This window comes from Triturus cristatus, chromosome 3_2 (genome assembly GCF_964204655.1).
Source record: "Triturus cristatus chromosome 3_2, aTriCri1.1, whole genome shotgun sequence".
Classification (NCBI taxonomy): domain Eukaryota; kingdom Metazoa; phylum Chordata; class Amphibia; order Caudata; family Salamandridae; genus Triturus; species Triturus cristatus.
In genome coordinates this window covers 1,156,035,198-1,156,278,990 of record NC_140584.1, presented here as the reverse complement: position 1 = coordinate 1,156,278,990, position 243,793 = coordinate 1,156,035,198, and the positions used below count along the sequence as shown (strand labels likewise).

Below are 243,793 nucleotides of genomic sequence, written 5' to 3'. Positions count from 1 at the left end.
CAGAGAACCAGGTCAGCAGAGCTGCTATAGAGCCAGAGAACCAGGTCAGCAGAGCTGCTTTAGAGCCATAGAACCAGGTCAGCTGCTCTAGAGGCAGAGAACCAGGTCAGCAGAGCTGCTCTAGAGGCAGAGAACCAGGTCAGCAGAGCTGCTCTAGAGCCAGAGAACCAGGTCAGCAGAGCTGCTTTAGAGCCATAGAACCAGGTCAGCAGAGCTGCTCTAGAACCAGAGAACCAGGCCAGCAGAAATGCTTTAGAGCCAGAGACCCAGGTCAGCAGAGCTGCTCTAGAGGCCGAGAACCAGGTCAGTAGAGCTGCTGTAGAGCCAGAGAAACCAGGTCAGCAGAGCTGCTCTAGAGCCAGAGAAACCAGGTCAGTAGAACTGTTTTAGAGCAAGAGAACCAGGTCAGCAGAGCTGCTTTAGAGCCAGAGAACCAGGTCAGCAGAGCTGTTGTAGAGCCAGAGAACCAGGTCAGCAGTGCTGCTCTAGAGTCTAAGAACTAGGTTCGCAGAGCTGCTCTACAGCCAGAGAACCAGGTCAGCAGAGCTGCTCTAGAGGGAGAGAACCAGGTCAGCAGAGCTGCTCTAGAGCCAGAGAACCAGATCAGCAGAGCTGCTTTGTAACCTAAGAACTAGGTCAGCAGAGCTGCTCTAGAGCCAGAGAACCAGGTCAGCAGACCTGCTGTAGAGCCAGAGAAACCAGGTCAGCAGAGCTGCTCTAGCTGACACTGACAGATTGACACTGATTGACACTGACGGACTGACACTGACTGACTGAAACTGACTGACTGTGACTGACTACTCTCTACTACTCTCTACTTCTCACTCTCTACTACTCACTCTCTACTACTTTCTGTCTACTACTCACTCTCTACTATTCGCTCTCTACTACTCTCCACTATTCACTCTCTACTAGTCTACTACTCTCTACCACTCACTCTCTACTACTCTACTACTCACTCTCTACTACTCTACTACTCTCTACTACTCGCTCTCTACTGCTCACTCTCCACTACTCTCTATTACTCACTCTCCACTACTCTCTCAACTTCTCACTCTCTACTACTCTCTTTACTACACACTCTCTACTACTCACTCTACTACTCTACTACTCCACTACACTCTACTAACTCTCTACTGCGCTCTCTCTCTACTATTCTCTCTCTACTACTCACTCTCTACTACTCACTCTCTACTACTCTCTACTATTCTCTCTGCTACTCACTCTCTACTACTCACTCTCTACTACTGTCTTCTATGCACTCTACTACTCACACTCTGCTACTCTCTAGTACTCACTCTCTACCTCACTCTACCTCTCTCTACTACTCTCTACCTCTCTCTACTACTCTCTACCTTTACACCTCTCTCTACACGCACACATATGCACATATATATATATGCATATATGTGCACTTATATATATGTGTATATATATACATATACATATATAAACATATATATAATCTGCATATCTATATAATTACAAATATAAATGCATGCATACATATACATATATGCATGTTATGTACATGAAAGTTTGAAAAACACTAATAAAAGCAAAGCTAAAAAGCCACCCAATTACAAACAGAATTGCTTTAACTTAAACGAGGGCGAGACCTATTGCATTTTCAATGCTTGTTTACTTTGGTTCCATCAAGAAGGCATTCAGATGTGTCACACATTTGCCATAAATTCCGAATGTTAGCACTCTAGTTGATCATTAGATCACTGTAGTAAAGCTACTGCTTACCAGGGAATTCTGCTGCTGGTATTCAAAGTGCATGTTTCAGTCTGCATGTCAGAATTTTTTAATGAAATAGAAGAGGATTTGAGAAGTCACTCACAATGTGCCCTAAATTCTTTCTGAAGCACTAATCATACTTTCTATGGCAAAATGAACCCCCTCATTTTGTTCCTTTTTAAATTAAATGTTTTAAGAGTTACCACTTTATTCCAATCAAGATGGCCATAAGTAGGACTGTTCGCGCTCTAGTTGTTCTTTAGAACACTCTGGGAAGCTGCAGTAAAACACAAAGGAATCAACTGACAGTCTCTGCCCTTGTTGGATGTACATGTTTTACTGAGAATGTCAGACTTCATTCTCACATGACTGAGAAAGATAATGTGAATTTACAGAAGATATGGTCTCAGTATGGCTTATAGATCACCTTCCAAACCTCTGTGGGAAAAGCATGAGAAAATGTTTTTCTCTCAAACATGATTCATGATATCCCAGCAGAAGGCTTTTTCACATGATAAAATCACCTTAGAACACACCACAATTCCTAAAATGAGTATGGTACCATCAACAAATGATTTATAATGTAACTAAAGTCTTAAAACCTTCTATTAACTGCAATGCTTTTTAATGAGGTGCTATCATGTATATTGGTCCCAAGGTGGCTGCCAACACTTCTTGGATGAAGTGCTGACAGCCAATCAGATCTCACGATGAGATGTGTGGTTAGGCTCCGCCCAGATATATATGTGATTTTGATTTTCTCAGGAACTACTGAACGGATTTACATAATTTAAGCAAAAGGCACGACTCTGAACCAAGGTCTACCTTTCTGCCAAATTTGGTGTAATTCCGTTCAGCAGTTTGGGCTGTAGTTGCGACTAAATGTCCCTATGGAAAATTGCATGGGGAAAACACGTTTTGGGACCCCCCTTTTTTCTCGGCCCCCGCTTGACGAATCACCCCGAGACTTTCAGGATAGGAGCGGAGCGGGCCATGAGTTTTGAAAATTTCGCAAAGATTCGTCAACCGGCACCAAAGTTATTCCAAATAGAATTTTGCGGATTTCCTATGGATAATAGGTCCTAACTATAACTACCTACTGGTGACCGCCAGTAGGATGGATGGATGCATATAGATATATAGATATATATATAAAATCATGCTGTTTGCATGAGACTATGCTGTTTAGTTGTGGATGAAGGGTTCTGCCTCTATGCCAAATGACACACTGTGCTCTTTATCACACAAACGAGAATTAAGCAATTTCCTGAGCAAGAGGCAGGCGGACCAGAAAACACCCTTCTTCTCATCTTGAAAACACATCTACATTTTTATCGGAGCCAATTCTGAGCCCCATGTAAACCATAAGGTTAGGAGGACACATAATGGTTGCTCACTGAAATAACTCTTTCCAGAGAATAATCATTTTTTGCATTTAACATCGGTTATTTTTCTTAGCAATACTGTTTAACATGTAGCCTCTTGTTTCTGCACAGATGTACGCTCCGGGTAGATTAAAGCATCTGAGCAATTAGGAAAACATGATTATTGTGTATACGGTGATGCCAAATGATTGAGGAGATCAGACCTGAAGGTTGGTGGCAGAGCTAATAAACAGGGAGAAGGGGCAGTAGCTTGGCAAAGCAATCCATGCAATGGATGGTTTCACTCTGCTAGATCGGACAAAAATAGACAGCTTATTCGAAGGATATTACTGAGATCTGTATAGAAGCTATACATTTACTAATCCACAGCAAACTGCATCACTGCTGGGTGAAGCATGTTTCCTCTCTGTCACGGTTTTCACGGAGGCTGAACTGCCATGAAAACCGTGGCGGAGAAAAAACTCATAATATGATTGGCGGTATCGTTGCAGTCACGCCAATCATATTGCATCCTCAAGACTGCCACGCTACTGCCAGAGAACGCGGTTCCCTGGCAGGATCGGCGAACCCATAGCGGTCTGGCCGCCCAAGTTGTAATGGGGCAGTTGGACTGCTGGTGCGGCAGTAGCTGGACCGCCACTGCAAGTCTATCGGTCCTCGGACAGCCAGACTCATAATCAGGCCCTAAGTGTACTTATCTGATGTAAGGTAATTCATCATGTATTGCAATGGAACCACTTTTTGGAAGGCGGAAGGGTACAAGTCAATAGCTTGAAGTGCGAGGGAAATATACTCCTCTGGGCAGAGCCATAGCCCACTCAATGCATGTTTTATAGAACTGGCAAACCGGACCAAAAGCCAACTGATAGACAGCACTACTCAGGCCTCTCCCACTCTCATCCAACACAAAGACAGGCCTTCCTAATGCCTCACCTGGAATAGACCTACTTTATACTCAACATCAGAATCACATTTTCTAATATTCAGCAACAGCCCACCCGGATGCCTCAGCCCTAACGTAGGATAGATCATCTACGTTACACACAAAGACGTTGTACTTCACCAAATCTAAAAAAAGTGTGCTTGAACTTTCACCCCTCAATGACCCCCCTCTGCTGAAATGCAGGCTACCCTTCCCTCCCATAAACAGATGGGTTAAAATCCCTGAGTGCATGCTCATCCTTTTAATAATAGTGCAGACTAATAAGGAAACAGAGGCCCCGGCCAGTGAAAGAGATACTTTATTTATTGTGGTCTTTTATTACGCAAAAGGGCTCCTTTTGGCTTCAAAAGATGTTTTCGCTTCTCCTCCTCTCTTGCCAACAGCGGTTGCTGCTTCTGTTCCCAGGTGTGAATTCCTCTGTCAACTTCCTCACTTAACATCACCACACGGCGCTGGAAAAGAAAAAGGAAAGGCGTGGTGAACTGTACATTGGTCAAGTTCAGTGTAGAACGAACAAGTGCCCCCCACTTTACCAGCCCCTGTACAGCATCACAAGACACAGCATCAGTATCAAATAGGCCCCTCCTCATTCCAGGTGCTGTATATCCTATATGTATGGAAGGGGGCTCAGTTCGACATAGAATACATCCCTAGACTCACTTCATCAAATCCGGTACCATCTATATATAAGAAAAAGGGGCCTGAGATGTGCACAGACTATAACGTAAACTCTCCTCACCGAGCCCAATATAACCATTACACAAAAATAGGATCTTGAGAAAATACACCTATAGTTTCAACAGCCCAAGCATCATTTATGTAGAGGAAACAGGAATAGGATTTACACAAAACTTGAAACGTTTCACCTATGTCTGTTCCACCCTCATATATGCTGTATATCTCTTGGGGCTTAAAAAACATGACCAGCGATTACAACAGAATATACCACTGGGACCTTTCCAGGTCGTGTACCACCTTTATATAAACAAGCAAAGCCAATAGGTTTGGGTCTATTTAATGTACTTATGCATGCAGCCATAGCACTTTGTAGCAAGGCTTACAGGAGGGAGCCAGACAGAGGAGGATATAGCTGTGAAGTAGACCCTGATGCAGTTTTATGCAGTTTTATGCAAGCACTGAAGTGGAGGTGGAACGACACATCCACACAGCCAATAGCATTATGTTAGAGATTAATATTCCATTGTGCTCAGCCAAAACGTGATTCACAATGTTTCAAGCCAAAGACTGAAAGGAAGTCGTTGAAGAAAGCCGTTGGAGGAAAGGGGTGCAACCAAAGTCCACTTTTTGTATATAATTATCAATAGGTCGGTTTGATAGCTGTGCTTTCGAAAGTCATGCCTAAAAAGAGGATCTAGAATCTACATACCGCAGAAACATTTCTTAACACCCTATGAATTACTTCTAAAGGAAACATTACATTTGCCAATTGGTGACTGGTGAACACCTAGGCTCTTGCCCATTTTCAGGTGGCGAGATCAGAAATTGCTGTGCAAATCTGTAAACACTGTGCACTGCACATACATGAAGACTATCTCACATACAATGCGCCCTGCCCAGATAGTCTCTTCAAGAATTAGTTGCGGAATAGCCAGGAGCTTGTAGGGCTGAAGTGGGTACTGTTAAATGGACAAAAGAAGAACTTGAAACAGCATAAAGATAACATTCTAATCCTAAAGCCTGGGTACCTCATATACTGAGTGCAATAGATTCCTATAGGCAAAAGAGTAATGACAAAACACATTTCTAAAGGAAGCAGTGAGAGTGTAATGAGTGTGAGAGGGATGTGTGTGTGGAGAGAACCATTAGTGCTTTTGGTTGGTTGATCGTACCTTCCCAGAAAAAAAATGGATTTATGACAGGCAAAATCGAGATGGATGTATTGTTGCAAGTTATGTGCAGCAGTGGGGAGCTTAACTATGGGGTTTCAGTGTAGAGATGATATGGCTGATCATTGGCTCTGGATCTTTATATGCGCCAATAAACGGAGACGAACAACCCTGAAAGTTGACATCTAGTATAGTTAGAAGTTCATGGCTGATTCATGTCCAGGTTTTTGGGAGCCTTAGCAGCCAGGCAAGAAGAAGAGTGACGAAGACCAGAAGATGCATCTTTTCAATAAGACGAAGCTCCAAAAGGATTTAATGCAGAAAGTAAAAGAGAGACTTTTAGTGATGACAAATAGCATAGAACTTCAAGGAGCACAAGTCTTGCAATGCACACAATCTTTTGCTAAGGAGGAATGTAGTTTTGCGAGAAAGCAGAGTAAGTTGCAGGAGGCCATAAGTTGGAAGATGACAAAGGCAAATGAGATTGCACCAAGGAGGAGGCTTTCAATCACAAAGGAAAACGTGGAGAGGAACGCAGATAAGACACTTGATGGTTGTGTCATGTAAGCTGCAATCATGGCCAGCTCATGGTCGTGCAGGGTACGTTGAGCGATCGGCTATAGTAGCAGAAAATGTACCATACACTTTTATTCTGGGTCGTAGTTTGAGTGTTTCTGGTTGTTGACAGGCCCTGTTCTTCAGATTTTGGAAGGCTCAGGCGATCAAAGGCTAGTTCTTAAAATATCAGCCTCTGTAACTAGATGTAATTGAGAGCCCTCGCGGAAGCCCGATTGTTTTTACCTGTTTTGCTGCTCTATAGTTTTAAAAACGTTTTTATTGTTTTGCTGACTGGGGGAGCTGTGTTCAAAGCTCAGGAGTAGTGGGCATCCCTTTTTCTTTTCTTGCACTCGCACGTTTGCAACCGTCTGGTCAGCCCTCTAGTGGCTGGAACCCGATGTACGGCTGACGTCTATGAAGGCACCAGATGAGGCGTCCGTGCAGGGGGCGTGCTGTAGGCGTGCCAAAGGCAAGTCCGTCTGCACCCGTCCGCGCCCGAACGGGCCCAGGGCCCAGAACCCCTGGTACTTCTTTTCCAGACCACTATCACTACACTAGCTCGCAGCTTAAACAGTTAAATAGGGTACTAGGGCCAAAATGTGCCCACTCTATCTCGCTCAATGAGCTTCATGATGGCTGTTTTTCAATTTTCTCCAACCTCGGTTTCTCCACCCCTTCACGGAAATTATATACCTTATTCCTGCTAAACTGCAGATCTCTGCCTAAGCACACAGCAGAGATCGCGATTCTTTGAAAAGACTTAGACCCAGAAGTCCTGTTTGTTACAGAAACCTGGCTCAATTCCTGTTCAGAGCCGGATATTGTTCAAGCACTTCCCCCGGGATATTTAATTCAGAGGGTGGATAGAACGATAGGCAAGGGTGGTGGTATCACTGTCATTTATAAAGATTATCTGATCTGCTGCCTGTTTGGCAGCCCGCTATCAGACTGCGAGAATGTTCATTTTTCAAAAGAATTTACCCCTACCCTATCCTTCGAAGGCATTTTAATCTATCACCCCCTGGGTCGATTGGACAATTTAGTAAATCCGTATTATAAATAGTTGTCAATCTAGCTAGCATTGCTGCTAATTTTACTCTCTTAGGAGACTTTAATTTGCACTTTGATGATCCCTCTGCTTTGATCGCAACAGAATTAGCTCGAGATCTCACGGCCTATCAGCTGTCACAGAAGATTCTGCATGTGACCCATGTCAAAGGGCATCTCCATGACCATATATTCTCTTGGGCGATTTAAAGGGGAAGGAACCCATTCCACTTCTGTGGTCGACCATTTTTTGATCCCCTGCCTCTGATCTCCATTAACCACCACACCTCTAATTCAGCCTATTCGAACTCTAACTCCCCTAGACAGGTGGATTCACGAACTTAAAAAGACCAAGCCCAACCCTGATTCCAATCCAGATTCTGCGACTGGATTGAGAGATCACTTAAATTGGTGCTTCCCAAAAAATTGATCCATAAGAAAGATGGACCCAACAAGTCTGCCTGGTTCTCCCCCAAACTACGTAATTCAAAACAGCAATGCAAAAAGATGGAAAGGGTTTGGAGGAAATATTTCTCCCTCAATAAGAAATTGGAGTATAGGGCGGTAATTGGAACGTATAAGGCTGAAATAAAAAGAGCCCAGGCCTCCTATTATGAGGAAAAGATCTCATTAATCGCCATTTCTCCAAGAGAAACCTTTCACATTGCAAAAAATTTGCTTAAAGTACCCCCCACTCCAGCCACACCGGACATTTCTGGTTACCGCTGCAATGAACATGCTGAGTATTTCTCGACTAAAGTCCAAAATATTCTACAGTGCATTCCCTCAAAGGATAGCGACATGATAATCGGGCATGTGGATTTTGGCCCGTATAAAAGTGAACATTCCTTGGAGGCCTTCTCCCCATTGACCAACGAACCATTTCAAGCCTTCCTGACATCAATCAGAAGCGGGTCACCAATAGACCCAGCTCCACTTAACTACATGAAACTGGTAGCGGAGACTGTTGCCCCTACTATCATTGACCTGATCAATGCCTCACTTTCCACGGGTACGGTTCCTCCTAAGTGGAAAAGGGCAATGGTGAAAGCACTGCTGAAAAAGCCTAACCTGAACTCTGTCGATCTGGGCAACTATTGCCCCATTTCGCTCCTTCCTGGAATTAGTAAGATTGCGGAAAAATATGTTAACCTCTCGCTCTCCTCGTTCCTTGAATCTCATGATCTTCTCCACCCCTCCCAAACGGGCTTTCGCTCACGTCAAGGCACCGAAACTGCCTTGCTAGCGGTGGTTGAAGAATCCAGAAAGATTCTTGACTCAGGAGGCTCATCAGCCATAATTCTCCTTAACTTGAGCGCAGCCTTCGATACGGTGAACCATCGAATTCTGGTCCACCATCTTAGGAGTGTAGGGGGTACCGGCTAAGCCTTATTATGGCTGCAATCTTTTTAGAAGAAAGATTCTTCCAGGTATTCGAAGGCAAAGCCACTTCAAAACCTATCCCTCTAAAGTGTGGTGTCCTTCAGGGATCATTGTTGAGCCCCACTCTTTTTAATGTCTATATGGCTCCGTTGGCGGATATTGTATCCCCCTTCGGGATCCATATAGTAACATACGCTGATGACACCCAACTGGTCGTAGCCTTAAACCACGCTGACCAGACGTCCAATGACCTCCACTCCTGTCTCGAGGAAGTTGCCAAGTGGATGAGTTTGTCACATCTAAAATTAAACGGCGAAAAGACCGAGCTCATGGTTTTTGGCAACCCTCTAAGTTTCAAAGCAATCACAATGTGGCCAGCCTGTATGGGCCCGGTGCCGGCCCCTAAAGCCGAGTTAAAAAGTCTGGGTGTTTGGCTAGATCAGGACCTCAGCCTTAAAGCTCATACCAGGAAGGCTGTTGCTTCCTGCTTTGGCCTGCTCAGAATGCTCCGCAAAGTGCTCCCCTTCCTTCCTTTTCAAGCCAAAAAACCTGCTGATTCAGACACTCATTCTATCTAGAATAGATTTTGGCATCGCCCTATATTTAGGTGCCCCGATCTCAGTAGTTGCGAAACTGCAGATTGTACAAAACTGTGCGGCAAGGCTGCTTAAGGGAATTTCAAATTGTTGCTCTGCAAGGCCTGCGCTGCATTCTCCATTGGCTCCCAGTGCAGGAGAGAATCAACTTTAAGGCCCTTTGTGTCACCCATAAGTCTCTGGGAGGGAGCTGTCCACCGATCAAAAAGGACATGATTTGCCCTTATAGTGCGAATAGACAGCTCTGCTCAGATGATCTCCATCTGGTGGTGGTCCCTAGGATTAAGAAGACCAGAAGTGGTGGCGGCTTTTTTTCGTCTAATGCCACCAGACTCTGGAACTCCCTACCTTTGCATCTGCGTAGGGAATCAAATCATCTTGCGTTCCGCAAACAGTTAAAAACCTGGCTATTTCCCTAAGTACTCGTCTGGTCCAATAACAGTTCCAGCGCTGGGATGCTCCCTGGTAGCCATGCGCCATATAAATGTCATTTCATTCATTCATTCACTATGAGGTTCACTTACGGAGGGTAGCAGGATCATATTCTGGCTATTTTGCTGTTTCTGAAGCACAGAAACACAAAGAAGAACCAGGAACTTGATTTTTGAAAGGAGGACCACAGTACAAATATGTAAGCCAGAGCCGAGAGACAACATTAACTCACTGGCTAAGCCGCTTGCAAATCTATGGAACACTGTAAAGATTAGAACAAGCATTGGCATAGCCAATAGGTCTCGCCTTTGGGACCTTATAAGTATTTAGTTATGCAGCACAATACCTTGGTGCAACATCAACAGTTGCAGGGGTAAACACTTATAAGGTCCCAAAGGCGATACCTATTGGCTATGTCAATGCTGGTTAATAGTGTAAGTTGAATATTTCCATTCACCGAATGAATACCTCAGCAAGCGGCTTTTCTTAAGTGTTAGACACAAGGGCTATAACACTTTTTTTCTCAAGTGCTTTACTAGGCACTAGGCATGAAGGAAGAGGCACAGGCAGGGAGGGAGCCATGCAAAGCTAGAGAGAAAGCATGGCAGGCAGGGGAGGGAGGAGCAGACAGGGAGGTGGGTCATGACAGTCACAGAAAGGATAGGAGGAGAGGTGTGAGAAACGCCCTCAAGTGGGTGTGGGGATGGGAGTCAGAATGAGGGCTGAGGGGGTGAGCCAGCAGAGAAAGGGAAGGGCATGCTCGTGGGAGGCAGAGGGTGAACACTGTCAGGCACAGAAGAGATAGTTTATTTTTTCTAGTGGTCAAATCAGAAGCCTCTTTAGGGCATCAATAAAACAAAACATGATCACAATACTCTTGTACATGATTTATAAATGAAAGTAGGCCCAGTAAACGTATATTTAATGCAGATATAATACACATTGCTAAGATTTTATCTCATCGATTACTGTAATAGAGGGCGCAATAATGTTGTGACTGTGCTCCTTAAGATGAAGTGGCAGTGATGCACATTGCCGATGCTAATTTTTCCCTCATCTATTTTTAGGAGTTGGTCCCTGTTTATGGAGTTCTGGAGCACTGGTTGTTTGGCACAACACAAAATTAATAAATAGATTGTTTAGTTATGGATCTTGATTTGGGGCGAGTTCTTTCATCGCACAGGCTTTTCCATGCACCATCATGTTTGCGTCTAAAGACACTGGGCGGGGCACGCTTATCATTTCGTCTTCACATGGAACTGCTCATATGAACAGGAGCCCCACCACAAATTTGGGTATTGTGACTCCTGTGGAGCACAGGAAACACCCTGAACAAAGATGAACTACATTCACTGAATGCAGGTGGTCTTGATTAAACAATCTATTCACAGGAGACAGGCTGTGACCCACAATGTGTTGGGACAGCTAGGTGTACCCAAAGGGTGGGATCCCAGGTGCTTGTGGAGAACAACAACTTTCCCCAAGTACAAAGCAGTTCTAAAGGAGTAATGTTTCCCGGGAGTAAGACTGTGGAACTGCTGCGTGCAGTGAGTTTGTGTGGGCCTCAAAGGGGAATAACTCCTCTGATGTTATGTTTGGACTGAAAACCATGTGGTCCCCGAAATCCCCAAAGGGCAACCTATTCCAAAGGACATTGGCTGAATTCAAGTAACTTTTTCACATAGGAGATCCTCAAAGAATAATAAAAACACGAATAAACCAGCTGAGATCCAAAACATTTTCATAAAGGTTGACCCTAAATAGTAACCTGTTTCTCTGCTACAAGGCGACAATCACAAATGTACCAGTGAAAGGGAGTCCAGGCAGACGTCGACGAGACTGCAGGAGCGCAGAGCGAGAGAGAGTGCAGGAGCGCAGAGCGAGAGAGAGTGCAGGAGCGCAGAGCGAGAGAGAGAGAGAGAGAGTGAAGGAGCGCAGAGAGAGAAGGAGCGCAGAGAGAGAAGGAGCGCAGAGAGAGAGTGTGAAGGAGCGCAGAGAGAGTGAAGGAGCACAGAGAGAGAGAGAGAGTGAAGGAGCACAGAACGAGACACTGCAAGAACACTGAGCGAGAGACTGCAGGAGCGCAGAGTGAGAGAGAGTACAGCAGCACAGAGAGCGAAAGAGAGACTGCAAGAGCACAGAGCAAGAGACTGCAGGAGCACAGAGCGAGTGTGTGTGCAGGAGCACAGAGCGAGAGACTACAAGGATATTATTGAGATCACATAAAAGGGTGTGTCTGGAGAAGACAAGTGAGGAGAGGGTTGTGAGCATGTGCTCCTCCTTTCCAAATACATATTCCTTTGGAAAGGAGGAACTCATGCTCACAACCCTCTCCTCACTTGTTCCTTTTGAGGCTGAAACGGTCCAGAGCCTTGAGCAAAACTCCTCCAAAACTCTAGGGATTCCTATCCAGACCCAGGATCTCTGGACCGTTCTCTTCTACCGTAACGGAGAAGACAAGTGATTGCAAAACATCGCAGTCAGTGCGTTACCTGCGAAGGGAGGCCAAACATAGGAAACATGATGACAGCAAAGTCTACGAGGAATAGAGGTTTTTTTAAACACAAGGTGCATAACTGCTAAGAGAGCAAAGACAAGGAAAAATCTGGGAACATAAAAACTGCTCTCAAAGATGTCAGGCAGGAAAAACAGATGCTGAGCACTAACTGCTAACACAGAAAGAAAGGGAGAATGAGTAAGGCAACCTTAGAGCTGTCCAGGGAAGCACAATGAGCGTTGTAACTGCATTAAGAACGGCAGACAGTGGCTAGGCAGTGAGTATTAGCGGTGCAATCAAAGAGGACAAACAGTAAAACAAGCCCGGGAGTGGTGTGTGCGAGCCCGGGAGTGGTGCGTGCGCAGTCTGCTCTTTTTGGAAACACTGCACTCATGCTTGTGGCGCGCCCCTGCGCGCTCCCGCAAGCTGGATGCCGCCACAAGCACGAGTGTGTGCTTCTAAAAAGAGCAGAGCGATGGCTAAAGGTCCTCCTATGCAAGGCATGCGCGCTGCGTAGGCGAGACCTAAAGAACAAGTTACTTACCTTCGGTAACTATACATCTGTAAGAAACATTAGTTAGTTAGATTCCTCACCTTAGGATATCCCCAGGCGTCAGGCTGGATCCGGAAAGATTTGTCGTCAGCAATACCCATGCGCGTCGCTAGGCGTCGTCTGCGGCTCCGCGTCCGTCGTCGTGATCGCCGGGATGACGTCGGAGTACTTAGACGCCGCCCTCGCGCGCTGATGTCAGTTCTTGTACATAGCTTTCCGCGCCTGGAACGCAGAGCCATGCAAGAGTTTGACACTGGTGCCAAAAAATTCTAGGGCCTTGAAAGGGATGACCTCAACCCTAGATATCGGTTCGCGGAACGGGGAGGATGGGTAGGTCGGTGAGGAATCTACCTAACTAATCTTTCTTACAGATATATCGTTACCAAAGGTAAGAAACTTGTTCATCTGAAAGAAACACGTTAGTTAGATTCCTCACCTTAGAAAATATACCCCAGCAATACCAACCCCGGTGGTGGGCCTGCGAACCAAGATCACACCAGAAAGTCCTGGAGAACAGAACGGCCAAAGAAGCCGTCTCTCCGGACTTGGCTGTCCAGGCAATAGTGCTTGGCAAACGTGTGCAGCGAAGGCCACGTTGCTGATTGACAAATGTCCTGCAAGTGGACTCCCCGGCCCAGGGCAGTGGTCGCCGGTGTAGCCCGAGTGGAATGGGCCCTCAGCCCTACAGGAGGTTCCTTTTTAGCTAAGGAGTAACAGGCCTTGATGCACAAAACGACCCACCGAGAGATGGTTCGCTTGTGCACCGCCCGCCCCTTCTTAGCGCCCACGTAGCCAACAAAGAGTTGGTCGTCCACCCGGCACTGTTTGGTGCGGTCCAGATAGAAGGACAGCGCTCGTTTTGGGTCCAGACGGTGGAGCCTTTCTTCCTCTTTCGAGGGATGAGGAGGCAGAAAGAAGGTGGGCAGCGTAACAGATGTGAAAGGCAGTCACCACCTTAGGGAGAAAGGTAGGCAAGTCCTGAGAAGAACTTTGTCCGGATGGACAGAAAGGAAAGGAGGTTTAGAAGAGAGAGCCTGGAGCTAACTCACCCTCCTAGCAGAGGTGATGGCAACCAGGAAAGCAGTTTCAAGCGTCAACAGACGAAGGGGACAATTATGAAGTGGCTCAAAGGGAGCGCACATTAGAAACATCAATACCAGATTCAAATCCCACTGAGGCATTACGAAAGGGACAGGAGGAAACATGTGAATAGTGCCCTTAAAGAATCGAGAAACAGGGGATTTGAATAGAGAAGGCTGATCAGGAAGCCGTAAGAAAGCAGAAATAGATGAAAGATATCCTTTAATGGTGCCCAGAGCAGAGCCCTGCTGGGCCATAGAAAGAAGAAAGAGGAGAACCTCAGAAAGAGGGGCGGAAAGGGGATCCACAGCCTTTGCTGTGCACCATGCCACAAATCTGTTCCACCTACAGGCGTATACCAATTTTGTGGAGGGACGTCTGGCTGCCAGAATAACATTACAGACTTCAGGAGGCAAGTCAAATGGCATCGACTGCCGCCGCTCAATCTCCACGCATGGAGGTGGAGGCTGGACAGGTTCGGGTGGAGGACCGTCCCCTGCTGCTGCGACAGTAGGTCCTCGTGAAGAGGCAGTCGTATCGGGGGATCGATCGACAGACTGAGTAGCTCGGGATACCAGTATCTTCGTGCCCAATCCGGAGCCACCAGGATGACTTGGGCCCGGTCGCGCCTGATCTTCTTCAGCACTCTGGGTAGAAGTGGTATAGGCGGAAAGGCGTACAACAGACCGCAACTCCACTCGCAACGAAAAGCGTCTCCAAGCGAGTGCCGCCTTGGAAACTCCAACGCGCAGAACTGCTGACAATGCGCATTCTCTTCGGTGGCGAATAGATCTAACCAAGGCTCTCCCCACTGCCGAAAGAGGCCTTGCGCCACGTCCGAGTTCAGATGCCATTCGTGATCCATCAAGCACCGGCGGCTGAGTTCGTCTGCTCTGGCGTTCAGAGAGCCCGCCAGATGTTGAACCACCAGGGTGATGCCCTGATGTTCCAGCAATGTCCAGAGGCGCAAAGCCTCCTGAAAAAAGGTCCACGACCCCACCCCGCCCTGTTTGTTGCAGTACCACATGGCGGAGGTGTTGTCCGTTAACACCTGCACTACACTTCCCTGGACAGAGGGGAGGAATACCTTCAGTGCAAGTCGGATTGCCCTCAGCTCCAGAAGGTTGATATGGAGCCGGGACTCCGCTGGAGACCAGAGGCCTCTGATCTCCGCCTCTCCCATGTGGCCCCCCCATCCCAGGAGGGACGCATCCGTCACTACTACGTGCTCCGGTTGGGGTACAGAGAGGGATCTGCCACTGACCCAATCGCGGTCCGTGAGCCACCACTGCAACTGTCTTGCAGTGCCCTCCAAGATCAAGACCTGGTCGGACAGGTTGCCCCGATGCTGGGCCCACTGAAACTTCAGGTCCCACTGCAGAGCCCGCATCCGCCATCTGGCGTGATGCACCAACAGGATGCAGGAGGCCATCAGACCCAGAATCCGCAGCACCAACCTGACCGAAACCCGGGATAGAGGCCGAAAGATGGGAATCAGAGCCTGAATATCCCGGACCCGCTGTTCCGGAGGATAGGCCCGGAACTGCGCCGAGTCCAGAATCGCTCCGATGAAGAGGAGCTTCTGGGAGGGACTCAGATGCGACTTCGGCACATTGATGGAGAACCCCAGCAAATGCAATAGGTGGGACCTTATAAGTATTTAGTTATGCAGCACAATATCCTTGGTGCAACATCAACAGTTGCATGGGTAAACACTTATAAGGTCCCAAAGGCGATACCTATTGGCTATGCCAATGCTTGTTAATAGTGTAAGTTGAATATTTCCATTCACCGAATGAATACCTCAGCAAGCGGCTTTTCTTAATTGTTAGACACAAGGGCTATAACACTTTTTTTCTCAAGTGCTTTACTAGGCACTAGGCATGAAGGAAGAGGCACAGGCCGGGAGGGAGCCATGCAAAGCTAGAGTGAGAGAAAGGATGGCAGGCAGGGGAGGGAGGCACAGGCAGGGAGGGAGCCATGCAAAGCTAGAGTGAGAGAAAGCATGGCAGGCAGGGGAGGGAGGCACAGGCAGGGAGGGAGCCATGCAAAGCTAGAGTGAGAGAAAGCATGGCAGGCAGGGGAGGGAGGCACAGGCAGGGAGGGAGCCATGCACAGCTAGAGTGAGAGAAAGCATGGCAGGCAGGGGAGGGAGGAGCAGACAGAGAGGGGGCCATGCAAAGCTAGAGTGAGAGAAAGCATGGCAGGCAGGGGAGGGAGGCACAGGCAGGGAGGGAGCCATGCACAGCTAGAGTGAGAGAAAGCATGGCAGGCAGGGGAGGGAGGAGCAGACAGAGAGGGAGCCATGCACAGCTAGAGTGAGAGAAAGCATGGCAGGCAGGGGAGGGAGGAGCAGACAGAGAGGGAGCCATGCAAAGCTAGAGTGAGAGAAAGCATGGCAGGCAGGGGAGGGAGGAGCAGACAGAGAGGGAGCCATGCAAAGCTAGAGTGAGAGAAAGCATGGCAGGCAGGGGAGGGAGGAGCAGACAGAGAGGGAGCCATGCAAAGCTAGAGTGAGAGAAAGCATGGCAGGCAGGGGAGGGAGGAGCAGACAGAGAGGGAGCCATGCAAAGCTAGAGTGAGAGAAAGCATGGCAGGCAGGGGAGGGAGGAGCAGACAGGGAGGTGGGTCATGACAGTCGCAGAAAGGCCAGGAGGAGAGGTGTGAGATATGCCCTCAAGCGGGCAGAGTGAGGGCTGAGGGGGTGAGCCAGCAGAGGAAAGGGAAGGGCATGCTCGTGGGAGGCAGAGGGTGAACACTGTCAGGCACAGAAGCGATAGTTTATTTTTTCTAGTGGTCAAATCAGAAGCCTCTTTAGGGCTTCAATAAAACAAAACATGATCACAATACTCTTGTACATGATTTATAAATGAAAGTAGGCACAGTAAACGTATATTTAATGCAGATATAATACACATTGCTAAGATTTTATCTCATCGATTACTGTAATAGAGGGCGCAATAAGGTTGTGACTGTCCTCCTTAAGATGGAGTGGCAGTGATGCACATTGCCGATGCTAATTTTTCCCTCATCTATTTTTAGGAGTTGGTCCCTGTTTATGGAGTTCTGGAGCACTGGTTGTATGGCACAACACAAAATTAATAAATACATTGTTTAGTTATGGATCTTGATTTGGGGCGAGTTCTTTCATCGCACAGGCTTTTCCATGCACCATCATGTTTGCGTGTAAAGACACTGGGCGGGGCACGCTTATCATTTCGTCTTCACATGGAACTGCTCATATGAACAGGAGCCCCACCACAAATTTGGGTATTGTGACTCCTGTGGAGCACAGGAAACACCCTGAACAAAGATGAACTACATTCACTGAATGCAGGTGGTCTTGATTAAATAATCTATTCACAGGAAACAGGCTGTGACCCACAATGTGTTGGGACAGCTGGGTGTACCCAAAGGGTGGGATCCCAGGTGCTTGTGGAGAACAACAACTTTCCCCAAGTACAAAGCAGTTCTAAAGGAGTAATGTTTCCCGGGAGTAAGACTGTGGAACTGCTGCGTGCAGTGAGTTTGTGTGGGCCTCAAAGGGGAATAACTCCTCTGATGTTATGTTTGGACTGAAAACCATGTGGTCCCCGAAATCCCCAAAGGGCAACCTATTCCCAAGGACATTGGCTGAATTCAAGTAACTTTTTCACATAGGAGATCCTCAAAGAATAATAAAAACACGAATAAACCGGCTGAGATCCAAAACATTTTCATAAAGGTTGACCCTAAATAGTAACCTGTTTCTCTGCTACAAGGCGACAATCACAAATGTACCAGTGAAAGGGAGTCCAGGCAGACGTCGACGAGACTGCAGGAGCGCAGAGCGAGAGAGAGTGCAGGAGCGCAGAGCGAGAGAGAGTGCAGGAGCGCAGAGCGAGAGAGAGAGAGAGAGAGTGAAGGAGCGCAGAGAGAGAAGGAGCGCAGAGAGAGAGAGAGAAGGAGCGCAGAGAGAGAGTGTGAAGGAGCGCAGAGAGAGTGAAGGAGCACAGAGAGAGAAAGAGAGTGAAGGAGCACAGAACGAGACACTGCAAGAACACTAAGCGAGAGACTGCAGGAGCGCAGAGTGAGAGAGAGTACAGCAGCACAGAGAGTGAAAGAGAGACTGCAAGAGCACAGAGCAAGAGACTGCAGGAGCACAGAGCGAGTGTGTGTGCAGGAGCACAGAGCGAGAGACTACAAGGATATTATTGAGATCACATAAAAGGGTGTGTCTGGAGAAGACAAGTGAGGAGAGGGTTGTGAGCATGTGCTCCTCCTTTCCAAATACATATTCCTTTGGAAAGGAGGAACTCATGCTCACAACCCTCTCCTCACTTGTTCCTTTTGAGGCTGAAACGGTCCAGAGCCTTGAGCAAAACTCCTCCAAAACTCTAGGGATTCCTATCCAGACCCAGGATCTCTGGACCGTTCTCTTCTACCGTAACGGAGAAGACAAGTGATTGCAAAACATCGCAGTCAGTGCGTTACCTGCGAAGGGAGGCCAAACATAGGAAACATGATGACAGCAAAGTCTACTAGGAATAGAGTTTTTTTTAAACACAAGGTGCATAACTGCTAAGAGAGCAAAGACAAGGAAAAATCTGGGAACATAAAAACTGCTCTCAAAGATGTCAGGCAGGAAAAACAGATGCTGAGCACTAACTGCTAACACAGAAACAAAGGGAGAATGAGTAAGGCGACCTTAGAGCTGTCCAGGGAAGCACAATGAGCGTTGTAACTGCATTAAGAACGGCAGACAGTGGCTAGGCAGTGAGTATTAGCGGTGCAATCAAAGAGGTCAAACAGTAAAACAAGCCCGGGAGTGGTGTGTGCGAGTGCGAGCCCGGGAGTGGTGCGTGCGCAGTCTGCTCTTTTTGGAAACACTGCACTCGTGCTTGTGGCGCGCCCCTGCGCGCTCCCGCAAGCTGGATGCCGCCACAAGCACGAGTGTGTGCTTCTAAAAAGAGCAGAGCGATGGCTAAAGGTCCTCCTATGCAAGGCATGCGGGCTGCGTAGGCGAGACCTAAAGAACAAGTTACTTACCTTTGGTAACTATACATCTGTAAGAAACATTAGTTAGTTAGATTCCTCACCTTAGAATATCCCCAGGCGTCAGGCTGGATCCGGAAAGATTTGTCGTCAGCAATACCCATGCACGTCGCTAGGCGTCGTCTGCGGCTCCGCGTCCGTCGTCGTGATCGCCGGGATGACGTCGGAGTACTTAGACGCCGCCCTCGCGCGCTGATGTCAGTTCTTGTACATAGCATTCCGCGCCTGGAACGCAGAGCCATGCAAGAGTTCGACACTGGTGCCAAAAAATTCTAGGGCCTTGAAAGGGATGACCTCAACCCTAGATATCGGTTCGCGGAACGGGGAGGATGGGTGGGTCAGTGAGGAATCTACCTAACTAATGTTTCTTACAGATATATCGTTACCGAAGGTAAGTAACTTGTTCATCTGAAAGAAACACGTTAGTTAGATTCCTCACCTTAGAAAAGATACCCCAGCAATACCAACCCCAGTGGTGGGCCTGCGAACCAAGATCACACCAGAAAGTCCTGGAGAACAGAACGGCCAAAGAAGCCGTCTCTCCGGACTTGGCTGTCCAGGCAATAGTGCTTGGCAAACATGTGCAGCGAAGCCCACGTTGCTGATTGACAAATGTCCTGCAAGTGGACTCCCCATCCCAGGGCAGTGGTCGCCGCTGTAGCCCGAGTGGAATGGGCCCTCAGCCCTACAGGAGGTTCCTTTTTAGCTAAGGAGTAACAGGCCTTGATGCACAAAACGACCCACCGAGAGATGGTTCGCTTGTGCACCGCCCGCCCCTTCTTAGCGCCCACGTAGCCAACAAAGAGTTGGTCGTCCACCCGGAACTGTTTGGTGCGGTCCAGATAGAAGGACAGCGCTAGTTTTGGGTCCAGACGGTGGAGCCTTTCTTCCTCTTTCGAGGGATGCGGAGGCAGAAAGAAGGTGGGCAGCGTAACAGATGTGAAAGGCAGTCACCACCTTAGGGAGAAAGGTAGGCAAGTCCTGAGAAGAACCTTGTCCGGATGGACAGAAAGGAAAGGAGGTTTAGAAGAGAGAGCCTGGAGCTAACTCACCCTCCTAGCAGAGGTGATGGCAACCAGGAAAGCAGTTTCAAGCGTCAACAGACGAAGGGGACAATTATGAAGTGGCTCAAAGGGAGCGCACATTAGAAACGTCAATACCAGATTCAAATCCCACTGAGGCATTACGAAAGGGACAGGAGGAAACATGTGAATAGTGCCCTTAAAGAATCGAGAAACAGGGGATTTGAAAAGAGAAGGCTGATCAGGAAGCCGTAAGAAAGCAGAAATAGCTGAAAGATATCCTTTAATGGTGCCCAGAGCAGAGCCCTGCTGGGCCATAGAAAGAAGAAAGAGGAGAACCTCAGAAAGAGGGGCGGAAAGGGGATCCACAGCCTTTGCTGTGCACCATGCCACAAATCTGTTCCACCTACAGGCGTATACCAATTTTGTGGAGGGACGTCTGGCTGCCAGAATAACATTACAGACTTCAGGAGGCAAGTCAAATGGCATCGACTGCCGCCGCTCAATCTCCACGCATGGAGGTGGAGGCTGGACAGGTACGGGTGGAGGACCGTCCCCTGCTGCTGCGACAGTAGGTCCTCGTGAAGAGGCAGTCGTATCGGGGGATCGATCGACAGACTGAGTAGCTCGGGATACCAGTATCTTCGTGCCCAATCCGGAGCCACCAGGATGATTTGGGCCCGGTCGCGCCTGATCTTCTTCAGCACTCTGGGCAGAAGTGGTATAGGCGGAAAGGCGTACAACAGTCCGCAACTCCACTCGCAACGAAAAGCGTCTCAAAGCGAGTGCCGCCTTGGAAACTCCAACGCGCAGAACTGCTGACATTGCGCGTTCTCTTCGGTGGCGAATAGATCTAACCAAGGCTCTCCCCACTGCCGGAAGAGGCCTTGCGCCACGTCCGAGTTCAGATGCCATTCGTGATCCATCAAGCACCGGCGGCTGAGTTTGTCTGCTCTGGCGTTCAGAGAGCCCGCCAGATGTTGAACCACCAGGGTGATGCCCTGATGTTCCAGCAATGTCCAGAGGCGCAAAGCCTCCTGAAAAAAGGTCCACGACCCCACCCCGCCCTGTTTGTTGCAGTACCACATGGCGGAGGTGTTGTCCGTTAACACCTGCACTACACTTCCCCGGACAGAGGGGAGGAATACCTTCAGTGCAAGTCGGATTGCCCTCAGCTCCAGAAGGTTGATATGGAGCCGGGACTCCGCTGGAGACCAGAGGCCTCTGATCTCCGCCTCTCCCATGTGGCCCCCCCATCCCAGGAGGGACGCATCCGTCACTACTACGTGCTCCGGTTGGGGTACAGAGAGGGATCTGCCACTGACCCAATCGCGGTCCGTGAGCCACCACTGCAACTGTCTTGCAGTGCCCTCCAAGATCAAGACCTGGTCGGACAGGTTGCCCCGATGCTGGGCCCACTGAAACTTCAGGTCCCACTGCAGAGCCCGCATCCGCCATCTGGCGTGATGCACCAACAGGATGCAGGAGGCCATCAGACCCAGAATCCGCAGCACCAACCTGACCGAAACCCGGGATAGAGGCCGAAAGATGGGAATCAGAGCCTGAATATCCCGGACCCGCTGTTCCGGAGGATAGGCACGGAACTGCGCCGAGTCCAGAATCGCTCCGATGAAGAGGAGCTTCTGGGAGGGACTCAGATGCGACTTCGGCACATTGATGGAGAACCCCAGCAAATGCAATAGGTCGGCCGTAGTCTGGAGGTGGGAGACGACTGCCTGGGGCGAGCCCGCCTTCAACAACCAGTCGTCGAGATAGGGGGAAGACTGGAACCCCTAATCTGCGCAGATGAGCTGCGACCACCGCCATCACTTTCGTGAACACCCGAGGGGCACTGGTGAGGCCGAAGGGGATCACGGTAAACTGAAAATGCTCTTGGCCCCCCGTGAACCGCAGGTAACGCCAATGGGCCGGCAGGACGGTGATGTGGAAATAAGCGTCCTGCAAATCCAACGCTACCATCTAGTCTCCAGGGTCTAGGGCAGCCAGAACCTGAGCTAAGGTGAGCATCTTGAACTTCTCCTTCCGGAGGAACACGTTGATGCTTCTGAGGTCCAAGATAGGGCATAGGCCCCCTTTGCCCTTCTTAGGAATCAGAAAGTAGTGGGAATAAACAACCACGACCTACTTCTGGACCAGGAACGCGCTCGATGGCCCCCTTGGCCGAGAGGGCCGTAACTTCCTCCTACAGAAGTTGCAAGTGATCCCCCGAAATCCGGTGGCACTGCGGTGGCATGGCTGGAGGGGTCGCCTCGAAGGGGAGGGAGTAGCCCCTTCGGACGATTTGCAGCACCCACCTGTCCGATGTGATGGTACGCCAGTGGAGCAGGTGATGGCGAACTCTGCCTCCCACTGGTGTGGAATGGGCCTGAAAGCTCGGACTAGGAGGGCTTTGAGGGGGATGCTGCTGGGGTAGATGTGGACGGACCGGCTCGTTGTCCCCCTGCTCCGCCTCAGCGGAATCCGCGACCGCGTTGAAGTTGGTTCTGCGGCCTGTGGCTAGACGGACGTGAGGGGGCACCCCTTCCCTGGCCACGAAAGGGACGAAAAGCGGAAGTTTGCAGGTGCGGGCCGAGAGGCCCAAGGACTTAGCCGTTGCCCTGGAGTCCTTAAAGTGCTCCAGCGCACTATCCGCTTTGTCGCCAAAAAGGCGACTGCCATCGAAGGGCATGTCCATGAGGGTGCCCTGGACATCCCCGGAGAAACTCGTGGACCTCTGCCAGGCGTGGCGACGAATCGCCACCGTGGTCGCCATTGCCCTGCCTAGAGAGTCCGTTGTGTCCAGTCCACATCGGATAGCATGCCGTGCCGCATCCCGCCCCTCGGCAAGAGCCTGGGCGGTCCATGTCCGGGCCTCCTCCGGACACTGGGGCAGCACGCCCTCCACCGTATCCCACAGGGAGTGGGAGTAACGGTCCAAAAGGCACACGGTGTTGATAGACTGCAACCCCAAAATAAGGAAGGAGAACAGTTTCTTCCCAAACTGTTACAACCTTTTGGATTCCCGATCCGGGGGAGCGGACGGGAAGGAGGTCTGGGAGGTAGAAGCCTGGATAACCAGGCTCTCGGGCGTGGGATGCATGGACAGAAAACTGGGGTCGGCTGGTGAAGGGCGGTGGCGCCGGGCCACGTTCCAGTCCACAGGAGGAACTGTGGAGGGCTTGGACCAGGTGCCCTTCAGAACGTCACTCAGTGCTTCATTGAACTGCAGCAGAGGCTCCGAGGAGCTTGCTGATGGTTGAAGCACTTCAGTGAGGAGATTAGTCCTCACGGCCACCGCAGGCAACTCTAGCCCAAGGGCTTCGGCCGCCTTGCGCAGCACCACAGAAAATGTAGCACCTTCCTCCGAAGTCACGGTCGGAGGAGAGATGAAGCCAGTGTCAGGGGAGGTATCAACACCACTGGCATCCCCCAGTTCGTCTGCCCAGTCCTGAGATAACTGGCCCTGCCGGGCCAGACGGTCCTCAGACCCATCCAAGTCATCACCGTCATCCGATTCATGGTATACAGGTGGAAGGATCGGAGCCGGGCGGAAGATGAATCTGTCACCCATCGGCGTCGGATGCGGCGCCGCTCCGACACCGGGCCAGGACTAAATTGGGGAACGGCGTCATCCGTAGGCGGTGCCGAGGGCGGCACCAGAGGAGTCAGTGCCGGCAGAGGGGTCGTGAGGTCGATCGGCGCCGACTGGGATCCAGGCCTGGCCCCCCCAGGGACCTGCGGCGTCGGGACCGGAGTAAACGACTCGCTAGGCCTCCCAGTCGAGCCTGCGGGTCCTGAAGGTGCGCCGGCAGGCGTCGACGGTGGAGCCAGGTTCCTCATGGCCGCGAGGAAGTCCCTGACCTCCGCCGGAGTCGCGTCAGACCCAGGGACCTGAGGGTATGGGGTCGGACGGACGCCACGTGGGTGGTGCCACCCGAACCCTCAGCCGAGTCGCGCGACCGGCGAGGGGAGTCCGAAGAGCGATGTCGCCTCTTCGACTTCTTGCTATGCTTCGAATTACCGGATCGCGAAGACTTCGACCTCGACGAGCGGTGATGGCTGCGGCGCCGCTCAAGGTCCCGGTCGAGGAGGAGGTTGAGGGACCGGAGCCAACTGCCGGAACTCAATCAGCTTGCGGGACCGCTCCCACCTAGCCTTCGACGTCAAGGCCCAGCAGTCGAGGTACGACTCGGCATCGTGGTTGGCCCCAAGGCAATAGAGGCACCGGCGGTGGTGATCTGTGACCGACATCAGTCGGTTACAGGTGTCACAAGCATTGAAGCCAGGCATCCCTATCGGCACCAGAGTCGAGGTCGACGAAGAATGGAATCAAAAGAGTTCAAAAACGTTTAGTCAAAAAATGACTAAAAGGGTATGCTCTTCCCGGATCGGCGCTTACTGGCGCGGAAAAAAGAAGATCTGACGTCAGCGCGCGAGGGCGGCGTCTAAGTACTCCGACGACGTCATCCCGGCGATCACGACGACGGACGCGGAGTCGCAGACGACACCTAGCGACGCGCAAGGGTATTGCAGACGAAAAATCTTTCCGGATCCAGCCTGACACCTGGGGATATTCTAAGGTGAGGAATCTAACTAACGTGTTTCTTTCAGATAAGGGAGACAGCCCACTATAAGAGGAAGCGAGCAAACCTTGGCAGTGTGCCGACCGGTAGGCACAATAACTGCACTTTCAGTTGCTGCCTGTCAAATACAGACTGACTGAAGGAGTGCAGAGGATCTGAGATAACAAGAGTGACAACTATTATTCGCAAGCAGCAGGTAAGAGTGTGGTTGAATCAACTCATTTTCTGCCGATTCTGCAACTCTGTGATATGGGCCTTGAGCAGATAAAAATTTTGAGAAATTGCTATCCATACAGTAACCAGCAGGCACAGTGGGAGTAGTTGGCCTAACGGCTAGGGCGGTCGACCTCGAATCTGGGGAACTGGGTTCGAGTCTCAGCAACGACGCGGAACATCCTGTAATTCTGGGCAAATCACTTAATCTCCCCGTGCCTAACAAAAAAATGCGTCCTCGTGTAACGCAACTGGTGCTATGTAAAGCGCTCTGATACCTGATACCTTCTATTTAACTTCGTGCTATATAAAACTCTGTAACAAAAAAAACAAAAAAAGAATGGACATCACACTGTTGCTTAGGCACATGCAGAATGGTTGTGTTGTTCTTGTACACAAAGAATACCTCTACAAGGAACAGTGAAGACAGAGCCTCAAGGCAGAGGAAAAGACTGAGCTTCAGTTTGGTAAACGGGAGCAAAATAAGAGGGAACCTCAATGTGCTGGTCACAAGAACTCCAAAACGTAGGTTATTAACTAACATCTGAAGACGGGGCCAAAGCAAAGAGATACCATTCGGTAGTTTGGAAGCTTGGGCCTCCTTTCTTTCTCTGTTCTCATGCAACCTGAACAGCAAGTAACCGGTCTTACCGATTGTGCACAATTTATTAAATACATTATGCTTCTTTCTATTCTTCACACTAAACCTCCAAAAAGTTAAAGGTTAAGGGAACCAGAAACTATTCTGGAAAACAGCCAGCAAATGCTCTAAATTAGATTCAAGCTAACCTGGCTGATGAAGGGTGATGCCCTGTAACCAATCCCAGGATGCTTGTTTCCAGTCCAGGGAGGACCTGGCTTGGCAGTTCGGGCTGGACTGTTCCGATAAGTAACAGGGTCAAGGCTGATTTGCATATGGCTGGGTCCAAACTGGGGGGGTTTGGTGAGCAAAAGAATGATGGATTAAACCCAGATCCTTGTGACTGGGGGTGAATGTTTGCATTGTTCTGCATTCCATACATTAATTGTTTCTTTTGCCTAAATTAGTTTCAATCACCAGTGGTGTAGGCATTACGGCACACGCCTTAAGCTATTTTTACCCCCGCTCTCTTTGGTTAAATCCACCGAAATTACATTCATTATCCGCGGTTAATACAGAACCTCACCACTTTCCCCTCCCAACTTCAAATAGATATGCTATCTTCTCTGGCCTGGACGATTTAGATTGACCCTCGAATTCTGAGAATGAGATTGGTAACACTGTCATTGTGAGTCCTCTTCAAACCATCTTAGATCCTGATCCTTTTAACCATAAGATCAATTTTATGAACCCTGGTAAGCTCGAGACAAAGTCAAAAAACGTAATGATTTCCACCCTTTAAACCTTGAGCATAACTCATTAAGTGACAGTTTAACATCCAATTCTCCTCCGACCCACCATGTGATAAGCGACACTTTACGCTCATTAATTCCTTGTCAGTCACAGGAAATTATTGAGACCCCAAAGGGTGCCATGAACGGTAACATTGGTAATAAAAATACTCCATTGGGTGATGGTCTATTGTCTTGGAACATGGCAGGTCTCCTTGACAAATTGACAAACCCCCTATGGGTCCAAATTGTTTCCACCTATAGTATTATTTGCGTGCAGGAAACTTGGAATATCAACGAACTCCACCTTCTGGGATATAAGACCCTACACACCCCAGCTCTTCCTAGTTTACATGGCAGAAATAAGGGCGGCCTTGTGACTTACATATCTGTAGAATCTGGACTACTACACACAAATTTTATTGGGGCCGAAAATTACCAGATAATCTCTTTAATAGGTGGCCGTTTTAAAAATATCATCCTGGTTAATTTCTATAACAACATCTCCAGCTCTCGCTATGAATTGGTCCTCAACGGCTTAAAGGCCGACCTAATAAAAATTGAGTCTCATCTTAAAACCGATATGCTGCTTATCTGGGTGGGGGACTTCAATTGCTCATTGTGCTCACTGAGTAATGGAGGTACCTGTGGCTTGGATTCTATTAGTGGCGATACCTCTCCCCATTTTTTGCACACCAAATTAGGAGACCTTTTAAACGGCCTAATATCCCATTTCAACTTATCTTATATGAATGAGCTGTGTTCTCCACCAAAGTGCTTCAAACCAACTTATAACGGGAGAGGTTGCCACTCTATAATTGATTATACCTTGCTATCCTCCAGGTACCCAGAGATCATATCAAACTGGGAGACACTTGATTGTGTTATTAGTGACCATTATCCAATAGCGGTGACTTTAAAATTAACCTCACCTATTGATGTTGATGCAAGGGTGAATCCGTCCCATACTCCGCCACTTAATTTGGGAACTACCACGGGGCTCTACTTAAAATGGGATAAAGTAGTCCCCCCAGTTTTTCTCAATTCCCTGATCAATAATACATACAAGCACATACAGATATGTCTGTCTACTACAGAAAGTCCTCAGGCAATTAGGCCCTCATTCTCCGTCATTTCGTCGGAGATTAAAAAATTACTCTCAAGAGCTCCAAGGAAAATTTCACAAGGTAGCTCAGGTTGGTTTAACAGGACTTGTTCAAAAGCCCTCAAACATTTAAAAATTACTTTAAAAACTAACCCAAGAAACCAGTCAGAAATACGGCAGGCCAGACAAAAATATCGTGCAGCCCGGTTGACCAGAAAAAATCAGATGAAAGCAGAGGCCTGACTAGCTTTACAGGAAGCTTCTAGTAATAGGGACACTACTGCTTTTTGGAAAGCAGTAAATGCACCTTTTTTGCAGTGTACCCAGTCAACAACAATCGATATGGCTATAACCGCTGAAACCTGGATTAACCATTTTGGCACCTTATACGATTTATCGGACCCCACAGCGCATGCGGGTACCTTGGATATTTATCATAATCCTTACAAAGAGCTGAACGTCTCTAGTCTTTTTCCTTTAGATCTTACCTTCGATTGTGCTGAGGTACTTGTGGCATTGACAGAAAGCCCTTCTGGGAAGACTCCTGGTCCTGACTGTGGACCAATTGATGTTTTTAAATCACAGTTGGACTTGTGGGCTCCCCTGCTCACTAATGTTTTAAACTCCTTGAACACTATAGGCTTTATTGATACATGGCCCGAGGCGGTTGTAGTGCCGATTTTCAAGATAGGTGATAGGAATAACCCTTCTAATTACCGCCCTATTTCACTGCTTGACTCTTTAATGAAAGTCGCAGGGCGAATTATCCTAAATAGGATTCACGACTGGCTGGGCGAGCAAGACATAATTTCCAATTTACAATACGGCTTCAGACAGGGTAGAGGTACCATCGAGCAAGGCCTGAACCTGACCCTTAAAATTGCCAAGTACACCCAGGCAAAAAAAGGGGAACCTCTTTGTGACTTTCGTAGACCTTAGCTCCGCATTTGACTGCGTCGATCATGCGCTTCTTTGGGAATCCCCTGCTGAGATTGGCATAGAGCCCCCCATTCTTGCATTTATTAAAGAGCTTTATAGGGGAGCTTCAGCACGTGTCAGATACTGTAGACGGGGAGAGTGTTCCGACAGGTTTTATATTAGGAGGGGCGTAAGGCAGGGATGCATCTTAGCCCCTCTACTCTTTACCCTTTATATAAACTCTGTCGGCCATTACCTTAACAGAAATTATCACGATTATCCTACCATAAATGGGAAACCCATACCCATACTTCTTTATGCGGACGACGCAGCAATAATGTCACAGACCCGCATGGGGCTTCAAAGGGCAGTAAAAGATTTTACTGAGTTTATGTCACAGAGAGGTTTAAAAATCAATGCCTCTAAAACCTTTACCATGTCTTGTGGCCTAGGAATTGGAAAGAAACAATGTTCAATTTTTATAAATGGTAGCAAGCTGGAAAGCGTTGACAGGTTTCCTTACCTGGGCATCACCTTTGACAAGAAGGGCACCTGGCGGGCTGCCGCCCAAGCTAGAGGAGCTGCATTCACCAAAACTTTAGGCGCATTGACCAACTTCTCGAAAAAACTGGGGGACGCCCGATTAACCCCTTATTACAGATCTATGGGGCCAAGTGCGTCTCGACTGGCACATATGGATCTGGGATTTGGGGAATCGAGCAGGCTGATTACATCCAGCGCTCTGAGAATTTATTTCTGCGATGTCTTTTGGCTACACCACGCGGCACTTCAACATACGTAATGCATAATGAACTTGGCCTGACATATATCACGGACATTATAAAATCTTCTCCTATTATTTTATGGCACAAAGTCTGGACCACTCATGAAACACACTTTAACAGGGAAATTATCACCGATTGTCTCAGCCTGAATGAGGTTGATAATATTAAATGGTTGAATTACGTAAGAAACCTGTCACTTGATATAGGGCACCCAGAATTTTTTACTGACCCCTCTACTTTAAACAAAATACCTAGAGTTACATTAAAACGATTAGTCGTCATCCACCTGGCTAATCGCCGCTGGTCCCTTGAAAAATCTAAGTGTATGGTTGTGGAGTATCAACATTCTACTATTGTTGAAGGGATGCAGCAATATTTATCTTTAATCCCATCCCATTTCATCCGCATGCTTGTGACTCGTTTCCGTACTGATACCTTTTTAAGACTGTTAACATTTCCCAATCAGAATTGCTGGTCCAGAAATCTGGAGAAATGTCCATGTGATGCCCTCTCATCACAATCCAACATTCATTGCCTTTTATTTTGTAAGTTTTATCAATTGCCAAGGGTTACTTACTTGAAACCACTGCTTAAATCATGGGGATTGCGTGCCTGTAGGATAGCTTCTCACAAATTGAAAACACTGGATAACCCATCAGCCATTGCTGTGGTCTCTTTTTACTTGAAATTGATTGTCAGAATAAGGGTATCTATGCAGCCTTAGACGATAAAAGTTTTCATGTATGTTATGTACTTTTTTCCCTAAATGAAATTGATAAGGGCTGCTATAATATTGAAATACTTACACTGTTCTGTATGTACATATATTAGAGGCTACCCTTAGATTAACATAGCAATGTTGGGAATAGACCATCCAACAAAAAAGGTACACTTCTCCAGATAAATGTCTCATTTGATACTTTGCTGGAACAATGTTGACATCTACCAATGTAAGGTGTAAGAGAGTAGGATCTGCATTTATGTTGCCCCACTTTTTTTCTGATGTTAACACTGGTTTCTGGCTATAGTCTGGCTGGGTCCCTGCTAATCAGAGCCACAGCCTCTCTATTCTCTCTAAACAACTTGGAGTGCATATTAGATGCACTAGTGATTGGATATTGTGGTACCTTATGAGCCCCTAGTATATGGTACCTTGGGTACCAAGGGCATAGGTACTTCACAGGCCTACCAGGGGCTGAAGCATGTATTATGCCACCCCTGGGAAGCAGACTCAATCTGACACCACAGGCCTGCTACTGCAGCTTGGGTGAGGTAGTGTTAGCACTCCTCACTGAGATATAGGTTACCTATATCTCACCTTACCCACACATATAAACCTATCAGTCACCCCTAAGGCAGGCCCTATCAATCCTGAGGGCAGGGTGCTTGGTTTCCATGTGAGGGGGTGCCTCTGCCTGAGCAGGGCCCCTCTGCAGCTCGCAGAGTCCATTCTCTGTGGCTGTTTGTGGATGTGGTTAAACCATATACTCTTAAGTGCATTATAACCTTGCGGTAAATGCTAACTCCGGGATGGCTGCATCAAAACATGTCGTGTTTGGTGTCAAACGCTTTGGAATCATACCCCCACACCAGTAACTGGTGTGGGAGTATGATCCCACCCTTCTAGAGGGATAGACATGTACCTACTGTGGAAACACGGTAGAATCCTGAAGAGCCCTGGCATCACAAAATGGATGCCACCAGTACAGACACTGGGCTGCCCTCCTGCTGCTGACCGAATCTCGCAGTGGAGGAGGCCCAACAATAGGTATCCTGTCACAGGGAGGTGTAACCACCTTCCAGACAGAATTTAGTGTATTGGGGCTGGGTGGGTGCACTTCGAGAGTGCTTTGAAGTCCTGCACTGGGGGAGCAGTAGGCTCCTCTATGCATAAGCCAGCTCAAACCGGTTCAGGGGCTACAAGCCCCTGCTCTGGCGCGAAACTGGACAAAGGGAAGTGGGTGCAGCCACCCACTCCCCTGACCCTCCCATAGGAGTGGTCATAGAGCTAGTCCCTCCCTTCCTTCTAGTATAAGTTAGGGAACCCTTGCCATTGCAAACTAGATATCCCTGGACGACGCTCTGAAGAAGAATCCTGGACCTTCGATGTTCCACTACCTTTGGAAGACTTTAGAATCTCCCTTGGAGTCAAGGAGTGACTCCCCTGCTTGGCAGGCACCAAAACTTTGCATCAATGGTTGCAAACTTTCCCGCTCCCAACGGAGTCCGAAGTCCCTGCAGCCCCGGAAGTGGATTTCCTGACTTCTCGATGGCCATTGTGAGTCCCCAGTGAAGCGGAGGCGAGTGGACCCCACGAGTGACGAGGAACATCAATACCCGGGTGCCGTGCAGTATTGTCAAGTGCAACCCCTTCACGACATTCTACGAACTTGTGCTTTGGACCACGTGTGGCCCAAGCCTCCAGCAGGATTTCCTTTGAAAATCAGAGGTCTACCTCGTCCCAAGTGACTGTGGGCTCCTGTGAAGTGAATCCTCACGAGGCGTCTTCGCGATCCCTTGCTGATTGGCTTGTGGGTCCCCTGAAGACTTTTCCACCAAACCAAAGGGCTCTTCTGGTTGCTCTAGGCCTGCCCTGACTTACCCTCGCTGGGTGAGTCCCTCAGACCTTGCTGGTCTGCACCGCTGACTTTCTTCACAATCCACAAGACTTGCTGTTGCCAAGGCTTGATGGCTCCAATCCGGTTGCCGACACCTCAGTAAGCTGCAGACTTCGTGGGACACTCCAAATCCAGCTCCTGGTTGTCGTTGACGCCTCCTGGACCTCGTGGCTGAAGAGTCAAGACACCCGTGATCACCTGAAATCACCCAACAACTGTGGGCATCAAGCTTCCTGGCCCCGGGTCACTGGCAAGTGACTTTGAACACTGTCTCCTCTGCTTTTAGGTCTTCCTTCTTCAGAATCCAGCCTTGGATTCCACCGGACACTTCTCCTATCTTCGCAAGCAGCAAGTCTTCTTTGGCTCCCATTGAAAACAACGCCGCAACACGACACCTATGCACCCGGCTTCCCTGGGTGAGGTAACTCGAGTACTCCGGTGCTCCTGTGTATGTTGGCTCTAGAACTACTTACCCTGTAAGTGACTTGCTTGTAGACTCTCCCGAAGTATCCTAAAACTTTAAAATTCCAACCGTGACTTGCTCCATTGAAGTCTATTGGGATCCGCAGCTGTGTTCTCACACTGCATGCGTCTCCCGTGGGACCTTTACTTACCTGCCTTAGGTGGATTAGTGAGGCCCCAGCGCTTCTGAAGACCTTAGGCCTACTCCCTTCTCAAGTCGTTCTTATACCTCTTTTTTAGTATATGGTCTGGTACGCCCCTAGGGCCCCAGCCATATAAGTGCTTAATTTGTTGTGAAATGTTGATTTGTGCATATGTCCTTGACTTTTAATCTCATAAAGAGATTAGTAGAGTGTGTCTAGAAATAAATACATATATATTTGATATATATACCTGTGTGGTGTCCTTTCATTTAGTGATTCAAGAGATTATAGACTGGTAAAACAAGCTGCTTTATATTCCTCTGGGACTTAGCCTGAAGGTTGCTCTCCACAGCTACCACTAGGATAGCTTTCTTTAAAAGGTCGTCTTAAACCTATCTACCATAAGAGTCGAATTGTACTGGTGCAAGGTGGCCACTTTAACTAGTGACCAGCATATACCAGGCCAACTTCTCACATAAGGTTATAGTAACATTCGCTTACAACAGGCAGACATACATATTGCACACACAAAACTAATTTGAAACTAAGTATTGTTTCAAACATAGACTCTAACCTGAAGATCTCATCTCACTTGGAGATCTTCACCTCTGGTGAGTGAGCTTCAGGAAGACACTGGAGTGAGTTCCCCACTGGCCTAAGTAAAATAAAAAAATGTCATGAAAGAAGTGGTGAGGGGAACTGTAAGAGCACAGAAAAAGGGTTGAACTGGACCCGAAAAGGGTCACTGAGGAGGGAAAATAATTCCGAGCGGAGGAGTAGGTCCTGACGCAGTTTGCAGCAGAGCAGGAGGAGCACTGGCCATGGAGCAAAGGACAAGGGAAGCAGCAGCAACATGGATAAGAAAGAGGAGGGTGAACATGTGTGACTAAGTAAAAGCTAAGCGAAGGCAAAGTTTAGGTTATCTGATCTTTAGGAAAGTCAGTCTTTTTAATAGACTGAGAGGTTGGTGCACAAAACTGCAAATTAAGTCTGCAAGTCTCTATATCACTTTCCAACTGCCCTCTTTTAAAGTTAATATGCAGTCATTTATGCTTTCACTGCAAGTGAAAGTAGTGTACGACCCCCACTGGCCATTCATGATGAGGTCTCTGCAATGAAGTTTACAGTCTATCTTTTGGGTATCATACAGTGTGACAACCAGCTTCTGGTGGCTGGAGACTTTATTTACATATTTATCTAGCAGATTAAAAGACGGTTGTGTTAAATAGAATGCCTGAAAAAACTCTACTTCTTCCCAGTTGCTTAATAGTAGCATGAGTGGCATATGTAGGTTCTCTAAAATGCCGAAATGTAGTTTAGCTAAAGCACTCCAGTTGGTTTGAATATGAGGCAATTTATTTCGCCTACAATCTAGCTTGCTCCGTGTCAAACCCCAATTAAAAATTGTTTAATTGGAAGCAAAATACGAAAATGGTCAACTTAGTTTCCCTTCTATCTTTATAGAAAACGTTAAAGATTCAGTTTCAAAGTACGATTCAGTACATGCGCCCTATCTTATATCAGAGGTACAGTCAATATACTAACTACACTAATGCACAAGAATTAAGACCTGCAACAAAAAAAGGCTGAGATATTTTTGAACAGGACACCCGCTAACTGAAGGCTAAATGGCAAACGACTTTGAAAAATAAGCATTGGCAAAGCCAATAGGTCTCGCCTACGTAAGAGCTATTGTGTTTGGCAATGTATTTTAGCCATGTTGTACACCAGTGTGGCTGCTGTTCAGCATGACAAAAAATTAGTGGTGTGGGGTAGATTGGCGTAGCTTCAAGTGGGGGAGGGTGGACTGGGGTAGATCGTGGTAGGGTAGATTGGAGTGGAGTGGGTCAGATTGTGGTGGAGGGGAATAGATTGTGGTGGAGGGGAATAGATTGGGGTAGAGGGGAGTGAGGTAGATTGGGGAATGGTAAAGTAAACTGGAGTGGGTGGACCGAGGTAGACTGGAGTGGGGGAGAGTGGAACAGATTGGAGTGAGATCAATTGAATATGGGGTAGTTTTAATCAGGGTAGATTGGGGTGGGTAGGTTGGGGTAGACTGGGAAAATTGGGGTAGACTGGGGTGGGATGAGTGGGGTGGGGTAGATTGGAGTGGGATGGATTGGGGTAGACTGGGTTAGACTGCTGTTGAGTGGAGTGGGTTAAATCGGGGTAGAATGAGTAGGGTAGACTGGAGGAATGGGGTAGATTGAGGTGGAGGGGATAGATTGGAGTAGAGGGGAGAAGGGGAGATAGGGGAACAGTGAAGTAGACTGGAATGTGTGGATTGGTGTATATTGGTATATTGTAGTGGGGAAGAGTGGGACAGATTGGAGTGGGGTCAATTGAATTGGGGTAGATTTGGGTGGAGTGGGGTAGAATGGAGTGGGGTAGACTGGGTGGGGTTGATAGGAGTGGGAGGGATTGTGGGTAGACTATGTTAGAATGGAGTGGGGTTGATTGGGTTAAATTGGGGTAGATTGAGTGAGTGAGGTTGATTAAAGTGGAGCGGGGATGATTAGAGTGGAGTGTATTGGGGTAGACGAGTGGAGTGGGGTAGATGGGGTGAGTGAAGGGGAACAGAGTAGAGTGGCGTGGATTCGAGTGATGTGTCGTACTTTGTCTTAGAGTGTAGAGGCGTAGAGTGGAGTAACATGTCAGAGTGGATTGTCATAGAATGGAGTGGCGTGGCATAGAGTGGAAGGGCACGAAGTGAAGTAGAGTGTTGTGAAGTAGTGTGTTGTGTAGTGGCGTGTTGTGTAGTGGCGTGTTGTGTAGTGTGGAGTATGCATGGCTCTCTAATGCACTGGCATTATAGACAACACATTTTCAATTATGATTCCACTGACACTCAATTTACTGTGCATAAACTATGTGTGGAAATGTCAGAATCTAGGGTACTGATGTGTTTGATCATATTCAATTATTTGTTTCTGAAACATTAGCACAGTTAAATGTTGTTGTGTGCTTAAAACAATAACATCATACACCCTCTCCTCTCACATGGATATTCAGCAGGCTTGTCAAATAAATTCTCTCATTTTGAAGTCAGAGACACAAAAGGAAACACCAAGTTCCCTTGGAAGACAGACAGACTTTTGTCTTTGAATGCACAGAAAATGTGACAAGCAAAGAACCAGATTAAAGCCTGGTTACAGAAAGCGAGTACTCGGAAGGATACAGTAAACAATGAATGCTCACAGGAGGGGTGAACTACAGCTGGACATCCTAAAGCAAATAAAGCCAGCAAACAGAAAGCAAGCAACTAGGAGTTTCAAAGCCAATAGTAAGTAATGGGATAAATGCATTCCCAGGGAGGCTTTCAGAACACCCAAAAGAAGTCGTAAGCAAATGTCTGGTAGGCTCGGTCTTATAAAGGATGATGCATTAGGGTTATCCTAGGATTGATCATAGGACCATTTTTGACTCCAAGACGTTGTCTTTTAATATTAAGATCGGTTTTCAATCAAAACAGTAATTTTGAACAATGTGGTACCTTCTACACCCCCAACATGGGACTACTCTTGCAAATTATTGACCATGCTTCTGTGACTAGACTGAAGCTTTCTTTACAACTCAATTGCATTATAAGATATGGTACAAGATACCTCGGCATCGTACTCGACTCAACTCCTCTCTCTCCATGACCCGACCGGTCAACACCGTCGCCTCCAGCTGCTTCAACACCCTTTGCGTCCTCTGAAAGACTTTTGAATGGATCCCCCACAAATCAAGGAAGACAGTCACCCACGCATTCATAACCAGCAGACTGGACTATGGAAACTCCCTCTATGCCGCAATCAACAAGTCGTTGCTCTGCAAACTCGAGACCATACAGAATACCGCAGCCAGACTTGTCCTGCGGAACCTCCACTGGCTCCCTGTTGAGAAGAGTATCTTTCAATATACCCCCCCACCTACAAATTCCTACACAACACCGGACCCAAATATCTCAACATTAGAATATCCTTCCACGTACCCAAGAGGAATCTCCGATCCATCGACCTCTCCCTTGCCGAACCCCCACGCATCTGCAGAGAACAAATGAGTGGAAGAACCTTTGCCTACATCACGATCAAGACCTGGAACAAGCTTTTGATCAACATCAGACGCAACCCCACCCTGCACATCTTCAGAAAGACCCTCAAGACCTGGCTCTTCGACTCCCAACCCCCCAGCGCCTTGAGACCCCCCAAGGGTGAGTAGCACGCTTAAAACCCCCTGATTGATTTATATGGTATCTCGCTTTGTCCCCTTTGGTTACTACACATCATTTAAAGTCCTCTACCTCCTAAATTTAAAACCCATACTTTAGAATGGGTAGAAAGCCCGTTACAAAAATACCCACTGGCCACTAGTACATTGTGATCTCTGCACCTCTCGGCCACTAGCTCATCCGACTCCCTGAAAAAGGCTGTCACTATACCTTTGCTAAAATGTTAAGGCTAAGGCTCTCCCTGGACCCCAGCACCCCAGATAACTATCAGCCAATGGATCACCTGCCTGCAAATGTCTGGATACAGTAGTATGTGGTCGGCTATAGCAACAGCTAGATTCGTATCATCCCACTGTTAGTCACCAAGCAGTAGTCTACATTGCGAATCACAGTGGACGACAACTATATAGTTGACTAAGGTAATCTGACAATGCTCAGCTTTTTGATCATTTTTACAGCTTTCAATAGTGTCAAGTTTAGAAAGGCAGAATGGAAAAAACAGAGAGAGAGATGAGCATTCATGGAGAGTGGTTTTTTTTTTTCTCTTATTCAACTGCACCATACTGCTTAAAATGGGCCGCTACTAAGCCTCACCATGACTGGCGAATTACTGTGTCACTCAGGGATCTCACATAACTGACTTTTATTTGGTGTCTTCTTTCCATCACTGACATTCAAGGACTTATCCATCGGAGTTATCCTGTTGGCTTGCACATTTTGGCAGGCTTGAATGGGTCCTCGGATTCGTTCTTAGCTGTTAATCCCAAGTAGACAAAATTGTGAGAGGTACTTTTTCCTCGTTGTCTCACTTAGTCCTCAATTTACCTCGAAACATGAGAGCTGTGGAAGTCTGCACAGGTGTGAACTCAAGATCTGACAATGCAACGTCCCTGTATGTGGTGGCCAACAGAAAATCTCTTAATATGAAAAATGCCAACATTCTGGAGTTATACTCATAACTGCTCTGCGGAAGTGACAACCGATGTTTCCCAGGCTTGAAAATTGGCAGAGAATATGAGGCATGCTCTGCTACTTTTCTGTCTGATCATAATGGCAGTTTGATCTCTAATCTTGGAGTGCAGTTTGGAATAATCTCCCAAAATCAATCGCATTGGAACCATGTTACAAAAGTATTAAAGTCCTGTAAAAACCATTCTCTTCAGCTGAACGTCCAGTCCACTTTGCCTGTATTGTTAGAGTTGCAACAAGTTTGTGGCAGGCAAAATTTACTTCTAGTTCTGATTTATTTTTAACTTTAAATGGATAAAAGCAGAATCGTAATTTGGTCCGGTGTGCTGGTCAGCACTGTACATCTCTTATGGACAGAATAAACTTGATCCAGGGGCGTAACACAGGCCCACGCAGCCCCTGCGGTGCGGGGGGCCCCCACGCTCCAGGGGCCCCCTCACTCTCAGCGGAGGGAGACGGCTGCGCCTGCAAGCAAGCCTCTTCAGTCTTCGCAAATAAAATGGTGCTCCTGCGCGCACGGCCTCCCCAAGTCCCCATAAATTAAACTGGGCGCAGGGGCGGCTCTAGGCTCATGGTAGCCCAGTGCAGGGAGCGTAGGTAGGGGGCCCCGGAAGAGGGGGTCCAGGCGGGGCAGACTCAGCCGGAGGTCGCCAAATCCCTGCCAGGGGCCACCACGAATATATATTGTATCCGACTCCTCGTGGCGGCCCCTGGGTTTGGCGGCCCTGTGCAGGTGCACAGCTTGCACATGCCTAAGGCCACCCCTGCTGGGCGCGCACGCCACGGTTACGGCCTCTAAGCCTCCGAGCCTTCCCTCTCATTCTGTCTCGCTCCTCAGTTAGTGAAAACCGAGACTTCAAGAAACGGGTATTACCCTCTCTTTCCTCCTTTGGTTTATTTGCTCCCCTGTGAAATGGATCCAAAAAAGAATAACATTTTTGCTGGAAACGTTGTCTTTTTCTGACACAAGTGCAGCCTCCGAGTGGAGAGAAATAAAACATTCCAAATGTGAAAAATAACTAATTAAAGCAAGACAGAGTGGTTGCAAGTTGTCCAGATTGATTTATTTACACCTAAACACATTAGCGCCACTTTACAGTGTTTGCCAGTGAAGGGATACTTTTGTTTTCTCCTCTCTCTTTGAACAACATTGTTTTACCTGTGTGGGAAAGCGCACCTTGCCTGGAGGTACTGAAATACCTGCTTGATGGGTGAATTGGAAAACAAAATGTGTACAGCGACTGTGTGTTTACGAAAGTGGTCTTTTTAAACCATACTGCCTATGTTTTGAAAGGATATAAGCAATGGGCACTGAAACAGGTCCCTTCCGGGCCCTGTAGTCATGGCCTTACCTTTTCATGCAAAAGCACTCACTAATTTCAGAATAATGAGTGTAAAAGGAAAAAGGTAACCATGTTGTTCCTGCTTACATTTCACATGCTTTACTTAATCTTGCATTCCCTATGAGTGTTTGCTTTTTCTAGGATGTTGTTAATTTTTTTTAGGCAGCATATTGCTCTTGTCTAGTGCGTAATTAGAACTGAGTCACATCCAGGTGTTTATAGCGGGTCAGTGCAGTGCAAGTTTCTCTCAGTGCGGCAGTATGGTGTTCAGTGGGGGAGAGGATGTGGCGCTATCGTCAGAGCTGCTGAAGTGGAACTGGTGAACCAGGTTCAGCCTGAATGACCAGGCTCCCAGACCACTCTCCTGAGGGAGCACATTCCTGTGCTACACCTTAGAAAGCACCGCAAGATCTTAAAAGCCCTGGTGTCTTAGCACCAGCAGGTAGACCCTAGCGGTGGCAAGTGTGGATTAACCTTGAAGACCTGTCCACCACTATCCATGAAGTTCACCTCCAGTCTTGGGGACAGACCTATGAAGCAGCACACCATAGAGAGGCAGTGACTCTGTCACTGAGGTCACAGGACCCTTGAGCAGGGTGGCTCTAGGGCCGTGCGACCGCACCGGGCGCTAACTTCAGGTGGGGGCATCGTGTTTGTAAGTATATTATGGCTTTAAAAGCACTTGCTGCCTCCTTCCTGGCCTCCAACATTTTGGGCAACAATAAAAATGTCTTGATAACTCCAGTGATTAATGTTCTCAATAGAGAGAGATGGTGTTTTGTCTAATGGAAGGTTTGACTCATGAAAAGGAAAGGCAGAGGTGTAATGTGCATGCTGCTAAGAACATGTGCCATGCAGATCACAAAGTGCACATAATGTGAATAGGTCAGTGGGTTACTGTTTTTGTCAGAGAGACCCTATTGTTACTTGCAGTTAATAAGTTAAATCCTAACATAGAACAGTGAGTTATTAACTGTCATGTAAGATCTTCATGCAAACTCCAAGGTATAAATTAGAGCGTTATGTTTTTTTACCCAGGCTTCGATTATCCTAATGTTGCAAAAAAGGGTTAATTTGGGTAGAAATCAATTCTGATTATTAAAGAGAACCCCATAAACATGGAATTATGTTTTTAATTCTGAGTTTGTGTTTCTGTAGACCAATCACTATTAAACTATGCTGTCTACTAGTATGGTTGTCATGTGACTCCTACACCTTGTAGTCCTTTGTCTTATGTAACAATTCCTACACAGTGATTTACACACATATGAATGATTGTCTCTATGTAATATGTGTGATGTAAAGTGCTCTGATACCCTACACTGGTATTAGTGGTGCTGTAAATTTTCTGATACTTTATTATTTTGAAATTTTTACACATGCTAACAGTCTCTGCAAAGATGTTTCCTTATTAGTACTAGTGGAACATACAACTGCAGCAATGAGAAAGGTGACCAGTCAACCTTTGCAAAGGGCCCTCCACTTCACAGCAGCACAAGTCACATTTTTTGTAACTTTTGATGTGTTTGAGCTATAAACAATTTATTAGTTAAAATCGTCAGATTGTGCAGCAGATGATGTATAATGTGGCAAATATGGCAAAGCCATAGTTATGTGGAAAACATTTGAAAACTAGGATATTTTGCCATTCATGTTTGAACTCTCTCTCTAGGCATCTTGAAGCTGGAAAACTCCTGCATCCATCCCAAACTGGGTTTCGCCCCTCTCAAGGGACTGAAACAGCCTTACTGGCAGTCGCGGAAGACTCTAGAAGGACTCTTGATGCAGGTGGTTCTCTAACCGTGATATTGTTAGATCTCAGTGCGGCATTTGATACGGTTAATCACCGTATCCTAATTCATCGACTCAAAGATCTGGGTGTGACAGCAACAGCCCTGAATAGGCTATGCTCATTCCTCGAGGGTAGATCCTTCCAGGTCTTCGAGGGCGAGGCCATTTCAAGCCCTAGGCCCCTTTAATGTGGAGTGCCTCAGGGGTCGTCCCTGAGTCCCACTCTCTTTAATGTTTACATGGCTTCTCTCGAGGACATTGTTCTACCCTTTGGGGTGCATGTAATTACATATGCCAACGACACTCAATTAGTGGTGGCATTTAACTACAAAAGCAGTTCCCCTATTTGTCTTGGCCCATGCCTCGTGGAGGTGATGAGGTGGATGTGCCATTCCCATCTAAAACTGAAAGGTGATAAGACCGAGCTTATGTTGCTCAGTAATCCCTCCCCCCTCGAGGTTTCCTCTATCTGGCCAGCATGTATGGGACCTGTGCCTGTCCCCAAATCCAAAATAAAGAGTTTGGGTTTCTGGCTTGATTCTGAGCTTAGCTTTAAAACCCAAGCAAGGAAAGTTGTTGCCTCCTACTTCGGTATTCTAAGACTGCTGCGTAAAGTGTTGCCTTTGCTACCCCCTCAAGCAAGAAAGCTTGTGGTCCAGGCACTTGTCTTATCCAGCCTGGACTATGGCAACGCTTTTTATCTCGGTGCTCCCTGTGCGGTCTTTAAGAAACTTCAAATCATGCAAAATTGTGCCGCAAGGATTCTTGAGGGTACTGCAAGCCGCCAGTCAGCCCAAGCTGCACTTAGGTCTTTACATTGGCTTCCTATTCAGGAAAGAGTCCACTTTAAAGCCCTCTGCACCACCCATAAGATGCTAGGGGGTGTGGGGCCGGCTATCATTTCTTCCTTTGTCCAGCCCTACCAAGCCAACAGGCGGTTACGTTCAAATGACCTCCACGTGGCGTCTGTTCCCAGAATCAAGAGGTCTAGAAGTGGCGGCCGGCTCTTCTCTTACAACGCCGCTAAACTCTGGAACTCCTTGCCGCTTCAGCTACGTAAAGAACCAGACCACACCGTCTTCCGCAAGAGGCTCAAAACCTGGCTTTTCCCTAATTGATTGCCACAGCTTAGTGCGGTTTCTGCCCTAGCGCTGGGATGCCTTCGGGTAACCATGCGCTTTATAAATGCTATTTCATTTCATTTCATTAATTTTATTTCATTTCATTTCAACTGCTCTTGTGGAAAAAGGGAGGAGAAGTGCTGATGATAGAAACTTCATGGCTGGGAGACAAATGGCTTGCGATTCCACTTTTAAGGATATTTGGGACATTCTGTGATTGGAAACGTATCCCACTTTGTGACTGTATTTTAATGTTAATAACACATATTTAACCTTAAATAAACATGTGTATCTATTGGTTAAATTAAATAATGTAATAAGCTGTAACCGGTTAGTGAAATGGGAAACGAATACTACAAATTGGGATATTTTGCTCTTTCTGCCACACCTCTCACTCCGCCCACTGACCCAATCCATTGGTTATTCCCGTCCTCTGATTCTCCTGTCACAGTTCCCCTACTTTTTTCCCCCCACTTCGACCACTGTGTAAAATAGAGATGTGCTGGAGACCAGGTATATTTAAATAAATATAACTTTATATGCAGGAACAGAGACACAGCACAACAAGGTACTGAAAGATGACAGGCAAACTGCCAACCCTGGAACATGGAACATAGATCGTACCATGCAGGTACAATGTTCCATGTTCCAGTAAGCAAAGCTACACAGTACTTAGCATACCAGTATTAACATGAAATAGAATGTAACACATTTCCCCCCTAACAAATAGAACATATTAATCCAAATACCTTACAGGTAATTTTTTTTCCCGAAGATTGCTCTTAACTCTAGATGCCACTGACCGTGTAGAGTGAGGAACATCATTTGAAACTTCAGAAGATTTTTTAAATACATAGGGTTTATCATGCATCAACATTTTGCATTTTGCAACCCTTCTTACATTCCAAACCCTACCATCCTGGGTAATGACTCTGTTTTTACACACTTTCACAATCTTGATAGGATGCTAAAATTTGGAATACCCCTTAGTCAAAAACCCAGGCTTCCTGATTCCTGACCCATTCCCCTACCACAAAGTCAGGAATTTTGACATTCATTTTATAGTCAAACCTTCTTTTCATTTCATCTTGTTTATCTTTAACATGTCTAGCAACAACATTGATATCAGTTGTGTCATTAGTTTTGTTGATCTTTTTAATCCACCATGGACAAATTTCAGATGGAGGTTCTCTTCCTTTCAATAATTTGAAGGGACTTATACCAGTTACCGAATGTGGAGTGATACGGTACATCCACAGCTTCTTCCTAACAACATCTAACCAAGGTTCACTGGACATTTGTGCCGATTGAACACTATCTTTGAGAACTCAATTAAACCGTTCAACTTGACCATTTTCCCTTGGTTCATATAGAGAAGTAGTCACATGTGTAACATTGCACGTATTCAAGAAATCCTCCATTTCATGAGATGTGAGTTGTATCCCATTATCAGTTATGATTATTTCAGGATAACCCTCACGTGCAAAAACTTCCCTAAAGAAAGTGATAATCACTTGGGTTGACGCATTACCACAAATTTGACCTCTGGCCATTTGGAATGGTAGTCAACCATGACTAAAGCAAAACGAGCATTTGACGGCAGATTTCTAAATGGTCCAGAGATGGCAAAGGCTACTTTTTGCCAAGGAAATTTTGGCCACAAAACAGGCTTAAGAGGAGCAGATGAAGTGTGCAGCATCTTATCACTGTTAATGCATTCTGAACATTCTCTGACCGTCCTATCCACCATTTTGTCAAGGCCCGGCCACCAAAAATTAGCTCTGTTCAAACGCTTCATAGAAGACATACCCAAGTGAGTTTGATGAGTAAGTAACAGAATTTTTTTTTGCATGGAAATAGGAGGAATGATCTTACCCCCTTTGAAAAGTAAACCATCACTTTCTTCTATATCCGCAGATATACGAGAAAAAGTAGCAAGGTCAGGAGGCGCACCCTTTTCCTTAGGCCACCCATTTTTCACACAACTCAATATTTTCTGACACAAAGGATCATTGTTCATTTCCAATGTCCAATCACACTCAGATAATTTTACAAAATCATGAGACACAAAATCTTTTATCGTAGCAACTATGTCTATGTCTTGTTCAATAGAAGAGACACAGCCATCACTACAAGGTAATCTAGATAGAAAGTCAGCAGTGACATTGTTTCTGCCCAGAACATATGCCACTTCAAAATCATATTCCTGTAAACGAGATGTAAGACGAGCTATGCGGGCAGTGAAGTTCCAACCACCCCCTGGAGATAAAATACCAACAAGAGGCTTATGGTCAGTTCTAAGTATGAACCTACTTCCCCACACATAGTTGCGAAAATGCTCAATGGCCCAGATGCATGCTAATAATTCCTTTTCAATTACCGCATACCTTCTTTCCGTCTCAGAAAGGGTCTTTGATGCAAACGCTACACACCATTCATCTTTACCAGCACACTGGCTAAGAACTCCTCCCAGTCCATAAAGACTAGCATCTACTGTAATAATGCATTTTTTATTGACACAAAATGACCTTAAGGTGGGAGCATTAATAATCTCCTCTTTAATGTCTAAACGCTGCATCCTGTTTATCTGTCCAGATAAACTCGGAAGACTTCCTCATTAATTCTCTGAGAGGTTCCATTTTAGTGGCAAAATTCTGTATAAACTTGCTATAATATTCACATAATCCTGCAAAAGAGAGAAGTTTTTCCTTATTGTAAGGAGCTGGTGCATTGATTATAGCATCCACCAAAGCTTTCTTAGGTACTACACCTTCACCGGAAAGTGTGTGTCCTAGATATTCTACAGATTTACAGAAAAATGTACATTTACTAGCCTTGAGTGTTAATCCATACTCACCTAAACTAGAGCACACTTCTTTTAGATGATGGTAATGTTCATCATCATTCTTTGAAAAGATCAAGATATCATCTTGAAAACATTTGACAAATGTGGAAAGATCCCTGAAAATGTGATACATAGCTCTTTGGAACACAGAAGCGGCCGAAGCTAGGCCAAAAGGCATCCTTTTAAATTGAAAAAGGCCATGAGGTGTTATAAATGCAGTGCAGTGTTTTGAATCATCTGTGAGTTCAATCTGATGATAAACTGACCGAAGGTCAAGAGTGGAAAATACACATGCACCATCTAACATACAAAGTATTTCATTAATATTGGGAAGAGGATGACATTCCACAACTAAATTGGTATTGAGTGCCCTTAAGTCAATACATAACCTAATACTCTTATCCGGTTTAAGGGCTAAAACAATGGGAGAAACCCATTCTGAAGACTCAACCTCTTCAATAATGTCATCCTTAATCATGGTATCCAACATATCCCTTAAATCATTTCTGATATTGATGGGAACTCCTCTTAACTTTTGTCTTATGGGGATTGAACCCATCTTGACTTTGATCCTGTGGGTGAAACCTTTGAGTTTCCCTAAACCTTCCGAAAAAACCTGAGGAAATAATTGTGAAAAGTTCAAAGTAGATAAAGATAAAGCAAGTACCGAAACTGTTTTTTTGTTTCTGGGATTTAAAAGAATGCCTAGCCTGGCTTGGTCACGCCAACCTAGCACATTGACACCTTTGAAAGTAATATATAACTTAATAGTGGTGGAATTACCTTTAAACCGAAAAGGTACCTCTTTGTAACCTATAAAATCAATTTTAGACCCATCAAAGTTGAAAGCTAAAATGTCCGGCTCACATAGAGAATCAATATCAACTAGTTCACCCAAGCACTGGGAACAAGACTCTTTAGTAATGATCGTCCAAGGAGATCCAGAGTCTGCCTTGAGTTCCAAGTTCTTCCCCAAAATGTCAACAACGCATTTAGGCAAACAAATTTTGTCCGCTTCTGACATATCAAAAGAATTTTGAATAGAAACAACAACTCCAGACTCTACACCTCCAAAGGAGCGATCATTTGGCGAATTCTCACATGCAACATAAGAGACTTTTCCTCTTACAACATTCGAAGGAGATGGAATAAACTTTTTATAATCAGATTTTGGTTTAAATACATGTTTGCACAATTTGGAAAAATGCCCAGAACGTCCACACTTATTACACTCTTTCCCTATAGCAGGACACTGCGGAAACGAAGCTATGTGCTCCGAATTGCCACATCTATAGCAATAAAACTGTCTGGACTTACTCTCACTTTTTTTTCTTTTTTTTTTTTAATATATTTTTTATTGAAGTTCTTGTATCATAATTTCAATGTAACAATAACATAAATTGGCAGCCAAAAAATATAAATACATAAGATTTTTTTTTCCTAGAATGCAAGAGTCCAACATTACTCAAAATAAGAGCTCCAAATTTTATCAAACTTCTTCGTCCCACCAATTCGCTGTGCATATCGCAATTCACTCTTTCTGACATTCCTCATTTTTTGAAGCCAGACATTAAACAAGGGAATTTGAATTGACTTCCAATTCTGGAGCACCAGAGACCTTGCCACTGCCATTGCAATAAACAATAGTTTGACCATCTGTTCTGTCAGACCGGAATCAGAATCATATCCAAACAGTACTAATTTAACGTTATAAGTAATTTGGATCCCACAATACTTCTGTAGATATGCGAAAATCTCATTCCAAAAAGGCACAATTTTAAAACAGTAAACTATAGTATGAGACCAGTTAGCAGGAGAATATTGCTGACATCTAAAACAGGTGGCACTAGTAATAACGTACATTTTCGCAATGGCAGCAGGAGTACGATACAAAAGCCATTTACTAAAAAATAACATTCTTCTCCAATTAGATCCTCGAAGAACACTAAAATTCAGTTTATTTAAGATTTTCCAGGTATTTATAGTAAGTATGTGATCCTCTTGTTCTTGCCATTTTTTAATGGCTTTCTGGCTCAGATCTACTTCATTATGTTGGGCTAAGCAACGTTTCCATGCCCCTGGCTTACTCATCCGGGGAATCAAGAACAAATCGTCCCATAACTGACTTGAGGAATCAATAAGTCTTGGCTCCACTTGTTCCAGCGTCTTAAAGATCGAAGCATAGGAGCCTAATAGCAAGAAATTCCCCGAGATTAATAGCTGCATCTCTCCTGGTAGCAACCATACCCCCTCCCTTAAAAAATCTGCAAGAGTGTAAAATCCAGATCGTTCCCATTGTAATATAGTATCAACTCCAATTTCCATCCCCAAAAAACTTAAAGCATTCCTTAAGGGAGTTCTAATATTAAACTGAGGGAGAGAATATCTTTTCAGAAAAACGTCACGACGCTTAAAAAACCAGAGCATCATCTTGTATCGACTGAGTTTCGGTGATTTAGGAATATGCAGCGGAGATGGGATCTGAGCTTCATGACAAATTTGATCCAAAAAAAAGTTAATAAAGACGTTTGGACTCTGCATTCCAGATTTAAACTGCTCTAAATATTGTGCAAAATATGCACTATAATAATCTCTAATATTAGGTACGGATAAACCGCCCAATTCAGTTTCTGCGTAAAGAGTCCCCATTGCTATCCTGGGATTTTTTTTTGTCCATATAAACCCTGAAAATAACGATTCTACCTTAGAAAAAAAAACACTGGGCAAAAAACAAGGAATAGCGGAAAATAAAAAATTAAATAGCGGGAGAATAGACATTTTTATAAGTGCCACTCGCCCCAAAATGGAGAATGGTAATGAATCCCATTTAATAAACAAAGATTGAACCTTACGTAAAAGAGGATCAAAGTTCAGCATGGCTAAATCGGAAACACTAGTAGAAAACATAACTCCCAAATACCTCTTCGGTCTTGAATTAACACAGCCCAATAAATCAACATGTAAATCTACCTCCCCCCCACCACAGACTAAAATTTCCATTTTTTTTAATTCTATAACCTCCCAAGGCTTCGAATTCTTCAAAGAGCTGCAAATCAGCAGTTTGAGATTGAATATCCGTTTTAATCAACAACATAATATCATCGGCATACAATTTAATCTTAGCCATAGAAGAGATCGGAGGAGGAATATTCCCAGACTGACGAATTGCTGTAGCTAATGGTTCAATAAAAAAAGCAAAAAGAATGGGGGACAAGGGGCAACCCTGCCTGGTACCCCGTTGGACCGCTGCTGTACCCACCATAACAGAATTAATAACTTTATTGGCTTTAGCACCCGTGTACAAATTCTGAATTAAACTAATAATTTGTGAGGGAATTCCAAAGTGCTTTAAAATAAGAAATAAAGTTGTCCATACCACCAAATCAAAGGCTTTTTCCGCATCTAATAATAGAATCAAAGCCGAAATTTTTTTTGTCTGAAAATAATCTAAAGCCTCCGTAAGAAAATGTGTATTGGTGGCTAATTGCCGTCCGGCCACGAAGCCATTTTGATTCAAATGAATAAGATCCTTTGAAATTAAATTAAAACGGATTGATAATAATTTAGTAAGGATCTTATAATCAGTATTCAATAACATAATAGGCCTGTATGAGTTAGGGTCTTTAGGATCTTTACCTTTTTTCGGAAAGCTGACAACTGTACCCACCCCAAAAGAGTCTGGGACTTGCCCACCCACTAACATATAATTAACTAATTGTAATAGTAAATCAGAAAAAGCGCTAAAAAAAAACTTAAAAAATTTAGCTGGGTGGGCCATCCGGACCACAAGCCTTGCCAATTGGTAAATTCTTAAATACTAATTCTAGTTCTGACTTAGAGAATAAGTGCATCATTGCACCACTGTCTGCCTGAGATAAAGAGGGCATATCATATCTAGCTAAGAATTTTGAGAGCCTAAACTGATCTATCTCACAATGTTGGCTGTATATCTGTTTATAATGGGACAGCATTATAGTGCCTATTACATCGGACTGAGATGTTTCTATCTGAGTAGCAGGGCATTTCAAAGTATAGATCCGATTGGCAGCGGCTTGTTCTTTAGCCTGCCATGCGAGAAGTTTACCAGAGAAATTACTTTCCTCGTAAATCCTCTGAGATTGTGTCAGAAATTGCTGCTCACTATGTGTAACGAAAAGCGAAGTAAGTTCACGTTTAGCCTCATTTAATTTATTTTGCACGACATTAGAAAAATTAGATTGTCGAAGCAGAGTAAGCATACGAATTTTTTGATAGAGTGCAATTCTAGCTTGTTTAATCGAACGCCATTCATCTGCGTCTTTACTGATTATGATACCACGAATAAAGGCTTTTAATGAGTCCCAAATAATGTGAAGCGGAGCTGTATCTAAATTACGAGCGATAAATTCAATAATCTCCGATTTTAAAACAGAAACCCAGCTACTATCTTGTAGATATACTTTATTAAATATCCATCTCTTAGGGGGCCTAATTTCTTTTCCGTCTTCAAATTCGATTACCAACATTGCGTGGTCTGAAAAGCCATTATGCAAAAAAGTTTGATGAGCAAATTTTAATAACCTAGAAGCTAAAAAAAATCTATACGAGAAAAGGATCTATGTCTGCCTGACCAACAAGTAAATTCTTTTTTTTGTGGGAATTTTAATCGCCATGGGTCACAAAGATCTAATAAGGCTATGTTCCTCATCATAGACCTTCTTGACTTTGGTTTACATTGTTTCTTCAAAGTACCAGTGGAGTCTAGTTTTGTATCCACAAGAATGTTAAAATCTCCAACTACAACTATATCCCCCTGAACCATCAACAATGACTGGAATAACTCCTCATAAATGGGGGCACGATCCTCAACTGGGGCATAAAAAGAGACAAAAGTAATTGGTCTATTCCTATCTTTTATTACACACGTGACCCAGCACCACCGCCCTTCCCCCCCCGTCTTCAGACTGAATAATCTCTATGTCTAAATTTCGATCTAAAAAAAGCGCGACCCCCTTTGAGATTCTTGTGCGCAAGAAAAGCCGCGATATAAGGACCAAGTTTTAAACATAGAAAAGGAGTTAATTTTATCTGCGGGGATATGAGTTTCTTGTAACATCACAACTGCTGGGCGCTCTGTTTTAATCCATAGCTCGATAGCTCGTATTTTTTTCTTATTATTCAGCCCATTAACATTAAACGAAATCACTCTCAGCCCCCCAATAAATAATTAATATGCTACTTACCAGTATGCATCTGTTCTTGGCATGTAGGGCTGCTGACATTCATATCTGTGCATAGATCGCCGCCTAGTGTTGGGTCCGGATGTTTGCACGTTGTTGTCCTGGAAGAGTCTTCGAAGTATCCTGAGATAGGTGACTCCTCCCCTGGACTACAGTGCGCATGGGCATCCTCTCCATCCTCAGATTGTTTTTCGCCATTGTGGCAGTGATGGAGTAGATACAGAAAGTGATGACCATGCTATACAGTAATTCTGAGAGCTGCAGCTGCTACAGGCGCCGGGGAGGAGGGTGGGCGATATGAATGTCAGCAGCCCTACATGCCAAGAACAGATGCATACTGGTAAGTAGCATATTCAGTTCGAGGCATGTGGGCTGCTGAATTCATATCTGTGCATAGAATATATAGCAGTACCTCCTATTAGCGGCGGCTACCAGTGCCAGCTGCAGCGGTCTGAAAAAGAGTTTTGAGAACAGCCTGTCCTACAGCTGCCTGCTGTTTTGAGTGTACATCTACACAGTAGTGTTTGGTAAATGTATGTATAGTGGACCATGTGGCTGCTCTACATTTTTCCTGTAAAGGAATGTTTCCCAGGAAAGCCATGGACGCCCCTAACTTACGTGTTGAGTGGGCTCGTGGGGGAATCGTTAATGTGCGTTTAGCTTTCTGATAACAAATTTGAATACATTTAACGATCCATCTGGCTATACCTGCTTTGGAAATGGCGTTGCCCTTGTGCTGTGGTGAAAAGGCAACGAAAAGTTGTTTTGTCTTCCTGAAGACCTTAGTTCTGTCTATATAGTACATGAGGGCTCTCTTTACATCTAGTGTATGGAGCATTCTCTCAGCTACATTCTGTGGGTTTTGAAAGAAGACAGGCAGTTCAATAGTTTGAATCATGTGGAACTGCGATATTACTTTAGGCATGAATTTGGGGTTGCTACGTAGTACGACCCTGTTTGCGTGAACCTGTATGAATGGCTCTTGAATGGTTAGTGCCTGGAGTTCACCAACTCTTCTTAACGAAGTGATTGCCACTAGAAAGGCTACTTTCCAGGTGTGGAATTGAATCTCACATGAGTGGAGAGGTTCGAAGGGTGGACCCATCAGTCGGGTGAGGACCAAGTTGAGGTTCCACACCGGTGCTGGTGGGTGTCTTGGGGGAATTACTCGTTTGAGTCCCTCCAAGAAAGCTTTGATGGCGGGCACTCTGAATAAAGAGAGGTGTTGCCTGTTCTGGAGATAGGCTGCTATTGCGGTCAAATGGATACGTATTGAGGTGTATGCCAGATTGCATCGGTATAGGTGTAAGAGGTAACAGATTATATTTTGAATGGATGCGTCTAGCGGGTTAATGTCATTGTTATTACAATAAATGGCAAACCTCTTCCATTTAGCTGCATAGCAAGCTCTGGTAGTGTGTCTCCTGGCCTCTTTAATGATCTCCATACAGTCCGGTGGCAGGTTTAGGTAGCCAAACTCTAGGACTTCAGGAGCCAGATTGCCAGGTTCAGCTGTTGCGGATCTGGGTGCTGAATTTCTCCATGGTTCTGCGTCAAAAGCGCGGGTTTTATCCGCAGCCTTTGGTGCGGCACCACGGAGAGTTCCAGAAAGGTTGTGTGCCATGGCTGGCGTGCCCATGTTGGAGCAACCAGGATGAGTGTCATTGAGTGCTGTCGCAGTTTGCGTGCCACCAGTGGTATCAATGGCGCTGGGGTAAAAGCGTACGCAAATCTGCCGGACCAGTTCATCCATATCGCATTGCCCTGCGACTGTGGATGTGGGAACCAGCCGGCAAAGCTTTGGCATTTTGCGTTTTCGCTTGTCGCGAATAGGTCTATCTCTGGATGACCCCACTGCTGGAAGTATGGTTGGAGTACTGATGGGTGTAACTCCCACTCTTGCATCTGGTGGCTGTGTCTGCTGAGCAGATTCGCCATCTGGTTGTCTTTGCCCGGGAGGTGTTCCGCCATGAGGAATATGTTCCTCTGAATGGCCCACTTCCACATGCTCTGAGCCAGATGAGACAACTGTGGAGAGTGTGTTCCTCCCTGCTTCTGTATGTAGTACATGGCAGTCATGTTGTCCGTCCGGATCAACACGACTTTGTTGCACAGGTGTACTTTGAATGCCTTCATGGCTAGGAAGATTGCCATCAGTTCCAGAAGGTTGATGTGCATCTTCTTTTCTTGTGTCGTCCATAGTCCCTGCACTGTGTAATGGAGTACATGGGCTCCCCATCCCTGGAGAGAGGCGTCCGCTGTCAGTATTATTTGTGGAACAGGCTCGTGGAACGGTCGGCCCTTGCAAAGGTTTTGTGGATTCCACCAATGCAGAGAGTTGTATGCCCGACCGCTCACCAACACTAGGTCTTTTAATTGCCCGTGAGTCTGATTCCATTGACGTGCTAAGCACTCCTGAAGCGGGCGCATATGTAGTCTCGCGTGTGGGACTATGAAAATGCAGGAGGCCATCATGCCTATCAACTGCATGAACACTCTCGCAGGAAGGGAGTGTTGGGGTTTGAACTTGGAAATTACCATTTGCATGCTGTTGATCCTCACTAAATTTGGCTGAGCTGTGGCTGCCAGAGTGTCTATGGTCGCACCGAGGTACTGTTGTACGTGTGCGGGCTGGAGATGTGATTTTGGGTAATTTAGTGAGAATCCCAGACTGTGAAGAAGGTGAATGGTGCGGGACAAGTGGCTGGCACATTGCTGGGCTGACTTTGCCTGAAAAAGCTAGTCGTCCAGGTAAGGGTAGACGTGAACGTGTTGCCTCCGTAGATGTGCAGCCACGGTAGCTAGGCACTTTGTGAAAACTCTGGGTGCTGTTGTGACTCCGAAGGGGAGGACTTTGAATTGATAGTGCTGACCCTGAATGGTGAACCGGAGATATTTTCTGTGTGATGGATGTATGGGTATGTGGAAATACGCATCTTTGAGGTCTAGCGTGGCTAGGAAATCTTCCTGTCTGAGGAGCGGGAGAACCTGCTGCAGGTTGAGCATGTGAAAATGTTCCGAGAGAATGTATTGGTTGAGGGGTCTCAGGTCTAGGATAGGTCTGAGTGACCCGTCCTTTTTTGGTATCAAGAAGTACAGAGAGTACACGCCTGTCCCCTGCTGGTGTATGGGCACGGCCTCTATTGCGCCTTTTTGCCGCATACTTAGCACTTCCTGCTGTAATAGCGCTAAGTGCTCTGAGGACATAGGACGGTGTCTTGGCGGTATGGTGGGTGGAGTGGAGGTTAGCTCGAGACAGTAACCGTGTTGGATAACATCTTTCACCCACCTGTCTGTGGTGATGGAATCCCACGTGGACAGGAACCGCTGGAGTCTCCCCCCGACAGGTGTTATGTGGTCGGGGGGAAGGGAGAGGGCGTCACTGTTTGTTCTTAGGGGAGGACCTGGTATTGCCGTAACCACGTCCTCTGCCCTTGGTGCTGGAACCACGATATCCCCCTCGGGTGTTTTTATCGTAGGAACTCTGTGTGCCCCCTTTATTGTAGGTTTGCTGTGCCCCCTGTCCTCTCCCTGCACCTCTGTTTCCGGGGCGACGAAAGGAGCCACTACGAAATGTCTACGTTTGCAGAGCCCCCATTGACTTCGCAGTGTCTGTGTCTTTTTTAATCTTTTCTAAGGTGGCGTCAACCTCCGGTCCAAATAAGTAGTCGGGGTTGACCGGTTGATTGAGGATGTTGTTTTGGACTTCAGGTTTGAATCCGGAGATTCGTAACCAGGCGTGTCGGCGTAGCATGACGCTGGTGTTTAGTGCCCGAGCAGCAGTGTCTGCAGCATCTAGTGCACACTTGATGGATGCGTTTGTGAGCAGTTGTCCCTCCCTGATGAGGAGCTCCGCTGCCTCTTTGTATTCGTCTGGCAGGTGTTGGAGTAGGGTCTCTAACGTGTCATAGTGTGAGCGGTCGTAGCGAGCTAGGAGGGCCTGTGTATTGGCGATTCGCCATATGTTTGCTGCCTGGGCTGCATTTCGTTTTCCGGAGGTCTCCAGAACCTTGGACTCTTTGTCCGGGGGAGGAGCATCACCAGTTGACTGCGAGTGTGCCCGTTTGCGAGCATTGGCAACCACAATGGAGTCCAGAGGCAATTGGCTCCTAATGTACGTGGGGTCCCCAGGTGCGGGTTTGTATTTTTTCTCGATCCTGGGGTTTATCACTCGTGCCCTTGTGGTCTCTTTGAAAATGTCCTTTGCTGGCTTGAGGACACCTTTTAACATGGGAAGAGTTTTTACAGTCCTCTCGGAGGATGCGAAGGTGTCCACCAAGAAATCATCCTCGATAGTGTCCGAGTGGAGTTGGACTCCATGATTGGCTGCGGCCCGTTCGATGAGGGCATTGAATGCAGCAGTGTCCTCTGTGGGGGACGTTTTTTGCGCCATAAAGTTGTGTGTCCTGTGTATCCAGAGCGGCACCTGGCTCCACTGGGTCATCCCAGACCTGATCAGGGTCTTGCTGGCCCTCAGGGTCCATGTCTTCGGGGTAGGTGGTGTTGTCACCCATGTAGTTCTCCAGCGCATCGGGATCGGAGTGCGTTGGACAGAATGATGGATCTGTGTAAGGAGTGTGGATGCGTTCATAAAGAACTGGTTCCGATTCCGCCGGCATTTTTTGTTTTAGTGGAATCCTATAAGAGTCCAGAGCGTGCCCCGAAGTGATCTTTCGCTTTCGGAACATAAGCCTGCCGGTGTCGGCGTCGATGAAGTGGGACGGTGATGTCCCAGTAGTAGAGTGTTCGGTACCTGGGGACCTTGTCTGGGTAACGCGGGTTCTGATTTCGAACATCTTTGGCGCCGTGGGTGGCGGCAAACCAAAGGTGATATTGGCCGGTGCCGAAGGTGTCTTCTGTGCCCGTTTCGGTTCTGAGCCCGACGAGGTCTGGAGGGCTGCATTTTCCCTGATCCGTTGCAAGGATGCTGCCACCTGTTGCACCTGGAACGCCGACGGTTCTTTGGCGCCGAGAGGTTCCGTAGAGGCAGGTGTGGACGTCTTCGGAGACACCGGGTCATCGAGCCGAGGAGGGGTAGGAGCCGTCGACGGCGTCGATGAATGTACCTTAGTCGCTGTCTTCGAGGTGGATAGCGATGCAGTGGCCATTTTCACCTTGATGGCTGGTGCCGATTGTTTCTGTGCAGGGGGCCTTGGCGCTTTGACGGCACCGATGGATTTTCTTTTCGGGTCGGCGCCGACATCTGCTGCAGCGAGTGCGGCACCGAAGTCCCTTTTGGTGCGGTCGGAGCCGACGGGTTTGGCTGGCGTCGAAGGTGTGGAGGTCCTCGAGCCGACCAGTGTTAGATTCACTTTTGGTTTCTGTTGAACCGGAGTGATGATTGGTTTCGGTTTTGTAGTAGGGAAACCAGTCTTCTTTGGTAACAATGGCTCTCGCTGAATGTCCGTGGCCGGGCCAGAGGGCGGGGCCGAGGAACTGCGGGATTGGTCTTGGGTAAGGCGATCCCTCGACCGGAGCCGTTGTCGGATTCACTGGGATATCCTCTATTTGGACGGGTAGGCCTTGCTCCTCGCCGGAGCTACCTTCTTCGGCCCCTAAGGCCTCGTCGTAGTCTCCTACCTCATCGTCGGCTTCTTCCCTGTGAAAAAGCTCTTCATCGACATCTTCCGCTCGGGAACCGTGTTCGGAAGTAGGGCTGGAGGGCATATTTTCCACGCTTTCGACATCTTCGCCTTCGGTGCTGAAGATGCTGGTTGGGGCCGGTGCCGCTTGTTGCGCTTCAAGTCTCGCGGCTCGTCGATTCCGTAGAGTCTTCTTGGATCGGAATCGGGCACAGGCCATGCATTTGGATTCGTCATGATCCGGTGAGAGGCATTTGTTGCACACCGGGTGGACGTCGATATGGGGGTATTTGGCGTGGCAAACAGGACACCGCTTGAATGGGGTCCTCGATTCCATCGTCGAATTTCGGTCGATTGTCGGATTTAATGGATCCGGAAAGTTGTTTAAATTAGTAAACTAGCCTGTAAACTGTCGATACCGATCGGGAACAGTACCGTCGAAAACTAAAGGCCTTTTGGCCTAAAACTAGATTTTCCTAACTTGAGTCAAGATAAGCACATCCGAACCCAATGGCGGAAAAAAACAATCTGAGGATGGAGAGGATGCCCATGCGCACTGTAGTCCAGGGGAGGAGTCACCTATCTCAGGATACTTCGAAGACTCTTCCAGGACAACAACGTGCAAACATCCGGACCCAACACTAGGCGGCGATCTATGCACAGATATGAATTCAGCAGCCCACATGCCTCGAACATATTTAAATCATTGAAAAACCAAATATTGCCAACACATTTTTCTATAGCATCCAACAAGAACTCCAATTTTCCATTTCCCCCCCCCACCCATCCCAATCCCCCACCCAGGTGCTCTCCCCTTGCACCTAACCCCATGGCCCTGTATTCCACCTTCACCTTCCTCCCACGCTGACCACATGGCATTAACCCCTCTCATAAGTGCGCCTTGATATTGCGCCCCTGTTCCCATCACCCACCCAGTTCCTCACCTGCCTCCCCCTCCAACGCAATAATCCCCAGAATTGCAGCAGCAACAAAGGCAAAAAAGAAAAAAGAAGAAGAGAAGAGAGAGGAGAAAATAACCCTCAATAACCACCCGACCAAATCAAATCAAATTCCAGAACCATCCCAACCTTAGCCCAACTGGTCAAGCATCTCACGTGCCTCATCCACATCCGTAAACACATGAAATTTGCCCTTAATCAAGACTTTTAGTTTAGATTGCTGTGCAATCGATGCTTGAGCGCCCTTATCCTTAAATAACTGAAGAATCTTTACAAAGTCTTTTCTGCGTCTAGCATCCGCAGCTGACATATCAGCAAAAATCCGGCACTTAGTAGTAGGATTAACTTGGAATTGTCTTTGCCTAAAAGCTTGTGCTAAGATTGTTTCTTTGACGCGAACATCGGCAAAATGAACAATGACAGTCCAAGGAAACGGAGAACTAGGAAATGTGCGAGCAGGAACTCGGTGCGCCCGCGTAATTGTCAAGTCTCCCTTGAACTCAGGAATGACCTCTCTAGAAAAAAAAGCAGTAATCCATTGCCGCATGTCCGACCCCTCAATATTCTCTGGTACGCCCACTATTCGAAGGTTTGATCTCCTATTATAATTTTCTATCTCATCCAGTTTGAATTCATACGCCTTCGAATATTTGGAAACTCTAGCCATCTCTTTCTGCATAATGTTCAGATTGTCCTCCACCCCCGAAATTCTAATCTCAGCTTCTTGAAGTCGAGTTGGAAATGAAGCCATTGAATCTTCAATTTTGTGCAAGCGCTTGCTAATCACCTCCAATTCCATCTTTTGAAATTGCTTCATCTCTCTTATTTCTTGCAAAATCAAATTCAACATATCTTTTATAGAAATCTGAAAATCCCCAGTAATCTAAGTATCCACCCCCGCAATTGGGCTCTGAGACGCAATAGGACTGATAGAATCTAGTTTAGATTGCAGAGATACCTTGGAAACCCCTGTAGAGGCGATCATAGAATTACTGGAAGGCAAAATAGAGAGTTCTTTATCACTGTGAGAAGTAGCTCTTGTATTTGAGGGTGGGGAAGCTAATAACTCGTCCAAGTCATTAGACGATATCGTTGATCCCAAATTCTCGGAGCCTTTCAAGGGAGAAATAGTAATTGGAGGAATTGGAAGGTTTGGAAGGGTTGGAAGGGTTAGAAGAGTTGGAGCGCCCGATAATGCCCCACCAATACCAACTGTATTAGCAGAGACATGTATTACTCCCTTCCGCTCAAATAACGGGAATTGTTTAGAGATTTTAGAAACACAGACTGGAGTAGCCTCTTTAGGCGCCGGTAATTCAAGTGAGGCCGTTGAATTCAAGCATTGAGCTATTTCAGATGATTTAACTTCTGAGCCCAGCGGAGCCATGTCCATTCCCTTCACGGGCAACTCCGATACCTCCTGCCCCTCACCAATGATGGATTTTCCAGGGCTCTGTTGATGAGCCTGTATCAGGCTGCTGCTCGGAAGATCGTCCTCGCCTTCCCCAGAACTCTCCGAATTCTCAACAGAAGAGATTACTTTCTCCGCAACTGACCCAGCCCGTTTAGCCCTTCCTGAGTTCTCTTTCAGCTGCTGGCGTCGTAATGTCGCCTTGGCCCTGGCCGTCAGATGCTTGCCCATTATTAGAACCAAATATAGTGTTCAGAGAAAAAAAAAAAAAAAAGGGGCAAACGAAAAATAAGAGGATGTTCTCCTCTCACCTCTAGCTTAAGTATGATGTAATCAAGAGTCTAACCCACACAGCGGCTGCAGTACAAAATTATAAGGTTGCAGCGGCGGGGCAGACAACTCCGCTGATAATGACAGTTCCAATTCTGATTCCGCTATCCCTTGCAAGGATTTCTGGGACACGTAGTCCTGTCGCACTATCCAAAGTGCATTCAACAATGGACTATGGCCTATTTAATTTCAACCCGGTCTGTGTAGCCACTATACAGCAAGGGAAACACCAATTGCTGCAGAGAAGAGAGAAAAAGGGCAATTCACTACTCACTCTGCCCCTTTCTCTAACAGCAGTGTAGCTGGGACTCCACAGAAAAATCCGCCTATTCCAATTAGTCCGGTGACTCTCCCAAACTCTCCCAGTTAGCCAGTCCTCCAGCACACAATCGAGCTGCAGGAGTTCCCAGCAATACAGCAATCCAACCAAGGCCGTTTCAAATCACAGCTCTCATTTTCCCTCAAGTACAGCGGCAGATCACGAAGCAGAAAAAAGCACAGTCTTTCAGTCTTTCAGAGCTCCGGGAGAACACGTCCTTCAGCTACTGCCATCAGCCACATGAAGGAAGAGGGAGGGGCAAGGAATCCAGGCACAGGTGCTAGGTGGAGGCGTGGAACTCCACCATCGGACCAAGCCAGACTTACTCTCACTCTTGTAAGTGGAATATCCCTTTGGATTAACAACACTAACTTCATTGGAAGTGGCAGATTTCGTATCCTTGTCAAGCGCTTTAATCCATCTATCAGATTGTTCTAGAGCTTTGGCTGTACTAATTGCCGTCTCCAAACTAGGATCACCTAAAATCCACAGTTGTTCTTGAACCTTTTTACTTTTAACATGCACTATTATTTGATCCCTGATCATCTCATCAGTCATTAGACCAAAGTTACAATGTAAAGATAAAGCACGTAGAGCAGTGAGGAATTCATCAAAACTCTCATTTTCATCCTGAGCTCTAGTATAGAATTTAAACCTATTAAGTGACACACTAGTAGTAGGTTTAAACCTACCTTCTATACGCAAAATAGCTTCATCATAAACATTGTAATCTCCACCAGATCTAACTGGAGGAAGAGTTCTAAAAACTAATTGTCCTTCAGAACCTAAGGAATGGAGAAACATTTTTTTTTTTTCAGCTGACATGCGTTCTCCGTCGATGGCCTTTAAGAAAGTAAAAAATTCCTCCTTCCATCTTTTCCAAGGTATTGGTGGTTCACCTTTATTTTGTAAAAATTTAGAAGGCGGATCAAATTGCATGTTTGAATGAAATTGGAGAAAGATTTAAACGTACAGACTGGTTTAAGCTATGTAATTGTGTGGGCACCAAAATATCAGGTGGTGAAGCACAATGTGGAGTCTTAAAAAAAAATGATTTCATTCATTAAAATCAATACCTTGCAGTCACGTATATAAGTCTTATAACCAGAGAATACTCGTTAATGAGTTATGTTGTGCACCCAAAAAAAAAATATGTAGATGCAACCTAAAGTATTATAATAAACAAAGTGCAAGGATTATATAGCTGCACCTAATGTTAACTTCGCTGCTTCAATCTCTTCAATAACGGTTCAAAATTGATAGAAACTGTAATAGCAGCCCAAAATGTTCCACAGTCAAATGTCTTGCAGCACAAACTGTTCCACTTTTAAATAACTCGCAAAATTACCTCACGCGAGTATCGTACCATCAACTTCTACCGGAAATACGATATAACTGAAGCATTATGAAGTTAGGAGACAAATGCCGTTGAATCCGTGTAACTCGTAGAAGAAAATTTGCCGACAGCTTAACTTCTTTGTAAACACGGTTTTACAAATATGGCCGCCAGCGTGATGATGTCACACGCATCCAATCCCGGCATTCCTCTTTCACTTGTGCGTGTACATCAGCACAACGACCGGCTGTCATAGGGTATCCAGGCAACACATCGTAAGCCCACGTGCACCCTAGAGACGAATCCAGAGTCGGCTCATCACGAGGTATCCAGGCAACGCAGCGCAGAGACTCGTGCACACGCAGGGCAAAATCCGAAAAATGGACAAACATGTATACCATGCAGGTACAATGTTCCATGTTCCAGTAAGCAAAGCTACACAGTACTTAGCATACCAGTATTAACATGAAATAGAATTTAACACACTGCCTGGCACTAACATGCATTAGAGACAACTGTGGGCTTTTACCACTGGGTCTCTTAGAGAATGACACCTCAGTTCCATTCACGGGGGCTAAACACAGCACGTTTCTGGGTTCTCCGCACAACGTGTTTGCTATTTGATGCCAGACTTCTGCAGCTTGTGTTGAGGAAATTAAACATCCCCTTGTGCTTGTATAAAACATAGCTGCCAAGTGGCATTGGCACCATGTTGTGTCTCTTCGTAGCTTTTATCCAACAACACTTTGCATGCTGGACTGTTTAACCCCTTACTTAGATGGTCACAGCACAACTCCCAGAATGCAAGGCGGTGTTGGCTTAAAATCCAGGCCTGTCTGGCGGTGTCACACGTGATGATAGAGCCATTTGGAGGCAATGGTGAATCTGTAATTTAGCAGGCGTGTCTATACTCTTAGTAGATTGTAAATACCGCCAGTGTTTGTTATGAAGTAAGGCCCAGTCTGGTGGTTCAGGTCAGTCCTTGTGAGGGAAGCTGCTAGACTTGTTTTTACCATGCACTTTGAAAGCAGTCTCACCTTGATGCAAGAAGAAAGTTGGATTGTTTTACAAAACATGCTTGATTTTTGTATATTGCTGGACTGGTGATTGCTTTATTTTGCACTTTGAAAGTATTTGCACTTTTTTTTTTGCTTTACCAATTACAGTTTGTATAGATTGTCATTAGGTACTTGCTGATATGGTTTGTTTTTATTCTACATGCAGTGTTATTTATGGACTGATGGACAAAGGAGAAACAACTGCCCTCATCCTTCTGGACCTATCAGCCACCTTCGATACAGTCTGGCACCGCACCCTAAGAGCACGCCTCCATGACGCCGGAATCCAAGAGAAGGCTCTGGCCTGGACCACATCCTTCCTCTCCGGCAGAACCCAGAGCGTCCGCCTCCCACCCTTCCGCTCCAAGACCACCGAGATCATCCGCGGCGTACCACAAGGATCATCACTCAGCCCGACGTTGTTCAATATCTACATGGCACCACTCGCCCACGTCGCCCGACAGCACAGCCTCAACATCATCTCCTACGCCGATGACACCCAGCTGATCATCTCCCTCACCAAAGACCCTATCACCGCCAAAGCCAACCTCCACAGGGGAATGAAGGCCGTCGCCGAATGGATGAAGGACAGCAGGCTGAAGCTTAACTCAGACAAGACGGAGGTCCTCATCCTCGGCTCCACCCCCTCAGCCTGGGATGACTCCTGGTGGCCTACCTACCCTGGGAACAGCTCCAGCACCCACAGACCACGCATGCAACCTGGGGGTCATCCTCGACTCCACCCTCTCCATGACAAAGCAGGTCAACGCCGTCTCCACATCCTGCTTCAACACTCTTCGAATGCTCCGCAGGATCTTCAAGTGGATCCCCTCCGAAACGATGAAAAACCGTCATCCAAGCCCTCATCACAAGCAGGCTGGACTACGGAAATGCCCTTACGTAGGAACAACAACCAAGCTCCTGAGACGGCTGCAACGCATCCAGAACGCCTCGGCACGAATGATCCTCGACATCCCCCGACGCAGCCACATCACCCCCCACCTGAGAGACCTACACTGTCTCCCTGCCAACAGGAGGATAACCTTCAAACTACTCACCCACGCACACAAAGCCCAACACAACGCCAGACCAGCATACCTCAACAGACGACTCAGCTTCTACACCCCCACCCGCAGCCTCCGCTCAGCCAGCCTCGCCCTCACCACAGTGCCCCGCATCCGTAAAACGACCGCCTGGGGCAGATCCTTCTCCCACCTCGCCGCCAAGACCTGGAACTCCCTCCTCACCAACCTACGACAGACCCAAGATCTACTGGCCTTCAGAAGACTTCTCAAGACCTGGTTCTTCAATCAGTAGCAGCTCCCCCCCCCCCCGCGCCTTGAGACCCTCACGGGTATGTAGTGCGCTTTACAAATTCCTTGATTGATTGATTGATTGATTAATTGATTGATGTATGGTGTTGCTTGCACTTGTCTGTAATACGTGTACCTTAAATCTTGTATTTAGCATTGTTTACACTACAGAAATGATCAATTAAAACAGAAAAACATCTGCATCAATGCTCTGAAGCATCCTAACAGTTTTCTTCCTCAGCCTTGTTTGCCTGCCTGTTTTTCAGTGCTTACCAATAATGACATTATGATTGAAATTGCTTCCTCATTTCACGTTATTATCATGCACAACCCTTGACAGTCGCTAGTGTGTGGCATGCAGATAATTCACCAGTCTATTTCTCTTGACTTTCGCAGGATACTGAGTTATAGCTTGTGTACTTCTCATGTATATTGCTAGTCGAGTTTTTATGGAATTGCAGGTTTGGGTTGGTCTTTCAAAGTTTCAAGTTATTGTCAATTATATTTCAGACCCTTCATAGTTGTTCTTTGTTCTTCAGCAATAGGCAGTGCCTGAGACAATAGGATCGCTCCTTGGCATTGTTCTGATTGCTGCCTCAGTTAAATAAAGTGCTTTTGACAGTATTGTTACAAATGGCATAGCTAGTATGTTAAGAGCATTTCCCATTTTCTCATCAGAACTTAGAGAAAGACAATATGGAGGCATTTCATTTAAATGTTGGAGGTTTCAAATCAAAATATGCTAGATTTCTGGGTGGTAGGGCAAAGTGGTAGATGGTGGGCCGCGCCGCCGTGGAAGGGGGGGCCCCTCCATGTGCTTTGCAGGGGGGCCCCCTCAAGTTTCGTTACGCCACTGACTTGATCAGGACATTTAAACAATTGAATGCACCCCTTTTGAGATGTCCTGTTGAGCTTGAGTCTATACTATCCAAGCCCAGTGCTACAAAAAGACACGCACACACAGAAGCCCATCTACTCCTAGTACATTAGGAGTTTCTTGCCCTCTTGGTCACGTATGATGCAGACTAGTGGGCAGCGTGGCATAAACATTACGTTTTCACAGGGCTGCTACACTTTTAGTGCCACAGTAGTCACACATATTGCCAGTCCCTGCAGAAATGAAAGGAATGAATGTGCATTCAGCCCAACTCCCTATTAATCTGAGCAGAACAGACGAATGGTTCGAAAGTAAAAGGATCATGTACTGCTGCATGGCTCTTTGCATTAGAATGCTTTAATGACCTCACCTTTGCTTGGCAAGAGTAGCCAGACTAGTTGCTTAAAGGCTCTCATAATATTTTAGGGTTGTTTCATTAGATGCATTTAGGGTCAGACAAGTAATTTGCAAGGCATATACACCTTTGCCAAAGTATGATTTACAATTGCCAATATTTGCACCATAGGGGTGCTAATACCAATGCCTGAAGCATATATGGCGAAGCAGGACTGTCTTCCCTTTTAAAAATGTTTATTACTCCATTAGGTATGAAAATGAATCGGTTCATGCAGGACCCCCCACCTCCCCTGTTTTGTAAACTTACTTCTGACTACCTGTTGTTTTTTCTTCACAGCCGGTATGTCTGGCGTTGAACACCAGAGCCCGCTTAGGTTAATTCTGCTTGTTGTGCACAGTTATAGAGGATTTGGGCATGAGCGAAGTCACAGGGGGCATTTCACAGACTGACGGCTAGGTCTCAGATTCCGATTATACTAAAATGGCGCAGTAAAAGAAAGAGCATAACACACAGATCCATGGACACCCTACCGAATACGTTTTGGAATTGCAATGGGACTTCACAGCTACTCTACTTGCTTTGGGAGAGAGCACTGGCACTTATTGGCAGTATTGCTATAATGTTTAAGAGACAGTGGCTACACCTCTCATCTGGGCTGCAACTTCTAATAGTACAACCCCTGTATTGTTGAAAGCTTAAGCCCAAACAGCCAATGATTGAATTGCTATCAGGTCTTAATTCCCCTTTTATTCCATGCAGCAGGCAGTAGGCAGAGATGGTGCCTTCAATCTCCTCCTCTCCTGTGCCTGAAAGTTTACCCAGCATTCCCAAGTCCTATCTGTATTTCAGAAATGTCCTGTAGTTTACAGAAAAATAATATGCACTGGTATAAACATGATAAAATCGATAAGAGTTACAGGATTATACCCTTACAATGCGGAACAAAGACTGTTGTGTTAGTGCCCTGCTAAGAATCCACCTCGACCAGGTAATTTATTCCACTAACAGATGCAGAGTGTAAGAAAGTGCCATCTTTCTTGCATGGTATGCCCCCACTTTTTGCTGAATTGCTGAATGTGCTTTGACTGAGTGTGCCCTGGACTCTTGCCAATCAGGTGGCCAGGGCCTATGTTTCTTCCCTAAAAACCTAAAACCCAAATTGGCAAACCCTGGCCACATGTCAGCCCCTGGTAAATGGTACTCTAGGTACCCAGGGCCTTGTGACCAGGGAAGGCCTCTAAGGGCTCCAGCACTCATTGTGCCACCCTTAGAGGCCCTGTACCCTAACACACACACACACACACTGCCCTTGCAGGCTGAGTGTCTGGGTACAAGACAAAACAAAGAGTCGACATGGCACACGTCCCTGTGTGCCATGCCCACCACCTACACTGACCTGGCATACATCAGCCACCCCTCTAGCTGGGTGCCCTCTGCCAGTGGTGTGGGCACAGGAGCATGAGCCCTGTGCCCCTACAGTACCCAGGTCCATTCCTGGGCACTGTAAGTGTAGTGCTGCCATTTAAGAATACATGGTGCTGAGAGCTCGTCAAACACGAACTCCACAGCACCATAATGGCAACACTGAAGAATGAGAAGGTTGGTATCAAACTTCTCAGCACATTAAACCTGCACTGATGCCAGTGTAGGATTTAATGTACCAAGCACCCCAGAGGGCATCTTAAAGATGCCCCCTGAAACCTAACCTACAATCCACGTCTGGTCTGGGAGGCGGCCACACAGCAGACATGTTGCTGGACCCCTTGGTAGGTGAGCCCCTGCTCTCCTGGGCCTGCAACAATGCACATCCTGGGTGAGGTGCTAGATCTCCTCCCCCAGGGTGGGCAGGGGGAAGCTTCAAAGGCATGCTGCCTCTGACCTTCCCAGGCCACTGGCAGCCCCCACTCTGGCGGAAGCCTGGCCAGAAACCCAAATAAGGACAGGGGATGTGCCAGCCTGCCAACCCCACCCCTCAGGTGGGGGAGGCGAGGTGAAGCACATCTCCGGGCTCTCGCCATCTTGAAGATGGGAAGCCCTGCCAAATCAGGACTAGACTACTCCCCCCCTCCCACAGGAGAGAGGCAGGATAGGGGGTGTACCCACCCCAGGACATGGACCTATTGGTCCCTGCCCTTCACCTACCTGTAACGCCCCTAAATCTAATATTTAGGGGCACCCTGAACCTTCCTTCTCCAGATTCCAAAATACAAAGAAGAGCAAGAAGAAAGAAGACCTGTCCTGCTAAGAGGAGGAAGACACCAACTGCTTTGGCCCCAGCCCTACCGGCCTGCCGACCCTCGAACCTGCTCCAACCCATCATCTCTTGTGGCCAGCAACCTCACAAACCCCAGAGGTCCTGGCAACCTTTTGGCTCTAAGCACCTGGGACTCCCATGAGTAGAGGCTCTATTCAAAATCAGCTTCTAATTCCGGGCATCAGCCCGGAACCGCGAACCCTACACACTCTGCACCCGCCAAGCCTGGCCTGTGCCGGAGTGAACAAAGACCACGAGGACGACCCCACAGCGACTGTGACCCCGAGTCCGGCACCCAAGGACTTCCCTCGACGCTCCTGATCGACGCCTGCAGCCTCAGAACCAGGTACCACCCAACCGCGATCAACAGAGGGTAAGATTTCCCGACACCAAAAGGCACCCCTGCACCCAGCGCCACACGGCCCCCTGTGCCCAACTCCTGTGTACCTACCTAACTGCCTCTTGGACTGACGCCGGACTGCCCTGTGTTTATCTTCGGTGTTCCTTCTACCAGCAACTCGCCGGACCCGCTGCGCAGGTCCCGCAGCGCGTCAGATCATCGCGGGAGTTTTCAGAAGGGGCTGCCTGTCATATGGGGTGAGTGTATTTGGACCAGGGCTGCGAGCAGCGGGGACTCCATTGTCCAGGAGTCCCTGCGAGCCCAATTAGTTACACCTGGGCTGCTCTCCCTGGTCGCCACGCCCCCTCGCCCACGGGAGTAAAAGCGGACTGTCTACCCTCCATCAGCGGGATACTAACTGCCTCTTGGACTGACGCCGGACTGCCCTGTGTTTATCTTCGGTGTTCCTTCTACCAGCAACTCGCCGGACCCGCTGCGCGGGTCCCGCAGCGCGTCAGATCGTCGCGGGAGTTGTCAGAAGGGGCTGCCTGTCATCTGGGGTGAGTGTATTTGGACCAGGGCTGCGAGCAGAGGAGACTCCATTGTCCAGGAGTCCCTGCGAGCCCAATTAGTTACACCTGGGCTGCTCTCCCTGGTCGCCACGCCCCCTCGCCCACGGGAGGAAAAGCGGACTGTCTACCCTCCATCAGCGGGATACTAACTGCCTTTTGGACTGACGCCGGACTGCCCTGTGTTTATCTTTGGTGTTCCTTCTACCAGCAACTCGCCGGACCCGCTGCACGGGTCCCGCAGCGCGTCAGATCGTCGTGGGAGTTGTCAGAAGGGGCTGCCTGTCATCTGGGGTGAGTGTATTTGGACCAGGGCTGCGAGCAGCGGGGACTCCATTGTCCAGGAGTCCCTGCAAGCCCAATTAGTTACACCTGGGCTGCTCTCCCTGGTCGCCACGCCCCCTCGCCCAAGCATCTCCCTATTTCAAGAATACAGTTCCCCGCTGCGCAGGAGCGCCCGGGGCTAAGCCCGGGCAAAGGGCGGGCCGTTTGAGGCCGTTCGAGGTCGGAAGAGACCGGACCGGGCCATCTCCCTAACTTTTATTCTTTTCGGATTGTTTACCTAAAATTATACGTAGTGTTACCTCATTGGAGAAGAGTCTTGCCGGTGGCAGTGGCAGGCTCTATCCGCTCGTGCTGTGTTTATTTCATGTGTCACACTGTTAGCGCTGATCCATAGCGTGGTATTTTAATTTTAGCGAGTAAGGCTAAATTTTAAAAGTTTTTGTGTGCTCACTTAATTTCCTGTCACTCACTTCCTTGCCGACTCCCGCCCCGGTCCGCCGCGTCCATTTCTGGGCATTTGTTTGCGGAGGGTGAGGAGGAGCCAGCACTTCCGGGCTCGGGCGGACAGGTCAGCGTTCTAGTTGCGCTGTAGGCGATGTGCATTTAATCTGCAGCCTCACGCAGTCGCGCTGTGGAGAAGAGTCTTGCCGGTGGCAGTGGCAGGCTCTATCCGCTCGTGCTGTGTTTATTTCATGTGTCACACTGTTAGCGCTGATCCATAGCGTGGTATTTTAATTTTAGCGAGTAAGGCTAAATTTTAAAAGTTTTTGTGTGCTCACTTAATTTCCTGTCACTCACTTCCTTGCCGACTCCCGCCCCGGTCCGCCGCGTCCATTTCTGGGCGTTTGTTTGCGGAGGGTGAGGAGGAGCCAGCACTTCCGGGCTCGGGCGGCCAGGTCAGCGTTCTAGTTGCGCTGTAGGCGATGTGCATTTAATCTGCAGCCTCACGCAGTCGCGCTGTGGAGAAGAGTCTTGCCGGTGGCAGTGGCAGGCTCTATCCGCTCGCGCTGTGTTTATTTCATGTGTCACACTGTTAGCGCTGATCCATAGCGTGGTATTTTAATTTTAGCGAGTAAGGCTAAATTTTAAAAGTTTTTGTGTGCTCACTTAATTTCCTGTCACTCACTTCCTTGCCGACTCCCGCCCCGGTCCGCCGCGTCCATTTCTGGGCGTTTGTTTGCGGAGGGTGAGGAGGAGCCAGCACTTCCGGGCTCGGGCGGACAGGTCAGCGTTCTAGTTGCGCTGTAGGCGATGTGCATTTAATCTGCAGCCTCACGCAGTCGCGCTGTGGAGAAGAGTCTTGCCGGTGGCAGTGGCAGGCTCTATCCGCTCGTGCTGTGTTTATTTCATGTGTCACACTGTTAGCGCTGATCCATAGCGTGGTATTTTAATTTTAGCGAGTAAGGCTAAATTTTAAAAGTTTTTGTGTGCTCACTTAATTTCCTGTCACTCACTTCCTTGCAGACTCCCGCCCCGGTCCGCCGCGTCCATTTCTGGGCGTTTGTTTGCGGAGGGTGAGGAGGAGCCAGCACTTCCGGGCTCGGGCGGCCAGGTCAGCGTTCTAGTTGCGCTGTAGGCGATGTGCATTTAATCTGCAGCCTCACGCAGTCGCGCTGTGGAGAAGAGTCTTGCCGGTGGCAGTGGCAGGCTCTATCCGCTCGTGCTGTGTTTATTTCATGTGTCACACTGTTAGCGCTGATCCATAGCGTGGTATTTTAATTTTAGCGAGTAAGGCTAAATTTTAAAAGTTTTTGTGTGCTCACTTAATTTCCTGTCACTCACTTCCTTGCCGACTCCCGCCCCGGTCCGCCGCGTCCATTTCTGGGCGTTTGTTTGCGGAGGGTGAGGAGGAGCCAGCACTTCCGGGCTCGGGCGGACAGGTCAGCGTTCTAGTTGCGCTGTAGGCGATGTGCATTTAATCTGCAGCCTCACGCAGTCGCGCTGTGGAGAAGAGTCTTGCCGGTGGCAGTGGCAGGCTCTATCCGCTCGTGCTGTGTTTATTTCATGTGTCACACTGTTAGCGCTGATCCATAGCGTGGTATTTTAATTTTAGCGAGTAAGGCTAAATTTTAAAAGTTTTTGTGTGCTCACTTAATTTCCTGTCACTCACTTCCTTGCCGACTCCCGCCCCGGTCCGCCGCGTCCATTTCTGGGCGTTTGTTTGCGGAGGGTGAGGAGGAGCCAGCACTTCCGGGCTCGGGCGGACAGGTCAGCGTTCTAGTTGCGCTGTAGGCGATGTGCATTTAATCTGCAGCCTCACGCAGTCGCGCTGTGGAGAAGAGTCTTGCCGGTGGCAGTGGCAGGCTCTATCCGCTCGTGCTGTGTTTATTTCATGTGTCACACTGTTAGCGCTGATCCATAGCGTGGTATTTTAATTTTAGCGAGTAAGGCTAAATTTTAAAAGTTTTTGTGTGCTCACTTAATTTCCTGTCACTCACTTCCTTGCCGACTCCCGCCCCGGTCCGCCGCGTCCATTTCTGGGCGTTTGTTTGCGGAGGGTGAGGAGGAGCCAGCACTTCCGGGCTCGGGCGGACAGGTCAGCGTTCTAGTTGCCCCTACTGCCTATAAATGTGTGTTGGCCAGCGACCGCGCAGCGGACGCGTGCAGCGGGCGCGCCGGAAGCGCGCCGAAGTCGAGCCAAAGTCAAGCCCGTCTGCGCCCGTCCGCGGCCGGACGGGGCGCGGGGCCATACACCCTGGCCTACCAAATCCCCTCCACATACGGTATGATAAACAAACCTTGTTGAATCTCCGTCCTGCTATAACACTACCATGTCTACACTCTATGAAGGCTCTGTCATTACACAACTGTTCTATGTGCCCTTTTACTCCTGAAACTGGCTCCATAATAGACCCCCCTAAAAAACTGATAAAAGCCGCACTGCTTAACTGTAGATCTCTCAGTAAACACTGCATCCAAGTTTATAATCTACTCGAGGATGAAGCACTTGATATTTTGCTGTTAACTGAAACCTGGCTTGGCGAACACTCTGACCCAGACATCATAGAGGCGTTGCCTCCTGGATATTCTCTCGCTAGGCTTGACAGGCAAGACGGTAGGGGTGGAGGAATAGCTATCGCTGTTAGAGCCCCACTGGAATGCTCCCTATCCCCCCTGACAATTGACCACTGCGAAGCTGCTTCATTCACTATCACACTGGGGCCCCAACACTCCCTATCTGGTATTCTTATATACAGACCCCCAGGCAGACTGTTTGATTTTACAGCTAGCCTAGTAGAGGCGACAGCACATCTCGCCTTGAGGAAATCCAGACTCCTGGTGCTTGGCGACATGAACATTCATTTTGATGATGTCCAAGACAAGGATGCCTCCTGTATAAAAGCTGAATTACTTTCCCTGCAGCTAGCTCTTAAAAACCAGGACCCTACTCATAGACAAGGTCACCTGCTCGACCCCATATTTGGCAACTGGAATGGAGTAGAAGCGCTTCCTCCAATACCCGTTCCCTGGTCTGATCACTTTGTCATTCCCTTACAAATATGGGTGTCCGAGTCTGAAACAAGGAGCGATAGCACGCAGATTTACCAATGTCGAAAGTGGAAAAACTTTAACTTAGACACTTTCATCGACAATCTTGAAGCGGCAGGACCTCTTGGAGGGTCCGACTGTGAGACCGCCTATACATGCCTTAAGAACTGTGTCCTAACTGCCCTAGACAATACCGCTCCCATCCGTAGGTCAGTAATTAACAAGAAGATGAGGAAACCCTCCCCGTGGTTTACTTCAGAACTTCAGGTTGCAAAATCTGCATGCAAAAAACTGGAACGTGAATGGCGCATTAAATTTTGCCCCACAGCCAAAAACCAATATAAAAAAGCGCAAGCGAGCTACTATAAACGTATCCGTTCCGCTAAAGCACTTCATTATAAGACCCGCATTGGAGAGGCTGAGAACTCCTCAAAGGAGCTTTTCAAAATTTTCAAAGAAATTTCGGTGGTAACTAATGAGAGCAATGCCCAGAATGACTCTGTTGAAACGTGCAATAATATTGCTAAATACTTTGCCAGTAAAATCACCAACATCTACGCAAACTTCTCTAAGGATTTGCCCTTGGGCTCTGACTTTACTGAGAATTTGGAGATCACTCATGCTAAGGCATGCCTAAACTGCTTCTCTGTCCCTCCTACCACAACCTTAAATAGTATCTGTAAAAGCATCAAATCAGGCTCCCCTCGGGATCCTGCCCCTCCCAAGATACTAGCAGCTAGCCTTAAAGTCTTAGAACAACACTTTAGATACATTCTCCAACTCTCCTTTTCTACGGCCACCCTCCCTGCGGAGTGGAAGAAAGCCATTGTACTTCCGATAAAGAAAAAACCGAACATAAGTCAGGATATCCTAGAAAACCTGCGGCCCATCTCGTTGCTACCTTATCTGGCGAAGGTGGCCGAAAAAATAGCTAACAGCCAACTCATGGCCCATCTAGAGTCTAATAATGCCTTCCACAGTTCTCAATCAGGGTTTAGGGCAGGATGCTCCACTGAAACCGCCCTTCTGAGAGCGACCGAAACCTTACGGGCAGGCGCTGATGAGGGCCAGACTATGGCACTGATTATGCTTGACCTTAGTGCCGCATTCGACACTGTGGCACATTCCATCTTGCTGCAGTGTCTGAACAAAGCCGGGGTCACCCAGGAAGCACTGGGCTGGCTAAATGCCTTTCTTACCAACCGCTGCTTCCAGGTTCAGAGAGGCATGTACCTCTCTGATAGCATAGCTTTAGAACAGGGGGTACCTCAGGGCTCTGCCCTGAGCCCCACCCTGTTCAATCTTTACATGGCCCCCTTGGCTGAAGTGGTTGAATCGTTCGACATTGAATTAGTCTCATATGCCGACGATACCCAACTCCTCATCTCCCTGTCCCAAGCACCCTCCATTGCTGCCGACAACTTTAAAACCTGCATGCAGGCTCTGGCAGGCTGGATGACCCAGCACTGCCTGAAGCTAAATGGTTCAAAAACGGAGGTTCTGGTAATTGGAGGCAGGGATACGAGCTGGACCAAGGAGTGGTGGCCATCATGTCTGGGGCCGTTACCCACTCCCTGTAAAGCAGCTAAGAACCTGGGGATCTGGGTTGATCCCAGATTCTCCTATGACAACCATGTGCACAAAGTGGTAGGGAAATGCTTCGGGGTGATGAAGACCTTGAACCGTACCCTAGACCTCCTCCCTCTTGAAGCCAGGCGCACTATGACCCAAGCTCTAGTGACCTCGAGGATAGACTATGGAAATGTGCTTCTGCTCGGAACAACACAAAAAAACATCAGGAGACTTCAAGTACTCCAAAACACGGCAGCACGCCTAGTCCTTAGACTCCCAAAAAGATCAGCCTCTAAACCAGCCCTAGCCACTCTGCACTGGCTCCCCATAAAAAAGAGAGTCCTATTTAAAGCACTTCTAATGTGCTACAGGATCATCTCACACAAAGCTCCCCCCTACATGACTGATCTGGCTATCCCCTACGAGCCTAACAGAACTCTCCGCTCTGGGGGAACTGGATTGCTTAAAATTCCCCGCGTCAAGAAAGCCAGAATGGGTGGTTGTTCTTTTCGTGTAATGGCTGCCAAAGAATGGAACTCTCTCCCCATGAGTATCAGACTAGCGGATTCAGAGACCTTGTTCAGAAAACTTCTGAAAACCCATCTGTTTTCCCTTTAATTTCCCTCTCCTGGCCCTGACTTTTCTCCACAGCGCGGGGACACGCCGGGATGGCGTCACCATGCGCTTTACAAGCCCCTTTATTATTATATTATTATTATTACCATTGCATCTGCGTGTTCCCATAGACTCAGTATCATTGACAATCTGCTTACATAAGTCGTTACCTCCCCGTATTGGTTTATAGGAACTATGGTTTTAACTAGAGGAAACAAAATCAAAGTGTTGGGGGGTGGGGGCAAGCTTTTAGGCCATATGGACGACTTTATTATCAAGGCAAATACATTTATAGACCAAAGTATTAGCTCGATAGAAGGTAGGGTGTCTTTGGATTTAGCCCTGGCCAAAAGATCCTCCATAGGTAACTTAAGGGACGCAAGAACCCCGGAAATATCTAACAACTCCGGGCGTAGGAAGCTCTGTGAGGGTAGGCGCAGCCTACCAAACAACGTGGACCTGTCGGCCTCCCAGCTTTCTGATTTTCAGATAAGCTTAGATCTAGAAAGGACACCAGAGATGATACCCCAAATGACTCCGGATGAAATAAGGCAAACAAGAGGGAGGAGGGAGGGCGCTATAAGGAAACGAAAGAACGATTTGAAAAATCCTATTCCCCACGAGATTAGTGACACGCTTAGTAGGAAAGAGAAAGCATCCCCTAGAGCAGAAGAGATAGTAGATTCCGTGATTACTAATCAGTCCACACATGATATTCTAGACCATATTAGCATGGATGACTCTACTTATTCACCATCTAGCAAGGTAATAAGGGATAACAACAATTCACAACTGCTAAATAATATTGCAGATCTTCTAAAATCTTTCCTTGCTCCAGTTGAAGTAAGATTAACACAGATAGAGCAGCAGCTATCGAATCTTGTAAATCTTACAAAATCTAAACAAGCGCAGGGGGACCAAAAAAGGGGGGGAACTAAGCAGCCCCCTCTTAAGCCATCACTCATACAAAAGAAAGTATTTGTACCTACACCTTTAGAAGTAACATCTAAACCACCACCTTCTGAAATACTAAATACTAACAGAGTAGTGTAATCTCCCACTAATGCCACTATAACCCTGCCTCAGGGAAATGCCTTGACAGTAAAAACACCGGCCCCTAAAACATCGGCACCTAAAAAATCGGCGCCTAAAACTCCGGCTTCTAAAAGACCTGCCCCAAAAACTTTGGCGCCAGTATCCAACAGAGGTGACACTAAGGGAACCTTCTGGAGCTAGATTGGCTGTCGATATGCCACCGGAAGCAAGTCCTTTTGTAGTCGTAATGACAGGTGTGCCCGAGTTAGAGGACTATAACACAGAACCTACGTGGTCACTGAAAAACAAGGTCCAATACTGGCTAAATACCAATCGCCCTATTCCAGTAACTTGGACATGTAGGATTCTGATGGTACGTAGGACTCCCTGGGTGGGAAACAGTAGTAAAACAATACCGGGAGACTGCATTCTGATTACATTCGAAGATCCCCGTGTGGTAGACTATATTTGCTCCTGGGAGTTTCCGAATGTAAATGGAGATATAGGAACCAGGCGACTTTCCTTTTTTTATCCTTCAAGGTACCGTAATGGTACTTCCAATGACTATGATAGCCCCTGGGAAGTAGCAGCTCTACGTCATAGTGATTATGGCAACCCAAGGCAAATAGTGGGCCCTCGATATCGTGAGTTTGATAGATCCTGGTACACAGTGGGGCCACGTCATTGGGGAGGAGGACGGGATGATTTGGGTCCCCACACTCAGAGGACGGCCTATAGAGAGCTGCCCCACAGGGACGCCTGGTCCAGTATCCCGACGATGAATAGGTTTAGTGCCCTTGAATTGGTCGACTGACCACTAATGGCGAATGAATCTATTAATCCCAAGACACCCCATTTAACGCCAAAAGCAAAAACAATTTGTCTAGTAAATGAAGCTCCGGTGATTAGCACAGAACTGCAACCCTTACCCATCCTCCTTTGGAATGTTGCGGGTCTTCGTCCCAAAATTGAGGATGGGACTGCCGTGAATTTCTTGGAGTCGGGTAAAATTATATGCCTTCAGGAGACATGGTCCATGACGGAGCTCCATCTCCCGGGCTATAAAACATACTTTACTTCAGCTCTGGGCAGTGGTGTAGGCAGACCTAAGGGGGGGCTGATCACGTATATTGCAAATACAGTAAACCACCTAAAAGTATCTGTAGTTGTTTCTGATCCAAATTTTCAATTATTTTCCCTTGCTTTTAAAAAAAAGAGTCCATTTTTTTGCTTAACCTCTATAATAACTTAGAGGAGGACCAATTCATGACCCTTCTCTCTAACATCAAGGAGAAACTAATCCATAATCTAAAGGCAGGAAAAGGGGTTGTTCATCTTTTATGGGGAGGAGATTTGAATCTGCATCCATGCCCACATGTTGGAAAAAATCGATGTGGGATAGTGGATGAACATGATGCTCCCCTCATGCACTTTGTCCATACCAAGGTGGGGATTGCTATGAATAATGTCTTATCGGACTTGGAACTCTCAATAGCTAATGAGCTAAGTCCAGGCTTAAACTTCCTGCAACCAACATATGTGGGTAGGGGATACAAAACGACAGTTGATTACATCCTCCTGTCGTCTGGATTGTTGCCCCGAGCTAGGTCCTTTGAGGTCTTGACTAACACACTAAGCGATCATTCTGCCTTGAGGATGGAGCTTTATGCAATTAATTCTCAACCCCTAACCGTAGTTATAGCGAAAACTCTTGCCCAGAATAAATTGGAGTTAGGTAGGCAAAATGGATATACATTAAAGTGGTTGAAGATAAATCCAGCAGAAATTACCGAAAAATTGGTAATAGAGGCATATTCAAACATAACTAAATGCCTGGATTTACTAGAATCGGATGAAGAAGTCCTAAATAATTTTATCCAGATATTAGAGAAAATTAAGGGACTTCTTACAGTAAATCCAAAGAGTTTGAATTCAACTACTAAAGGGTGGTTTAATCATAGCTGTACCATGGCCCTAACTAAGTTAAAGGTGGCTCTGAATAAAACAGTCAGAGACTCGGAGCAGATCCAACTCCTTAGACAGCAATATGGAAGGGCACGCAAACAAAGAATAAAAGAACTAAAACAGAAACTATGGGACGATTTACACACTAGTGCTGTCTCAAAAAACAGTGTGGCTTTCTGGCGAACTGTTAAATCCCCCTACCTAATAGATGATAATAGTCCCAAGATAGAAGTGGCTATAGAAGAAGATATCTGGGTGTCCCACTTTTCTAATATCTTTAAAAATACAGTAACAGCAGTAGGGACAGAAATTCCACATCCAACAGTTGAATACCCAATATCCCTGTACTTTGACATTTCAGAGGTTTTAGTAGCCCTGGAATTAAGTAAAAATGGGAAAGCCCCAGGCCCAGATGGGGTCCCAGTGGATCTTTTTAAATACAATCTGGATCTCTGGGCCCCCATTCTTACTAGAGTGTGCACTGCAGCCGCAAAAGTGGGTCTGATAAAATCTTGGACCAAATCTATTATGGTTCCAATTTTTAAAAAGGGGAATCGTCAGGACGTTAAATGCTACCGCCCCATCTCACTGCTGGACTCCCTGGGCAAGGTCGTTGGCAGGGTCGTGCTTGAGAGACTCCGGCAGTGGGCTGAGGAGGGAGACATTATTTCCGATCTCCAATTTGGATTTCGGGAGGGGTTTGGAACGGTGAAGCAGGCCCTCAATCTTAGTTTGATAGTGGGCAAATATATCCAAGCAAAGAAGGACACGGTCAATATGGTCTATGTAGACCTGTCCGCTGCTTGTGATTGCGTCTCACATGCAAAACTCTGGATGGTTTTGACACAAATGGGAGTGGACCCCCCTCTTTTAGATTTTTTGAGAGAGCTCTATTCTAAAGCATCAGCAAGGGTGCACTTTGGCATGAAGGGAGAGTTGACAGCGTCTTTTGGAGTAGAGCGTGGAGTCAGGCAGGGGTGCGTCCTGGCCCCCTTTCTCTTCTCTTTGTACACGAATGGCCTGGAGGAAGAGATGTTGAGGGGGGCCCAGGATCTCCCACGGGTAAAACAGCGCCTGATTCCCGCTCTGCTCTATGCAGATGATGCTGTCATCTTGGCGCGCACTCCGCGAGAATTACAGAAGTCCCTGAATAGGTACGTTGACTTTATGGGTGGGCTGGACCTACATGTGAACGTCAAAAAAACGTTTGTCATGGTAGCAGGCCCTGGGAAAAATCGAGTAAAGAATATCTATCTCAAAGACCAAAAACTTGAGGTAACTGCCCAGTATTCCTACTTGGGTATCATGATTGATGAAAGGCTTAATTGGAGGTCAGCAGTAGAGGCCAGGTGCCATCTTTTTAAAAGAGCCATAATGTCCCTGATGAGCTTCTCCCAGAGACTGGGGAGAAGGGCCCCAGTGGAGCTATTAAAAATCTATAGCGCCAAGTGTCAGGCGATTGCGTTGTATGGGGCGGGAGTCTGGGGACATGTAGACGTTAGTGCCCTTCAGGTGGCAGAAAACACCTTCCTCAGATTCCTTCTAGCAACACCGAGCAGTACATCAATTTACGCTTCCCACTTGGAACTTGGAATCCCTTACTTAGAGGATCTGTTAAGGATCCAACCATTATTGCTCTGGCGGCGCATTTGGACCTCTGATAAAAATGCCCTAACCCAGGCAATCGTGGCGGACTCAATGACTCTTGATCAATCTTTGAAAATAAAATGGCTTCGGTATGTCAGAAACTTCTTCAAGGATCTTGGTCTGGAGAATTATTACCTTGAACCCAAAGATATCATTGACATACCAAAGAGAGCGTTGAAACAACTGGCTCTGAGTCACCTAGAGTCCCTGAGGTTGACCACTGAGTCGACAAAACCCTCGGTCCTCCATGCCAACATGATTCAGTCCACTTATTCTATCCAGCCTTATCTAACACTACAGATTAGTATGTACGATAGAATGTTATTGACAAGATTCAGATTAGACTTCTTTCATAGACTAGTAGCCTTTCCCGAGAGAAACAGGTGGGATTTAACTCTCACCATTTGTCCCTGTGATGAGGAATCAGTACAGTCTAACATACATACAATATTGTTTTGTAAATTCCATCATCCACATCGGAAAATTTGGCTACTACCTCTATTAAGGCGATGGGGACTTAGACAATGTCGCCCCGCAATGCAACGTCTCCAACTGTTAGAATCTGAACTGGTTTGCTATCATGTCCTTAACTTCTTAAAATGCATTATGAAGCATAGGAAAAATCTGTAAAATTTATGCTGGACCCAGTCCCAGACGATGTAATGAAATCATTTAATTTCTTGTTTTTAATATATATGATTTTGTGTCTGTATGAACTCTATTTTTGTAAAATGATTTCTGTTTTAATATGAATTTGTATGATCAAAATGTTCCTTTTATGGTTTTCCAATGTGTAAAGCCGAATAAAGAAGATTATTATTATTACCTACCTATCCTCCAACTACCCAACTTACCTCTCGAAATGGTGGTGGCACCTGAAGAATCTTCGTCCCCGAGCTTGCAGTCTTCTTCTAAACCGGAGCTTTCCCATTGAAATGAATTGAGCGCCCGAAGGCTCAAAAGCACCCTGAAACCAGCCGCCCGAGTGGCCCTGGCAGTGTAACCTTTGCACCCATCTACTTCCCCATTTGCCCTGAGCAAGTGACCAGGAGCCCAGCTCCCACAGCCACATGGCCTGCTAGTCAGCAGCCACCAACCAAGGCCCCCCTGCCTCCCACGGGATAACCTTGGGCCTAACTCACTCTGCACCCGGCTGCCCCTGTGCCGCTGAGGGTGTAACAACTGTACCTACTGGACCCTGGGAGACCCCTGAGTCTGTGCCCAGAACCTTAACTTTGACAGTCGAGTACTTACCTGAAAGCCGATAACTCAATTTTCTCCATAGGGTAACATTGACTGGTTTTTCCTGAACGTGTGGACTTTTCAAAACTTTAAATATTCACCAAAAATCAGCCGAGTAACGAAAACGAAAATACTCACCTGCTTTTAGGTGAGCTCCCAGTGCTGGATCTTGGTGCCCAGCACTAACCCTGAAAGATATTCACAACCGTACTTACCAGTAACCCAATTTTCTTCCATAGGAAACCATTGACTGTTTTTCTGTGAAATTTCTTGTGTCGATTTCTGCAAACTTTAAATATTCTTTAAAAATCGTATAAATTGTGAAAACACAATTACTTACCTGTTTTGGATAAAGGTCCCAGTACTGAGTTCTCGTTACCCAAAAGTAACGAGAACATACTATACCTGCAACTTGAATTTTCTTCCATAGGGAATCATTGACTGCTTTCTATGAAATATTTTCTGTCAACTTTTAAAATGAAAAAATATTGTCTAAAAATCATAACAGTAACTAAGTCAACTTCTACCACTTGTTTCTAAGTACTGACCCAGGACTGAAACTAGGATCCAGTCCTGGAATCCCAAAAGTAATCCTAAACGTAATCTGTTGCAAATAACTTGAAACTTCCATTGAACTCAATGCATGATTGTGTTTAAAATTGTGTTGCCTATTGCAACCACTTGTAACTTTCTACAAAAGCCAATTGCATATTGCAAAAGAATTTATATAGAGCATCTCATTCTGAGAAAGTATATTTTAATACCTATTGTTGGTTCTAAAATAAAACAAGCATATATTTTTTATAATATAAACCATTGGCCTAGAATTCAGTTATGAGTGTGTGAGACCATTTGCTGACTGAGTGTGTGCAACAAATACTTTACACTGTCCTCTGATACTGCCTTACTGCTCGACCAAGCTACCACTTTAGAGAGTAAGGTTATATCTAACTTTATCTAACTTTAACCTCTCCCAAACCTCTGGGGATTGTGGACTCTGTGCACCCTGTACCTATTTGGGAACAGTATATACAGAGCCACTTTCTCACATTTGTGGATCAGCGGTGGGATACAAACTTGCATTTGTTGGACTACTTAGTTACCATCTGATCACATGACAGAACTCTTAAAATTGCCTTTAGAATTTTCCAAAATACTAAAAAGTCTTACTAGGGCCTTGCTTAAGTCCTTTAGAATTTTAGAAAAATAAAAGTCACTATAGTCAGGGTAGAGGATTAGAACTGTCAGGTTAGAATGACTCAAACAAACCCATCTACTAGTGACAATAATAACCTGGACCTGGAGGAGCAGCTCGACCTCACACCTTACTTACACTTGTCTTGCAAGGAATTGAGGTCCCTATGCAAACTTAAAAATATACCAATGGGCCGGCATCCAACCAAACTAGGGCTCCAGGAGCTCTTGGCTGAGTATGCTAAGGACCACCCACCTGAACATGGTGATGGCCAGTCAGATGAGGAAAGGGAAGAAGAGGAGGTGGATAATAACCCCCCCCCCCCACACACACACACACACTATTCCCTACGGATGAGAGGGCCCCCATACCTTTCAATCCAAGAATTACCATCTGGGGACCTAGAGGTCACACAGGTGACTCTGGTACCAGAGAGATCACTGGGGGACCCACCAGTGAAGAGGACAGCCTTGTGAGGCTGGCCAAAAGATTAGAGCTAGAGTCCAGGCTCCTGGCTCTAGAAAAAGAAAGGAGAGAGATGGGTTTAGCACCCATCAATGGTGGCAGCAATAATAAAACCAAGGACAGGGAGGAAACTTCTGATCCTAAAATCCCCAAAGGGATGGTCCCTAAATTTGAGGAAGGTGATGGCATCACCAAATGGTTCACAGCCTTTGAGAGGGCTTGTGAAATAAGAAAAGTAAAAAAACCTCTCTGGGGGCACTCCTGTGGGAACTGTTCTCTGGTAACTGCAGAGACAGGCTTCTGACCCTCTCTGGGCCAGATGCAGGAACCTATGACCTCATGAGGAAGACTCTGATTGAGGGATTTGGATTCACTACTGAGGAGTATAGAATTCGATTCAGGGGGGCTCACAAAACCCAGACCCAGTCCTGGATTGACTTTTTAGACTTCTCAGTAAAGACACTGGATGGTTGGTTAGCTGGACATGGTGTGCAGGATTTTACTGGATTGTACAATTGATTCATGAAGGAACATATATTGAGTAATTGCATGAATGAAAAGTTACATCAGCATTTGGTAGACCTAGGTCTAATTTCTCCCCAAGAATTGGGAAAGAAGGTAGACCACTGGGTCAAGACTAGGGTGACAAGGACAGCCACTGGGGGTGACCAGAAGAAAGTGGTGACAAAGCCTCCCCAGGGGAAAGGTGGCGAGAATCCCCAAGATAAAAAGTCTGAGTCTTCCAAAGGTCCCCAAAAACCTGTTCAGGGGGGGTGGGACCCAAACTACTCCCTATAGGGGGAAGAACTTTGATCCCTTAAATGCCTGGTGTAATAACTGTAAGAGCTCAGGACACCTAACTGTAGATAAGTCTTGCCCCCACAACAAAGCCCCTAAGGCACCCAGTACAGCTACTCCTGGGGCAGCAAGTACACAAATGGGATCAGAGGTGTACCCTGAGCAAATCTGGGAACACACTGAAGCAAGTCTAGTCTCACTGGGGGAAGTGGAGTTTGCCACTGTAGCTGTGTGGCCACCCAACTTAAAGAAATATTTGCAGTACCCCTGGGTGAATGGAACTTGGGTAGAAGCTCTGAGGGATACAGGTGCCAGTGTCACTATGGTGAGAGACACACTGGTTTCCCCTGAGCAATATTGGATTGGGAAGTCTTACCCAGTCACCAATGCTGACAGAGTCACCACTAGTCACCCCATGGCCATGGTGACATTAGGCTGGGGGGGTTACCGGCCTGAAACAGGTAGTGGTCTCTCCAAAGTTGCCAGCGGCCTGTCTGCTTAAAAATGATGATCTGGAAACCTCAGCCTGGGCTGAGGTTGAGCTAAAGGCCCATGCAGCCATGCTGGGCATCCCTGAATTGGTGTGTGTGCAAACCAGAGCACAGAGCAAGAGGAAGGGTGAAAAAGTAGGTCTGGAGCCTGAAATAATGACCCAACCAATCAAGAGAAAAGGTAAGAAGACTGGGGAACCAGCTGCTGTACAGCAAATCATGCAGGACCCCTCCCCACAGGGAGAGGGTTTGGATACCCCTGAGGGAACTGAGCCCATGGAGCTTGACCCATACCAGGTTAAACTCTTGGACCCAGGGAAAGAGCTGTGCCAGGGTCAGCGAGACTGTCCCACTCTTGAAAGCCTGAGACAGCAAGCTGTTTCAGAAGCAAAGGGAGATGTCTGTGGTACCCACAGAGCTTATTGGGAAGAGGGATTAATGTATGCTGAGGCAAGAAACCCCACTCCTGGAGCCACCAGGAGGGTGGTAGTGCCACAGAAGTACAGGGAGTTCCTCCTAACTTTGGTTCATGACATCCCCCTAGCTGGACATCTGTGGCAATCCAAAACTTGGGAAAGGCTAGTGAGTCACTTTTACTGGCCCCAGATGCACCAAAAAGTGAAGGAGTTTGTCAGCTCCTGTGTTAACTGTCAAGCCAGTGGCAAGACAGGTGGCCACCCAAAGGCCCCCCTCATCCCACTACCAGTGGTGGGGGTACCCTTTGAAAGGGTAGGAGTGGACATTGTGGGTCCACTTGAACCTCCCACAGCCTCAGGGAACAAATGTATTCTAGTAGTAGTGGATCATGCTACTACCCTGAAGCAATTCCACCTAGGACTACTACAGCTCCTGCAGTAGCCAAGGCCCTCCTGGGTGTCTTCACCAGGGTAGGGTTTCCAAAGGAGGTGGTTTCAGACAGAGGTTCCAACTTCATGTCTGCTTACCTGACACACATGTGGAAGGAATGTGGAGTGCAGTACAAGTTTACTACACCCTACGATCCACAAACCAATGGCCTTGTTGAGAGATTCAACAAGACATTGAAAGGTATGATCATGGGTCTCCCTGAAAAACTCAAAAGGAGATGGGATGCCCTGTTACCATGCCTGCTTTTCGCTTACCGGGAAGTACCACAGAAGGGAGTAGGTTTTTCACCATTTGAACGTCTGTTTGGTCATCCTATGAGGGGACCACTTTGTCTTGTAAAAGAGGGCTGGGAGAGGCCTCTTCAAGAGGCCAAACAAAACATAGTGGACTATGTGCTTGGCCTAAGGTCCAGAATGGCTGAGTACATGAAAAAAGCATCCAAGAACCTTGAGGCCAGCCAGGAGCTCCAGAAGCACTGGTATGACCAACAAGCATTGGCATAGCCAATAGGTCTCGCCTTTGGGACCTTATAAGTATTTAGCCATGCAAAAGTTGCATAACTAAATACTTATAAGGTCCCAAAAGCGAGACCTATTGGCTATACCAAGCGGCCGTGAAAGTGATCGCGATCAAACATCAAAGCGGCCCTTGCACATGTACTGTAGCTCTAGGCTGGCCTGGTAGCACTTTTTGGAGCCCTCTCAATAAGTCTCATGCGCTGGGTCAGGCGAGACTTAAAAAGCTGCACTGGTTGAATTTCAACCTGGGCAACAGGTGTGGGTTTTGGAGCCAATGGCACCAAGGGCCCTGCAAGATAAATGGAGTGGCCCTTACCCTATCCTAGAAAGAAAGAGTGAGGTCACCTATTTAGTTGACCTGGGCACTAGGACACCCAAACGTGTTATCCATGTGAACCGCCTTAAGCTCTACAATGACAGGGCTGACATCACCATGCTGATGGTGACTGATGAGGAACAGGAAGCAGAGAGTGAACCTCTACCAGACCTCCTCTCCTACAGCCCACAAGATGGGTCAGTAGATGGTGCGGCCTTTTCAGACACCCTCTCTGCCCAAGCGCAGACTGACTGCAAGCAAGTCTTGCAACAGTATGCTAGCCTCTTTTCCCTGACCCCTGGTCTGACAAACTGGTGTACCCATGATGTGGACACTGGTGACAGTGCACCTGTCAAGAACAAAATCTATCGCCAGTCAGACCAAGACAAGGAAAGCATCAAATCTGAGGTCAGCAAGATGCTGGAGTTAGGGGTCATTGAACCCGCTGAGAGCCCCTGGGCTAGCCAAGTGGTTCTGGTCCCCCAACCTCATCAACAAGGCGAAAAGAGAGAGATGAGGTTCTTTGTGGACTATAGAGGGCTCAACTCTGTCACCAAGACAGATGCTCACCCTATTCCAAGAGCAGATGAGCTGATGGATAAATTAGGGGCAGCCCAATTCCTCAGTACCTTTGACTTAACTGCAGGGTACTGGCAGATTGGCATGGCCCCAGGAGCAAAAGAAAAGACAGCATTCTCCACCCCTGATGGGCATTATCAGTTTACTGTGATGCCCTTTGAGTTAAAGAATGCCCCTGCTACCTTCCAGAGGTTGGTGAACCATGTCCTGGCTGGGCTGGAGTCCTTTAGTGCAGCTTATCTTGATGAAATTGCTGTCTTTAGCTCCACCTGGCAGGATCACCTGATCCACCTTGGGAAGGTTTTAGAGGCTCAGCAAAATGCAGGTCTCACTATCAAGGTATCCAAATGCCAGATAGGGCAAGGCACTGTGGTGTACTTGGGCCACCTTGTAGGTGGAGGCCAGGTACAACCCTTACAACCCAAGATCCAGGCCATCCCGGACTGGGTAGCTCCAACAACCCAGACCCAAGTCTGGGCATTCCTTGGCTTGACTGGGTACTACAGGAGGTTTGTGAAGGGATATGGGTCCACCCCCCTCACAGAACTCACCTCCAAGAAGATGCCCAAGAAGGTTAACTGGACAGTTAGTTGCCAAAAGGCTTTTGACACCCTGAAAGAAGCAATGTGCTCAGCACCAATTCTAAAAGCTCCAGATTATGCCAAGCAGTTCATAGTGCAGACTGATGCCTCTGAGCTAGGGATAGGAGCGGTCCTATCCCAGACCAATGATGAAGGCCAAGACCAACCTGTTGCTTTTATAAGCAGGAGGCTGCTCCCCAGAGAGCAGCGTTGGAGTGCCATTGAGAGGGAGGCCTTTGCTGTGGTTTGGTCCCTAAAGAAGTTGGGGCCATACTTGTTTGGTACTCACTTCCTGGTTCTAACTGTCCACAGACCTCTCAGATGGCTAATGCAGATGAAAGGGGAAAATCCAAACTACTAAGGTGGTCCATCTCCCTACAGGGAATGGACTTTGAAGTGGAACAGAGACCAGGGACTGCCTATGCCAATGCAGATAGACTTTCCAGGTTCTTCCACTTAGACAATGAAGACTCCATAGGGCAAGGTTAGTCTCATGACCTTTCGTTTGGGGCGGGGGGTGGGGGTGGGAGGGGTTGTGTGAGAAAGTGCCATCTTTCTTGCATGGTGTGAGAAGTTGGCCTGGCATATGCTGGTCACTAGTTAAAGTGCCCACCTTGCACCAGTCCAATTCGACTCTTATGGTAGATAGGTTTAAGACAACCTTTTAAAGAAAGCTATCCTAGTGGTAGCTGTGGAGAGCAGCCTTCAGGCTAAGTCTCAGAGGAATGTAAAGCAGCTTGTTTTACCTTATAATCTCTTGAATTACCAAATGAAAGGACACCACACAGGTATATATTTAAAATATATATGTATTTATTTCTAGACACACCCTACTAATCTATTTATGCGATTGGAAGTCAGGAACATATGCACAAATCAATGTTTCACAACAAATTAAGCACTTATCTGGCTAGGGCCCTAGGGGCGTACCAGACCATATACTAAAAAAGAGGTTTAGGATTGTCGACTTGCAGGGGGACAAGTCCTAGGGCCTTTAGAATCGCTGGGCCTCACTAATCCACCCAAAGCAGGTAAGTAAAGGACCCACGGGAGACGCGTGCAGTGTGAGAACACAGCCGCGGGTTCCCTATTGATTTCAATGGAGCAAGTCGCGGTTGGATTTTTAACGTTTTATGGTACTTCGAGAGAGTCTACAAGCAAGCCACTTACAAGGTAAGTACTTCGAGGGCCAACACCCACAGGAGCACCGGAGTGCACGAGTTACCTCACCCAGGGAAGCCGGGTGCATAGGTGTCTTTTGGTGTCTGGTCGCGGCGTCGTTTTCAATGGAAGCCGAAGAAGATTTGCTGCTTGTGAAGACTGGAGAAGTGTCCGGTGGAATCCGAGGCTGGATTCAGAAGAAGGAAGACCTGAAAGCAGAAGGAACAGTGTTCACAGTCACTTGCCAGTGACCCGGGGCCAGGAAGATGGATGTCCACGGTAGTCGGGTGATTTCAGGTGATTCACGGGTGTCTTGACTCAGCAGCTACAAGGTCCAGGAGGCGTCGACGACGACCAGGAGCTGGATTCGGAGTGTCCCACAAAGTCTGCAGCTTACTGAGGTGTCGGCAACCGGATTGGAGCCAACAAGCCTTGGCAACAGCAAGTCTTGTGGAATGTGAAGAAAGTCAGCGGTGCAGACCAGCAAGGTCTGAGGGACTCACCCAGTGAGGGTAAGTCAGGGCAGGTCGGGAGCAACCAGGGGAGCCCTTTGGTTCGATGAAGAAGTCTTCAGGGGACCCACAAGTCAACCGGAAAGGGATTGCGAAGACGCCTCGTGAGGATTCACTTCACAGGAGCCCACGGTCAATCGGGACGAGGTAGGCCTCTGATTTTCAAGGGCAATCCTGCTGGAGGCTTGTACCACACGTGGTCCAATGCACACGTTCGTAGAACGTCGTGAAGGGGTTGCACTCGACAATAGTGCACGGTACACGGGTATTGCAGTTCCTCGTCACTCGTGGGGTCCACTCGCCTCAGGTTTGCTGGGGACTCACAATGGCCGTCGAGAAGTCAGGAGATCCACTTCCGGGGCTGCAGGGACTATGTACTCTGGCGGGAGCGGAGAAAGTTTGCGACTGTTCATTCAAAGTTTTGGTGCCTGCCAAGCAGGGGATTCACTCCTTGACTACGAAGGGAGATTCTTCAGTCTTCCAAAGGTAGTGGAACGTCGAAGGTCCAGGATTCTTCTTGTAGAGCGTTGTCCAGGGATATCTAGTTTGCAATGGCAAGGTTTGCCTATCTTATACTAAAGGAAAGGGAGGGACTAGCTCTATGACCACTCCTCTGGGAGGGTTACGGGAGTGGGTGGTTACACCCACTTCCCTTTGTCCAGTTTTGCGCCAGAGCAGGGGCAGGTAGCCCCTGAACCAGTTTGAGCTGGCATATGCACAGAGGAACCTACTGTTCCACCAGTGCAGGACTTCAAAGCACTCTAGGAGTCCACCCACCCAGCCCCAATACACTAAATCCTGTCTGGAAGGTGGTGACACCTCCCTGTGACAGTATGCCTATTGTTGGGCTTCCTCCACTGCGAATTTCAGTCAGCAGCAGGAGGGCAGCCCAGTGTCTGTGCTAGTGGCATCCATTTTGTGATGCCAGGCTCTTTCAGATTTCTACCGTGTTACCACAGTAGGTACATGTCTATCCCTCTAGAAGGGTGGGAGCATACTATGATTCCAAGGCGTTTGACACCAAACACGACATGTTTTGATGCAGCCATCCAAAAGTTAGCATTTAACGCTAGGTTATAATGCACTTAAGAGTATATGGTTTAACCGCATCCACAAACAGCAACAGAGAATAGACTCTGCCAGCTGCAGAGGGGCCCGGCTCATGCAGAGGCACCCCCTCACATTGTGAACCAAGCACCCTGCCCTCAGGATTGATAGGGCCTGCCTTAGGGGTGACTGATAGGTTTATATGTGTGGGTAAGGTGAGATATAGGGAACCTATATCTCAGTGAAGAGTGCTAACACTACCTCATCCAGGCCGTAGTAGCAGGCCTGTGGTGTCAGATTTAGTCTGCTTCCCAGGGGTGGCATAATACATGCTTCATCCCCTGGTAGGCCTGTGAAGTACCTATGCCCTTGGTACCTAAGGTACCATATACTAGGGGCTCATAAGGTACCACATTATCCAATCACTAGTGCATCTAATATGCACTCCAAGTTGTTTAGAGAGAACAGAGAGACTGGGGCTCTGATTAGCAGGGACCCAGACAGACTATAGCCAGAAACCAGTGTTAACATCATAAAAAAAGTGGGGGCATACCATGTGTAGGAGAGTAGGATCTGCAGTTATGTTCTTGGCTCTTGGCTGAGTATGCTAAGGACCACCCATCTGAACATGGTGATGGCCAGTCAGATGAGGAAAGGGAAGAAGAGGAGGTGGATAATAACCCCCCCCCCCACACACACACACACAAACACACACTATTCCCTAGGGAGGAGAGGGCCCCCATACCTTTCAATCCAAGAATTACCATCTGGGGACCTAGAGGTCACACAGGTGACTCTGGTACCAGAGAGATCACTGGGGGACCCACCAGTGAAGAGGACAGCCTTGTGAGGCTGGCCAAAAGATTAGAGCTAGAGTCCAGGCTCCTGGCTCTAGAAAAAGAAAGGAGAGAGATGGGTTTAGCACCCATCAATGGTGGCAGCAATAATAAAAACAAGGACAGGGAGGAAACTTCTGATCCTAAAATCCCCAAAGGGATGGTCCCTAAATTTGAGGAAGGTGATGGCATCACCAAATGGTTCACAGCCTTTGAGAGGGCTTGTGAAATAAGAAAAGTAAAAAACCTCTCTGGGGGCACTCCTGTGGGAACTGTTCTCTGGTAACTGCAGAGACAGGCTTCTGACCCTCTCTGGGCCAGATGCAGGATCCTATTACCTCATGAGGAAGACTCTGATTGAGGGATTTGGATTCACTACTGAGGAGTATAAAATTCGATTCAGGGGGGCTCACAAAACCCAGACCCAGTCCTGGATTGACTTTTTAGACTTTTCAGTAAAGACACTGGATGGTTGGTTAGCTGGACATGGTGTGCAGGATTTTACTGGATTGTACAATTTATTCATGAAGGAACATATATTGAGTAATTGCATGAATGAAAAGTTACATCAGCATTTGGTAGACCTAGGTCTAATTTCTCCCCAAGAATTGGGAAAGAAGGTAGACCACTGGGTCAAGACTAGGGTGACAAGGACAGCCACTGGGGGTGACCAGAAGAAAGTGGTGACAAAGCCTCCCCAGGGGAAAGGTGGTGAGAATCCCCAAGATAAAAAGTCTGAGTTTTCCAAAGGTCCCCAAAAACCTGTTCAGGGGGGTGGGACCCAAACTACTCCCTATAGGGGGAAGAACTTTGATCCCTTAAATGCCTGGTGTAATAACTGTAAGAGCTCAGGACACCTAACTGTAGATAAGTCTTGCCCCCACAACAAAGCCCCTAAGGCACCCAGTACAGCTACTCCTGGGGCAGCAAGTATACAAATGGGATCAGAGGTGTACCCTGAGCAAATCTGGGAACACACTGAAGCAAGTCTAGTCTCACTGGGGGAAGTGGAGTTTGCCACTGTAGCTGTGTGGCCACCCAACTTAAAGAAATATTTGCAGTACCCCTGGGTGAATGGAACTTGGGTAGAAGCTCTGAGGGATACAGGTGCCAGTGTCACTATGGTGAGGGACACACTGGTTTCCCCTGAGCAATATTTGATTGGGAAGTCTTACCCAGTCACCAATGCTGACAGTGTCACCACTAGTCACCCCATGGCCATGGTGACATTAGGCTGGGGGGGTTACCGGCCTGAAACAGGTAGTGGTCTCTCCAAAGTTGCCAGCGGCCTGTCTGCTTAAAAATGATCTGGAAACCTCAGCCTGGGCTGAGGTTGAGCTAAAGGCCCATGCAGCCATGCTGGGCATCCCTGAATTGGTGTGTGTGCAAACCAGAGCACAGAGCAAGAGGAAGGGTGAAAAAGTAGGTCTGGAGCCTGAAATAATGACCCAACCAACCAAGAGAAAAGGTAAGAAGACTGGGGAATCAGCTTCTGTACAGCAAATCATGCAGGACCCCTCCCCACAGGGAGAGGGTTTGGATACCCCTGAGGGAACTGAGCCCATGGAGCTTGACCCATACCAGGTTAAACTCTTGGACCCAGGGGAAGAGCTGTGCCAGGGTCAGCGAGACTGTCCCACTCTTGAAAGCCTGAGACAGCAAGCTGTTTCAGAAGCAAAGGGAGATGTCCGTGGTACCCACAGAGCTTATTGGGAAGAGGGATTAATGTATGCTGAGGCAAGAAACCCCACTCCTGGAGCCACCAGGAGGGTGGTAGTGCCACAGAAGTACAGGGAGTTCCTCCTAACTTTGGTTCATGACATCCCCCTAGCTGGACATCTGTGGCAATCCAAAACTTGGGAAAGGCTAGTGAGTCACTTTTACTGGCCCCAGATGCACCAAAAAGTGAAGGAGTTTGTCAGCTCCTGTGTTAACTATCAAGCCAGTGGCAAGACAGGTGGCCACCCAAAGGCCCCCCTCATCCCACTACCAGTGGTGGGGGTACCCTTTGAAAGGGTAGGAGTGGACATTGTGGGTCCACTTGAACCTCCCACAGCCTCAGGGAACAAATTTATTCTAGTAGTAGTGGATCATGCTACTACCCTGAAGCAATTCCACCTAGGACTACTACAGCTCCTGCAGTAGCCAAGGCCCTCCTGGGTGTCTTCACCTGGGTAGGGTTTCAGACAGAGGTTCCAACTTCATGTCTGCTTACCTGACACACATGTGGAAGGACTGTGGAGTGCAGTACAAGTTTACTACACCCTACGATCCACAAACCAATGGCCTTGTTGAGAGATTCAACAAGACATTGAAAGGTATGATCATGGGTCTCCCTGAAAAACTCAAAAGGAGATGGGATGTCCTGTTACCATGCCTGCTTTTCGCTTACAGGGAAGTACCACAGAAGGGAGTAGGTTTTTCACCATTTGAACGTCTGTTTGGTCATCCTGTGAGGGGACCACTTTGTCTTGTAAAAGAGGGCTGGGAGAGGCCTCTTCAAGAGGCCAAACAAAACATAGTGGACTATGTGCTTGGCCTAAGGTCCAGAATGGCTGAGTACATGAAAAAAGCATCCAAGAACCTTGAGGCCAGCCAGGAGCTCCAGAAGCACTGGTATGACTAACAAGCATTGGCATAGCCAATAGGTCTCGCCTTTGGGACCTTATAAGTATTTAGCCATGCAACAGTTGCATAACTAAATACTTATAAGGTCCCAAAAGCGAGACCTATTGGCTATACCAAGCGGCCGTGAAAGTGATCGCGATCAAACATCAAAGCGGCCCTTGCACATGTACTGTAGCTCTAGGCTGGCCTGGTAGCACTTTTTGTAGCCCTCTCAATAAGTCTCATGCGCTGGGTCGAGCGAGACTTAAAAAGCTGCACTGGTTGAATTTCAACCTGGGCAACAGGTGTGGGTTTTGGAGCCAATGGCACCAAGGACCCTGCAAGATAAATGGAGTGGCCCTTACCCTATCCTAGAAAGAAAGAGTGAGGTCACCTATTTAGTTGACCTGGGCACTAGGACACCCACAAGTGTTATCCATGTGAACCGCCTTAAGCTCTACAATGACATGGCTGACATCACCATGCTGATGGTGACTGATGAGGAACAGGAAGCAGAGAGTGAACCTCTCCCTGACCTCCTCTCCTACAGCCCACAAGATGGGTCAGTAGATGGTGTGGCCTTTTCAGACACCCTCTCTGCCCAAGCGCAGACTGACTGCAAGCAAGTCATGCAACAGTATGCTAGCCGCTTTTCCCTGACCCCTGGTCTGACAAGCTGGTGTACCCATGATGTGGACACTGGTGACAGTGCACCTGTCAAGAACAAAATCTATCGCCAGTCAGACCAAGTCAAGGAAAGCATCAAAGCTGAGGTCAGCAAGATGCTGGAGTTAGGGGTCATTGAACCCTCTGAGAGCCCCTGGGCTAGCCAAGTGGTTCTGGTCCCCCAACCTCATCAACAAGGTGAAAAGAGAGAGATGAGGTTCTTTGTGGACTATAGAGGGCTCAACTCTGTCACCAAGACAGATGCTCACCCTATTCCAAGAGCAGATGAGCTGATGGATAAATATGGGGCAGCCCAATTCCTCAGTACCTTTGACTTAACTGCAGGGTACTGGCAGATTGGCATGGCCCCAGGAGCAAAAGAAAAGACAGCATTCTCCACCCCTGATGGGCATTATCAGTTTACTGTGATGCCCTTTGAGTTAAAGAATGCCCCTGCTACCTTCCAGAGGTTGGTGAACCATGTCCTGGCTGGGCTGGAGTCCTTTAGTGCAGCTTATCTTGATGAAATTGCTGTCTTTAGCTCCACCTGGCAGGATCACCTGATCCACCTTGGGAAGGTTTTAGAGGCTCAGCAAAATGCAGGTCTCACTATCAAGGTATCCAAATGCCAGATAGGGCAAGGCACTGTGGTGTACTTGGGCCACCTTGTAGGTGGAGGCCAGGTACAACCCTTACAACCCAAGATCCAGGCCATCCCGGACTGGGTAGCTCCAACAACCCAGACCCAAGTCTGGGCATTCCTTGGCTTGACTGGGTACTACAGGAGGTTTGTGAAGGGATATGGGTCCACCCCCTCACAGAACTCACCTCCAAGAAGATGCCCAAGAAGGTTAACTGGACAGTTAGTTGCCAAAAGGCTTTTGATGCCCTGAAAGAAGCAATGTGCTCAGCACCAATTCTAAAAGCTCCAGATTATGCCAAGCAGTTCATAGTGCAGACTGATGCCTCTGAGCTCGGGACAGGAGTGGTCCTATCCCAGACCAATGATGAAGGCCAAGACCAACCTGTTGCTTTTATAAGCAGGAGGCTACTCCCCAGAGAGCAGCGTTGGAGTGCCATTGAGAGGGAGGCCTTTGCTGTGGTTTGGTCCCTGAAGAAGTTGGGGCCATACTTGTTTGGTACTGACTTCCTGGTTCAAACTGTCCACAGACCTCTCAGATGGCTAATGCAGATGAAAGGGGAAAATCCAAAACTACTAAGGTGGTCCATCTCCCTACAGGGAATGGACTTTGAAGTGGAACAGAGACCAGGGACTGCCTATGCCAATGCAGATAGACTTTCCAGGTTCTTCCACTTAGACAATGAAGACTCCATAGGGCAAGGTTAGTCTCATCGCCTTTCGTTTGGGGTGGGGGATGGGGGTGGGAGGGGTTGTGTGAGAAAGTGCCATCTTTCTTGCATGGTGTGAGAAGTTGGCCTGGCATATGCTGGTCACTAGTTAAAGTGGCCACCTTGCACCAGTCCAATTCGACTCTTATGGTAGATAGGTTTAAGACAACCTTTTAAAGAAAGCTATCCTAGTGGTAGCTGTGGAGAGCAGCCTTCAGGCTAAGTCTCAGAGGAATGTAAAGCAGCTTGTTTTAACTTATAATCTCTTGAATTACCAAATGAAAGGACACCTCACAGGTATATATTTAAAATATATATGTATTTATTTCTAGACATTCCCTACTAATCTATTTATGAGATTAGAAGTCAGGAACATATGCACAAATCAATGTTTCACAACAAATTAAGCACTTATATGGCTAGGGCCCTAGGGGCGTACCAGACCATATACTAAAAAAGAGGTTTAGGATTGTCGACTTGCAGGGGGACAAGCCCTAGGGCCTTTAGATTCGCTGGGCCTCACTATTCCACCCAAGGCAGGTACGTAAAGGACCCACGGGAGACGCGTGCAGTGTGAGAACACAGCCGCGGGTTCCGTATTGATTTCAATGGAGCAAGTCGCGGTTGGATTTTTAACGTTTTATGGTACTTCGGGAGAGTCTACAAGCAAGCCACTTACAAGGTAAGTACTTCGAGGGCCAACACCCACAGGAGCACCGGAGTGCACGAGTTACCTCACCCAGGGAAGCCGGGTGCATAGGTGTCTTTTGGTGTCTGGTCGCGGCGTCGTTTTCAATGGAAGCCGAAGAAGATTTGCTGCTTGTGAAGACTGGAGAAATGTCCGGTGGAATCCGAGGCTGGATTCAGAAGAAGGAAGACCTGAAAGCAGAAGGAACAGTGTTCACAGTGACTTGCCAGTGACCCGGGGCCAGGAAGATGGATGTCCACTGTAGTAGGGTGATTTCAGGTGATTCACGGGTGTCTTGACTCAGCAGCCACAAGGTCCAGGAGGCGTCGACGACGACCAGGAGCTGGATTCGGAGTGTCCCACAAAGTCTGCAGCTTACTGAGGTGTCGGCAACCGGATTGGAGCCAACAAGCCTTGGCAACAGCAAGTCTTGTGGAATGTGAAGAAAGTTAGCGGTGCAGACCAGCAAGGTCTGAGGGACTCAACCAGCGAGGGTAAGTCAGGGCAGGTCGGGAGCAACCAGGGGAGCCCTTTGGTTTGATGAAGAAGTCTTCAGGGGACCCACAAGTCAACTGGCAAGGGATCGCGAAGACGCCTCGTGAGGATTCACTTCACAGGAGCCCACGGTCAATCGGGACGAGGTAGGCCTCTGATTTTCAAGGGCAATCCTGCTGGAGGCTTGTACCACACGTGGTCCAATGCACAAGTTCGTAGATTGTCGTGAAGGGGTTGCACTTGACAATAGTGCATGGTACACAGGTATTGCAGTTCCTCGTCACTCGTGGGGTCCACTCGCCTCAGGTTTGCTGGGGACTCACAATGGCCCTCGAGAAGTCAGGAGATCCACTTCCGGCGCTGCAGAGACTACGTACTCTGGCGGGAGCGGAGAAAGTTTGCGACCGTTCATTCAAAGTTTTGGTGCCTGCCAAGCAGGGGATTCACTCCTTGACTTCGAAGGGAGATTCTTCAGTCTTCCAAAGGTAGTGGAACGTCGAAGGTCCAGGATTCTTCTTGTAGAGCGTTGTCCAGGGATATCTAGTTTGCAATGGCAAGGTTTGCCTATCTTATACTAAAGGAAAGGGAGGGACTAGCTCTATGACCACTCCTCTGGGAGGGTTACGGGAGTGGGTGGTTACACCCACTTCCCTTTGTCCAGTTTCGCGCCAGAGCAGGGGCACGTAGCCCCTGAACCAGTTTGAGCTGGCATATGCACAGAGGAGCCTACTACTCCACCAGTGCAGGACTTCAAAGCACTCTAGGAGTCCACCCACCTAGCCCCAATACACTAAATCCTGTCTGGAAGGTGGTGACACCTCCCTGTGACAGTATGCCTATTGTTGGGCTTCCTCCACTGCGAATTTCAGTCAGCAGCAGGAGGGCAGCCCAGTGTCTGTGCTAGTGGCATCCATTTTGTGATGCCAGGCTCTTTCAGATTTCTACCGTGTTACCACAGTAGGTACATGTCTATCCCTCTAGAAGGGTGGGAGCATACTATGATTCCAAGGCGTATGACACCAAACACAACATGTTTTGATGCAGCCATCCAAAAGTTAGCATTTAGCGCTAGGTTATAATGCACTTAAGAGTATATGGTTTAACCGCATCCACAAACAGCAACAGAGAATAGACTCTGCCAGCTGCAGAGGGGCCCGGCTCATGCAGAGGCACCCCCTCACATTGTGAACCAAGCACCCTGCCCTCAGGATTGATAGGGCCTGCCTTAGGGGTGACTGATAGGTTTATATGTGTGGGTAAGGTGAGATATAGGGAACCTATATCTCAGTGAGGAGTGCTAACACTACCTCATCCAGGCTGCAGTAGCAGGCCTGTGGTGTCAGATTTAGTCTGCTTCCCAGGGGTGGCATAATACATGCTTCAGCCCCTGGTAGGCCTGTGAAGTACCTATGTCCTTGGTACCTAAGGTACCATATACTAGGGGCTCATAAGGTACCACAGTATCCAATCACTAGTGCATCTAATATGCAGTCCAAGTTGTTTAGAGAGAACAGAGAGACTGGGGCTCTGATTAGCAGGGACCCAGCCAGACTATAGCCAGAAACCAGTGTTAACATCAGAAAAAAAGTGGGGGCAACATAACTGCAGATCCTACTCTCCTACACATGGTATGCCCCCACTTTTTGCTGAATTGATGAATGTACTTTGACTGAGTGTGCCCTGGACTCCTGCCAATCAGGTGCCCAGGGCCTATGCTCCTTCCCTAAAAACCTAAAACCCAAATTGGCAAACCCTGGCCACATGTCAGCCCCTGGTAAATGGTACCCTATACTCAGGGCCTTTTGACCAGGGAAGGCCTCTAATGGCTGCGGCACTCATTGTGCCACCCTTAGAGGCCCTGTACCCTAACACATACACACTGCCCTTGCAGGCTGAGTGTCTGGGTACAAGACAAAACAAAGAGTCGATATGGCACACATCCCTGTGTGCCATGCCCACCACCTACACTGCCCTGGCATACATCAGCCACCCCTCTAGCTGGGTGCCCTATGCCAGTGGTGCGGGCACAGGAGCATGAGCCCTGTGCCCCTACAGTACCCAGGTCCATTCCTGGGCACTGTAAGTGCAGTGCTGCCATTTAAGAGTACATGGTGCTGAGAGCTCGTCAAACACGAACTCCACAGCACCATAATGGCAACACTGAAGACTGAGAAGTTTGGTACCACATTAAACCCGCACTGATTTAATGTACCAAGCACCCCAGAGAGCATCTTAGAGATGCCCCCTGAAACCTAACCTACAATCCACGTCTGGTCTGGGAGGCTGCCACACAGCAGACATGTTGCTGGATCCCTGGGTAGGAGAGCCCCTGCTCTCCTGGGCCTGCAACAATGGACATCCTGGGCGAGGTGCTAGATCTCCTCCCCCAGGATAGGCAGGGGGAAGCTTCAAAGGCATGCCGCCTCTGTGAGCTTCCCAGGCCACTGGCAGCCCCCACTCTGGTGGGAAGCCACGCCGGAAACCCCAAATAAGGACAGGGGATGGGTCAGCCTGCCACCCCACCCCTCAGGTGGGGAAGGCGAGGTGAAGCACATATCCAGGCTCTCGCCATCTTGAAGATGGGAAGCCCTGCCCAATCAGAACTAGGCTACTGCCCCCTCCCACAGGAGAGAGGCAATATAAAGGGTGTACCCACCCCAGGACAGGGAACCATTGATCCCTGCCCTTCACCTACCTGTAACGCCCCTAAATCTAGTATTTAGGGGAACCCTGAATCTTCCTTCCCCAGATTCCAGATTCCGAAATACAAAGAAGAGCAAGAAGAAAGAAGACCTGCCCTGCAGCTGCTAAGAAGAGGAAGACACCAACTGCTTTGGCCCCAGCCCTACAGGCCTGTCGACCCTTGAACCTGCTCCTGCTCCAACCCGGCATCTCTTGTGGCCAGCAACCTCACAAACCCCGGAGGACCTGGCTACCTTTTGGCTCTAAACCAACAAAACATCTTGTCCAACCTGAGAACATTATCTCTTTTTTTTCTATACAATGAAAGAAACAAAAGCACATTTTAGGGAAAAGCTTTTTAACTGGGTGTGCAAAGGACCGAACTGGTCGACGCGTTTCGAACCTCTATTTTTATGAGGTTCTCCTCAGGACCAACAAATTTCTTCCGAAAGTATGTCAGTATGGAACCTTAACCTTCGTTAACCTTCAATTACTCTAACAGCTTACACTGGGGCCTTTTAGGTCAATCCGTAGTCTAATTGGGACAGCCGACTCCTAATTAGGAGACGACTGTCTCCTTAATCGGTTCACTCAGTAAGTCCAAATCTCTTTTCTACCTTTGTAAGTTTACTGGGTGCGTAGTCGTGTCTTTTTTCGTCTCGTGCCGACAGCGAGGTTTCTCCACTGTCACAGCAAGCCACAATTCCATTAGTCTACGCGGAGCGTGTCGACCAGTTCGGTCCTTTGCACACCCAGTTGAAAAGCTTTTCCCTAAAATGTGCTTTTGTTTCTTTCATTGTATAGAAAAAAAAGAGATAATGTCAGAATACATATAAAGTTTGAAAATAATTCATTTTGAAGGGTCAGGTGTCATTAGGACCGTTTTTGTTTACTGTTTGCCGAATGTATGTATGAAGGGATTGGCCAAGAATGTTGGATGAATGAATACAGTTTAAAACCCCTAGGGTATTTATATTGTTTTGTACTGCTTAAAGATATTTGCATGTATATTGTGTCGTATTTTGTAAAATGTAAATGTGCAAGTAATAATTGCTGATCGCACAAAAAAGAAAAATGTTAAATAAATAATAAATGTTTTTCTGAGTAAAAGGCAATTCTTAAAGCCTTCCTTTCTTGTTTCACTTTTCATGAGAGGTGTTCGTTGAAAAGGGTTTGTTGTTTAATAGTTCTCAGGTTGGACAAGATGTTTTGTTAGTTTGGTTAATTTGGCTCAGTCCAGCTGAGTTTCGGAGCCAGAACCCAGTTTTGGTTTATACCTTTTGGCTCTAAGCACCTGGGACTCCCATGAGTAGAGGCTCTACTCAAAATCAGCTTCTAATCCCTGGCATCAGCCGGGAACCGCGAACCCTGCACACTCTGCACCCGCCAAGCCTGGCCTGTGCCGGAGTGAACAAAGACCACGAAGACGACCCCACGGCGACTGTGACCCCGAGTCCGGCACCCAAGGACTCGACGCTCCTGACGACGCCTGCAGCCTCAGAACCAGGTACCCCCCCCCCAACCGAGATCAACATAGGGTAATATTTCCCAACACCAAAAGGCGCCCCTGCACCTGGCGCCCCACGGCCCCCTGTGCCTAACTCCTGGGTGCCTACCTATCCTCCAACTACCCAACTTACCTCTCAAAGTGGTGGTAGAACCGGAAGAATCTTCGTCCCCGAGCTTGCAGTCTTTTTATAAACCGGAGTTTTCCCATTGAAATCAATTAAGCGCCGAAGGCTCAAAAGCACCCTGCACCCAGCCGCCCGAGTGGCCCTGGTAGTGTAACCTTTGCACCCATCTACTTCCCCATTTGCCCTGAGCAAGTGACCAGGAGCCCAGCTCCCACAGCCGCGTGGCCTGCTAGTCAGCAGCCACCAATCAAGGCCCTCCTGCCTCCCGTAGGATAACATTGGGCCTAACTCACTCTGCACCCGGCTGCCTCTGTGCCGCTGAGGGTGTAACAACTGTACCTACCTGACCCTGGGAGACCCCTGAGTCTGTGCCCAGAACCTTAACTTTGCCAGTCGAGTCCTTACCTGAAAGTCGATAACTCAATTTTCTTCATAGGGTAACATTGACTGGTTTTTCCTGAAAGTGTGGACTTTTCAAAACTTAAAATATTCACCAAAAATCAGCCTAGTAACGAAAACGAAAATACTCACATGCTTTTAGGTGAGCTCCCAGTGCTGGATCTTGGTGCCCAGCACTGAAAATATTCACAACCGTACTCACCAGTAACCCAATTTTCTTCCATAGAAAACCATTGACTGTTTTTCTGTGAAATTTCTTGTGTGTCAATTTCTGATAACTTTAAATATTCTTTACAAATCGTATAAATTGTGAAAACGCAATTACTTACCTGTTTTGGATAAAGGTTCCAATACTGACTGTAGGCACCCAGTACTGGATTACAAAAGTAACGAGAACAGACTATACCTGCAACTTGAATTTTCTTCCATAGGGAATCATTGACTGTTTTCTATGAAAAAATTTTAAGTGTCAACTTTTAAAATAGCTAAATATTGTCTAAAAATCATAACAGTAACTAAGTCGACTTCTATCACTTGTTTCTAAGTACTGACCCAGGACTGAATCTAGGATCCAGTCCTGGAATCCCAAAAGTAATCCTAAAAGTAATCTATTGCAAATAACTTGAAACTTCCATTGAACTCAATGCATTATTGTGGTTAAAATTGTGTTGCCTATTGCATCCACTTGTAACTTTCTACAAAAGCCAATTGCATATTGCAAAAGTATTTATATAAAGCACCTCATTCAGAGAAAGTATATTTTAATACCTATTGTTGGTTCTAAAATAAAACAAGCATATATTTTTTATATATAAACCATTGGCCTAGAGTTCAGTTATTGAGTGTGTGAGACCATTTGCTGACTGAGTGTGTGCAACAAATGCTTTACACTGTCCTCTGATACTGCCTTACTGCTCGACCAAGCTACCACTTTAGAGAGTAAGGTTATATCTAACTTTAACCTCTGCCAATCCTCTGGGGACTGTGGACTCTGTACACCCTGTACCTATTTGGGAACAGTATATACAGAGCCACTTTCTCACACAGAGCACCACCCACCAGTAACATTCCCAGTCTGGGCACAACCTAAACGGAAATGACATTTGGTGAAATATTTTTCGTTTATTCTACTCGGGGTTTTATTGGTTGGATACAAAAGAAGCTGCCGTGATCCTCATAAACACTCAGTGCTTTTCATCTGGGTCAAAGGTTTCAGCATTAGAGAGCTAAAACCGCCTGCACCTACATCAAGAAAAAACAACAAAGAAGAGAGTGGTCTGACCGTAATAAGAAGAAGGTTAATCACTTCTCAGGGAGATGCTCTCCCTTAAACTAAGCATGGAACCGTTCACAGTCTCGGATGATTAATGGAAATGAGGTAGATGAGGATGGGGGATCCTCTACTAAATGTAGGAAACAGGAATGAGTCCGCTAGTATGGGGCATGTAGGCAAATCTTTTGCTGACAACTGAGAAGTTCCTTGCTACAGCAAAAGGTAACAAGATAATCACACGTTGGAAAAAAAGGAGTGAGCCAAGACCTAAGAGAAGTTGTGACAGAAACAGCACCCAAGAGATTGCTTTGCAGATAATTTATCACATACTTACAGCAAATTCCTCCCGCTCCAATTTTCTGCACACCTGGCCTTTCCATGGTGAAGCTGGCCTCCCATCTACGCCAAAACACATGAATTGTGAAAACTGTCAACGTGTGCCCATGCACTGGCCTGTAGGGGTTTAGTACTCAAAGACATTTACCAACAAAAGAACAATGAGTATATCACATCAAAAGTGAACAGTAAATAGACAACTTAATTCTGCTACTCTTGGCTTCACCAATGTACAGTTACAGAGAAAATGTGGTAAAGCAGATGACAATATTCCAATCCCTTCGGGCGTTACATTAGATCAGGGTTTCCAACCAGAAGGCCATTAATATGATATACATCTGGTTCTTTCGTTTGTTTTACTTTATAGTAAAGCCCCACACTTAAGTCTGTTATTGATTTGTTGGAAACACTGATAAAGCGCCTACTGTTCACAAAACATAGGTTGGGACAGAGCACCCTTTGGTGATGAGGCTCCTCCTTAACCACGATTGTATGTGAGGATAGTACTTTGATCTCACATAAATCTACTAGACTAACCACCATTTTATTTACAACAGTGCCCTCTAACATCACAGTGCTAGCATTGAGTCAGGATCAGGTCATAATCTAAAGGAAGAAAAATCCGCTCATTTGTAGTACCCTTCAAATGTCCGATGCCAAAGCGGGGTAACACAGAGGGAAGCTAGCATCCAAGGCTACAGACCAAATGTAATAATCCAGGGCACACATTCTATCACATATGATGTGCCTAAATGAAAAACGGAATGTTGGCTTCAATGATCTGCCAGTGGTGGCATACTGCAGCCCATGCAGTCTATTGGGATGTAATTATACATATAACTAATGTTGAGTCAGAAGGGATCACAAGATTTAGAAAGAGAACCAAAATTGCAAATTATTGTGATCGTTGCAGCAATTATGGAAGAAAAGAACATGATACAACCAATTGGCGAAATAATTTATATTCGAAGGCAATTTATCTCCTGGATACATAAACACATACGGTTATACACACCAGCAATAGGTGATCGCTCAATAGATCCTTCTGCAGGAATATATCCAAAGGAAGGTACACACGGGTGTGAAAAGGCCCTCTTAGTCTAGACTTACATGCATATTGATGCACTGTGTAAATGTTTTCAAGAACAACAGGCGGAAGGTCATGCCACTCACCTACGAAGGACCAATCAGGAAGATCTGTGAGGGGTCCATATTGTGTGCCACCAGCAGCTAGGCCATGTCTAAAGAGAAAAGAATCAAGGGTTTTACACAATATCATTCATCATGTTTCTATAAAGGTCTGGGATTAAACAAGCAATTGAGAGGGGTCTGGAAATAAGAGGCAAATGTGCCACAATATTTACAGGCAGGCCACAGAACGTTAATGAAGTTTAGGGGATATAGAAAAAAGTACGAAAAAGAGGACTTGCAATACAGCAGTAGGTTAGAAGGGGCAGGGGTCTAGTTAGGCAAAATAAATGGTTTAGATCTAGAAAAGCATGTGAGGGAGAATCAGGGATACAGAAAGGTATTCAAACAAAAGTCTCCAGATAGCGGCAGACAGTACGACCCTGGAATCTATAAGGGAATGAGACTGAGCGCTTGGGATCAAGTAAGGTAGGACACACATGGCTATGGCTTGAGAAATATCACAGATAACGAGATTGAGATCTGGAGACTACCTATGAAGTGGTTAGGAGGAAAAGAGGCAGAATAAACAGAGCCCAAGTTCTAGACAGGCACAAGAAAGAGAAATAGAGAGGGACAAGGGAGGAGAGAAAGACCTAAGCTCATTAAAGGCAAGAAAGCGGGTTATGGATTTAGAAGAGCAGGAGGTAGAGGGTGAAGAGCTGGAGAGGCACAAGCAAACATGGGTTTTAAAGAGGGAGGAGATAGAAAGTGGGGGATTATAGACATGAAATGCAGGACTGGGATCTTGAAAGGGATAACAGAGAAAGATATTTATAAACCTCAAGAGGCTGGAAAGAAATTTCCTGAAATGTAAAGAAGCCGAGGGCCCAGACACATTCACTTACTTTACTCTCCATTCTTGTCCAGCTTGGTTTGCAGCACTGCAGTGAATAGTTCGCGCTGAGAGTGTTCCACTGGCCCTGATGCCTGAGGACCAGACAGAAGACAGCATCAGTTAGAAGAGGAAATGAAATAATAGGTATGACACTCTCAGAGTGCAACTTGGTGATGAGACGAAAATTTGCGAGAAGGAAAGGACACCCCTCAATTGTGATCCAACTCTTTGCTATGCACCTTTTCTAATCCTGGCATGACACTGTGTAACTGAAAGGACTGTCAGCGATTATGTCAGGAAAGTCCATAACTAGAAGATCTCTCATCATGACACAGCTTCTCTAGTGACAAGCCTATGCAATGAGGACAGAACCGCAAAAAGTGTAAAGGGCTTCAGTATTAAGATCAAGATATCTATGAGGTAGACAGAGCCCTTGTTACTATTTTGAAAACATTTAGTCACAATCATCAACTTTTAAGTCACAACTGAACAGTAAATTAAATCGCCTGTGTGCAGCTTTATTACAGGACAATAGATTAAACGTCCTTCCACCACCACTATTTTGTGGAACACAATATTGGTTTAATCTGGAACACAGACAACTGTCACATAAAGCAGCACAGTGGATGGGAAAGTGCCGATGTTGTCCTAAAACAAAGATGCATCTGAGCTGTTCTTATGGTTGATCAATAATTAGATCACTGTGACTGGAAATCAGAACTTTAAAAAAAATGCAAAGTGGGTTACAAATAACTGAAAAAACTATGGATATTTCTCTTTGTTACTAAGGACAAGGTCAACACAGGCATTAAAGGACAAAACATCCCTGTAACACAGTCTGATCAATACAAGTAATGTTAGTCCAACAGTTCCATTTTTTAAGGGGCCCAGAACTGTGACTTGTTCAAAGGATGAGACGAGTTGCTGAATTCTAGTATATTTGGTATCTTTGTATGACGGATTTTTTTATACTAGAGCTGGGGGGATTGGGTTGGTTTCACAGTAGTTAAGTCTGTTAAGTCTCTTTGTCTGAATGCTACAATATTGGATTGAAATTATCGACCAGACTTGACAATGTATGTGGACTTAAATCGATCTGTAGAAGCAAACACCAGGCAAGAACAGAGAGAGCCATAGCTATGAAAATATACTGATGGGAATGCTTATAGTTACGAAGTAGTGTAAGCTGGAAAAACATCCCCTTGGCAGAATTTTTAATTTACCCTTCCAAATTATGTTTGGTCTAGTGCAAAGCTAGAGAGGTGGCAATTTGAGGATGAACCCCGCTAACTGAACTGCATTATTCCAGTTCTCATTCATGTGGAAAACTGGGTTTGGTGAGGGGAGTAGAAGTTCCATTTTAAGGTCATTAAGTTTTCAGCCTTTCTTGTATTTTGGGTAGACAGGAAGACAAGATTGAATGGTATTCTCTCCATGGACAGCTTTGTCAACTTGTACAGACTTACATTTCTTCGAGATGTGGCCTTCATGAGACTGTCTGAATGTACGTAGGAGGATTTCATGGTCCGCCATGTCAAAGACAGAGCTGTACGCCTGATAGAATTAAGAAGTAGCGCTCGTCTTTGTCGAAAATAGTTTAGTGCGGATGACACAGTTGCCCCTGGAGGTTTTGTGGTGTAATAGTTCGAGTTTAAACCTGATTGAAAGTCACCAAGGAGGTAGTACACTTCGGACAATTGCTTGAACTGAGAAGCAATACTGCTTAAGAGATTCATGAACAGGTCTAGCCCTGAAATAGGAAGAAAATATTTCCAGACGATTTTGATCCACTGGCAGTTTTGGAGCAGATTTCTGACATTTCCAATTTTTAAGGGACCCAGAACTGTGACTTGTTCAAGGGATGAGATAAGTTGATGAACCTTAGTATATCTGGTATATTCGTCTTGCTTGATTTTTTTATGCTAGAGCTGGGGGGATCGGGTTGGTTTCTCATCGTGGCTTCGTGTTGTTAAGTATCTTTGACTGAATCCTGCAATAATGGATTGAAATTGATCAATGATGCATTTGCTTTCTTGGTCATGGAGATGTTTGTATCAGCTGAGCAAAACTCCGATCTGACAGAAGTTATTTTGTTGGCAGGTTTGTCACATTTGTCTGTTCTGATTTTTTGTTTAGTCAGTTGTGTGTATAACTGGTTAAACATTTGGAACAAAAATGTACAGATCTGCGTTTGGTCTCATTTAACTGGTTCCAAAAACAGTTTACTTGGGCAATTAGAATATTCTTCTTAGGACTGTTCTGACTGTTGTAGGCAGAGGTGATGGGGACTTAAGTCTCTAGTGGTGCTGGGGGAAAGGAGGATGATAAGGGGCATAGTGGAGGGTGTAAGACGCGAGTGCAGCATGTCATTGAGGTACAACAGTAGTGGATAGAGGGTAGGTTAATGACCCAAAAGCAATAAGACCGTATTGAATGTCCCGGACTTTACTGGTTCCCTACTAAAGCGGCCTTTGAATAGAAATGTTTTCTGAATTTTTCAAAATATGAAAAGTTGTTCTTGACACCTGCGTGGATTTCAGTTTTTTTTAACTTCAGCCTGGGTGCATGTTTATTTCTAGCCGTTTATTTACTTCTAATAATTTTAAGATGCGTTGAAGGTAATAGGACAGGGCACAGTGAATAGGTTTGAACATTATGCTGGCTGGTGTAAACTTCATTTTGGCCTCAGGGTGGAGGCACTGAAGTTCTTATAGGTAGTACTTAAGTGATATGATCAATTATTCTGGTACCCAACACCAATCTGTTATGGAAAGCAAGATAACAAAAAAAGAGGAGAAAGTGTGGTGGAAATGGGGACTCTTGAGAAGGCAGCATTCCCTATACTAGAACTTTGACCACTAGGCAAAAATAAGGTAGCTCAGGGAAGGTATCTCTGTTTTTTTTTAAAAAGGGAAAGTAGTGTGGTTTTCGCTGGTGTTTCAGTGTGGTCCATTTTAAGGATGAGAGGGAGTGATCAGATATATTAACTTTACTCCATTGCTAAAAGAGGGGTTGAAGCAGTCACACCAATTCACTCAGCTCGTTCTTGTTAAATTATTTATTAATGGTTTCTCCGAATAAGAATGAAATCAGTTTTCTTGGTGAGGAGTCTGAAGAAATTTTCAAACAACCCTTAACAGTCAACAAATGTTTGATAGAGTTTATTTCCCGATAGTTGAGGGTGTCTTTGGCACTCTGGCCAATTTCCCATATAGATTTCTCAGTGGCTCCAAATACAAGTTCAAAAGCGTAGCGTAGGAGCAAATCTTATACCCCTGTGCACACCACAAGTGACTGGGGTTGGGTTGGAAGGGTTTGTGCCCATCCTGACAAGATGTTTGCAGTTGGTGAGGAAAGAGGTTAACTAACTGACAACCGCTCCACCGTAGCATATGTGGGTCTCCAGACACTGGCAAAGCAAACATTGGTCAGTGGAATCCATGGGGAAAATGCATTGAGATGAAAAAGGTGACAGACACTGTCCAATATTCTGAGTTATGGCATCGTGGATTGTAAAGGTTGAAGCTTCTGTGCTGCATCCCTTGCAAAAACAGATTGTAGGTGATAGTTGGTATTATGTGATGTTAGTTGATCTTCTACATCTTTTTAGGTCTTGCCTACGCAGCACGCATGCGTCACATAGGAGGGCCTTTAGCCGTCGCTCTGCTCATTTTCAAGCATGCACTCGTGCTTGTGGCGGCATCCACCTTGCGGGAGGGAGCAAGCAGGGGCGCGTCACAAGCACGAGTGCAGTGCTTGAAAATGAGCAGACTGCACGCACGCACCACTCCCGGGCTCACCTCCTACTCCCCCTCTCTCACGCGCATTCCTTGTTTTGTCATCTAGCAGATAACTCATCTCCCTGATTTCCCGAATTAACTTTATTACTGACAGCACTATTTAATCAATTTCCTTTGGGGAAATTAAAAGTGAAAGCCCTTAATTTTCAAACAGTAAAAATTAAATAGCATCTGATATTTCACTCATACTGTGGAAGTTTTGTTGAAGCAAATGTCCTGTATCACCATTCTGTATGAATCCTAATGGCAAATGTGCTAGCTATTTGAACACCACGTCCACCACCACCACCACGTCCACCAACACCACCACGTCCACCACCACCACCACCACCATGTCCACCACCACCACGTCTGACACGTCTACCACCACCACGTCTTCTACCACCACCACCACCGCCACCACATCCACCACCACCAAGTCCACCACCACCACGTCCACCACCACCACCACGTCCATGTCCAACACCACCACGTCCATGTCCACCACCCCATGTCCATGTCCACCACCACCACGTCCATGTCCACCACGACCACCACTACCACGTCCACCATGTCCACCACCACCACCACGTCCACCACCACCACGTCCACCATGTCCACCACCAAGTACACCACCATGTCCACCACCACCACGTCCACAACCACATCCACCACCACCACATCCACCACCACCACCACATCCACCACCACCACATCCACCACCACCACCACTACCACGTCCTCCACCACCACCACTTCCACCACCACCACATCCACCACTACCCCTACCATGTCCACCACCACCACATCCTCCACCTCCACCACCACGTCCACAACCACCACCACCATGTCCACCATCACATCCACCACATCCACCACCAAGTCCAACATCATCACATCCACCACCACCACGTCCTCCACCACCATGTCCACCACCACCACATCCACAACCACCACCATGTCCACCACCACCATGTCCACCACCACCACGTCCACCACCACCACCACCACGTCCACCACCACCACCACATCCACAACCACGACCATGTCTACCACCACGTCCACCACCACCACGTCCACCACCACCACGTCCTCCACCATCATCACTTCCACCACCACCACATCCACAACCACCATCACGTCCACCACCATGTCTACCATGTCCACCACCACCAAGTCCACCACGTCCACCACCACCACGTCCACAACCATGTCCACCACCATCATGTCCACCACCACCACATCCACCACCACAACCACTTCCACCACCATGTCCACAGCCGCCGCCACCACGTCCACAGCCACCACCGCCACGTCCACACCCACATCCACCATGTCCAAAACCACATCCACCACCACCACATCCACCAACACCACCACGTCCACCACCATTTCCTCCACCACCACCATGTCCTCCACTACCACATCCACCACCACCATGTACACCACCACCACCAGCACGTCCTCCACCACCACCACCATGTCCTCCACCACCACCACATCCACCACCACGTCGTCCACCACCACATCCACCACCACCACGTCCTCCATCACCACATCCACAACCACCACCATGTCCACAACCACCACCACGTCCACAACCACCACCACGTCTACAACCACCACCACGTCCTCCACCACCACGTCCTCCACCACCACCACGTCCTCCACCGCCAATTCCTCCACTACCACCACATCCTCCACCACAATGTCCACCACCACCATAATGTCCACCACCACGTCCACAACCACATCCACCACCACCACGTCCACCACCATGCCCACCAGCACCACTTCCATCACCACCATGTCCTCCACCACCACGTCCACCACCACCAGCACGTCCACCACGCCCACCACCACCACATCCACCATCACCACATCCACCACATCCACCACGTTTCTTCCGATTGGATTGGTTAACTAAAACCACCGTATCATTAAATCAGAAGATGAAAGTGTAAGAGGATCCTTTCGGTCAGGGGAGAAGCAAACAGCCACCGTAGTCCGTGACCGTGCCGTCTTCCTGCATCGCCATCACACTTTCATCTTCTAATTTAATGATACGGTGGTTTTAGTTTACCAATCCAATCGGAACATACCCTACTTTGAGGATTATTGTGTTCTACAATCCAGCTCTTCAATAAGAATTCCACTTTTTAGTTGAGGATTTACGCGGTATTACTTTCCTGGATGATCTTTATATCCAGTGACTTCCATTATACCTCAAAACCAACTTTCCGAGGTGTAAGCCCTGATGAAGTTCCGAAAGATTGTAGCCCAAAGGAACGAAACGCGTTGGCTGTTTTTATGAACAAATTTTGGAATAAAAGAAGGATTTGACAAAGCAAACGGACTATTTGTACTTTGTTCAGTGCACCTACTATTGTGTGTGTGTATATATATATATATATATATAATGTTTTTTGGAGAACCTTTCCTCGGTGCATGTCCGCTTTAAAAAAAAATCTCACATTAATCCTGTACATGTATTTACTTTCCTTTTTGAACAAGTAATTTTTACGTTAGACCGATTCCCTCTGGGCATTACATCTTTTATTTTAATAACATTTCAACAGGACTTCTCAAAACAACCGCAAATTTTCCCAACGAGCCGCGTAAATGGGCAGTCCAAACAAGGATCAAATAAATGTGACTCTCGATCATCACACTACCGCAATTTACGTCTTCAACCACTATCGACTGCACGTTGTAAGTGGGTACTTTTCAGTTTAGAATTAACACATTAAATTAGAAAATACAGTTTTCAGAATGCATTGATCTGCTCGCTATAAAGCGAAAACTGCCTACCGATGTTTCTACCCATTTATTTAGTCATCTTATAAACGTATGAATATGACCTTGGATTTCGAATCGGAGCACCGAACTGATCATTCGAAATGAATTCTTGAAAGAGGTGGAAATCTATGTTACGAAAGATGTAAAGTAATCATACATGCCAACATTTCAGAAGAGCCAAGTGGGAGATTTAAAAAAAAAAAATCGGGAGAATGGGGCCTTGAATCGGGTTACTGTCATGTAGGGGCTTTAGAAGCGTGCTGCTGCAGGATCGGACATTTGAAACGCAAATGCACGTTTTTCGTTCTCGCCTGAGCTCTGGTGAGAGCTTTAGTAAATGGGGAATTTAGAAGTGCAAATGAGTGCTTTTCAGGCCTCCAAATACAGTGCAGGTACGCCAGGCACGTGCACCATTTGGCAGCCTGCCTGATAACTTTTGCGGCCGCTTTAATGTTCTCAGTGAGCCGCGCGGCCACTGAGAACATCAAAGCGGCCGCGAAAGTGATCACCATTTGCCACCCCCTCCCTTATCCCACTTCCTTCTTGTTATATTTACCATTCGTCATCATGAGGCCGTCATCATTCGTCTCACAAAATGTTGAAGTGTTTAGAGGCAATTAGTTTTGTCCTTTCGGGTGTACAAGAAAAAGTATTAACTCGTATTGACCCAATACGAAGCTCTTGCCTCCTCCCCTAAAGCTCCCTAAATGTGCCATGATGACATTTGCATTCCACTGGGAATGGTTAAGGGTTTTATGTGTGCTGGATGTATACTTTCCCATATATTACTTTGAAGTAAAGCCCGCATGAGAGAAACATCCTGTCACACAGTGACATTGAGGGAACGAATCTCATCTTCGGCAGCGCCTTTACAGCGGTGGCGAACCCCTGGACCGAAGGAGACGGAGCCTAAACTGCTGCTTCCTTCGCATCGCCATCCTTGCATACAGGTGTGAGTGCTATACATTTGAGCATCAAAGATTATAAAATGTGGTTTATTCCTCGTATTTATAGCTTACTCTAGTGTTTAGGATGTTCTCCCGCTGACGTTCACTTCACACCTCACTTGACCCGCATACACCTCGTCTTGGCCTAGAAACCGGTCTTGTCATTGCCCTGAAGTCGGCCGTCTGTGACCTCGTCCGTGCCCCGGTAGCAGGGCATGTGTCACGGTAGGGAGCGTGTGCGCGTAACAAGCTCAGTCACTTGCTGTAAGATATCCTCCCTCTGCCAGTACAGGGCAGCGAGCCCCGGGCGGACAACTCCCAGCATGACACAGCGGGCGTCGGGCCCTGCGCACGGTTTCATGCTGTTCAACCAGTCCATCCGTTCCCCCGTCTCCCAGGAGTACTTACTGGCTTTTCAGTTTGCACGAGAGGGTTTGGCGGGCCTTGTTCTCAGATGTATACTCTGTTTCACGCTTTCTGAGGCGGACAGCATGCTGCTTGTTCTGCAAGAGCCGAGCGCGCCTTCTGGTCTCAGGGCTTGGCAGCAAAGCAAACAAGCATTGGCATAGCCAATAGGGCTCGTCTTTGGGATCTTATAAGTGTTTAGCCATGCAATTAGTTGATGTTGTTGCACCAAGGATATTGTGCTGCATAGTAAATACTTATAAGGTCCCAAAAGCGAGACTTATTGGCTATGCCAATGCTTGTTTTCTTACCTTTCAGAAGCATGGAGCGCAATGGCAGGCAGAGAGAGGGTGATGCAAGTGTTGTGCACTGGCCTGCAGGTTGCTGGCACTCCATACACTTCATCCCCCTGTGAGGCAGCCCGGTCTGAGACCGCTTCCACACGCCGCCCCCCAGCACTTCACAGGTCTTCAAAAGACCATTCGCTTGTTAATGAGGCTTTGTTGGTTTATCACACCTTCCAGAGCCCCTGCATCGACACTCAGACTATTGCTGGAAGAATTTTACTCAATACCAAGCCCTGTCAGCTGAAACGGGTTTTTGCTTGCAGGAATCGGGAGGCGGGAGACTAGCCTTGAAATCAGTAGTCTCCCGCCTGAATAGGGAGAGTTGGCATGTCTGAGTAATGGGGGCAAACGCATCAGCGCATGAGCACATGAGCAGTCCTACGTAACGAAGAGAGAATGGTAACCTACAATAAAAGAACCCTTCTGGAATCAGAACTCTCTGATTGTAGTGTAATGCGGGCACTGCATGCAGGAGAGAGGTAAAAATGTTTCTTGGGAGAAACATCAGCTACGAAATGGGAGAAGCACCTCCACCCTCAACTGCCCTCCTCACCGAGTCTTGCAGCTACGGCCGCCGCCATTACGATGTGAAAATCCGCACAGTTCTAGCCTGTCCCAAAGTTGAAATAGAAACAGGACAAAGAAGGGACATTACTACAAATGTATGACCAAGGCAGAATGCCCGCCGGACATCGTACGCCGTACAGGAGGGTGGAGTTAATGTGAATACAGAGATGAATGCGCAGTGAAGAATAAACAAGCATTTGCAATGCAATAGTTCTCGCATTTATAAGAGTTTGAGCTATTGGCATTGTAAAATTACAATGCCTTTTATTTATGTTTTGGTTTTAAAACAAATAAAAGGCATTGTCATTTACAATGTCAGTAGCATAAACTCGCATAAAAGCAGTGTGTGGAGTGCAGCAGTGTGCGGCGTGCAGCAGTGAGCGGCGTGCAGCAGTGAGTGGCGTGCAGCAGTGAGTGGCGTGCAGCAGTGTGCGGCATGCAGCAGTGTGTGGCGTGCAGCAGTGTGCGGCGTGCAGCTGTTTGCGGCGTGCAGCAGTGTTTCGTGTAGCAGTGTGAGGCGTGCAGCAGTGTGAGGCGTGCAGCAGTGTGCGGCGTGCAGCAGTGTGCGGCGTGCAGCAGTGTGTGGCGTACAGCAGTGTCCTGCAGCATACAGCAGTGAGTAATGCAGCAGTGTGCAGCAGTGTGTGGCGTGCAGCAGTGTGCGGCGTGCAGCAGTGTGCGGCGTGCAGCAGTGTGTGGCGTGCAGCGGCGTGCAGCAGTGTGTGGCGTGCAGCGGCGTGCAGCAGTGTGCGGTGTGCAGCAATGTGCGGCGTGCAGCAGTGTGTAATGCAGCAGTGTGTTATTGGATAGTGGAAATGCTTTTGTCAGATGCCAGATGTCTGGCCACAAGCATGGACAGCTCTAATGCCCCCGACATTACCAAATAAGTCTCTAATTGAAAATCTCATCGTCATTTTGGTGCACCTATAATGCCGGATAGGAGGCCGGGGCTTTGTTAGGTCTGTGGAAAAGCCAGACGAAAAATTGAAGCATTAACGTGTGTGCTCTTTTGTGGCAAAAACTACAGCCAGGTACAGAGAATGCATCGCACAGTGCATAAAGGGATACTGATACAATTACTGTATTGTGCTGCTCTTATGGGACAGCGGAGTCCTTCAACAGATAGTGACATGTATGCTGCACAGAAAACAGCAGGACTGGGGGAGGAAAATATGTAGCATCAATGATACAAAACAGATTATAAAGTGGCCCAAGGTTTTAAAAATGTACATGGTACAGTGCACGGATGCTTTAAAGTAAATGTATTATTACGTTTTGAGGACTTTTAGAGAAAAGAGAGTATACTAGATTGGAAATGTATAACCTACATTAAGATTCAAACAGTGCCCTGTTAAAAATAGTCCATAACCCCGAATAAACATAAAAATGCCTGGAGCTGGGACCAGTGGGAGCTTGTTTACACCAAGGGAAGATAATGATACTCCCAAATGTCATATCCTACAGTGCACACCACCAGGATAAAATAATTGTCAGTGCAATCTGCAGACAGATCTCTCAGATGAAACGAGGCGACGGTAGCGCTCCATACAAGACTGGTGTCAACAAAGGCTACATTTGAGAGAACATTCGAGGTATTACATCAGAACTGCCTGGCATACAAATAACTGCATAGGCTCAGTTTGGGTAAAGGCCCACCGAATGCTATAGCTGCAGCAAATATATGCTTGTCACATTTTGGAAACACTTGAACCACTGCACTTTGTAGTAGGAGAGCATTTCGTATTTAAAGCTGTACTGACAAGCAAGCATTTCTTGCGTTGTTAACAAGTCTTGTAGGACTGATACCGAGTAAGAGGAAAACGAAGTATAGTGTTACTTTTATGGTTTTAGCCGTAATAGTGTAAAAGAGGCCGATTGTAAACTATTTGGAAAGCTTTCTAGCCCACCATTCGCATATTGGTATGCAGACATAATTGAAAGACTATTTATTAGGTGAGGCTGCATTATTAAAATATATGGTTGACTCATGAAGACAGTCATCTATATTTGGGCGACTCTTGCGGTATGATCGCGGAAAACATTGTAGTCTGTGTGCCCATGTGTTCCGTATACACTTCCTACCATGTGTATAAACAGTCATGCACTCATGAACTCCGTCCACCAGTATAACGTATCTCTCAGTCATGGATGCTGTGCGTTGTGTACATATCCATACCTATGTTCTATACTCGCCCCGTGCGTGTGGCCCTGTTGACACATGTATGCATCTCCTAAGGTCATGCAGATGTGTACACATGCTAGTATGCTCTAGTCTACACTCTAGCTGAGTGTGTTTTGTAAGGGTACATCTTATGGATATTATAGACTGAAGTAGCATTACTTTATACATTATAGTGCAGTAACGGAGTATCTAGAACTATGGAAGAAAGTCACGAAGAATGTACAGTTTATTCATTTATTTATTTTAGTCACCATCACACAGTGCAAGGGATCCGACAGGTTATAGCGTCAAGAGGCTGAGCGCAGGAAGAGATTATAAAAATTGAGAGTTTGTAAACTTTAAAACAAGCAGGAAGGGGGTGGCAAATGGTGTTCACGGGCGCTTTGTTGTCCTCAGTGGCCGCGCGGCTCACTGAAAACATCAAAGCGCCCGCGAAATGTAAGTGATCGCAATCGCGATCACACTTCAAAGCGCGGCTGTGTGACAGGCGAAAGTGAAAGAAAACGAGTGCTTTCAGGCCTCCAAATGGTGCGCGCGCCCGGCACATGCACTGTATTTGGAGGCCTGAAAGCACTCGTTTGCACTTCCAAAACTCGCTTACTATAAGTCTCGCCAGAGCAGCGCTAAAGCGCTGTCTCAGGCGAGACCTAAAAACAAGCATTTGCAATGCAATCGGTCTCGCATTTACGCGAGGTTAACCTATTGGCATTGTAAATGACAATGCCTGTTATTTATGTTTACAAAAAAAGGCATTTTCATTTACAATGTCAATATCTTAAACTTGGGTAAATGCGAGACCGATTGCATTGCAAATGCTTGTTTTCCAACTAATGGGGTTTGTAATGTCGTTCATGCCACTTAAAATTCCTCATTGCTTACGAATTAAAATACTTGAATCATGGATAAACATAAGATTGCAATTAACAATGTAGTCCCGTGGTGTTAAATGTTTTTCGATTTCGGGATTTATATATGGCGCTGTTTTTTACAGAGATTTGTGAGCTGAAATGTATTTTTGTACATTTTTTGAGCATCTGTCTGTCATGAAGTGGGTGCGCATTTCTTACAGACATTGTATGTTATGGAGCAATCTGGAGCTTAACTAAACATACTAATTTGGAAAAGGTTTTTTTAAAAGCATCATCCAAATCAGTTTCCTGGTCAAATATTAGCATATAGGGCAATTCAGGTAGTTATATGAGAACACATATTTCTTATTGATTAAATATGTCTTGCATTTGGAGTGTCTCGCTTTCCTTTGAGTTCTTACATCAGTAATGCTGTCTCGAAGGCAGACCAATTGGTGAAAACGTGACGCTCAATTTCCATTACATGTACACACTTTATTACCGAAGGAAGGTCAAGCTTGGCTTATCTCTATAGCATACATTCAACTGGAGTGCGGCACTGTAAAATAATTTGATGGATGTATATGTTACTGCATTATTAGCAATGAGCAAAATGAAATTTCACACGTGACCTCAACATATACAGACTGACTTGAATATGAATGTCTTTGAATCAAGTTTTTTATGATGTGTAGGGGTGCGTTTTCTAATGAATATTAATCAGGCCACATTTCTGTGCAAAATGCCATTGTGACCAAGATGGAAGTCACTCTGTCACTCACCTTGTGTTTCACCCTTCTCCCCACTCCCCCCGCCACCCCACGAGCATTCTCTCCCGGCAAGCTCCATGGCACACAGTCAAGCTGTGGTGTATTGGGATATTTTAATTGTTATTCTTGTTCTGGTCACAGTGATTTTCCACAGTTCGGATGTAATTTGCAACATGTTGCCTACTTTACCATTTTTCACTGAGAGCTATTCCTTCACATAACGTGCCATTGTTAATGTAACTTGTCCAGCTCGAACATCTCTCAATGATATTAGCATAGATGGTGTTGAATAATTGTTCATATGGTGGGTCAATGTTTAGGCGTTTAGGTAATATGATGTTTATTTCCTTGTCCTCACACCACCATGATTCTGAAAAAAAGTTCTCATTTTCTATGCAAAGATTGTGTATAAAAAATCCTCAGTTTTGGTGGTGAACCAAAGACATTACTAATCTAGGAGGGAACCTGCCCAATTCTTTCCTGATTTTGCTGCCCATCGAGACTTATAACATTTTCTGATTTTTGCATACTCTTTATAACTTTGCATTTGCGGCCTAGTTATACTAGCTTAAAAACATGTACGTAAGCACTATTTTCTAATTAATAAAAACACTTTATTAGGCGCATTCTAATGTTGTGCATGATAGATATATATATATACATATATATATATATATATATATATATATATATATATATATATTACCTACTGGCGGTCGCCAGTAGGTAGTTATAGTTAGGACCCTGTTTCCATAGGAAATCCGCAACATTCTATTTGGAATAACTTTTGCGCCGGTTGACGAATCCTCGCGAAATTTTTAAAACTAATGGGGCGCTATGCTCCGCTCCTACCCTGAAAGTCTCGGGGGGATTCGTCAAGCGGGGGCTGAGATAAAAGGGGGGTCCCAAAACGCATTTTTCCCATGCATTTTTCCATAGGACCTTTAGACACAGCTACAGCCCGAACGGCTGAACAGAGTAACATGAAATTTGGCAGAGAGGTAGTCCTCAGGTCAAGGAAGTGCCTTTTGTAGGTCTGGTGTAAATCTGTTCAGTAGTTCCTGAGAAAATAGCATTTAAATCAATATATATATCTGAGCCAGCTTACGGTAAGCTTACGGTAAGCTTACCGTACGCGTACGGTGCCGTGCGCGAGCGCGATTCTGATTGGCTGTTAGATCTTAGTAAACATTCGAATCGTTCGAAACCAGGAAGCGGCGTCCGCCATTTTCTCTCTCTTGCACTCTGACGGGGAGAGGATAAACAAAGGCCAAAAACATATAAACGGACTGGTTAGACAGCTTCTAACCACCTAGCTTTGATGTATTTGTCCCCAAAGTACCCCCAAGACAAAAAATTGTTTTTTTATTTTTTTGCGAAAAATCGCCGATTACGCTTACCGTACACGTACGGTAAAAAAAATTAAAAAAAAAATTATCCACATTCTCCCCACCCCGTGCGCAAATGGTGCCCGCAGGGCACCAATTGGGCATGGCTTTTATTATATTAGAAATCGAAACGATTAACTTTCACAACGAAGCGCTGAATATGTCCTCCATGTGCGCACGGTGCACGAAGCGCATCGTGCGTACATGGCCCATCCACGGCACTAACTGTGTAAAGTGGGCGCGCGGTGCGCGAAGCGCACCGCGTGCTCACTGTGCGCGCACGGTGCGTGAAGCGCACCGTGCGCGCACGGAACAAACTGCGTTAAGTGGGCACGCACGCCACGAATGGCGTAAAGTAACTTAGCATTTAAAAAAACGTACAAATTCACTGAAAAAACCATAGGTTTCACACTCGTTATAGTTAGGAATTAGCATTTAAAAAACCTTGCAAATTCAGTGAAAAAACCATAGGTTTCACACATGTTATAGTTAGCTGGACATTTTACTGATAAAAAACCAATGAAATTCCCCCGTTATAGTTAGTGCAGGCAACTATAACTCACGCGACCGCAATCCTCTGCTGATGACATATGTGTCTTTATGAAAAAAAAATATTTGTAATATATGTCTAGCTAAAATTTAATGGAAGAAGACATGGGCAAATAATTGTCTAAATACAGTATTAGCATCAGCAGAGGATTGCGGTCGCGTGAGTTATAGTTGCCTGCACTAACTATAACGGGGGAATTTCATTGGTTTTTTATCAGTAAAATGTCCAGCTAACTATAACATGTGTGAAACCTATGGTTTTTTCACTGATATATATATATATACATACACACACACACACACGTCTGTAATCTGTTAAATTTGTTCTAGTAGTCCATTTCCAGATCGACTTCCTTTTAGTTAGGCCTTATTAAGTCTCTTCTCTGGATGTCTTTTCTATCATATAGAACCTCATCCCATGCCCAGGCTATTCCTAGCTTGCTCACTCCTTTTTAGGTCGAGCTAGGCAGCACATGCGCTGTCTCTTTGAGATGTGCTGTAATGACTCAGTGGGCTTCAAGTGAGGTTATTTTCTTACAATTGGCGGCTTGCATTGTCACTCGTAAATGCAGATTTTCCTAATAAGTTATGAAGGAAAGTCTTAATTTTATTAAAGACTCGGAGGCAAGTATTATGCTTTCTTTTCTTTCTTTATTCAAATAGCAGCAAGATAAGTGAAAAAACTACACTCTCCAGAAGGCTGTAGGAGAAAACTACTGGCCAATGGGGAGAACGATAACACAAAACAATCCAATCAGGTCAGGCCAACCATATAAGGACCTATCTGACCGCAAGCAGTCCTCTTTTCTTGTGCGAGTTAGGAAGAAGTCGAAAACAAAGGAACCAAAAATAACAGTATGCAAACAGTCAAAATCCAGGAAAACAGTTCTTGACCCAGGAACACCATGGACGAAACATCCTGAGGAAGCCATGTTGGAAGACAGATGGACGCCGACGCCAAGAACTCCGTTGAGGCAGGACCATTCTCACGAGGAAGTCGGTGGTAGTTCTGGAGTACCTAAAGGGGGGGAGAAAACAGAACGAATTAGAGCTGTTGTGGAGGGATAATACTTGCATCCGAGTCTTTAATAAAATTAAGACTTTACGTCATAACTTATTAGGAAAATCTACATTTTATGGCAAGACCGGAGGCTCCTATTATGCTGGTTCAAAGCATATCAACAACCAAAGAAGAAGCAGTAATCACAGGTTTACAATAAAAGGTCTTAAACACATTATCATTAGACCAATCTGCTGACTTAAGGATATCCTCCAGACGCGAGCCTGTCCAAAAGGCTTTAGAAGCCATGGCACCCCTGGTAGAGTGAGCACCAAACACAGAAGCATCAATGCCCGCAAGAGACATGATCCAACGGACCCAACGGGCCAAGGTAGCAGCAGAAACGGGGAGATGAGGTTTGCAGAAAGAAATGAGCAATTGCGTATGGGAAGAAGTCCTAAAGTCAGCAGATTTTTGTAAGTAGGATTTTAAACACCGACCTACACACAACTTCGATTGAGCTGGAAAATAAGGATAAAACACTGATTGTAAATTTGTTTTAGTACATCTCTGCACTTGAAACAACACCCCAGTAGGAGAAAACTGTCTTGAGGAAAGATCTAAAGCCCTGACATCAGAGACCCGTTTAATGGATATTAAACACAACAGCATAGTAAGCTTTGCAGACAACATTTTCAGGGAGAGAGCAGTATTGTCAGGCCAATCCAAAAACAATTTGAAAACCAAATTAACGTCCCATAAAGAAGTATACTTAGCCAACGGAGGTTTTGAAAAGCGGACTCCTCTTAGCAAACGGCAAACCAGCGGATGAGATCCAACCGGTTTGTTGTCGATAGGGCAGTGATTAAGAGAAATAGCTGATCTGTACAGGTTGACTGTGCGATACGACTTGCCAGCGCTGGCCTCCGAGGCCAGAAAATTAACCACAAAAGTCACAGAGGCTGAAAAGGGATCGATAGACCGTTCCAAACACCAGCTTGACCAAAGAGACCAAGCGTATTTGTACGCCCTGGAAGTACCGGGAGCCCAGGCCCGACTGATAAAGAATGAAGCCTCTTGAGAAAGGAGTTGGTCAGAAGAGAGAGACCGGACAGCTTCCAGGCCGATAGAGTCAGAGACCGATCCAGAATGAGGTTGTGAGGGGAACCTCGAGGGTCCAGAAGAAGGTCCTTGGAATGAGGGAGAAGGACCGGAAAGTCCACTGCTAGTTCCAAAAGAGAAGGAAACCATATCTGGGATTGCCAAAAGGGCACCACCATGACCAGAGACATCTGTTGACGATGAATCTGGGAAAGGACCCTGTTGATCATGAGAAAGGGAGGAAAAGCGTAATTGAGATGAAGTGACCAATTCTGAAGGAACGCATCGGTCGCTAATGCTAGCGGATCCGAGCGCCAACTGTAAAAACGAGGTAATTGGGAGTTGAGGCGAGATGCAAATAGGTCGATGAAGAAAGGACCCCACTTGAGAGAGAGAGAATGAAACACAGAGGGAAGTAATCTCCAGTCGCTGGAATCTCGGAGATACCGAGAGTGCCAGTCCGCGATGGAATTGAGGTCGCCGGGGAGATACTCGGCTTGGAGAGAGAGATTGTGAAGGAGACAGTAATGCCACAGACTCTTGGGGAGTTCCGCAAGGGGTTTGGATCTTGTGCCACCGAGACGGTTGATGTAACGGACCGCAGAAACATTGTCCATCCTGAGATGAATGGAACAATTTACCTTGTTCTTTGCGAGGCTGCGGATTGCAAAGGAGCCTGCAAGCATCTCTAAACAGTTGATGTGCAATGACGACTCCTCTAGAGACCATGTACCTCCAGTCGAGATTGGTCCACAACGGGCGCCCCAACCCGCCAGACTGGCATCTGATTCTAATACAAGATCTGGGGCCGTGGCGAAGATAGTCCTTCTGTTCCACGCATCTAAATGGTCTATCCACCATTGCAGTTCGGAACGCGAGTCTTGATCCAACAGGATAAGGTCTGAGTAAGCCAGCCCCTGACGCAAATGTCTTATCTTTAAGCGCTGAAGGGCCCGATAATGTAGAGGGCCTGGAAAGATAGCTTGAATGGAGTCGGAGAGAAGCCCCACTATCCTTGCGAGGGAGCGAAGGGAAATTCGGGAGAGAGAAAGAACTTGAGAAATTTCTGAACGAATAGATGCAATTTTTTCGGTAGGAAGGAAGAGAGAGGCGGAGGGAGAATCTACGCGAAACCCCAGAAACTCTACACTCTGAGAGGGAAGCAACATGGACTTCTCTGGATTGATCAGAAAACCCAGATCGAGAAGAAGGGATTGGGCCACTTGAAGGTCCTGTAAAAGACCTGGTTGGCTCGCATTAATAAGAAGAATATCGCCCAGGTAGATGATCAGACGAATTCCCAAGGCTCAAAGTAGCCACCACAGGTTTCATGATTTTGGTGAAACTCCATGGTGCTGAAGAAAGACCGAAGGGGAGCGAACAAAACCGATAAGTGACGCCCAGCCATTGAAACTGGAGGAACTTGGAATGAGAGGGGTGGATAGGAACTGTAAGATAAGCATCCTGAAGGTCCAAGCGGACCATCCAATCGTTGGCTCGCAGAGTGTCTCTTAAATGGATAATGGTCTCCATTTTGAAATGTCGGTAAACAACAAACTGATTGAATACCTTGAGGTTGATTACAGGTTGCATCTTTTTGTTCTTTTTGCGAACAAGAAACAACGTGCTCAGGAAGCCCGAGGGATCGAAAGGGAGCTTCTGGATAGCATTCTTTGCCAACAGGGAAAGAATTTCTTGAGAGATCAAGAGAGAAACGTCGGCGGAAAAAACCAGAGGTAGAGGCAAAGTATCCTGGAAAGGAGGAGCGTAAAACTCTATGAGATAGCCTTGGACAGAACTGAGAACCCAAGGGTCGGAAGTTAAAGTATGCCATTTGCTTAAAAAGAGAGCCAAACGTCCTCCTACGGGAGGGCCAGAAGACAGGCTTACCTTGTTGGGAGTAGTTGGAGTTGTTGTTGCCTCTGTGGCCCCTCTGTCCACGACCCCGGAAGCCACGGCCACGTTGGGGATAGAATTATAGCTTGAATTCTTGATAGCCGGAGTTGGAAGCTCCTCTGGAACCTTGGTAGGAAGAAAACCAGCCGGAAGAGCGGCTCCTGCCTCTGCTGGCCCTGCCAAAAACCCGAGGGGTGAAAACTTTCTTGATGGAAAGTTGTGCCTTGTCCAGTGAGGCGAAAGTTGACACAAACTTGGAAAGATCTTTGACCAACGAGTCACCAAATAGTAAACCGTCCGCCTTGGCTCCGGGGTCCTGAGTCGCCAAATTGGCTAATTTAGGGTCTAATTTGATTAGAAGACCTTTGCGTCTTTCATGGGTGATGGCGGCATTGGCGTTGCCCAATAAACAAAAGGTACGTTGGGCCCAAAGAGAAATATCCTCAGGATTTAAGATTAATTCCTCTGAACGCGCTGTCTCCGCCAGGTCTCGAATGCGGGCAAGGGGGCCCACCATATCCAAAAGTTTGTCCTGACAAGAGGACCATGCTTTGTCAACCCCCTTGCGAGGGTCCTTGCCGAACTTCGAGAAAAAGGTGAGAAGCGGTTGGTCAATAGCAGGGGTAACCGTAATGTGAGAGGCCAAAGAAGGTTTAGGACATTCAGATTTGAATTTTGCTCTGACTGACTTATCCAGAGGTTGTCTGAGCTTGGAAGCGATGTACTCTCCCACATGGGGAATGGGAAACCATTCAGTGGAATTTGGATGCCGAATCAAAGCAGGATCAAACATAGGCACCCCTTCCGAGTCCAGGATAGGCTCTGATTCAAAAGGGGACAATTTTTGCTTCTTGGGCGAAGAATCGCTGACCCCAAGTAGATCAAAAAGATTATCATCATCCGTGTCACGCAAATCATCATCCGTATCATGGATGGTATCAATGACCAGCTTCTTAGGAACCTCCACGTTTTTAATTTTGGCTTTGCTTTTGCCAAATGTCAAAGTAGACCCCTCCTTTGACTGAGGCCTGGGAGGAAGAGAATCCTCAATCTTGCACGAGGTACCCTCGCTAACCACATGTGACACTTTTTTAGATAAGACAGTGGCAGGAACCAGTTTACGTTTTCTGCTTTCCCCCGCAGACTGGGCCAAAGCTTTGGTCATGATACTAAGTAAAGAATTTTCCATGTTTCTAGAAACTCTCAGCATGGAGTTTTCCACAGCAGTTTCCACTGAAGAATTGATAAACTGGCTCAAATCAGACTTAAAATTAGAGCTTTCATCATTATCAAGCTCAGGAGAGCTGGAAATATCCATTTTAACAGACTGCTGAGGAACCGGGAAGCAAAGGGTTAATAAAGGCCGAAAAACTAAAGGGGGCGTGTACAACTGGCCTGCCGGTGAAAAAACGAGCTTTAGAAGAGGCGTGGCGAGGCTGAAACAGTCGAGCGCTGAGGAGACCATGAGGAGGAAGCAATTATGAAGAGGCAGCCGTCAGCGCTAACAAGCGGCAAAGCTGAAGAAGCGAGCTTGTGCAGGAAGCGCTGGTAGTGTAAACAAAGGCGCGCGCGAGAGCAGACGCGCGGAACCCAAGAGCTATGGGGAAATTCGAATGCGCAACTTTTGAGCAGGCACAAAACACGCTAACAGCGCGCAACACTAGCGAGAGTCATGAATTAAAACGGCATACACCAACTAAAAATATAGAATTATGCAAAAGGAGAATAAAATAAGCGACTTATCTGACTGCGAGCAGCAAGAAAAGAGGACTGCTTGCGGTCAGATAGGTCCTTATATGGTTAGCCTGACCTGATTGGATTGTTTTGTGTTATCGTTCTCCCCATTGGCCATTTCTCCTACAGCCTTCTGGGGAGTGTAGTTTTTTCACTTATCTTGCTGCTATTTGAATAAAGCAAGAAAAGAAAGCATAATAGGAGCCTCCGGTCTTGCCATAAAATTCAGCAGTATGGTTTGTTAAAGGCATCCATTGTCATTTTACTGTTGCTCCTCCCAGAGAGCAGCGAGTAATTACATTCTCATTACACAAGTGAGGTTTATAGCTCTGTTTTTAGACCTTCTTTTTTTGTTCTTTCGTTCAACAACGTATTGAAACGATACTTTGTGTTGGCTGACATTGAAACTGTAGTTTTCTGGTTCAACCTTCATTTATTTTTTATTGTAATGTTTTGTTTCCGCCCGTAAAACTATTTTAACGTTCTTCGTCTGTTTTCCTGTAATGTTTTGTTTTCGGTCCGCATTTGCATTAATGTTTTGTTGCTAGTATTTTTTTTCTAATGTTTTGATTCCGTTCATGCCATTTACAGGAGATGTCTACAGAGAGGATGTGGCATAATGGAAACATCTATGTACTTTGGTGCTGGGGAGCAAGGTTCGAGTGTTAACGTAACATCCAGTAAGTGTGGTACGAGACGAGACATGAAACTGTTTGTTGCATTTATTGTAAGGACATGATTTATAGCCTTCAACATTTAAAATGTCACTGTTGCAGTTGCAAAATTGACTTAATGCTATTACTATTAGCTGTGGGCAATATAGCCTTACAGCAGCATCTACAAATCTTTCAGCTATATAGCAGGGTTCGAGTTTTTATGTCACTTAACATCACATAATTGAAGAGTGTTCGAGTGTTTCGCCACAGTTCGCGCAGATAGTGCTGATCTCTAGACACGTGTTTCTGGTTCTTTAACCATCATCAGTAGAGATTACAGTCTTTCAAATGTGGGGTTTGCTGAGTAGGCTGCCAACATCTTTCTCAGGTCAGGTACCTCTCACAGGCATGCGGGTGCTTCATCCATGAGCTCGTCAGCTCAATGACTCACGGGAGTACTATTAAACAGGAACAGGGGTGGGAGCACACCGCTTCACCTCCGAGCAAGGTTCGCCCCTGACATTGTGGTAATTGCACTTTCAGTTACTTGCTTGCTTCAAGAGTGTTCTAGTGTTTCGCCACAGGTGGCGCAGATAGTGCTGATTTCTAGACACGTGTTTCTGGTTCTTTAACCGTCATCAGTAGAGATTACAGTCTTTGAAATTTGGGATTTGCTGAGTGGGCTGCCAACATCTTTCTCAGGTCAGGTACCTCTCACAGACATGCGGGTGCTTCATCCATGAGCTCGTCAGCTCAACGACTCATGGGAGTACTATTAAACAGAAACAGGGGTGGGAGCACACTGCTTCACCTCCCAGCAAGGTTTGCCCCTGGCATTGTGGTAAATGCAGTTTCAGTTGCTTGCTTCAAGAGTGTTCGAGTGTTTCGCCACAGTTGCTGCAGATAGTGCTGAACTCTAGACACGTGGTTCTGGTTCTTTAACTGTCATAGAAAGAGATTACAGTCTTTCAAATGTGGGGTTTGCTGAGTAGGCTGCCAACATCTTTCTCAGGTCAGGTATCTCTCACCGGCATGCGGGTGCTTCATCCACGAGCTTGTCAGCTCAATGACTCATGGGAGTGCTATTAAACAGGAACAGGGGTGGGAGCACACCACTTCACCTCCCAGGAAGGTTCACCCCTGGCATTGTGGTAAATGCAGTTTCGGTAACTTTGCTTGCTTCAAGAGTGTTCGAGTGATTCGCCACAGTTGGCGCAGATAGTGCTGATCTCTAGACACGTGGTTCTGGTTCTTTAACCGTCATCAGTAGAGATTACAGTCTTTGAAATTTGGGATTTGCTGAGTGGGCTGCCAACATCTTTCTCAGGTCAGGTACCTCTCACAGACATGCGGGTGCTTCATCCATGAGCTCGTCAGCTCAATGACTCACGGGAGTACTATTAAACAGGAACAGGGGTGGGAGCAAATCGCTTCACCTCCCAGCAAGGTTCGCCCCAGGCATTGTGGTAAATGAAGTTTCGGTTACTTGCTTGCTTGAAGAGTGTTCGAATATTTCGCCACAGTTGGCGCAGATAGTGCTGATCTCTAGACACGTGGTTCTGGTTCTTTAACCGTCATCAGTAGAGATTACAGTCTTTCAAATGTATAGTTTGCTGAGTAGGCTGCCAACATCTTTCCCAGGTCAGGTACCTCTCACAGGCATGTGGGTGCTTCATTCACGAGCTCGTCAGCTTAATGACTCACAGCAGTAATATTAAACAGGAACAGGTGTGGGAGCACACCGCTTCACCTCCCAGCAAGGTTCGCACCCTGGCATTGTGGTAAATGCAGTTTCAGTTACTTGCTTGCTTCAAGAGTGTTCGAGTGTTTCGCCACTGTTGGCGCAGATAGTGCTGATCTCTAGACACATGTTTCTGGTTCTTTAACCATCATCAGTAGAGATTACAGTCTTTCAAATGTTGTGTTTGCTGAGTAGGCTGCCAACATCTTTCTCAGGTCAGGTACCTCTCACAGGCATGCGGGTGCTTCATCCACGAGCTCGTCAGCTCAATGACTCACAGGAGTACTATTAAACAGGAACAGGGGTGGGAGCACACCGCTTCACCTCCCAGCAAGGTTCGCACCTGACATTGTGGTAGTTGCACTTTCAGTTACTTGCTTGATTCAAGAGTGTACGAGTGTTTTGCCACAGTTGGCGCAGATAGTGCTGATCTCTAGACACGTGTTTCCGGTTCTTTAACCGTCATCAGTAGAGAATACAGTCTTTCAAATGTGTGGTTTGCTGAGTAGGCTGCCAACATCTTTCTCAGGTCTGGTACCTCTCACAGGCATGCAGGTTCTTCATCCATGAGCTCATCAGCTCAATGACTCATGGGAGTACTATTAAACAGGAGCAGGGGTGGGAGCACACCGCTTCACCTCCCAGCAAAGTTCGCCCCTGGCATTGTGGTAAATGCAGTTTCAGTTACTTCCTTGCTTCAAGTGTGTTCGAGTGTTTCGCCACAGTTGGCGCAGATAGTGCTGATCTCTAGACACATGTTTCTGGTTCTTTAACCGTCATCAGTAGAGATTACAGTCTTTGAAATTTGGGGTTTCCTGAGTAGGCTGCCAACATCTTTCCCACGTCAGGTACCTCTCACAGGCATGCAGGTGCTTCATCCACGAGCTCGTCACCTCAATGACTCACTGGAGAACTATTAAACAGGAACAGGGGTGGGAGCACACCGCTTCACCTCCCAGGAAGGATCACCCCTGGCATTGTGGTAAAAGCAGTTTCGGTTACCTGCTTGCTTCAAGAGTGTTCGAGTGTCAAAGTTGGTGCAGATAGTGCTGATCTCTAGACACGTGTTTCTGGTTCTTTAACCGTCATCAGTAGAGATTACAGTCTTTCAAATGTTGTGTTTACTGAGTAGGCTGCCAACATCTTTCTCAGGTCAGGTACCTTTCACAGGCAGGCGGGTGCTTCATCCAGGAGCTCGTCAGCTCAATGACTCACGGGAGTACTATTAAACAGGAACAGGGATGGGAGCACACTGCTTCACCTCCCAGCAAGGTTCGCACCAGACATTGTGGTAGTTGCACTTCGGTTACTTGCTTGCTTCATGAATGTTCGAGTGTTTCGCCACAGTTGACGCAGATAGTGCAGATCTCTAGACATGTGTTTCTGTTTTTTTAACCGTCATCTGTAGAGATTACAGTCTTTGAAATTTGGCGTTTGCTGAGTAGGCTGCCAACATCTTTCTCAGGTCAGGTACCTCTCACAGGCATGTGGGTGCTTCATCCACGAGCTCGTCAGCTCAATGACTCACGGAAGTACTATTAAACAGGAACAGGGGTGGGAGGCAATGAAGGAAATTCAAGTTACTGGTAAGTACGCCTAGAATTACTTTTCAGGATCAGTACTGGGCTTAAACCTGCAGCACTGATTGATTGATAGGCTTTATTTCGATACATAAAATATCTTAAAAGCAATTCAAACAGTTAAGAAAAAACAGCAGAAAAAGGAAAACACTTTTCCAACAAGACAATAAAAACAATGCTTAATAAATACAATTAGTACAGTTAAGATGAGAATTAAATTGATACGGAAAGCCTTTTTGCACGAATCAACCAGGACCACTTTAAAAATTTAGACACAGCACAAACCACCAAAGTGGATGTGTCAGACAATAAAATAAGCAGGGCCACTGTGTGATTGTGAGTTTCCAACTGTCTACAGAGTGGTCTAAGCCAGTACCTCCTGGGAGAGCAATAATCAGGGCATTCAAAAAGAATATGTGCCACAGTCTCGACCCGCGTGGAGCAGAGAGCACAAAAGGGGGAGGGCTAGGGGGACAATTTCCACCGGGATATCAAATTACCTACAGGTAGGATCCCTACTCTGAATTTAAAATATAGGGCCCTATCAAAAGGAAGAGAAATCACATTGAGATATGGTTCGTAAGCTACCACGTATTTAATCCTCAAAAAGGCTACAGTTGACTTGCATTGGCGTGGATCAACAGTAAGTTTAAACGAAACCCAATCCCAATACAATTTCTTTAGAGTGGATTTGGGAGAGGCAGATCGAGTAGCCCAAGCTTCACCTAAGCCCAACTCCCCCAAAAGATGTTTAACGTCCCTCAACCATTTAATCTTACACCAGCCCCCCATAGACATCACCTCGGACAGTCCCTCTGCATAGGAGGCTAGTTCAGGGACCCTCCACAAGCGGGCCCACAAGAGCAAGGGACGTAGTCGAGCTTGGTCCACAATTGATCTACAACCTAAGTCCAGCAAAACTGGAACTGTGGGTGTACTCGAAGGGAGAGCCATCAGATCTTTCAAAAATTTGCTCTCCGATTTTGCAAGCACGTCAAGATTGCCTATGCCCCACAACTCTGCCCCATACAAGGCAGCACTAACCCCTCTAGCTTTATAGATCTCCACAACTGGGGCAATAAATTGTTTTGTGGAAGTACGATGTTCCCTGAGCAAGGCACCACCCACCCTTTTGTGGTTAAGGAGCATCTTATTGATGTGCGGAGTCCAACACATAGAGTCGCTAAGGCGGATTCCCAAGTAATCAAACTCTGATACCCTCTCCAGGTAAGCAGAGTTCAACACGGGAGGGCTCCCCAGTTTCCCAGGGGGATTCATGATCAAATATTTGGTCTTATCAACATTTATCACCAATCCCCTAAGGGAACAAAACTCCTGGAAGCCATTAAGAAGTTTTTGGAGGCCCTGGGGGGTCTTTGCAATAAGGAGGGTATCATCTGCAAAAAGCAGTGTAGGGATCCGAGTGCCCGCCAGGGACGGTGCATCAGCAGGTTCTTGTAGCAAATGCTCAACCACCCCATTCACATAAAGAGAGAATAGGGTGGGAGCTAACACACATCCCTGGCGGACACCCCTACTTACGGGAATTCTATCAGTTTTCTCCCCATTCTTACCCCACCGCACCTGTGCATAATTGTCTGTATGTAGTTTTATCAGGAGTGATAGGATATAAGACGGCACCCTCAAACCCTGCAAGACCCTCCACAGTTCCTCCCTAGGTACCAGGTCAAAGGCAGTCTTGAGGTCAATGAAGGCCAGATAGAGACTGCCCTTGTCCAGCACCACCACCTTCCAATGCAGGAGCGCCAGTCTAAAGACTTGCTCGATAGTCCCGGTTCCAGAGGGAAAACCAGCCTGGAAATCAGATAAAATCTTATTGTCATCCACCCATTGGAGGATTCTCCCCAGAATCACCTTCCCTACCACCTTTTGGGATGAATCAATAAGGCTTATGGGCCTATAGTTGGCGGGGTTGTCCCGACATCCCTTCTTGGATATCGGGACAACCTCCCCCCCTTTCCAAGATTCCGGTAGAGATGCTCCCCCCATAATTGCATTCAATAGGGTGGAAACCAACTTCCCCCATTGCTTAGGATTAGCACGCAACAAGTCACCGGGTATCCCATCAGGCCCAGCAGCTTTTAGGGGGACCAGGGACTTAATTACGAACTCCACTTCACTGTCGGTAAAGGGATACGCCTCAGTGTCCACTGCCTCAGCCATCAGAGTAAAGGAGTCGTTAAGGACCCCCTCGACAGGGGTATAAAGGGACAAAAAGTGGCTAAACCAATTCTGAGCTGGGATATTGCATGTCAGCAAAGTGTCAACAGGCCTATCCCTAGATCTTACCAAACTCCAGAATCCCCTGGCATTCCTTTCCAGGCTTGCAGCCAAGAGGTCCGCCCAGAACTTCTCCTCCCCCTCTCTTTTTGCTGCCTTTAAAGTCTGGGAGTAATCTTTCCTTGCAAGCCTGATAGTGTCGTAAATAAAATATTACGCGTTCGGAATTTCTATATATCAATATGATCATGCATGAAGCAAGAGGCTGAGTCCGTGGTATCAGGTTCAAAAGGGCTTTATTCAAATAACTCGAGTTATAGGGAGAATAGTTCCATCACCTCAAGGGATCAGGACCAGGATTCTCAAAAATATTTCTCAAACTTTATTCACAGAGTACAGTATATATATGTTTGTAATAATATACGTAAGCAGGAGTGCTTCAGGTGGAGCAAGAGAGAATGAGATAAGAGCATGTGGGTGTGTAAGTAGGCGTGAAGGTGGGCGTCCACTTGATGATAATAGGTAAGTGTCATAGGTGGGTGGATGCCTGGAGGGGGTTGCGTGATCAGCTGGAACTTTACTGGAACTTTGCCTTACTTGTGCTCAACTCGAGCATGACGTGTAACTGACGTGTGAAAGGGTTGCTATGCAACCGGGGAGTCTGGAGTCTGGAAGTGAGGCCTTCAGTGTCAGGGCGACCAGCACATCTTGTATTATCTGATATCTTAGGTCTGGAGCAGGGACTGATTCGTGACATAGGTTGCCCATCACCAAGAGCCAATGTGGCATTTATTTCTTCGTTTACTGCTGAAGTCTTACATGGGGGCTATGGGCTTTTCACTGACGTGAGCTTTGTAATCGCACAAAAAGAGACAGGAAGGCTAGGCTTTGTGGAATGTGGTTTCGGTAGGAGTAAGCAGATAACCGTGCTCAATACTGTCTCGGCACCTCGGTCGGGGCCCCTTTGGCTGAGGCCCAAGTGTGCAAGGCCAAGGATATGCAGCTGCAGCTTTCAGAGCGTTCTGAGGCCTGAAACCTCTTTTCGGCTCTGGCTGAGCCACAATAATGGAAATGCGGGAAAACATGATGCAAAACGTGCAGGCCTCAGAGCAGATTTGTCGTTTCTCTCATGGGAGACTGGATTATGGCAGGCCACGTTATAGCATAAGCATCATGATAGACAGGCCATGGAGGGGAAATACATAGGTTACATGTATGTGAACATGAGTGGTGGGGAACACCCGGGGACACATAGGCCTTACAATATTTTAATTTCCTCATTCCCTCCTTGTCCCCTAGTGGACCCTCATGTCATATCTATTCTCATGAGACAGTCAATCTGTTCTTGCAGCATTATTTTACCATTTTCAATGCTCTGTAAATGGGGATGTGGAACACATGCAGTAGCACACAGGCCGCAAATGGTCGGGCCACACTGCAGACATAGGCAAAAACTGAATATCATCAGTAGTATTAGTCCACAGACTGTCAACACTTTCCATCCCCATGCTGATATTATTTCCCAGAGCCAACTGGACCAAGTCCACGTGCCTGGGTCTTGGTGTATGCTTTGGGCAATCTTGTGGAGTCTTGTTATTGCTTTGTATACAGACGGTGCGTTATTAGGTATGAAAACGCAACAGCTGGAACCGATGACCCTACAGGCCCCGCCCCTATCCGCTAGGATGACGTCAAGAACAAGACGATTCTGAAGAACGACCATTCTCATAGCAGACTGTTCTTGGGTCAAGTTCCCCAGGGCTGATGCAGTCTCATTAGCAACTGTTTCTAGAATCCTTGTTAGTCTGCGGATAAGTTTACTATTCTGGACGGGACCTATGAAGAAAAAGAATCCTTTGTTGAAATCTGTATATTGCTCCCAAGCTGTTTCAGTCTGGTCAATGCCGGAGGCATCGAGCCCTCGTCTGTGTCTGATAAGTGCTAGTTGGAGATTTTGATGATAGTTCGATGGGGCCAAGAAAACGGGTGGTAGAAGAAATGATATATAGCACGTCCCACCCCAGTCTAAGGGCAGTTGCACATAGGCTGTCTGGCCACAAATAAAGTAGGTGTGTCGTGATGCTCTGAAGTAAGACTTTCCTTTGTCTTTAAACACTAGTATAGTGTTACACTCGCTGTGCCCCAAATGTACTGAGCCTTCTTTTCTGACACACAAGTTCCCTTTTACCGGCAGGACTGTGATTGAGGATGGACCTAAATTGTGTATGGGCTTGACATTCAACACTATAAAGTCGAGGGTCGCATTTCCTTGCAGATACTCTTCATTTTCTAGATCTGTACCTTTCCTTTGGGGAAAACCTTCTTCATCTGGAAAACATGCTTTATTCATGACTTTATTCAAGTTACCCCATACCCAGTCGCCCCTACACTCCTTGTCTTGACATTCTTTGGCATCACCGTTGATGGATGTCATTAAGGCAAACCATGCTCTGCAAGAACCATTATGGGAGAATGGAAAAGGGAAAAGAGGCAACACTCCCTTCACCTTCTGATACGGGGGAAGTCGGCCACAGACCCAGCAGTCTGTAGCATTGCTAGTCTGATGTGAATGGTGCAGCATCTGAATAAAGGTATTGTTGCGTAAGGCAAGTCGATATGATAGCTCATGGGATGGCAGATCACTAAATGTGTGCTTTATGGTATCATTAGTAGAAGAGTGTAAGAGTGAGGCAATAGGAGGAAAAATAGCATGTAGTATTAAGCTGATACATATCATCGTGATGCACAGAAGAAATAAAAAAATCAAAGTCACTATGCATCTACCACGTAATATTTTACAGTATTTGCTTTTTATCTTGCTCTTTTTCTCATCAGTAGTATCCAAGATCTTATGCAAGCCAGAATACATGTTCAACCGCTTCACCACCTAGTGGACTTAATTGATCAAACGGGTTCTGACTTTTTAGATCTAAGTTTGGCTTTGTACTCCTGCTGGGGAGTCCACTCTAGTAAAGGGGGCTCAAAGTCTGAAAAGTTTATGTCCTTTTTAAACGAATCTTTATTTCCAACGTAGCGTTTACAATGATGAAGATGAACCCATCCTTTCCGTCCTTCGACTTTAACAGCGGTCCTCGTGGTCAATAATACCAACTTGGACGTCTTCCACCTTGGCTCAAGAGGGCTCGTCCTATCAAAGTTCCGTATGACTACGTAATCCCCAGGAACGAGGGAATGTTCCTTGACCTGGGTGTTGTCAGGGAAGGCGGCAGCAACCTGCGAACGACAAGAGAGTAGTGCAGACATCAAGGAAGCCAGGTAATCTGTCAGCATGTTACTATCAACATCAGTGATCTTTTTAGGCATTGGAGTGCCCCACATATTCGGTGGTCTACCAAAGACCACTTCATAGGGAGATAAGCCTGTTCTAGAATGGGCTACCATTCGCATGTAAAAGAGGGCAACCGGCAGGGCTACCATCCAATCTACACCTTTGTCTGCGCAAATATTTGCTAGTTTTATCTTTAAAGTCTGATTATGTCTTTCTACAAGGCCTGCTGCCTCGGGATGTCGTACACAATGGAACTTCCAGGTATATCCTAACAGAAGGGACACCTGTTTCATGAGTTCAGAGGAGAAAGGCTGACCGTTGTCGGAATATACGACACGCGGTAATCCATAACGTGGGAAAAACTCTCGCACCAATTGTCTGGCGGTAGTTACAGCAGTATAATCAGAGACTGGATAGGCCTCTGTCCATCTTGATAGTGAACATACTACTACCAGGACATATTTGTAACCTCTGCATCTGTCCATTTGGATATAATCCATTTGGAGGACTTCAAAAGGATGGTCAGGTGGATGGAATCCACCTTGTTCCATTGGAATGCCTTTACCTGGATTGAATTGGCAACAGATCATACATGTTCTGACCTTTTGTTTCGCTGCTGCACGCAGGTGCTTGTTGAACCATATATTCTGTAAGCTGTCTAGCATTGCTTTCTCTCCTAAGTGTGCAGGGCTATGTGCGGTATTTATGATCACTTGTACCATCGCATCAGGAAGAAACCATGTTTCTTTGCCCTTAGTCATCCAACCCTGATCAGTCAGTACCCCTCCTTGTTCCGACCATTTCTTCAATTCGTCTAGAGTAGCATGTGTCTGTATGTCTTGTACATCCTTGGAAGGATCCCTGACTGTCATGGCTTTGGTCATTAATGGTACCTGTGATTTTGTCATGTCTAGTGGGGTCTGAGCTGTCTGTTTAGCTGTTCGGTCTGCCAGATCATTGCCTTGGGAAATGGTATCTATGGCTTTAGTATGTGCTTTGCATTTCAGGATCGCTATGGCTGTTGGTAAATGTATAGCATCCAGAAGGGCTTGAATAAGGGGGCCATGCTGTATCTTGGCCCCGTGAGAGGTCAAGAAACCTCTTTCCCTCCATAGTACTCCGAAGTCATGAACTACCTCATATGCGTATTGTGAGTCAGTGTAAATGTTTACTCTCAGGTGCTTAGCTCTTATGCACGCTTGTGTCAGAGCGATGAGCTCTGCTGCTTGTGCTGACAGTATGTCTATTCTTTTAATCTCTATGATTTCAGTAGCAGTGGTCACTGCATATGCTGCCACTAATTCTCCCGCCCCTGTCCTCATACATGAACCGTCAACATAGAGTGTTAGGTCAGGGTCTGGGAGTGCAACATCTGTCAAGTCTTGTCTTGGTTTAGTCACGGTATGTATTACTTCAACACAGTCATGTGGGGAAACGTTTTCTGTACTGGAGGGCAAAAGAGTAGCAGGGTTCAGTATGTTGCATCGTCTGATCTCTATGTGTGGTTGAAATAACGTCAGCTCATAACCTGTCAGTCTCGCTACAGTCAGGTGTTGTGTTTGTGTTCGGTTCAAGAGAACTTCTACTGCGTGTGGTACTTGTACTGTCAGGGGGGGGCCCAGCACTATCGAGTCACTTTGTATTATGGCTAAGGCTGTTGCTGCAACAGATTTTAGGCACGCAGGCAAAGCCTGTGCTACTGGGTCCAATGTACTAGAGAAATAAGCACAGGGCTTGTGTTTTCCTGCATGATCTTGTGTTAGGACAGATAGTGCTGTTCCATCTCGCTCTGTCACAAAAAGCATAAAAGATTTGTTGTAATCAGGGATCGCTAAAACTGGTGCTTGACATAAAGCTCTTTTTAATTCTTCAAATGCCACAGTGTGTTCTTGTGTCCAAGGGAGGACTTTAGTAGAAGCTACCTCCTGTGTCGTCAACTGTATTAGGGGCTTGGCTATGTGAGCATACTGGGGAATCCACTGCCTGCAATATGAAGTGAGGCCAATGAATGCACGTACCTCCTTTTGTGTCTTGGGCTGTGAAAGGTCAGAAATCAATTGAATACGTTCTGGTGTCAGTCGCCTACCCTCCTTGGATAGCAAGTGCCCAAGGTACGCCACTTGCTGTTCACAGAATTGTAACTTCGAAGGGGACACTTTGTGCCCCTTGTCAGCCAGGAAATGTAAAACAGTGAGTGATGCATTTTCACAGTCAGTATCCGATCGTGCAGTAATGAGAATGTCATCTACATACTGTATCAGTGCTGTAGTGGTAGGCATATGAATACTGTCTAGTTGTCTTTTGAGTGCCTGACTGTAGATGCTAGGACTTTCCGTGAAGCCCTGTGGTGCTCTTGTGAATCTGAAGCTGCGGCCTTTTAAACTGAAACCAAAAAGATATTGGCTGTCCGGATGTATTGGGATACTGAAAAAGGCGTTCTTCAGATCGATAACTGTAAAGAACGTAGCCTTCGCATCAATGGCAGTCAATAAGGAAGAAATGTCCGGGACCACAGGGTACTGTGGCACCACACATTTGTTTAATTCTCGCAGGTCCACAACTAATCTATAGACAGGTGATGCATTGGGATCAGTTCTTTTAAGAATAGGAAGAACAGGTGATTTGCATATGTTTGAATCTGTCTCTATCACCACCCCTTGTGCGATGAGTTCATCGATAATTTTCAGCAACCCTACTTCAGCTTCAGGTGGAATTTTATATTGTCTAATCCGTGGCAGCACCACTCCTTCCTTGAGGGTGACCTGGTATGGTGTAATGTTCATGAAACCTACGTCAGTCGGGCCTTGTGCCCATAGGTGCTGTGGTACATTTTGAAGCCTGATGTCAATATCTTTCATAACAAAATGTCCCTTGAAATCACGTAAATACAGTCGCACTCCTTCTGGCGAGCAACAGATAATTGCCCCCAGTTCCTTTAACGTTTTTATGCCGAGTAAGTTTTCTGGACATGATTTAGTAAGCAGTAAGTCTGTTGTATGTATTAGTGGACCAACTCCTAAAGAGACTGGTTCTGAAACCTCATTGATAATAGGCTTTCCTGAAAAGCCCAGGGATATACTCTTTGAGCCCGAGAGGGGTGCCCCTGGAACCTCAGAATGACTGATGGTAGTTCTACTTGCCCCAGTGTCAATCAAAAACTTTTTATTCTTTCCTAGTAAACGTGCATGCACATAGGGACCCGCTTGGTCCACAGGAACTGGAATAAGGGGCAAGTCGAATTCCCTCTCTGGGCTTCTTCACGAATATGCTTGGTATTCTGGATAGTTAGTCTGAGCGTGCTCATACATTTGTGTTGTGGCGTGGGCTGGTGCAGGTGCATGGACAGGCGGCGGCGGCGGCTGTGGAAATGTATCTGATGTCTGATGTGTGTTATTTTCTTTGGGAGGATAAGGACGTGGCTTTGTTTTACCTATCGCTATATTGTGTTTCAGGACCGCACATTCATTTACGAAGTGGCCTGGTTTCTTGCAATAATTACAGGTCCCATTATTTTGTTTCGTGCTATTCTTGTTCGTGTTTGTGTTTGCCGGTGTCGATTGGGCCACCAGCATCTTCATCTTTGTGTCTCTCATGCGTCTCTTGTCCTGGTCGTGTTCTTCTCTAATTCTGTTCTGGTGGTATTGTAACATCTGTAACATTTGTGAAGGGCTGTTTGCTTGCCAAGTACTCTCAACCTTCAGTACCCTATACTTCACCTCTGGTAGGGAATTGTCTACTAGTTTGCTCACGAAAAGATGGGGATATGAATCACTACCGGGCTTAAGACCACTATTGATAGTGAAACATTTCTCAAACCTAGAGTAAAAATCGCTAGTGTCCTCGTCTGGTTTCTGTTTACAGGCTGAAATAGCATCCCAGTCTTCTTTCTTGGTAATTAGTAATCTGGGCAAAACTTGTACAAGGAGTTCAGGTAGGTCTTTAGCTCGGGGACCCAGACCAACCCCCGGGCCTCTTCCCTCTTCCTCTCTTTCCAACAGATCCCAGCTGAGCCTTTTCTCTCCCACCTCCCAGTCCTGTCCTTTCAGCTTCTCGTAAATACCAGCAGGCAATAGTACTTTTAATAACTTTAAAATGTCAGCATATGTATATTCTCCTAAGCGAAGAATGTCCTTTAGTTCTCGGTGAAAACCCCCCGGGTCTTTATCATGGGATGGTAACATTTTTTTCATTTCCAGTATCTCCAATTTCGACAAGGGGGTGTAGACATACACCCGTTGCAGTTCATTGTTTGCATCCTTTACAGGATGAACCTCTCGTAGGGGGTTCAGCTTGTCGTATGACTGTCCCTTAACCTGTGGTGGAGCGGGAAGCAGGGATCTAGTCACGTATACTATATACTTGTGTCGCTGATCCAGAATGACATTAATCAGTTCAGTACCCATGTTCATCCACCTGTCCAGTATTATGTCGTCCAGCAACTTATACAATAGACCAGGACCAGAATATTGACTCTCATATAACGTGATCAAATGTTGGACCATGTAAACACCAGCTATGCGCTGTTCGTTTGGTGGGAGGCTCAAGAACGTTTGGGCTACGATATCATTATTATATATATCATATTGGGATATCCACAGGGTGGCTGACCGTGCTAATTCATTTTCGGTCGGGGTGAGGGGCTGATCGTTACCTAGCCATTTATTCACGGCTTTTTCGGTGATCTGGAACAAACTTTCAAGGGAATATCTTTCTTTTATGGCAGTTCCCTGTTTACGGTGATTGAGGCCCTTGGGCCTTTCGAATCGCCGGGCACGGCCCACATAATGTATTCTGTCTTTGTCCCCTGCTTCGTCATCAGATGATAACTCAGCTTTTTCGTTCGGGCCTCCTTCGTGTGACGCTATTATTGCCTTTCGGATTTTGGTCGACATGTTGTCTGTCTGGCCTGATTTATCATGCTGACCGGCATCTATGCGATCACTCCAACCAATATAACAACGGTCTACGTCCCCGTCGCCTTCGTCTTTTTCCCTGATCAGACAATTAATTAGGAAGCGAAGGATATAGTTCTTAATAATTACCTTTCTATTTTGTACAGCTTCTGCTATACACTCAGGACCTTCCCCTGTTCTTATGAATGTGTACATTTTCTTTAGATGTTTATCCATATCTGGTAATTTTTCCAAATCTGCGACTGCTCGTCTAAGCCGTAGTGAAAACACGAGCATTCTGCCCTTTCCTGGATCAGGGTCATATATACATTCGGAGATGTCTACTTTTACTGTCGGCCCCCCTCCTGATGTTGCCCCGGATCCTCCCTCCCCGCCGTCCTCGAGCTCCTGGAGTTGTTCTTGCGTTGGGGGTGCAGGAAAAAAATCCGTCCACGTATGCTGGTGGGGATTCCTCTAGGTAGGTGTTAATGAACGTTTCGGATGCTGTTTGTTTTATTTTTCGGGGTACTTGCGGTGGCACTCTAACTGGTCTTTCTACTGGGGCCACTTTTGCTAGCTCCTCTGAAAGGACGGGATAAATACCAGCAACGACAGTATTTCTTTCTCTTTCAGCCTGCTCTCTTTTTACCCGCTCCTCTTCTTCCCGTAATTTCTCTTCTTTGGCTTTTTCGGACTCCTGTCTACTTCTCTCTGCTTTGTGGAACTCTTTCTCTGTTCTTCTATGTGACTCCTTGCGCCATAACTCAATGGCATCCTTCTGAGCAGGTCTAGATTTTCTCTTCCATATCTCTTCCTCTACCTTCATAATGCATTCCGCATCCCACGTTCCCGTAATGGGCCATTTATACTTTGTCTCTAAATCCTTTGTGTAATCCACCCATAGTTCTGAAAACAACACGGCATCTAAACCATGCTTACAGTACATGAAATGTCCAGGTGTTTCTCTAGACGGAATGTTAACTGGTTCCTCTAGTACACCTTTTCTGGTACATATCTTACGCAGCTTTGTAAATAACGGCATGTTGGAATGTAACCGAAACCAAAAATCACAATGAACAAAAAAACCAAAAATCACAATGAAACAAACTTTACACCAAAACCTGACACATTCAAACCTAACTGAACCTTACTAAGACAATAACATTCATACAGTTATATCGGTGCACCTGAAAACGTGGACTTTAATTCTTGAAAACATTAATTCTTGAATGCATGCTCTTGAACATACCGGTCTCACAAGTGAGACACGTCTTTACCGTGTTCATTAAATGAACCCGTCATTATTGCAACCCCCATGAGAAACTCACCGGGAAGCAGAACTTGAACTTGAACTTGAAGGCCTCGGACACTTGACGCTGCGCAGGGAATGGCGTATCTTAGGTGGATCTCTAGAAACCTCGGACACAGCTCTCTCGCAGGGTGGGCTCTGGGTCGGGACGATCCGCAATCCTCACCGCCTCGTATGGATGCCTGGTCGCAGTCCGTCTCCTTCGTTGGCCTGAGGGAGTTGGCGGGCAAACCCGCGACGTGTACACTCGAAGTCCGTCACGGCTGTGGAAGGGGGCAAAACTGGACCTTCATCTCCGGCGCATGGGGAAGGAGATTTGTCCCTATTCGGGCGCCATTAATGTCGTAAATAAAATATTACGCGTTCGGAATTTCTATATATCAATATGATCATGCATGAAGCAAGAGGCTGAGTCCGTGGTATCAGGTTCAAAAGGGCTTTATTCAAATAACTCGAGTTATAGGGAGAATAGTTCCATCACCACAAGGGATCAGGACCAGGATTCTCAAAAATATTTCTCAAACTTTATTCACAGAGTACAGTATATATATGTTTGTAATAATATACGTAAGCAGGAGTGCTTCAGGCGGAGCAAGAGAGAATGAGATAAGAGCATGTGGGTGTGTAAGTAGGCGTGAAGGTGGGCGTCCACTTGATGATAATAGGTAAGTGTCATAGGTGGGTGGATGCCTGGAGGGGGTTGCATGATCAGCTGGAACTTTACTGGAACTTTGCCTTACTTGTGCTCAACTCGAGCATGACGTGTAACTGACGTGTGAAAGGGTTGCTATGCAACCGGGGAGTCTGGAGTCTGGAAGTGAGGCCTTCAGTGTCAGGGCGACCAGCACATCTTGTATTATCTGATATCTTAGGTCTGGAGCAGGGACTGATTCGTGACATAGGTTGCCCATCACCAAGAGCCAATGTGGCATTTATTTCTTCGTTTACTGCTGAAGTCTTACATGGGGGCTATGGGCTTTTCACTGACGTGAGCTTTGTAATCGCACAAAAAGAGACAGGAAGGCTAGGCTTTCTCCTTTGCAGATGGGTCATGTTTATCCCTCCTTCTCCAGGCAGGAATGTGGTTTCGGTAGGAGTAAGCAGATAACCGTGCTCAATACTGTCTCGGCACCTCGGTCGGGGCCCCTTTGGCTGAGGCCCAAGTGTGCAAGGCCAAGGATACGCAGCTGCAGCTTTCAGAGCGTTCTGAGGCCTGAAACCTCTTTTCGGCTCTGGCTGAGCCACAATAATGGAAATGCGGGAAACATGATGCAAAACGTGTAGGCCTCAGAGCAGATTTGTCGTTTCTCTCATGGGAGACTGGATTATGGCAGGCCACGTTATAGCATAAGCATCATGATAGACAGGCCATGGAGGGGAAATACATAGGTTACATGTATGTGCACATGAGTGGTGGGGAACACACGGGGACACATAGGCCTTACAATATTTTAATTTCCTCAATAGCTACCTGGGATTTAGATTTAACAGCCCCTACCAGCGCTTTTTTCTTGACTCTGCTTTTTTTTGTAAACCAACCCTGCGATTCGGCAGCAACTTCCTGTTAGCACGGGAAGCCATGCTAGGGAGAATAAATAGGTTATTCAATGCCCTAGTTAAATCGCAGAAGGTCAGCGTAATCTCCTCGGGTGATCGGATCAGCGACTCCGACTTGCACAGTGCTGCAACCAGGAGTGCCCCTATATCCGCCACTTTCTCTTCGGACATAATAAGCTTTGCCCACTTCAGCCGTCTACCACAATTAGATGGGAGAACCTCGTGGGAAATAGATGCTGTATGGGACGATAATCCCCCCTTGACAGTTAACCACTGGGAAAAGAGAGTAAGTGAGAGGAGATTATGGTCACTCTCAATGGTAGGTATGATCTCAATATCCTTCAGGATGCTCCATAAACTTGCGTCAAGTAGAATATAATCTATTCTAGACGTATGATGTGGCCTATTATAAGTATGGGCACCCACTAGGTCAGACTTGGACCTCCCATTAACAGCCCTAAGATCAAATTCCATGTTAAGTGAGTTGATCTGTACCGCCACTTGGGTCCACCTCTTAATGGGAGGCAGCGCTAGGGCAGGAATACCCCTCCTGGAGTCCTCCTCACCACTTCCCAATATATCGTACAGGCCCAAGGGCTCAAATGTGCAATTCAGATCTCCTGCCACCAAGATGCCTGATTTATTAGGGCGCTGCATAAGCAGACCTTCTAGTAAGGATATTGTGGCCGATAGTATACCACCCTTCGTGCCTCTGGCGTAGACGTTAAAAATGTCCAGGAGGAGACCACCCCGTGCACCCTTTAAAGTAATATTGAGGAGGTCGGGAGAATTGGTAGGATGCTGAACCACCTGACAATCGAGAGCAACATCAACCCATATGAGGAGACCGCCCGAAGGGCGTCCCTTCCCTGAAACTGGGGGGACAGCAGGAACAAAATAGGTCGAATAACCTACCTTGTGGCAGGGTTCCCTGCACCATGTTTCCTGGAAAATGCAAATGGAGTAGCCCTCCACAAGCCCATTCCAGTCCGGAAGTCCCAGCTTCCTTGAAAGACCCGCGACGTTCCAGCAAAGAATCTTAATATCTGGATCCGCCACAACCGACTCCCTACAGTTAAAGTCCTGTGGTAAATTAGTGGCTTTATCCAACTGAGAGGGAAAAGAAACATTGCTTTTATTCGTCACGTTAGGCACAGGAGCAACACCTGGGCAATGATCCCTACAAACCGCCCCATGGCACGTGTCGGTTCAATATCCCGACGGCCCCCCATAATACCCGGGCCAAAATGCCGGTCGAGGTAAATTAGGGATAGCAGGATTCACAGGATAGATAGGATCGTTGCTCCAACCCCCACCAGAATGTACACCAGTGTGATTTGCTGCGGACCTAGGGTAAAAATAGGTTAAGTCTACTACACCAATGTTTGCCCCCCCAATTGCGTACTCTGGATTGCAAATAGTTTGGGCAACCTTAGTGTCTTTAAAATTTACCACCACACAATCTCCTTCTAGGTGCTTACGACCATAACCTACCCACCCTACCCTTCTCACTCCTAGGATCAACCCATCTAAACCTCTAGGAAGAGGTCTATTAGACTTTAACCAGTGCATGGTTTTATTTTTTAAAGCCTGATAGGATTCATATTGATCTTCCTTCAAGGTGGGTACGTTGGTAAGTATGGCAACATATGGGTGGCACTCGGGGGGCAAATTTACCGGTGGAAAAGTAGGAGACGCTTTTGGGAGAGATTCCTCTGGCTGGGTTTCTCTGGGGGGGTTAGTGCAAATTCTGGACGAGTAAGCTTGGTCAGGACCAATGCCCTTAGCAATCCCATTCGAGGTTTCCTTATATTTAGAAGGTCCCTTCCTGCCCGGCATTTCAGCCCGGATAGGCTTCTGTACCGGGACATTAAGAGGCTTCGGCACACTCGATTGTACTAGGCCCACTTGACTAATACCACCTAAAGTATCCGTAACCTGAGTAGGAGGTACATTAGCCACAGCCGACAAATTTACAGTGTTTGCTGTATTAGAGGCGGTAGATGTATCCTGTGCAGGTACAGTGAGCATCCGGGTGCCACTATCCCCTCCCTGTCCACCCTCCTTGTTTTTAGAATGCAGTTTGATAAGGGAGAAAAAATTATCCAAAGTTGCCTGTTCAAATCTATCCAGCCTCTCTCCCAACTCTTTTACTCTTTCCACAATCGGGGACAATAAAGTTTTCATCAGATCTTCAAGTTGTGAAATTGTCACAGAGACATTAGATGGAACTGAATGGCAGTCTGATGTTGGATCTACGCATGTGTCCTCAGTCATAAGACCTGAATGATCCCCCCCCTTTCCCAACCCAATATTTTTCGTAGCCAACCCCTCACCCGCTTTAGTTCCTATTCCCCTTACACCATGTTTCCTTAGTCTCTTATGAAGTTTAGGGAAGCTGCCTTTACGTGGGCTGGCACTCCTTTTCCTTTTAGTATCAGTTATATTCGTAGAAACCGTTAGAGGTGCCACAGGCGGCTAGGGAATATTAACTTAGGTAGTTGGAATAGTTGTGCGAGTTGATAGAACAGGGAATTCACTGGTGCATGGGTCAGCACTACTGCTGTCGATAGGAGGGGGAATGGATATGGCTGCCAAACTCTCCAACCTATCTATGCTGGCCCTCAATGATACAACCCGTAACGGCTCTGGTGGAGGGGATGTCATTACAAGGGGATCTGAACTACATACAGGCGAAGTAACAAATGCCAGAGAACCCAATGAGGACCGTTTCGACAGAGGAAGTTCTAGGGAGAGACGCCGCTCTGTCATTACAATCTCCTTCTCTATGACAGCAGCCACCCGTGTGATGAACTGGTCCATAGTGCCTGTAATACAACTGGCTCCACCCTCACCTCCTCTCCTGACGCTCTTCCCTGAGCGGGTGGACATTAAAACAGGCTATAACAGTAACCAAATGTTAGTAATAGTAGTAACACCCCTGTTAGAGACGGGGATCTCTGATTGGCGCAAGGAGGCCCTTGTGTCAAGCAGTGACCCTCTCCTCCACGTCAGGGCAAAGGATAACCCCTTTTGGAATGACCCTTGCTCACCCTCTAGGTGCGTGGCGTGAGCAGCCAAGGCGATTCTTCAGGCGTTGTTGGTTAAGCAGTTATAATCACACACACAGTAAATACATCAATCCCCCCAGAAACGGACACCAGGCTTGGATATGTAGAAAAATACGCTGCTTTATGTAAAAATAGGTATATATATCTCAGCAGACTTATCACAAGACCAATACCGTTTTCGCTACGCCACCAGGTTGTAAAGCAGGCAACAGTTCTTTAAGCGGATACTTCTTTAGTCGTTTCTTAATGTCACTTGGGAGATTCCAGTCTTGACTTACTTCAGAGGAGTTAACGGGGAAGTAAGGCGGTGCGGGCCCTGAGCCCGATACTGGAACTCTTGTGACACGGTTGCGGTGAGAGAGTCGGCGCAGATCGGTGCGACTCTCGGCTTGGGGGAGTGTTCTTGGGTCCTCAATCAGCGGGTGGGGGCAACAGGCAGGCGCGGCCAGCGACCCTTAGCACGGCGGTGCCGGGGGTCTCCACAGCGGGGGCGGCGCGGCCTGGGCTGTCAGGGGATCACAGGGCACGGTCGGTGCAGCTGGGTGACCCGGCGTAGATCACAGTCTTCGGACGGATTACGGCGGGAGGGGTGACAGCGCGTTCGGCGCACTCCAGTGGCAGGCGGTGACAGGGGCGCAGGCAACCTAGCCCGGGGACAGAGAGCGGCTCCGGACGGAGCGGGGCTCTCACGGGGTTAAGGCAGGCAAGCTCCTGAGTGTCACGGCCCTAGGAGGGGCGAGGAGGGGCGCAGTCTCTTTTCCAGCGGGAGGCACACACGGCTCGAATTGGAGGACGAGCAAAAGCACATAGAACCCACTAGTCCTGGGGTTCAGTTCAGGGGGCAAGCTCAGATCAAGCCCTTGGAGAATGTTCAAGCACAAAGTAGCAAAGTCTTTTCAGCAAGTCTCTTCCTCTCCTTTCTCAGCAAGGCAAGCAGCAGGCCAGTCCTTCCAGCGTCTTCTTCTCCTTCTAGTCGGGTAGAGGTCCTTTGCGGTAAACAGGATTCTGATTTGCAAGGAGCAAGGCTCCTACTTTTATACCACATTTCTTTTGTTCTTTCAGGCCAGGGGGGCCTTCGCATAGTCGTTCTCAGTCCTGAGCACTTTGTTGGGGGTACTCTGACTTCGGCTTTCAGTGTGAGGGGCAGGCACATCAGCCGCTCCACAGGAGGTGGCGCCGGCATTCAGGAGACAAGTACTTTCAGGAGCACCTTGGGGACAGCGCTTCGCCCTTCCTGGGCCAGGTGCCCGTTGAGCCATTAGTCGCTCCCCAGGGGGCGGAGCCAGCATTGTGGTCGTGGAGCACTGCCCTATTCAGAGTCCAAGGAGCACTCCCACCTCCCACCAAGGTGTCCTCCCGCCATCCACTACCTGTCATCCCTCCAGCCTTGTCACTCACATAGCCCAGACAGTCAGATACACACACAGCAGAGGCGGGCTGAAATGGATAAGCGAGTAAATACTAACTTTCTAAAAGTCGTATTTACGAACCCAGGATAGTAAAATAAACTTGACTACAAGAAGTATTTTATCATTCCGAGTTCAGGCATACTAAACATATCTCTCTACCATGTCCCCTGAGCCTGCTGGGATTATAGGATGTAATAACTCCAGCAGCTCATCTGGCCTAAGGGGAACAGGTAGCCTTGCAATAGTGAGCCGCGAATATGGCGGTGAGTCACTATTAGGACAGGCCTCACAACCGGCTTGTCCTACCTTCAACCTACAATGCACCCTGCCCGCGGGCCTACCATAGGGGTGACTAACATGCGGCTAAGGGAAGGTTCGGGAGGCTGGCAAGTGTGTGCACTTGCCCAGCCAGCGTGACAGTACGGGACTGCACGCGGGGTCTGCGGTGGCAGACCCAGGACACATTTTACATGGCCGCTGTTGTGGGTGGCGCAACCAGCGCTGCAGCCCACTAGCGGCATTGGCATTCACAAGCCCTGGCACTCCGGGTGCACTTTACTGGGGACTGACAGGGAATCCAATAAACCAATCATGTATATCAATTATAAACATCTTTATCATAGGGAGCACTTGCGCTGCGGCACGGGTTAGCCGAGGCGCAGCGCCCTGAGCGGACAACACCAGAAAAACAATCGAGGCACACCATCAAAAAGTGGAAGGGAAACTCACGCCAAGGTGCCAGGTCTAACACGTGTCCCCTCCAGCTGAAATGTGGGGAGAACTACCCTTGCCCAGGGGGTTCCTCGTCACTAAGGCGGAAATACCTGGACAGACCGTCAGCGTTGGCGTGATCTGTGCCAGGACGGTGTTCCACCATAAAGTCCATACCCTGTAGGGAGATGGACCACCTCAACAGTTTCGGGTTCTCACCCCTCATTTGCATCAACCATCTGAGGGGCCTGTGGTCTGTCTGAACCCGGAAGTGAGACCCATACAAGTAGGGTCTTAGCTTCTTCAGCGCCCAGACCACAGCAAATGCTTCTCGCTCAATCGCACTCCACCTACTTTCCCGTGGAAGTAACCTCCTACTGATGAAGACTACGGGTTGGTCCCAGCCCTCCTCAGTCATCTGTGAGAGAACAGCCCCTACACCATGCTCTGAAGCGTCCGTCTGCACTAGGAACTCCTTGGAGAAATCGGGGGCCTAGAGCATGGGCGCCGTGCACATGGCAGTCTTCAGGGTGTCGAAAGCTTTCTGATAGGTGTCAGTCCAGATCACTTTCCTGGGCTGCTTCTTAGAAGTCAGCTCTGTCACGGGGGCAACAATCGTTCCATAGCCCTTGACAAACCTCCTGTAGTACCCAGTGAGCCCCAGGAAGGCCCTCACTGCGGTCTGCGTCTTGGGCGGTTCCCAAGCCAGGATGGTCTCGATTTTGGGTTGCAAGGGTGCCACCTTGCCACTCCCCACTTGGTGTCCTAAGTACACCACGGAACCCTGCCCGATCTGGCACTTGCTCGCCTTGATCGTGAGGCCTGCTCGGCGCAGCGCCATCAACACTTCCCAGAGGTGGCGCAGGTGGTCAGGCCAGGTGGCACTGAACACTGCGATATCATCCAGGTAGGCGGCACTGAACGCGTCCAGTCCAACCAACACCTGGTTGACCAACCTCTGAAAGGTGGCAGGGGCATTCTTCATCCCAAATGGCATGACTCGGAACTGGAAGTGCCCATCTGGCGTAGAGAATGCGGACCTCTCTTTGGCCCCATCGGTCAAGGCGATCTGCCAGTACCCAGACGTTAAATCAAACGTGCTGAGGAACCGGGCAGCCCCTAGCCGATCTATGAGCTCTTCAGCTCTGGGGATGGGGTGCGCGTCAGTTTTAGTCACTGAATTGAGTCCTCTGTAGTCCACACAGAACCGGAGTTCAGGTGTGGCTCCCGGCGCAGCAGCTTTGGGGACCAGGACCACGGGGCTGGACCAAGGACTGCTGGAGGATTCAATCACCCCTAAGGCCAACATCTTGGAGACCTCCTCCTTGATGCAAGCTCTGACCCTGTCAGTTACCCTGTAAGCCTTGTGCTTCACAGGCAAGCTGTCTTAGGTGTCCACCTCATGGACGCACCAATCGGTGACACCAGGAACCAGGGAGAACAGGTCAGGAAACTGCCCCAGCAACTGGCGGCAATCTTCCTGTTGTTCGGGCGTCAGGGAGGGTGAGAGGTTAACTCCATCCACTGACCCATCTTTCTCAGAGGCCACTAAGAGGTCAGGAAGAGGCTCGGTCTCCTCTTCCATTCCGTCATCAGTGGCAAGCAACATGCCCACTTCGGTCCTCTCTAAGTGGGGCTTAAGGCGGTTAACATGTAGGACCCTCAAAGGGTTCCTGGGAGACTGCATGTTCACCAGGTAGGTGATTGGACTTTTGCGCTCCACAACCTCAAAGGGACCTGTCCACTTATCCTGAAGTGCACACGGCTCCACTGGGGCCAAGACCCACACCTTTTGTCCAGGTTGAAGCTCTACCAGAGTGGCATTCTGGTCGTACCACCGCTTCATCTCTTCCTGGCTGGCTTCCAGATTTGCCTCAGCAAGTTGCCTGAAACGCCTAGTCTGGTTTCGGAAGGCCAGCATGTAACTATATACATTCTGGGGAGGTTTCCTGGGAAATTGCTCCCAGCCTTCCTTCACCAAGCTCAGAGGTCCTCTTACTGGGTGACCGTACAGAAGCTCAAAGGGGCTGAACCCTAGAGACTTCTGTGGCACCTCTCAGTAAGCGAAGAGCAGGCATGGCAAGAGGACGTCCCACTTACGCCTCATTGGACCGTCTAGGCCCATAATCATGCCTTTGAGGGTTCGGTTGAATCTCTCAACCAACCCATTTCCTTGGGGGTGGTAAGGAGTGGTGAACTTGTAAGTTACCCCACACTCCTTCCACAGGGATTTCATATATGTGGATATGAAATTGGTCCCCCTGTCGCTCACCACCTCTAGAGGGAATCCCACTCTGGAGAAAATTCCCATCAGTGCTCGTCCCACCACGGGGGCCGTCACTGTCCTCAGAGGGATGGCTTCAGGGTACCGGGTGGCATGGTCCACCAAGACCAGGATGAACCTGTTGCCCAGGGCTGTCTTGGGGTCCAGAGGCCCCACAATATCAATACCCAGTCGCTGGAATGGCGTACCGACCACAGGGAAAGGTTGCAGAGGAGCCTTGTGCTTCCCTCCGCTCTTACCACTTGCCTGGCAAGTCTGACAGGTTCTGCAGTAGGAATCTGAATTCTTGTGCATTTGGGGCCAGTAAAAGTGGGTGACGAGCCTGTCATAGGTCTTGTCCATCCCCAAATGTCCTGCTAAAGGCACATCGTGAGCCAGCCCCAGTAGGAAGGTTCTGAACTTCTGGGGTACCACCAGCACACGGGCTGACCCAGGTTGCAGCAGCCTTAGGCTCGGAATACAGGAGGTCACTCTCCCAGTACACGTAGTGTGTTTTGGCCTGAACACCATTGGCCTGGTCTGCAGCCTGTTGCCGCATACCCACGAGAGAAGGGCATTCTCGCTGCTCCTTGCAGAATTCCTCCCTGGAGGGGCCTCCTTCTTGCTGCCAATGGGTCAGCTCAGGCAGGTCCCCCAGTTCGGCAATCTGTTCCCCGGTAGGCTCCAGAGCATCCCCCTCAGGGTCTGCTTCCTCCTGGGCCGTGGGAACTTTGGGGGCCGGTTTCCCGCGCCTCCTGCGCCTTCTCCCTAAGACCGGTTCCTGGACCTCTTCCTCAGGCTCCAGGACCCTCTCGACACCCCTACTGGCTGTCATTGACCGGGTGGTCACGCACGCCCAGTCGGGTAGACCCACCATCCTCAGATGCGTGGTCTTCTCCACCTTTTCCCAAGGGGAGCTCTCAAGGTCGTTCCCTAGCAGACAGTCTACAGGCATGTCAGTTCTCACAGCGACTTGTAGAGTACCAGAGACCCCCCCCCACTCAAAGGGAACTTGAGCCATTGGACAACGACTCTCTACATTGTCAGCATTGACAACTCTACAGTAGGCATGGGGTACGACCTGCTCTTGAGACACCAGGTGTTGCCTCACCGAGGTCACGCTGGCTCCTGTATCTCTAAGAGCCTCAACCTTCTTTCCATTGATGGTCACTACTTGCCCATATTTCTTAGTGTTAGAGGGTAAGTAGGTTTCAGGGACCATCTCACTGTCTCCTAGCGAGACTAGGGTCATATGCGCAGGACCCCCACCCTCCTGGACTGCTACCTCCTCCCCAAAATTAACACTCGCTACTTGCCGGGGGGGAGCACCAGTGGGTGCTGTCTTACCAAACAGGCGACACTTAGGATCAGAGGCAATGTGACCCGGTTCACCACATCTAAAACAGTTGAAGGGCCCCTTTGGAACAGGCCTACCTGTCGGGGCCCCGTTCTGCTGCGGGGGCGGGGGAGGCTGAGAACCCTTCTGCTGGTTCCCTGGGGGATTACTTTGGGGGCCTTTTTGGAACCCTTTCTGTTTACCCCTGTCCCCCCCACTCTTCTGCTGGGGACCCTGCCCACTTTTGGCGGAGTCTCCCACTGGACCCTTGTGGACCCTGGTGCTGAGCCAGCAGTCCGCTTCCTCAGCAAGCTTCCTCGGGTTGGACAGCTTGCTATCAATCAGGTGCTGGCGTAGCTCAGGAAAACATTGACTGAACAAGTGCTCCCATGCAATTAAATCAAGCAGCCCTTGATAATCATTCACCTTGCTACCCTTCACCCAACCATCCAGTGCTCTGCAGAAAAAGGTTACATACTCCACATACGTACTCTCAGGGATTTTCTTAGTCTCCCTGAACCTCTGTCTATATAGCTCAGGAGTTAACCCATACCTGGTCATTAATGCTTCTTTCATATGGGGATAGGAGGCCTGGAGATCTAGGGGCAAATCTAAAAGTGTGTCACGCCCTTCAGCAAGGAACCTTCCCCACAACCCCGCTCCCCAGTCTTTCTCAGGGACCCGGTGTGAAGACATGGCTACCTCGTAGGCCCTAAACCACTGCCCTATGTCATCCTTCCTAAAATACTCCTTTACTACATCTTTGGAGATGTACACCTTGGACTCTACCTGCACCGGTGGAGTGCTGCCACCAGAAGGAGCTGTTTCCAAACTTTTCGCCTTCAGCTCCAACTCCTTCACTTTCAGATCATGATCCATTTGGCGTTGTTGTGCCTCCAAGGCCAACTTCTGCTTCTCCATTTCCATTTGTCCTGCCAACCTTGCCATCTCCATTGCATGCGCCCTGTCTGCTGCCCTGTCCGCCAGCTCTTCCGGGGACAGGCCTCTGGTGGGCTCCACAACGTGGTCGGGTGGAACGATGTCCCCCGCATTCTGTGGTTCTCTTGACTCTTTCCAGGCTCTCAACGCCTTGAGGTACTGGTCCTTCTTTTTGAATCCAGCATGGGGAACTCTGAGTTTTACACTGTAGCCTTTCAATTGCTCCATCGTGTAGTCCTCCAGTCTCTCCCAATCCACCTCATCTATTCCAGAAATCACAGAGAGTGCTCTTCCAGCAGAGAGTGAGCCAGGCATGGCTGTAGTAATGGCAGATGTCTCAACAAAGTTAAACAAATGAAAACCTGTGGCTGCGTTACTTGGTCTGCTCTCACTATCTGGTGATTAATAATTCACTGTATGCAAATCACAAATGCAAATCCGAATCCCAGCCGCTGCCAACAATGTTAGAGACGGGGATCTCTGATTGGCGCAAGGAGGCCCTTGTGTCAAGCAGTGACCCTCTCCTCCACATCAGGGCAAAGGATAACCCCTTTTGGAATGACCCTTGCTCACCCTCTAGGTGCGTGGCGTGAGCAGCCAAGGCGATTCTTCAGGCGTTGTTGGTTAAGCAGTTATAATCACACACACAGTAAATACATCAATCCCCCCAGAAACGGACACCAGGCTTGGATATGTAGAAAAATACGCTTCTTTATGTAAAAATAGGTATATATATCTCAGCAGACTTATCACAAGACCAATAACGTTTTCGCTACGCCACCAGGTTGTAAAGCAGGCAACAGTTCTTTAAGCGGATACTTCTTTAGTCGTTTCTTAATGTCACTTGGGAGATTCCAGTCTTGACTTACTTCAGAGGAGTTAACGGGGAAGTAAGGCGGTGCAGGCCCCGAGCCCGATACTGGAACTCTTGTGACACGGTTGCGGTGAGAGAGTCGGCGCAGATCGGTGCGACTCTCGGCTTGGGGGAGTGTTCTTGGGTCCTCAATCAGCGGGTGGGGGCAACAGGCAGGCGCGGCCAGCGACCCTTAGCACGGCGGTGCCGGGGGTCTCCACAGCGGGGGCGGCGTGGCCTGGGCTGTCCGGGGATAGCGAAGCGGGGTCACAGGGCACGGTCGGTGCAGCTGGGTGACCCGGCGTAGATCACAGTCTTCGGACGGATTCCGGCGGGAAGGGTGACAGCGCGTTCGGCGCACTCCAGTGGCAGGCGGTGACAGGGGCGCAGGCAACCTAGCCCGGGGACAGAGAGCGGCTCCGGACGGAGCGGGGCTCTCACGGGGTTAAGGCAGGCAAGCTCCTGAGTGTCACGGCCCTAGGAGGGGCGAGGAGGGGCGCAGTCTCTTTTCCAGCGGGAGGCACACACGGCTCGAATTGGAGGACGAGCAAAAGCACATAGAACCCACTAGTCCTGGGGTTCAGTTCAGGGGGCAAGCTCAGATCAAGCCCTTGGAGAATGTTCAAGCACAAAGTAGCAAAGTCTTTTCAGCAAGTCTCTTCCTCTCCTTTCTCAGCAAGGCAAGCAGCAGGCCAGTCCTTCCAGCGTCTTCTTCTCCTTCTAGTCGGGTAGAGGTCCTTTGCGGTAAACAGGATTCTGATTTGCAAGGAGCAGGGCTCCTACTTTTATACCACATTTCTTTTGTTCTTTCAGGCCAGGGGGGCCTTCGCATAGTCGTTCTCAGTCCTGAGCACTTTGTTGGGGGTACTCTGACTTCGGCTTTCAGTGTGAGGGGCAGGCACATCAGCCGCTCCACAGGAGGTGGCGCCGGCATTCAGGAGACAAGTACTTTCAGGAGCACCTTGGGGACAGCGCTTCGCCCTTCCTGGGCCAGGTGCCCGTTGAGCCATTAGTCGCTCCCCAGGGGGCGGAGCCAGCATTGTGGTCATGGAGCACTGCCCTATTCAGAGTCCAAGGAGCACTCCCACCTCCCACCAAGGTGTCCTCCTGCCATCCACTACCTGTCATCCCTCCAGCCCTGTCACTCACATAGCCCAGACAGTCAGATACACACACAGCAGAGGCGGGCTGGAATGGTTAAGCGAGTAAATACTAACTTTCTAAAAGTCGTATTTACGAACCCAGGATAGTAAAATAAACTTGACTACAAGAAGTATTTTATCATTCCGAGTTCAGGCATACTAAACATATCTCTCTACCATGTCCCCTGAGCCTGCTGGGATTATAGGATGTAATAACTTCAGCAGCTCATCTGGCCTAAGGGGAACAGGTAGCCTTGCAATAGTGAGCCACGAATATGGCGGTGAGTCACTATTAGGACAGGCCTCACAACCGGCTTGTCCTACCTTCAACCTACAATGCAACCTGCCCGCGGGCCTACCATAGGGGTGACTAACATGCGGCTAAGGGAAGGTTCAGGAGGCTGGCAAGTGTGTGCACTTGCCCAGCCAGCGTGACAGTACGGGACTGCACGCGGGGTCTGCGGTGGCAGACCCAGGACACATTTTACATGGCCGCTGTTGTGGGTGGCGCAACCAGCGCTGCAGCCCACTAGCGGCATTGGCATTCACAAGCCCTGGCACTCCGGGTGCACTTTACTGGGGACTGACAGGGAATCCAATAAACCAATCATGTATATCAATTATAAACATCTTTATCATAGGGAGCACTTGCGCTGCAGCACGGGTTAGCCGTGGCGCAGCGCCCTGAGCGGACAACACCAGAAAAACAATCGAGGCACACCATCAAAAAGTGGAAGGGAAACTCACGCCAAGGTGCCAGATCTAACAACCCCTATACGTCTCAACATACCAATGAGATGATCAGGGGGATGGCCCGACCCGGCCCTGGACAGCCCCGGACTGCCACAGACTGCCCGCCCTTTGCCCGGGCTTCGCTCCGTGCTTCGACCCGAGCGTGTCCCACGTGCGCGGTCGTAAGCGTAGTTAAGTACGTATAGGCTGGGGGCGTGGCTTGCAGGGAGAGTGGGCCAGGTGTGAACTATTGGCCAGGCAGGGACTCCTGGGAGATGGAGTCCCTGCAGTAACGCTCGCAGCCCTGCTGCTGCCACAGACCTCCCCAGCCGCCGCAGAAACCACAGGCACTCCGCCGCTCCTTCCGTGAAGCGGGACCCGCAAAGCGGGTCCGGCGAACAGCGATGGCAAGCACAGCAGCTAAGTCCAGGAGTTGAGGGTCCACTTGCCCAGGAATTAGATAGAAGCACACACAGCACTGAGGTCTCTCCTGATAACAGGTGAGTAAATCGGAATTCGTAGTTCAGCTGATTTTAGAGGTATATGTGTAAGTTCTAAAACTCCACACTTAGAAACTTTTCTGCTGAAAACCACACAATGGATTCCTATGGAAGGAAATACAAGTTACTGGTAAGTACACTTAGAATTACTTTTCAAGGTCAGTGCTGGGCTAATAGATGCAGCACTAGGTTCTCTCCTGATAACAGGTGAGTAAATGGGAATTCGTAGTTCAGCTGAGTTTAGAGGAATATTTGTAAGTTCCAAAACTCCACACTTTGAAACTTTTTCAGCAAAAAGCAGGCAATGATATACTATGGAAGGAAATTGAAGTTACTGGTAAGTACGGTTAGAATTACTTTTCAGGATCAGTACTGGGCTCAAACATGCAGCACTGAGGTCTCTCCTGATTACAGGTGAGTAAATCAGAATGCGTAGTTCGGCTGATTTTACTTCGGTCCAGTAAATATAGAGCCACTTTCCTACACCATCCCCTCCCTTCACCACTGTGCAAACAAGCCCTGTGGCACATATTAAGTTGGGGAAGAAATTCCCCTTCAATCTTGAGGGTCCGTAGTGTCCAACTAGCCCACTAGGTACATCCAGTAAACGCCACAGAGCTGCGTAGCAGGGAGATGTAAAAAGGCGCACGGCCTGCACCACCTCTCTGCAACGCAGCGCAATGGCACTTCCTGGAAGAACCTGGCGGGCTACTTGGCCCCCAGGGTCCCTCAGGATTGAAGAGGATTTTTTTCCCCAACTTAAAACGCACCACAGGGCGTGTTTGCACACGTCACCTCATGCCCCGTCCCCTCCCTTCACCAGTGTGTAAACGCGCCCCATGGCGCATTTTAAGTTGGGAGATTAAGTCCCCTTGAATCCTGAGGGTCCCTAGGGTCAAACTAGCCCACTAGGTAACTCCAGTAAGCGCCACAGATCTGCGTTGCAGAGAGGTGTAAAAATGGGCGTGGCCTCTGAACACCTCTCTGCAACGCAGCTCCCTGGCGCATACTGAAGGTACCTGGTGGGCTAGTTGGCCCCCAGGGACCCTCAAGATTGAAGGGGAATTAATTCCTCAACTTAAAACGCGCCACAGGGCGCGTTTGCACAATGGTGAAGGAAGGGGGCGGAGCCTAAGGTGACATGTCTGCAAACACGCCCTGTGGTGCGTTTTAAGTTGGGGAATTAATTCCTCTTCAATCCTGAGGTCCCCTGGGGGCCAACTAGCCTACCAGATACCTCCAATATGCGCCAGGGAGTGGCATTGCAGAGAGGTGTTCAGAGGCCATGCCCCTTTTTACAATACTCTGCAACGCAGCTCAGTGGCGCTTACTGGAGGTACCTGATGAGCCAGTTGGCCCCCAGGGGACCTCAGGATTGAAGAGGAATTAATTCCCCAACTAAAAACGCACCACAGGGCGTGTTTGCACACATATCACCTCAGGCCCCGCCCCCTACCTTCACCACTGTGCAAACGCGCCCGTGGCGCATTTTAAGTTGGGGGATAAGGTCCCTTTGAATCCTGAGGGTCCCTGGGGTCCAACTAGCCCACCAGGTACCTCCATTAAGCGCCACAGAGCTGTGTTGCAGAGAGGTGTAAAAAGGGGCGTGGCCTCAGAACACCTCTCTACAATGCAGCCCCCTGGCGCATACTGGAGGTTCCTGGTGGGCTAGTTGGCCCCCAAGGACCCCCAGTATTGAAGGGGAATTCGTTCCCCCTCTGCAAATGCGCGAGGTGGTGCGTTTGCAGATTGATGAAAGGAGGGGGCGTGGCCTCCTCCCGATCCCGTTTATTTAAACATTTTTCTTTTTTAAGAAGGGGGGCTGTGTAGCCCCCCTTCTTTTTCTTATTTTTTGGCCCTGGGGACCCCATCCCCCAGGGCCTGGCCCCTAATTTTTATTTTTTATTTTAAAACTGTGGAGGGGGCCGCGTGGACCCCCTCCCGAGGCCTTAATCTGCCCCAGGGGCCCCATTCCCCGGGGCATGGGCCTTTTAAAAAAAAAATATATTTTTATGGAGGGGGGCTGCGTAGCCCCCCTCCTGTGGCCACTTAAGGCCCCGGGGACCCCATTCCCCGGGCCGGCCATTGTTTTATTTTTTTAATGGAGGAGGGGGGCCGCGTGGCCCCCCTCCCGGGCCACTAATAGCCCCAGGGACCCCATCTCCCGGGGCCTGGCCACCTCATTGGGGACCGTGGGGGGGGGTCCCAATCCCCCCACTGTCCCAGCCAGCTCCCGCTTCCTGCGGGAGCTGGCATTGCTTTTCCACATGGGGAGCAGCTAACATGCTGCTCCCCATGTGGAAAAGCAATCTGCTTTGCTTCATTGAAGTGACAGCAGGTTTCCCTGCTCTCGCTTCAATGAAGCAAAGCAGTTTGCAATGATAGGGCGGGAGCCGCAAGGCCCCCTCCCGGTCATTGCAAACTACAGTGTCCCGGGGGTGGGCACCCCGGGACACTGTGCTGGAGCAGGGTTTAGTTTAAAAAATGTTGTATACCCTCTCCATTTTTGCATGTTTTGTTTAATAAGATTAATTAACTAATAGTAATTGTATTAATAAGTTTGCTGTGGAATTAATCAATTTTACTAATATAAAGAATACACGTGGGAATTGCATTTGCATGGCCTAACTAATATGTAAACTAAAACGTGTACGCATATTAATCATAGATAAGTAGAATACTTCATGTTATATGTTGCTTCTGTGATTTACTTGTAAATCGTGCTTTAATAATGTGAGTATAGACCGCATTAAGTGTTGCTTCTGCTAGATAAATACATATACATATGGGAATGAGTAAGGGGATAACATTTTATTAGTCATTTCTCTGTTTTAATTACGTTTTTGTGTCTCTTTGCTTAAGTTGTCCATTATGGCCTGCCTAAAGATGGCTGACTTTGGTGCCTAACCCGACTGCCAACGCTGAACAAGGCTTGGGTGAAGTGCGCATGCGTCGCCGCTAGCAACAGTGGCCTCTGAACGACCCTAACTCGACTGTGCCCCTCAAGGACGCTCTGGGCTGCCAGCCAGATGCCCAAAAGAAACAATAAAAGATACTTTCTGACCAGGAAATAATGAACTACACCTAAAGAGACATTTTGCGCATGGGAACCCTGTTGAACAAATTTAACGGACCAATCAGAGACATTCGAAATAATATTTGCAACATTTTGGAATGCAAATTTACTATAAAATGCCATAGAATAGAGAGGTAAAAAGTTTCATTGCCTGAATTCGATTTCCTGATGTTATGCTGATGGAGAGGACTGTGACGCTGCAGGACAGCTGTTTCCAAATACTCTGACAGATTGAACTGATGACCAAGATTCTGATTTAGAGGACGACTTTAGCCAAATTAGGTAAATATGATGGTCAGCTGCTTGATTAACAATCGATTTTCAATTATTAGATAAAGATTTAAGATTTATTACAAGAACTGTGTATTCATGTAAATAAATTGTAGATTGAGTATCATTTTAAACAGCAGCTAAGCTGATACATGGCCTATTTATGGGAGGAGTACTAAAAGGTGAAGCTTAAGGGTAGAGAAGTCTAATGTTCTTTAGGGATAAGTGGGTACTTCCTCCTATCACAGCGAACGGAACAATCGCCTCCTTAGGAGAACAGATTAATAGAGGATGAATGTTGGTGTTATGGGCCCCACCAGCGAGTGTAGTGATTGAATGTGTCTGTGTGATCTATGATCTGTGACGAAGGGAGGGATTTTGCATTCCGCGCTGCATCAGATTTTCTTGGTAGCAGAGATATGGTTAGCTACTGTTTTGGTTTGGTGATTATTGCTTGTAAATAGCTTATTGATTATTGATTTTGAATATTGATTGGTATTGGTTTATGTACTAACACTATATGTTGAGTCGCGTCGAGTTATATGTTGTTTACACGGCTTCTGGGATGTAGGAAGTCGGAAACAGTTCCGTAGTAGGGCAGAGGTAAGCGCTGCTCTCGGGAAAGACGGAATTGTTGTAGCCCTGTAGGTACACAGGGGAAACCTGTAATAATTGAAGTTGCACGTCGCATTGTTTGGGTTCGATTCGGTAGCATCGTCGTGTGTTGCCACTAGAAATATTTTCTGTATAAGAGAAGTGTGTTTGATAGCGAAGGTTACCTGTGAAATTTTGGTCTTTAAGTACCAGGCAACCAAATGGCATACCGATAACGCTTGTCACTGAAAAGGTAGCAGGTATTCTCTGAGCTTGTTAGAAGGACAAAGGAGAGGTAAGCGCTGCTTTGTTAACGTATGTTATAATTCTGTAGTAGGACAGACTGTTCGCTGTTCTCGGGAATGACAGGAGTCTGTGCGAATGTACTACATTTTCTTGTGTGAAAATGCGTGAATGAAATAGCATTCGGGTTAATTGTGAAACTCTGGTTTATTTTCTTAAATGCTAGAGAAACGGTTAGCTGATGCTTGTTAGAAGGGTGAAGTAGAGGGATGTGCTACTTTATCAACGGAAGTAACGATTCCGTAGTAGGGCAGAGGTAAGCGCTGCTCTAGGGAAAGACGGAATTCTCGTGAGAAAGGTCTATTGCTGTTCTTTGGTTAGCGAAGCGGACAATGGAGATGTTTTTGTGTTGTTACTAATGGAATTGTAGAAGTTGCAACAAAAAGTTCACGGAGCGAACTTGTAAAGGAGGGGTAGACAGGAGCAGAGCTGCTGCACCGGCTGCTGACATCAGAACGACTGCGCTGGGATTGGACAGCTGGTCAGAACTGGGAAACGTCCCGGATTGGTGCGTTAGTGTACGCCGCGCTAGGATTGGAGAGAAACAGTGTGAAGTAAATGCTCCCTATTGGTGCGTTAGTGTGAGTGGCGCTGGGATTTGAGGACTGTCACTGACACAGAGAAAGTACAGGGTGACGTAGACGCTCCTGATTGGTGCGTTAGTGTGAGTGGCGCTGTGAGTGGACAGAATAGCGGTACAGTTGTAGAAAGACTAGCGATATACAGAAATTAAGAAAATGTATTACCAACCGCCAGAAAAGAAGAAGTCGTGGTTTGGTAAAATGAAAAAGTGGTTTAAGAAAGACAAACAGGTCAAGACTAGGGAAGGACAGTTACTTCCTCCACCGAAAACCCCCGCATCTTTGATGATTGCGAAATATGGGTACCATACTTGTATTTGGTTAGACAATTGGGTAAAATACACCCAGGATGATGGAGTCCTGGCATTTCCAGAGCATGGTTCCTTTAACATGGCAGTTTTAAGGAATTTACGAGAGAAGATGACATATTTAGAACCGAGACCTAGACCGACGCAGTTTGAGGCATTGACGGAATGGGAAGACGAAATGCATGAACGAGAAAAACAAGGAAATGGTAGAAGTTATAGACATCTGTTTGGCAGATCATACGGACATGAAACGCATGATGATCGAATGAAGAGATGGCGGAATGCAAGTATGACTGAGGGTATGTTTCCTGTGAGAGCGGTAGGAGAGAATGAAGGAAGAAAACGTGTGGAGAAAAGAAAAAATATGGAAACAAGAGGTTATGGAGCAAATGAATCAGATGATGATGTGCTGGATGATGTGTTTTATAAAAATCCACCACCGTACCGACCAGACCCAGAAATGTTGACACCAAATGCCCCAATGAGAGAAACATTACGAATTATCAAAACTGAGACTATGTCACCAGATTTAGAAAAAGGAAACTCTATCGGAGAAATAGAGAAATTGGAGAATAGAAAAAATAGTGAAAAGTCAGCAGAATTGGCCAAAACAACTCTAGAGTTGACAGAGAAAATAAGAGAATTAACTAAGAATCTAGAAGCTGTGACAGTTCCAGTGACCATAGGTCCAGTAATGCCCATTTTTGAGAAACAAAAGGATAGTGAACATTGTTTGACGGTACCATACCGGAACCATAATCTGGTTGAGAGTCCAGAGCAGAGTCAAATTGAGAACCCGTGGGGACAGACAATAAATATGTTTGAACCAAATGTTTCAAATAATCCATTTATAAATCAGAATTATGCTGAAAGGAATAGAACGACAGTAGAAACATTATTGGAACCTCAGAGAAATCCAGAACAGGGTAGTGTAGAAAACCCAGTAGGACCTTCTGTGGAAGAACTAAGTGAATGGTTAAAAGGATTACAGAAACAAGATAAAGAATCCCAGTCAATAGATGTGGCCAAGTTACGGATGGTACTGGAAGAGTTAATTGTAGGGACTATACCTGTAGAACAATTGAAAAATTATCAGGATGAGGAATTGTTATTCCTGTGTAAGAGTGTGACATGGAGAGCGAAGAATCTACATGAAAGACTAGGAGAAGTTGCGAATGAAATGAGTATAGATATTGATAAGGTAAAAGCCTACAGAAACCTTACCGAGTGGATTTTACTGACAAGGACATTGAGAATCTGAACACCACAGGACAGATAGGTCAGATTAAGGACATAATCATTTTATTGAGAAAATGGGGAGACGTGGATAAATGGAGAAGTAAGTGGTATAGGAAGCGTAGCGATGCTTCAGATAAAACAGTTTATGCATTCCCTGTTAGGGAAAAAGAAAAGGTAGTAGCTGAATATCCCATGAGAGAGATTCCAGGAGGAGGATATGTGCATGTCCCCTGGACAAGACAGGACATTTTGTCATTTACAAATGATTTCCCTCGACTACGCGAAAAGCCCGTCGATTGGTACCGGCAGGTAGACAGATTTGTAAAATTGTCTAAAGTACTATGGATAGATTTGAATAGCCTATTTGACATAATAGTACCAGCGGATTTGTGGTCAGAGTGTAAGTTAATGATAAATTGGCCAACCAAGGAGTACCCAAGGGATCCTAAAACAGGAGCACCAGACCCCGAGGTAATGAAGAAGTATGAGCAGGTTATGGTGTTTTTTAAAAACAAAGTGCCCCTTAAAGAAACAGATTGGGTAAAAATTGATCGAACACACCAGGAAAGTAAAGAGTCAGTACATGCATACTATGAGAGGCTAATACAAGCTTTTAAGCAGTTTAGCGGAGATGAGAATCTAAGTGAGAAGGATTTGAGTCATTTCGTATACAGATTTGTATATGGTTTAAGTCCAGAAATTGGTGACATGATAAAACAACATCTGGTTGATTGGCAAAATAAGAAAATAGATGAGGTATTGAGACATGCCAAATATTTCAGTGATGAGATAGAGGCTAAACAGCGAAAATTAAAAGAAAAGGCAATGTGGGCACAGGTGAAAGTGGCTGAAAGGCAGGAAGCTTAGTTAGTCGAACAAGCAAATAACCCAGGAACTAGACCGACATTTGTCCCAGGAAAAGGGAAAGGTAATATAGAAGAAGCTAAAAAGAAGTTTCCATGCCACAATTGCAATAGGTTAGGGCATTGGAAATCCGAGTGTAAATTTCCTCCAAGTACTAATAATGAAAATCCATCATTGAATCCACAGGTGCAGAATGAGGTGAGTGGTCAACTGCAGCAACAGCAGCAGGTGGTTACTTCACAGAATCAGGTGCCAAAACCACCTTTCCCGCAGAGCAGAAACACACAGAAGTATAGTAATGAATCGGGATTCTACAATGAAGAACAGGTAAATAAACCGCAACGCGCTCGCGCTGTTTACCAGTATTGGCTGCAACGCGATTGGAGTGATTCCGAAGGAAGTGATTGACGGTGCCGAAGGGAGGAAGAAGAGTGCGTACTTGGCGCAACTCTAGAAGTAGACCAGACAGGACCATTTGTAGATGGGAGGGTTAATGATGAAAATATCACTTTCCTAGTGGATACTGGTGCTACTCGATTAACTGTTAGATCAGCTGATGTTAAGAATCTTCCTCTTTCGAATGAAACAATCCAAGTAGTTGGTGTGTCCAACAGACAGATAAAAAATTTTTTGACAGAACCAGTAAAAGTTAGTGTAGGAAAATTCACAGAGATGCACCGTTTTGTTGTGTGCGACACCAGTCCAGTGAATTTATTAGGTAGGGACCTGTTGTGCAAAATGAATTGCACTATATTCTGTACTCCAGATGGAATAGCATTTGAAACACCAGATGAGGATGTACTGTATAAAATGACCTTAGCTAACATAGAAGATGAGGTTACTGAGACTTATGCAATATTCAACCCTGATGAATTGCCCAAAGAATTTAAGCAGTCAGTAAAAGCGGAAGTATGGGATTTTACCGGAGAAGATGTAGGGTTAATGAGAAATGTAGATCCAGTCAAAATAACTGTAAAGGAAGGAATAAGTAGTCCCAAATGTTCCTTAATATAGATTAACACCTGGGATAATTGAAGGAGTAACTCCGATAATTGAGAAAATGATCAAGCAAGGAATTCTAAGAGAGATAATGAGTAGTCCATGTAATTCACCTATAATGGGACTGAAAAAGCCTAATGGAAAGTTCAGGATAGTACAGGATTTGAGAAAAGTAAACAAAATTGTTGTGTCATACTGTCCCATTGTGCCAAATCCATCAGTGATTTTGTACCAGATTCCCCATGATGCGGAATGGTATACAGTAATTGATTTATGCCATGCTTTCTTTTCTATCCCATTACATGTAAATGTGGAGTATTTGCACAGCGCGCAGCTACCGGGAGGCATCCCGGCGTTTGTACTCATACCGCTGTGGAACCCTTCCTGGTTTTTCCTATGAGATGTCCACTCCTGGGCACCCCAAGGCGAAAGCCAGGCATCCTTTGCGCTGTGGGGGCCGTTGTGGAGATTAAGCAAGCTATTGCCCAGAGTTGCAGAGTGGGACCCATGATTAGAATAGGCACCGAGGCGAGAATTAACAGGTCCGGGGAATTTAAGTCCAAGAGCCGCTGAGGCGGGAATTGAACCCTAGTCCAGGCCAGACTTCTGCATCATAACCATTGAGACACACTGACATCATGACAGTCAGCAAATTTTTGCATTTCGGTTCGGAGAGAGGATTTTGGCATGATGCCGAATCCCACAGGGGTATACAGAAAGCCCCTCAATATTCAACCAATTGTTGAAAAAGTCATTAGAAAGTCTGCAAATGCCCGAAAGCTCAGTACTAGTGCAGTATATCGACGACCTATTGGTGGCATCGAAAACACGTGAAGCTTGTGAGGTAGACACTATAGCACTACTAAATCACTTGGCCGACGGAGGATTGAAAGTGTCACCAGCAAAATTACAGTATTGTAAGAAGGAAGTACAGTATTTGTGACATACAATTGAGAAAGGACTTAGGAAAATAACAATAGACAGAATCAGAATCATAAAAGGAATGAAAGCTCCCATGACTCAGAGAGAGGTGAGAATGTTTCTGGGAATGGTAGGGTACTGCCGTCAGTGGATTAGTAACTTTTCCCTGATCGCAAAGCCCTTGGTGCGTTTGACCAGGAGTGATGTAAAAGATCCCCTGGAATTGAACAAAGAAGAATTGGCAGCATTCAAAAAATTGAAAGAGAGTTTGTGTGAAGCACCAGCACTAAGCATGCCTGATTATGAGAAAGAGTTTGTGTTGTATTGCAGTGAGAGAAATGGATGTGCACTTTCTGTGTTGATCCAGAAACATGGAAGGTTGAGGAGACCAATTGCATATTTTTCACCAATGCTTGACCCAGTGGCTGCAGCTTTACCTGGGTGTTTGAAGGCAGTGGCTGCAACATGTCGAAGTTTGGAGCAGAGTGAAGGAATAGTGATGGGATATCCATTGAGAGTGTTTGTACCTCATGATGTGGCGATTCTTTTAACAAGGAGTCATACTCAATATATCACACATAGTCGGCCGACTAAGTATGAAAAGGTCATATTAGGTGCAACAAATGTGAGCCTTGCGAGATGTTTGAATGTGAATCTTGCAACTTTGTTACCAGATGCTGAGAATGTGGAAGTGAAAGATGAAGTAGATCATGATTGTTTGGATGTGCTTGAGTATTGCACGAAACCGCGACCAGATATAAAAGATGTACCTTTGCCAGAAAGTGATTTTGTGTTGTTCGTTGATGGATCATGTTTGAGAACAGCTGAAGGAGTGCTAAGCGCAGCATATGCAGTGTGCACGGTTGCAGCAGTGATGGAAGCATCTTACTTGAAAGGTGTGAGATCAGCTCAAGTAGCTGAACTTGTTGCATGTAAAATTGGGAAAAGTGTGAGAGTGACTGTGATAACTGACAGCCAGTATGGCTTCGGGGTTGTCCATGATTTTGGCCAACTTTGGCTACAAAGAGGTTTCCTGACCTCAAGTGGAACCCCTATTAAGAATGCTGAAGTGGTTGGAAAATTGATTGAGGCGATACAGCTGCCTAAACAATTGGCTGTGGTGAAATGCGCTGCCCATGGTCAGGGTAGTGATTACATCACTACCGGTAACAGGTATGCTAATGATATGGCACAGTTTTGTGCACGAAATCAGAATTCAGTCAATTGGGCAAAGGAAAAGGAAATGTTTTCTTGCTCCATAATGTTTACTAACGTTGTGGGAACTTGGGAAGAAGTAAGGCAACTGCAGGATGAGTCAGAAGATGAGGAAATGAAACAGTGGATAAAAGCAGGGTGTGCACCAAGAGAAAAGGACCGTGTGTGGGTCTATCGAGATGGAAGACCAGTTATGCCTGAAGCATGATGTCTACCATGGCACGGATGTATCATGGCCAGGGACACATAGGGAGAGATGCCATGATAAGGGCCTTTAAGCAGACCTGGTACAACCCCAAGTTTAGACTGGTAGCAGAAAGTCTATGTCAAGGATGCCTGATATGTCAGCAATACAATCCTAGAAGGAAAACAGTGGTGAGTCTAGGAACCAGAGGCCGAGAAGGAGGGCCTTTCACTAGAATGCAGGTGGACTTCATTGAAATTCCTCCATGTAACAGATTGAGGTACGTTCTGGTCATAGTCTGCCTATTCTCCTGGTGGGTGGAAGCATTCCCAACTAGAAGAAATGATGGGATGACAGTGGCAAAGCTTCTTTTGTGAGAGTTCATCCCCAAGTTCGGGTTTCCAGTGACCCTTGAATCAGACAGAGGAGGACATTTCCAAAATGAGATTGTAGGATTAATTTGTGAAGCATTGAATGTACAACAAAAATTACATTGTGCTTACCGACCAGAGGCTTCTGGTGTGGTTGAACAGATGAATGGTACGATCAAAAATAGAATTGGGAAAATGTGTTTAGCCACAGGTATGAAATGGCCTGATGTCTTGCCTCTAGTACTCATGACAATTAGGGCCACTCCAGACAGAACTACAGGGTTAAGTCCACATGAAATAATTATGGGACGAGCAATGAGGCATGTGTACATTCCAGTCAACAAGCTGATGACAATTTCTGATGACATGGTGTTGGAATACTGTAAAGGCCTGGCTGACGCAGTTCATTCTGTGTTTCATCAGGTTGGAGCGGATGCCACCGCCTTTGAAAGAAAACCAGCTCATGATCTGAGCCCAGGAGACTGGGTAAGGATAAAAGTCCACAGAAGAAGAAACTGTTTGGTTCCAAGGTGGGGAAAACCAAGACAAGACATACAACAGCTGTAAAGTGTGCTGGAGTGAAAAACTGGATTCATGCAAGTCACACTTTGAGGATACCAAATCCAGTGGACAGCAAAGAGAAAGAGTACTATGACGAATCAGGGTCAAGTACTGAATCAGATAACGAAGAGTCAAAAACACAAGAGAACTCTGAAAGGGGGGAAACAGAACCAAATCAAAGTTTGGTCCCCAGAAGTATCTCTCTGAGAAGAAGATTACAGATTTCTGATATCAGTTCAGATTCTGAGAACGAACAAGGAACACAAGGTCCTCAAAAAGAACATAGAAAAAAGAAAGGAAAAGAGAATGAAGAAACAGTAAAAGAAAGTCAAGAGAAGGAAGTTTCAGATGAAAGACTGAGAAAAATTCCACCAGAAATAACCAATTCAAGTGAACAAGGGACAGGTACAGAGAGAGAGGGACAGATTGCGGAAGACCCCCGAGGAGGTGTACAGAATTGCAACATCCAGTTAGGTGAAGGGACAGGTAGTCAGCAGGAAGATTGCGTGCCGGAGACCCGAGGAGGGGCAGAAGTAGGGAAAACAAACTCAGTGGTGGAAAAAGAAGTTGTTGAAGAGGAAAAGCAAGTTGAAACAGAATCTGGAGAGAGTGAAAATGAAATACATGAAGGTCGAGTTCTAAGGAAAAGGGCTTGGAGAGAAGAAAAGAATAATAAAGACAGTAAACAGAAAAGAGTTAAGAAGGATGAAGTGTGGCCCAACAAAATAAAGAGATTGAGATATCGGCTGACACGAGTGAAATCACCGAGAGCTGAACAGGTGAATGAAGTGACAAGCCAAGAAAAATCGAAAGAAGAAACAACTGAGAATAAAGAAGATAAAAGAACAAGGAAACCTAACCAGAAGTATAAGTCACCAGAATGGACATACGTGGCTCTGCCTGAAAGAGAAGAAGAGGCAGATAGCCAAGAAAATCCAGAGGAGACTTTACTGAAAGTGGTTGAAGAAGAAGAAGAAGCAGGAATCCTGAGAGTCATCTTATCCGATATTGGAGAAGAAGAGACAGAAAATCAGGAAATTCTGTACTGGGATGAACAAAAAGAAGTGAAAAATGATGAAATGCCAAACTGAGAATATAGAGAACTACTGATAAAGAGAAATAATTGAATCAAAAGATAGATATTGGTAGAACCAAGTAGGGCTTAGAGCCTTAAGGATAGAAAACTAGTTGTGAAGTAAAAGAGGCTAAGTCAAAAGACAGAGTCCAGATTAACAAAGATGGCTAACATAGATAATAACAAAAGTAGATGTACATTCATGAAAAGATGGTGTAAAATGTGTTGTTGTTGTACAGGATTATTAATGCTTCTGTGGAGTGTACTTGCTCTAATTATTTCTTTCAAAGTTACTATAGATACATTAGAAGGACACACAGAAAACATTACTAATGTAGAGAAGATTCAAAAGGTAGTTCCGACTAGAATAGATAATAATTATTTGCATAAAGATAGGTCTATTAATGATTTTTCAAATAATGTGTTTTCAAAGTTATTGTATGAATATGTAAAAACCATGGACGTAAGGGACTGCTACGTATGCATGCAGTTACCTGCATCTGTTTCTGAAGGAGTGACTTATCATCACCTTCCAGCAACGTATGGAATAGCATGTAGTGTGATGGCTAGTTTATTTTATCAGACAGGTAAATTAGAATATTATTTTTCAGATGTAGATAACATTTTTGCGCAAGTACCTGCTAATAACAAACTAAACAAAGTAAGACCTGCTAAGGTATTAGGTGAATTTTTCTTAGAAACTAAAGAACTAACATTAGAATATATTTTTATAAACAATTTGACTTGCAGTTTGAAGAAAGAGGAGAAGACATTCTTAGACATGGTCGAGGAAAGGAGATTGAAAATGCAAAGAAAGGCATCTGAAGGAAAAGGGGAGAAAACAGTCTGGGATATAGAAAAAGAAAAACATTTGAAGGGTGAAGCTAGTCCAACTATAGCTTTAGATTTGCCACAGAAAGGGAAGATGTGCATTAGAAGGAATCAAACTGCATATGATAATTATTTTGTAGGTAATAGTGAGTGCCATGCTACATACCGAATCATGGGTGGATGGGGATTTAAAGGTGGAAGAGATCCAGTTTTCCCTGGACTATATTTTATCTGTTGGAACAGGGCATATTATCGTTTGCCAGACCATTGGTATGGCACATGTTACGTAGGCCTGGTTTTTCCAAAAATCTTTCACATGGACAGAGGAGAAGATGGTGTACATAGTTTAGGTAATCATTTAGTTCGTAGTAAAAGAGAATCCTGGACAGAGATTATAGGTGATATCTTTGAAGCATTGATACCAGCAGTGGGAATATCTTTAAATGCAGACAAAATTAGAAAATTATCAACAGTAGTAGATCGCTTGTCAACAAGCACCACTGGAGGATTTATATTGGTAGATACTGAAATGGTTGCCATGCGTGCTAAGGTAATGCAAAATCGACTTGCCCTTGATATATTATTGGCAAAAGAGGGTGGAGTCTGTGGGATGCTGAAAGTTCAACATTGTTGTACTTACATTCCAGATGAAAGTAAAGATCTGAAAATTTATATTAAAAATATTACAGAATTGCATGATGAAATTGCACCACTGGAGGTTGAAAGTGTTTGGGAAAGGATTGGTAAGAAAATAGCTGCTATTAAGAATTTGTTAGTTAAAATAGGCAGTACATTTATAGGTAAAATATTGTTTCCATTAACATGTGTGATTTTCGTATTATTAATATTAAGATTAGGTTGTATGTGTTGTATAAACAAGAAAACAAAGAATAAAATAAAAAGAGAAAAACTAAAAAGAAATGAAAAGAATCCAGATAGAGACTTAGAAGAAATAAATTTAGAAGAGTGGAAGGAAAGCATGTATAAAAAGGTAAAAAGAAATGAAGAAGAAACTGAATTATGAATAAGAGCAAGAACACATTTTGAGTTTCCGTAAAAGGGGTAAATAAATTTAGTGTTGTGGTGGTGATAAAATCACCAAAGGGGGGATTGCTGGAGCAGGGTTTAGTTTAAAAATGTTTGTATACCCTCTCCATTTTTGCATGTTTTGATTAATAAGATTAATTAACTAATAGTAATTGTATTATTAAGTTTGCTGTGGAATTAATCAATTTTACTAATATAAAGAATACACGTGGGAATTGCATTTGCATGGCCTAACTAATATGTAAACTAAAACGTGTACGCATATTAATCATAGATAAGTAGAATACTTCATGTTATATGTTGCTTCTGTGATGTACTTGTAAATCGTGCTTTAATAATGTGAGTATAAACCGCATTAAGTGTTGCTTCTGCTAGATAAATACATACACATATGGGAATTAGTTTGGGGATAACATTTTATTAGTCATTTCTATGTTTTAATTACGTTTTTGTGTCTCTTTGCTTAAGTTGTCCATTATGGCCTGCCTAAAGATGGCTGACTTTGGTGCCTAACCCGACTGCCAACGCTGAACAAGGCTTGGGTGAAGTGTGCATGCGTCGCCGCTAGCAACAGTGGCCTCTGAACGACCCTAACTCGACTGTGCCCCTCAAGGACGCTCTGGGCTGCCAGCCAGATGCCCAAAAGAAACAATAAAAGATACTTTCTGACCAGGAAATAATGAACTACACCTAAAGAGACATTTTGCGCATGGGAACCCTGTTGAACAAATTTAACGGACCAATCAGAGACATTCAAAATAATATTTGCAACATTTTGGAATGTAAATTTACTATAAAATGCCATAGAATAGAGAGGTAAAAAGTTTAATTGCCTGAATTCGATTTCCTGATGTTATGCTGATGGAGAGGACGGTGACACTGCAGGACAGCTGTTTCCAAAGACTCTGACAGATTGAACTGATGACCAAGATTCTGACTTAGAGGACGACTTTAGCCAGATTAGGTAAATATGATGGTCAGCTGCTTGATTAACAATCGATTTTCAATTATTAGATAAAGATTTAAGATTTATTACAAGAACTGTGTTGGGTCGTTATTATGAAAAGTGTATTCATGTAAATAAATTGTAGATCGAGTATCATTATAACAAGCAGCTAAGCTGATCCATGGCGTATTTATAGGAGGAGTACTAAAAGGTGAAGTTTAAGGGTAGAGAAGTCTAATGTTCATTAGGGATAAGTGGGTACTTCCTCCCATCACAGCGAACGGAACAATCGCCTCCTTAGGAGAACAGATTAATAGAGGATGAATGTTGGTGTTATGGGCCCCACCAGCGAGTGTAGTGATTGAATGTGTCTGTGTGATCTATGATCTGTGACGAAGGGAGCAGGGGCGTAACAAACGCCCCCGCAGCCCCCGCGGTGCGGGGGGGCCCCCAGTCTTCGGTAGGTGAAGGGGGCACCCTCAGCTCTGAGTGAAAAGGCTTGCTCTAAAAAGCAGGTGCAGTCTGCAGCCTGCTCTGCGCTCCTCGCACTGACCCAGGGCAGAACTGAAGAGAAACAAAGTAACAAGTTACATTGTTTCTCTTCAGTCACAGCCCGGCCGGAAAAGGATGGGGCCCCGCACTCTTCAGAAACACCGGGGCTTTCAGGGAGAGAGGTTAGACTTGTAAAGAGCAGGACAGATCACATTCTGCAGCGTTGTCGGTAAGTCTAGCAGTTTTAATTGTGAGTTTTCATTGTGTGCTCCTTCAAAAACATGCTATGTTGTGGGTTGAGAACAAATGCCTAATATGTTTTAAAATGCAGCATTTACATTTCTACAGATAGGTTATCTGGGACTTTAATTAGTCCCAGCTGTAAATATCCTCCTGTCCTGACCCTCTTCTTTGTCTCACACCACTAACAAGTGCAGGATATGTTACCTCCTGCCAGGCCCGGTTCTAGAGCGTGGGGTGGGCCGGGTGGGCCAGGCCCACCCAAACATGAGCCATGGCCCTCCCAGTGAATCTGCCACCGATGTACAACTACAATAAAAACTGTGCAGATAACTGGTGATTTACGATCCTGCTGCAGAGTAACCATTTGTCTGTTGGTAGTTTTTAAATGCTGATAAACTGAATTTTATGGGGATAGCTCAGTGGGTTGCTACCTCTGTCACAGATATCCTTGTGTTACTTGCAGTTCAGAAGTTACTGTCCTAACATAGGACAGTGACCTATGAACGGTCTTTAAAGAGCTGCATACAAACTTCGCTTTTTTGTATTGTGATATAGTTAGAACTTCTCCATTCCTTCATTATTCTAATGTTGCCAAAAAGAGTTTGTTTGGGCAGTTATACATTTTAATCAGTAAAGCTGACCCCAACCACTGGAGTACTCTTTAAATCCTGAGTTTGTGCTTCTCCAGTACAAACCCCCGTAAAATATATTGCCCACCAGTATGGATGACGTGATTTCTACACCTTGTAATCCTCATTGGCTTATGTGACATTCCCCATAGACTGATTTATTGTCTCTGTATAATGCGTGCTGTTATGTAAAGTACTGTGACACCCTACACTCATATGAGTAGCGCTGTACAACAAATGGAATGGATATGAGAGAGGGGCAATGGAGAGATGAGGGGCACAAGTGGAGGGTGGCAGTGAGGGAATCCGAGGAAGAAGTCATGGGGTGGGGAGCTACGTAGAGATGAGGGGCGCTGGTGGAGGGTGGCAGTGAGGGAGTCAGAGGAGGAGGTCACGGGGAACTACAGAGAGATGAGGGGCACTAGTGGCGAGTGGCAGTGAGGGAAGCCGAGGAGGAGGTCCTGGAGTGGGGGTGGAGCTGCGGAAAGATGAGGGGCACTAGTGGAGGGTGGCAGTGAGGGAAAACGAGGAAGAGGTAATGGGGTGGGGAGCTACAGTGAGATGAGGAGCACTGGTGGAGGGTGGCAGTGAGGGAGTCAGAGGAGGTGGTCACGGGGTGGGGGGAACAGCAGAGAGATGAGGGGCACTAGTGGAGGGTGGCAGTGAGGGAATCCGAGGAGGAGGTTACAGGGTGGAGGGGAACTACAGAGAGATGAGGGGTACTGGTGGAGGGCGGCAGTGAAGAAATCTGAGGAGGAGGTCATGGGGTGGGGGGGAACTACAGAGAGATGAGGGGCGCTGGTGGAGGGAGCAGTGAGGGAATCTGAGGTGGAGGTCATGGGGTCGGGGGCTATGTAGAAATGAGGGGCACTAGTGGAGGTTGGCAGTGAGGGAAGCGGAGGAGGAGGTCATGAGGTGGGGGAACTACAGAGACCTGAGGTGCACTAGTGGGGGGTGGCAGTGAGGGAATCCAAAGAGGAGGTCACGGGTGGGGGGATCTACGGAGAGATGAGGGGTGCTGGTGGAGGGTGGCAGTGAAGGAATCTGAGGAGGAGGTTATGGGGGTGGGGGGAATTATGGAGAAATGAGGGGCACTGGTGGAGGGTGGCAGTGAGGGAATCTGAAGAGGAGGTCAGGGGTGGGGGGGAACTACAGAGAGATGAGGGGCGCTGGTTGAGGGAGCAGTGGGGGAATCTGAGGAGCAGGTCATGGGGTGGGGGGGCTACAGAGAAATGAGAGGCACTAGTGAAGGATGGCAGCGAGGGAAGCCGAGGAGGAGGTCATGGGGTGGGGGGAACTATAGAGAGATGAGGGGCACTAGTGGAGGGTGGCAGTGAAGGAATCTGATGAGGGGGTCATGGGGGGGGGAACTACAGAGAGATGAGGGGCACTGGTGGAGGGTGGCAGGGAATCTGAGGAGGAGGTCATGGGGTGGGGGGAAATACGAAGCTATGAGGGGCGCTGGTGGAGGGTGGCAGTGAGGGAATCTGAGGAGGAGGTCATGGGGTGTGGGGGAGCTACAGAAAGATGGGGGACATTGGTGGAGGGTGGTAGTTAGGGAGTCTGAGGTGGAGGCCATGAGGAGGAGTGGCTATGGCGAGATGAAGGGTACTGTTGGAGGGTGGTAGTTAAGCTATCTACTGAGAAAGAGGTCAAAAAAGAGGTCAAAAAGACGTTTGCACCAGCAATAAAGCCGGCCCTGTCATGGCCTTTCTGTTTTCATTTATTTAATTAACAGTCAGGTGATTAGGACAACTGTGGAGCATACTTTATCATGCATGCTAATTATTTTTACTGCTATATTCAATGTTTCAAGTTTGAAGGTGATTTTACTATTGTTTTTTACTGGGAATAGTGAAAGTGGAACTGAATGGTGGCTGATATGGGGCTAGGGCCAAAGGTCAGGTGTGAGATAAGGTGTGATGGAGAAGGGTGGTAGAAAAGTGGATAATCAAGCCTGTAAGAGAGTGCGTTGCAGAGTCCAGGGTCAGGTGGAGGTAGTAATGAAGAGGGTTTCTCCCTGAAGGCTCGCACAGAGGAAGCCCGGGTAGTGTCACTTGCTAGATACTCCCACCTTAGAAACTTCCTCTTCCCATCAAAGGGACATTGCATGGAAGAAAAGCACTTTTTGAGAGTGATAACATTTAGAAAGAGACTTTGAAAAGAGTGCGTTTTACTGTGCCTTGTAAGAGTAAGGAGAGATAAAGGAGGGCCCAGAAGCAGGCCTGGCTAGATATATAAGCGATAAATCGGGCCAGCAGTGGCCCACCCGAATGTACCCTTGGCCCACCCAAATAAAAATTCCCGGAGCCGGGCCTGCCTCCTGCCCCCAATTTTACCATTCCCCGTCCCACCCTTCGTGTTAGTTGGCACTAGCTTGGTTTTATTTTACCTTTGCCAATGCTTGATTACTTGCTTCACAAGCATTGGCTGCCGCTGCATGGCTCCCACGTGCTGGCCTCACACTTCGTAGCTGAGGAGACCCGTCCCCTGTTGCTGTAGACGCCTCGGTGCTGTTGCTCCACCCTGGTGTAGGCTGCCAGCTCCTCACCCTGCTCCTAAACCTCTTACTCATCAGCTCACAGCCTCACATCTACCGGGGCACATGAGCTGAGCTACCGGGAGCCGTTTGTGTTGGTCTTGGTGCTGCTCTGTGGTATTGCTTGCTGTGCTGGAAGGAGAGAGGGCTCCTTCCTGTCCACCTCTAAACAGGTGCCGGGGACTACAGAGAAAGGGGGCCGGGATTGACTACCCTTGTTGCATGTGACAATAAATGACCTAGTATTACATTCTCTCTATAATGGTGAGTTCAAATCAGAACATGCCAAATGTGGCCCTCGGGGTAAACACACTGCTACTGGGCGCCAGAGACACACAAAAATCACTATTCGGCTCCTGGGCATCGGCTAAGCTTTATCCAAACAGTTCTGAAGTGCTGCTCACGTGGTATTAAGAAGTCTTTTCTTGCACTTTTTCGTCGAACAGCACGTCACAGAGACCGGTCTGTGTGCAACCCATTAATAAAACAAATTGCACCTCTGCCAGTGGCATAGTGTTAACTTTTGTTGAAATAGTGCCAAGAAACACGCTTATGCTGTTTGTGAGCGCTACAAAACACATAAATTGTACCTATTTCAGCTGCACGCAAGTTACCAACTGAAGCGTGTTACAATAGCGCTTAATGGAAGGTCCTTGCTCTTCATCTGATGTGTGCATAAATTGAAAAGCATGTCACGCTTTGTTAGTACTGGAGTCGTAGAAGAATATGGAAGGATTTGCTGTCTTCGTCTTTCTTTTCTCATCTTGGTCTCTTTCAATCTTACTTTCATTAATCTTGCACTTAATTTACTAACTTTTCCTACTTATGCCTACTGCTGATTTTTGTTTCTACTCATAGGTTTCATACTTCCTCTTACTGTGCTACGTAACCTCTTAATTTTACCTTTCTCTTACACCTCATATTTGTTCCCACTCTTACGTTTTATTATTCCAACATACTCTTGCTTCCACTTACAATTTATTACGCCTATTTCCTCCTGCTCTTACTCATTTCTCCTCTTACTCCTATTACGTCTTCTAACTGCTATTCTTACTTTTGCTACCGTATTTACCAATGCCCTTATTACCATTAACTTAGTCCTACCTACTCCTACTTGCACTCTTACTCCTGCATACTCCTACTTGAACCTACCTTCCGCTACTTTTACATCTACATACTTCAGCTCTTCTGCTTAGCCCTTCGAATGCCTATTCTTACTCATACTTGGGAGAGGAGTTGGCCTAACGGCTAGGGCGGTTGACCTCGAATCTGGGGAACTGGGGAACTGGGTTCAAGTCTCAGCAATGACGCTGAACATCCTGTGATTCTGGGCAAATCTCTTAATCTCCCTGTGCCTAACAAATATGAATGTGTCCTCATGTAACGCAACTGGTGCTCATGTAAAGCGCTATGATACCCGATACGGGTCAAGTTCGAGCTATATAAAACTCCATAAAATAAATAAAAATAAAAAAAATGAACAGGATCTGCTCGGTCGTATTGGAAGGTAAACAAGCATTTGCAATGCAATTGGTCTCGCATTTGTGAGAGTTAGAGCTATTGACATTGTAAAGGACAGTGTATTTTACCTATGTGTTTTCTGCTTGGAGTGGAGTGAATGTGTGTGGTGTCAAGTGGACATATGTGGTTTGGATTGGAATTGTTAGTTGTGGAATTGTGTTGTGTGGATTGGATCTGTGTAGCGAAATAATGTAATTATGTGTATAGTAATTGTGTGGTATTGAGTGTACTGGAATTATGTGGAGTGGGATTGTGTGTCATGGAGTGGGATTGTGTGTCTTGGAGTGAGATTATCTGGAATGGTATTTTGCGTTGTGGAGTGGTATGTGGTGGAGTTTACTTATGTGGTGTGCTGTTAAATATTATAGCATGATGTGGAATTTTGTGGTGTAGATTGGATGTATGTGGTGTGTTATGTAATTCTGTTGTTGGTTTGAATTATGTAGTTTGTTGTTGAATTATGTGGTGTGGAATGGAAATGTGTAGAGTTGAAATGTGTGACGTGGAAGTGTTCGCTGCTGGGTGAAAATTATGTTGAGTGGTATTATGAGGCATGGTGTGAAGTGTAGTTATGTGGAATGTTGCTACGTGACAGACTGGATTTATGTGGAGTGTATTTATGCAATATGGATGAGAGCATAATTATGTGGAGGTTAATTATGTGGTGCTGAGTGGTATTATGTGGAGTAATTATGTGTGATGAATTGTGTGGGGATGAATTGTGATGTGTGGAATTATGTGGCATGGTGTGGTGTATAATTGTGCGGAGTGGAATTATGTAGCATTTTGCAGAGTTGTATTTTGTGGAGGGTAATTCTGTGTTTTGGAGTTGCGTGTAAATATGTTGTGTGACGTATAATTATATAGGTTGAAGTGGAATTATGTGTACTTGAATTGTGTAGTGTGGAGTGTAATTATGTGGTTTGGAGTGCTATTAAGTTGTGTGGAATGTTATTATGTGATGTGGAATTATGAGGTATGGAGTGAAGTAAAAATATATGTTTTTTCATATTTAGGATTGTAATTATGTGGTATGGAATGTAGGGTTAAATTATTTATAGTTGAATAGTGTGGCATGGAATTATGAGAGGTTCAAATGTGCTGAGTTTGGTAGAATTAGGTAGCGTGGATTTGAGCAAGCTGTGCACGCTAAGGCTTTTATGTCATGGGGTATAAAGTTGACGATTGTCTATTTTTCTTTGTAAAAATAATTTGGGCTGTTTCTTTACCTTCCGGTACATTTCTGAACAATTTGTTAAGCTAAATTGTAATGTTTCTTTTTGTGCGTATGCAGGAAAGAATGAGTGTATGTGGAATGTTGCTACGTGGCATAGACTAGATTTATGTGGAGTGTATTTATGCAATATGGATGAGAGCATAATTATGTGGAGGGTAATTATGTGGTGCTGAGTGGTATTATGTGGAGTAATTATGTGTGATGAATTGTGTGGGGATGAATTGTGTAATTGTGAGACGTGTGGAATTATGTGGCATGGTGTGGTGTATAATTGTGCGGAGTGGAATTATGTAGCATGTTGCAGAGTTGTATTTTGTGGAGGGTAATTCTGTGTTTTAAAGTTGAGTGTAAATATGTTGTGTGACGTATAATTATATAGGTTGAAGTGGAATTATGTATACTTAAATTGTGTTGTGTGGAGTGTAATTTTGTGGTTTGGAGTGCTATTAAGTTGTGTGGAATGTTATTATGTGATGTGGACTTATGTGGTATGGAGTGAAGTAGAAATATATGTTTTTTCATTTTTAGGATTGTAATTATGTGGTATGGAATGTAGGGTTAAATTATTTATAGTTAAATTGTGTGGCATGGAATTATGAGATGTTCAAATGTGCTGAGTTTGGTAGAATTAGGTAGCGTGGATTTGAGCAAGCTGTGCACGCTAAGGCTTTTATGGGGTATAAAGTTGACGATTGTCTATTTTTCTTTGTAAAAATAATTTGGGCTGTTTCTTTACCTTGCGGTACATTTCTGAACAATTTGTTTAGCTAAATTGTAATGTTGCTTTGTGTGCGCATGCAGGGAAGAACGAGTGTATGCAAAAAATCATCCTATGTCTCAGTACTAACTTCCACACCTCTAAACAACAATCCCAATCCTAGAATGAGTTATCCGTTTGCTTTACAACAGTTAGTAAAACAAGGAAGTGCTTTGCGAGTCTGTAAGTAGCAAAGGTTTTAAAGGGACTTGTTTTTGTGCAAAGTATTGTTTTTCCCAGTTCAAGGAAGGGATAAAAAAATATCTTCAGATAATAATAGGGGTGACAGGATGGTGCGATAGCAGAATATTGATTTGTGTGGATCTGGCGAGGACTGCGGGCAGCAAGTGCTTGATACGCTATTTGCATAAGAAAATACTATATATTTTTTTCGTTATCCTCCATTAGTTATTAGTAAGGAAGGGGGAAGAGAAGCGTTCACCGACAGCATTCGGTTAGTCTTAGGGAGACAAAGAATGCTGTGGTCTGTGGTAGATGGCGCCCAGAAGGCATACGTATATGTATCAGGAGCTGCCAAAGAAAGGAAGTGGAAATGCGCTTTAGACGTTGCTGGTATTGATGGCTACTGTGCGGTTGCAGACTTCGCTGGGCTGACAGTTGGTGGGGAAATGCTACGTTGTCATTGTAGGTTTAATTCATGAATCGCTCATTCTCTCTGGTGTTTGTCCTTGGAGTACTTGTTGACTGGTGCTACATATGGGATCTGGTTTGCCTTTGACAGCAGGTATGGTTTAGTGGGGTACATAGTGTAAATTAATGTTGGCGTGAGGAAACAAAAATGGGACACTTTGTACATTTGATATTATTGTGTGCATCATGCAGAGGATGAAAAGTAGCAGGAACGGCTTTGATGCCGTATAGGTTAGCAGGAAGAAATGTTTTGAGGTGGTCAGTTGCAGAGATTGTTCAAAATTTTTAAAACTTCCATAGTGGCATTGGGGAGGCCAGCAGTTGAAAGGCTCTGTCTTTACTGGTAGGCAGTGGTTAGATGGTGACCGGTCATCAGTCTTTCTGTGGGTGATGGACAGGGGAGCAGTAGGCGGCGGTCACAGGTTTGCAGTGACATCCGAGGGGTGGTTTTAAAGGCGGGCAGAAAAGCATAATTGCGGGTTTCATAGGGGTGAGGGTAGAGTGTAATGGATGCGTTAGTAGCAGGCACGACGGAAGTGACCTGCGTTTGGAGGTGGTTAACTGAGCGGTCTTCACTTGAAGGTGGGTCAACAAGTTGGAGGATGTGTTTGGTGGGCCGGCTGGAGGCAGTGTTATGTAACTTTGCTGGAGGGCGCAGCAGCATTTACTGATGTATGTAAATCGCTCGATGAGAGGGCGGATGTGACCAATAGAGGAACCAGAATCCTTTTTTTATGGCTGGGGTGAGCCCCTGCAGTATGGCGGGTCGCTGGCCTGAGGGCTCTTGACTGGAGAGGAGAATGGGGGGCCCCCTCCATGTACTTTGCAGGGGGGCCCCCTCAAGTTTCGTTACGCCACTGGAAGGGAGGGATTTTGCATTCTGTGCTGCATCAACTGCAGGAGCCGGCCCTACGGGGTGGCGGTCCCCAGGGCCATCATTGGCTTCAGGGGGGGGGCCACGCGGCCCCCCTCCCACTTAATTTAAAGCCCCGGGGTGGTGGTCCCTGGGGCTTGGGGGTCCGTAACTGACCCCCTATTTTAAATATTTAGTGCTCCGGGGAGGTGGCGGTCCCCGGGGCGTGTGGGGGGGCTCGAGCCCCCCACTCAGGTATTTTATTTATTAAACAAGCCCCCGCAAATATGTAAATAAAGTCCCGGGGGTGGCGGTCCCCGTTGCTTGGGGGGGCCTTTGAGCCTGTGACGCTGCCCCCGCAATCAGCTGTCGCCTGCTCCTGCCGCTGCCTGTTGTAACGTGAGTTCTCCGCCGTCCCCTTTACGTCCTCCGGTCTCTGTCCCTCGCACCTCTTGTTGCCTTTCTGCCTTTTGTATTTTGTTGCCCTGGTGCCTTGCTGCCTTTTGTACCACCTATTTTCAACTGTTGTGCCCTTTGTGCCCCTCTTCCCCGATTTGCCTTCTGTGTCCTTTTTTCCCCGTTTTCATTCTGTGCCACTTTTCCCGCCGCTGCATCCCTGCGGCCCCGCCCGCCGCTGTTCTTATTCGCCGCCCCGCTCCCGCCTCCCAGCTGCTCCTACCTCCCACAGTCCCTCATATGGAGGCTGCGCAGCGGGCGTGCCGCTGGCACACCAAAGGCGCGCCAAAGGCAAGCCCGTCTGCGCCCGGACCGCGCCCAGCGCCAGAACCCCTGGCCCCCGCTGGAGCCAGCCTACCCGACTGAGATACGACACAGCCGGCCTCAACGCACTCAACACCAGACGACCACCCGCCTGCTACCGAGCCACCCCGAAGCGCACCCACGGACCCTTCACCTGCCTAGCTTGCAAATTCACCTGCCTCCGAACCTGCCCCCCGCCCGCCAAACCAAGCAACAACAACAACCACCTCAAGTGCATCCTCCTCAACACACGCTCCGTCCACAAGCACGTCATCGAACTCTGGGACCTCCTCGACACAACAGCACCAGACGTCGCCTTCCTCACGGAAACCTGGATGAACGCCTCCTCGGCCCCCGACATCGCCATAGCCATCCCAGACGGCTACAAAATCACCCGGAAGGACCGCATCAACCAAACCGGAGGAGGAATCGCCATCATCTACAAGAACACCATAAACATCTCGACCAACGCTGAAGACACACTCTCCGCCGCCTAACACCTACACTTCCATATTCACACCGACCCCATGACCACCCTCAGAGGAATACTCATCTACAGACCCCCGGGCCCGCGCACACAATTCAGCGAAACAATCGCCGACTTTGTCAGCCCGCACGCCCTAGCCTCACCAGAATGCATCCTCCTAGGGGACCTGAACTTCCACCTGGAGAAAAACAACGACATCAACACCACCACCCTGCTCGACAACCTTGCCAACCTCGGACTCAACAACTGGTGGACACCCCCACCCACCTCGCCGGCCACACACCCGACCCCATCTTCTCCGCCAGCAACCACGTCTCCTTCAGCCACTCCACTGGACTACACTGGACCGACCACATATGCATCCACTTCACCTTCAAAAAGACTACATCCCACCACCGCACGCAACAAATCCCCCGCAGATGCTGGAGCAAAATCACCACAGACCATCTCCTCTCATCACTGAGCCAGAACCCGCCAACCAACACCGCTGACACCAACGACGCAGCCCACAACCTCGCACAGTGGATCACCAACTGCGCCAACAACCTCGCTCCACTGAAGAACCACCCAGGCAAGACCGGCAACAGGAAAACCCCGTGGTTCACAGACGCCCCCAAAGACTCAAAGAAATCTGGCCGCACCCTCGAAAAAACCTGGCGCCAAGAACAGACAACAGAAAACATGACAGCCCTCAAGAACGCCACTCGCGAACACCACCAGCTGATCCGCACCACCAAAAGGACATCATTCAAAGAGCGGCTAGACAACAACACCCACAACAGCAAGGAACTCTTCAACATCGTCAAAGAGCTCTCCAACTCCAGCACCAGCAACAACGACATCACACCGTCACAAGACCTCTGCAACTCCCTCGCCACGTTCTTCCACCGAAAGATCGCAGATATACACGACAGCTTTGGACTCCAGACTCCGCCTCCAGTCACCGAACCAATGACCCCCACCACCACCCTCAGCACCTGGACCCCCATCAGCACTGAAGACACCACCAACGTCATGAACTTCATCCACTCCGGCTCCCCCTCTGACCCATGCCCCCATCATATCTTCAACAAAGCCGACACCATCATCGCACCCCATCTCCAGAACGTCATAAACAACTCCTTCACGTCAGCCATCTTCCCTGAGAGCTGGAAGCACGTAGAAATCAACGCCCTTCTGAAGAAACCCACAGCGGACCCCAAAGACCTCAAGAACTTCTGCCCAATCTCTCTTCTTCCCTTCCCGGCTAAAGTCATCGAGAAGACCGTCAATAAACAGCTGACCGCTTCCCTCGAGGCAAACAACTCGCTCGACCCATCCCAGTCTGGATTTCGAGCCAACCATAGCACCGAGACCGCCCTCATCGCAGCCACCGACGACATCAGGACCCTGATGGACAACGGAGAAACAACCGCTCTCATCTTCCTAGACCTCTTGGCAGCCTCTGACACCGTTTGCCATTGCACCCTGGTAACCCGCCTCTTCCACACCGGGATCCAAGGAAAGGCTCTGGACTGGATCACCTCGTTCCTCTCCGACAGAACCCAAAGAGTCCGCCTCCCACCCTTCCGCTCGGCGGCCACCGAGATCATCTGTGGCGTACCCCAAGGCTCCTCACTCAGCCCAACCCTCTTCAATATCTACATGAACACAACATCAGCATCATCTCCTATGCCGACGACACTCAACTGATACTCTCCCTCACCAAAGACCCAGCCACAGCCAAAACCAGCCTCCAGAAAGGAATGAAAGACGTCGCAGAATGGATGAAGCTCAGTCGCCTGAAGTTGAACTCAGACAAGACGGAGGTCCTCATCCTCGGACAATTCCAATCGGCCTGGGACGACTCCTGGTGGCCCACAGCGCTGGGCTCCGCACCTACACCCACGGACCATGCACGTAACCTAGGATTCATCCTGGACTCCACCCTCACGATGACCAAGCAAGTCAACGCCGTCTCATCTTCTTGCTTCAACACCCTGCGCATGCTCCGAAAAATCTTCCGGTGGATCCCCAACGAGACCAGAAAAACCGTCACCCAGGCCCTCGTCACCAGCCGACTGGACTACGGAAACGCCCTATACGCGGGAACCACAGCCAAACTTCAGAAACGCCTTCAGCGCATACAGAACGCCTCCGCACGACTCATCCTCAATATCCCCCGCCACAGCCACATATCCGCCCACCTGAGAAACCTACACTGGCTCCCCGTCAGCAAGAGGATCACGTTCAGGCTCCTCACCCACCCACACAAAGCGCTCCACGACAAGGGCTCCGAATACCTCAACAGCCGCCTCTCGTTCTACACCCCCACCCGACAGCTCCGCTCCGCCAGCCTCGCCCTCGCCACCGTCCCACGGATCCGCAGAACCACCACCGAAGGAAGATCATTCTCCTACCTGGCAGCCAAAACATGGGACTCCCTCCCCGCGCACCTACGATTGACCCAGGACAATCTCACCTTCAGGAGACACCTTAAGACCTGGCTATTCGAGCAGTAGCGACACCCCCCTTCCCTCCAGCGCCTTGAGACCCTCAAGGGTGAGTAGCGTGTTCTATAAATGTACTGATTGATTGATTGATTGACCCATTTTTTGCAAAGCCCCGGGGGGTGGCGTTCCCCGGGGCTGGATATTTCACAAAAGCCCTGGGGGGTGGCGGTCTCCGAGGCTGGGGGGGCCCCTCTGGGCCCCCCATTACTATAAAATATTGCCCCCGGGGCTAATTGTAAACAAAGCGTGGGAGCCCGCACTTCGTTTTTTTTTCCAGGAGCGGGATGCGCGGATCCAGAGCGAATCCTGCGATTTTGTTTTGGGCCTTGGGGGTCCTTGTGGGACCCCCTCAGCAGGCCTAGGGGGTCAGGGTGTTTCTACCCTGCCCCCTTTTTGCGTTTTTTGTGTGCTTTCTTGTACCTCAGTTCTACCGAGGCACAAGATGGCTGCCAACACTTCCTGATTCAGAGTGTTGGCAGCCAATTAGCATAAAGCTTGTGCTCGGGAGGATCCGCGGCTCTAGATATATCTATCTTTTTACTTTTGAATATCTCAGGAACTACTGAACGGATTTACACCATTTAACCAAAAGGCACAAGTGTGAACCAAGGGCTACCTCTTTACCAAATTTGGTGTAATTCCGTTTAACAGTTCGGGATGTAGCTGCGTCAACAGGTCCTATGGGAAAATGCATGGGGAAAACACGTTTTGGGACTCCCCTTTTTTCTCAGCCCCCGCTTGACAAATCACCATGAAACTTTCAGGATAGGAGCGGACCGGAGCTGGCCAAAAGTTTGGAAAATTTCGTGAAGATTCGTCTACCGGCGCCAGACTTATTGGGAATAGAATGTTGCAGATTTCCTATGGAAAATAGGTCCTAACTATGACTATCTACTGGCGACCGCCAGTAGATAATATATATATATATATATATATATATATATATATATATATATATATATATATATATATATATATATATATATATATATATATATATATATATATATATATATATATATATATATATTTATTTAAATATACATGTTTTATGTGCATTGAGTTGTGCCCTATGTATCAATACTCATGTGCATTTACATGTAATAATATTTAGATGGGCAAACATGCAATTGTTTGTTGTGCATAATTATAGATAGTATCTTTTATTTATTGTTTTTAATCTTTTATATATATTGTTACATCCTTTTTTTAAATCTTTAAAATATATTGTTACATGCTTACCAGGGCCATTTCTAGGTGATTTGCCGCCCTAGGTGAGAATTGAAAAATGCCGCCTCCTCCCTTTTACCCTTTTCAATGTCCATTGCTTAAATGTTTACAAAACATAAGTAGTATAGTTTAAAAAGACAACATCCCTTAACAAAGAGCAGCAGTACGCATTTTTTTATAAACTAAAATAAGTAAAAGAGCTGATAAGGATCACATTAAAAGTTTTCCACTCCAGTCATCAACCAGGTATTGCAGAATCTCCAGGAATGGTGCACTTCCACACCCGGGAAAAACAATGCTGTTCAAAGAATGACGAGAAAAAGAAAGTAGCGCTTCACTGGCAAACTCTGTAAAGTGGCGCTAATGTGTTTGGGTGAGAATAAAACCAATCTGGCCACTTTGCGACCACTCTGTAATGCTTTATTTTGTTATTTATATTTCGTATTTTGCACCTATTTTTCTCTTGTCCCAAGGCTGCACCTTGGAACAGAAAAATGTAAGAAAAAGAGGATATTTCCAACAAAAGTGTTTCTTCCATCTTTGGATCCATTTCACAAGGGAACAAATGAAGGAAAGTAGCGGAAACAGAGGATAAGATGCATTTATTGAAGCTGGGACCGGGTGTTTTATGCGTTTAAGAGGCGGGTCTGTGAAAGATTCGGAGAGAGAAATGTAATGAACTGCATCTGAAGTGTGGTGAACACACCCATTAGCTACATTAACATCATGACCAGAGATGTCCCCGGGACCTGTGGAGGAAAGGGAGGCAATGTGGAGGAAACTTTCGATGTCCCGGAAGTGCGGTTACAGGAACCTAGACTCTGTTGAACTGAGTGTATTTCTTTGTCAAGGGCACCCATTTATTGTATAGTTCGATATTGAAGAACTGGGCTTACCTTGTGCCGTAGGTGTGGGTAACTAGGGCTTCCCTATTGTGATTGTTGAGGGAGAAGCAAGGGACCAAGAGGGGGGCCCAGCCAAGCCTTGTCCAGGCACAGAAGGGCCCGCTTTTGGCCTGGTTTTAACCCAGGCACTTGCCTGGGCGTGTCAGGCGCCAGCGGAGCCTTGCACACTAAACTGCGTGCTTGACGGTCATTGGCGCCTTCCTCCTGGGCTCGTGCTGACAGCTAGAGGCTGTAGTCCCTGTAGCGGCCCCTTTTGAGAAGCAAGTACAGCGGAACAGGTTGAAGCATTGTTTTCAGCAAGTAAGTGAGGAGCTGCAAGAGAGAGACAGAAAGGAAGAGAATAAGAGGAAGAAAGAGGGGGGGCAGCTGGCAGCGGCAGAGCAGGAAAAGTGGACACTTCAACCACTGATCTTACCTTAATGCACCTGCTGGGCACCTAGGGACTCCCACGCGCAACAGAAGCAGGTTACAGGGTAGGCCAACCAGTCCTTGCCTTGACGTTCCTGGCTCCACCTCTCTTGAGCTCCAGTCAGCAGCACTCCAGGTCTACTGTGCACCCGCGCCAGGGCAAATGCTGGGATTCAACAGTAAAAAAAAAACCGATGACAGGCCTGCCTCTTGTGAGATCATTGGTCCATTCTCTCAATATAATAAAAAAACATCAGGAACAATCAAACACATGATGAAAAGATACAAAAGCAACTCCAGTGGTAGGAAGAAAGGGAGAGAAAGGAAGTGAATAGGAAACGCTGATATTGAAGGAAGGCTTGAAGAATTACAATTTTGTGGAGCATTAATGGTGACCGAATGGAAACAAAATGGCACCAACGGGATGCACGGTGTAACTGAGGCTGTCTGAGACCAGCAGCGACCGCGAATAGCAAAGCGGTCAACCAGCTGGTTTTCAAATGAGGGTGAGGTCAGATGTTTGAGGGTCAGTCCTGCCAAGTTTCCAGGTCTATGCACGACTAGCGGCTTCAGTCCAGGTTTTTTCTTTCAATTCTGGGCGCCGCGTTAATGACAAGCATTTGCAATGCAATTAGTCTCGCATTGGCGAGAGTTAGAGCTATCAGCGTTGTAAATGGTAATGTCTTTTACCATTGTGTTTTGGTTTGCAGTGGAGTGGATGTGTGTGGTTGGACAGAAGTCTTGACACATGCATTCTTGTAACTATGAAGAAGCTATCAATGTCAGCTGATGCGTTTAAGAACAGGGGGGGTTTACTGACACAATGTTAGTGCCAGTAGCAATTTGATTTATAAAGTACAGAGTCAGTAAGTCATTTTTTTCAAGCTTCTTTTCTGCTTGTACCATACATTTTGTATTGTAATGTTTAGTTGAGTATTCTCTCTGTATAAACATTACAAGTACACATTCCCATTGGACTGAATGTGGCACGAAGCAAGCTTCTCCGTTCCTCTGTTATAGCTGGGCATAGGCACAGGGTGTGCAAAGTTGTTTCAGTCTTGTATTTTCTCAGCCTGCAGTTGTTGTTGTCCAGTGATTCGATCCAAGGTGAATTTGAGTCGCCTGATGGACGCCCCCAAACCTATAAGTCATCAGTTGGTATTTCATGTGTTTTGAAAATTGTTTACAAAGGTAAGCCTACCAATCGTGGGTTTCATAGTTCTTAAGTCATCCAATCATGTGATTGTTTGCAAAGGCCATTTTTATCATCAAGATGTGAAATAGATTTGAAACTTTTATACGGTGATTTAAAAAGAAAAAACTACAATGAAGCTTACAGGCAATGTCCAAAGTACTTTAATGTGTAATTTATTTAAAGCTATTTCGAGGTGGTTTCTTGAAACTTTTTTTTTCTACGAGGTTTATTATTTGTGTCCAAATAAGATGTTCTGTGTTTGTTTCAGGGGCGTAACACAGGCCCCCGGAGCCCCTGCGGTGCGGGGGGCCCCCACGCTCCAGGGGCCCCCTCACTCTCAGCGGAGGGAGACGGCGGCGCCTGCAAGCAAGCCTCTTCAGTCTTCGCAAATAAAATGGTGCTCCTGCGCGCACGGCCTCCCCAAGTCCCCATAAATTAAACTGGGCTCATGGTGGCCCAGTGAAGGGAGCGTAGGTAGGGGGCCCCAGAAGAGGGGGTCCGGGCGGGGCGGACTCAGCCGTAGGTCGCCAATTCCCTGCCAGGGACCGCCACGAATATGTATTATATCCGATTCCTCGTGGCGGCCCCTGGGGTTTGGCGGCCCTGTGCAGGTGCACAGCTTGCACATACCTAAGGCCACCCCTGCTGGGCGCGCACGCCACGGTTACGGCCTCTAAGCCTCCGAGTCTTCCCTCTCATTCTGTCTCGCTCCTCAGTTAGTGAAAACCGAGACTTCAAGAAAGATTCCACTTTTAAGGATATTTGGGACATTCCGTGATTGGAAATGTATCCCACTTTGTGACTGTATTTTAATGTTAATAACACATATTTAACCTTAAATAAACGTGTATCTATTGGTTAAATTAAATAATGTAATAAGCTGTAACTGGTTAGTGAAATGGGAAACGAATACTACAAATTGAGATATTTTGCTCTTTCTGCCACACCTCTCAATCCACCCACTGACCCAATCCATTGGTTATTCCCGTCCTCTGATTCTCCTATCACAGTTCCCCTACTTTTTTCCCCCCACTTCGACCACTGTGTAAAATAGAGATGTCTAGGAGACCAGGTATATTTAAATAAATATAACTTTATATGCAGGAACAGAGACACAGCACAACACAGTACTGAAAGATGACAGGCAAACTGCCAACCCTGGAACATGGAACATAGATCGTACCACGCAGGTACAATGTTCCATGTTCCAGTAAGCAAAGCTACACAGTACTTAGCATATCAGTATTAACATTAAATAGAATGTAACACATTTCCCCCCTAACAAATAGAACATATTAATCCAAATACCTTACAGGTAATTTTTTTCCCCGAAGATTGCTCTTAACTCTAGATGCCACTGACCGTGTAGAGTGAGGAACATCATTTGAAACTTCAGAAGATTTTTGAAATACATAGGATTTATCATGCATCAACATTTTGCATTTTGCAACCCTTCTTACATTCCAAACCCTACCATCCTGGGTAATGACACTGTTTTTACACACTTTCACAATCTTGATAGGATGCTAAAATTTGGAATACTCCTTAGTCAAAAACCCAGGCTTCCTGATCCTGACCCCATTCCCCTACCACAAAGTCAGGAATTTTGACATTCATTTTATAGTCAAACCTTCTTTTCATTTCATCTTGTTTATCTTTAACATGTCTAGCAACAACATTGATATCAGTTGTGTCATTAGTTTTGTTGATCTTTTTAATCCACCATGGACAAATTTCAGATGGAGGTTCTCTTCCTTTCAATAATTTGAAGGGACTTATACCAGTTACCGAATGTGGAGTGATACGGTACATCCACAGCTTCTTCCTAACAACATCTAACCAAGGTTAACTGGACATTTGTGCTGATTGAACACTATCTTTGAGAACTCGATTAAACCGTTCTACTTGACCATTTTCCCTTGGTTCATATAGAGAAGTAGTCACATGTGTAACATTGCACATATTCAAGAAATCCTCCATTTCATGAGATGAGTTGTATCCCATTATCAGTTACGATTATTTCAGGATAACCCTCATGTGCAAAAACTTCCCTAAAGAAAGTGATAATCACTTGGGTTGACGCATTAGCCACAAATTTGACCTCTGGCCATTTGGAATGGTAGTCAACCATGACTAAAGCAAAACGAGCATTTGAGGGCAGATTTCTAAATGGTCCAGAGATGTCAAAGGCCACTTTTTGCCAAGGAAATTTTGGCCACAAAACAGGCTTAAGAGGAGCAGATGAAGTGTGCAGCATCTTATCACTGTTAATGCATTCTGGACATTATCTGACCGTCCTATCCACCATTTTGTCAAGGCCCGGCCACCAAAAATTAGCTCTGATCAAACGCTTCATAGAAGACATACCCAAGTGAGTTTGATGAGTAAGTAACAGAATTTTTTTTTGCATGGAAATAGGAGGAATGATCTTACCCCCTTTGAAAAGTAAACCATCACTTTCTTCTATATCCGCAGATATACGACAAAAAGGAGCAAGGTCAGGAGGCGCACCCTTTTCCTTAGGCAATCCATTTTTCACACAACTCAATATTTTCTGACACAAAGGATCATTGTTCATTTCCAATGTCCAATCACACTCAGATAATTTTACAAAATCATGAGACACAAAATCTTTTATCGTAGCAACTATGTCTATGTCTTGTTCAATAGAAGAGACACAGCCATCACTACAAGGTAATCTAGATAGAAAGTCAGCAGTGACATTGTTTCTGCCCGGAACATATGCCACTTCAAAATCATATTCCTGTAAACGAGATGTAAGACGAACTTTGCGTGCAGTGGAGTTGCAACCACCCCCTGGAGATAAAATACCAACAAGAGGCTTATGGTCAGTTCTAAGTATGAACCTACTTCCCCACACATAGTTGCGAAAATGCTCAATGGCCCAGATGCATGCTAATAATTCCTTTTCAATTACCGCATTCCTTCTTTCCGTCTCAGAAAGGGTCTTTGATGCAAACGCTACACACCATTCATCTTTACCAGCACACTGGCTAAGAACTCCTCCCAGTCCATAAAGACTAGCATCTACTGTAATGCATTTTTTATTGACACAAAATGACCTTAAGGTGGGAGCATTAATAATCTCCTCTTTAATATGTCTAAACACTGCATCCTGTTTATCTGTCCAGATAAACTCGGAAGACTTCCTCATTAATTCTCTGAGAGGTTCCATTTTACTGGCAAAATTCTGTATAAACTTGCTATAATATTCACATAATCCTGCAAAAGAGAGAAGTTTTTCCTTATTGTCAGGAGCTGGTGCATTGATTATAGCATCCACCAAAGCTTTCTTAGGTACTACACCTTCACCAGAAAGTGTGTGTCCTAGATATTCTACAGATTTACAGAAAAAATTACATTTACTAGCCTTGAGTGTTAATCCATACTCACCTCACCTAGAGCACACTTCTTTTAGATGATGGTAATGTTCATCATCATTCTTTGAAAAGATCAAGATATCATCTTGAAAACATTTGACAAATGTGGAAAGATCCCTGAAAATGTGATACATAGCTCTTTGGAACACAGAAGCGGCCGAAGCTAGGCCAAAAGGCATCCTTTTAAATTGAAAAAGGCCATGAGGTGTTATAAATGCAGTGTAGTGTTTTGAATCATCTGTGAGTCCAATCTGATGATAAACTGACCGAGGGTCAAGAGTGGAAAATACACATGCACCATCTAACATACAAAGCATTTAATTAATATTGGGAAGAGGATGACAATCCACAACTAAATTGGTATTGAGTGCCCTTAAGTCAACACATAAGCTAATACTCTTATCCGGTTTAAGGGCTAAAACAATGGGAGAAACCCATTCTGAAGACTCAACCTCTTCAATAATGTCATCCTTAATCATGGTATCCAACATATCCCTTAAATCATTTCTGATATTGATGGGAACTCCTCTTAACTTTTGTCTTATGGGGATTGAACCCATCTTGACTTTGATCCTGTGGGTGAAACCTTTGAGTTTCCCTAAATCTTCCGAAAAAACCTGAGGAAATAATTGTGAAAAGTTCACAGTAGATAAAGATAAAGCAAGTACCGAAACTGGTTCTTTGTTTCTGGGATTTAAAAGAATGCCTAGCCTGGCTTGGTCACGCCAACCTAGCACATTGACACCTTTGAAAGTAACATATAACTTAATAGTGGTGGAATTACCTTTAAACCGAATAGGTACCTCTTTGTAACCCATAAAATCAATTTTAGACCCATCAAAGTTGAAAGCTAAAATGTCCGGCTCACATAGAGAATCAATATCAACTAGTTCACCCAAGCACTGGGAACAATACTCTTTAGTAATGATCGTCCAAGGAGATCCAGAGTCTGCCATGAGTTCCAAGTTCTTCCCCAAAATGTCAACAACGCATTTAGGCGAACAAATTTTGTCCGCTTCTGACATATCAAAAGAATTTTGAATAGAAACAACATCTCCAGACTCTACTCCTCCATAGGAGCGATCATTTGGCGAATTCTCACATGCAACATAAGAGACTTTTCCTCTTCCAACATTCGAAGGAGATGGAATAAACTCTTTATAATCAGATTTGGGTTTAAATACATTTTTGCACAATTTGGAAAAATGCCCAGAATGTCCACACTTATTACACTCTTTCCCTATAGCAGGACACTGCGGAAACGAAGTTATGTGCTCCGGATTGCCACATCTATAGCAATAAACTGTCTGGACTTACTCTCACTCTTGTAAGTAGAATATCCCTTTGGATTAACAACATAACTTCATTGGAAGTGGCAGATTTCGTATCCTTCTCAAGCGCTTTAATCCATCTATCAGATTGTTCTAGAGCTTTGGCTGTACTAATTGCCGTCTCCAAACTAGAATCACCTAAAATCCACAGTTGTTCTTGAATCTTTTTACTTTTAACATGCACTATGATTTGATCCCTGATCATCTCATCAGTCATTAGACCAAAGTTACAATGTAAAGATAACGCACGTAGAGCAGTGAGGAATTCATCAAAACTCTCATTTTCATCCTGAGCTCTAGTATAGAATTTAAACCTATTAAGTGACACACTAGTAGTAGGTTTAAACCTACCTTCTTTACGCAAAATAGCTTCATCATAAACATTGTAATCTCCACCAGATCTAACTGGAGGAAGAGTTCTAAAAACTAATTGTCCTTCAGAACCTAAGGAATGGAGAAAAATTTTGTTTTTTCTTTCAGCTGACATGCGTTCTCCGTCGATGGCCTTTAAGAAAGTAAAAAATTCCTCCTTCCATCTTGTCCAAGGAATTGGTGGTTCACCTTTATTTTGTAAAAATTTAGAAGGAGGATCAAATTGCATGTTTGAATGAAATTGGAGAAAGATTTAAACGTACAGACTGGTTTAAGCTATGTAATTGTGTGGACACCAAAATATCAGGTGGTGAAGCACAATGTGGAGTCTTAAAAAAAATGTATTTCATTCATTAAAATCAATACCTTGCAGTCCCGTATATAAGTCTTATAACCAGAGAATACTCGTTAGTGAGTTATTTTGTGCACCCAAAAAAAAAATATGTAGATGCAACCTAAAGTATTATAATAAACAAAGTGCAAGGATTATATAGCTGCCCCTAATGTTAACTTTGCTGCTTCAATCTCTTCAATAACGGTTCAAAATTGATAGAAACTGTAATAGCAGCCCAAAATGTTCCACAGCCAACTGTCTTGCAGCACAAACTGTTCCACTGTTAAATAACTCGCAAAATTACCTCACGTGAGTATCGTACCATCAACTGCTACCGGAAATACGATATAACTGAAGCATTATGAAGTTAGGAGACAAATGCCGTTGAATCTGTGTAACTCGTAGAAGAAAATTTGCCGACAGCTTAACTTCTTTGTAAACACGGTTTTACAAAATATGGTTGCCAGCGTGATGATGTCACACGCATCCAATCCCGGCATTCCTCTTTCACTCGTGCGTGTACATCAGCACAACGACCGGCTGTCATAGGGTATCCAGGCAACACATCGTAAGCCCACGTGCACCCTAGTGACGAATCCAGAGTCGACTCATCACGAGGTATCCAGGCAACGCAGCGCAGAGACTCGTGCACACGCAGGGCGTAATCCGAAAAATGGACAAAAATGTACAACTTGCGATGCGAGGCGCCGGTAGTTTCGGGATTTTCGCCATCAGCATAATTCGGGCACCGGCAAAATGAAGAAAGTATTCATCGCTCTTGAAATCGCAGCATTCAAAGTGGATTCGGAGGAAGGTCTCAGCGCACCTGTGTCTCAGCACGATTGTGGCAGATGAATCCTTCCATGACCCGTCGCCAGTTTGTAAATTAGAGATGTCCAGGAGACCAGGTATATTTAAATAAATATAACTTTATATGCAGGAACAGAGACACAGCACAACAAGGTACTGAAAGATGACAGGCAAACTGCCAACCCTGGAACATGGAACATAGATCGTACCACGCAGGTACAATGTTCCATGTTCCAGTAAGCAAAGCTACACAGTACTTAGCATACCAGTATTAACATGAAATAGAATTTAACACACTGCCTGGCACTAACATGCATTAGAGACAACTGTGGGCTTTTACCACTAGGTCTCTTAGAGAATAACACCTCAGTTCCATACACGGGGGCTAAACACAGCACGTTTCTGGGTTCTCCGCACAACGTGTTTGCTATTTGATGCCAGACTTCTGCAGCTTGTGTTGAGGAAATTAAACATCCCCTTGTGCTTGTATAAAACATAGCTGCCAAGTGGCATTGGCACCATGTTGTGTCTATTCGTAGCTTTTATCCAACAACACTTTGCATGCTGGACTGTTTAACCCCTTACTTAGATGGTCACAGCACAACTCCCAGAATGCAAGGCGGTGTTGGCTTAAAATCCAGCCCTGTCTGGCGGTGTCACACGTGATGATAGAGCCATTTGGAGACAATGGTGAATCTGTAATTTAGCAGGCGTGTCTATACTCTTAGTAGATTGTAAATACCGCCAGTGTTGATACACTGAGGTCTGAGGCCTCTGTTTGTTATGAAGTAAGGCCCAGTCTGGTGGTTCAGGTCAGTCCTTGTGAGGGAAGCTGCTGGACTTGTTTTTACCATGCACTTTGAAAGTAGTTTCACCTTGATGCAAGAAGAAAGTTGGATTATTTTACAAAACATGCTTGATTTTTGTATATTGCTGGACTGGTGATTGCTTTATTTTGCACTTTGAAAGTATTTGCTCTTTTTCTTTTGCTTTACCAACTACAGTTTGTATAGATTGTCATTAGGTACTTGCTGATATGGTTTGTTTTTATTCTACATGCAGTGTTATTTATGGACTGATGGACAAAGGAGAAACAACTGCCCTCATCCTTCTGGACCTATCAGCCGCCTTCGATACGGTCTGGCACCGCACCCTAAGAGCACGTCTCCACAACGCCGGAATCCAAGAGAAGGCTCTGGCCTGAACCACATCCCTCCTCTCCGGCAGAACCCAGAGCGTCCGCCTCCCACCCTTCCGCTCCAAGACCATCCGCGGCGTACCACAAGAATCCTCACTCAGCCCGACGTTGTTCAATATCTACATGGCACCACTCGCCCACGTCGCCCGACAGCACAGCCTCAACATCGTCTCCCACGCCGATGACACCCAGCTGATCATCTCCCTCACCAAAGACCCTATCACCGCCAAAGCCAACCTCCACAGGGGAATGAAGGCCGTCGCCGAATGGATGAAGGACAGCAGGCTGAAGCTTAACTCTGACAAGACGGAGGTCCTCATCCTCGGCTCCACCCCCTCAGCCTGGGACGACTCCTGGTGGCCTACCTCACTGGGAACAGCTCCAGTACCCACCGACCACGCATGCAACCTGGGGGTCATCCTCGACTCCACCCTCTCCATGACAAAGCAGGTCAACACCGTCTCCACATCCTGCTTCAACACTCTCTAAATGCTCCGCAGGATCTTCAAGTGGATCCCCTCCGAAACGAGAAAAACCGTCACCCAAGCCCTCATCACCAGCAGGCTGGACTACGGAAATGCCCTCTACGTAGGAACAACAACCAAGCTCCTGAGACAGCTGCAACGCATCCAGAACGCCTCGGCACGACTGATCCTCGACATCCCCCGACGCAGCCACATCACCCCCCACCTGAGAGACCTACACTGTCTCCCTGTCAACAGGAGGATAACCTTCAAACTCCTCACCCACGCACACAAAGCCCTACACAACGCCAGACCAGCATACCTCAGCAGACGACTCAGCTTCTAAACCCCCACCCGCATCCTCCGCTCAGCCAGCCTCGCCCTCACCACAGTCCCCCGCATCCATAAAACGACCGCCTGGGGCAGATCCTTCTCCCACCTCGCCGCCAAGACCTGGAACTCCCTCCTCACCAACCTACGACAGACCCAAGACCTACTGGCCTTCAGAAGACTTCTCAAGACCTTCAATCAGTAGCAGCCCCCTCCCCCCCCAGCGCCTTGAGACCCTCACGGGTATGTAGTGCGCTTTACAAATTCCTTGACTGATTGATTGATTGATTGATTGATTGATTGATTTATGGTGTTGCTTGCACTTGTCTGTAATATGTGTACCTTAAATCTTGTATTTAGCATTGTTTACACTACAGAAATTATAAATTAAAACAGACAAATATCTGCATCAATTCTCTGAAGCATCCAAACAGTTTTCTTCCTCAGCCTTGTTTGCCTGCCTGTTTTTCAGTGCTTACCAATAATGACATTATGATTGAAATTGCTTCCTCATTTCACGTTATTATCATGCACAACCCTTGACAGTCGCTAGTGTGGCATGCAGATAATTCACCAGTCTATTTCTCTTGACTTTCGCAGGATACTGAGTTATAGCTTGTGTAATTCTCATGTATATTGTCAGTCGAGTTTTGATGGAATTGCAGGTTTGGGTTGGTCTTTCAAAGTTTCAAGTTATTGTCAATTATATTTCAGACCCTTCATAGTTGTTCTTTGTTCTTCAGCAATAGGCAGTGCCTGAGACAATAGGATCGCTCCTTGGCATTGTTCTGATTGCTGCCTCAGTTAAATAATCTGCTTTTGACAGTATTGATACAAATGGCTTAGCTTGCATGTTAAGAGCATTTCCCATTTTCTCATCAGAACTTAGGGAAAGACAATATGGAGGCATTTCATTTAAATGTTGGAGGTTTCAAATCAAAATATGCTAGATTTCTGGGTGGTAGGGGAAAGTGGTAGATGGTGGGCCGCGCCGCAGTGGGAGGGGAGCCCCCTCCATGTGCTTTGCAGGGGGGCCCCCTCAAGTTTCGTTACGCCACTGGTTTGTTAATGTGATGCTCTCGGTTTGTGGCACAATCTTCGATATGCCGCTTGTCAGGCTATACTTTGTATCACTAACCCAAACTCTCATCTTATTTAACTATGTGAAGGATGCATTCTTGGCGAGGCAAAATAGTTGTCTCTCTATATAACTGATAATTGTGTCAAGTAAGTTTTCCTCCCTTCCCAGTAATTGTTCACAGCCAAATGTGATGGTTGACAGACGTGTATCGCCAATAACACTTAAAATGGGTTCTAAAAGATACATTTCATATTACAATGCCGTTGGAATTTTTGCAGGCTGCTACATCTGGAGCAGCTGGACAGATTTCACCAAGCGTGGATAAGCAGATACGCTTTCCCTTTGACTGATTTAGTGTAAATGTATTTTGTGTTTTTGAGAACGATAAAAACATTTAGGTATATGGCAGTTGGGTTTAGAAATCGCTTCACAAATCAAACTTTTAATTGGAGTTCACAATCTGATTGTCTGTGAAAATCTCATCATTTTATCTCTTACACATACAGTGCTGGACTGGTTTATGGGGCAATCTGGCAGTAGGGAGTAATGGGGACTCCTTTTACTGTGGTGCCCAGGCCCATTTTCTGTTCCAGTGTGAATCTGGGAACATAATACCAATCGCAATTATTTTACAGGATGCATGTGTGTCTGGCTGAATGAAACACGTGATGCAATTTGTGCATTGTTTACAGTTTGTGTCTAACTTCAAAACATATGATAGAACTAATACAGTGTCATAGCTTGTTGGCGGTGTCTGGTTGCACTATGTACATGATAAACATCTTGCATTGGTTGGAAACTGTCTACGTGTGCTTTTTACCACATCATGCACGCAGTGCAGTATTTACAGTTTATGTTCGGGTGTCTGGCTGCATTGTGCATATGAGCATATGATGCTCACATTGCAGTATGTATTCTGTGCGAGTCTAAACTAGGCACATGATAAAATAGTGCCGTTTTTACAGTGCATATGTCTGGTTACCCTGCACAGGCAACACCTAGTGAAATGTTTGCAGCCTGTGTCTGTCTGCACTAAGCATATCATAAACATAGAGCGCAATTTACAGATGTATGTTTGTGTCTGCACTAAACAAGATACAAACAGGGCAATGTTTATGCGTATGTCTGGTGCTCTAAGCGTGACATACTGTGTCTTCACTAGTCAAGATACAAACAGGGCAGTGTTTATGCGTGTGTCCGGTGCTCTAAGCGTGACATACTGTGTCTGCACTAAACAAGATACAAACATGGCAGTGTTTATGCGTGTGTCTGGTGCTCTAAGCGTTGCATATGGTGTCTGCTCTAAACAAGATACAAACAGGGCAGTGTTTATGCGTGTGTCTGGTGCTCTAAGCGTGACATATTGTGTCTGCACTAAACAAGATACAAACAGGGCAATGTTTATGCGTATGTCTGGTGCTCTAAGCGTGACATATGGTGTCTGCACTAAACAAGATACAAACAGGGCAGTGTTTATGCGTATGTCTGGTGCTCTAAGCGTGACATACTGTGTCTGCACTAAACAAGATACAAACAGGGCAATGTTTATGCGTATGTCTGGTGCTCTAAGCGTGACATATGGTGTCTGCACTAAACAAGATACAAACAGGGCAGTGTTTATGTGTGTGTCTGGTGCTCTAAGCGTGACATACTGTGTCTTCACTAGTCAAGATACAAACAGGGCAGTGTTTATGCGTGTGTCTGGTGCTCTAAGCGTGACATACTGTGTCTGCACTAAACAAGATACAAACAGGGCAAGTGTTTATGCGTGTGTCTGGTGCTCTAAGCGTGACATATTGTGTCTGCACTAAACAAGATACAAACAGGGCAGTGTTTATGCGTGTGTCTGGTGCTCTAAGCGTGACATATTGTGTCTGCACTAAACAAGATACAAACAGGGCAGTGTTTATGCGTATGTCTGGTGCTCTAAGCGTGACATATTGTTTCTGCAATAAACAAGATACAAACAGGGCAGTGTTTATGCGTATGTCTGGTGCTCTAAGCGTGACATACTGTGTCTGCACTAAACAAGTTACAAACAGGGCAGTGTTTATGCGTATGTCTGGTGCTCTAAGCGTGACATATGGTGTCTGCACTAAACAAGATACAAACAGGGCAGTGTTTATGCGTATGTCTGGTGCTCTAAGCATGACATATGGTGTCTGCACTAAACAAGATACGAACAGGGCAGTGTTTATGCGTGTGTCTGGTGCTCTAAGCGTGACATATGGTGTCTGCACTAAACAAGATACAAACAGGGCAGCGTGACATATTGTGTCTGCACTAAACAAGATACAAACAGGGCAGTGTTTATGCGTGTGTCTGGTGCTCTAAGCGTGACATATTGTGTCTGCACTAAACAAGATACAAACAGGGCAATGTTTATGCGTGTGTCTGGTGCTCTAAGCGTGACATATTGTGTCTGCACTAAACAAGATACAAACAGGGCAGTGTTTATGCGTATGTCTGGTGCTCTAAGCGTGACATACTGTGTCTGCACTAAACAAGATACAAACAGGGCAGTGTTTATGCGTATGTCTGGTGCTCTAAGCGTGACATATGGTGTCTGCACTAAACAAGATACGAACAGGGCAGTGTTTATGCGTATGTCTGGTGCTCTAAGCGTGACATATGGTGTCTGCACTAAACAAGATACGAACAGGGCAGTGTTTAGACGTATGTCTGGTGCTCTAAGCGTGACATATGGTGTCTGCACTAAACAAGATACGAACAGGGCAGTGTTTAGGCGTATGTCTGGTGCTCTAAGCGTGACATATAGTCCAGTGTGTGCAGTCTATCTCTGACTGCACTGCACTAAGGTAAAGCTATAAACGATGCGTTGTTTACAGTTGTGTCTGGCTGCAATGAGCACGTGATACAAATGCGCAGGAGTCATTCCCTGTTTGTGTGCTTAGAAATGCCACGATGGGCGGAGCCAGGCAGTACCTAGGGCAGATTGTATGAGCCACAGAGCCGAATATGCTATCAGGATCGCCACCTAGTGGCATAAAACAATTCGACGGCCAGTGGTCGAACTGGGCGAGATCAGCAGGGCACAGCATGCCCCTACTTCTATAATTTGATAGAGTCCGCTCCCCTACTGTTCTATCTTAAACGCATGTCCCAGGACGGCAGAAATAGCCACGGCCTACGGACAAGGCTCGGTGTCAGTGGCTGTTCTGGGATGGGCGGGTAAGCAGAGAAGGAAAAGGTCTCCGTCTTTTCCTTCCTGCCCAAAGCAGACAAGGACAGTGTCCACTTCTGCTCTGCCCCTTGCAGCTTCCCCCTCCCTCTATCTTACTCTTTCTTATTCCCTCTCTTTCTGTCTCACTCCTCCTCACCCACTGAAAACCGCGACTTCAAGAAATGCTCCTCAGCCTCTCTTTCCTCTCCTTTCGTTTATTTGTTAATCTGTGAAATGGATCCAAAAAAGAAAAACACTTTTGCTGAAAATGTCGTCTTTTTCCGACATTTTTCTATTCCAAGTGCAGTCTTGAGACAGAGAGAAATAAAAGGTTCAAAATGTGAAAAATAACGAAATAAAGCAAGCTAGAGTTGTCGCAAAGTGGCCTGATTATTTTATTCACACCCAAACACATTAGCGCCACTTTCCAGAGTTTGCCTGTGAAGCGCTACTTTTGTTTTCTTGTCTTTCTTTGAACAGCATTGTTTTCCTGAGTGGGGAAGTGTACCATTCCTGGAGGTACTGTGCAATACATGCTTGATGGGTAGATTGGAAAACAAATCGTGTACTGTGGCTCTTTGATCAGGGATGTGGTCTTTCTAAACAAAGCTGCTTACTTTCTGTAGGGATTTGAGCAATGGACATTGAAACGGGTCACTTTCGGGCCCTGTAGAATTGACATTAACTTTCTTCAGGTAAAAACACTCATTGATTTCTGAATAGTGAGTGTAAAAGCGTTAAGATAACCATGTAGTTCCTTACATTTCACATGCTTTACATAATCTTGCATTCCATACGAGTGTTTGCTTTTTCCAGGATGTTGTTACTTTACAAAAAAAAAAGAATTTTTAGGCAGCTCATTTCTCTTGTATTGTGTGCAATTTGAATTGAGTTGCATCCAGGTGTTTATAGTGGGGCTCATATGGGTTGTAGTTGAAGGCAGTGTGAGTTTCTCTCAGTGGGGCAGTATGGTGTTCAATGGGGGAGAGGGTGTGGCACTGTGGTCAGAGCTGCCAAATTTGGTAATGGAGAACCAGGTTCAGCCTTCATGACCAGTCCACCAGACCACTCTCCTGAGGGAGCACATTGCCATGCTAGACCTTAGAAGGACCTGCAATACCTTAGAAACCCTAGTGTCTTAGCACCAGCAGGTGGACCCTAGTGGGGCAATTATGAGCTCACCTTGAAGGCCTGTCCACCACAATCCATGCTGAAGTTCACCTCCAGTCTTGCGGGCAGGCCTACGAAGCAGCACACCCTAGAGGGACAGTGACTTTATCACTGAGGTCACAGGACCCTTGAGCAGGGCGGCTCTAGGGCGGTGCGCCCGGTGCGATCACACCAGGTGCTGACTTCGGCTGGGGGCGTCATGTTTGCAAGTGTATTATGTTTCTAAAAGCACTTGCTGCCTCCTTCCTGGCCTCCAGCAATTTTCGGCAACAATAAGAATATCATGATAACTCCCGAGATTAATCTCTTAGAAAGAGATGGAATTTCATCAAGTGGACTGACTCGTGGAAAGGTAGCGCAGAGGGTTAAAGTGCCTGCTGCAAAGAACATATACCATGAAGATCACAAACTGCACATAATGTAAATAGGTCAGTGGATTACTGCTTTTGTCAGTGAGATCCTTTTGTCGAAATCCTAACATAGAGCAGTGAGCTATTAACTGTCATCTAAGAGCTGCATGCAAACTGCAAGGTATAAATTAGAGTGTTTTGTTTTTTCCCCAGTCTTTGATTATCCTTATGTTGCAAAAAAAGGGTTCATTTGGATATAAATCAATTCTGATTATTAAAGAGAACCCCCAACCATGAATTACATTCTAAATTCAGAGTTTGTGTTTCTCCAGACCAATCACTATTAAACTATATTGCCTACTGATATGGTTGTCATGTGACTCCTACACCTTGTAGTCCTTTTATGTATGTAACATTTCCGATACAGTGATTTACAAAAATATGATTGATTGTCTCTGTGTAATGTATGTGATGTAAAGTGCTCTTACACCCTACACTGGTTTCAGTGGTGCTGCAAAGCAAATTAAATGCTTCTGAGCAAGAGTGTGTTTATGGAGTCTTGAGGGGCACTATTAAAGGGTGGAAGTGAGGGAATCTGTGGCAGAAGGCGGTATTGGGAGGCACCAACAAACATTGCTCAGTGGTCAGAGCTGCAGACTCAGGATCTGGGGACCAGTGTTCGAGCCTCAGGCATCGGCTCAACATCAAATCACTTAATCTATCTAATAATGTAAATAAAAATACAGGATGGTCGGGTGGGGGAAGAGGAATTAAAATAAAGAAATAGACAGACCTTGGAGAGGTGATTGGGGATGCAAGCAGTGCAGGGTGAAGGGGTGGAGCTGTAGCCAAGGAGCGAGAGTGCAGCTGTTGTTGCAGGAAAGCATGTCTTGCCTGCAGTAGGAGACAATCATTAAAGAAAATAGTGCTTACAGACTAAATAAGACTGACCCTGTAACAACAGAAGTAAGAGGGCCAGTCCTCATGGGAGGCACTAAGGAGGGACTAACAAGCCTATTAACTATCAGAAGCCAGTGATTACGAAGGACAATGACACAATCCAATGAAAAATATGGGCAGAGAGTGGGCTGGGCTTCAAATCCATACTCCAATTCAACATGCCGCGCATGCACTGCCCAGGCTCGACCTAAAAAGTGGTGCATCACTAGCCAAATACAGCAATGCAACACTTTTCATAGCACCATCCTTGCGACATCATGGATGCGCCGTATTTACACTATGGAGCTCCATGGCGCAAGGATTTAACAGATACATCAGGAATCCGGACGTATCTGGCGGCGCAATAATGACGCATTGCTGGAATGTGAAGGATAACTGACGCAAGTCCAGCAAAATGTCATTACACACCGGTGAGTCTCATGTGAAAAGACCGGCGTCACTCCTTACGCCTGCTTGAAGCAGGCTTAAGGATTTTGATGCAGTCATACAATAGGAGTGGCACGCTCTACAAGGCTTTTTTACAGGGGAGCAGCCACCCTGCATACATTATACCTGATGCGGGTATAATGTGGCGCAGGCCTTTACAAAGTAATGCATCTGCCAAGATGCCTCACTTTGTAAATAGGGCGCAGTGTGGCGCACTGATTAGGCAGCTGCAGCGTCACAAAAGTGACGTAACGGCATTGCAGTAATATGTTATGTCAACAAATAGCTATTTCTGTCATTTACGGTATATTTTTTACTTAAGGTATACAGGAGGGAAACCATTAACTCATGACAGTAATATAAATAATTTGGCTTCTTAGTGTTGTTTTGTGTTTTCTGTTGTACTGATTCTCCTCTTCCAACAAACACTTACTTTTGCACACAATAAAAAAGAGAACTGTGTAATACTCCTATCATGTCAGCGCCCTTTTTAAAATGTAGGTGGCATCTAAAAAGAACATTTGTCTATGTTAGACATTTTTCTGTTATTAAATAATTGTGTGCGTAAGAGACTCTTAACTTCAGCAATGCTAGTTAACGTGGTGCCATCAGGATTGAGATCATGTGACATCACTTTCTGGGAGGATTCAGAATCAAAGATCATATGAGGTCACTTCCTATGAAGTCATTAGGTCAATGACTGGTTATGTGATGTCAATTTCACTAAAATTTGTATTTTGGTGAACCGAAGCTGATGAGTGTAGACCAATCAGAAGAGGGGAAGAGTAGTGTCACCTGGTGGTAGATGGAATTATTGGACACAGAAGAGGTGCTTCAGAACAGGAGTGTAGACCAATCAGAAGAGGGGAAGAGTAGTGTCACCTGGTGGTGGATGGAATTATTGGACACAGAAGAGTTGCTTCAGCACAGGAGTATAGACCAATCAGAGGAGGGGAGTGAACTAAAACACTGGAGAGACACCAACATGTCCACCTGTGAGCGCGGCCTCAATAAAGGTTGTTGCCATACTCTTGGTATGCGTCCAGATGGATACATTTATTAATAAGTGGCATGTGTGCTGTAACTGGGTATGCCTGTCTTCGAGAGCATGATGCATGGAGCTGTGAAATATAGATACACATGTGAGTTCTGTGTGTCCTTGGGAGTATGCAGTACTTTAAAGCAGGGTTGCCATCTCTTAGGGGGTATATGTGCCATTCATCTTGTCATCAATGACTGAAATAAAGAAGACACATTCCCTCTGCTGACAGAGGTCAGTTTGTTGCAACAGTGAGAAGTGCTTCCCCGTGCTGCACACCCGAGCTTTGTGAATGCCAACAGCAAGTTCTGTACCATCTACCAGGCTGTTGGTGCAACTCACCAGAGAATCTTAAGCAGTAGGGAGTGTTTCGGCTTTGTATTAGCCACCAGGAAGGTGTGTGTCAGCCACTTGGGAGGTGTGTTCCAGTCACTTGAGAGGTGTATACCAGCCATTTGGAAAGTGTGTGACAGCCACAAGGGAGGAGTGTGCCAGCCACAAGGATGGTGTGTGCCAGCCACTAGGGAGGTATAAGCCAGCCACCAAGTAGTTGTGTGCCATCTATTAGGTAGATGCATGCCAGCTACAAGGTGGTTTTATAAATACCTATTTAAACAAACAAGAACTGGCAACCAAAAGCACATATCGTTTTAATCTGGAATGGGAGGAGGGAAGACAATTTAATCAGAAACCTCCGTCACCCATCTAATGACTTGGTATAACCCCATCCAATGTGCCACATATTCTAAAAATTCAGAAAAGAAAGAAAATAAAGAGTGATCAGTCAGTCCTCCAAACAATTTTATAGCTTCAATCACTTTGCACACACCCCCTCTTTTTTCTCTAGAGATGAGTGACAAAAATTGTGTAAAGAGAGAGAAAGTATCTCACGTGCGCACCACCAGAGGAGCTACTGGTAGGTTCTCACCAGTTTGCCCACGTTAGTTTCATCATCGATAACTTTCTCACAGAAAAGTGATCTGTCCAGTGAAGAGGAAGAAATACAACACAAAAAATTGGTGTCCCCCGTACCAAACAGAGACAAGGAAGTCTCAAAATCAAAACAACTAAAAAAAGGAAGGAATAGACTCACTATTATCGTCTTTTTTATTCCAGTTAAGGAGTCTATTCAGCAATTAAAAACACAGCATGTTGTATACCATATTAAGGACGGCCAACATGTTTCATTGCCAATTTATTTGTGGCAAATTCATCAGGGCTAACGAGGTCAGCAATCACCTCCCTGGACAAACAACAATAAAAAGAGACTGACGGACACAAAGAAAAACAAATAAGTTTAGTTAAAACAAGGGATGTCCACACATATATTCTCTTTAGTACACTTATAGTCAATCCCATGATTATCGCATATGGTATTTACCTAGTGGGAGCCATGGGCCCACATACCAGCTCCCAACCGGTCAACAGGACGTGTAAAATGTACAATATCTCGTCCCTTTCAAAAAAGCACTGTCGTTGCTAGTGCTTACATCTGTGAAAAAATCATACAGTATGATCAACAATAAGCCAGATCGCTGATTTATTGTTGTTTGTCCAGGGAGGTGATTGCTGACCTCGTTAGCCCTGATGAATTGGGTTTGCGATTTGGAATTAGGATGGGGCGTATTTAGGGTGCCCCTTCCTACTCTCGAATTGCAACGTTATGTGTGAATGTTTTGCGACCTAAATGCAGTCGCAAAACATTCTCATTTCACCGGCTACTTCAAGTAAGTGGTTACCCATTCACAAGTGGGAAGAGTTCCAAAGGGCCCCCATTCCTTTGTGAATGTGAATAAACACTTTTTTTAGAGCGGGCAGTGGTCCCACAGACCACAGGGAGTTTTTGTCCCTTCCTGCACAAAAACAATTCTGTCTGTAACGCAAGCAGCCTTGTGCACGTGCTGCCTGCGTTGGCGCTCGGCAGCACTCAGCGCACCAGCGCACAGAAAGAGCAGTAACAATGCACCATATCTTTGTAGATACGGCGCGTTCCTGCTCTCTCCCCGTCATGCAGCACAGTGCAGCAAGCTGTCTTTCTGTGTTGCGTTCAGTGACATTTTGATCAATCTGCCCCCTGGTGTCTGGATACAGCATTACCTATACAACATTCAAGGTATTCCGGCACAACCTGTTCATTTCAGGAGGACAGGGCGCACCCTGAGCATGTGTATGCTGCGTTCAGTAAATCAGTCAAATCCACTTTATTCGGTTAATAAAAACCATAAATGTACACAACATATAGCAATTATCATAACAGTAATAGAATTTAAAAATAAAATTCATAAATAAGCATTGGGTGAGATAAAACATTTCAACAGCATAGTTCTTAAATACACAAATAAAACAGATTAACAGTAATTCCTATATAGCAGAAGGAGAACCAGGTTACATCATATTCATCAGCATTTTCTCAAATGGGGGGGCATACGTTAAAACAAATTCATGAGATCATATTGGGCCAATCGGGTTCCAAGACATAAAGTACAGTTTTTTCCTGTGCCTCTCAGCCGCTACTAAAAAGCTCGCAATATATAAGGTCTCCCAAGGATCATTCAGCATCTGCAAATATAATAAAGCAGGTCTGACCTGCATAAAACATTTTCCCTTTAAAATAGGGATTAAAAACTTTCTACGCATATCGCTAAAATGATCACAAAACATTATAAAGTGCATGGTGTCCTGAGTCGAAAAATTGTCACATGTGCAAGGGCATAGATCGTTCACCCTACGCTGCGTTTGTTGGGCTACCACAAAAACCCTGACATTTTTCAGGATTTGACACCCCAAAAAAGTGGGTGGAATTGTCGCCCCAAGAGAGACTGGATTGGGTAAATAAGACTTGTGACTTTTGCGAGACATTTTCTTCTCGAACCCAGTCTCCTTGAACACCCTCCTGACGATATCTCAAGTGACTTCTGATGATGAGGCTTCCCCTCAATTTGAATTTTCATCCAAGATCATAATAGGTACTTGTGGCATCTGTGCTTCTCCTGATGGCATGGTGCCATGGTTACTGGAGATTCCATGTTGGGTCCTGGTATCCCAGGTGATAACTGGGCTGCTGTTACCTGAACTGGCTGGGACCTGGATGGGTTTCTTCTTGCTCTGAAATAAACCTGAAGTTCTGCGCATCTGCCTGCCTACTGCCTGATCTTTCCAGCTGTTTCAAGGATCCTACAGTACTTTCACTACATTTCGTGCAATTTCTCAGACTTGTAATGAAATGTTATTGAAATCATGATCCCTTCACGGTCTATGACATGAACGGCTTTACTGCTAAAACTCATACAGTGCACAGTTGTTTGTATGAATGTAAATCCATTTCTCTGGAGAAGTCCTGCTTATGCCTTCTTTAAAATAAGTGCCAATGTGTAAGACGGAAGGTAAATGGCATTATATGCGAATATTGTATTGGACTTGTCTAGTATGTTACAAAAGAGTGATTTTGCGGGTTGGAGTGAAGCTATTGATTTGAAATAGAGAGAAAAGCAGGAAGTGGGTCTTAAACTTCTAAGCATCAAATACATTAAATCTGAGTTGCCTTGACCTGTTTCGCTCCCAATATTAATTTTTTTGTCATCAAACTTCATGCTTATGATTAAATATACATAATTCGTGCTTGGGGTGCTACTGCCATATTTGAAGTACTTGCACAACGACGTTTGGAAAAGTCTGCAAATGTGTTAACTAAAATAGTGTTGTAGAAAGTCATCGGCGCTCTGACAGCAAGAGCGTCACTAAGCCTACCTCCAAACGTCCACGTTCAAAAAGACACAATAACAGTCTGTGGGAGAGTCTACCCAACATTTGCTGTTATGTTTTTTAATGTGTGGACTCTTGATGCAGAAGGTAAGTGGGGGAGGTTGTAGACTTCAGCAACAGGGGCCTGAGTCTGAACTCCTGGCGCTCTGACGGGACCACATTGTGTGATACTGTGCAGGTCGCGTTGTCTCCCCGGACCTTTGCGCATTTTCTGACTGAGACCGCCTAGAAGTGATATTGTTTTCAGGGAGAACTATTAGCGAAATGAATGTAAAGGGGGCAATCATCATGTATCAGGAACCGCAGAGCAGACGGGCACGTGCCAGGAGGACACCGTCTGAATTTCACGGAATTCTTTTCAGAGTACATGGGAGTAATAACAAGCATTTGCAATGCAATAGGTCTCGCATTTACGCTACTTTGAGCTATTGGTATTGTAAATGACAATGCCTTTTATTTATGTTTTTAAAACCAAAACATAAATAAAAGGCACTGTCATTTACAGTACCAATAGCTCAAACTCGCGTAAATGCGAGGCCTGTTGCATTGCAGATGCTTGTGATCAGACTACCGGTGCCCGCCACGAAATGCCTCTGTGGGCTGGCACTGCTAAGTGATATATTGTTCCCTCAAGTGACGTGCTCTTGCTAACCCTTAGGGAGAGGGGTGAGGATCAGAACCAGAAGCAGTCAAAAGAAAAACAAGTCACGGGAGAACACAGCATTACACATAAAAAATACACCGTCACAAATGTCATCACAAACACGTCACATTGCCACGTAACCACCACATGCATGAGTCACCACCATGACAGTATCACTTGCACAAATCACCGTAGTAAGGTAAGAAAATACATTGCATTGCAGTCACCCAGATAAAGTAAACTGCAGCATTTTATGGTTCTCAAGACGAAAGGGGGAGGAGAGAGTGGGAACAAATGTACTGCTGCATGTACTGCAACATGCACACAAACCCCAATTTACGCTAATGAAGACAAACAATACCGCAACTCCGCCGGGAGATCGCTATGCTGTGCTTATACTAGTAGAATCGTGTGGCAATGGAAATGGGACGAACCCAAGTGAAAAGTAAAATCTGCATTTAACCATTTTAGACTGTTAAAAACATCGTAAACGCAACAAAAGAAAAAAAGTGTGCACATGTAAAATACATACCATAACAAAGCAGAGATTGTTTACATCCAAATAGAGCCTTATTTTACAACAACAAAAAACTTCCACCTACCAAGGGCATTTTCTAACAGAGCAAACTTAACTGCTGCTCAGTTTCCACAGAAGGTTTGAAAAGAGCAGGACTCGGTCCTCCTTCCATCTGGGTGTCTTGCTCTAAATGTGAAATATAATTTATGGTGCCCTTGACATACAATGAACATTCAAATTACAGAATTATTAATGGTTGCTGAGAGATGCTAGAAACCACATGTACTTCGGGCGCCCTGAGGCCCCTTCAAGAGCATAAAGCGCTATAGACATTCTACAACACCATGTGGAAACGTAAAAAATGTTGTGATTAAAATGGCAGTCTTCGGATGCTCCTGTTTGGGGTCGAGGGATGCTGCGCACCTTTATGCGCTTCTGCCCTCTCTTGGGGTGACTGCTCACTGTAAAATCCGGTGATTACATTTCTTCTGCTGTAGCTTCATAGCGCCAGCGCCATGCCTCCTAGCCTAGCGCCTCTGCAGCTGTATGTGCAATAGAGCCGGCCTGCGGTCGATTACCAACTCTTTCCTGTATCTAGTGGAAGGAACAGGGCAGGGCTGGCTGGCATGCAGAGGATTCCAAGGGATACTGGTTCAGTAGTGACCGAACAGTGAAGATGGCAGAAGCAGACAGAAAATTTGAACAATAAACACTGAGTAGTTGCCTAGGAAACCAGTTGTTCAAACACCTTTTGACACAGGCAGTTTGCTAAACCACGAGGCCTTGCAATTTTGGCAGAAAAGAGGAACGGAAGGGTTCTCGAGATAAAGTGATTAGCTCAGGATCACACACTGACCGAATGCGTGGAAGCCAAGATTTGAAGTCGAGTTTCCTGGTTCAACATTTGAAGATGCCCCATCTGGACAGCGTCTCCTCGACTGCCTCTACACTCTTGGAACACAGTGGCTTCAGACACACCACGGTAGCTCTCAGCTCTGTCAGCGCACCCGGAGTGAACTGAGCAGCATTGAAACCGTTAACAGCGCGGCGCTCATGCCGAGCACCGTGCTGATTATGTATAATTAACAGCGCGGTGCTCTTGACGAGCTTCGTGCTGATAATGTATGCAAGATCACATCCGGGTTGTACATTCAAGGAAATAAATTACATTTTGGACCGTATTTGTGTACCTCGTCGCTACAATATTTATTACACTGACACGCCGAATTCTTCCTTTCCGCTTAGGTAGTAAAGTTCCAAAGCGTAGTGCTTGTAAATAAAAAACAGGAAGGGCTGGGCGAGAAGGGAGGGGGGAATGTCAGCAACAGAGGAGCCCGCGAAAGTGAAAGTGATCGTGATTACGATCGCTACGGAGGAAAGACACATGGCGCTGCGCGCGTGCACGTTCACATGCACTGTAGCTTTAGGCCACGGCAGCACTTTGAGAAGCCCACATATAGTCAAAGTCAAAGTCAAAGTCAAATGGTCTTTATTCGGATAAAAATATCCATAAAAGTACAATTCATCAACACCAAAAGGATATAAATACAGCTTAAAACAGTGATAAAAACAAGAGCAATTTCAAAATTCTAAGTGCAGGTATGGGCAGAAGTACAGGAGGAGCAAATAAAGTGCAAGTATATTCAATGCGTGTAGCATGTAAACATCAACAGTTATATCGTTTTTGGCAAGCAACAGTCAAAAACATGTTCTAAATATATTAGTGCAAGTTGTCCACCCAAATTCGAATAAATCAAACTTATCCAGACATATAATCAGGGTCATGAAGAGATGTACAGACTAACAATATCAATAGGTGTGCCAGGCATGTGGTAATCTAACAATGGCCATAGATGAACAAGGACAGCTGATGGATGCAGTCTTATGTAGTAACCATCGTATTCCGCGAGCGTATCGCCGACTGCAAAAATGAGCTTGCTCTGAAAATCATCTCATCGCTTCCTAACTGTAATATTTCAGTATATGCCAGTTTATGGTCAGTGATAGCTTGTGACCTGAAATAGGGGATAAAATACTGTTTTGTATATCGAATGTAAAAATTACAAAAAAGCAGAAAATGTAAAGTTGTTTGTTTTAAACCATTACCACAGGGACAGGGCAGGTATTCAAGATTTTTATTAAAACCAAGTGGAAAGCAGAGTGAGTATTTTATGCTCCCATCCCTAAGGCGAAAGAGAATGCTCCTGTTCCATCTACCAATATTCCTTTTCAAATATTCCTGTGGGGAGGTTATGTTATATCCCGGACAGGACAAAATGGAAATATATCTAATTATTGATGGTTTAAGAAACTCTGAGCGTTCTCGATCCCTTCGGAATGAGTCATATAGTAGCTCTCTCACTGTCTTGATATTCATGCTCTCTGCATTATGGTGATGGTAGAAGATGTGTTCCAAGTCCACACTAGATAAGCTTTCTTTTACAGCATTCAACCATGGTATAGACCTGCCCCTATCGCACTTAAGGCAATCACTGATTATTTTCTGTGTTAAGGTTGCTGCCGGGTTTTGCCAAATCTTCAGCCAGAAAAGAGCTGGCCGGGATTTGATGAAATCCTCAACATAGTGCAGGTTTAGCTCTTTGTGGCAGATGTAAGTGAGTGAAGATATTTGGGCCCCCAGAACCTTCCTGCAAAATCTGTTTTCTTCAGTTTGGATGCCACTGCTATTGGCGTACCCCCACACTTCGGCACCATAGGTTGCGGTTGGTAAGCATTTAGATTTGTAAATTTGTATTAGGGGCAACATAACTTCAGCCCTCTTTGGCTGTTGTAGGCTAATAATTGAATTGACTGCCTTGGCAAGTTTGTTTCTGCCGTGTGCTGCGTGTGCCAACCAAGAGCCCGTTTCTGAAAAAATCAAGCCCAAATACGGAAAAGTGCTTGTGCTTTTTAAGATGTTATCACCAGAAACTATGTGATTAATACGGTATTTATTAGGCCCGCAAGACATAATATATGACTTCTTAAAGTTGGTACACAAATCCAAACCAGCCATAAAAGAGACAAATCCCGTAATTAAAGTGCGTAGTGCTTTGGGTGTGCGGCCCATCAAGACCGCATCGTCAGCGTATAAAAGTACTGGGAGTAAGTTGCCATTGATATTCGGCACATCACATGAAAGATTGGACAGGGATTTATTTAATTCGTTTATATACAGAATAAAAAGTAGAGGGGCCAAGACACAACCTTGTCTGACCCCTCTGCCAATTAAAATATCCCCGGAGACCTCTCCCTCCTTATTTATCCTAACTCGTGCTTTTAGGTCTCTGTGCAAGTGTGCCAGAAAATGAACTAGTGACTCATCTAATCCATAATTTAAAAGAATATCCCAGAGTTTCGAACGGTTTACGAAATCAAACGCTGACGATAAGTCCATAAAACCCAAATACAGGGGGACTTTTTTAGCAACGGTGTACTTACTTAAGATGAGGTTTAAATTCAAGCATTGTTCAACTGTTCCCACATTGCTTCTAAATCCCAGCTGGCAGGGATGGAGAATGTAATTTTCCTCTGCCCAAAGTCTGATTCTATTAAAAATCACCCTGCCCAAAATCTTCAGTGTGTTATCTATTAAAGATATGGGGCGATAACAACTAGGGTTTAATCTGTCGTCTTTTTTAAAGATGGGTACAATGACACTACTTGACCAAGTATCAGGAATTTTGGTATTGGACAAATTGTTGAAGACATTACACAGCAAAGGGGACCAAAAATCTGGTTCAGATTTAATCAAATCAATTGATAGTCCATCAGGACATGGGGCTTTATTCCCTGCGCTTTGATTAATGGCATCTTCCACTTCGGAGATGGAAATAGCAACCTTGATATCTGTACAGAAAGGATCTGTAGTTGTTACTGGGGCTGTGTATATTTTAGCAAAATGCTCCTCCCATGACTTAGTTGGTATATTACAGTTGATGGGGGTTAAGTTGGATCCCATGGACCTCAGAGCTTTTACTTCGCCCCAGAACCCAGTCACATCTTTCAGTGCTGCGGTACGTGCCAGTGAATCCCACCTCTCCTTTAAAATCTCATCTGAACGTGATTTTGTGGCTTGTTTATAGCTTTTTCTCAAGGCCTTAACCAGTGTCATGTTCCGGGGTTTATCGGCAAGTGCCTTACGCAGGTCCCGGTTGGCCCGTGAGCAAGCCCCATCAAACCATCTATAGCTCTTATTGTGTTGTCTAATGGGCTTAGAAATTTCCTGCTTGATGGCAGAACATAGGCCAACAAAAGCCGCAACAATCTCTGTGTCCTGGAAATCGCTGGACAAGCATGTTTCCACAGTTGTAGGGTGAGATTTTATAATTCGTTCAAGTAAGATTTTATTGTTAATGCCTTTCCAAATTACTCTGCATTTGTCGGTGGATACGGCCAAATCCCTTGCCCCAATTTCTTTCCTTTTAGTAAATTTATTGACAAATTTAATCGTTGTCAAAATGGGGTTATGGTCACTGTAACAAGTTGGTAGGACCTCAGCTTTAACAAGACAATTCTCAAGGCCCGATGATATAAAAACATAATCAATGGTGGAAGAACAGCCACGACCTGTATAGGTGGGCAACTGGTCGGTATCGGGAGATCCACCGGCTTTTGCCATTACATCGGTTAGATCCCTGGAGGATAAATAGTTGAACAGTTCTTCCCCTCTTTTACATGAAATAGTCGCGTGGGATGAGGCTGTGGTATTCTCCATTCTATTATATAAGTGTGCATTAAAGTCTCCCCCTAAGCAGATGCCGTCCAATTTCCCAAACTTATTGCCTGCTAGCAAATCATCGATAAAATCAAATAAAATGATAAAATTCTTATTCGGGAGTGATTTAAAATCATTATTATAAAAATTTATAAAACATAACGTAATCCCGTTTGAATATATTGTGGCCTGGAGATGACTATCGTTTGTCCATAAGGATTTAGTGGTGCATCCTGCGGTAATCTTTATCCATGTGGATAAGCCCCCGCTAGGTCGACCAGCTTCAGGGATTGGGGCAGTGCTATTAAGACAAACAAAACCCTCAAGTAGCAAGCTGCTGGTGCACCAGGTCTCCTGGAACATTAGAACGTCAAAATTGCTGACCATATTAGTCCACTCTACTATGTTCATTTTTGATTTTAGGCCAGCAATGTTCCAACTTAATATTTTTAGATGTTGGGCAAAGGGCATGTGAGTACAATTGGAAGTACTTGAGGTGATACGCTCTACCAAGCTAGCCATTTGAGGGTTCTCGGTGGGACTGGGATTGGACATAGCCCGATTAACTGTTGATACCTCCCGAGGCAGTGATGCAGTGTTTGAAAATTTGCACGAGAGTCAATCCTGACCCTCCAAGTCGGTCAGAACATCGAACCGATTATGTACGGGATAAGTTGGTAAAATAAGGTGATGATTACTTTGAGGTGGTCTGTAGAAGAAGCCCAGTGGTAAGGCAGTTATAGCCGTTGCAATATTAGGGTGGATAGTGTTACATTTTAGAATCTTTTTTACCAAGGGGGGGTACCTGAAATTTATGACAATACAGTCACCCACAATATTTTTTGTCAGGGGACCAACCCATCCCACCCGTCTCACCATCAAGATTGCATTAGCAGACTCCATGCCCACCCCCTTGAACCTACATAGCCAATCAATACACTTATTCTTGAGTTGATCCCAAGACTCACTTTGGTTCTCTTTTAGAGGTGGTACTCCGGCTAAAATTAAAGCATAAGGACATGCCTCTGGCGGTAGATTAAGTACCGGGGTGGCATGTTTTATAGGCCGGGTAGGGATGATTGACTCATGGTTAGTAAGTGTAGTTAGATTGGGTGGTACTATCTCGGGGGCGGCTGCTATTGGATGTGGGGGGAGACGGGGGGGATTGGTATTCACAGACATTGATGACAAAGATGGTGTGCTAACCAAATTGCTTGATGCAGAATTGCTGGGCAAGCACGCCCTACTGCCATCACATTTATCACATATGTTATCTACTGCAGTTAAGGTGCGTTTGCCACTTCCTTCTTGAGTCCCCTTATTGGTGGCCTCCATGTCTTTCAGTAACCGTTCCCCCCTGCATTGATCGATGATAAAAGTTCCTTTCCTTTTTGCATTTTCCTTCTTAACTAGGCTTTCCAGTCTATCCAGACGTTTAAAAATAAGATTAAATTGTTTATCCATTAGACTTTTCAGTTGATTAAAAGTTGAGTCCACAATAGTATCAATTAAGTTTTCAATTGGGCGTCCCGGCATGCCATGTACAAGTGTTGGCTCAGTTTGTGTTTGTATAAACGATGAGTTAGTGGCTGCGGTAATGGTCGATGAGGCATCAGTACTATTGATTGGGCCCTGTAAGTGTGTGCTTACGTTAACCGATCCCGCGTTTGCTATAGATTTCCCACGTGTCCACAAACTCAAAGGGGTGGGTTGGGTTTTATTGTTGCGTGGGGGTTGTTTCCTTTTGGCAATAGGTGCTTTAGTAATGCCACTCTTCCTTTTTCCCCAGTGGTCTTGGAAGCTGGGGCTGATTTAGCGGTGATGGGAACAGCATCCATTTCCTGCTCTGAGTCAGCTATTTCAATGATGGGGGTAGCAAACTGATTGACCTCTATAAGTCCAGATGAACTTTTATGTTGAGTGGGGTTTGCAACTATTATGTTAGGTGTGAGCGGCACAGGAATCAGAGAGTCAATATTAACCGCACCACGGGACATAGGTAGATCGACTGTTTCGTTAATAAGGGTATTTTGACCCAGTGAGAGTCTCCGTTCGGTGGCCTCAATTTCCGACGTGACCAACAGAAAAGCATCTTCTATCATGCTTTCCAGGGCCGACGTGATGATGGGAGGACTCCTAGGGCCCGGACCAGAGGGGTTTGCAGATGCTTTCCCCATGGAGAATAAATGCACACACTAACCTTTGTTCCAGATGAGGAGAGTGCTTGTCCGAACAGCAAATCAAGGGAGGTGGCCCGGCCCTGCCACTGTCTGCCCCTGACGGCCACAGACGGCCCGCCCTCTGCCCGGGCTCAGCCCGGCGACGCCCGCGCGCGTCCCGCGACGCGGGGGGAACCTCGGCTGAAGTAGCGCCTCCGGGCGCGCTTGCCGGCGGATGTGGGCGGGTCACTGGAGGGCTGCTGGGGGCTGTAGTCCTCCTCCACAGCGGCCTCGGTGCAGTGGGAGGCAGCGAGGGAGACTACCAGCAGCTCTGTCCCGCAGCCCTGGAGCCAGGAAAGAACTTCTGCGTGGCGCTGCGTTGGCTGCTCAAGGTACGATCCCCCCGCTCCACCGGGGGAACCTCGGCTGAAGTAGCGCCTCCGGGCGCGCTTTCCGGCGGATGTGGGCGGGTCACTGGAGGGCTGCTGGGGGCTGTAGTCCTCCTCCACAGCGGCCTCGGTGCAGTGGGAGGCGGCGAGGGAGACTACCAGCGGCTCTGTCCCCCAGCCCTGGAGCCAGGAAAGAACTTCTGCGTGGCGCTGCGTTGGCTGCTCAAGGTACGATCCCCATATAAAATGTGGAGCCCGCGAAAGTGAAAGTGGTCGTGATTACGATCGCTACGGAGGAAAGACACATGGCGCTGCGCGCGTGCACGTTCACGTGCACTGTAGCTTTAGGCCACGGCAGCACTTTGAGAAGCCCACATATAAAATGTCTCTTCGAGCCTTTGGCTCGCGAGACCTAAAAAGGGGATGGGCGAAAGCTGAAGGATGAACCGCACATGCTTTCTGCATTTACACTTTATTTGAGCATGTTTGTGTGTTATAGTAGCCGTTGTCCTACGGGGTTCTCATTATTAGGGTGGTGTTGTAATGAATTAGGAGGCCTCATTTTACTATAATTTGCGTTATGGCAGATTCATGATTTCACGAGCACCCTTTGCCAGGAAGCATGTCTTCTCCTTGGTTTCTTCCCATTTGCTCGCTGTCCCTTTTCCTCTCCCTCCCTTTGCACTCTTCGACCTCTTCCTTGTCCCTTTCCCTTGTCTCTCCCCCTCTTTCGCTCCCTCCATTCCAGGGCCGGACTGGCCGTAGCGGGCACCAGGCAATCCCCCAGTGCGCCACACGGGTGGGGGCCGGTTTTGGGCCCCTGGGGGCTGTTTTTGTTACAGCATAGCTCCAAAATCGGCCCTTTAACAAAATCGTCCGTCCCTGGCAAAGAGCTCGGCGGCAACCCCAACCCCCCAGGGGGGCCTGCCGAGCACTTTGCCAGGGCCGGTTTTGGTTCCCAGTCCGGCCCTGCTCCCTTCACCCTCCCTTCCACGCCCTCCATTCCTCTCTCACCTTCATTCCCTTTCCTGTCTCTTCTCCCTTCCGTACCCTTTTCTTTCCTTCTTTCTCTTTGTTCTCTCCTTCCATGACCTCTCCTCCTAGGCCCACATCCAGGCCTTTGCGCTGCCATCCCTCTTTGCCCTTTCCCTCTCTACTTTGATCGCCCTCACTTTAGTAACATGGTATTCTGAGTTAGTATGGAATATTCATTGTGGAACATGTTTGCATCATATGAAATGTGTATAAAATGTAGAACCTTAGAATGTACGGGCACTCTGCCTAGGATCTTGCCAAATTTACATATTCTCTCTGCGTCACAGACCCGTCATCACATTTACTCCTTCACGCACGCATCCATTGGTGGGGCCCATAACACCAACACTCATACGTCTTACTCCGAATCTGCACACAGGAGGAAAGAAGTGCTGGACATGTGGGGATACCTTGATACCTATCGGGAGTAATTCCTTTGCATTATATACATGATATACATCTGTACCTATAGAATCCTAACTTTAACATCAAGGCTCTCCACCACTTGGTCGATGGACCAATTAGTTGGACTGGTTGATGGTGATTTAGAACCAGCTAAAACACATTAAAAGCTTCGGATACCTTCAGTAAATCAATGCCTTAATTAAAGAATCCACAGACTCATTTCTTATTAATCAATGTTTAGTTTATCTAGTTAATTCACTCCGTTTAGTATAATCAAAATTAAAGTCAAATCAAAATTCTAATGAGCGATTTCTTACACTTTGATCATGAACACAAATTAACATGACAATTATATTTACCTAGATTTGAATATTGGTGACAATTTTCCGGAAAAACCCGTCAACCCACAGCATAACTCAAAATCCCTTCAGATGGAATCAACCTGTTAGCCTTAAATAGGAACTCAATTTAAATCCAGGAAAGTCCCTCTCAGCACAGCAGCAGTCCCATAAATGTAGCCAAGGGACCGAGTGATCATGTTAACGAAACGAACCTCCACACCAACAGTCACCAACGGGAAAATGGTACAGACCACCTTTCTTCTACTAAATACCCCCTTTTATATTCTTTTTCCCCTTACTTCTAGAAAAAATATGCAACAATTTTAAGGCAGAAGTGTTCTGATTGGCTAAATCCCTCTGAATTTGCAAGAAGTGGTGATTTTCCCAAGTTCGTTTGCTTCCCATGGGACAGAGTATGATATCTCTCAAATTGTATTCTTTTCACGGGTTCTCAAGCGAAAGTTCCGAAGTAACAACATGTAGACCTCCGGGTACAGGTCTCTTTTGTCTTTTCAGTCATTCACACTGGATGGGTCCTGGCAATCCTCCACGTTCCTATCCTTGACAAGGAACACGTAGTCTTGTGATTAGAGGTCGCCTGGAGATCTTCAGATCCATCCGAGTCTGCGCAGTAGGCATCGCGCTCAATTGACGGTGGCCACTTCCGAACTCCATCTTAAGTACTGCGGCCTCGTAGGCCCGAATGCCAACTTAAGCAAAAAAAACATAAAAATAATTAATATACGGAAATGAAGATTCTAATGTCTAAACCCACACTAATCCCAATATATATTAGTATTGGCCTAGCCTATAGCAACATTTAAAGCAATAATACTCACCATTCAGCAACACTAGGAGCAAAAACCATCACAAAAGCAACATAAATCATGCAATCTTCTATGTCAACACATTCTACAATTCGTTTGCATACCATAGTTACTCAATAAATGTATTAGACATGCAATTAGCATTTTAGTCCCACGTGTATCTTGTGTTTATTAAGGTGCAATTGTTGGTTAATCACAACACTCCAAACAATGAATACAGGTTAATATTTAGAATGATTACGTAATTAGTATTTTCATGCAAAAATAGAGAAGGTATACAAAATGTTGCTTTACCTGCTCCACCACCCACACCAAAGTTCCCAGCATGCCACGCGTCACTCCTTTCCTTGAAGGGTCACTCCACGCTGGGGCCCCATAGACGTGGCCTCTGAGGTGGAATGCATTCTCTTATTTCACCCCGCCTGGCTCATCGCACAAGAATGCTCCATTGGAAGATGAGCCAAAGGCAGGCCTTATCCGGACAGCAGCAGCAGCTAGGTGGCAGGAGATGTACCGGCCTCACCCTCCCGACTGGCACTGAGCTTTGACCTTGCACCTCTCTCGGACAGATTCAGCGTCTTCAGGGTACCTGCTTAATTTGAGCCGGTGTTTGCAGATCGACTCTTATTTTTCCTCATCCCGACTTTGGGCCAGATGTACGACCATTCAGTCTAGTGAGTCATAAATTGCGCAGAATTGCGACTCGCAATTAGCGAATTGCCAAACTGAATGTACAACAATTTGCGACCCTATTTGGAATGGCTAGCACTCACAGAGATGGTGGCCTGCTGGGGTCAGCAGACCACCTTGGCTGTGACTGCTTTTTCAATAAAGCAGTTTTTTTTATCTGCAGCCTGTTTTCCTTAAAGGAAAACGGGGTGTATTTAAAAAAAAAAATGAAACTTTTCATTTTTTAAGGGCAGGCAGTGGTCACTTAAAAATATTTTTGCACCCATTCACAAAGAGTATGGGGTCGCTATTTGGAAGGGACGCCCTTGGCACGCCCCTTCCTAATAGCGAGTCTCAAACGCTATTTTGTGAGTCAGTGACTCGCAAAATAGCCTCTGTGCATACCACCACCGTTTTTTGCGGTCGCAAACGGATTGATTTCCCTTTTGTGACTGCAAAAAACAGTTGTGCATCTGGGCCTTTGACCCAGAGCAAGAGAGAGACACACAGAAGTTGGAAAGGAGGGCAAGAAACACAGAAAATTGTGAGAAAGGGAGCAAGGAGAACCTGCACTGGCCTGGTTCTAGAAGGGGGCCAGGAGAGCCTGGCCCCCCAAGAGCACTCCCTGTCCCACCCAATATCCTTCCAAAAGTGGAAAGGTCTCAGTTTTTTTTTTTTTGTAATGCTTCACATGGGCCGCAGACCCTCTCTAAGCTTAACTTTCATGGTAACAAGTACAGCCAGGTGTAAAATTAGCAAGGATTTAAGGTGATGTCATCACATCCCTCTCCAAAGCACATATGAACAGCAGGCTAGACTCAGACATACCCTCTCTAACACCAGAGACCGCAAGCTCACACCACAAGGTTCTTACATTATAGGAAAGAAAGAATCTGAAAAGGATGAATATATAATAATAAAAGTAAATGAAAAGGTGCACACGTTTAAAACACACCTTGTTAGTAGTATCGTTACTTAAATTCGTCATGCGTTAGAAAGAACCCCAGTTTTACAATAACCCTGAAGATCTCCTGCAGTGTGTTGTATGCTCTCATGATGCGGGTGGAATCATAGTTTTGCCATAATAATGTACTGCTTGCATGGGACTACTGCCAGGTTATGACGTTGACCACCATTGCCCTTCTACTCTTCTAGGTTGTTTTCCCGAAAAAGATTTTTGATGTATCTGTGGGACTCAATAGATACTGTTAAAGAAATTTGTTGGATTCTGATTAAAAGCATGAGAAACAGAATGAGTAATTTATTGGCGCTATAGATAAGGTAAACTACATCACAATCAAGCTTCCTGGTCTTAGGAGAAACTTGGATTGTGGATGCAGCATCGTCCTCTTGCAATGGCACTTCCAGTTCCTCTCTCGAGCAGTCGGTCAGCGCCTTCCTATAAGTCAGTGTCAAAGCAGCCTCTGCTGGCAGGTTTGTAACACTCCCCAGATTGTAATGGAGCGCAGGTCAGATACACTAACCTGGTTCATCCTGGTAAATGATTTTACCTTCTGACTTTAGTCCTTTAAGTCTCAATCCACCAGAGGAGGACACTTCTAAAGCCCCTGCAGTCTTCAGGGAAGGCATCAGTGCCGGACTGGGAATTCAAACCAGCCCTGGCAAATTTTATTAGACCAGCCCTCATACAGTGTGTAGTGAGTGAGTGCAGCCAGAGAGCCTGTCCATGCAAGGAAGGTTTGGTGGATCTCAAGAAAATTTGGGAAAAAATTACAAAAGCGGAACACATTTTTCAGGATATTTTCAGTCCCTATACTGTGCAAAGCGAGTGCAGCGATCAAGCCTGACCTCTGCAAGAGAAGCCTGAGAGAGGTGGTTCTCCCACAGAGAAAATCTGGAAAACAATTGCAAAATTGGTGCATTTTAAAACACACTTTTCATTCTCTGTTCAAATGTATTCATTTTTTTAAGCATAGTAATTGTTGACCTTATAGTCCACAAGGATACCCAGTCATACCCACAAACACGTTTTCAGACCACACAAAAAAGACAGACCAGAATCAATCAATCAATCAATCAATCAATTTGTAAAGCGCGCTACTCACCCGTAGGGTCTCAAGGCGCTGGGGGGAGGGGAATCCGCTACTGCTCGAAGAGCCAGGTCTTGAGCTGTTTCCTGAAGGAGAGATGGTTCTGGGTCAGTCGTAGGTGGGTGGGGAGGGAGTTCCGTGTCTTGGCCGCCAGGTAGGAGAAGGATCTTCCTCAGGCGGTGGTCTTGCGGATGCGTGCGACGGTGGCGAGGGCGAGGCTGGTGGAGCGGAGGTGGCGGGTGGGCGTGTAGAATGTGAGGCGGTTGTTGAGGTATGTGGGTCCCATGTCGTGGAGAGCCTTGTGTGCGTGGGTGAGGAGTCTGAACGTGATCCTCTTGCTGATGGGGAGCCAGTGCAGGTCTCTCAACTGGGGAGAGATGTGGCTGAAGCGGGGGTGTCCAGGATAAGTCGTGCAGAGGCGTTCTGTATGCGCTGGAGTCTTTTCTGTAGTTTGGCTGTGGTTCCAGCGTAGAGGGTGTTTCCGTAGTCCAGTCGGCTGGTGACGAGGGCCTGGGTGACCGTTTTCATGGTGTCGGTGGAGATCCACCGGAAGATCTTTCGGAGCATGCGCAGGGTGTTGAAGCAGGATGACGAGACGGCGTTGACTTGCTTGGTCATCGTGAGGGAGGAGTCCAGGATGAAGTCCAGGTTGCGAGCATGGTCCGTTGGCTTTGGAGCAGAGCCCAGGGCAGGGGGCCACCAGGAGTCGTCCCAGGCGGAGGGGGATGTTCCTAGGATGAGGACTTCCGTCTTATCTGAGTTCAGTTTCAGCCGGCTGAGCTTCATCCATTCCGCGACGTCTTTCATTCCTTCCTGGAGGTTGGCTCTGTCGGTGGCGGGGTCGTTGGTGAGGGAGAGGATCAGCTGGGTGTCGTCGGCGTAGGAGATGATGTTGAGGTTGTATTGGCGTACGATGGCTGCGAGGGGGCTCATGTAGACGTTGAAGAGGGTGGGGCTGAGCGAGGATCCTTGCGGGACGCCGCAGATGACTTCGGTGGCCACGGACCGGAACGGGGGAAGGCGGACTCTCTGGGTTCTGCCGGCGAGGAACGAGATGATCCATTCCAAGGCCTTTCCTTGGATTCCGATGTTGCTGAGGCGATGTATCAGGGTGCGGTGGCATACGGTGTCGAAGGCTGCCGAGAGGTCCAGGAGGATGAGGGCAGCTGTTTCCCCATTGTCGAGCAGGGACCTGATGTCATCGGTGGCTGCGATGATGGCGGTCTCGGTGCTGTGGTTTGCTCGGAAGCCGGACTGCGAGGGGTCAAGGGATCCGTTGGTCTCGAGGAAGGCGGAGAGTTGTTTGTTGACGATCTTCTCCATGACTTTGGCCAGAAAGGGGAGGAGCGAGATGGGGCGGAAGTTCTTGAGGTCCATGGGGTCCGCGGTGCGTTTCTTCAGGAGGGCGCTGAGCTCGGCGTGTTTCCAGCTCTCTGGGAAGGTGGCGGATGCGAAGGAGCTGTTGATGATGTTCCGGAGTTGGGGTGCGATGATGGAGTCGGCTTTGTTGAAGATGTGGCGTGGGCAAGGGTCGGTTGGGGAGCCGGAGTGGATGGTGTTCATTGTGCGGGTGGTATCTTCGGTGCTGACCGTCATCCAGGTGCGGAGGGTGGTGGTGGAGGGCACCGGATCGGTGGTAGTTTGTGCGGTCTGTGCGCCAAAACTGTTGTGTATGTCGGCAATCTTGCGGTGAAAGAACGAGGCGAGTGAGTTGTAGAGTTCCTGCGAGGGTGTGATGCCGTTTTTGCAGGCGCTGGGGCTGGAGAGCTCTTTGACGATGCTGAAGAGTTCCTTGCTGTTGTGGGAGTTGTTGTCCAGTCGTTCTTTGAATGTGGTCCTTTTGGTGGTGCAGATCAGTTGGTGTGTTTGCGGGTGGCGTTCTTGAGGGCTGTCATGTTTTCTGTAGTCTGGTCGTGGCGCCAGGCTTTCTCGAGGGTGCGGCAGGTTTTCTTGGAGTTTTTGAGGTCGTTGGTGAACCAAGAGGCTTTCTTGCTGCCGTGTCTGCTGGGGGGGTTCTTCACTGGTGCGAGGTCACCGGCGCAGTTGGTGAGACACTGTGTGAGGTTGCGGGCTGCTTCGTTGGGGTCCATTGTGTTGGTGGGGGGGTTCTGGCTGAGGGAGGTGGTGAGCTGGTCAGCGGTGATCTTGCTCCAGCTTCTGCGGGGAACCTGTTGAGGGTGGTTGTGGGTCGTGGTTCTCCTGAAGTTGAAGTGGACGCAGCTGTGGTCTGTCTAGTGCAGTCCGGTGGAGTGGCTGAAGGAGATGTGCTTGCTGGAGGAGAAGATGGGGTCAACGGTGTGGCCGGCGTTGTGGGTGGGGGTGTTCACCAGTTGCTTAAGTCCGAGGTTGGTGAGGTTGTCCAGCAGGGTGCGGTGTTGCTGTCATTGTTGTTCTCCGGGTGCAAGTTGAGGTCTCCTAGGAGGATGTAGTCTGAGGAGGAAAGGGCGTGCGGGCTGACGAAGTCTGCGATGGCTTCGCTGAATTGTGTGCGTGGTCCCGGGGGTCTGTAGACGAGGGTGCTTCTGAGGGTGGTCTTGGGGTCGGTGTGTATCTGGAAGTGAAGGTGTTCGGCGGCGGTGAGGGTGTCATCGGAGTTGGTCGTGATTCGGATGGTGTTTCTGTGGACAATGGCGATGCCTCCTCCGGCTTGGTTGACGCGGTCCTTCCGGGCGATCTTGTAGCCATCCGGAATGGCTATGGCGATGTCGGGAGCTGAGGAGGCGTTCATCCATGTTTCTGTGAGGAAGGCGACGTCTGGTGATGTTGTGTCGAGAGGGTTCCAGAGTTCGACAGCGTGCCTGTGGACGGAGCAGGTGTTGAGCAAGATGCACTTGAGGTGATCGTTGCTGGAGCCTGGCTTGGTGGGTGCGGTGCAGGATCGGGTGCAGGTGAAGTTGCAGGTGTGGCAGGTGAATGCTCCGTGGGTGTGTTTCGGGTTGGCTTGGTAGCAGGCTGGCTGGCGGCCGGTGTTGAGTGCGTGGAGGGTGGCGGCGTCGTATCTCTGTCGGGTTGGCTGGCTCCGGCGAGGTCCAGGGGTTCTGGCGCTGGGCGTGGTCCAGGCGTAGACGGGCTTGCCTTTGGCGCGCCCTTGGCACGCAATCGGCGCGCCCGCTGCGCGTGACAGCTGCGCGTATGTGTGGTCCCCGCCATATATAGCGAAGTGGGAGGGAGGAGCAGCTGGCAGGCGGGAGCGGGGCGGCGAATGGGGAGCGGGTGCCAAGAGAAGGGGTCGGGCCGTAGGAGAGCAGGGGCGGGGAGCGGAAGGGGGGGTGGAAAGAGCGGGCAGACGGAGCGGGAGAGCGAGGGCAAGCCTGGGCAAGCCTGGAGAGCAGGGGCCCTAAGGAGAGGCGGCAGCAAGAGAGGCCAAGAAGGCAGCAGCAGCAGAATCTGGGCACACGGGGGCCGTGCGGAGTGGAGTGACCGGGTCAAGGGTCACTGCTCACTGCTGCGTGGTCCCCGCCATATATGGCCAAGTGGGAGGGAGGAGCAGCTGGGCGGCGGGAGCGGGGCGGCGAATGGGGAGCGGGTGCCAAGAGAAGGGGGCGGGGCCGCAGGAGAGCAGCGGCGGGGAGCGGAAGGGGGGGTGAAAAGAGCGGGAAGACGGAGCAGGAGAGCGAGGGCAAGCCTGGGCAAGCCTGGGCAAGCCTGGAGAGCAGGGGCCCTAAGAAGAGGCGGCAGCAAGAGGGGCCAAGAAGGCAGCAGGAGCAGAATCTGGGCACACGGGGGCCATGCGGAGTGGAGTGACCGGGTCAAGGGTCACTCCACTCCGCACAAAAAATAAGACTGATCAGTCCACACACGATGCGTAGTCAGTGAACGAGCCTGACTACAGCAAGGGTGGAGTTAGACTCCAAGAAAATTGGGGGGAAAAATGTGAAAAAATGTTTATTTGACACTACATATTTACATGAAGTAGCTTTTAAAGCATAGTAAATAATGATCTTAAAGTGCAGCAGGATCCCTAGTCATACCCCCAGACCTTCTTACGGAGAACACAACATATGCCCTATGGGGCACATACTTTACAAAGATATGGTAATTGTGTCCCTTTTTGCTCACCCTGCCTGCTACTACCAGCAGCAGCCGTGAAATCTCCCAAGCCAAGCAGTATTTTAGTGAATTAATAATCAAACATTGATTTGGCCCAATGAAACTCCCACATCTTTCCGTACAGATTAGGTCATGTAGCTCAGACACTTTTCAGGATGGGGGGGTCTTTGAATTTGCTTTCTGTGGGGTTGTAGGCCGGACATGAGCAGCCGGAACCACATGAATTTGGAGAAACAGCTTTTTTGAGGTACCATTTTATCTGAGTCCAAACCTTTGTTGACAACTGAAGGACAATAATTTACCCCATAACTAACTAAAAGAAGACTCTTTGTCAGAGAGTTTAGGGTCTTAAACTATCGTAAGCAAAATATCTTCTGACGACCATAATGTTATTATAAAGTAATTATTGCCCCATTGGAGCTAAGATAAGAAAATCTACACTCAATTGAACAATATTTTAGTAAATAATATTTAGATCACAATATTTCTATCAGACGATATTTTTGTTATTTAATGTGACATATGACCAAGCCATAATGCCAAATGTTCACAGTAAAGTAACTGATGAATAATTACACTATATTATTTTAGTAGCAGGGTAATTCAATTTTTCCAAATATTAAATAATATTGGGAGGCAAAAGCTTCGCAAAATTTGACATTAAAATCACAAGTAAACTGAACCAACTCTATGATCGCCCATATTACACCTGCAAAGTGCCATTTTCCTTAATTACATTGGGAACAATGCTTCAGGGCATAGCGTGTAGCCACAGGCAAGAAACCTTAAAAGCAGGTAAAGGGGTGGCATCCCTGTGAGGTGGTGGCCATGTTCTGTGCCCAAGGCAGATTGCTTGGCCATGCAGGCACAAGCAGGCTAGCATTGAGAAGGGGGCAACCCCGAATGCCCCTGGCATTGCAAACAGATGTGTAACAATAGCCCCTGTGGTGCAGGGGTCCTGAGCTCCCGAGGGCCTCCGCAGCAGGTGCATGGGATACGGGCCCCTGGCCTGAGAGCTCATGACTGGGTCCGGAGCATGGGGTCCACCTCCATGTACTTTGCAGGGGGGCTTCTCAAGTTTCGTTACATCACTGATTCCAAAAGTGAGGCATTCGCTAGCTTGGCACATATGCAAGCTCACAGCTGCCAGGCCTCGTCTTAGTAAGAGCCAACAAGTGGTTTCTGTGCGGCCAGCGCAGACGGAAGTACATTCTGTACCAGAAAACCCGAAGGAGGACAGTGCTGCCAATCGGGAGCTCAGGCTGAACATATGTCAGAAACATATCTTTGTTATTCAGCACAGTGGCTCTCTCGTGCAAGCTTTCTTGGCAAGGTGTCGGGTCTAACAGGCCAGGAGTGTAGAGTGTCAGTGATAGTGAAAGCATATCATTTATGGAAGGAGAAGTCAGATACGAGCTTCCCGTTTCTTGGGACAGACTGGCAGCACATTGCAACTTTATGTAGTTCAGATGGAACTGATAAGAGTACATTAGGATAAACCAAAACTGACCTGCAAATGACAAGAATGCAGTTTAAAAGGAAAGTTTGACGGCATGCCGTCACCCGTGGCTGTACACTGCCGCTGGGTGTGCTGGCTTGTTGTTCATATTCCCAAGGTACCATAAATGCCCTCCTGTCTCAATTTGCGGGCACCAGATCAACTTCTCTCTGTGAGTCATTTGTAGGTCGAACCTAGCAGTGCGCATGTTCTGCTCCGCGAGGCATGGTGTATTCAGTACATGGACTTCAAGCCGGCACATCGTTTGTCATTGGTTGTTCCAGGTGCCTTTCTAAATTCTTTACTTTTGAATGGTTAATTGTGCCTATTTGTCCCTCCTTTTGGTCTGTCGTTCCTTCCCATAGCAAGTATAAGTATAAGTATAAGTATAAAAGAAGCTTATAAAGCGCTCGAATACCGAACGGTGTCTTGGCGCTATGGTGTGTATGATCAGCAGGAAACGGATTGATTATTGGACCTGGAATAAGCGAAATTTGAGCATTTTTCTGAAAAGGGCATAACTAGGTTGAAGTCGCATCTCCACTGGCAGATCATTCCATAACCTAGCTGCGCGGATGGCAAAGGAACGGCCGCCCCATCTCGCTAGTTTAAATCTGGAAATACAGACAAGACCAAGGTTGGCCGACCGCAAAGCACGGGGCGGGATGTAAGGTAAAAACCTATCTATTCCATCCTCAGCGCCCCCACCAAAACGGGCCCGGTGATCCAAACAGAGTGCCTTAAACTCGATTCTCTGTTGAACCGGAAGCCAGTGAAGAGATTTCCTGCCCGCAGAGGTAGGGCAGCCCCTGGGCAGGTTCAGAATTACACGAACCGCGGCATTCTGCAGAGACTGGATTTTTCCAACCTGGAACTTGTCGATACCCAGGAACAAGGCATTACAATAATCCAGTCGGACATGAATAAGGCGGCCATCACGATTTTCTGTAGCGCCAAAGGGATGTAGGGGAGGATTTTCCGCAGAGTTTTTAACAGTAGGAAACATGATGAAGTTAGGCTATTGACCTGGGCTGACATGTTCAGCTTTTCGTCAAAAAGCACCCCCAAATTCCTCACCTTAGTGACCGGGAGGGGACATTGCCCTGCCTCCGAAGGCCACCATAAGGTGTTCCAGACTGAGGGACCTTTCCCAAACTCCATTACTTCAGTTTTTTCAGTATTGATTTTTAAGAAACTCAGGCGCATCCATTCCATCACATCAGAAAGGCAGGCATGGAATTTGGCTGCTATTTGATCAGGGCTATCCACAACTGATATCGCTAATTGTGAATCATCCGCATAGGACACCAACCTAAAACCATGTTGTCTGACCAGACCAGCTAGAGGTCTCACATAAATGTTAAAAAGAGTCGGAGAGAGAGCAGAACCTTGTGGAACACCGCATGGTAGAGCAAAATTGGCCTGAGTGAAAACCGGCCCAATTTAAACTTTGTCTTCGATTATCCAGAAAGGAAGAGAGAAGGGCCAAAGCCCGATCCACAATCCCTACCTCCCTTAGACGCTGTATCAATACAGCATGATTCACGGTATCGAACGCAGCGGACAGATCCAGGAGGACAAGAATGGCTCTCCCCCCTCCATCCACTGTGGCTCGAATACCCTCAGCTGCCGTTATGAGGGCAGATTCTGTGGAGTGCTTAGGCCGAAAGCCATGCTGGGTCCTGTCCAGCAGGGCATTCTTGTCTAGATAGTCCATCAAACTCCGATTTATGGCCTTCTCCATGACCTTAGCCATCAAGAGGGAGGCCAGAGATGGGACGATAATTTTTAAATTCAGAGGGATCCAGAGAGGCTTTTTTGAGAAGGGGTTTAACACTCGCTGTTTTCCAGGTGGCTGGGTAGGGTCCCGCTGCTAGTACCTGATTAATCAGGACCGTGAGACTAGGTGTGATCCTATCCGCCGCAAGGTGCACAATATGAGGGGGAAAAGGGTCTGAAGCAGCACCCGACTTTATAGAGCCTAACAGTGTCAGGACCTCACTGCTATATAAAGGATCAATAATAGTCAGGCTACATGCGGGTAACTCCTGCTCAGAGTGCATAGTGTTTGGTCCCGCTGAGTTTAACAGTTCGTCATAGATAGTGGCCACCTTGTTCTGAAAAAAGGCAGCCAACTGATCACAGCATAACTGGTCCGGGCTGAACTGGTTGGTCTGCTGAGGATTCGCCAAGAAAGACACAGTTTTAAAAAGTTCTTTGGTGGCGTTCCCTGCCTCCGAGATTTTCCGGGAAAAATAGTCCTTCTTGGATTTCCGGATGGCCTGCTTATAGTTATGCAGCGCCTGGTTATAGGCTTGCTTATAGACCCAGTTGTAGTCCATTCTCCAGAGCCTTTCCCGCCGTCTACACTCAACCTTCAGTAGTTTGAGCTCCGGGCCATACCACGGGGCACCAGGGGGACGCCTGTTCCGGGTGGCTGACTGGAGGGGGGCGACCTGATTGATTGCTTCCGTGATCCAATCAGTAAACTGGGAGACAGCCCTCTCATTATTGATATCAAAGGTAGGGGGGGTTACCCAGCGCCTCCATGAGGGACGAGCATGTAACCTTATTCGATCTCCTAAACATAATCTTACTAGGTTTTTGGGGAACGCCTATTGCCCTTGTTTTTACCCCTAACCTGAAGACCACAGCCCTGTGATCGGTCCATGGGAGGGGTTCAGCCCTAAGATATAGCAAGTCTGGGTGGCTGGAGAACAAGCCATCTAAAGTATGGCCACCGTTATGAGTCGGGGCTGAAACCAGTTGTTGCAGTCCGTAAGCCTCCAGGCTGTCCAGGAATCTAGTAGTGTCCGAATTACTCTTGGCCTCCAAATGGAAGTTAAAATCCCCAAGAATCGTATAGGCCTCGAACTCAGTACAGGACTCTAGATGAACTTGGAGCGCCTCCAGAAACGCGGCCCTAGGTCCGGGTGGTCTGTAAACCAGTAGACCGTGAGAGACGTTAGTGTCTTTTAAATATATGCTAAATTGCACTGCTGCTGCATGCATATTATCGACGGCCCTGAACTGGACCTTCCGGTGGTCCCGGTAAAGGATCGCTAAGCCACCCCCTCTGCCGTCCTTTCTGTCAAGACAGTGTAGCGCATAGCCCGGGGGCAGGGCGATATTCCAGTCTGGGCAGGAAGCCGCACTGGCCCATGTTTCAGTGATAAAGGTCAAATCAGGTGAGTGGGAGGTCAGAAACAATTCGAGCTCATATTTATGTTTGCTCACAGAACGGGAGTTGAGGAGGATGCCTACCAGATACTTCTTAAGGCATTACCAGGGATTCCGGGACAGTGGTTCGTCTCTGAGTGTTGCAAAGACCGTCCCCTACCCCCTCACTGTCCCTAGTCATGCAGGACAGACAGGCTCAGGGCTCATTTCGCTTCTGTCCATTTCAGTTCATTTCGCACACTATTATTTCCGATTGCCTGCCTCGTGTTTTGGATATATTGCAAACGTGAGCAGCTGACCAGTGTTACTGCTTTTCCCTCCCACCCACTGTTTCTCCATGTGTTCTCCTCTTCGCACCTTAGCTTTCACTTATGATCTGCAGAGTCTGGGTCACTGAAGATTGAGTTGAGCAGTCACAAAGTGAGAAAGTTAGAAATGTGACTTTACTCGCTAGCTCCCTTTCGACCAAACTTTCATTTTTAGCATTAATTATGTTTCACTCGCTCGGAGCTCCATTGCTCCGCTTCTGTAAACAGGGCTGTAAATCTTGTTCTTTATCTGGTCACAAATGTGGCAGCTGTGTCTCTGTTCCACATGGTAATTCCCCTTTCTTAGTCCTCTAGGCAGTGCTGCAGCTACATCTCTGCTTTCAGTGGTAATTCCTCATGCTTAGCCCTCTAGCCAGTGCTGCTAGCTGCTTCACTGGTCCCGATGGTAATTCCTCATTCTTAGTCCTCTAAACAGTGCTGTTGCTGGTTCTTGGGTCCCAGTGGTAATTCCTCATTCTTAGTCCTCTACACAGTGCCGCTACATACACGGGTGGGCTGGGGGTACGCTCCGTACATACACGGGTGGGGTGGGGGTATGCTCCGTACATACACGGGTGGGCTGGGGGTACGCTCCATACATACACGGGTGGGCTGGGGGTACGCTCCGTACATACACGGGTGGGGGTACGCTCCGTACATACATGGGTGGTCTGGGGGTACGCTCCGTACATACATGGGTGGGGTGGGGGTACGCTCCGTACATACACGGGTGGGGTGGGGGTCCGCACCGTACATACACGGGTTGGCTGGGGGTACGGCGCGTCCTTCCGCGGGGGGGGCTGGGGGTACAGCATGTCCATCCACGGCCTGGGGGGGTGTTCGGCGCGTCCATCCGCGGCCTGGGGGGGTGTCCGGCGCGTACATACGGGGGGCTGGGGGGGTGTTCGGCGCGTCCATACGGGGGGCTAGGGGGGGTATGGCGCGTACTAACGGGGGCTGTGGGGGTACGGTGCATACATACGGGAGGCCGGGTGGGCTACGGCACGTAAATACGGGGGGCTGGGGGGATTACGGCACGTATGCGGGCACATGTCTCCATGGCTGCTATTGCAGTTCGCTCCGTACGGTGTTTTTTACATACGGTTGTACAATCGGACGCACGGGACGGATCGTACTTGCGCGCTCGGACTTCATTTTTCCAATTCGTACGGAAAACTGTCCGGGGACGTGTCGGACACTTTTCCCGACCCGAGGACGTGTGGGGGAATTTTCCCAATGCGATTTATATGTATTTTTTCCCATACGAATCGTACTTGGCAGTTTGTACGGTACTTGTACGATTCGTACGGAAAAAAAATCCGGATACGATTCGTACGGGGAAAATTTTTCCAGGATCGGAATCGGCACCAGAGTGGTGAATAAACTAACCTGAGTAGAGTGACTGAATGATAGTCTGAAACAATAAGAAAGAACATCTAAGTTCAGAAAAGGTCAACAAAATGTCCGTTTAAAGCAAGTCTGCACTGTACGATAGACACAAAAGCCCAAGAGATTACTACAATACATACATGTAGTGTGGTGATAATTCCATGCCACACTGATCCTGTGGCGTGAGGTATAGTCTCAAACTTCAGGGCAAATGATAATGTACCCAATATCCTCCTGGTACTCGTGTTAAGCAATCTGGGGATGATATAAATTAAAGAAGACTAGTCTAAGAAATGGGATTTTATTGAATTCATGTAAGACAAAATGGCGCAAGACAATACTATTCACGCCTGCATGAAACGCTACTAAATTCATTATGTGCTGCCAAAGCCTACCCGTCAAGGCGCCGATCCGCGTCCTCGTACCTCACGCTGTCCCTCCTGAAAATTACGAGAGCCGACGTTCATCACAAAGTGCTCTATTTGAAGTGAAAAATCCCCGAGACAGCTTAAGACGTATACGTAAGACCGTCTACGGTAAAAAATCCCGCCATCTTGAAAGTTACAATAATACTATCAAAGTGAACATAGCTGGAACACCTAATGAGTAGCATTAATTTCTATGTGAACCTCAAAGTCACAAACACAACCATTCTATACGTGCATATGTGTGTACGGCACATAACTGAAACCAAGTGTTATTTAAATCATTACATGAACCTGAAGTGGGACTGCGTCCCGATTGCCGCGGCCATATTTGAATGGTCCCGTAGAGCAGCACCTGTGCTTATAAGTCAGCACTGAGACAAGAAGCTCCATATACGCTCCAAATATGAACAGATCTTAGTTTCAAATATAAAAGTCAGACTATCATTCAGTCACTCTACTCAGGTTAGTTTATTCACCATTATATGGAGTAATTTTCATAGGTTGTGATGCTTGAGAGCTTTTTCTCAATTCACAATTTTGAGACTTTGTTTATGTCACTGGGTGACACGGAGATGGTATAGGTGGCTTGCCTTTTTAACTACATATAGAACTAGATACGCTCACATAATTTCACGATGTCACGTTCACCGTGTTTTGCTTTCGTAAAGATGCTGATTTTAATTATGTGCATCATAAATGTTCAGGACACACATGTCACATCATGTAAAATGTAGATGTGCATGAACACAGATTGTGGAGGTGCAAGGATGTGGCCCTCACACTTTTAATGGTGTTGTCTTTACCCTGGGTGCACATTTGTGTTTTACAAATGGATGCATACGTATAAGTAATTTTAGCTTTTATGCATTTATTTCCTACCTAACCGTGAACAAGTCGCGTGTACAAAAATACTGAGGCGACGAAACACGTGTTGGCTTTGGCTTGGAAAGATCACACTCATTAAACAACTTGGATGTGAAATAAGAAGAAAATTATTTCCTGACTTGATGTGCTTTCTTTTATATGTGTAAAACAGCAGAAATGCAAATGTTATAGAATTGCGTGTGCTGGGGAAATGCATACAGTGACACATATAGAGCACATATTTTGATTTGGAAATGCTACATTGATGATGTGTTTGTCATATGGCGTGGCACATCGGATACTATCATCCAGTTCCATCACTGGTTAAACACAAGGAATGGGTTTCTGAAAATCACTTGTGAATACAGCAAAACAAATCTGCCATTTTTGGATATGCGCCTTTTTCCAGAGGGAGAAGGCCTAGGAACAGAACTTTTCAGAAAACCAATGGCCAGGAACTCTTTACTGTCTTACCAAAGTTTCCATCCTAAAGCCCTTCGTGATAATTTGCCATATGGGCAACTTTTACGAATCAAGAGGAACTGTTCCACGAAAGAGAAATATACTGAACATGTAAAGAACTTTTTATTCCCAACTCAGAGACAAGAATTATCCATCTAGTCTGATTCGCAGATCTAAGCAAAAAGCAGCCAATAATAACAGAGAGGCCTCAATTGAAATCTCAATACCCAAAGAGGACTCACCCAGAATCACATGCGTGAACAAGTTCTGCAGCTACTCCAACCAGATAAAGAAGAGCATTCTGAGACATTGGAAAATTCTAAACATTGGTAACACTCAAATTCCCAAACCACTGTTCGCTTTTAAAAGAAGTACAAACATTAAGGATCAGTTGGTACATATTCGCCCTAGGCTCAAGAAATCTCCCGATCAGGAGACCCTGTTGGGCTTACTTCCTGTTAAGGGGCATTACCCATGTGGAGGGTGTGCTGTATGTCCCCAAACAAAACACACTGCCTCTATAGACATTGGGACTGAGAAACCATGGATACTTTCCATACACACGAATTGCAATAGTGATAGACTCATTTATTTGATCACCTACGCGTACCACCTATGTTACGTAGGCATGACGACACGCACGATTAAAACTCACATTATGGAGCACTAAAGCCCGATTCGCTGCAGGAAACAGTCAACTAAATTGACTAACCATTATTTGGAGAAGAATCACCAACCAGATGACTTGAGTTGGACGGCCCTTGAACAACCTTGGATCCCTCCGCATGTTACTGACATTTCTAAATTTCTGTTTAGACAAGAAAAGAGATGGATCCATAGACTTAAGAGTGACATTACAGGTCTTATTGATGATATTCCATGGACAGCACTGAGATACGAACTACCCTCAGGTCCACTGGTACACATTATAATGGAATCTACAAGAACAGCAAGGGGTTGGTCAACATAGCTCACAGTAGTTCAGGTTTGGCATACGATGCAGAGCCCTGGAGCACCACCTGAGACTTTTGTCAATAACACTGGGTCGCACAGACTATTATTCCTACCCACAGAAAAAATATATGTACACTGCCGTCTATTTACACCGTATACTGTTTCTTGACCGTCTTGGGAATGCAGTATAGATGTTTCCTCACCATGAGCGATAAACAAGACTCTTGACTACCAATCTGAGCGATGTAGAGTCTCTGCAGCTCAGCCCCCTGACACCGAGAGCTTGCGTTCATATGCCCCCTATGCTACACAAGTTGTAAGATCTGATGTGTCTCGTTAGTCCGCAGACTGCCCATTGCATGTATCATCACATATCAACGATGTATATAGAGGATAGTTATATTGGTCCTATGTAGACCCGCCTAGGTCTTAGGTAATACGTGCTGTTTTTATTCAATCCGATGGGCTGACTTAATTATTGCCACTACACCATTCTGAACAATCTAAGAGGTCACCCTCTATAAACTACATATCCCGGCATGCCTCCTCCAATAGACGATCACTGGCAGCCGTGTGGACAACGTAGTGACGTCATTTCACATCATGCGCTTCATGCCGGCCATTCAAATTGAGCCAGGAAGACGAGGCACCCACCTTCGGTTGCAGCTCGCATACCAACCCGAGGTACCGATGGAGAGGTACGGGTTTACTGTCTGGCTATCTGAACCTGACCTAAAATGTATCAATAAGACATACGCTTGTGTTCCGATATTAATCCTAGAAGTCGTGTACGTCATAGAGGCTACAGCAATGCTGGTTAACTGATGTTGAGGCCATAGTCCAAACGCTCATCTTGACTACCAAGTCCTAGCAGTTACCTGTACAAAGTTTTCTAGTGGTCACTGTAGCACGCATAACTTTGTCAGTGGATAAGATCATGGGCATAGATGACTTGTTTATAGCGCATGCCTCAGCGACTAGAGCAGGGTTTACTATCACTATGGTGATCACAGAGATTATTTTTACGGGCCTCGAGGGCACGAACATTGGGTTCGGACCAACTATTGGTGATCTTATTGCTTATGACAACTATAGTAATTTGTGCTAAAACCTATGAACATAATAAGTATGCACCAGAGCACTTAACGCACTCTCGCGCGCTGGGTTTGAAATACCTCGGGGGCAACCATTTACACTGACGCTGCCGGCACCCATTTGACTGTGTTAAATATGAATTTGTGCCGTGCACCCATGACTCACACCTTTCTAGAGGTTACAACCGTACAAAAAGCCTATAACACATTGATTGTATCACGTTGCTTAAACGGCTGTGAAACATTGACTATATCACGTCATTTAAACGCAATATTATACAGTTCCTTTGGGTGTACGTCACTCAGTTTCCCTCTTGGTAGCACCTTCATGTTGGAGGAGTAATTAAGTACTAACATCTCCACCATTTATAGTACTCTTGATAGCAACATACATTTTTGTTTCGAACAGAAGAAGATAGGTCATCCTATCATTTTCGCGACAAGACATTATGAATTACAAATGAGTGATTACATGATGAAATGGAATTTGCAGTCAACAGACTCTCTGACAATATTGCTAAACTTACTAATGGTTTCCCTAGAAGTGCGCAGAATATAACAGGGTAGTTTATAAATTAGGTCTTAGACATGTACCAGATCTAGAGACTGCCAGGGCTGATCAAGACACATCAATGACTACTTATCATGCTAAAGGTCATTATTGTAAACATTGCTTCAGGCATGATTACACTGATAAAGCATGGGTTAGCCTGTTTACTTGAGCCTGTTTTCTAGGTGATCTGTTTGATCCTCGTACAGGCCTTACAGATAATGTTGGTTATGTTTGACACATTTTAAATAAAATCTCCTATTTTACAGAGCGGTGCCCCCTTCCCTGAGCTGTTGCCAGGTAGAGGTGAGGTTACTTATTCGTGCACTACGGGTAAGGACATTTTTCAACTCTCCCTGTGATGCAATCTGCACTCAATAGATGTGATGAAAAGCATATCCCACACTATTCATATTAACACGCTCGTTCAGCATGTTTAAAGTGACTGTGTTTATGGTTTTCCACTATGTCTTTTGTCTCCCTTTCACTAGGTACGACCAGTAATATTCTAGACCAGAGATTGGTAGGATTACTGGTATGATATTTGAATGTTGTTATCTGTATTATTTTACACAATTGCCGGATGGGTCACCCTGGCTGAAACATATAGACCCCTTCGTCTTACACATGCAGTTTTAAATCCATTCTGCAGGTGCACTGTTTTTAATCCTGATAGCGAGAACAAGTTATTAAACGTTTGTTAGACCTGTCAGCCCTTTGGGTGGTCCCTCCTCATCATTATTTATTTTGTCCCACTTTTGCCTCAAACCCTGTTAGTATTTTTCCTTTTTGGGAACCACCAGACTTTTTAGTATTGATGCAGATTCAGGGAGCCATTTTATCTACCCCTGGAACTTCTGTCTGAGGGCCTGGAGCACAAAATGGTGGCCATCCATTGTCACCTGTGACATCACTGGAACCTACCAGCACCTTCCAGAACATTCCAGAACCCTGTGACAGTGTGAGGCAGGTTTAGAATGTTGGGAAGGCATCTCCAGGTTGGCAGTTGGAGTTGGCAGTTGGCACCTGACTGGTGAAGAGAGAGGAGCACAGAACTGAAGGAGGAAGGAGTGAGGCAACAGGGGTGGAAACTTGTGCCTGGAGTGGGGTCCAGAAACCCACCCTTGATACTAGTCCCTGCTGACTGAGCCCAGCCTGGAGCCCTGTGTGGGAGAAAGCAAGAAAAACCATCTTAAGGACCTGGACAGCCGGAACAGGCCTTAAAAGTAAAGAACAGCAAGTTCCTGACCTGGTTACTGGTAACTTCCTGAAGTCCAACGTCGAGAAGCCTGGAGACATGGAGCCCGAGGTGGAGAAGCAGTGCTGACTGGAAAGCAGACGTCGTACCCGGAGCCGCCAGAGGTCGAGAGAGGGCGCCGACAGAGGTCGTGGAGAGTACCAGAGGTCGAGGAGGAAGTCACCCGAGGTCGAGTGTGCGGCGTCGACGGGGGAGTGAAGTCCGCCCTCCGGAGTCGCCGGAGACCGAGGTGAAGCGTGCCGGAGGTCGGGAGTGGAGGTCGCACTCCGGAGTCGCCGGAACCCGAGGAAAGGAGCACCGGAGGTCGGGAGTGGAGATCGCACTCCGGAGCCGCCCGAAGTCGACATCGAGCCAAGATTGCCCGACGTCATCGAACCGGAGGTCGACATCGAGCCGAGGCCGCCGACATCGAACCAGAGCCGCCCGAAGTCGACATCGAGCCAAGATTGCCCGACGTCATCGAACCGGAGGTCGACATCGAGCTGAGGCTGCCGACATCGAACCGGAGCCGCCCGAAGTCGACATCGAGCCGAGACTGCCCTACGTCATCGAACCGGAGGTCGACATCGAGCCGAGGCCGCCGACATCGAACCGGAACCGCCTACCGGCGTCGTCAAGAACTGTCATTGCGCCGAGGCCGCCGACATCGAACCGGAGCCGCCTCACGGCGTCGACACGACTCCAGCGGCATCGGAGCTTCATAAAAAGGGCAGTAAGTGGAATAGAGGGCGCCTAAGGCCCTGTGGAGCCCTAAGAGACCATCCTAGAAGCTAGAGAGGTGCTGGAACCAGCTTGATAGTGCCAGGGGTGAGCTGAGACTAATACAGAGGGGTTGTGTAGTGTGGGAGAGCCAGATCTCTAGATTCCCCCTTGATCTACCTCAGTTTAGGCCTCAGCCTTGTCCAAGCCAGGGTGTATACCCCTCAGGCCATCCAAATCTCTACAAGCTGGGATTGGGTCAAATCATCCCATAGTACCTCAGGAATGTGAACTGATTTTCAAGTGTCACTGTTGGCTTTTATTATTTATTGAGAGCACTGTATTTATTGTATTCATCCTATTTATTGCCTCACAGTATTTATTGTTCCACAGTATTTATTGTCGCACAGTATTTATTGTCTCGCAGTATTTATTGCCTCATAATATTTAATTGCCTGTTTTGTAATGCACTTATATTTATGCCTTGATTATTTATGATCTACCTTATTTATTGAATCGTTGAAGTATTATTTATTTGACTTACCCTTCCACAGGAAAAGCCTTGTGTACTGTGATTGTATTATTATTTATTTAATCAGCAACTAAGAGAAAAGAAGATAAAGAGATATATTTTCAGTATAATTTTTAAGGTGTAGTGTCGTTTTTGAAACGGATGCACGCATGGTTATTGTGTGGGTATGACGTATGCTTAGCACGGTGCCTGATCCCTGACCACTCGAGCCAAGCTACCACAGTGTATGTCTGGGAGAACACCACCACCCTTCCGGTGTGGGAGTGTTTTTCTAACAACGTTGCTCTTGTGTTCCCGCTAGTTAGTCTTAAGATCACTTTCACAGTTTATTCTAAATTGCGCTTCGCCCTCACCCGACTTACCTTTGTCTTTCATCTGCTGGATTTAGTATATCCTTATGAGTGTAGGAATACAAAAACATACCTGAGCTCCTCCCACTCAGAGAGGGATTTGTAGCCCTTGGTGGGACTAGGAATTCTCACTGAGAGGAGAAACCCAAATAATCTCGCATGCCACCTATGGTCGGTGAGGGATTTTTGTCCTGAAAGGGATCATTCTACAGGCTCTCCTGTGTGATATTGCACGTCACTTTACATGCTAGTTGAGTTATCTTTAGACCCAAGGATTTTGTTGCTAGGAGGTGATTTGATGCTGACCACAGGGGCGTAACAAAGGCCCCCGCATCCCCTGCAATGCGGGGGGGCCCGAGCTGTAGGGGCCCCCTCAGCACTGTACTCACACTGGAGAGCTCTGGATTAAATCTGGAGCGGGGGGCCCTCTGTGTACTTTGCAGGGGGGCCCTTTCAACTTTCGTTACGCCACTGGCTGACCACAGTGGAGTGAGGGTCATAAACACCACCAATTCTCATCCTGGTCAAAGATTTTACCTTCTGACTTTTGTCCTTTAGGTCCTAATCCGCACATGAGTCCACTTCTAAAGCCCCCAGGACCTCTGGGAAATTGGGGAGAGGCTCACAGAGTGTCAGACAGAAGCCAAATTACAGAGTCTTGTGCAGGTCTAGTTGCCACTAGTCAGCTCGCAAATTTCAGGAAACAGCCTCTTGGAGCTTGTTATGTCCTGGTAGCTTTAACAGGAGTTCAGCCTTAAGATCCTGAGAGTTCACATCCTTGTCCTGGGTACACGAGAGAGCAGGTCCCATTATCAGATTGCAGACAGCAGGCCATTCCTCTGCTGATCCTCCTCGAGTCCAGGAGTTTTCTGAAGAGGGTGCCTGGAGGTGCCACGTTTATGCCTGGCACAAACTAATAGGGGAAGCAACCATTAAAACGCAGTCATTACAACGCACCACCTTTACAACGCAGTCATTACAACGCAACATCCTTTACATCGCATGCCATTACAATACAGCCATTACAACGCATGTCACTACAACGCATGCCATTACAATGCATGCCACTGCAACGCATGCCATTACAACACATTATAAGGTAAGTAATGGGAAACAGTAATTTTTACCCCTACACTATCCAAACCTTACCCACTGTTGCAATCACTGGAGTGGGAATAGTAATTTTTACCCCTACACTATTCAACACTTACACTACTGTTGCCCTAAAAGTATTATGCGTTGTAATGGTATGCGTTGTAATGGTATGCGTTGTAATGGAATGCATTGTAAGTGTAGTTTCTAAAAATGCGTTGTGATGGCATGTGTTGTAAAATCATGAGTTGCAATGGATGTTGCGATGTAAAAACTGCATTGTAAAGGCATGCATTGTAAAAGTTTGTATTGTAACATATGTCCTATTTGCTAGTAGGAGGGTATGACTCCTGGCATGCCCTAACAAATGAGGTAAGAGTTCCCGGGCCCACCTCTACCCACGTTGGGCATTTTCAAGATGGCAAATGTTTTTGGTCAGACTAAGCTTGGGCTCTGAGGGCTGGATGTGTGTGTGGGAAGTGTACAATGGTAATCCTAGTGTCCCCCCACACTCCAGTTTGAAGCAGTCACTGATCTCCCAATAAAACCTTTGACAGATATCTGGTAGAACAAAGTAGGGTTTTCCACCAACCAGACACTGTAATGTCAAATAAGGACCACTGTGATTGGAGCCTGCCTGGCTAGGGGGACAAAGGAAAGGCCCTGCCCAGGTGTCAGGTAACGTTTGCATGTGACAGGGGAGTCCTCTTTGAAATGTGCCCCAAGTGTTATATCTAAAACTCCAGCAGCCTGTCAAGCAGGGTTTCACATTCAAGCAAGATTTGACACTGCAATGTCAAAAGGATGCTCGCATCCCCACACTGCATATTGTGTCAGTTTCATAGGGGTCATCTCTGCCCATTGAGATCAGTCAATTGTTTGCTCTGCAAGAAAAAGTGCCTTTCCATGGTATAGCGATCATTGGTTATTGATATTCCCAACCCCCTGAAGAACCTGAAAAATGGCCTCACTCTGTCTAGTGATTCCCTTATCTCTAAACCTTATACAATTCAAATACTTCACAGAACCTACTGCGATCATGAGAAATGTGAGGCAACACATACCTCTAAACCCAAAGCAAGTCCCTAGCTCTAAAGGGCACTGGAAGTGCTCACATGGTTCTCATCCCCTCAAGGTAGTGAGTGAGTTGACTAGTTGCCAAAAGAGACATTGCACATTTACTGGATCTGCAACATGGCAACACCACATCGGGAGTGGATGAGAGGAGTGCACTACTGCGCTAATGTGGAAGAAATAATGTACAGTTGGTGTGACGAACTGGAGCAACAGACTATATACGAGATTATCTACCGACAGTAATGAGGACATTTCCAAAATATACTGCCAGACGTGTAAAGGTGTGCTGATGTTAAGATCATCTGCTAATTAGAGGATCAGGTGTGATGTCAGAAGCAGGTAAAGAGCTGTACTTGTTTTCATATGCAGAAAACTTTAATAAAAAGTTTATAAAAAATATGGGAGAGTACAATCTATAGGCAATGAGGGGAACAATAGACGATGGTGTAATACAAATACCATAAATTGTCTACGTAGGGGTTCCACCATAAAAAGGAATTGGAGGTAAAGGAGCCAGGAATGCGTTCCTCATTCATATTCTGTTCACGTGGAACAGAGTCTATGATTCCTTTACTGTCCAAGGGCATGGAATGGCTTTGTTCCATCACTCTCCATGGGTATGAGATGGCACCCCTCCTTTACTGTCCATAGGCATGGAATGGCTTCGCTCATTTACTCTCCATGGGTATGAAATCCCTCTCCATGGGTATGAGATGGTCGGCTCCATGAGCCCTGCACTCTCGATGGTCATGGAATGGAATGGAACCCCTCTCTGACTACCTTGCTCTCTATGGTTATGGAATGGCACTGTACCATGACTCCTTCACTCTCCGTTGCCATGAAATGGAGCTACTCTGCGTCTCCATCATTCTCAGTGGGTATGAAGTGGCACTCTTAAACCCTTTTATTCCACTGCTCATTCACTCCAAAGCGTTCCAGAAGAAGGGGTGATACTGCTCCCTGACTCCAAGACGACTCCGTGTAGAGTAGGCAGTGGCACTATTCTGTACGTTTTATGACCTTCTAAGAGCAAAGACTGTTTCAGCTCTATGTCCTTCGAGGGGCAGGCAAAATCGCAGCTCTTTCTACTTCCTGGGGTAGGCAATGTCACAGCTCTATGACCTTCCAGACGCAGGGTATGTCACAGCTCTATGTGGTGCAGTTCGGGTTCCTCAATTCCCCTCTATTTCCACGGACAGAATGATTTCTCAGTCACACACACACACACACATCATACGCTGGTGGGGCCCATAACACCAACATTCATTCTATCAAACTATCCGTACCTACAAAGGGACATTGGTTCCGAACCAAACTGCTTTCTTGATGGAAGTATCACTTTCCCTGAATCACCCCAGCGTCTCTTCCATCAAAAGGTCGATAAATCATTTAGTTGGATTTAGTTTAATGACGCCTTAACACTCTAAAATTATTCAATAACACATTTCAAATGAAATAACAACCCGACACCTTAATTCAAATAATGATATTTTATCTAATTCAAATGCAGGTTAAATCTCAATAAATCAATTTCATCTTTTGTCATATTTACCTATTCTGGCTAATTGTCGTTTTCTAAGTCAGAATCTGGTTCTCAGTCAAAATCGTCAAAGTTCTGTCCTATCATGCAGAGTCACCGTCCTCTCCGTAAGCATAACATCAGGATACTGGAAATGACGTTCGCAAGAAGTGGCGCGCTCATACCTCTCTAGTCTACTATTATTTATACTAAAATTTACATTCAAAATTTAACAAATAACATTTTCAGGGGTTTCTATTGGTTAATAAAAATGCATCTTGGTGTATCCGGTAACATTCTATGATTTTCCCATGTGGAATAAGTTTCAAAAGCGAATATATGGGAAATTGGGAATCCGTAGTTCAATTTGAAACATTTTTTATGAAGGGTTGGCCTTTCGCCCTGGGCAGCCTTGGTGGGCACAGTGATAACAGTTCACCGGCAGGTCACAGCTGCTGAAGTTTGCGCAGGCGCACTTCGCTTCTCCCTTCACTGATGTCATTCGTAAAAGTCAGATTCAGTCGGCGGCCATTTTATGGCAGGCCCAAATGGTCAACTTAAGCAAAGAAAACACAAAAACGTAATTAAAACATGGAAATTATTAAAACAGTGTTATTCCCTTGCTAATACCCTTATGTGTGTGCATTTATCTAGCCATATGCAACATCTAAAGCCGTCAGTGCTTGTTTATTTAAGCGCAAATCGCAATAACATCACACAAGCAACGTTTATCATTTTAATATGCATACAGACTTAGTTCACTTATTATTTTAGCCGTGCAAAATGCATTCCCATGTGTATTCTTTCTGTTAATAAGGTTGATTAATTCAAAAACATCAAACTATTAATTATTATAATTATTCATTAGTCGTTTTAATATAAACATGCGAAAATGGAGTAGGTATTCAAAAAGAAAACATTATACCTGCTCCAGCAAATCCCCCTTTGGTGATTTTATCACCACAAAAATCAAAAACCCACAAAGTTTGTCTTCCCCTTTTACGGAAATTTAAATGTTTTCTTGCTCAATTTATAATTCTGTTTCCCCTTCATCTTCTCTTTTTGTTTTATCATACATACTCTCCTTCCACTCCTCCAATTCTATTTCTTTCAAATCTCTTTCTTGTTTCTTTTCTTTCTTTTTGATATTTTCTCGTCTAATTTTCTTTTTATTTCTTCTATATCTCCAACACATGCATCCTAGTCTAAAAATTAATAATATGAAAATTACACACGTTAGTGGAAATAATATTTTACCAATAATGGTACTACCTACTTTAGCTAAGAAATTCTTAATAGCAGCCATTGTATTACTAACTTACTAACTAACTTTCAACCTCCAGTGGTACTATTTCATCATGCAATTCTGTAATGTTTTTGATGTAGACTTTTAGATCTTTGCTTTCATCAGGAATGTAAGTGCAACAATGTAGAACTTTCAGCATTCCACAGACTCCATCCTCTTTTGCCAATAAGATATCAAGGGCAAGTCGATTTTGCATTACCATAGCACGCATGGCAACCATTTCAGTGTTTACCAATAGAAATCCTCCAGCGGTGCTTTTTGACAAGCGATCCACTACTGTTGACAGCTTCCGAATGTTATTTGCATTCAAAGATATTCCCACTGCTGGTATCAAGGCTCCAAAAATGTCACCTACAATTTCTGCCCAAGTTTCTCTTCTACTGCGCATTAGTAGGTTATTTTGTCCAATGTTTTCTACTCTATCCATGTGAAAGGTTTTTGGAAAGACCAGGCCAACATAACATGTGCCATACCAATGGTCTGGCAACCTGTAATAAGCCTTGTTCCCACAAATGTAGTACAATCCAGGAAAGACTGGATCATCTCCACCTCTAAATCCCCATCCGGTTGCAATGAAGTATGTATCATGGCACTCACTAGTCCCTATAAAATAATAATCATATTGGGATCTTTTCCTCATAATATATAATTTTCCTTTCTGTGGTGTATCTATAGCCATTGTTGGACTGACTTCATTTTTCAGCTCCTTTTCTTTATCTATGTCCCACACAGTTTTACTCATTTTATTTCCTTCTGCTTTTCTATGCATCTTTAATCTCCTTTCCTCAACCATGTCTAAAAATGTTTTTTCTTCTTTCTTCAAACTGCAAGTTAGATTGTTTCTAAAAATGTATTCTAATGTTAATTCTTTAGTTTCTATAAAAATTTCACCTAAAACGTTAGCTTCTTTAGCAGGATTCAATTCATTGTTCATAGGCAATTGCCCAAGAATGTTATCTATGTTTGAAAAATTATAATCTAATTTCCCTACTTGATAAAATATGCTTGTTAACACACTACATGAAATTCCATGCGTAGCTGGAAGGTGATGATAAGTCACTCCTTCTGACACAGAGGCAGGTAACTGCATACATACGTAGCAATCCCTTACGTCCATTGTTTTTACGTATTCATACAATAATTTTGAAAACACATTGCTAGAAAAATCAGTTATAGACCTATCCTTGTGTATATGTTCAGTGCTTATTTTAGTCGGAACGACCTTTTGGGAACTCTTCCCTGTGTTAGTCATGTTCTCAGTATGTTCTTCTAGTATATCTAAAGTTACTTTGAAAGAGATCAATAGAGCAAGTATGCTCCAAAGAAGCATTAATAATCCTGCACAACATCAACACATTTTGCACCATTTTTTCATAAAGGTACATCTACTCTTGTTATCATCTATGTTAGCCATCTTGTTAAACAGACCGTGTCTTTTGACTTAGCCTCTTCTACTCCACTACTGGGTTTTCCACCTTAAGGCACTAAGCACCTAACAGGTTATTCCAGTCCTTCAATTTCTAGTTTAGTCTCTTAAATTTTCCACAAAGTCTTTTTGGAATTACTCAGTTTGGCATCTCATCATTTTTCACTTCCTTCTCGTCGTCCAAATACAGAAATTCCTGAATCTCCGCTTCTTCTCCAATATCGGATAAGATAACTCTCAGGATTCCCGCTGTTTCTTCTTCCTCAACCAATTTCAGCAAAGCCTCCTCTGGATTTCCTTGACTTTCTGCCTCTTCTCCTGGTTCAGGCAGTGCCACATACGTCCATTCTGGTGACTTATACTTCTGGTTTTGTTTTCTTGTTCTTTTGTTTTCTTCAGATATCTCTGTCTCTCCTTCTTTTGCTGGGTTCTAACTTGACACTTCGTTCACTTGTTCAGCCTTTGATGGATTAACTCGTGTCAGTCGATATCTCAGTCTTTTTATCTTATTTGGCCAAAGGTCTCCTTTAGCATTTCTTTTAGATTTGCCTTCTTTGCTGTTTTTCTCCTCGATCCAAGTTCTCTTTCTCAGAACTCGACCTTCATGTATCTCGTTCTCACTTTCTTCAGATTCTGTTTCAATTGCCTCTTCCTCTCCAACAACTTCCTTTTCCACCTCTTGTGTTTGCCCTACTTCTGTCCCTCCTCGGGTCTCCGACACGCAATCTTCCTGCTGTCTACTTGTCCCTTCACCTAACTCAGTGTTGATGGTCCCTACACTTCCTCGGGAGTTTTCCGCAGAAATCTGTCCCTCTCTCTCTATTTCTGTCCCTTCTTCCCCTTCAAGGATTATTTCAGGTGGAACTTCTCCCACTCTCTCATCTGGTGTAAATGTCACTTCTGTTGGAGTGTTCTTTTCTTTTCTTTTCTTCTTTTTGTGTTCGTTACTGATAGTTGGTATTTCTTGCTCGTTTCCAGAATCTGAACTTGTCTCTGAAATCTGCAGTGTTTTTCTCAGGATTTCTCCTCGTGGAATCAGAGCTGGTCTTGGCCCTTTCTCCCCCCCTTTCAGGATTTTCTTTTGTCTTTGAATTCTCATTATCTGAATCCGCACTCGATTCTGAATCATCAAAATATTCTTTTCCAATGCTGTCACCTAGATTTGGAACTCTCAAGGTGTGACTTGCATGTATCCAATTTTTCAGTCCAGCACACTTCACAGCAGTTGCTGTGGTCAGGACAGCTTGCCTTGGCCTTCCCCACCTTGGAACCAAGCAATTTCTTCTTCTGTGGACCTTTATTCTCACCCAGTCCCCTGGGCTCAGATCATGGGCTGGTTTCCTTTCAAGTGTGGTGGCATCCGCTCCAACCTGGTGAAACACAGAATGGACTGCGTCAGCCAGGCCTTTACAGTAATCCAAAACCATGTCATCAGTTATAGTCATCAACTTGTTGACTGGTATAAACACGTGTCTCATGGCGCGTCCCATAATAATTTCATGGGGACTCAAACCTGTAGTTCTGTCTGGAGTAGATCTAATAGTCATCAAGACTAGAGGCAAGACATCAGGCAATTTCA

At 46.5% G+C, this 243,793-nt stretch overlaps 1 protein-coding gene across 1 annotated transcript; it reads right to left on the bottom strand.

The window, feature by feature from the left end:
- Nucleotides 1-4,357: 4,357 nt before the first annotated feature.
- On the bottom strand, nt 4,358-110,801 carry LOC146859311 (large ribosomal subunit protein mL52-like). The gene is made up of 5 exons (XM_085646968.1): nt 110,728-110,801; nt 101,908-101,989; nt 101,045-101,112; nt 99,870-99,934; nt 4,358-4,523 (listed from the first exon to the last, which is right to left on the bottom strand). The coding sequence occupies exons 1-5, from the start codon at nt 110,753-110,755 to the stop codon at nt 4,374-4,376; spliced, it is 393 nt and encodes a 130-aa protein (XP_085503094.1). The 5' UTR covers nt 110,756-110,801; the 3' UTR covers nt 4,358-4,373.
- Nucleotides 110,802-243,793: the final 132,992 nt, after the last annotated feature.

Bases quoted from the DNA above. Each gene is read 5' to 3' on its own strand.
- LOC146859311 (XM_085646968.1), bottom strand. From the start codon at position 110,755: ATGGCGGCGGCCGTAGCTGCAAGACTCG. The intron at 101,990-110,727 runs GTGAGGAGGGCA...TCTGGTCCTCAG, and splicing joins GGCCGTAGCTGCAAGACTCG to GCATCAGGGCCAGTGGAACA. The intron at 99,935-101,044 runs GTGAGTGGCATG...GTTTTGGCGTAG, and splicing joins TCCTGATTGGTCCTTCGTAG to ATGGGAGGCCAGCTTCACCA.